Genomic DNA, 288,358 nt, shown 5'->3' on the forward strand with positions numbered 1-288,358 from the left:
TCATCAATCAATTAATTAATAAGCACTAATTGAATAGCAAGGGAACGCTGGGTTAAGCATTATGGGGATTATAAATATGCATAAGAACTGGTCCCTATCCTTAAATTATGTAGGAAATACTGAAAGGTCATTATCAGTGCTATTGACCCCCACCTCACTCTACCAATATTAACCACCTATAGCTTTGCCAAGTTCCTGGCAGGCACTCCTATCCCTGAGGGCTCTGGAATCTTTTGTTGTGGCCACGCTAACTTGAGTGACAGTTGCATAACTATATTAAAATAGAGACTCGACTTCCCCTTCTACCATTGCTTATGGACTTTTCATCCCATTGGCCGTCTGCCCCAGTGCCTAAGTTTTTATTTTGCTTGTTTGTTCCTATATCTAAAATTAATGGATCCCAGCCCTGAAACCCAGCCCAATTAATGAAGAGGCCTGCTGCCCTTTTAGCCTCTGAGCTAGCACTAGAGTAGGGTTTCTCCACCTTGACACCAACATTTAGGGAAGGACAAGTCTTTGTTGTGGGTGGCTGTCCTGTGCATTGCTGGATGCGTGAGTAGCATCCTGGCCTTTATTCACTAGATACCATTAGAACCTCCCCTCATGGTTATAACAATCAAAAGGGTCTCTTCCAGACATTGCCAAATATCTTTTTTTTGGGGGGAGGGGGGTGCAAAATCACTTCAGTTGAGAAGCCCTACTCTGCATCCTCCCCTATATCTCTCCATTGACTCAGAATGCCTTCTTTGATCTATGAATCCATGACTGTAATCATTAATTTCTGACCCTTTTCTTCTTCACACTTTAGAATAGACATTTGATATTTATTTTCTGAATTCCTGTGAGCCTGTGTACCTTCATCATTAAGTCAAGGACTCCTGGAGGTAGATGCTGGCTAGATTCAGACTCAGGTGGGCAGCATCCTTTAGAGTTGATCATTTGAGTAGCTTGCTGTCTGGTCATGCTTCTTACACAAGTTAGCCTGTCCCTCCCACCTCTTCCACTCCCACCCCATAGAATGCACACCCCTTGACAACTAAGAACTCCCAGTAAGCTTTGAGATAGAGCCATGCTTTTAATAGCAAACATAAAATCACAGGAAGGTTCCTAACATTATAAATTACGATAAATTCAGACAGAAAGATGGCTACCATTAACTGGGACAATTGTGGAGCATTTGTAACTAGAATTGGGCTTTAAAGAAAGGGATGATTTGAAGAAGTAAAAGTGATATAGGGAATGCTTAATTTCAAACATTTAATATGGAAAAATGTAATATGAGCAGTACAGAAAGCTGGGGAAAACAGTACATTTTGAGGGGCCAATGTTATGAAGGAAATGACCCAGACAGGAAGGAACAAAGGAAGATGCTCAGGTGCAAAAATATATAAGGCGTTTTCAACATTAGTGTGAAGAGCTGCCTATCTGGAGTAACTATTAAGTAAAAAAAAAAAAAAAAAAAAAAAAAAAAAAAAAAAAAAAAAATTAAATGTCCCTGAAAGATGTATATTTTCTAGCAGAGAAGTTTCCCATATTCTGGATTTCATGGCTGACTTTTTCTTGATAGGGTGACAACTCTCTGTTTGCCCAGGACTGTGGAGTTTCCTGGGATGTGGGACTTACGGTGTTAAACCAGCAGCAATTGCTCATGCTAAATCTAATGTATTTCCTTTAAACTGACTGTTGGAAATAAAGGCTGATCAGATTCAGGTTGTTTTTATGGCAAGACTATTGCATAAGGGGTGTTGGGTTTTTTCATCAGAAGACATAATTTTTGTGTCTTTTTGAATTCCATTTCAGTTACTGATGCTCAATATCTAGGTTCATTAATATTTAATATATTGTAATTCATTATCCTGTCTTCTTTATTAGTAAAATACCTGTACAAAGAGGAGTCCCCCATCTAATATTTTATTCTTTCCTTTTATCTACCACTTTTCAAAATAATATGTTGATTCCCAAGTATTCTTTAAAGTTAACTAATCAGATTTCTTTTACATGCTTATGAATTCATGATTTAAAAAAATATTTGATGTGTTTTAATCCACTGCAGTTATTTTCCTTTGAATACTCAATTTGTCTCAGCTTTGGCTCTGAGGGCCTTTTAAAGTGGGTTCCTGAGTCCTTTTGACGTGATATCATTAGTCATTCATGGTTTTTCTTGCTGTCTGTCTGACAATTTGTTTTGGGTCAGGAATCAGCCATTTCTCTAAGTAACCCTGGTGTTTTTAATGGAAAATGGTATTATAAGACTATAATCTAGTTTCTAGGGATATTTATTGCTACTGGGTGGGTCATTATTTATGGACTTTTTCAGTAGACAGACAGGGCTAGGATTTTTATTTTTTTAAAAGCTCACATGGTTAATGTGATCTTTACACATCATCAAAACACATGATTAATTTATAACAATTCTTTCCATTTTAACTCAGGACACAGCTTTTACTTAATCTCTCCTATCTTATCCCTTCTCCCATGCTGAGACTCCTGATTTCAACAGCAGATGATGGTAGATTTTCACTTGACTATTCATTTGTTTTATCTCAGAATAAATACACTACAGTCTTAGAACAACAATATCAGTTTCTACAAGAAATATGATTACTGAAAACAATTTAAACATATTTTGTAGTAGTTTTTGTTTTTAGACTATATCTCACTAAAGTTGTATGGTCAAACTGTTATATTTAAAAGTCATTTGGAATGGTTTCTCTCCTAATTAATTTTTTAAATGCTTTACTCTTAAATAAGAAGGGACAATTTAAGATCACCAGTTTTTTTTTAAAGCTTTCAAGATTAATAAAAAACATATTCAAATTAACTGACAAGAAAGATAGATATATTTTTAAAAAAGAAATTGAAGTGTTTTTTGATAAAATTGAGAAAATATTTCAGAATGTGATTTAAAAAAACCCAAAAGATATGAGAGGAGAAAAAAAGACAGAGGTACAATATGAGAGATTCAATCAGTAGAAATTCTAGAGATATCAGAGAACACAAACAGAAAATTACTAGTGAACTTTCCAGAATCAAAGGACATATGTTTCTAAGTTGGAAGGGCTCATCAGAATGCTCAGAAGAGTTTTAAAAAATATATCGAGATATATCATAGTACAATTGTGTTACTTCAGGTGCAAAAAGATGATAAAAATTTGAAGCGAAGAAAAATCCTATATAATAAAAGCATAGTATGAAAATTGTCCCCTTGACCGGGAGTTTGTCTGGGAGTTCAACCAGGGGGTGAAGCCGGCCAGGGGAAGGGAGGGAGGCCCTGGCTGGCAGCTGCTAGGGACCCTATCAGAGCACGAATTTCATGCACTGGGCCTCTAGCAGTTCTATATAAATAATCTGCAGTCAGAATATCAAACTACTTAATAGTCACACTAGAAACTGGAAGACTATGAAATAATGCCTGCCAAATCCTGAGGAAAATTATTTCCAGCTATTATTCTATGCCATTTGAATTATAAACAAGTGTAACAGTAGAAACAAAGGTATTGTTAGACATACTAAACATTTATCTGTTATGTACTCTTTCTTAGATACTGGAAAATGTGTTTTAGAAAAATGTGGGATAAGAATAAGTAAAATAGGAAACAAGAAGTCCAACACAATGAAGAGGAAAAGGATCAATCAAAACAGATTAGAACAGTACAATCTAGAACTCAAAGAGAGAGATACCCAGAGAAAACATTTCCCTGCTAGATTATCAGATGTATTTAAGCATTTGGATAATAATAATGATAGACATTTATCATATTTGTTAAACAGATTTATGGGATGATTTTGAAAAATGGGATTTGGAACATCATTGTATAAATAAATTTAAAATAAGGAAAGCATTAACCCCAGAAAAAGAATTTAAATATTTTACTCCAAAGGAAACAGAATATGGCATACTATTTGGCTCAACAGCAAGATTATGTATATAATAATGTAAACACTGTCTTTTTCATAAACTTTATTTTAAAGACTTGTTTTTTAAAGAGGAGTTTTAGGTTTACAACAAAATTGAGGGGAAGATATAGAGATATCTCATATCCCCCCGGCCCTATAAATGCATAGACTTCTCCATATCAATACATTGCATGTATAGACCATTTGGAGCAATACCTACCACAAAGTAACTACTTAAACAAGTGTTAGTGGTTATCACTATTAGAGACAGTGATTATTGTCTGGGAGTCACACAGGGACAAGCTGAGACACAGGGTAGGTTGGGCTGGCTAATAATTTGGTGCCTCTCTAAATATATATATATATCATTCTTTATTTAATGAAGGAGGAAGAAAATGGAATTTTTTAAACAATGATTGTATACAAAACTGATTGATTTACTTATTTGGCCATTTCCACTAACTGAAACAGACCTGAAGTGCTAGAGGGGAAAGAATGCTAAAACATTTCTGTCCATTTTATCTCTAGTGTTCTTTCCGGCTTCCAAACAAGGGAACATCTGAGGAAGTATATTGAAGAGTATAAAACTCAGAAAATACAAAAAATCTCTCATTTCCAGTAAATGACACTCTGCAATGCATTATTTAGTTTTGGAATTTCAGTTGAACCAGACTTCTAACTGTTCGCTGACTGATTCCATGCTGAGTCATAAAAATACTTGACAGAAATAGGAAGCACTTACCAGGAGGGGTTCTTTCTCTTTTTGTTTTGTTATTTCCACAAGAAATCACGGCCTGCCTCTGCAGAAGCAATGCATATTTCTTAGCCTATTGCAGTGGCGGTTTAATGTCCCTTAGACTAAACAAGTGTCCTCGACAACCTTACAACGACCCCACTCCTTGCTCAGCTTGGGGGCCATCCTACTGAGAGGACACAGCATAATCAATGCGCCTTTTCTAATGGCATCTGCACGTGACGGCACAGAATTCAGGGGCAGCCATGTGGCATGTCATGTCAGCATCTTGCTTTAGTTGTAAAAGATTATCTGGCCAAAAATGGAAGATGTAAAAACATGTTCTGTCAAACCAAAGAGTAAGAACTCTCTAAAAGCCAGCCCCCATTTTTTGTCCCTGCCTTTCTTTCAATCATTAATTGAAATAAAGCACCAGGAGGCTATTGACTATTCCTTGAGTAATGAATCTTAAAAGCAATCAGCAAACCACATTTCAGGAGTTTATACCCCAACATGTTCACACTAATTATCCAATAAGCTTCCCTCCCTTTCAGGGTCCTACTGGCAAGGTTCCCAGAAGTTGAAGTCCTTTGCCATTGTCCCACTGTGCGGAGCGGAGAGTCTTTCTTTGGTAAGTCTCTCACTATGCTTCACTGGGTTCAAATCCCAGCCCTACCACATATTAGCTGTGTGACCGTGGGCAACTTACTTAACCTCTCTATGCTTCTGTCTTCTTATCAGTAAAATGAGAATGGTAATAACACTTTGTGATGGTTTTATGAAGATTTAATCCAATAATCCATGTAAAGTGGTTAGTGGTTAGTGTGACTGTACCTACCACATATCCAGTGCTCATGTATTTATTCAACAGATATTGAACCAACTATGTGCCAGACACTGCTCTAGGCACTCAACAAGACAGACCAAGAATGTCATGAATCTTACCTTCCAGTGAGGGAGATCACCAATGAACCACAAATAGATTAAATGGGGAAATGTTAGAGTGCGTTAGACAATGACAAGTGATATAAAACGGGGGGGAGGGGGGGGCAGGGGTCGCAGAGAGAGAGGAAAAGTAGTGTAAGGTAAGGAAACCGGAGGGCTGAGATGGAAGGAGGGAAAATTGTACTATTGAATAGGAATGGAGACACCTCAACAAGATAGAAATGAAGCAAAGACTCAAAGGAGGTGATGAAAGAGCTGAATGGATGGCCGGGGAGCGGGGGGGGGGGGGGGTGGGGGTTTGAATATTCCAAGCTCAAACCCAGGCCCAAAGGCAAGGGGGCAGTGTGATGAGGAGTCGGAGGAGAGTGGTAGGAGATAAAGTCAGAGCAGTAAGAGGGTCTGATCACTTGGGGCCTTGGAGGCCACTCTCAGCTTCAGCTTTCACTCTGAGTGAGATGGAGAACTGCGGCAGGATTTGGGGTGAAGGAGAGGCATGATCTCCCTTACATTTTAAAGAAAAATCTCTGGCCCTTGTTGGGAATAGATTACAGGAGAGAAAGGTAAAGTCAAGGACACCTGTTACTGCTGTGTCTGAGATGAGAGATGATGGAGGCTCGAGCTAGGATTTGGGGTTTAGGGGATGGGGCAAAGTAAGAGGAGACTAGCCATGGAGGTGGTGAGAAGAGGTTGGGTTTGGGATGCACTTTCAAAGCAAACCTAACTGCATTTCCTGAGAGAGTCAAGTCATCCAGCCTGAGCAACTGGAGAGACGGAGTTGCCATCGATTGGAAGGGAGAAGGTTATGTGGCACAAAGAGCAACAGTTCAGTCTTGTTATCCAAGGAATCTTAGCTACTTTTGTTGGTATCACATGCTGCTTCCTCATACTGTTGCAAATGCGTGTACCCATCTTATCTCTTTCTTCAAATGACAAACTACTTGAGATTAGGGACCATATCATGCTCTTCTTTTAAACTGACCACAGTGCCACTCCGGTGTAGCTGATATGGTTGTATTCCAAATTTGCAACTCAAGGCAGCTGCGTTCCTAGTACTTGCCAAATAAGCAAAAACAACTACTGTCCAGCCTTTAAAGTCTGAATAGGAAGAAAAGGAATATCAATGGAGGATGACCTGAATGTATAGAGAACATCCCTTCAAAGACACATAAATAGCACCCCTAGGTTAAACCAGGGCATCTGGAAGCCAGATCCCTAAATTGCAGCACACTGGAGCTGCTAAAATACTCCTTTAGCAGTATTTTGAAGTGTTGCCTTTGGCCAAAGTGGAGAAATGTTATAAGAAGCACCTTTGCTTTTTGTCAAGCTCACATCTCATTCAGAGTAAATACCAAAGTCTGTACAATGACCAAAGAAGACCCAAGTTTGTCTTATCTCCCTCTTTGTTCCTTGGCTTACACTGCTCAATGTGCCTCCGACTCCGCAGCCCCTCCCAACTGGGAGACTTTGTCCCTCTGTTACCTTCACTCCAAATCCAGATATTCACACGTCTCTCTCTTTTGCCCTTCAAGACTTTTCTCAAATATCTTCTAATTACTACCCTTGCTGCCCTATTTAAAATTGTAGTTCCCCCCTTTCCCCAGAAGCTCCCATCTTCTGTATCATTTTCCTTTTTCCATAACATCTATCTCCTTCTAATATCTCATCTAGATATTCTAATGCATATCTCCCTGGAATGTGAGGCCTACAAGGGCAGAGGTTCCATTTGTTTTGTTCACTGTCATATCCCCAGCACCTAGAACTATGTCTGTCCATAGTAAGTACTCATTCAATATTTACTGAGTTAATGAATGGCCTTAGGACTAGAGATAACTGTGCTTCTGAAAATTGTTTATTTTGTGGGTAATGCAAATTTTGTAACTGATCATGTATCTTCTTCTTCACTTAGACCTACTAGGAAACTTAAGAACCAAATTTATCGCACCTGCATAGGGCCTTGCATGCATTTTATGGCTTGCAGTAAAGAACCTCAGCTCTAGATCTGGGGGTCCTGGCTTTGAACCCAACCCTACCATTTAATACATGTGTGACTTTAGACAGGCTTAATTAACCTTTTTGTGCGTCAGTTTCTCTTGTAAAATGGGCATGAAAATAGTAACTTCAAAAGAGTTGTTGTGAGGAAAAAATTAGATAGTAAATGTCAAGTGCTTAGAACAGGGCTCAGTGTATGGAAAACAATGGTTTGCTGGTATCAGTAAGATGGCCAACCATCTCCGTTTGCCTGAAACTCATGGGCTTCCCTGGGTGTGGGATTTTCAATGCTATGAACAGGGCAGTCCCAGGAATGCTATGTTACCTTTTTACACTGATATTTCCCTTTGTGTCTTTTTGTTTCTTGTTTTTATTTACTTTATCTTGCTGTACAGATTTTTTAAAGGTGCCTTACATTCTTTATGAAACCAAGTGCAGTATGAGCAAATCATACATGCAGTCACAATGAATGCTGTGCACATTGTATGCCTCTAACCAATATTAATAAACCATATGCTTCACAAAGGAAAAATGAATGAATGAATGAAGACCCAATCATTTCTTCTCCAACAGGCTTTAATTTCACTCTTCTCAATACTGAATGCAAAGCAGAGGCAGCACAAGATGAGGCAGAGATAACAAAGCCTGAAAGACTCCGCCATGAACAAGTTCAGTGTCATACAGCAGCCATGAAATTATGTAAATGAAAAGACCAACACCCTTAAGTGCCACACAAATGTTGGTTGATATTATTATAGCAATCTGGTCTTATGATACCCCAAGGCTTCTTGAATAATCAAGAAGTGTTAATGAAATGAGACCACGCGTTGTAGAAATACAATGTAAAGTGAGTGTCTGCAATCCTCCACAATTTCCCCATGTAATTAGCTTCTTTATGATTGCCTTTGTTGGCATTTTCCCCTCCTACATCTTTGTGAACATCTGAAATTTGAAACATGTGCCAACATCTTTCTTAACACAAGGTTGTTAGGATTCTTAGAATGGCTATGTGAGAAGCTCTGCAGACTCTCTCCTCAGCAACACAATTATAACTGGTGCCTGGCCAGCATGGCTCAGTGGTTGAGCGTCAACCTATGAACCAGGAGGTCACAGCTCAATTCCCAGTCAGGGCACATGCCTGGGTTATGGGCTCGATCCCCAGTAGGGGGTGTGCAGGAGGCAGCCAATCAATGATTCTTCCTCATCATTGATGTTTCTATCTCCCTCTGATGTTATCTAAGAAATAAATAAATTCCTGAAATCAATAAAAATGTATATTTTAAAAAATTATAACTAGTGAAAACTATTTAAAATATTTTAAGTTTATGAAATTATCTTAAGGGCATATGGAAATGGAGAAATATTTATTTAAGAAAATCTAGTATCTTCAGAGGAAGAGTGGGAGTCTGTGCCATTTGAGCCATGATCGGCTGCTTTCTCTGTCCCTCAGCTTGGCATGATGGAAGCTCTACTATGGGCAGGCGAAGCCAGGAGCACAGGCTGCCTCTTCCCTAGCTCCAAATTGAGTGCTGTGGTATCAGCTCAGGAGGAGCAAGCCACAAGAAATTCTCACCCCCACCCCAAGCCCAGGCTTCCTGTGGCAGGCTCTGTTCCAGGCAGGAGCAGCTAAGAGATCTGGGGCTCCCTTCTTTCACTTAGTCCCCACTCGTAGGGAACTTCACTGTGTAGGAAGAAGAGAATAGTGACCCAATTGACTCCCACCACAGCTTGCTCATAGGATGAAAGTTTTATGCCAGGAGAGGTAAGCCAAGAAGGCCAGAGACTAATGCCCCTACCCAATGCCTCATTCATAAAGCACAGGTGTCACTCCAATAGCTGTGGATCCCTGTTCCCACCTCCAACGATATGATCGTCTCAATAGAATCAGAAAAAAGATTTTATAAAATCTAACAACCTTTTATGATAAAAAAAAATCAACAAACATGGAATAGTGGGACCTTGATCAATCTGATAAAGAGGTTCTATGGAAAACACCCAGAAAATATCACACAGTGGTAAAAGCTAAATTCTTTCCCCCAGATATCAATAACAAGACGTGTGTCCACTCTCATCATTTGTATTCAACTTGATACTAGAGAGTAGTCATGTGTGCATACACACACACACACACACACACACACACACTAAAAGTCATCCAGGTAGGAAAGAAAGAAGTAAAACTATCTGTTTGTAGCTAACATATTTTTGTATATAAAAATTATTAAGAAATCCACCATAAAACCATTAGAACTAGTTCAACAAGGTTCTATAATTTTAGTTCTATACACTAGGAATAAATAAAAAAGCAGTTCCATTTACAATAGTACCAAAAATAATAAAACTCTTAGGAATAAATTTTAATAAAAGGTATAAAACTTGTACTCTGAAAAGTATGAAATTTTACTGAAACTAAAGAATTCCTAGGTAAATGAAAAGACATTTATGTTCATTTATTAGAAGACATAATTTTGTTAAGATGGCAATATTCTCCAAAGTAATCTAAAGATTCAACACAATTCTTTCTGGGTATATATTTAAAAGGAAATGAAATCTGGATCTTGAAGAGATTAATTGTAAATATACATGCACTCAACATAGGTGCACCTAAATATATTAAGCAAATACTAACAGATCTGAATAGAGTAATTGATAGCAATACAATAATAGTAGGAGACTTCAAATCAGCACTTTGAAAAAAAAGGAGACATTACAAGTGATTCCACAGAAATACAAAGGATCATAAGAGATTATTATGAACAATTATATCAAAAAATTGGACAACCTAGAAGAAATAGATAAACTCCTAGAAATATAAAACCTACCAAATCTAAATTATGAAGAACAGAAAACCTGAAAAGGCAAATCACTAGTCAGAAAATTGACTCAATAATAAAACACCCATTGACAAAGAAAAACCTAGGACCAGATGGCTTCTCAGGTGAATGCTACTAAACATTTAAAGAAGGATTATTACCAATCCTTCTCAAACTCTTAAAGTTTTTTGAAGAAAAGGGAACATTCTCAAACTCATTTTTTGAGGCCATCACCCTAATAAAAGAGCCAGAGAAGGATGCTGTAAGAAAAGAAAACTGCAGGCCAGTATCCCTGATGAACATAGATATAAAGATTCTCAACAAAATACTAGCAAACTGAACTCAACAGCCCAATAAAGGATCATACAGCATGATCAAGTGGGATTCAGTCCTGAGATACAAGGATGGTTCAACTACACAAATCAATAAACATGATAGGAAAAATAAGTAGAATGAAAGACAAAGTCATATGACCATCTCAAAGAGGCAGAAAAAGCATTTGACAAAATTCAAAATCATTTCATTACTTAAAAAACATACCCAAAAAACCCCTCTCACAAGTTGATATAGAAGGAACACATCTCAATATAATAATGAATATATATATATATATATATATATATATATATATATATATATATATACAAACCCACAGCTAACATCATACTCAACGGTGAAAGGTTGAAAACTTTCTGCTATTGTCAGGAACAAGACAAGGGTGCCCACTCTCACCATTCTTATTCAATACAGTGCTAGAAGTCCTAGCCAGAGCAAGTAGACAAGAGAAAAAAATATAAAAGGTATCCAAATCAAAAAGGAAGAAGTAAAATTGTCTCTGTTTGCTGATGACATGATCTTATGTTTAGAAAATCTTTAAAATTCCACAAAAAACCTATTAGACTTAATAAACTAATTCAGTACAATTTCAGGATAGTAAATCAACATACAAAAATCACTGGTGCCCAGTCAGTGTGGCTCAGGTGTTGAGTGTTGACCTATGAACCAGGAGGTCACAGTTCGATTCCTGGTCAGGGCACATGCCTGGGTTTCGGGCTCGCTCCCCAGTGTGGGGTGTGCAGGATATAGCCAATCAATGATTTTCTCTCATCATTGATGTTTCTATCTCTCTCTCCCTCTCTGAAATCAATAAAAATATTTTTTTAAATTTAAATCACTTGCATTTCCGTACACTAACACAAAATATCTAAAAAAAATAAGGAAAACAATCCCATTAACAATAGTATAAAAAAACAATAAAAAACTTAGAAGTAAATTTAACCAAGGAAGACCTATCTACACCAAAAGCTATAAGAAACTGACAAAGAAACTGAACAATACAAAGACAAATGAAATATATCTTGTGTTCATGTATCAGAAGAGTTAGTATTGTTAAAATGTCCATACTACCCAAAGCCATTTATAGATTCAATGTAATCCCTATAAAAATTCTGATAGCATTTTTTAATTGTTTTATTGCTTAAAGTATTACAAAGAGTATTACATATGTCTCCTTTTTTTCCCCGCCCTTAACAATCCCTGGCCTCCTCTACCCCCCAGTGTCTTATGGCCATTGGTTATGCTTATATGCATGCATACAAGCCCTTCGGTTGATCTCTTACCACGCCCCCCCATGCTCCTCAACCCTCCCCGGCCTTCCCGCTGTAGTTTGACAGTCTGTTCGAGGCAGCTCTGCCTCTGTACCTATTTTTGTTCATAAGTTTATAATGGTCTTTATTATCCATGAGTGAGTGAGATCATGTGGTGTTTTTCCTTCATTGACTGGCTTATTTCACTTAGCATAATGCTCTCCAGTTCCATCCATGCCATTGCAAATGGTAAGAGTTCCTTCTTTTTTACAGCAGCATAGTATTCCATCGTGTAGATGTACCGCAGTTTCCTAATCCACTCATCTGCTGATGGGCACTAAGGCTGTTTCCAGATCTTAGCTATGGTGAATTGTGCTGCTATGAACATATGGGTGCACATATCCTTTCTGATTAGTGTTTCTGGTTTCTTTGGATATATTCTTAGAAGTGGGATCACAGGGTCAAATGGGAGTTCCATTTGTAGTTTTTTGAGGAAAGTCCATCCTGTCTTCCATAGTGGCTGCACCAGTGTGCATTCCCACTAGCAGTGCACGAGTGTTCCTTTTTCTCCACATCCTCTCCAGCACTTGTCGTTTGTGGATTTGTTGATGATAGCCATTCTGACAGGTGTGAAATGGTACCTCATTCTGATAGCATTTTTTACAAAAATAAAAAAAATCCTAAAATTTTGTAAAATTTTATTTTACAAAAATAAAAAAAAAATCCTAAAATTTAAAGAACCCAAATAGCTGAAGCAATCTTTAAAAAAGGACAAAGCTGGAAGCATCACATTTTCTGATTTCAAACTATATTACAAAGCTATAGTAATCAAAACGGTATGGCACTGGAATAAAAACAGGTACATAGACCAGTGGGACAGAATCAGGAGCCTAGAAATAAACCTTTGCATAAACAGTAAATTAATATTTGACAAGAGAGCCAAGAATATTCAGTGGGGAAAAATAGCCTCTTCAATATTAGTAAATGACACTAGGAAAACTAAACTTCCACGTGTAAAAGAATGAAATTGGACCCCTACCTTGTGCCATTCTCAGAAATTAATTGAAATTGATAAAGCACTTAAACATAAGACCTGATACTGTAAAATTCCTAGGAGAAAACAAAGAATAAAAGCCCTTGACATTGGTTTCGGCAATGATTTTTTTAGTACAATCAACAAAAGCAAAAATCAACAAGTGGGACTATATCACTCTCAAAAGCTTCTGAACAGCAAAAGAAATAATCAACATAGTGAAAAGGCATCCTTTAGAATATGACAAAGCATTTGAAAACCACCTATCTGATATTAATATCCAAAATATATAAGGAATTCATACAACTTAATAGCAAAAGAAACAAATGATCTAATTAAAAGTGGGCAGAGGACTTGAATATACATTTTTCCAAAGAAGACATACAAACGGCCAACAGGTACCTGAAAAGGTGACCAACATCACTAATCATCAGGGAAACAAATCAAAACCATCTTACACCTGTTTAAACGGTATTATCAAAAAGACAAGAGATAACAAATGCTGGCCAGGATGTGGAGAAAGGAGAACCCCTGTGCACTGTTGATGAGAATATAAATTGGTACAGCCACTGTGGGAAAAAGTAGGAAGGTTCCTAAAAAAACTTAATAGAACTGCCATGTGATCCAGCAATCCCCCTTCTGGGGGACATAGTAGTAAACAAAATAGACATAGATCTCTGTCCTCATAGAGTGGACATGTTAGGAGAGGAGGCAGACACTAAACATACAAGAAGAATACATTTTAAACATATAGTGTTGCAAATTTTTCAGTGAGTAAAGTCCTTGCCCTTTTTTTCATCAAGATCGTTATCTTTGTCATCAAGTATTTTTATCTTTGTATCTCTGGTGCCTAGAGATCCTTATAAAAATGGGCTGAACGTAAATGGCTTACAGATATTGCAACCCACACATTCATTTTGGAAGTCTTTCTTCATCTCACATGCAGAGTGACTAGAGAGAGAGATGTCCCGGTCTAGCAGCCATTTCTCCTATTCCTCTCACTATTGTGGGTTTTCAGAATGCAGAATCAGCATTGTAGCACAGTTACATCCTGAACTGCGAGCTCAGTACCTTGGACTCCCCTGAAATTTGCTACAGCTCTGTCTTTCTGGGTGAAAGGGAAAACACCCTCATACTTTCTCTCTGGATTTCCATAATTTATTTAATGTTGAAAACGTGACATAATTTTGTGACTTCTGATATTTCAGCAAAGGAGGTACCATAATGAATGTAACTAATTTCCCATTGTAAAACATTTAACGCCCTCCCCCATTTGGGTATTTTAAATAATGTGAGGATGCCTCTCAGCGTAAAGTCTTCCTTTTGCCTTTGCAAACCAGCAGGAGTCCCTTTCAGGTGAGTTTCCCAGAGGTGAGGAATGATTTGCCCTCAGGTCTTCAGTCTACATTTCTGTAAATTACAGAATTACTATAAGCTTTGCAACTACATTTTTTTAAAAAAGTTGTAAAGTCCCTTTACCAGACAGAGCCCCGACAGAACACAGGGCAAACTTAAACTGAGTTAACTGAGGAGTGTTTAAAAAGTGGGAGCAGAGTTTAAGGAAACATGTCAGAATAGAGAGCAGTTCCCTAGGTGTAGTAGTAATGAGGAACCATTATCAGCCTTTCATCTTAAGGGGCAAGGAGAGGAAACAGTTATTAGATTTTATTCAGCAAGTATTTATTGAATGCGTACTATGTGCTATCGGGAATGTAGATGTTTAGGTTGGCAGTGTTACATTGTTAGTACCACCATTTTCTGTGATCAATGCAATGATCAACACATACACTTTATCTCCTTTAATCCTCCAAACTGCCCCCTGAGGAAGGTAATATTAATATGCTTCTCATTTTATGGATGAGTAAATCAAGGATCAGAGTGGTTAAGTAACTTGCTCGAGTTGATAGAGCTTGTATTTGGCAGAGCTAAAATGTACATCTGGCTCTAAAACTTTAAGCCACCATGTACATTTCTTCTTCTACGTGAACCACTGCTAAGAAAGCAGGAGTGTGGTGATCCCTACCTTTGGGAAATAAATGTGGCCTTGGACAGGGAAGGCCTGCGTGAAATCTTTATAGATTAGCTGTACTCTATTTAGCAGGTTGTGAAATTGTTTTTTAATCCTCTGCTGGTAAGCACACATGCACTCCTAATTGTAGCTGAATTTTCTTGATCTTCTCAACTATTTATTTACTTAAAGATCACCCTGCCACCAGCAAATGCAGCCATCCCTGCATTCATTTTGTTTAAGTGCTGAAAATACACAGGTACACAGAAGGGCCCCACTAAGTCACTGTATAATTCAGCTACCCATCAAATTCCATCATCTTTGAAACTAAGCTCAGCCATTAAGTAGCAATCCCAGAGATACCAGCGATCTCATGAAAACCACACAATTAGATAATTCTAAAATCCTAATGAAAGAGGAATGGACTGGACTCGCCTATTTAGCCATTAGTTTTCACCTTAATCACAAATATTATAAATAGAATATGTTTCTAAGCAGTGATTCTCCTCAACTCCTAGGAAATTTTAAATGTTATTGAAAACGTTTTCATAATTCTTTTCAGAAATCAGCTAGGAATATTTATTTGGCAAAATGGTATCTGAGCAAACATAACATTTCCAATAGTGTGGGGTTGTGTTGTTTTGTTTTGTTTTTTCTTTTACAAGACTTTATGGTTTTAAAAATAACATGCAATCTAATTTATAAATTACAGATGTCTATTATGGTAGTTTTAACTATATTTAGAAAATAAACAAATTATCCAAGGTTATGCAGTTTAATATTAGAAAAGCTGATGTAGAGCCTACTGCATCTGAACCTTAGAACAATCATCTCTCCAGTCCACTACAAACCTAAGAAAGCAGACTGGGAGCCATCATGTATTTTACTTGGGGCTATTGAATCTGTTAATAGAAAAGCCCTAAAGCTAGACAAGCTGATCAGGTTCGTGATAGATGATCGATACACAATTACAGAGGATAAGAAAATAAACTTGCCAATAGAAAGATAAAAGGGCTGAAGAAGAGTGTGAGCTTTATGTTGTTTAGTAATTGCCTTGAAATTTTTTTAAAGACTTTATTGTTTGAGCAGTTTTGGTTCACAGGAAAATTAAAATGAAGGTACAGAGATTTCTCATATGTGCCCTGTCCCCACACATGAATGCCTCCCCATTATTAATATCCCCCACCAGAGTGGAACGTTTGTTACAATTGATGAGCCTACATCGACACATCATTATCACCCAAAGTCCATATTTTATCTTCTCTTTTCCAATATTCAACTTCATTTCAGGTTCATTGGATAGGGTTTCCAGAGCAACATTAAATAAAAATAACATTGGCTACATTCTTAATTTTGTTTTCTTTTCATAAAAGGTTTTTTTTTTGGGGGGGGGGAGTTACTTTTTGCACTGAACTCTTTAATCCATTTGGGATTTGTTTTGTTCTGTAATTTAGGTAAAGGTATCATTTAATTTTTCCTTAATAGTTAATCCATTGCCCCAGAGCCATTTCTTGAATTATCCTTACCTTTCTCATTAATTTTTGATTTAACTTGTATCATTCTCACGTCCCATAGACAATAAAAATGATCAAATGAACCCTATTTCATTACCTTTTACCCATTGCTGTAACACTTTCTTTCACAAAGAACTAGAAAAAGAAAAACAACTTAAAGCCAAAGTTAGCAGAAGGAAGGAAATGATAAATATTAGGGCAGAAATAAATGAAATAATGGAAAAATAGAAAAAAATCAATGACATGATGAGTTAATAATAATAAAAAAGATAAACAAACTCAGTAAACCTTTAGCTAGACATCAAGGAAAAAAGAAAGACTCATAACAAAAACCAGAAATCAAAGAGGAAACATTACAACTGATGAAATAGAAATGAAAAGGTCATAAGAGTCAACTATTCAGCCCTGACCAGTTTGGCTCAGTGGATAGAGCACTGGCCTGCGGACTGAAAGGTCCCAGGTTCAATTCTGGTCAAGGGCATGTACGTTGGTTGTGGGCACATCCCCAGTTGTGGGTGTGCAGGAGGCAGCTGATCAATGTTTCTTTCTCATTGATGTTTCTAACTCTCTATCCTTCTCCCTTCCTCTCTGTAAAAAATCAATAAAATATATTTTATTTTATTTATTTATTTATTTTATTTATTTATTGCTTAAAGTATTACAAAGGGTATTACATATGTGTCCATTTTATCCCCCCGCCCTAGACAGTCCCCTAGCCTCCCCTATCCCCCAGTGTCTTATGTCCACTGGTTATGCTTATATGCATGCATACAAGTCCTTTAGTTGATCTCTTACCCCCCTACTTCCTGCCCCCCAACCCTCCCCGGCCTTCCCGCTGCAGTTTGACAATCTGTTTGAGGCCGCTCTGCCTCTGTATCTATTATTGTTCAAAAGTTTATAATGGTCTCTATTATCCATGAATGAGTGAGATCATGTGGTATTTTTCCTTCATTGACTGGCTTATTTCACTTAGCATAATGCTCTCCAGTTCCATCCATGCTGTTGCAAATGGTAAGAGTTCCTTCCTTTTTACAGCAGCATAGTATTCCATCGTGTAGATGTACCACAGTTTTCTAATCCATTCATCTGCTGATGGGCACTTAGGCTGTTTCCAGATCTTAGCTATGGTGAATTGTGCTGCTATGAACATAGGGGTGCATATATCCTTTCTGATTGGTGTTTCTGGTTTCTTGGGATATATTCCCAGAAATGGGATCACAGGGTCAAATGGGAGGTCCATTTTTAGTTTTTTAAGGAAACTCCATACTGTCTTCCATAGTGTCTGCACCAGTCTGCATTCCCACCAGCAGTGCACAAGTGTTCCTTTTTCTCCACATCCTCTCCAGCACTTGTCGTTTGTTGATTTGTTGGTGATAGCCAGTCTGACAGGTGTGAGATGGTACCTCATTGTTGTTTTGATTTGCATCTCTCGGATGATTAGTGACTTTGAGCATGAAAAAAATCAATAAAATATATTTTTAAAAAAGAGTCAACTATTCACAATTATATGTTATCAAGTTGGATAACCTAAAATGAATTAATAAATTTCTAGAAACATACAACATACTAAGACTGAATCATGAAGAAATTTTTAAAAAATCTGACACACTTACATTAGTTTTGTTTTGTTTTGTTTTGTTTTGTTTTTGAAAGAGTTTGAGATGATGGGTGTTAATTTTTCTTTAAATTTTTGGTAGAATTCAATAGTAAAGCCATCATCTGAAACTCTTTTAAAAAGTTGAAGAGAAGGTACAACTTCCAAATTCATTATATGACTCCAGTATTATCCTGATACTAAAATTAGACAGATATCACAAAAAAGAAAACTATGGATCAATATGGATAGTTCAACATATGAAACTCAACTAATCAATGTAATACATTATATTAAGAATGAAGAAAAGAAACCACACGGTCATCTAAAGCAATGCAGAAAAAAGCATTTGACAAACTTCAGCACCCTTTCATGAGAAAAAACATCAAAAAATGAAGAATAAAGTGAAATTACCTCAACACAATAAGCTATATATATAAAAGTCACAGCTAACATCACACCCAATGGTAAAGAAGTGAAAGCTTTTCTCTGAGATCACAAATAAAGCAATGATTCATCTTCTTGTCACTTCCATTCAAAATAGTACTGGAAGTCCTAGCCAGAGCAATCAGGAAAGAAAAATAAATAAAGACATTCAAATAGAAAAGGAAGAAGTAATATTGTCTAGTCACAGATGACATGATTCTATATGTATGTAGAAAATACTGGTAATATTCCACACAAAAATCTATTAGAACTAATAAAAATTTCAGCAAAGATGCAGGATACAAAATCAACATAAAAAAACAGTTGCATTTCTATAAACAAATAATAAACAATTTGGAAAGAAAAGTTTTTAAAAATTAGCTAGACATCAAAAGGAATAAAACATTTAGGAATAAACTGGAGGCAAAACCTTGTATATTGAAACTATAAAACATTGCTGAAAAACATAAAAGAAGACACAAATAATGGAAGAAAACTCATGTTTATGGATTGGAAGATTTAATATTATCAAAATGCCTATATTATGCAAGATTATCTATAGATTCAAGGCAACTACTATCAAAGTCCCAGTAATATGCTGTACAGAACAAAACATGCTGAAATTCATATGGAATATCAGAGGCCCCCGAATAGTCAAAATAATCTAGATAAAGAAATGCAAAGCTGGAGGCTTCACACATCCTGATTTCAAAACATATTACAAATATACAATATTAAGACAATAATACTGGCATAAAGACAAACATATAGAACAGAACAGAGAGCCCAGAAATAAAGCCTCATGTGTATGGGCAAATGACCTTTCAAAAAGATGCCAAGCCTACCCATTGGGGGAAGGATACTCTTTCCCACAAACGAGGTCAGAAACACTGGATATCCACATGCAAAGGGAAAAGAAAAGGGCCTTTACTTTATACCTTATACAAAAACTAACTCAAAATAGATTAAATGTGAGACCTGAAGCTATTAAACTCTTAGAAGAAAATATAAGGGGAAAGCTTCAGAACATTGAAATTTGCAATGACACCAAAACACAGGCAAAAAAGAGCAAAAAATAGACAAATGAGACTACATCAAACTTTAAAACTTCTGTGCAGCAAAAAATAAAAAACACCAAAGCATTAATATGTATAGAGAAAAGGCAATGTATAAAACAGGAAAAAGTATTTGCAAAACTATACCTGATAAGGGATCAATATCCAGAATATCTAAAAAACTCCTATAATTGACACAAAAAAATCAAACGAAAAAATCCAATTTAAACTATAGATAAAGGACTTAAATAGACATTTCTCCAAAGAAGATACACAAATGACTGACAAATATATAATAAAACCCTAATATGCAAATTGACCGAATAGCAGAACAACTGGTGGAATGACCAGTCACTATGACATGCACTGACCAGGGGCAGCTCCTGTGTTGAGCATCTGCCTCCCTGAGAGGGAGGCAACAGGCAGCAGCAGCAATTGGGGGGCGGGGTCAGCCAACAGGCAGTGCCAGTCAAGGTGGGTGTCAGCGGGGGCACCCTGATCACCCCACTGGCCAGTCGCCCCACAGATCGGCCCTGATCGCCGGCCAGGTCTAGGGACCCTACCCTATATATTCGGAACAGTCTCTTAGATTTAAAAATTAAAACCTGGCAAGGCTACTCTAACACTGAAAAAACAGGATGATGCAGCGATGACATGCATGGACTTTGGCTTGCACATTTTGTTGTCAGCCCTGATTCTGACACTGTGTGCAAAGCCAATTACTTAACTTCTCTCTGCTTCAGTTTTCCAGCCATAAAATGGGGAAATGATACTACTACCTCAGAAGGATCATGTTATATACTACTTTTTATAATCAGGGCAAAAAAATGTAGCTGCCCATACAACAGCAAGATGCCTTTCACCTGTATGAAAAGTATGGTCACTGGTGCATGCAGTATCCCAGATTGCAAGAGGGATGTCCGACTGCCAGATTAGGCCCGAGCAGTCAGGTATCTCCCGAGGGCTCAGGCTGGGCTTATGGACTCCCCTGCCCCACCCTGTGCACAGATTTTGTGCCCCAGGCCTCTAGCATGAAAGGATGCTCAACATCACCAGTCATTGGGGAAATACAAATCAAAACCACAATGGGACATCACCTTACACCCATTAGGATGACAATTATTAAAAACACAAAAGCTGTGAAAAAATTGGAAACCTTGTGTACTATTGCTGGGAATGTAAAATGATGTAGCTGTTACAGAAAACAATATGGAGTTCCCTCAAAAAATTAATAATAGAATTAATATATGATCTAGCAATCTCATTTCTGGGTATTTATCAAAAATAGTTAAAAACAGAATTTTGAAGAGATATTTGCAGAATCATATTCACTACAGCATTATTTGCAATAGCTAAGACACAGAAGCCACCTAAATGTCCATCAACATGTGAATGGATAAAGAAAATGTGGTATATACATACAATGAAAAAAGTAAATCCTATCACATACTATAACACGGATAAACCTTGAGGATATGATGTGAAGTGAAATAAGCCAGTTGCAAAAAGACAAATACAGCATAATTCCACTTATGTAAGAGATCTAAAATAGTCAAACTCCTAGAAAGAAAGTAGAATGATGGTTGCCAGACCATGCGGGGGGGGGGGGGGGGGGGGCGGGGGCGGGAAAGAATTGTTCAATGGATATAGAATTTAAGCTTTGAAAACTAAAATAGTTCTAGCTATCTGTTGTGCAATAATGTTCATATAGTTAACTTTACTGTATACTTAAATTGCTAAGGTGGTGAATTTTATGTTATGTGCTTTTTACTACAATAAAAAGATGCTATATCATTGTAAACATATATGTTATATCCACAAATGTATCTATATCTACATATCTATCTATGACAAGTTAGCAAAAAGAAACAAGAAAGCCCTAGCCAGTTTGGCACAGTGGATAGTGTCAGCCTGCGGACCAAAGGGGCCCAGGTTTGATTCTGGTCAAGGGCATGTACCTTGGTTGCAAGCTGCTCCCAGGCCCAGGCCCTGGTCAGGGATCGTCAGGAGGCAACCAATCGATGTGTTTCACATCAATGTTTCTCTCTGTCTTTCCCTCTCTCCTCCACTCTCCCTAAAAATCAATGGAAAAATATCCTCAAGTGAGGATTAACAACAACAACAACAAAAAAAGAGCAAGAAAAACGTGAAACCTCTAGCAGAATATGAACAAGTGACATAAACTTGCAATTTAACTCCTGAAGTGGTAAAAAAAAGTCTGTCTTAACTTGTAATCAATAATATAAAAATCAGAAATCCTGGAGTGATCTTAGGCTTTGCCTTTTCTTTCACCATTCTACCCCTTGTGTAACCACTGTGAGTGAATATATGTAATTATATATTATACATAATATTATATAATAATAAATATATAATACTATATGGTAATGTCATATCTACACTAATAAAAGACAAAGATGCTAATTGACCATACCTTTGCTACACCCACCAGCCAATCAGAGAGTCTATATGCAAATTAGCCCAACCAAGATGGCGGTTAATTTGCATATACCAGCTGGGAGCGAAGACTGAAGACAACGTAGAAGGAAGCGAAGCACTGCAGAAGGGAGCAAAGTAGAGGCAGCAGAGACGGGTATGGAGCCAAGGCTGCGGAGGAGGGAGCGAATCAAGCCGGGCGGCGGAGGCAGCAGGAAGCCCTATTCTTGCAGGAATCTTCCTGCAATGGGCCTCTAGTACATATATATTCACCCAAAATGACTGTACATGAGGGAGAATGGTGAAAAGAACTTATATATATGTGTACATATATACCATTTGAAAATATCTCCTTCCATAATTTCTTCAATGCATTAGACTTTTTACTAGTGATTTTATATATAACTAGAGGCCCAGTGCATGAGATTCATGCATGGGTAGGGTCCCTAGTGGCTGTTGGCTGCCGCTGGGGCCTCCCTTCTGCAAAGTGGCAGTGCTAATGTTCATATGCTCCTGTTGGTTATGTAAAACAGTCTTAACCCTTGTGATGTGTGTGTCTCTGTGTGCATATGTGTGTGAATGTAGCATAAGGCAAATGTTTGCATAAGCTTTGACTGCCTATTGCTTACATATCTATAATATGTGTGTATATATAATATACATGTAATATATGTGACCTATAAAACACAAAGCAATAAATAAAAATTGTGAAAATGCAAGCATATATCAAATATTTAGTAAATATTTCATTATTAAATAAGACTGCCTGGGTACTAATAAAGACAACTATTAGAATATCAAGTTGGTCTTTCCAACAGGAAATGGATCAATTTCAGATGACCCTCTTGTCTGCAAGTATGGTGTTCATTTTCCAAGTGTCTTGGGTAGATAAAATAAACGTAAATTTAAAAGACAAAGTCTAAAATATGTTGTTGTAAGTTTCCACCTGAATGATAACACATGGTAATTTTACCTCAGAGAAATTTTAATCTCAAACTCATTTCAAAGGAATTCTTTCTCTACTAACATGTACTTGGAATAGCATCTTTATAAAGGGATACAGTTCATCCTAAACCATGGCAACAGATCAACAAAACTTTGTCTCAGGACTGAGCATCTGGGATTTGGAAACAAATGAAAGAACCCTGGACTTAAAATAACCAAACTCTGTTCTAGAGCTGTATCCACTACTAATCTGTTTCCTTCCTCGGTCTCACTCAGTTTTTCACGATAAAAAAAGAAGCCAGATGCCACAGTTCCTCCCAGTAATAAAAAAGGAAAGGCTCTAAGAATCACTGGGCCAAGAAGCATCATCTTTACTTTAGGTCACTTCAGTTTAATAAGGAAATGAGGCTTCATCACAGTCACCTACTACTGAGCTTTCCAGGAAATTCGTTCCGAAGCCAAGTGCGCCCTCACCTTTATCCGTGACCCCTTCCCCATCCCAACCACAACATCTTGTAAGCATACCTAAGAATCCTCACGCTTTTTCAGCAGAGTAAATATTTTATAAGTGATAAACAGTCTTCCTTTTTCACTTTTGTTCTGCTTAGTAATTCAGGATTACGTAGCTTCAGCCTGGGGTCACTTTTGAGTGAAGAGCCAGATGTTTCTGAAAGGTTGAGGTCTATGTGGCTTATCACTAGTTGTAAATATTAATATATCATGTCCTCAGTGAACACAGCCAGAGCAGAGGACGCTTCCTTGAGGAAATTGCCACTAAAAGCAAATTCAAAAATATTCTCGGAGAGGAATTGCTGTGGCAAGGCTGTGCGCGTTGAGCATTAATCAGTTCAGGAGCGTGTGTGTGACTAAGTCAGCTCCCCATCGTGCTCTCTCAGACTCTCGCCCCAGACTTTTCCTTCCAAACAGATATCAAGATTTATAATTATGAATCTATTTCTGGGATCCTTTGTTTAATGCCTGCCTATCCCACCAGCTTCCTTAAAGGCAGGCATCGTGCTGACTTTGCTCAGCACCATGTTTCCATTTTCTAGCTGAGTGTCTCAGACATAGTAGGTTCTCAGTAAATATTTAGTGAATAAGTAAATAAATAAATAAAAATTCTGCAAATAGGGAGCTCTGACCATAATTTCCTTTCTTTCTCAATTTCCAACTCTAAGCTATTTGCTTCTCTAAAGCCAAAAGGGCTTGTCAGACTGATAGGCTCTAAGTATGACGATTTAGACTCTTTTGGGGTCTCAACAGAGAGAACTGCTATGGATCTTTTTCCTCTTGAGAAGGACGTGGGTCCGGAGAAGAGCATCACAGCCCAGAGATGAGACTCAGAAAGCGGGAAGAACTTGATGCTCAGAAATCAGAAGTAGAGAGATTTAACATTGTCCTCACATGAGCATACAAGTTGCTTGCAAAGGGTAAGGGGATAATGAAGCATTCATCTTATATAAAAACTGCTGTTTGAAATTTTAGCCCTGCTATTTCTGGCTTCTGTAGATGCTTGCTGGCTTAAATAATAAGGAAAATAAGACTACTCCCATTTCAAAGAGGCCATTAAACCTTCTCCAGATGAAGTTATCAGGGCTGGCGTCAGGCCAAGCCTTTGGTTGAGGTCTCAAAGCCCCAGCACATAGGGCCCTTTAAGAGCTTGCAAAGGGAACCGGAAAAACCCCATATTTGGGAAACAAAGAGGGTAAAATCGTATAAATATAAAAAACTTCATGTGTGAAGGCACCCAGAATTTGAGAGACCTTTTCCTCTGGGCCCATGTGTCATAAATGTAACTCCGTCTCTCTAAGCCAGCCGTGGGCAAACTACGGCCTGCGGGCCGGATCCGGCCCGTTTGAAATGAATAAAACTAAAAAAAAAAAAGACCATACCCTTTTATGTAATGATGTTTACTTTGAATTTATATGAGTTCACACAAACACTCCATCCATGCTTTTGTTCCGGCCCTCCGGTCCAGTTTAAGAACCCACTGTGGCCCTCGAGTCAAAAAGTTTGCCCACCCCTGCCTAAGCATTGCTTGGTTCTTCTCCGGTTTTTCTGTAACAATAAGACTCATGGACTGAGTCTCTCTTGTCTCAGAAACTTAAAGAGTACATGGAAACTTCGAGAGTCCACGTTCTTGCACAGGGCAAGTGGCCTCAGGTTCCTCCGTAGGGGACTGACAGTTTGCCTCCAGAGACCCCCCTGATCCATGGCGAGCAAAGAAAGAAAGTAACTACCAACCTAATGGAATAGAGAAGCCAAAGCGAAGAAGAAGAAGGAAAAAAGACATGCTAGTGGAGTTTCCACATCCAACCATGACAAAGTAATCACACCACAGAGTAGGGTTTGGTAAACTTTTTTCATAAAGGGTCTGATAGCAAAGAAACAGTTGGAAGAGAGGCAATCATTAGAGAGAAGCTAGGAGAAAAAATTCCCCTGTGATAAGAAACTCATGAGTCTGCAAACTGAAAGGACTCACCAAGTTCCAGGCATGAGTGTGTGTGTGTGTGTGTGGGGGGGGGGGGGGACAGGGCGTGGGGTGGGGGCGCAGGGAATCTCATGCCTAGTCATATCCTGATAAATTTTTCAAACATTATGTATTTGGAGATAATTTTCCAGGCTTCCAGGCAGAAAGAACAAGTTGCCCTTCAAGGGAAAATAATGCTGTGGGCATTGAACTTCTCATCTGCAACACTAAAAGCTAGAATATAGTGGACCAATACTGAGAGAAAATACATTTAATCGGAGAATCTTTAATGAGCCAGGGCATCATGGATCTTTTGGGGACAAGGGAGATATCTAAGGCCTGTCATAGGAAAGGAGGGTATCTAAGAATTGAAAGAGTATATACTCTAAGTATCCAGGTACCCCACATATGGAACCTATTTGACATAAAACTCCAAAGAAATAGAAAATAAACAACTGCAAAGACCCCAAGATGTAGTAAGAACAGGAGAAGAAACAATGATTGATCATAAATCACTCTCCATCCCTCTCCCTCCTTCTCTCCTTCACTCTCTTCTTCCATGTCATCTCTTCTTATGTTATGTCATGCCGTTTCATGTCATCTTATTGAAGCAAAATTTTTGGACTGGAACACACGGTGCTCCCCTGGACTGGAACCTGGATTCTTTGTCCGCCAGTCGAAGAATGAATCCATGGACAGAAGGTGGTATAGCAAAGGTGGAGATTCATTAAAAAAACAAGTACAGACTCCCACGTCGGGTGGGGGAAAGAGTCCCCCTGAGTTCCTTTTCCCTATGGCTTATAAAGGCTACAGATCTTGGTACCTTGATATCCCCTCTGATTAGGCACTATTCCCTTGGGCTGGTTACTATAGTAACTCCTGGGCTCAAAGGTCGAACTTTGAGGTTCTCCCTTACTCCTTCCTTATTGTTTTCCTATTCCCTTTGGGCTTGTTTCTGCTCCTTCTGGATGAAGGGCTTCCTTCCCTTTATTTTGTAAATATAGACCTTTTGCTGTTCCCAGCTCCTGCATTCTATGGAAATGTACCTGTTGCAGCTTTTCAGCTTCTTAGTCTATGGAAATAAACCTTCTGCTGCTCTTGGGCCCTGTGCTTCTTTCATGGTCCTCTTAATTTCTAAAATTTCCTAAAACCTGTCTTTTTCACCCCCCAAATTCCTGTTTCATTATGTCATGTCTTGTCATGTTATTTATGTTCCCTATCAATCTCACCGCATCTATCACAGGTAAGGATGGACTTGTGTAATATGAGTGCTGAATAAGAACTCTTAAATCAACAGAGACATCTAATAAATGAATGTTGAATAATATCAGCAAACTTAAAAGTTGGGGTTGGATGTAGAAAGAGAGTAGGCATAGCAGAAGCATTTTAAATGATTTACCTAAGAAAAGGTTAGAAGTAAGAGATTAGGGGAAGAAGTACAATTATTTAACATATTTCATGCTGTTTGAGTTATGTGGGAGACAGTACACATCTTGATAGGACAAATGGTCAGTTGGGTGGAGGGGATAGTTGATGTGCAGGAAAGAGTTAACATAGCAAGTCTGACTGCTATCCTTTGAAAGGCATGCTTACAAAATTGGCCCTTGGGGGCATCTGATAACTTGAATTTCAGAAGGGTTCCCGTTACCCTTACTAATAAGAGTGTCTCACTGTTTATAAACTGTACAAATTATCTGGTTTATGCTGACCACCTGCTTTTTCTGTGGGAGTCTAACATTTTGGTGTGTGCTAGACAGAAGGTGACTACATGACCAGTCCCCAATAAACCCTGTGTGCTGAGTCCCTGAGCCTCCCTGGCAGACAACATTTCATATGTGCTGTCACAACTTTTGGGGAGGAATTAAATATATAGCTTTGACTCCACTGGGAGAGAGTTCTAGAAGCTTGTTTCCTCTCCGCTCCACCCCAGGCACCTTTTCCCTTTTCTGATTTTACTTTGCATCCTTTGCTTTAATAAGTGATAGCCATGAGAAGCACCTAGCAAACCATCATACCTGGGGGTGGTAGTGGGACCCCCCCAATCCATTTGATATCTCCTTTTCAACTCTTCTTGGCTGTCTCTCAGAAAGTCAATAAAAATGAAAACCCCAGCATGTCTAATTAATAAAAATGAGACCACCCTAGCCAGTTTGGTTCAGTGGATAGAGCGTCAGCCTGCAGACTAAAGGGTCCCAGGTTCGATTCTGGTCAAGGGCACATGCCCAGGTTTAGGGCTCAATCCCCAGTGTGGAATGTGCAGAAAGTAGCCGATCAATGATTCTCTCTCATCATTGATGTTTCTATCTCTCCTTCTCCCTTCCTCTCTGAAATCAATAAAAAACAGCAACAACTTTATTTACAAAAACTTTATTTGAACATATAAAAAAAAGTTATATTTGCCCCCAGGCTGTACTTTGCCAATCCCTGGTCTATAGAATACAATATTGATTATTTTTTATTCAAAGATAATTTTTTAGTACCTATGACCAATTTAAAAATAGAAGAAAATGACCCCCAATTGAAGCAATAACTACACGTATGAATTCTCAGTAATAAACTTAATAAGAAGTGTGGGAGACCTATATGAAGAAAATTACCCAAAAAATGTACTGAAATTACAGAAAGAATAACTTGAACAGAGAATAACAGGACAGTTATAGTCTGGAAGAGAGGAGGCAGTATTATAAAGATGCTAATTCTTCCCAAATGAGTATTGTGTTCAACGATATTCTAATAAAAACTCCAAGAAGGGTGGAATTTGAAAAAAATTATATTAAAATTTGACTAAAGAATGAAAATAGCAACAACTAAAAAAAAAAATAATAGTAGTAAAGGGGAGAGAGCAACTTGCTCTGCCATAGAGTAAAACAGATTTTGAAAACTAACATTTGATTGCTCGCATCACTTTCTCTGGGGCATCTTCATCTTTTTGTCACAACCCTTCCTTCCTCTATGCCATTCAGCTGGCATTCACTGAGTTCCTCAGGCTGCTTATCTAGTTTCTCCAATGGCAGCAGAGTCAGCCTTCCTCTCATTTCTTTTATAACTTTCCTATGTTCAATTCAAACTCCACTGCTAGTGTTATCACCTCTTATTTCTTTGTGGCACTTTCATCTTTGTTGGTTAATTCCCTCTTTTGACTGTTCAGTTTTGTCAAATGTCACAGGTGCTTATCCCTTGGAGCTAAGGAGGCAATATAAGTACATACTTATAGTCTGTGCATGAGCTGAATAACCGGTGCACAGTGGCCAGCCATGGAAGGCTTTAAAGGAGTGTGTGTGGCCGGTCACTGATAATGATGTGCCTCTGTTTTGTACCTAGTAATTTATAGACTGAAGAGCTAGCTTGTACTTCATACAATTACTCACACGTCATATACCATGGGAGCTGGATGATAATCGTGTTGTTAGAGGGTTAGTGTAATTTAACCAAACCTAGTAACTAAAATCCATGCATATCAGAACTGTGCAAAGCAAATCCAGTGTCTGTGTCTTGTCTGTGTGATCATCATAATTCAGGATGGGAAGGAAAGGAAGGAAAATTATATAAGAGATGCTGGAAAAAGTAATACCGTATTTGGAATAAGGCAATACTGATATCTGTCACACCGTACTCCAAAATAAATTTCATGATGTTTGAAAAGTTAAAAATAAACTAATCAAGCTATATGAAAATTATGAGTGAGATTAAATATACCTTAGAGATTATGTAAATTGAGGTATAAAAAGCTCAGAATAATGTTCTTTGCAATGGTTGAGCTCCTAACCAGTAAACTTTATTAAATAGTACTTTTTTATATATCATCTTAAATTATCCTTTCAACAATCTTGAAATATAGCTAGCAGAGAGCACATGTGTGAGAATGTATTTGTTCTTATGAGATAAAAGTTGAAGTGTTTAAGTGTGAAGTGTCTTTTCTTAAAATATATTTTTATTGATTTCAGAGAGGAAGGGAGAGGGAGGGAGAGATAGAAACATCAATGATGAGAGAGAATCATTGATTGGCTGCCTCCTGCACCCCCCTCCCCCCCCCACTGGGGATGGAGCCCACAACCAGGGCATGTACCCTTGACCCAAACTGAACCTGGGACCCTTTGAGTCCACAGGCTGACGCTCTATCCACTGAGCCAAACAGGATAGGGCAGGTATGAAGTGTCTTGATGTCTGCACCCAACTTTCAAAGTTTAGCCAAAAGAGGTCTATATCTACATATAGATGACATAGACAGTGAGATAAATAGCAAATAACAACACATTAACAACTGATAAATTCAAAAGACTTTGAGTGCTTATTACACTATTTTTTTGCATTTCTATAGGTTTAAAACTTTTTGAAATGCAAAATTTGGGAAAATAAGGGATCCATAGTGCATTGTGTTAATGAATACTTCATCAAAATTTTGTTTGTAAATTCTGTATTTTATTCATTGCTTTCTTTAATGAGATCCAGGGGGGGAATATTAAGGGTACATCCATGTGAACATTAGTTTGTTTTGTGCTATTAGCATTAAATATTTACTATAGTCCAGCTGTCTTTTAGAGGGACGGATGCTTTTAAGGGTTCCTGCTGGAAGCTCTTTCTCTTAGTTAAGACGCAAAGGAAATAGCTCTGCTCCTGAGAATGAGCGTGCTCATGAGTTTTTAGCAGCTTGTGGGGGGCGGGAGGGGGGGGTGTAAAGCATCATTTTCCAGTGTATAGTCTCTTACCAATTAGGAAGTCTAATATTCCTGCTGGTATGCGTAGACCTCAAATACTATTCAGGGCCACACACTATCCTGGCATCAGAATTTTAACCAAAATTCCATTCTGAATCTCAAGATCAGATAATTCCATCAACTCATCCTCCTATCTGACTAGAGACAGTTACTTCCTGTTTGAAAATTCATTGTCTACTCTGTGCCCTGCTCTAATGGCAAGGAAGTCTGAATCTATGGATTGCATCAACTGGTGTCCTTTGCCCACTGGTGTCCTTTGCCTGCTGGAGGGAAGAAGGTGAAAGGAATCCGGGTATTTATTTCCCACTAACTCCCTGCTTGGAGTTGCATTTCTGGCAGAAGCATGATCCTTCCACACTATGTTAGGCACCCTCAGCCCCACCTCCATGGGCCAATTCTCACCACCCTCCTCATGGTCCTTTACGCCCAGGAGTGCAATGGCTGTATCTGTTGCTTGTTTTGGATGCTTTGACATTCTTTGTTGGTTCCCATAATCCTGCCCTCACCTCAATGAATATTCCTTTCACTTAAGTCTCTTCAATTGACTGATTTGTATCAAAATTATATTGCCTGTCAAGACTCTGGCTGATACATTGGTCATCTTTTCATTCCTTTACCATAAAACCATGCCATGCTCAATTTCCTATACCTGATATATATTTTGCACCATTCCCCTAACTCTTTTTAAAAAAATATTTTTATTGATTTCAGAGAGGAAGGGAGAGGGGGATAGAGAGAGAGAGAGAAACATCAATGATGAGAGAGAATCATTGATCAGCTGCCACCTGCACACCCCCCACTGGGGATTGAGCCCTGACCGGGTTGTGCCCTGACCGGGAATCAAACCATGACCTCCTGGTTCATAGGTTGATGCTTAACCTCAGCCAGGCTACCTAACTCTTACACTTCCCACTGTCCATGCTAGAGAATCAGACAATGGTTAACAAATCTTTCTCTATCTTCATTTTCATATCTCTTACTCTGGCTTTGTTCTCTCTGCCTTCCTTTTACACTGGACCCAAGTGAATAATCCAGGATAATCCCCATCTGAAGGTCTTTAACTTAATCATATTTTCAAAGTCCTTTTACCACAAAGGTAACATATTCACAGATTCCAGGGGTCTGGACATGGACACCTTTGGGGGGAAATTATTGTATTCAACCTCCCACAGTGACCTTTCCTCCTATTTCACAGACAGACTACAAGCACCAGAGAGGAGAGGAGCTTCCCCAGGATCACTCCCACTTCCCTGGGGACACCTTCATTTATTCTCAGACTCATCCTGACCTCTCTCTTTCTAGTTTCAATGGAGAAGGTATTCTTCTGCCAGAGGCTGACCTCCCATCTTTTCCTGTAACCCAAACTCCTTTACTCTATTAAAGTGTTTCACCTTAAATTCTTCCTGGTTTGATATTAATATTGCTACCTCAGCTTTCTTTTCATTTCCTTTTTGCTAATGCAGCTCATTCTTTTACATATTAAACTTTTTATGCCAGCATACTGTAGCAGTTAATTCTGTAAATACCTGGATGTTTAAAAATATACTAAGGTCTGCTATCACAGGTCATAGGCGTCCCTAAAGTCACCACACTTTGTGAAACTGGGCCATAAAGTAAGCACAGGGCATATGAGAACAATGGGTTCAGAGGTACAAATACTCAAAAACTCCATCAGTATCATATTTTTTAAAAAATATAGAAAAGTAGTACAGTTTTGTACATCTTAAACCAAATGTGGGGAACCTTTTTTCTGCCAAGGGCCATTTGAATATTTATAACATCATTTGCAGGCCGTACAAAATTATCAACTTAAAAATTAGCCTGCTATATTTGGTCAAACATTTCGTTAACACACCCCTAATGCCTTGGCAGGGCCAGACCTTATAAAGTCCATGGGCTGGATGTTCCCCACCCTCTGTCAAAAAATACAGAAATAGTGCAATAGATTCGGCATTTTACCTTGAAAAACACCTGCAGCTTGCATGTGGAAGTGGCTGCCAGAGGGTTGCAGCTTGCCAGTTATAAGCAGGGTTACCTGGAATCAGAAGGAAAGTTGTGGATGGGTGCAGCTGGTGACACGTGTGGTGAACCTAGGAGCTGACGATGTCTGAAGCCTGTGTCTTCTTTGGGTTCCCTACACAGCTTGGTCCAGGTGGGTGACGTTTTCTAGTATTTTTCACCAACAAAATCACACAAAAAGCCAGTGTGAAACATGCCCTGTGCTCCAGATGCCCCACAATGTGTTAATCATGTTGGAATAAATTCCAATTTCTAAAACAAGCATTATAGCAAAATTAGCTCTATGTTCTGCATACCTCTATATTCTTTTTTTCATACCTCTATATTCTAATCAGCAAGTTTAAATGCGCATTTCTTGTGACTACTGATATATTTAAGTTCATTGCTACCATTTCACTTTGTGTTTTCTATGATGTCTTTTTTCCTTTTTCTCCCTGGCATCTGTTACATTTTGAATTACTTTCTTTCCCTTTTCCTTTGCGGTTTTGTTTACATTGTTTGTTGCCATCCTTGAATTTAAAAATCCATTCTCTACTTCAGAGTTAGTATGCCTACCACCCTCCTGCACAAGTACCTTAGAACATTTTAACAACCTAAGAAAACGCCTCATCTTCCATATTATTGTTTAAAATATAATTTCACTTTGTTTTTAAACACTCATCATTTTTGTTATATTTTCTGGTCAATCATTACCAGACTTCCCACTGCTTTTTTACAAATGTCTTTGTTCAACAATTATTTCTTGCCTCTCACTCCCTTTTTCTGAGTTCAATTTCCTTCTTACTGAAATATATCCTTTAGCAGTTATTTCAGGATGGGCTTGTGGGCAACAAACTTCATTATGACAATATTTGGACTTAGCCCTTCCTCTTAGTGGTCATTTAACTTGGCATAGAGTTCTGGATTTTCTGTCTCCCCTCAGCACTTAGAAGATGTTATTTTTTTGTTTTTGTTTTTGTCCGTGGCATCTGCTGTTGATAAGAACCCTGCAGTCAGTCCGATAGTCGCTTCTTTATAAATAGCCTGTGTTCTCTCTTTTGTAGCTTTTAAGGGTTTATCAATATCCATGATGTCTGCAATTTTATTAAAAGTTGTCTAAGCATAGATTTCTTTGACATATCCTGCTAATGGTTTGGTGTATCGTTTCTCTCTAAAGACTCACACACACATTGGAAAATTGTTCACCACTATTCCTTTCAACATTCTCTCTCCCCCACCCTCTCTAGTCCTTTGAATTCCCTTCGGGTGTTTACAGAAGCTTCTCACTAGGTTTCCATATCTCTTCATTTCTCTTTCAGATTGCCCATTTCTTTATCTCCCTGTGCTGCATTCTGGGTCATGTCTGCAGATATTCAGGTTACTAATTCTCTATTTAGCTATCTAGTCTTAGGTTGAACCTATTTATGCAGTTTTTTATTTTAATACACGTTTTCCATTCTTAATGTTTACTTTATCTACTTGTTCCTTATTCGTAATGTTCTACACTAACCTTAGTATTTTATTCCTTCTTTCATCTATTTAAATCTTTAAACAGATTTATTCGAAGCCTCTTGCATAATGCTCCGCTACCTGTGCGTTCTGTCATTCCTGTCCTCTCCGACTGTCATGTAGGGACTGCCCATCCTCACGTGGTCGTCTCCTTTTCTCTGATGTCCAGCAGCGATGTTTCCCACAGGACGCCTGTCACAGAGACACCTACGCAGCACTGGCTTGAGACGCTGATTTCTTAGGAATGACTCTTTTCCCAGCGCAGTTCAGCGCAGAAGTCCTGCTTCATGCTCATTCAGAGATATGCTCGTTCCTGACGCCCAACTTTATACAGGGTCCCGCTTCAGTGTGTGACAACTTTAGATCTGACATAAAAAAAATTAGCCTCCAGCCCTAGCCGATTCGGCTCAGTGGATAGAGCATCAGCCTGCGTACTGAAGGGTCCCGGATTCGATTCTGGTGAAGGGCACATACCTGGGCTGCAGGCTTGATCCCCAATAAGGGGTGTGCAGGAGGCAGCCGGTCAATCATTCTCTCTCATCATTGATGTTTCTATCTCTCTCTCCCTGTCCCTTCCTCTCTGAAATCAATAAAAATATGTTTTTTAAAAAAATTAGCCTCCAGAGGATTCCTTTACCCTGCTAGGCCCTTTGGTGTTGTTGACTCAGCACAGTAGTTTAGGGTTTTCTCTTCGCTTCTGACCCCTGAGATCTTCCTGTGTCTGCTTTGTTTGCCACATTCACCAGGTCTTTTCAAATAACATTTATCTGTGGCTGACCCCCAAGTCTCTATCTCCAACCCAAATCTGCTGACTGAGTTCTAGAACCATATCCCACCACCTGCAAATCTCCACTTGGACATGGCATAATCACCAAAACCTGGTCTGTCCAAAATTATTTTTTTATATTCCCCAGGTACCAGCTCTGAAACTCGTGTCCCCATTTTCCTATATCCATAAGTGACACCACCCCTGGCCAAGGTGCCAAATCTAAAACCCTGGAAGTCATCTTTGGCTTCTCCTACCTCTCTCTCTCCCTTCAGGGTCAATTTCACTGAGGATGACTGACCATCTCAGTTTTACCAGGACTGAGGGGTTCCCAGCATTTTGGACTCAGTGCTAAAATCAGGAATGTCCCAGGCCAACCCGGCTAACCTGCCCACCTTAATTTTACCCCTAAGTATGTCTCAAAACCCTTCACTTTCCTTGTTTCCACTGCCGTACTTCAGACAACCTCAAACACTGGGATTCCTTCAGTGGCTCTTCCTCTCATCTCCCTGCCTTTAATCTTAGCCTTGCCCATACAGTCTTCATATTTTTGATAAAATGGTCTTTTAGTCTCAAGTTAAGTCATCCACTGGCTCTCATTGTCTCAAGGACAATATCTAACCTTTTAAACATAATCCACTGCAAATCTCTCCAGAATCTGACTCCTGCCTGCCTCTCCAGTCCCATTGCTTGGTCTCCTTCCCTGCCCCATGCACATACTCCAGTCGTATGGAATGACTCACACTTCCTCAAATATGCCACGGGATTGGGTGCTTCTGGGCCTAACCAACAGGCTGCCCTTTTAACCCGGACTGCTCTTCTTAGACCTTTTACCTGGTGATCACCGAATTTTCACTCAAAATTCAGCTTCAAAGTCACCTCTTCAAGACAGCTGTTTCTGATCCCCTTCTCTACCCTAGCTTGAATAAAATGTCACCATTGTATGCATCATAAATTGCCTGTGCTTGCAGCTCCCAAAGCAGTTATCTCATCATGTTGCAATTATTTTTGCACTTCTCTATTAGACCATGGAATTATTGAAGAAAGGGGTGCAAGTTCTGCTTTGTAATTCTACTGCTTAGGATATACCCACCACATGTTCCGTGAATGAATAGGATCGAGGAGCTAGAGGGTTTGAGAAACAGGCTTGGCGTCCCATTAACAAGCCACTTAATTTCTCTGGTTTCAGTTTCCTGACCTCACTTTGCTTGGCTGCTCCTTCTCACCCTTCAAGTCTCAGCTCATATGTCATTGGCTCTAAGAACCCTTTCCTGATCCCCCCAAGGCAAGGCTAGGGGTTGTTCTAATGAAATCCCATAGCACTCTATGCTGCCCTGTCTGCCTGTAAATCCCATTAGCGGACGAGTCCTTCTGTCTTGTTTATCTCTGTATCCCACTTTGAGCATAGTGCCTGGCACACTGTAGATGGCCCATAAATAACTGTTGGGTTAATAAACTGTAAACGACAGGGCATCAAACAGAAGAAGATGATCTCTGAGATTCCTTCAGGCTCTAACCTTCTGTCAAGCAGAGATGAAGCTCTGTATTTCTACAGGGACCAAGAGGGATTTCATGATATTCGCTGCTTTTGAAAACTACCCTTAGTGTCATGGTGTTAGCCATGGCCGAGGCAAACACACATTCTCTCAGGTTTGGGAAAAAAGTGGGGGCATTGAGAGATACTGGGTAGACAGAAACATAGTTGTCTAACAGTGAAACAGAGAGAAGGAACCCTAACAGCAGATTATCTGTTTTTCATGAGTATAGGAGATGATGCATCTAGAAGACCTGCTGCCAGCCCACAACAGGCCACCTAAGCATTGGGAAGGCCAAAGATGATCTAGTCTGAGAATGTTCACTCCAGCTCCTCTGCCACAGGGACTGGGCAAGCCCACAGGTCAGCTCCCACAGGCGGAGCAAGCTCTCTGCGTGCTCAGCCCCTGCTCCTGCCATTGCTGACCCGGAGAACCACACTGTCCCACTCTCCAGGCATCCTCACTCCTACCCCCACCAAACTTCCCTGGAGGTCTAGACTGCAATCTCCTCACTCACTTCTCACTTCCAAAAAGCTCTGCAGCTTCTGCCTCTCTACCCTGCTTTCCCTCTGACAGCACGCTCTTTCATATTGAAAATGGAGACAATTCAGTTATAATCGATGTCAGCGCCATCTTGTTTTTTCTATTCCGATATTAATTTTATCCTTCCTTAAAGAGTCACTTCCTGTGCCCACCAATTATCACCAGGGCTTCCTGCCCCTTCCCCCTGTCCCCCTTCCCGGAATACAGCTCTGTGTCAGAGTAATTTTGTATCTAAAGAGAATATGGGTGATTAAGCCTTTGTCAACTATTTTTCTTATTCACCAAAAATCATTTCAGGGCAGAACTCAAATTTTCAAACGACCAGACAAGATTATCCATTTTTTTGGGAAGGATTATGTGGATCGTAGAGATTTTTCTACTTATTATTATTATTGCCATGATATTTGACTTCTTGCACTTATAAAGAAATATGTTAATGTAGAATATGGGTCCAATAAATCTGTGTCAAAAGGGCTAATTTTGGAATTCCTAGGGATAGGTAAATGATGAAAAAGAAGAAAGCATTGAGGAAAAATAGAAATTAGTCCTGTGGAGACTTATGTGTGAATCTTGATGAAAGAGTGAAGACAAATGGAAGGAGCTATTTTCACTGATGCATTGTGAGACATTAGGTTGCAAAGGAGAGTCACAAAAAGGCACAATGCCTCGGCTTCTGCTTAGACTTGCAGTCAATGTGGCCTGTCGGAGTGAGGGGCCTTTGAGGCTGACTGCTCACCGTTGGGCAGCAGAGACCGAGGACTGTGGCAACCCTCATTAAGGAGGGCAGGAGAGAAGAAAGACACAGCAAGCACTATGTGGGAGCTGACAGGATTTGTTAATAAGCACCCATGAGATAGTCTCTGGAAATTTCTAGAAATAATTGCAGAAGAGTTGGCAGGGGCTAGGGGTCTTTTTAATAATGGATGAGGCCAAGAACCATTGTAATAAGGTTTATTGTAGTTAATACAACCATGCAGTCAAGTGTGGCCTCTGTAAACAGAGGTTATATTTTGGAGGATCTAGTCCATGGTTATTGAATTCTGATGTAATGGTCATCACAATAACAAAATAATCATGATCCAGAGAATAGAGCCAGGAAGGCATCTGCATCATGACTGCCCAACCACTGGCACAGTCCTGCCTTAAAATACGTGCCAACTCCCTAGGATGGGGTTAGTCTCACTCAAGAAATAGAAACAATGTTGAAGCTACTTAACTTCCCGGAAAAAACACTTTTCATGTCTTGATATAGCCAACTTAGAGTGGGCCGCTCACGGATTTGTATGAATGGCTTTAGATGAGAGAAGTGCCAAATGAAGAGAGGTCCTAGAAGCTATGTGTAAGCCAGCATCAAGCGAAACCAAATTTGTTCATTTCTTTTAATGGAGTCTTTCCTGCAGCTGAAAGAAAGACACATAAGAGCAAATAAGTTTGGATTGATCCAAATCCCCTGCTCTATCTCTCTGGGAAGAATTCCCTGGAGGAACCTCAGGGACAGGCAAGAGGGAAAGCAGGAAAGCCTTGGAGAAAGGCAAATGGCACACCAAACGTGCATGTTTGCGGACTCTGTGATGCCCAGCTCATTCAGAAGGTCTTGGAATTGTGCCTACAACACACTGGTGGCAGATCCCTGAGGCAGGGAAGAAAAGAAAAATGATAGAAAGTCAATGTTTTCTGCACTAGAGGTCATACATAGCCTCAAGGTTACCACAGCTTTTGTGTGACTTAAAAACACATGTGGAAATTTAACACTGCACCAAGATATAGGCAATACCACCCACCAACTAGATCTAAACCAAAAGTACTAAAAAATAAAGTCAGTGAAGAAAGGCCAGTAATTGGAGACTGGCCAAAGCAGGTTTATTTGGAACCTGTGACAACAGCAGCTATGAATGCTGGCTTGCTATTGGGGACACTGAGATTCTATTAAAGTCTTGAGGCCTCTTAAGATTTTCACTGTCACTGTTAATTAGGAAGAGCAAATGAAGAAATGGAAAAGCATAAGAACACAGAAGCCCTGCTTCAGGCTTCAGTGGTTGAAGTTAAAGTGAATGTCCCAGCAATTCGATATCACACTGGGTTATTAGTCTTTTTGGAAAATAGGATCCATCAAGCCCATCCTTATTAAGAGGGAGCCTCTCAAAATACACACACATGCGCACACACATATGGGCACACACACACACACACACACACACTCACACACCAGCACACTAGCAGGTTAGAGATCCAGAAAAGAGATGATGTTGCAGTTCAAGGCCAAAGGCCATCAGCTGCAGAATTCCCCCTTGCTTAGGAGTGATCAGGCTTTTATTTTATTGCTTTCAGCTGATTCAATGAGGTCCAGCTGATTATGGAGGACAATCTGTTTTTCTCAGAATCCACTGATTTAAATAAATCTCACCCAGAAACACCCCGGATAATGTTTAACCACATATCTGGGTACCATGGCCCAACCAAGTTGACACATAAAATTAACCATCATAGTATATACTTAACTGTGTGGGTAACCTTAAGCTATTTTCCAAATGGCTATACTACCACAGGGTCATTATGGATGGAGGCCTTCAGCTTCTCATTAAGAGTTGATATTGATAGACAGCTTATTTTTTTTCCTCTAAGTTAATAGCTCCCCACACACAACACCCAGAGAAGTGCAAGCTAAATTAAAAGAAGGCCTTGCCTCTTGATACTCAGTGTCCAATGTAAGTTTCAAGTCTTTTCTTGCAACCAACATCAGCCCAGGCTTCTACTATGAAACGTGACAGAATGAGGGATCTGTGGCAGAGTGTTGGGGTTCCTACCCATGCTTCCCATCAGTGAATGAGACCACAGTCCACACAGTTGCCTGACCAGAAACTTGGGTTTTATCCTTGACTCCTCCATCTGTTTATGCTAATTAACCATTAATTCTTGTTGACTTTGCCTCCTATGACTCTCTCAAAGACATCTGTGCCACTCTATCCTCTCTCAAACTACACAAGTTCAGGCACTCCCTTGCTGGGTCTACTGCAAGACATCCTAACTGGACCCCCGCCTCAGGTCTTACCCAATCCAACACATTCTGGACTCAGAAACCAGAATAATTTTCTAATAAATATCTATTAAATTATCACTCCCTTGCTTAAATACTCCACTTTGACATAGAATAAATCCTTCCTCCAGAATGTGGTTTATAAGGTTTAGCATGATGACAACCTCTACCTGGTTTTTCTTTTTTAATATGTCTTTATTGATTTCAGAGAGGAAGAAAGAGAAAGGGAGAGACAGGAACATCAATGATGAGAGAGAATCGTTTATCAGTTGCCTCCTGCACACTCCCCACTGGAGATCAAACCCACAACCCAGGCATATGCCCTGACTACGAATGAAACCTTGACCTCCTGATTCATAGGTCAATGCTCAACCACTGAGCTACCATGGCCGGGCATACTTGGTTTTTCTTTACTTCCTTCTCTTACTTACTTCTTCCCATGTGGCCCTCAGAAAGGTTCAACGACAGAACACTTTGTCAATACCACAAATGATCCATATTTCTTCTAGCCTCCAGGCTTTCAGTAATCCCCTCTGCCTGAAAAAATCCTCGCTCTCTCCATACTCTTCATCTGACTTGGTTCCTCCTACTCCTTCAAGTTCTCAGCTAAGCAGAGACAATACTTTGTGTTCAAGTTCAGTTGTATATTCCTTCTTCTTGGGCACATTGCAACGTAAACTTCTCAGCCCTAGTGATGTTAGGTGGAGCCTAATTGCTAGCTTTTACCAATAAAATGTGATCAGAAGTGATAGGTGCCATTCCCAGCCTGAAGCAGTAAAATCTTCTGCCCAATTCTTGCATCTCTTGGTTTCTCTTGTCCTGCCAAACTCAAAGGCCTCATATTGAGAGAGTAGATTCATGGATCAAAGAAGCAAGATCTCTGAGTGGCCATCAGGGAGCTACCCAAGTGTTCAGCAGCCTTTGTGAGCAAAAGCCATGAGGCATTTTGTTGCCCACTAAGTTGTAGGGATGTTTGTCATCACAGCATGGTCTAGTATCCTCTGACTAATACGGAAAGTGGTGTCGAGGGTTGGGCACTACCATAGCAAAAACGATATATGTGGCACTGGCCTAGCAGATGGGTGGCAAAGGTAAGAAAATTGACATTCAAGGTTGGGAAAAGTGTTAATCCATGTTACAAAGTAGAAAAATATTTAGTAAAATTGTTGTCTGTGGTTACTTGGTAGCAACTCCCTCTCCCATAGCATTTATCATGCTGTATTATATTTGCCAATTTATTTGTCTTTTTTTATTGAAAACAAGGACCACACATCTTATTTACCATAAGCATATTAGTATAATTACTAATGTTATGTTGGTGAGCAGTTTATAGAGAAGCAAAGCCAGTTGTTTGAGGTGTTCATATTCATGGAAATAGTAGGAGAGACAAAGCCTTGATTCTGGCAAACGCTAACCCTTTTAAAGGTTGTGGCAGGTGACAGATATTTCATTATGTTCTCCATCAATCACAGTAGTCTTTCCACTAGAACATGGAGACAAGTAGGAAATAAAATAGTACCCACACCACTTTCATTCCAAGTACTGTTCTAAAAAATTCCATGATCTGAGTTCAGACAGGTTTAACTTTGATGACCTTTCAGCTTCTGAGACGTGAAGGAAAGTACTCGAGGTTGGAGCAAAACAATTTTCCCCACAAGAATGTGACATGGGGCGTGTTCAAGTCAACCTGCACTCCATAAAGCTAAATGACTCAAGAGCATTAAAGAAAGGATGCACTGACAATTCATGATCTGAGGAATTATATTAAAACACTGAAGCTTAACTGGATCATTACCAAAGTCCACAGACCATATGCTTTCTCAACTGCAATTGTGAGAAAGCTATCTAGAAATATGTGAATACGTGTGGAGTACCACACTCTTAATGATCTGATTAACTTGATGATTACACAGCACCCTGTGTACGAGATGCATTGGGTTACTTGATAGGAAGCCAGCAGTTCCCTGTGATACTCTTTCAGAGCAGGTATATCAGATGCATATGGCTCTTGAAGATAAGAACAAAATAACCTTTATTTGCCTGGAAAGCTTTTATCCATTTAAGAGGGTGACTCAAGATTTTCACAGTCCCTCTTAATTTTAATGCCAAATGGAGAAGGTGGCACACGAAAAATACTACCCAAAGACACTCACAGACAGAAATGCATTCGACGGGCAAAGGCCTAAATCACCTGGTTGAACCTTTTTTTGAAATATCTGTGGCCAATGCCAGTTTTCTCTAGACTGTAAAATATAAAGTCGGTATTTAGTCGTCCAGGTGAGAGTGGGAACTGATCCAGCAAAGATGTCTGCTGTTACCTTCTGGCCATGTCCCAAGTGCGATTGAGAATCAAAGGCCTCTGTAAAGTTCTGTGAGAGAATTAAAGGTCTTTGTGGAATTTTAGCTCTAAGATTTGTGAGGCAATATTTCAACATGAGAAAGTTCTTTTAAAATTTAACTCAGAGGCATCAGATTCAAGCTGGGTAAATAGCTAGGAAATGAGGTCAGAAATGTTTTTGTGGTTGTTGTTTTTTTTTTTTTGTTTTAACACTGTGAGAGTAGGAAGAGGAATCTGAGGGCTTTTAATGCTTTGCTGGCCTGCTGGCTCTGAAGCCTCTTTTTTTTTTTTTTTTTTTTTTTTTTGTAAAACTGTATTAGGAAGATGGAGGGAGTCAAAAGCTCCTGGTTTTGCCAGCAGGTGTCTGTCAGATAGCATGATCTGACACTTTGTCGATAGAATAGACATTTTGGCTCTGAAGTGGGTGATCCATTCTCTTTATAAATACTCACTGACAAAATATTCCTATCCATGTGCTGAGTAGTGCCGGCTTGTCACCTCAGAAAGCCAGTTAGAGTCTAAAGGTCATCAAGATGGGAACAGATCAAGACCATTAAATTTGAAGCATCTCCAGGCTCATCTTCCATGAGCTGTGGGAGGCTGGCAGTAAATTCAAGCAGTTATTCAGCCAATATGCACTGCTAAGCCTAGCTAATAAAACTGGTGGCGGAGGGAGTATATAAATACTTTCTGTACTTTATGCTAATTGTTTATATAAACTGAAAACTTCTCTGAAAAATAAAGTCTATTAATTTGAAAAATTTATTAATAAACTAGAGGCCCAGTGCATGAAATTCATGCATGGGGGTGGTGGGGGTGGTGGGGGTGTCCCTCAGCCCAGCCTGCACCCTCTCCAATATGGGACCCCTCGAGGGATTCTGACTAAACGGGCAGTCGGACATCCCTCTCACAGTCTAGGACTGCTGGCTCCCAACCGCTTGCCTGCCTGCCAGCCTGATCACCCCCTAACCACTCCCCTGCCAGCCTGATTAACACCTAACAGCTCCCCTCCCGGCCTAGTTGCCTCTAACTGCCCTCCCCTGCTGGCCTGATTGCCCCTAACTGCCCTCCCCTCCTGGCCCAGTTTCCCCCAAATGACCTCCCCTGCAGGCCTGGATTCCCCCAACTGCCCTCCCCTGGATAGGCACTGTCCACTGCTCAATAGCTGCTTCCCATTCCAGCCAATCACCTTGATGCCTCTCCCCTCAGGGCTTTTACCGTTCCTTATGCAGTGGCTAAGAGGCTGAGAAAATGAGCAGAGTTTCATTCAGTTTTATCTTTTTTGAAAAGACAAAAAATGGAGTCCAGTGCCCACAAAAAAGAAAGGATTTTTGTCAATGTCCAAGGTTTAGTTTAGATTCCCAATGAACATTACCCTAGGAGTAATGTTGAACTGAAAATAACCAGCCCTCACAAAGATTAAGCTGTCATTTCCAATGAGCTCAAGCCCTGATTGGATTAAAGTCATCCTAACCACATGCCAGGAGCAGAAGTAACTCCTTCTTGGGGGAATAAAACATGGTCCAATGCCTCAAATAATCTCTATGATTTTCCAGACACATTTCCTGTTACACAATGAAAATAACCAAGCATGCAAAAGTCAAGAATTGACCAAGAATCAAGAGAAAGATAGACAGTGCAAACAGACCCACAGGATATTCAGATATTGGAATTATCAAACATGAATATTAAAGAAGCCATGATAAAGTGTTTAAGAAATTAAATAGCAAGATGGAAAATTTCAGTGGAGAACTGAAAACTGTAAAAGAATTAAAAATTAAATATGCTTTACAAATACTAACCAAAATTAACCTGGAGTAGTAATACAAGTATTAGACAATAGAGAGTAGAAGGTAGAAAATGTTACTGGAGGCAAAGAGGTGTATCTCATAAGGATAAAAAGATGACATCAATAGAAATATATATATATTTCTTAAAGAAGATATATATATATATATATATCTTAAATTCATATACAACTACTGATATGGCCATGTTGAAATATCTGAAGCAAAACCTGACAAGATTAAAAATGTCTTTTTTCACCCCAACAACTGAATACATTGAAATTCAGAGGAATCTAAAGCTAAACCATAAAAATTAGCCATTGAATTTGTCCAAGTCACAAATACAAGGTCAAAATACAAAGATCAATTATATATCTACATGTAGCAACATTTAGAAGGTAAAATTTGAAAAATTACCACTTACAATAGCATCAAAATGATTAAACATCTAGCAATATATCTAATAAAAGATGTGCAAACCTTCTATACTAAAAATCATAAAACTTAATTGAGATACATTAAGAAGATCTAAATAAGTAGAGCTATATTTCATTATTGGATTAAAATGTTTAATATTGTAAAGATATAAATCCTTTCCAAGTTAATCTATAGATTCAAAACAATCTTAATTTAAACTGTAGCAGAGTTGGACTTTTTGATAAAAATTGATAAATTCTAAAATCTGTGTGGAAATACAAATGGCTAAGACTAGCCAAGAAAACATTGAGGAAAAAATTGGAGAATTTATATGACTAGATTACACTGAGTGGCCATATTATTATGAACACCTGACATTTGTAGGCAAATTAGCTATAATTTTGCGCTAGAGGGCCAGACCGTTATAAATAGGGAAGAAAGTTGTTTACCACGACAGTAGAAGTGATTTTTGTGATTTTTTTCTGAAGATATGGGTAAACAATGCGATTTAACAGCCTTTGAACGTGGCCATATATATATTGAGTGGCCAGATAATTATGACCACCCCATCAGTACTTCGTTGGGCCACCTTTTGCCTTCAATACTGTGGCAATTCTTCTTGGCATTAAGCCCTGATTTTAACATCCATGAGATGTTGAAAGGTGATGCGAGGAATCTGACACCATGCCTGATGAATAGCACTGTCCAGTTCTGTAAGATTTGATGGTTGTGGAACCAGCTGCCTGATGGCTCTTTTAACTTTGTCCCACAAATGCTCAATTGGATTGAGATCTGGAGATTGTGGGGGCCACCTAAGCAAGGTAAAGTCTCCCTCATGTTCTTGAAACCACTCCTGCACAATACGAGCACCGTGGCATGGCGCATTGTCTTGTTGGAAGAAGCTATATCCATTGGGATACGCCATCAACATGATAGGATGAACTTGATCAGCAACGATACCTAGGTATGTTGTACTATTCAGACGTTGTTCCATACAAATTAAAGGGCCCAAATCATGCCAAGGAAAACATGCCCCAAACCATAACACTGCCCCCACCAGCTTGAAGGGTTGTACTCATGCATGTGGGGTGCATGCTTTCATGCTGTTTCCGCCAAATTCTCACTCTGCCATCTGCATGATGCAACTGGAAACGTGATTCATCGGACCACATGACTTTTTTCCAATGCTTGACTGTACAATCCTCGTGTTCCTGTGCTAATTGGAGACATTTTATCTTGGTAACTGCAGACAGCAAAGGTGATCAAACAGGCCTTCGGCTTCCATATCCCATACGATGCAGTGTACGGCTAATTTGCCTACAAACATCAGGTGGTCATAATAATCTGGCCACTCACGTTCAAATACAGTGGGGCCTTGACTTACGAGTTTAATTCGTTCCATGATGGAGCTCGTAACTCAAATTACTCGTATGTCAAATCAAAAGTGAACGAGTGAGACACGTGATGCTGGGCTGATGTTGTGGTGTTCACTGTGACGTTCGCTGCTCCAACTAGCGGTGGGGTATCTGACGCTGGCTCGTAACCTGAATTTTAGCTCGCAACTCAAAGCAAAAAATTGACCGAGAGACAGCTCATATCTTGAAAAACTCGCTAGTCGGGACACTCATAAGTCAAGGCCCCACTGTATATGCCTTGTTCAAAGGCTGTTAAATCGTGTTGTTTATCCATATCTTCAGAAAAAAAAATCACTTCTACTGTTGTGGTAAACAACTTGCTTCCCTATTTATAATGGTCTGGCCTGCTAGCAACTTCAGAGTGAAATTATAGCTAATTTGCCTACAAACGTCAGGTGGTCATAATAATCTGGCCACTCAGTGTATAAAACAGCTTATTATAGAGAGCTTTAATGGTATTGGGCCAAGGATATCCAAAAGGCCAATGAAACAATCCACAAATAGACCTTCACATACAGGGATACTTGATTTATGGCAGAAGTGGCACTGAAGAAAATAGAGAAAGAACATCCTTTTAAATAAATTGTTCTAGGATAATTGAATATCAATAAAGATGAAAATGAATCTTAGCCCTCTAGGTCACACCATTCATTTATAAGTAGTTTATAAATCTAGATGTAAAAATTAAAACAACCAAGTTAATAGAAGATAATAAGAGAACATCTTTATGATCTTGGGATAAGCAAAAATTTCTTAAAGCACAATAAGCATTGACTAAATAAGAAAAAAGGGTAATAAATTGAGATACATTAAAATTAAGAATTTCTGACCATCAAAGACAAACCACATAAGATTTTAATACATTAACTGACAAAGGATCCATTCCCATAATATATAAGGAACTCTTACAAATCTGTAAGGAAAATGAACCTTCTTCTTCTTCTTCTTTTTTTTTTTTAATGAGCAAACAACTGGAAGGAACACTTTACAAAATTACATGAAAAGATGCTCCACCGCATTCTTTCATTCATCAATGAAATACAAAGTAAAACCGCAATGGGATACCGTCATGCATACCTCACTGGTCAGAATGGCAGAAATTAAGACTAACAATGCCACTCATTAGTAAGGATGTGAAGCAGCTGGAACACTTAACTGTTGTGTGTTACTGTGGGATGTAATTGTCACAAACAAGGACATGCTTGTAAATATTTCAGAAAGCTGAGAATTTGAAAACCCTATGACCCAGTAATTGTATTCCTAGGCATAAACAATGTGATTAAAAAGAGTAATATTTTTCTTATTGTTAAAAGTGAAAATTGAGCAACTGTTCATGAACAACAAATGAATAAACTAGTATTTTTGAATAATGACTGCTATATGGCAATGAAAATGAATAAACTCCTGTTACAAACAACATAAATGAGCCACACAATTGTAACATGAGGTGAAAGAAGCTAGACAGGTATAATTCCATTAATATAAAGTTCAAAAACATGCAAATGGAATCTATGTTTTTAGAAGCTAAGATAGTGGTTACCTTTGGAGATGATTGAGAGAGGGCTCAAGGGGGATCTCTGGCATTCTGGTAATGCTCTATTTTCTTTTCCTAGGCTCTGTTTGTGCAGATATGTTTAATCTCTGTGATTTATGGAGTTTTACACTTATGATGTGGACCTTTTTCTGTTTAGATACCATACTTCAATAAAATTTTATTTAAAAATATGGATATCCATTTTCATTTCAAATATATCAGAGACGGTCATTAACTTTTCTCCTAAAATATTTTCCAGTAATGGGACAGAACTACTTAAATAGTTAAAACAATGTAAAAGGTCTGAAAATGTTCTTCAATAATTGAAAGTAGGGTTTCCTTGAAGAAATGAGAGGCATAGAAAACCTCATAAAAAATTTTGTGTCTGTAAAATCATAGAAGTCTATGAAAGATGCCAAATAGCACATGTAGTTTCAGCATTTATTTTTAAAATAAAAGAATATATATATATATATATATATATATATATATATATATATATATACTGAAGCTAATCTTCAAATATGAGGCCTATAGACAATTGTTCATAAAATGATGCAAAAATCTCCACAGAAGCACTTCCTGAAGAACCTACTAAATGAGCTTCTTTAACTAAAAGGTCAATGCAGAAAGTTCAGCAAAAGGACTGATGGTGACCATTAAATACATTTTATTATAGATCTAAGATCAACACAAGATATATGTGGAAGAATAATGAGTAAATGTTCAATATTTTGTCAAAGTAGAAATAATGCAACTTTAAAAATGAGAGAAGTTAAGAAATGAAAAGGGAAACATATCAGATTAAACCAAATAAAATTACTGATAATTATTCATTTTTTACCTACAAAGACAGCATGTTAGCATGGTTTAATTTAAGAGGAAAAGCTCATTGATTGCTACTGGGTAATAATAGGTGGAAGACTCAGGGTATCATTTAAAGTGAGTAAACTAAATACAGTAAGCCCTTCCTCAATGTTATCAATAGGTTCTTGGAAGCTGTGACTTTAAGCAAAACAATGTAAAGAAAACCAATTTTACCATAGGCTAATTGATATAAACAAGAGTTAAGTTCCTACTGCATATTTCTGTTCACAAAAACATCTCCAAACTTCTAAATAAAGACCCCAAATGCTTCTAATATTCAACACTGAAACAAATGCGAGCCACATATACATTTAAGAAGGATTAATAAAAACAACTAGCATGATTAATTCCCCCTCAATTCTCCTTTTCCGTATTTCTAACTTTAAAAATTATTATAAATTACTTTGATATAAAAGAAATGGATAAATTTTTTCAATTAAACATCTTTCCAGGTCATGTTATGGAACCACAGCTGAACCAGGTGAACCTAATCCCCATTCTCTAATCAAAAACTGGTACCAAGAATGGGTAGAAGAGTAAGTAGAGCCTTTTCACAATTATTCCTGAGCGGGAGCTAATGTTGTCTGTTGGGTTTCAGTGTCTTCCCAGATTCTGGCATGATGCCTCCAGTGCTGAGAGATGATGCGTTTCACAGCAATGCCCTATAGCTAAATAGTTGCTTATGCAGAGATTAAGAAGATGGCAAAGCCCCCAAACAACCAGCCATCAGAAGAGTCTCAGTAACCCCAGGACTGAGGAATCATTCTGACTGGGGAAGGCTGAGGAGCTGGCTCCATTGACAAGGTGAACCACTTCCATGAGCTGCTAACTGCATAAAACAACGTGCCCCTGAGAGGGAAGAAGCCATGATGCTTAGGTTGGCCTGCTTTTAGGCATGTTCAGGGGCCAAAACAAACGAACAAACATTTATCACCAGCAAAACGCATTTTGTCCAGAAGGCTTATTGGTTCACAACTTCAGGAGAACCCCGAGTGAAATTCAAAACTGGTCCCTGTAGATGGAGGAGAGGGGAGAACAAAAAAAAATGGCAGGCCACTCCAGATGGGCAAGTGGCAGGTTCAATAAGAAAGGGAACTCACATACAAGGCTTGTCATGAGTGGGCCCAAGGTGAATAGACCTCACACACTCATCGGAAATTTAAGAGTTTACATAGAGACCTTAACTGGGTCAGTCACATATTCAGCCCAGATGGTCTCAACAAAACATTACCCTCTCAAGGCTACGTCCTTGAAACAGCTCCTAGAGTCAAAATAGTGAGCAGAACATACATTCCCAGGACAGGGAGTCTCTGATTGCCTGAGTCCTACTTGAGGGTCAATGCGCAGTCATGTCCTCCCAATGACCTCCTCCATCAAGGGTTTTGCAACATGATAGTTTTGTCATTTTCTGGGAAAAGCTAGTTTTCATAATTTAAGGGAATCACTTCAACCACATTGATGTTATAGTACAGGTCTCTAGAAGTATCCCTGATTTCCCAATTTTAGAGAGTTTCCCTTTTAAACATTTATTTCTAGTTGGCATTAAAAGAAAATATATTTATCATAGAAGACTTGGAAAATAATAAAGAAAAACTTAGTTGTCTCTATGCTACCACTGTGAATATTTTGATGGGTCATTTTCCAGCCTTTTCATATGTAATATATGTATTAATCTTTACAGAATTCACATCAAATTATAGACACTGTTTGGTATTTTGTTGCTTTCAAAAAATCTGCTATAAGCCATTTCCCACATCATTAAAGTAATGCTGAGAATGATTTTAACTGCTGGATCACATATGGATGTGTCACGAGTTATTTAACCAAACTTTTGGTGTTGAACATTTAATTTGTTTACTTGATTTGCTATTATGTACAAAGTTGCAGCAAACCATCCTGAACAAAACCCTTATTTCTTTAGATAGAAACTTAGAGCTAAAATCACTGGGTCAAAAGGATAGATATTGTTTTAAGGCTTCTAAAACCTCATTCAAATTGTCCCCCAGAGAGAGATTATATTAACTTACACGTTTACCAGCAAGGATTTGCTACCAAAGCCCTAGTAATAATGAATGTTCAATTCCATGGGATAAACTAGAAGACTGGCTCAGGATTGGAAAATTCTGGATTCCATTCATCAATTTGTATGGATCAGAAGAGCAAATACAAGGAGGCAAGGCCAACAATGAAGTATTAAAAAGCTACCAGCATAAGTTATACTGGGTATCACAGTTTTCTCTCATTTTTGAAAGCTCTGTATGTTACCATTCTGGTTTGATTTTCACTTATGTCCTGAAATTTAATCAGAAGTTTTATTTCAGAAGTTTAATACTTTATATAATGAATTATATTTCCCAAAAGAGTCATTTTGGGGGGTACATTTTAATGTTCTATTGTCTTTATAAGAAAGAATAGTTTTGAGTTAATAAAATATGATTTAAAACCTTTTCTAATTGAACCTACTTCATTCATGACCTGGGGAATCCCTAAACAATCACTGTTATGGATGTTCTGAACCCCATGCCCTAGTCCTGGAAACCCAATAAACTAAATGGCAACCGATTCAAAGGTGCCCGGTATCCAGAAAATATGAAACTGGATAATCAGAAAATGTGCTCAGCTCAGAGAGAGGCTGAAACAAAGAGGTGAAACCCTGAAAAAAAATTACAATAAAAGTAAGTGTCCTTAAGAATATTCTGGTGTTGAAAGAGGGGAAAACATGATCTTCAGAAGCTAAACAAAAACATTTTGCCTAAAATAGTCGGCATCTGTATTAAAAGACCCAAAGGAATGGCTTAGAAAACAGCAATTTTTAACAGGTGTGCTGCAGGAATTTTTTTTTTCTGCAAGAATTTTTAAAACATGAAATACCTAACTATTTAGTGGGGGCACTGATTTCTTTTCCTTTAGATTGTAAAATAATAATAATAATAACAACAACAGCCAACACAACAATAGTTGTCCAGTATGAATGAATCAAAATTATATAACTGATTTTTCATCAGATCCGCAAAAAATATATCTTTTGGTGTGTAGCAAAATTTCAGTAATTCGTTTATGTGTGCCTTGAGATGAAAAAGGTTGAAAATCGCTGGCTTGGAAGATCCAGTGCAAGAAACATATCTGAGCAAAAAGCAAAAATATGAAAAAGAAACCATGAGGAAATTTTTAAGAAGCTTATAGAACTGGTTTTGAACACTTTTTGTTTTACACTACAATCCATGGTGGTGGTGGGGGGGCGGGGCGGGGAGGGAGTTACATTAAAAACCTGTTTACATAGAGTTGTAATGAGAATAAAAGTTTCACAAAATAATACTTACCCTTGCTCTATGTGTTATGCATGCTGACATTTTCTATTCTGTTATTTCTGTTTTCAAAATACTAGTCACCACCAAGGGGTCAAAGGGTCATTTTTAAAACATTTAGAGGATGGGTCCAGGAGTCCTAGCATGTCATCAATAGGAGTCCCAAAAGGAGAAAAAGGACTGATGGAGAAGAGGTAATAATTTCAAAAAACACTAGAAGAAAATTAACTCAACTAGTTTCATGTTGGAATTAAAACCTACATATTTCCAAAACTTGCTGAAGAGAAGACTGACCCCAGGGTATCTGGTAAAAACACAGATGACTGAGCCCCAACCCAAACCTACCAAATCAGGATTTTCAGAGGAATATGATCATATGTTTATATAACAAGCAACTGCTTATATAACAAGCAACTCAGAGATGCTTGTCATCTAAGAAATTTGGAAAACACTAGACCGATTTTAAGCTCCTAAAACTTTAAAATGCATGTAAGTCACCTAGGGTCTTATTAAAACAGATTCTAGTTTAGTAGTTCAGTATTGGCCCAAGAATTTGCATTTCCAACTGGCTGCTGGGTGATGTAGGGACTAGGGCTGATATTTCTGGCCATAGTTAAAGATAAGATGCTTCCAAATTCATTTCTGATGCACAACACTAATACCGAAATCTAAACAAGATAGAAACGGAAAAAAAATCTATACATCAATTTCACTTAGGAAAGTAGTCGCAAAAATGTTAAATAAAACATTATTAGCAAGTTGAATCCAGCAATATATCAAAGTAATAAAACAGCCTCTGACCCAGCAGAATTTATGCCAAGAATGCTAGAGGGGGGTCAATGTTTGGGTCAGTGCTGGTAATTCGATCCACTTAATCCATTATGTCAACAAATTAGTGAAAAAAATTACACAAGCATATCAACAAATTCTAAAAAAGGCATTTTAAAATTAAAAAATTACAAGACATTCCTATTAAAACTTCAAGGTAAAATAAAGTAGGAGGAGACTATTTAAACATAACGGGCTATTTAGCAAATTAAATATCCAATATTACCCTAAATGATACAAACCAAAGCCATTTTAACTAAATTAAAAAACTATATGGAAATACCCGCTATGATCATTTTTAATTTAATATTGTCTTGGAAGGTAAAGGAAATTCAATGAGACAAGAAAATGCTAATGATGTGATTGAAAACTAAGGAAACTCAAGTAAAAAACACTAGAATGAGTAAGAAATTTAGCAAAATGGCTAGAATAAATACACACATACACATACACTTACAAAGACATACACACAAATACATATACATAGAGGTGAATAGGTTTTCTTTGATGTAAGATATAAAAGGAAACGTGTTTTACTTACAATAGAAACAAAAACTACAAAATACATGAAAATAAATTTAATCAAAAGGCTGGATCTATTTGAACCAAAATCATAAAATCTTTTTGAAAGGCATAAAACAAGATTTGAAGAAATGGAAAGTTGCACCATGTTCTTGAATTTTACAAAAACTTAATATAAAAAATGTCAATTTTGTGAAAATTAAATTCCAGTCAGTTCCAATTAGAATACTAATGCAGTTTGGTTTTCTAAAAATTGAATCAAAGTTTAAATATGATGTCCCAAAATAGATAAGAAAGGCATGAAATGAGCACTGGGGTGAACTTGCCATAGCAGATATCAGAATATTTTATTCTTGTATTAGACAAAATAAGCTATATCATGGTAGGTAACACATTAACCTCAAATCTTGACACAACAAAAATTTACTTTTTGCTCATGCTGTATGTCCATAATGATTTAGTAAGGGCCCATGTTATGTAGCCACTCAGGAATTCAAGGTGACCAAGACCTCTCATCTTGTAGCTGCATCATTTGAGATTTAGCAGGAAAAGAATACAGAGAGAATTCTCTCTCTCTCTCTCTCTCTCTCTCTCTCTCTCTCTCTCTCTCTCTCTAACACACAAACTGTTATGCTTCCACCTGGAGTGACACATCCTTTTTGCTTATTGGCTGAACTAGTCACAAGGTTCTGCCTGATTGCAAAGGGGGCTAGGAAAAGTAAGGAGATTATATATATATATATATATATATATATATATATATATATATATGATCTAATATTTATATTCTCCAGTATGTCCCACTGACCCAGTTGTCTATTCCTATAGCAACACTATTATTAGATCGCACATATTTAAAAATTTAATCTATGACAAAGATAATGGGAAATGGATGGAGTGAAAACTAGCTAACTAAAAAAGAAAATTTTACACAATGTAAAATAATGAACTCCAGTTGAATTAAAGACCTAAAGGAAAAAAAAGAAAGAAAGAAAGAAAGAAAGAAAGAAAGAAAGAAAGAAAGAAAGGAAGAAAAGAAAAGAAAAGAAAAGAAAAGAAAAGAAAAGAAAAGAAAAGAAAAGAAAAGGAAAGAAGAAAAGAAAAGAAAAGAAAGAATAAAAAGCTGTCAAGAAAATATAGGAGACTATGTAAAGAATTTGGGGAGACTTTTAAAAACCAAAATGCTATTAAAACCCAAATGTGAAACATAAAAATTGGTTAAGTTTTTAGGGCAGATATATAAATCAAGGGATAAATAATAATATTAGAAAAACATTTGAAATGTTCATGATGGGCCAAGTGTTTGTACCTATAATATACAAAGAACACTTAACTTTTAAAAAGTGACTGGAAGATTCCCAACAGGAAAAGGGACAAGAGATGTGAGCAGACAATTTATAGAAGGGAAAATCCATAGAGCCAAAAAATCTCAAAAGAAGTTCAAATTCTCTAGTAGTCAGGAAAATAAACAAAATGTTATCACACTTTACATATTTTAGACTGACAAAACTAAAAAGACTTTTAATACTTATTATTGGAGTAGATATGGGGGAAAGGGGTAATTTAATTGCTAGTGAAATGTAGCCATGTTACACCTTTTTGGGAGGCAAAATGGCAACATTAAATAAAAATAGAAATATAAAACACATATATGTGCAAATGAATATAAATATAAATATAAATATAAATAAATATAAATAGAATTCATTATCTAGCAATTCCACTTGAAATCTATCCCATATATACAAAACATCAGACTGTGGCGACTTATGTAAAGATGCTTATTGTAGCATTGTCTTTAGTAGCAAAAACTGGAAGCAAAGTGATTTCCATGATTAGGGAATGGAGTGTATGGTGCACCCATAACATAAGAATATAAAAGAATGAGTTAAATCTCTGTCCGTTGACCCTGAAGCATCCAGACAATGTTTAGAGTGAGAAAAACAAAATTCAGACAATAATCAAAGTCCTATATTTGTATACGCTTGCATGTGTGGGTATTGTGTGTGTTTGCATTTCTTTTATATGGTATGGAAGAGCCTGAACAAATCAGGAAAGCCTGTCATCAGGATTTCCTTTGAGACTGGTGGGCCTAGGTTGTGTGCCAAGGAGGGAGGTCAATAGAAAGGATAAGGGGAAAGACATTAATTCGTGGTGGGGAAAAATCATGCATTGTATCTTACCTAAGGAGCAATGCTAGAGAAGGTTTCTTCTCAGGGCATGTGTTTAAACCAAGGGATACCTTCTGCTACTGTTTGACGGAGGCTTTTTTCTTTATATGAACCCATCATAAACATGCCTGGTGTGTGTGTGTGTGTGTGTGTGTGTGTGTGTGTGTGTGTAAGAAATTAATTCTAGCAAGTCATACGTATTTCTAGGACATGGCTGCTTGCCATGGAGAACCAGGAGCAGGAAGGAGAGTCACCCAGGCTAGCCTCATCCACATGTCAGGGTGGAGGGTGTGGACCGTTGAAGGCCACAGTAAGAAATGCTGGCGTTCCTCTACGTGAGCTGGGTGGTCCCTGGGATGTTAAGCAGAGTGACATGCTTTTACATGTAAAACATCTATCTGGAATATTCTCATTTTCACCCCCATCCTTAACACATTCTCCAGGCTTCTCCACAGACATAATTTTCTGCCCTCCTCCCTGATTCCCTTCATTATCAAGGTTAGGTGCCCCCACCCCACCTTCTCCTCTCATACAGAGCCTACAGTGGTTCTCAACCTTCCTAATGCCGTGACCCTTTAATACAGTTCCTCATGTTGTGGTGACCCCCAACCATAAAATTATTTTCGTTGCTACTTCATAACTGTAATTTTGCTACTGTTATGAATCATAATGTAAATATCTGATATGCAGGATGCATTTTCATTGTTCGTGACCCCCAGGTTGAGAACCGCTGGCCTAGAACTTTACTCATCATAATGCAACCAGAAAGGGAGTGGGACTGAGGGGGGTCTGGCCCAGCACAGTCGGAAATGCGTGGGTTCTAGACTCCATGTAGGAAAGATTTCACAACGTGAGTCCAGATGATTTTGAGGGTACATTTATTAAAGCTGGGGGCAGTGAAACAAAGGGCTTAGGATAGAAGAGGTGAGATAACAGGAGGGAGCCTAGACTGGGCTGCCTAGATTCAAGAATGGAAGTCAGAGTAACAGAAGTGAGCCACACTGGGCTGTGTGGACTCAGGAAACAAGTTACAGAGGCAAAAGGAGAGTCCTTAGAGACAGGTTCAGAAGGTTAGCCTGGGACAAGCTGCTGTTACCCACTGCTCCCCTAGTTGCAAGTCTTATGGGGACCCTTGGAGCTCAGGAGGAAGTAAAAGTATGCGCCTTAAGGGGAGGAGGGGCATGGGTGTGCTCAAAAGAGAGTATGCACTAGATTCTTTGCCTTAAGGGTTCTTATTTGTTTTCTAAAGGTGCATGTTTTAGGGGAGTCTCAAGGGAAGGTCTCAACAGAATACTCAATAGCTTTTCAGGTGTGTCCTTTAATATGCTGATGCTTCCAAATGAGTTCGGGATCATTCTCTGGTCAGCCTCCCTGCTTTACTTTTATCTTGGATTTGTCTGGTTATAATTGGGTTTTTGTTATTTATTCCCTTGACCTCATCCTTCTGGGGCTGGGCTGGTACTAATGGCCTTAACTGGGTCTCTGTTAACTCTCTCCCTGACCAGGGTGATTTAACTTACTCTCTGAGTGAGGAGAACAGGTATAAACCATCTGCTCCTAAGTGTCTCTGGTTAGGGAATATAAGATCTAGAAATTCATTAGCAGGTTGTCAATTGCTCTGCCTTGTTTAACCATTGTGTTTCAGTTTCCCTCATTCCACTTGCCAGGGAATTTTCCTAACTTCTTTTTATCCTGCCTCAGTAATACTGTCCATGTGTGTGGGCGTCTCTTTTTCTTCCCCTAATTTAAGTGCTTGCGGGACTATCACCAGCACAGCATCTGGGTCAAGATTGCTATACTGATGGAGGGTAAATGAATAAACCCTTTTTTTTTAGTTTGTTTTCTTTACTTTCTCTCCCCCACCCTCCATTCTCCACCCCCCTCCCCCCAAGCATTGAGTAAAGTTCCTTTAAAAAATGTCAGCCTGCCTCTACTGAACAGGGAGAAGAAAAAAAAAGAGAAAAGCCGCTTTATACAACTTGGGAGGAAACATTTAAGGTGGACACGTGCATGCACCCTCTCTCTGTGAAAGACCCAGTGTGGCGGGGAGGCGTTCCCTTTGCTGTCCCCCTAAATAAGGGGGCGCCTTCTCTTCAAGGCCTCACTGGAGTTTTCTCCTCAGGGTTAGGCGTTCTTGGAGGAGCGAGCAGCGTCAGACACAATTCATATAACGCTCAAATTCCAGGCTCCAACAAAGCCAGAGTGAACTAGCCCATTTCCGCCCCGAGAGAGGATCCGATTTTAGTTCGGCATAAATCTCGGCAATACATTCCTAGGCTTTGAAAAGCTTCGCGAGACATGCTGTACGCACTCGGTGGAGACGCGCGCAAGCAGGCAGGACTAGTTCCTAAACCTGAAGGTGCGGGCTGGCCCCGACCCGAGCCCGGTGCCCGCGTCCCCGCAGAGACGGCCCCCACGGAACCGCACGCCTGTGCCAGTCTGGCTGGAACGCGCTCCAAACCTCAGCCCATCTCGGCTTCTCCAAACACGGTTCGCACCGGCTGGCAAGCCCTTCCCACCTCCTCCCAGTGCCCAGTACCAGCTCGGCCGTGTGAAATGGCCTTGTACTGGGAGACCAGGCTTCCTTCGAAGCCCGCCAGGGAGGGGTGGTGAGGGTGGCAGGGGTTGCGGGGAGGGGAGAAGAGGCGGGCAGACCTGCCCTCCGTCCGTATGCAGACCTGGGAGCGGGAAGAACCTCTCCCGCTCCCCACGCCACCCAGGTCCCCGGGGTGGTCTGCAGGCCCGGAGGCGTGGAGGCGGAGGCTGCCGGGTCCCCAGGCGCCGAACCCGAGCCGCAGTGGTGCTGGCAGAGAGCCGGGAGCCGCGCTTCTGGGCGACACGCTGCGGATGGGTGGCTCCTGCGCTCACCACGCTTCGCTGGGAGCTCAACTCAGTCCCGCTTGCCCGCGTGTGGAGGCTCAGCTGGCGGGCTCGGCTGGAGTTTTTCATGGAGCGAGGGGCCAAGCTGCCATGGAGGCTGGGGAGGGTGTCCCCAAAGCTTAGAGCCGATCTCTGCTTCCCTGGAGAATCGGCCCGCCAGGGAAAGGAACTAAGTATTTTTGGAGGTGTTTTCTAAACAGGAAAGTTATTTTCCGGAAGCCGGGAACCAGGCATCCTCCCCTCTCGCTTCTCCGGAGCCGCCAGAGCCAGCGCCCGGCGCACTCGGGCTGGTGCGAGAGCAGGACCGCGGCCGGGAGCTCAGCGCGGGCAGGTCGCCTCCGCACTTGCCCAACTCCCACAGCCACAGCCACGCGCCTCTGCAGAGCTGTCGCAGCGCTCCGGGCTGCCCTCCCTGGAAATTGAGTGTCGGTCATGACAGCTCTTTCGTGAATCCTTCCTTTTCCCCTTTGGTTCCAGCGGTAGACGCCCCCCCCCCACCCCCCCCTCCCCCCGCCGGCGCAAGTACTCCGATGACACCTGGCGCCCCCTGGCGGAGCGTGTGGGGCGCTCGGCTTGCAGACTCCCACAGCAGGTAGCTGCAAAAGGCGTGGTGCCTGCGACGCCGGAGTGAGGCAGTTGCCAACAGCTGGTGCAGCTGCCGCGCTGCGCACGGGGACTGGCGAGTACGCAGCCCAGGTCCTGCCCCTTCCCGGTGACGTCTCTGCAGCGGGCTATAAAAACCTCGCGCAGCCTGCCGAGGTTCTGCTAACTCCCTAGCCCAGCAGGACCCGAGCCAAGAAGAGCCTGCGAAGCTGCAGGAGGTGGTGGTGGTGGTGGTGGAGGCGGCGGCGGCGGCGGCAGCGAAAGCAAAGGGAAAATGTCCAGCGGCACACGGAGCTCCAGAATGCCGGCCACAGACTCAGAACTTTTATGGGTCGCACTGTGAGGGGCACCCTCTAAGCCCCAAGTCCTCACGAAGCACAGAGCGTTGCCTTCCCCGCTGCAGGCAGGGGGAATACGAGTTGTAAGCAGCAGCAGCAGGTGCAGAAAGGCGGGGTCTCCAGCTTCCTGGAACCGTGACCCACAGAATTGCTTTTCCAATTCCAGCCCAAAGCAGAAGGTACGCTGTCTCCAGCTTTCCGAACTCAGATGCTTCCTGAAGCTTGAAAGTGGAGGCATTCGGTGCCAGCAGGGGCAGCCAGACAGCTCACAGAAGCATCCCTCTTCAGAGAGCCAAGTGTCCTGCCTGCGAGGAAAGAGCCTGCAGCTTTCCCGGCTGGGTTCACCAGGACCCTGTCCCCTGGCGCTGGCCTCAGGACCTTGCTGCCAAGTGGGTGCGTGTACAGAGAGGACAGCTTACCCACTCAGCCAAGGGATGGATAACGTCCTCCCGGTTGACTCAGACCTCTTCCCAAACATCTCCACCAACACCTCGGAGCCCAACCAGTTCGTGCAGCCAACCTGGCAAATTGTCCTTTGGGCAGCTGCCTACACGGCCATCGTGGTGACCTCTGTGGTGGGCAACGTGGTGGTGATGTGGATCATCCTGGCCCACAAGAGAATGAGGACAGTCACCAACTACTTCCTGGTGAACTTGGCCTTCGCCGAGGCCTCCATGGCGGCGTTCAACACAGTGGTGAACTTCACCTACGCTGTCCACAACGAGTGGTACTACGGCCTGTTCTACTGCAAGTTCCACAACTTCTTCCCCATCGCCTCGGTCTTTGCCAGCATCTACTCCATGACAGCCGTGGCCTTGGATAGGTGAGCTTGCCCCTCGTGGAAAGGGGAGAAAGTGCCCACACAAGGCGATGGCTTTGCTATGGAGCTGCCGTGTTGGGTGGTGCCTGGTTCAAGGTGGAGGGTGGCCACCTGTACTCGGGTTTTTACTGACAGCCAGTTGTGGATGGGGGCACTTTGTCTTATCTCACCATTTTCTTCTCTAGTTCCTCTTTCCTTCCTCCCCCCCACCCCCCCTTCCACCTATCACCAGTCTCCTCTCTTTTCTCCACAAAACTCCCTTTTCTCTTCATTTAACTCTCTTTCTTCATCCCCTCCCTACGCATCTCCTGGACACTTCCCTTTGCTTCTTTCCATCTATTTTTTCTCTCTTTTGCCCCGAAAGCCTGAAGGCGATACCCAAGCTTGGCCAAGGCGTGTGTCCCTGCCTGTCACCTTGCATACCCCTGCAGGCCTGCTTCAGGGACCAAGGGGGTGCAGCCTCTGGTGCCTTCCAGTTTTAAGTATGCCTCGCCAGCATTTCTCGTTTTCTCTTTTTCCTGAAGATTCAGAAACTTGTGTCTCCCACCTCAACTTTCCAGTGTTATTTGGATGTGAAGAGCATTTCATTGAATCAGAAATACTTAGAATTCTAACTCAGCTTCCTCTCTGCTGCTAGGAGTTCCCGCTCAGAAATTAGAGGCAGACTCTGTTCCTAAGGCTCTCCACGGATAGGGAGCTTCCCCAGCAGTTTTGCTAAATTCCCCTTGTAATGGGAGGTCAATGTTGTTAGCCTGTCTGTATCCACAGAGAAATGTGCTTGGCAAAGGCAGTTGCGAACTCTGTCTCTCATGCAGCCAACAGATTAGGGTTTCAGAAGCTGATAGAACGTGATAAGGTTGGCATTTTCAAACACAGGGGGTAGTGCTCTGGAATGAATGCCCTCCCCGAGGTGGCATGATGGAAAACTGATGATTGGAACACAGCTCTAGTTGTATTGACTATTTTTGTGGGTGTCCTATGTGGCTCATGTGTATATCTCTGTGAGCACCGGTGCTAAATGTTTACGGGGGATGTGGAGGTATGTTTCAAACACCTGCCACTGTGATTTTAAAACGGGTTCTTTGATGGCCTTGCTGAGATAACTGAATGTGAGAAACCCAAAGAAGGAACTAGGAGAGAAACTTTTTAAAAAAATTCCCAAACTATTAAACCTTGTGCACAAAGATTGTTTACGATTTGCAATCAATTTGAAGTTTTTTTCCAGCTTGTATCGTGAATGAACACCCCTAAGATCAGAGAAGGCTGTGTGTCCTTTGCAGTGGTGTCCAAATTCTGCTTCCTCAGCTCCACAGACACCTCCCCTTAGGCAGCTCTTATGTGCTTGATATGTTGTGTGTAAGACAAGTTGTGATGAGTCAATTGTATTTTAAATGTGGAGGAGAAACCAATTACTCAAAGTGGGAGTGAAATGAATTCATTTGTGAATGTACCTTTATGCCGCTCTGGTTTTCAGATATTCTGTTTGCTGAGAGTGAGGTATACATGTAAATCTTTCTGCACCAGTTTACTCCTGTACCTCAGCCCCCCCCCCCTTAAACTTAGAAAACCCATAGCATGATATATAACCACATATCGAAGCAGTGAAAACTGGTACCTTACACACACTCTCTGGATGATCCCTAAATTAGAGGGAAAGTTGGTATTTTTACTGCGTTGGAACCTTGTGTGAGCTCAGGAGACCTGACAACCAGTATGTGCACCAGCGGACCGCTCTTCTGCTTTGACTTCCATAGAAATGACATGTTCCACAGCCCGGCTCTTTCCCTTGGAACTTAGAAGGTGAGGGCAGGAGCCAGGGTCAAAGTCTTCACAGTGGACAGGGCCTGGAGCTACCTCGACTCTGGCATCTCAAGCTCCACTGTTTTATCTAGGCACCTCATAGCCAGGACCCCGACCCTGCGTGACTCCTGCTCAGTGAGGCCAGCGGATCTCTGGTGCCAAGGCTGAGGGAAATGACAGCGCCGAGAAATGTCTCCATGTCCCTAATGTACACATACAGTCCAGGGAGATGATCAACGACATGCTCAAGGTTAGGGTTCAAGGTGGAGTTAGGGATGAGGGGTCAGGGCTGTGTCTCCAAGTCTCCTCCCCCTACTATCTCCCCGCCCGCTGTGTTCCTGCTATTTTTCCTTGCTCACCTCCTGAGCACACAGCGAATCAACCCCCTCAGGCCCTCTGAGAATGTAGCTGCGCCGCATCTGTGTTCATCCATTCCCTCCTGAGAATGTTTTAGAGAGGAAGAGCCTTAAGCCCTCTCCATGAGTGATCTCTCCCTTCTCCAGCATGGCATGCCAGCCCTGAGAAAAATGCTCAGCTACTTTTTGTATGTTCCTTGACTCTTTCACAGATAATCTTTGAATCAAGTCTTAAACAATGAAAGCAACATGTTTTGTTCAGATTGCAAAATTGAACCTCGTTCGCTGCAGAAAACTGGAGAACTCTGAGACACAAAAATACAAACCAACCACTACTTCCTTATGCCAAAATAACACTTGTTAGCATTGGAATTTCTCTTATGACTATTACACTATGTAACTGAGGTCAGATTCTATGTAATTCCATAGCTTACTTTTTTCTGTTGATATTAATGGAAAATATTAATAACATTTCCCATGTTATTAAAAAGTCTTCAGTAACATAATCATAATGGCTATCAATTATCCCATTATATGAATGTGATATCATTACTTTAAGAATCCTTCTACTGTTGGGTATTTAGGTGATTTCTAGACTTTTTTGCTATTATGATGAATACACTACTATACATTTCTGCTTGATAATTTTGTTGCTGTTGTTGTTATTTAATTTTTTCTTAGGATAGAGTCCCAGAAGTGGAACCACTGGCTCAAATGAAATTAATTTTTTATAAAAGTTTCCTCCTAATTTTAAAGGATTATAAACTCTGAGCAAAGCAAGGAACATGTCTGTCCTCTCTTGTTTACTTTATCTCCTCAGCACAAAGCAGAGTACTTGGCACCTCACAGTTACTACATGTTTATTGAGTAAGTGAATGAATAAGATAATGCAGGTTTCTAGAAGAACATTTGAAAAATGCATACAATTATAAAGAATATGTAAAAATTATTTATAATCCCTCTCTGACAGATAAGCAGTCAAAATTCTGGAATGCCAGCTTATACTTACTTTTTTTGTGTTGTTTACACCACATGCGGTCATTCACACTTTAAGGATAAATCTGAGGCCATAATAAAAACAGTTTCAACAGTTGTGTTTTTGTTTGTTTGTTTGTTTCTTAACATCATATCCTGGGCATTTTCCATGTCATGAAGTAGATTTAATGGTAGGATTTTTAACGGATGCATTCTATTGCCCGGCTATAATAATTTCTTTCAGCATTCCTCTATTTTTAGATGTAAATCGTTTCCATTTGTAATGATTACAATTAACTTTGAAATGAATATCCTCGCTATAAATCTTTGAGAACATCTCTTGTTCTTTTCATAGAAGAATCTCATTGAAGTGCAGTTGCTGGGTCCAACTGTCTTGATAAACTTTGCCAAATTTCCTTCTGGGTCCAAGGGAAAAAAAAAAAACCAACAGCAGATTTTAGTACTAATTTAAATCTTTTCTGTAATATTTCTACAGAATGGGAAAGAGAAATCCCCTTTAGAAGAATATTTATTTATTTATTTTTAAAAATACATTTTTATTGATTTCAGAGAAGAAAAGAGAGGGAGAGAGAGATAGAAACATCAATGATGAGAGAGAACCATTGATTGGCTGCCTCCTGCATGCCCCACACTGGGAATTGAGCTTGCAACATGGGCATGTGCCCTGACCAGGAATCAAACCACGGCCTCCTGGTTTATAGGTTGGTGCTCAACCACTGAGCCAGGCCAGCTGGACAGAAGAATACTTATTTATTAGAGACAAGAGTTACATAGAATAAAAAAGTTGCAGAGACAAATACACTAAGTAAGATGAGGTCTCCCTCTAATTAAGCTCTAACATCAAGGACTGTACTTTTTTTTAAAAAAATATATTTTATTGATTTTTTACAGAGAGGAAGGGAGAGGGATAGAGAGTTAGAAACATCGTTGAGAGAGAAACATTGATCAGCTGCCTCCTACACACTCCCCACTGGGGATGTGCCTGCAACCAAGGTACATGCCCTTGACCAGAATCAAACCTGGGACCCTTAAGTCCGCAGGCCGATGCTCTATCCACTGAGCCAAACCAGTTAGGGCAAGGACTGTACTTTTTGAAACTCTACAATTCTCCTACTTTAAAATAAAATTTAACTTTTTTCCTATTATAAAAACAAAAGGTGTGTGTGGTGTTTCATGAAATGAGAAGTTAGAGGTCACTGAGAGGTGACACCTGCCTTTTGCAGGGGCTGGTGATAGTAGCCGGTTCTAGTATTATGGGGCGGCACCTAAGAACAGAGGAGGGGGACTAATCCCTAAGCCCCTTAAGAGGGGTTATAGGGACAAAAGGTAAACTGACTTAGCACTAAGCACACAGCAACAAGGCTCAGAAAAGCACCAGCCTGGTATCGCGGCTCCTGTACCTGGTAAGGGGGAGGTGTAATTTCAGTGACATGAATGGGGAAGGTAGCTCATTCTTGAGACCGGTTCTTGGAATATTGTGCTTGAGTGAAAGGAAACATCCACATAATGATGGTCTCTGGACAATATGAAACATGGTCAGGATCAAACATAGCATTGCTCAGTTTGGGAGAGTGATGAAGGCAGAAGGAATGGACTCTCTTAGAAAGTAAAAGCAGAACCAAGAGTAAAGACATGCATATATGACAGAAATCCTGCCCTCTGATACCTGGAGTCCATCCCACTCTGCCCCCATCATACTCAGCTACAAGCCTAAGCAGCCTGCTGTATTCTATCCTTGAACCTCACCTTGTTGACTAGACTTGGATCCCATTATATAACTCAGGGCACTCCTTCCCCACCCAGAGACCAGACTTAGACTCTAGGATCCTTTGCACTAATTTAGATGGACCTTAAAACCCATGGCCAAACACCCCTGTGTTGCTGAGAATGGTCATTCCTTAGAAGCTTGTCCACCACAGCTGCTCCCGTCTTTTCAAATCAGGAACCTTGAATGTCTGGGATGACATAGATCAAATTCGTTTGTTTCATCTTAGATGGATCATTTAGGCAGCAGGACCTTTCCTGAAGAGGTTCTATGTAGGTTCCACCTACTCCTTGGAGCTGCCCTGGTGCACTTGCCACATCCTCTCTCTACTTATGAGAGCCTTCAGTGTCTTGAATGGTCAAGATTTTTCATTTTAGTTAGTTAGTTAGTTAGTTAGTTAGTTTGCTTTTGTTTTAAACTGTCAGAAACAAAAGTTCAATTTTGGGGAAATAAAATAATTCTCAATGTGAAATCACATAATATGTACACAAGACTTTTTTCCTATTTTCCTATTATTATTATTATTGTTGTTGTTGAATCAGCAAATGATAGAATAAGAGAGAAACATTCACTGTTAAACTTAGACAAGATCTTCAGTTCATCAGAGGATAATGCCACCAGGTAAGGTGATATTTCCTGACTCTGGGTCTCACGTCGTTCTTTACAGGGCTTATGCTACATATGGGGGCAAATAAGACTGATTGAAAGATAACTACAATATAAGGTGTTGGGCATTACCTTTCATGTGGGTTGTACCGACAAATTCTACAGGAAAGGCGAGCAGGAAGTAATGTCCAGCAGTGATGATCAAGGAAGACCTCAAAAGATGGCAATTGAGTTGGGCTTTGAAGATTAGATAAGAAATTTAGAGAGAACAGTAAAGAATGGTGACATTATACGTAGAAGAAGCTATATGACACAAGTGTGGAGGTAATAAGTTGCAAAGTGTTTGGGGAGAATGACAGGCTGAGTCAACTGTAGTAAATTCACAAGTGAATTAGGGAATGAACGAAGAAGTTGTTGGGAAGAAAATGAGTACAGTTTTTGTTGGATTTGATATGAAAATATAACAATTCGTTGGAAATGCCCAACAAGCAACTTGAGAGGTGGGGCTAGAGAATGAGAAACCAGGGATCAAAATGTACATTTCGGAGTTTTCCAAACAGAAGGCCTATGAGAGTTTGGAAAGTAGAGAATATCTACATATATGTTTCCAGAGGCTAACGATTCCCAGGAATGTCCTGCCAGGCAGTAGGGAGTTGGAAAAGAAGAAATAGATAAAGGTGTAGTGGAGAAATCAGGATCTGTGGAGTGACAAAGGTTAAGAGAGGTGACCTGTGGCTTGTCATATTCATTAGTGTCAGTAGAATCCAAGGGTGACAACCCTGGACTTGGCAATTAAAGAACATTGGTGACCTGTGAGACATAGTGTCAGCAAAGCATAGAAAGGTGGGATAAAATTTGATGGCAATGAGGGGAATGGCTCTTCCTCATCTATCTATCCATCAAACTATTACCAAGTACCTACTATATGCCAGATGCTGAGGGTATAAAACCCTGCTTTTGCCTTTTTGCTCTCAGTATTTGGGGATTGACAAAGTCATGAACACCATTATAAACCAATGCGATTAATGCCATGCTGTTGGATCTTGGAGACAGAGTAGAGAACTACCCTTTGAAATATAAGAAAAACTTACAGGTAAAATAAAGAAAAGGGAGAAGCCCAAGTGCCACCTCCACTAAAAGCTGACCTTAACCTGCACGTCTAGATGAGGTGCCTTCTTATCTAGTCCCATGTCGTTTATCCAGGGAGGTTGTAACAGTCTGTAATGTGTTGGTCTCTCCCACACCTCCCCCCCACCTTCCCCACTAAGTTGCAAGCACCATGAAAACAGGAAAACTTTATTTGGTTCTGTTCCCAGAACCAATAAATCAGGCAGACTGCAAAGCACACCTGTGATACTATGCCTTGAAGCAAAAGGAAATTGGGCCAAATATATGCCTACTATGGAGCTTTCTTAGAAAACTCCATGTTTCTAGAAAACTCCATGTTCTAATTCACACTTGCCTCTTCCACCCTCCATTTGACTGGCCCCACTGGATTCCAGATCCACATCCTGCACCTGACAGGGGTTACACTCCAGGCGACACCTCTAAATGCGGAGGCGTTTATCATTCCCACCTACTGCAGTCTCTCCAGGCATGCTGGAAGCTGACACATTTCATAGATCCTTTTCTGGCCCAGCTATATTGTCACCTCCCTGGCTCTTCCTCCAACACCCCTACTAGCTACGGGAAGTGCTCTCTGTTTCACTTGTCCTTTCTGAGGCAGAGCCAGCAGAAGCCTACCCACCACCCAGCCCTCCAAGGCCTGTACCCACAGTAATTATCTAAACACCTAGTTCATATATTAAAATAGTACAGACACAGGAAAATCTGAGCAGAGTGGCCTGAGAAAGTCATAGACGTGGAGGACAGAGTCGGGAACTGGCTTACATTGTCCAAACCTCCCCTCTTGCCACCCTGAGGCTGTGATTCCACCCCGTTGAAGGAGAAATGTGAGGCTCTATGGATGAGGAACCCCAGGGATGAATAGATGCTTTAATGATGTCCTTGAGACTCACATTTCAGCGTGAGAATTAATGCGGCATATGAACTGCTCCAGGAACTTCGTCTAAGTAGCACTGAGCCTGATTCCTTGCCCTTCTCATAAAATTCTTTACTTGATTTATTTTTCAATTAAGCTTTTGTCACTATATTTCATACTTGAGACTCTTCATAGAGTGCCTTTTATGTCCTTTGCTTAAGAGTGTCCTTTAATAACCTCACCTCTAGCCTTTGACAGTGCAGTTTGGTGTAGGAAAGAGCGCGGACGGTGGGTACCAGCAGTGGTTCTATCATTTACTGTCTGTGTGAACATAGATACTTCATCTTTCTGGGCCAATTTTCCCACCTGATAACAAGGATATAATAAAACTTGCCCAGTGGGGTATTGTTTGAGGGGAAGAAGGAAATGGAAAGAGATGGAAAGTTTCTGATTCATTGCTTGACGGTCAGTAAAAGCTCAATTAAAAGTAATATTATGACTGCTCATAAACCCTGGCACACCATTATATTTATTATTCACATACATTCCTGTATCAGCATCCTCTTGGATTCTGGTATAACAGCAACAGGGTAAAACATTTATATCCTTCCCCGCTAAGATTATAGTTTAAAATCCTCCTAAGTGGGTCAGCGAACTTGGAGCTAAATGCTCCCAGCATCCTTCCCCTCTGTGCCGATGCCCACGCCCTCACCAGTAGCCCATGATTTGGATATACCACGGTCCAGAAAAACCCGATCATTTCCTCTTACAACACCTCCAAAACCATTCACTTTCCACACCCTGTATGTCCCAAAGTCACCACCCTCACAGGGAAGCACCATTTGCATGTTTAGTGTCTGAAGGAGAACTTGGCTGTAGCAAAAGGTCTTACAGCTGCATGTGTTTTAGTTGATATTCAATTTGTTAAAGTTGTTTCTTTCACCTTTGAATACATCTTATAAATCTTGGACGCTTTCTTATAAATATAGTTTATGCGTGTCCAAGTGTCAAACATTCACTTTCCCTTATCTTTTGAGTGATGCCCAAGTAGCTCTTAAACATGAGAGGGAGTCCTTCCTCCTAAGTAATTTAACATTTTCAAGCTTCATCAATCCAATGATCTGACATAGTTCCAATTAGTCACACATTTTTATAAACTTAACAAATCATCTTACAATGTAAACAGTGCCTATAAACTTGATTAATTTCCCTAAATATTTTAAATTATAATCATAAATGTGATGCATCTGGTGTAAAAAAAAACAACAACTTTGAATCCCTAACAGGATAACTTATAAATAGGAAAAACCAAGTTTTCCTCAGGACTTACATAGTTCTGGTAAGTCTAATAAATCAAACCCTCTAAATTTAGCCTATCAAATTCTCTTAAAGCATTTCAACCTCCTAAGAATGAAACTTACAGATTCAGCAAATGAGGTTCTCATGCGCATCTAAACATTGATTACAAAATTAATTAATTAAATCCTCCAAAGTATTTCGATTCAAATTGCAAATCTAGAAAGTCGAATTCTCTAATGTACCGGATTCTCATTTCCAACATATTAAAAACAAATCACACACAAATTAACATACAGCCTCATTCACACTTCCGACATAGAAGTACCATCTTTTCATTGTCTATTTACTGTTCAAAAAATCCCTTCCCAGGCTTACAAAGTTACACCGGCAGAGGTGGCCGAACCACCTCCCTAAGGAGCCACCAAGGTTCTATCACCAGGGTTGAGTGGAAGACCCGAATCCGGGTGTGCCATTCAGGGGTCTTGCCCAGAGCTGCAGCCCAGTGCCCAGTGGTGGAGCTCTGCTTGCTCAGCGCCCACAGGGCCCACCCACACCTTGCCATTTGGAATCGATTTGTCCCAATGTGCTATGTATTTCCTTGGTTTCCTTCAAGTTTTACCCTTTCCCACTTCTCATCCTCACATCTTATCATTTGAATTACACTGATGGAATCATGCAGCCTCACCCCACCCCTAGTTCACCGTTGACTGTTTTGCTGCCTGAATAGAATTAGCTACATACTGTACTCTCTGATATTTTTACCTTCTTATCAATCTCCATTTCAGACTTGACCATGGACATGGGTGAAGTGACCCCCAACATTCACCATCTGTCCTGGGTCCTCTTCAGTTTCTTTTCTGAGACTTTGAAGTCATGAAAAATATGTAACCAGCATTTGTCTGACTGTATCTTGTTTCTTCACATGACTCATCAAAACTGGAGGGGTAGTGCCTGTGAGTTTTGACAACCCCGGGATCTCAGCACGTTTCAGATGTGTGCCTGGGGGACTGTGTGCCTCCTAGACAGCAGGTCTGCGCAGCAGCGTCCACTCCCTCTGCGTGAAGTCTTCCGAGGTGGGGCCTTTCTTCCTGGAGCGAGGAACCTACCTGGCACCCTTGAGTCCTCCAACTGGGTCGTGAGATATTCTTTCTTCAGATCAGCTGGGTTTCTCCTCTGAGGAAAGAGTCTTCATGGCTTTTTCATAGCTCGGTCCCTTCCCTTCCCTCCCTTCTCAGTGGATTTCAGATAATAATAATAATAAAAAAATGCAATGCTCTGTCTCACAGCTCAACACAGTGCCCTATGCTGTATGTGAACTGTTGAGCAGCTGCCTTCACAACTCACCCAGCTGCCTGGGCTCATGCAGGATGGGTGCTGAATGGTGGTCACGCTAACTACCCCCACCCCACTCTCTCTATCAGAAAATATAATAGACATGATTTTTCCAAAATCTCATGTGCATATTTAGTGGCATGTAGGGAGATTAGGAGCATAAGCTTAAATACCCACGTTGTGTGATTTATTAATTAATTTGATTCCACTGTGGAGAAAGGTCCTCTTGAATAATTAATATGTTTTCCTAAGAGGATTTGTCTGATTCTGAAAATGTTTAAACAAAAGAAAATCCCACAGACAGCCAAAATATCCTCCTAAGCAGTCCCAGGGAGCCAGAGGGGCTTAAAAAATGCCCTAATTCATGACAAGAACTAAAATAGAAATAGCCACGAGGGTGAAATACAACTAGTTTGCTCAACAGTTTAACTGGGCTCTTCAAAGAAGGAGTTAGACAATAACCTAGAAAACCTTGTGACTGAATCCTCAATGGGGGCATGTTCTCAAAGATGGACCAATTCCTTTTTCTTCCCAGCAGGCATGATGAGGGGTCTGGAAGTCAATATGTTAAAGACTGAGGATATGAGCCAAACCACAGCCACCAGGTGTTTTCAGTGGCCCAGTTAAGGCACTGCCAGCCTAAAACTCTGCAAAATGCAAAAACAAACAAACAAAAACTAGCAATAACAAACAACTCACAGACAGACAAAAGTATGGTGATTACCAGGGAGAAAAGGAGAGGGCGGGGGGAGAGAGAAGGAGGTAAAGTGGGGATAAATGGTGATGGAAGGAGACTTGAACCAGGGTGTTGAACACACAATACAATGTACAGATGATGTATACTAGAATTGTACCCCTGAACCTATATAATTTTACTAGAGGTCTGGTGCACAAAATTAGTGCACAGGTTGATTGGGGCCTTCTGGCTGATGGCCGGGGCCTTCCTTCGTTCTGCACCACCCCTTGGTGGTCAGCACACGTCATAGTGAGCAATCGAACTCCCAGTCTCCCAGTCGAACTCCCGAGGGGACAATTTGCATATTAGGCTTTTATATATATCGGTTACCCCATGTCACACTAATAAATTCAATAAAAAGGAATGTCATTTAATAGCCTTACATGTAGCTTTTGACAATGCAGTTTGGTGTAGGAAAGTGCATAGACAATGGGTTCTGGCAATGGTTCTATCACTTACTAGCTGTGCGAACATAGGCAAGATGCTTCACCTCTCTGGGCCTCAATTTTCCCACCTGGTAACAGGGATATAATAAAACTTGCCTTGTAGGGTATGGGTATTGTTTGAGGGAAAAAGGAAATGGAAAGAGGTAGAGTTCCTGATTCATTGCTTGACATTCAGTAAGAGCTCAATTAAGACTAATATTATGATTGCTAATAAACCCCCAAACACCATGATATCTATTATTCGTATCCATTCCTGTCTCAGCATCCTCTTGATGCAGTATAAGAGCAACAGGGTAAAACGTTTATATCCTCCCCCACCCCTAGATTAAAGTTCAAAATCCTCCTAAGTGGGTCAGCGAACTTCGTGCTAAATGCTCTCCTGCATCCTTCCCCTCTGTGCAGATGCCCAGGCCATCCCAGAAGCCCATGATTTGGATATACCATGGTCCAGAAAAATCAAATCATTTCCTCTTACACCATCTCCATAACCACACATTCACTTTCCACATCCTGTATATGAGAGCGGGGCAGGGAGGAGTGGCGGGTGCAGAGGCAGATGTACTATCCTCTTCCCTTTCTAGCCATTTCCCTCCAATAACGTTCTAACCAGCTCAAGCCTGCCCGAAGGTTCTCCCCAATCCTGCCTCACAAATGAGTCTCAAATTACTGCTCTGTCCTCTTCCCAGCCCAGTCCAATTTAGCAAATTGAGTTGAACCAAGAGAAGAGTAGCTGATGGAAATCACACGAAGGTGGGAACAATCTGAGCTCCTAAGTCCCGATTGTGTTGTAAAACCGAAATCCTAGTTACTCACTCCTTGAGCAGGAAAGAGTTTGGAGCAGCGGTTCTCAACCCGTGGGCAGCGACCCCTTTGGGGGTCGAACGACCCTTTCACAGGGGTCGCCTAAGACCATCGGAAAACACATATTGAATATATAATTACATATTGTTTTTGTGACTAATCACTATGCTTTAATTATGTTCGATTTGTAACAGTGAAAAATACCTCCTGCATATCAGATATTTACATTACGATTCGTAACGGTAGCAACATTACAGTTATGAAGCAGCAACGAAAATAATTTTATGGTTGGGGGTCACCACAACACGAGGAACTGTATTAAAGGGCCGCGGCATGAGGAAGGTTGAGAACCACTGGTTTAGAGCATCAAGACAAACTTAGCCCCAGGGTCCTGGGACTTGGGTGCCTCTGAGGTGTCCAAGAGTCTGGCTTTTACAACCTGGCCCCTGTATGCAACCATGGAGACTGCTGGGCAACATGAGGGGCTGTCTTCAGGAGCCCAGACTGCTGCTGAAAGACCTTCTTCGGCCATAATTAGAACTGCCTCGGCCCTGAGGTGCCAGTGAAATCTGCATTTGTGTCTGAGTAACGAAACAAGGTTGGGCTTGCTTATGTTCTTCATACTTCTTTGTAAGCCACTAAGTCTCTGGCAAATATGTAATAATTGCATAACTTGGAAGGGTATTGCCATCAGAACAGACTTTGGGTCACAGTCCCAGCCCATCCTAAGGGTCTGGTCAGCGGAGTTAAGAGCAGCAGTGCAGTGCAGTCTTGTGTGGACGGCCAAGGCTGATTCTTCATGTCTTCAGCACCTTCGTCAATGGATTTGTACTGTTTACAAATCCTGGGGGCAGGTTTCCAAGAGCTGGGCTTTCTGCCAGGGTCCGCCTGGACCCACGCTTTAGAAGCCTGCGGACCATTTTATTTGCTCTTTCCTCTCGCCCTTTCTCTCTACACCTGAATCAAAAATTTCTTGCTCCATTTTTCTCCCAACTCCTCAGCATTTTGACAATAGTATGGCTTCAATAAATGCCACTGAGGACAAATTGGAGTTGGAGCAGACAAACCCCCAAAGCTGTTGTGTATAAAACAATTGAATAATAGATTTACACCGCGATATTAAAATGTAAGGTGCTGTGATTCTGATTAAGCAGATGAGTCCAGATGGAACCTGAAAAGATTCTTTAAGGCTCCCTATTTAGATATGAAACTAAGCTACTTTTTAAAAAAATTGAATATATTTGACATATAGCATTTTGTAAATTTAAGCTGTACTTAAGCTACTTTCTTTAGAAAAATACCTTACCATTAAAAATTATCTGCACAACTGCAAATTCCCTTCTGAAAGTGTTTAATGTACATATTTTTAAAACTATAAAGTATTACATTTTCATTAAGGAGAATTAGGATCTTACAAAAATATTAGTATGATGAAGAACAAACGCAAAATCAACCCTCATCTCACTGCCCAAACACCGCTAAGTCAATTCTTAGGAATTATTTCAATACAGGACTTTTTCCCTATGCATAATATACAATTTTTAAAATTTAACACAATAAAGTACGAAACATTTCCTGTAATTATATGCTCTGCATGATTATGCTTAATGGTTGCAAAGTATCATAATTTAAATAATCCCTCATCCTGGGACCTTGCAGGTGTTTCTAGCTTTTGCTACGAGATAGTTTGTGATCAACATGTTTTTACCTAAACTTGCACACATGCATGATTATTTGGGTGAATTCTTAGAAGAAAAGTCTATTCAGAGTGATGGACATTTTAAGGCTTTGGCTTTATTCTGCTAAATTGGTCTTCAGAAAACCATAGAGATTTAGCAGCATGAATCAGAATATATAGATTCGTTGTAAAGGAGTGCTCCCCTCCCCACATTCCTAACAATTTCAGGAATACCTTTTCCAATATAAAAGATTTAAAATGTTATTCATGTTCGCAGTTCTTACTAGAGAGATGGAATATTTTTGTGTATGTATTATTGCTTTATATTTTACTTTTTGTGTGCAAAATACCTATTCATGACCCTAGGACATTTTAAAATTAAATCTTTATTTTAAAATTATATAGTGAATTACAGAAATTATATGTTAAGGATATAGCCTTCTGACTGTAATATGTTGCAAACATTTTCCATGTTTCTAGTTAAAATTTTAATTTCCTTTTCAGTGATTATCTTAACTTTAATTATTTTTTATAGTTACATCCACCCACCTTTTCTTTTATGGTGTTTCCCTTTAGTGTTATATTTAGTAAGGCCTTCTTCAACTCAAAAGTAAATAAATATGCACAATTTAATTTCCTCTTATACATTACAAGTTTTACTTAAATCTTAAATTCATTAATAATTTAATTTAAATTTAATTAGGTTTTAATCTAATTTTTAAATGCTATATAACTTTATACAGTCAAACATCATTTATCAAATAATCATCTCCCTACTGATTTGAGAAGTTTCCTTTGTCATATATTGAATTTTATTAATACTTGGGCTGTTTCTGATTTATTTGCTGACTGACTATTTTTTTAATAGGACAGACATGGACTTACCCACCCTGGTGAACTCCAGATTCATTATTAAAAATCCCCCTGTTGAAAAGTCCTGTTGCAATTTTTATTGGAAATGTATGTGTTAAATTTAGAAATTAACTTTAAAAGTAATTGTTAGAATATGAAGTTTTAAAAAAATGTATAAATACGGTGTATTTCCTATGTATGTAAGCCTATATATTTTCTTTTATATTTTTGTATTTTTCTTCATATAGTCCCTCACATTTCTTTAAATGTTTTAACATTTAACATCGTTGGTTGCTAATGAAAATGCAATAACTTCCCCAAGGTGGATTTCTAGTGGGTTATTGTTGGTGTCTTAGAAAGCTATTGATACTTTTTGAAATCATTTTGTAACTAGCTAATGAACCCTGTGCAGATGAAGTTCTAATATTTTCCCTATTTTTCCTCAGATTTCCCCAATAATTAGATATTAGTCTATAAGTCATTATCTTTTTTATTTTGTATGCAGTGTCTGTGTCCTTCTTTTTACTATATCTTTCAGAACAATGTTTAAAACTGGTGATAGTAAGCATCTTTTCTTATCCCCCATTTTCAAAGAATGTTTCTCTTAATTATTGTTAAGTGAGTTGCCTGTTAGTTTACAATAGACAGTACATCATCTAATTTCTAGTTTATCAAGAGAGATAATCAGATCTTGTTATTTCATTTACTGATTCTCCCTTTGGCATCCATCAGTACTTTTTTTTTTTCTATTGCCTAATTTCTTAGTTTTCAGCTGTTCTAGAGCCCCTGGAATAAACAGGAGTTGATCTTATGCTGTGTTTTGTTAGCACTGCTAGATTTACTTACTAATATTTTATTTTATTATTTTGTTTATTGATTTATTATATATGTTTATTGATTTCAAAAAGGAAGAGAGAGATAGAAACATTAATGATGAGAGAAAATCATAGATCAACTGCCTCCTGCACATCCCACCCTGGAGATCGAGCCCGCAACCCAGGCATGTGCCCTATGACCAGAATTGAACCCGGGACCCTTCAATCCGCAGGCTGATGCTCTATCCACTGAGCCAAACCTTCTAGGGCACTTACTAATATTGTATTTACATTTTGCATCTTTGCTGTAAAATATAACTGTCAGTGAGTGTGTATGTGTGTGTGTGTGTGTGTGTGTAGTCTTTTCAAGTTTGGTTTCAAGGTTCTAAGTGGAATAAGTATTTTCTAAAACTTATTCTGTTTGCTGAAATAAGTGTACTTTCATGAGAAGCTTTTCTCCCAATCAATTTTCTGGGAGCTACTGCTTCCCACTTTTTCTCTATGTAGTGAGCACACAGTAGTGCAGCAGGTGCTTGCCTTCGTTTTTTGTTCAGTATTATTTCGTTACAATGTTGACGGGATGCATAGGAACTTAACTCTTGCTTATATCAAGTAGCCTGTGGTAAATTGGTTTCGTTTTACATCGTTTTGCTTGACGTTGGAGAGCCTACCCATGAGCATTAAGTGAGGAACCTGCTGTCCAGGGCATGCCTCGGGCCACTCAGGTGAAGCCAAAGGAAACAATAGCACAATAGGTTGATTCAGAAAACCAGTGGGAGTGAGGTCTACACAGTCGTTTGCAGACTGTACTCTCAAAAACCAGCTCATGATATAGACAAAGAGAAAGGACCCCAGCCACACACTTGTGAGGATGATCGACGCAAATGCCAGCCCCTGGCAGAGCAGGGAAGAGCCCAGCCATGATTCTAGCGCGCTGAGGCTCCTTAGCTAGAGAGGGAGGCTGAGCCTCCACACTCCATCTTTTTTCTGCCACAATACACAGCGTTCCAGGAACGACACATCCTTGTGGGCGGACACAGATTTTGACAAAATCCAGGAAAAATGTAGCCGGTAAGCAAAATATAGCAGTGCAGACTTTTTCAGCTTGGCTGTGCATTTTGTAGGACTTTTAACAAGCCTGTGATTAATAACACTATTTAAGGACCTCTGTAATTAACATTGTAGAGAGAAAATTGAACATTGCAATTTTTAAAAATTAAACTTAACTTTTAAACATTGAGTTTTAATTTTTCCAGACTCTATCTTCTATAGACAATATGAATAAGGCAAGCAAGTAGATACTATTGTAGAATAAATATAAATAAACCTTACTTTGTGGTTTAAAAAATTATTATACATACAGGCTACTGGTTTCCAATATGTTATTGTTTTTAAATTATTTATATTGAATATTAATTATGCTAATTTTTATTATTTATTTTAAAAAGTATGGCACATGCAAACAATGGATACTATTCAAGTACAAAAATATAATGAGGATGCTTTCTATGTATAGACAATTGAAAGGTTTCCATTATATATTTTCTTTTTTAATTTAAAAAATATTTTATTGAATTTATTGGAGTTACATTGGTTAATAAAATTAGGTTTCAAGTGTATCGCATATAATAAAAGACCAATATGCAAATTGACCAAACGGTCGAACGACCAGCACAATGACCTGTTGCTATGATGCGCACTGACCACCAGGGGGCAGATGCTCAATGCAGGAGCTGCCCCCAGCCCGCAGGCCCCAGGCCAGCCAAGGCAGGTGCCAGTGGGGGCCCTTTGATTGCCCCACCAGTCACCCTGCAGAGGGAGGCAATTGACGGAGGCGGCGGGGGGCAGGGCCGGCAAGTGGGTGGTGCCAGGCTGGCCAAGGTGGGTGCCAGCGGAGGTTCCCCCATTGCCCTGCCGGTCGCCCCACAGATGGGCGCTGATCACCGACCAGGCCTAGGGACCCTACCCATGCACAAATTCTGTGCACCGGGCTATAATACATCATCTGTATATTGCATTGTGCATTCCCTACCCCCAAGTCAAGTCTCCTTCCGTCACCATTTGTTCCCCCTTTAGCCTTTTCTACTTAATCCCCCCCCCTTTTCCCTCTAATAATCATCATACTATTGTCTGTGTCTATGAGTTTGTTTTTGGGATTAATCCCTTCACCTATTTCACCCAGCCCCCCAATCTCCCTCCGCTCTAAAAGCTGTCAGTCTTCTGTATCTCTGAGTCTGTTTCTATTTTGTTTTTGTTCATTAAATTCCACATATAAGTGGAATCATATGGTATATGTCTTTCTCTAACTGGCTTATTTCACTTGGCATAATGCTCTCCAGGTCTATCCATGTTGTTACAAAAGGTGAGATTTCCTTCTTTTTTATGGCCAAGTAGTATTCCACTGTGTAAATGTACCACAGCTTTTTTTATCCACTCATCTACTGATGGCCACTTAGACTGCATCCAAATCTTGGGTATTGTAAATAACACTGTAATCAACATAGCCAGTGAGTTAAGAGAACTAGTAGGTAAGGTATTCTGGAAGCTAAATAAGAAAGCCTTTCAGAAAGAAGAAAGTACCTACTATTCCATAAGCTGCTGAGAGCTTAAGTAAGATGAGTACTAAGACTGGACCATTGGATATGACAAGATGAGATCAATACTGACCTTGATGACAAGAGTGGCCTCAGTAAAGTGGTCGAAAGTGACTAGGATAAGCTTACAGGGGACTGTGAGGGGAGAAGTGGAGTTATACATGGAAAAAGAGAAAAAGCATATTAGTCAGAAGGAACATTAGTTTAAGGAAGGATTTCTTTAAGCAGAAGAAGTTACAGCATGTTTGTATTGTGATAAGAATGGGGCAACTGAGAGAGAGAAATTTATGATGCCAATGAGGGGAGAATGTAGGAGCAAAGCTTTTGAGTAAACAAATAGGAGTGGCTCCAGGGTTGGTTTTCAGAAGGAAATAAGACAATACATTACAGAGGAACAATGGACATATGGGTAGAGGTGAAGAGAGGCTGGTAGATTTAATGATAAAATCACATAGTTCATTTTTACTGCTTCTGTGTTCCCAGAGAAATGGCAAGGTCATCAACTGAAAGTGAGGAAAGAGGAGGTGTTAGAGTCTGAGAAGAGAGAAAACAATGTGAAATGGTCGTGTTGTGGAGCTGGAGAGGAAAGTGACTAGAATTGTAAGCAATAGAGAAGTGGCTCTTGAGATTTATGAATTGGCAAGAGAACCTGGAGATCAGTTAATACATGTGTTTTTCTATAATGTAGGCTTAGAGAAGGCAGAGATTATTACAATGGGGTTTTGTCAGATGAGTCAATTGGAGAGAGGGAAGAAAGTAGAATCAAGGGTATATGCAGGGAGTGATTATAGGGATGGACCATGGAATGTAAGCTGGGTGAGTGGAGAAGCAAGAACATGAGGCAGTTATAGGTAATAAAAAATGGTAAGATCAATAGACTGGGGATCCTGACGAGTATTAAGAATTGTTGGACTTGGAGTGCCAGAGGGCATGAACTGAAAAGATGGCGGGGGTGAGGGGGGTGGTGGTGATAGAAAGTAAAAGGCCTGAAGCATAAATTTTAGAAATAATGTAGTTACTAGTGATAGAGTCCAGGTAAGGAGCCACCATGAGAGTGGAAGGCTAGTGGCAAGTGGAGGAAATAGGTCAGGAAGTGAGGCAGGGAGTTGGACTGATTGTGTATGTAGGTCACCAAAAGGGAAGAGAAAAGGTTGTGGGGAGAAAAACAGTGAACCAGGTGCTAAAACTGCCAATGGATGAGGGAATGAGCAGTAGATAGGCCAGGGAATGGCTGCAACAAGAGACGCAGGTGGTGTAGTCTGATACATGTGTTTCATAGAATTCAGGGTTTAAAAGTAGAAGAAGGAATGATGGAGTGGAGGTGGAGGGTAAGGAGCAGTGAGGACATCTTCCCCTGGTCCAGGTTTTGTGGTGGGTGGACTGTGGAGTAAGAGCAGCCACTACCTGTGAGGATTGCGGTGGTAGAAGTGATATCTTGAAATGGCCAAGTTTCAGGTAGCAAAAAGGTGAAGAGAGTTTTGTAGATAAGGTTGAGGATTTTTTTTTTAATGACAGACTATGTACTCCATGGGGTTGGAAGAGTGGGAGGGTGCATCAGACTATGAAATTGTGTGGAGCCATATTGGAGAAAGAGCCAGGATGGTAATTGTTAACTGGAGAAGCTCTGACCTCTGATGGGGGTTGGCTACATGGAGAAGTTAGGAGAGATGGGCTTGGTCCTGGTGGTTATTAGGAGGGAGGCCCATAATGTTCCTAACTGGAGCTTCCTCCTTGGTGCGGGACACTGAGCCATCGAATAGTGGCACAAAAGGAAAGAGGTCTTATCAGGGGCACTCAGACTCTGTGGAATTGCCTGGAATCCTGTTGTGAGAAGAAGGTTTTGCCAAACTTTTCTTTCAGAGAACTTCCTGGACAGTTCATGATCTTGGGGGTGGAGTGCTTACCAGAACTACAGACTAGGTCAGTGATGGCGAACCTTTTGAGCTCTGCGTGTCAGCATTTTGAAAAACCCTAATTCAACTCTGGTGCCGTGTCACAGATAGAAAATTTTTGATATTTGCAACCACAGTAAAACAAAGACATATTTTTGATATTTATTTTATATATTTAAATGCCATTTAACACAGAAAAATCAACCCAGAAAATGAGTTTGCGTGTCACCTCTGACACACGTGTCATAGGTTCGCCATCACTGGACTAGGTCATGGGGGATTGCCTGATGCCCTTAGCAGAATAGATTCAGTGGAGTCTTGAAGAGACTGAAGGTGGTGAAATACAATGCCTAGATGATAGTGTTGGCCAGGAGAAAAGAGATTTCTTCAACTGAGAGTAGATGAATCTGAGGGATACACATCCAACTCAATGGCCAACTATTTTTTATAACTATTTACAATACAAAAATAAAATTGATAGATATTTTAATATACCAACACACATATTTTCAATGAAAAAAATTAATGTAATGTCTTAACTATATTATAAAAAGAAATAAGAAAAAAGAAATTTATAATGAAATAAAATGTATTTCAATACGGAAGTGCTCAGGCATATAGTAGAATACAGAATGAATGTGCTTACACCTGTATTTATTTTTTTTTTTAATTTTTTTTTTGTTCATAGTTTCTTTTTATTTTTTTTTTCTCTTTTTTTTTTTTTTTTGCTTAAAGTATTACAAAGGGTATTACATATGTGTCCATTTTATCACCCTGCCCTAGACAGTCCCCTAGCCTCCCCTATCCCCCAGTGTCTTATGTCCATTGGTTATGCTTATATGCATGCATACAAGTCCTTTAGTTGATCTCTTACCCCCCTACCAACTGCCCCCCAACCCTCCCCGGCCTTCCTGCTGCAGTTTGACAATCTGTTTGAGGCTGCTCTGCCTCTGTATCTATTATTGTTCAAAAGTTTATAATGGTCTCTATTATCCATGAATGAGTGAGATCATGTGGTATTTTTCCTTCATTGACTGGCTTATTTCACTTAGCATAATGCTCTCCAGTTCCATCCATGACGTTGCAAATGGTAAGAGTTCCTTCCTTTTTACAGCAGCATAGTATTCCATCGTGTAGATGTACCACAGTTTTCTAATCCATTCATCTACTGATGGGCACTTAGGCTGTTTCCAGATCTTAGCTATGGTGAATTGTGCTGCTATGAACATAGGGGTGCATATATCCTTTCTGATTGGTGTTTCTGGTTTCTTGGGATATATTCCTAGAAGTGGGATCACAGGGTCAAATGGGAGTTCCATTTTCAGTTTTTTAAGGAAACTCCATACTGTCTTCCATAGTGGCTGCACCAGTCTGCATTCCCACCAGCAGTGCACAAGTGATCCTTTTTCTCCACATCCTCTCCAGCACTTGTCGTTTGTTGATTTGTTGATGATAGCCAGTCTGACAGGTGTGAGATGATACCTCATTGTTGTTTTGATTTGCATCTCTCGGATGATTAGTGACTTTGAGCATGTTTTCATATGTCTCTTGGCTTTCTGAATGTCCTCTTTTGAAAGGTGTCTATTTAGGTCCTTTGCCCACTTTTTGATTGGATTGTTTATCTTCCTTTTGTTGAGTTGTATGAGTTCCCTATAAATTTTGGAGATTAGGCCCTTATCAGATATGACATTGGCAAATATGTTTTCCCACACAGTGGGTTTTCTTGTTGTTTTGTTGATGGTTTCTTTTGCTGTGCAGAAGCTTTTTATTTTGATGAAGTCCCATTTGTTTATTTTCTCTTTAGTTTCAAGTGCCCTAGGAGCTGTGTCAGTGAAGAAATTGCTTCGGCATATGTCTGAGATTTTGTTGCCTTTGGATTCTTCTAGAATTTTTATGGTTTCCTGTCGTACGTTTAAGTCCTTTATCCATTTTGAGTTTATTTTTGTGTATGGTGTAAGTTGGTGGTCTAGTTTCATTTTCTTGCATATATCTGTCCAATTTTCCCAACACCATTTATTGAAGAGACTATCTTGGCTCCATTGTATGTTCTTGCCTCCTTTGTCAAATATTAATTGAGCATATTGGTTCGGGCCGATTTCTGGGCTCTCTATTCTATTCCATTGATCTATATGCCTATTCTTGTGCCAGTACCAGGCAGTTTTGAGAACAGTGGCTTTGTAATACAACTTGATATCTGGTATTGAGATCCCACCTACTTTGTTCTTTTTCAGGATTGCTGCAGCTATTCGGGGTCTTTTTTTATTCCAGATGAATTTTTGGAGAGTTCGTTCTAGATCTCTGAAGTATGCCGTTGGTATTTTAATGGGAAGTGCGTTGAATTTATAGATTGCTTTGGGTAGTATGGACATTTTAATGATGTTGATTCTACCAATCCAGGAACACGGTATGTTCTTCCATCTGTTTATGTCTTCCTCTATATCTTTTTTCAACGTCCTGTAGTTTTCTGAGTAGAGGTCTTTTACCTCTTTAGTTAAGTTGATTCCTAGGTAGCTTAATTTTTTTGGTGCAATGGTAAACAGGATTGCTTTTATAATCTCTCTTTCTGAAAGTTCACTACTGGTGTATAGAAATGCCTCAGATTTCTTGGGGTTAATTTTGTATCCTGCTACATTGCCAAATTCATGTATTAAGTCTAGTAGCTTTTGGATGGAGTCTCTGGGGTTTTGTATGTATAATATCATGTCGTCTGCAAATAAGGACAGTTTTACTTCCTCTTTTCCAATTTGGATGCCTTTTATTTCTTCTTCTTGCCGAATTGCAATGGCTAACACTTCCAGTACTATGTTGAACAGGAGTGGTGAGAGGGGGCATCCCTGTCTTGTTCCTGTTCTTAGGGGAAATGGTGTTAGTTTTTGCCCATTGAGTATGATGTTGGCTGTGGGCCTGTCATATATGGCTTTTATTATGTTGAGGTATGATCCTTCTACTCCCACCTTGCTGAGAGTTTTTATCAAAAATGGGTGTTGAATTTTGTCAAATGCTTTTTCTGCATCAATTGATATGACCATGTGGTTTTTTTCTTTCAGTTTGTTTATGTGATGTATCACGTTTATTGATTTGCGGATATTGTACCATCCTTGCATCCCTGGGATAAATCCTACTTGGTCATGGTGTATGATCTTTCTGATGTACTGCTGGATCCGATTTGCTAAGATTTTGTTGAGGATTTTGGCATCTATGTTCATGAGGGATATTGGCCTGTAGTTCTCTTTCATTGTGTTGTCTTTACCTGGTTTTGGTATTAGGGTGATGCTGGCTTCATAGAATGAGCTTGGAAGTGTTCCTTCCTCTTGAATTTTTTGTAGTAGTCTGAGGAGGATAGGTTTTAGTTCTTCCTTGAATGTTTGGTAAAACTCCCCTGTGAAGCCGTCTGGTCCTGGGCTTTTGTTTGATGGAAGCTTTTTGATGACTGCTTCAATTTCTTCCATAGTTATTGGCCTGTTGAGATTTTTAGATTCTTCCTGATTGAGATTTGGAATGTTGTATTTTTCTAGGAATTTGTCCATTTCCTCCAGGTTGTCTAGTTTGTTGGAGTAGAGCTGTCCATAGTATTTTTTAACAATCATTTGTATTTCAGTGGGGTCTGTTGTTATTTCGCCTCTATCGTTTCTGATTTTGTTTATTTGGGTCCTCTCTCTTTGCTTCTTGGTGAGTCTGGCTAGAGGTTTGTCAATCTTGTTTATCCTTTCAAAGAACCAGCTCTTGGTTTCATTGATTTTCTGTATTGTTTTTTTGGTCTCTATGTCATTTATTTCTGCTCTAATCTTTATTATTTCCTTCCTTCTGCTCACTCTGGGGTTTTCTTGTTGCTCTCTTTCTAATTCTTTGAGTTGTAGAGTTAGCTGATTTACTACCATGTTTTCTTGTTTTTTGAGATAGGCCTGTAGAGCTATAAACTTCCCTCTCAAGACTGCTTTCATTGTGTCCCATAGGTTTTGGATTGTTGTGTTTTCATTGTCATTAGTTTCCAGGATGTTTTTAATTTCTTCTTTGATCTCATTGGTAACCCAATCAATATTTAATAGCATGCTATTCAGCTTCCAGGTGTTTGAGTATTTTGGGTTGTTTTTATTGTAGTTTATTTCTAATATTATGCCATCGTGGTCTGTGAAGATGCTTTTTATGATTTCAATCTTCTTGAATTTGGGGATACTTTGCTTGTGACCCAATATATGGTCTATTTTTGAATATGTCTTATGAGCATTTGAGTAGAATGTATATTCCCTGGCTTTGGGGTGGAGTGTTCTGAAGATGTCTATTAAGTCCATCTGATCTAGTGAGTCATTTAGGATTGCTGTATCTTTGCTGATTGTTTGTCTAGAGGGCTTATCCAGTGCTGTCAGTGGTGTATTAAAGTCCCCTACTATGATTGTATTGTTGTCAAGCTCTCCTTTGATATCTTCCAGGAGTTTTTTTATGAATTTGGGTGCTCCTGCATTGGGTGCATATATGTTTACCAGAGTTATATCTTCTTGTTGTATTGATCCCTTTAGTATTATGAAGTGGCCTTCCTTATCTCTTGTTATGGCCTTCACTTTGAGGTCTATTTTGTCCGATATAAGTATTGCTACCCCAGCTTTCTTTTCCTTTCCATTTGCCTGAAAGATATTTTTCCATCCTTTCACTTTCAGTCTGTGTGAGTCCCTTCTAATGAGGTGGGTTTCTTGTAGACAGCAGATGTATGGGTCATGTTTTTTTATCCATTCAGCCACTCGATGTCTTTTGTTTGGAGCATTTAGTCCGTTTACGTTTAAAGTTATTATTGAAAGGTACTTGTTTGTAGCCATTTCTGTTTTTGTGTGGCTGTTTTCTTTCTGAGGTTTTTATTTCTTCTTTTTATACCAGTCCCTTTAGCATTCCTTGCATTGCTGGCTTGGTGGTGATAAACTCCCTTAGCCTTTTTTTGTCTGTGAAGCTTCTTATTTCCCCTTCAAGTTTGAATGATAGCCTTGCTGGATAGAGTATTCTTGGATTCAGTCCTTTGCTTTGCATCACTTTGTAAATTTCAGTCCATTCTTTTCTGGCCTGATGTGTTTCTGTTGAGAAATCATTTGACAATCTAATGGGAGAGCCCTTGTATGTAACTTTCCGTCTCTCTCTTGCAGCCTGTAAGATTCTCTCTTTGTCCTGAACATTTGCCATGGTAATTATGATGTGTCTTGGTGTGGGTCTTTTCGGGTTCACCTTGTTTGGGACTCTCTGGGCATGTGTGACTTTTTTCTTCCCCACCTCAGGGAAGTTTTCTGATATTATTTCTTCTAATAGGTTTTCTAATCCTTGTTCATCCTTTTGTTGTTCTGGTACTCCTATTATTCGTATGTTGTTTCGTTTCATGTTGTCCCAAAGCTCCCTTAGGCTCTCCTCCTGTCTTTTAATTTTTTTCTCCAATTGCAGTACATTTTGGGTGTGTTTTGCTTCCTTGTCTTCTAATTCACTAATTCGGTCCTCTGCTTCTCCTAGTCTACTGTTGATACTTTCAATGGAGTTTTTCATTGCAGCTATATCACTCTTCATTTCTTCTTGGGTCTTACTTAAGTTGTTGATTTTTTTCATCTGTTTCTTCTAGCTTCTTCCATATGTTATCGATTTTTTCATCTGTTTCGTCTTGCTTCTTGCAGAGGTTATCAATTTTTTCCTCCATCCGGTTTATGCACTCTAGGACCCTTATTCTGAATTCTTTTTCTGTCATGTTGCATGCCTCTGTATTACTTAGCTGCTTTTCTGGAGAGTCCTCCTTCTCTTTCCTTTGGGGGTTTCTTTGTCTACCCATGTTTGATCTCACTGACATATCTAGACGTTGAGTCGTTCAGTGGTTGCTCCCTTGGTGGCAGTGACTCCTTGATCTGTGGTTGCTCTTCGGGCGGTTGCGGTAGCAGCTGCTCTTCAGTTGGCAGCAGCTCCTCTGGTGGGTTCTGTTCACAGCTGTGGTGGCTCTTCTGGCTGGTGGGGCGAGGTTTCACGTACAGCTGCTGTTCCTCGGCAGAGGGTGTGTTGCTCAGGAGGTTGCTGTTGCTTGGACCTGCTGCGTTGATTTAAAGGCACAAAATACAACACAACAAGGCACCACGTACCAGGCACTATACACAAATATATTCACGATATTAATAACCCCAAATAAAGGTGATCACCCGAATTAAGAGAATTAGGGAACAAGGAAGAAGAAAGAGAAAAAGATAAAAGAGAAAAAGAAAAGAAAAGTAGGGACCAAAAAAAAAAAGGAGTGCAAAAATGAAATTTGGAAAAAGAAGGGGGGAAAATAAAAGCGAGAAAAGAAAAGAAAAAAAAAAAGAGCGAAAAGAGAGAATGAAGTGGAAGAGGGGAAGAGACTTTTTATATGAGGAGAATACTCCTATAGAACAGCCATTAATCCCAACAAATTCCAGCAACAGCTCCCTGGAGATGAATGCAAACTAGAAACAACCAATAATATAACGATGAAAATAGAATGGAGAACACTAATCCCAAAATAAAATAAAGAGAAAATAAAATGGCACTTTAAAAAATGGTAAAATGGTAGCAGTAGTAATACTGGTTAAAAATAAGAAGGTAGTAATTAAAAGGGTAAAATCAGGTGATGGAAAAAGAAGAAAAAAAAAAGAAAAGAAAAAAAAAGAAGAAAAAAGAAAAAAAGAAAAAAAATTGGTTTCTTAGTTAAAAGGTGGAAAAAAAAAATTGCAGTAGTGAAGGTCCCTTGGTTCTTCTGTTCTTCAGTGTGGCTCGCCTTAGACCTGCCAGGTATTCAGGAGAGTGTTGAGTTTCCCTGCGATACACTGTTCCTCTGTGTTGTAAACCACAGTCCTTATTTTAAAGCAGACCGCTTTTGTTTCCCAGACTGGCTTATTTTGTGTTTAGCAAAGAGTCAGTTTGTGGGTCAGCCTCTGGGTGGCAGTGTTTTGGGGTTGGCCTCTGAGGCTATAGGGCCTTTCTGTCCAGTGGAAGTTCACTGCCCAGAGCTGGCTGCGTAATAGTTAGTTACCAGTGCTGTGTTGTTGCTGGGATTGAAAATCCCTCTATAGGCCAGACCCTGTTAACTCCCAGGGACTGATCAGGTTATTTTAATCCTTGATCTTGTACAGGGTGGAATCTGGGTGTGGCTGTGCTCCTTGCCTGGGGGCTGGGGGGAGGAGTCTCACTCTCCGGAGAGAATGGCTGCCCCAGTCCTGTGCTCAGGGGTGTCTCAGCACTCAATTCGCTGCCACCTCTCCCGGCTCCCCCTCTCTCCTCAGTCTCTCCCCAGATTCCACTCCTCCGCACACTCTCCCTCTCTTCAGCACAGGTGAGTGTCTGTATCTGAAATGTCCCATGAACAGGATTCAGTGAAAACAATCAAACAAACGCCGGCCGCGGAAACGGGGAAGGCTTGGTTTCTGTAAGCTTCTTCTCTTACCGGGACTGCTTGGTCTGGTCAGCTCTTCAGGCTGCCCCCTTTAGGTTCAGTCCTCCGTGATCACAGAACCCAGCTCTCAATTCCCCCGGCGGCGCCAGGAATCCCGCGGTTCTCCTTTCCCCCGTCAGGGGCTGTGCCTGTCCCAAGGGATGCGGCTGCCGCGCGGTCTCCCTCCGACTCTCTGGGTTCAGAGGTCTGGCAAACTTTCCTGCCCAAATCCCTGGTTTTTTTTTTACCTTTCCTGGGGAGTTCTGCTCTTCTCGGCTGCAAACCGTCTCACCAGCTGAGCAATTTCGCCAATTCGGTGTGGGTGTTACTAGTTTCAGCTGCTGACTCCATTTGCTCCGGGACAAGACCTGGGACGCGTCTGCCTATATCGCCGCCATCTTCCGTCCTCTACACCTGTATTTAGAATAAAGAGAATGCAACAGCAACAGACACAAGCAGATAGCAATGGCTCAGAACCCACAGCTAACGCCAAAAGTCATGAAGCAAGAGAGGAGGGTAGGCCTGAGAGGAGAATGCTGCTTGGCGCTTTGGAGGGCACTGGGCAGAGCTTCAGGCATGTGAGGCTCAGGCAGTGCTGAGTCAGCTCAGGGTCGACACACTCTCCAGGCTCATCGACTGAGTCCTTAAAAAAAAATGGTAATGTGTGTCTTCATGGTAAAGCATAAATTATTAAATTTGAATAATTTTTAAATTATTCAAACATATCCTGTGGATATGTTAACTTATAGAGCACAAGGGACTTTGCATATGTGATTAAGTTAAAGGTTTTGAGATGGGGAGATTGTCTGGGCTATCTGGGCAGGCCCGATGCAATTACAACCCTCATCAATGAAAGTGGGAGGCCGGAGGGCCCACATCAGAGAGATCTGAAGGAGCTATGCTTCTGGCTGGGAGAACTGGGGGGGAAATTCATGAGCCAAGCAATGCAGCAGCCCCTAGAAGCTGGAAAAGGCAAAGGAATGGATTCTCCCCTAGAGCTCCAGAAGGAATGCCGCCCTGCCAACACCTTGATTTCAGCCCAGCAAAACCCACTTCAGACTTCTTACCTCTAGAAGAGTGATGGCGAACCTTTTGAGCTCGGCGTGTCAGCATTTTGAAAAACCCTAACTCAACTCTGGTGCCATGTCACATATAGAAAGTTTTTGATATTTGCAACCATAGTAAAACAAAGATTTATATTTTTGATATTTATTTTATATATTTAAATGCCATTTAACACAGAAAAATCAACCAAAAAAATGAGTTCGCGTGTCACCTCTGACATGCGTGTCATAGGTTCGCCATCACTGCTCTAGGACCATAAAATCGCACATTTGTGTTGTTAATTCACTTTGTTATATAAACATCAGAACAAGGTTTCGTATTGGGGAAATTATAAGCATGTTTCTCATCTGCATGATTGTCTGGAGGGACAATCAAAGCATATTGGAGTGTGGAATAGTATTCTTTCGTGCAGGACTGCACCACTCATGGCTGGACACCCAGCATTTTTGGCACCCATGTGCACATGCCAGTAGCTCCCCCAAATCATTGCCATAACTAACACACACCTTTATAAATATTTAGAAAGTACCTGTCACTTAGAAGCAAGGAGAGGGAAGGCATTCATGGCTCAGGATTTCTTTGAGCTAGAAACCCATTTCCAAAGACACTTTCATGGGCCTTCAGTTACTCAGCACTCAGTAGCCTCTAGGCCAGTGGTTCGCAACCTTTGGGTTGCGACTCCTTTGGCAGTCAAACGACCCTTTCACAGGGGTCGCCTAAGACCATCCTGCATATCAGATATTTACATTGTGATTCATAGCAGTATCAACATTACAGTTATGAAGTAGCAATGAAAATAATTTTATGGTTGGGTCACAACATGAGAAACTGTATTTAAAGAGCCAGAAGGTTGAGAACCACTGCTCTAGGCGGACACTGAAGAGTAAAAGTCAATAAACTATGGGTATTATGATCAATCAATAAAGACTGCTAGTTGATCCCTTAAAAACCTGAAACCTGTGTTTAATCCCTGCTCATCCGCTTCCCCTGAAAGTGAGACTGAGCACAGAATCTCCATTTGATTATAGAAGCCATCACAATCCATAACTTTCTAATTTCCCAGGGAGGCATCTAATGAAATCCCCAACCATGATAAAAACTCACAAGTGGGGAGAATTAATGCAATTAAAATGGAAAAGAAACCATTTTCCCTTCAGTCTCCTGGATTCAGTCTACTATGGAATATGAGGGTGGGAAAAAGAATCTTCTTTTATATAACACCCCTCTGCCCGCAGCAGCCATTGCTTACTATCTGCAAAGGTGATAGGCCTCTACGTTACAGTGGATGCAATAATGTCCGTGCCACTAGAGCAGCGGTTCTCAACCTTGGCTGCACATTAGAATCACCTGGGAATCTTTTTTAAAATCCTGATTTCTGGGCCTCATCCTCCGGAAATTCTGTTTCTTTGTTATTAATGTTGTGGCCTCACCCCATAACAAAGAAACAGAATTTCCGGAGGATGAGGCCCAGAAATCAGGATTTTAAAAAGATTCCCAGGTGATTCTAATGTGCAGCCAAGGTTGAGAACCGCTGCTCTAGTGGCACGGACATTATTGCAGAAACAGAATTTCCGGAGGATGAGGCCCAGAAATCAGGATTTTAAAAAAGATTCCCAGGTGATTCTAATGTGCAGCCAAGGTTGAGAACCATTGTACTAGAGGATCCAGTGGGGGATTCTGGATATAACACCGAGAGAAAGGACCACAGAATTAGGGCAAGTAATGCACAGATTGGGAACCATGACACAGAAGTCCTTCGGGTGGGAGTGCAGCATGGGAGTGAGTGAAGAGTCAGGCGAGAGAATTATTGCTTCATTCCTGACTCCGCAGTGCCTGAGCACAGTGTGTAATTAGCCTTCACCAGAGAGACTAGCATCAGCATATTGTTTAGCACGTCAGGCATCTGTCCTCTGGGAAGGCCGCGTGGCTCAGTAGAATGCGGGAGGATAAGGCAGCGATTACAGAACTGTTCTCTGCACGGGAAGAAGCTCTGTTCTGCCTTCCTCTCTACTTAAGAATGCAGTTCGATCATTACCAAGTCAGAGGATGTTCTTTTCAGGGAAGGAAACCTATGATGAAAATTCTTTCAAGTTAAAAGAGTAGATAATTATTGTATAATTAGACCAAACTTCACCTTATGATCTGCTCGCTGCTCACCTCTACGTGAAGGCTAGGAAAGGAGTTGTTTTTCTCCGTTTTTGTCTGGTTCTCTATGTTGAAATCAGCTGCAAAATCCCCCCAGTCATTTCCATAAATGAAAAAAATTTATACTCATTTATATGCCTTCAACTCTTTGGTAAGCTATTGAATTCTAAGTTAAAATTTTTATATCTCTTTATATAATCCAACAGGAAAAAAATTAAAGAGATCTGAAATAAGACAAAAATTACACTGACCCCAGTCTTCTGGTCGATGGCAATAAATATGAGATAGCAACTGAACAATGTCTACATAAAATTCTTAGGAGAAAAGATTAAGACAATTATTTGCATATGCATACATTATAATTCGTGTGTGAAAGATATTTTCAGATATGCAAAGAGTTTGAAAATAAAACAGCTGTGTCCTTTTCCTAGATAAAAATGAAATCAATGCCAAGACGACCAATGAAGAAATGTATCAAAATTAAAAACTCAAAGGGGGAAGAACTGGTATTGATGATGAGAATTATCTGTAAAATATGATTTTCACCCAGTTGCTATCTGATAGTGACATTGGAAGCAAAAGTTAAAATTGAAAAATATGTCTTAAAAAAGCTTTATATTTTATTGCACATAATAATTCAGTAATAATTTTCAGTAGTAGAAAGCTAGGATTTAGATAGGATTTGGAAGGTGGAAGTAGGTATTTGTCATAAGAAGTAAAGCCCTTGTAAATTAGATTATTACTGATGTAATAATTAAGAAATATAGCCTACAGTGTATTTTACCTTACTCTTGTTTGCTTTATTTTTCTGAGTACGAAGGAAAGATATTTTAGAAAAAAAAAAATCAAGAAAAAAGTCTCTTACAATTTCAGCACCCAGAACCAACCATTACTACTCTATTTACATTTCACCGTTGGAACGAGGCTGCCAAACTTAGACTGTTATAATCTGCTTTTTACTTTAATTAAATAAATGATTTACCAATATGATTTTTAACTACTGATAACAAAGTGTCCCGTTTGTATTAGTTTCCTATTTCTGCTGTAACAAATTTCCACACAAATCAATAGCTTGAAACAACACAAATTCATGACCTTTCCGTTCCGTAGGTGAGAAGTTGGACAGGGGCTGGAAGGAAGGTGTGGGCAGAGCTCTGTTCTTTTCTGACTCCCTAGGGGAGAAACTGTTTCCTTGCCTTTTCCAGCTCCTAGAAGCAACTGCATTCCTTGCTTCGTTGCCTCCCTCCTCCATTTTCAAAGCCAGTGGCATTGACTCTCTGACCATTCTCCTGTGGTCAGGCCTCCCTAGGACCACAGCTGGGAGAGATTCTTCACTTTTAAGGACATGTGATTGATTGGATCCACATGTTAATCCAGGATAATCCCTCTTTTTCAGGACCTTAATTTAATCCATCCATAAAAAGTTTCTTTGCCATGTAAGGCAACAAATTCACAGGCTCCTGGGATTAGGAGTTGGACATTTTGGGGGTGGGGGGCGCGTTATTCTGCCTACGGCACGATGTATGGCCATGATTCATTTAACCAATTCCCTTTGGTTGGACATCAGTTTCGAGATTTTTAAAATAATAACTAAACATTCTTTTTTGTAGGTGTGTGCAAAATGAGTCTTTCCGTAGGGCAAATTTCTCAAATTGGAATTCCAAGTCGAGGAGTATTTTCTTAAATGCCAAAGCTCTTGACATGTTGACTTTACTTCCTGAAAGGTCTAAACTCATCTCTCTCCAATGATGCATGAAAAATACCTGGTTTGCACCTTGGCAACTGGGGGTTATTCATCTATTTTTTAATACCTGGCAAATTAGTAAGTTAAAAAATGGTATCACGTTATTGTAACAACTGCATTTCTTAGCTTACTAAGGAACTCAATTATTTTTTCATATTTCCATTGGCCACTTGTATTTCTTAGGTTTTGAAACTGGTGTAACTCCTTTGCCTATTTTTATATTAGGGTTTGCTTGCTTAATTCTTAAATTGACTTGTAAGAGTTGTTATTATACTCACTATATCAACTCTTTAGTATAAGGTCCAAATGTATTTCAAGTCTGTTATTTACTTCTTAAATTTTTCTAAGATACTTTTTGACATTCAGAAGGTTTATGTAGTTCATCTATCAAGCATTGTTTTGCTACTGTTTTAAGTTTAGCAAGTTCTCTGTTAAGCATGGAACAGAGTGTGGAATCTTGGAGTGATGTGGGGGAGGGTAGGTGGGTGGGAGTAATCAACCAAGGATCTTGTATGCATATATGCATAGCCCATGGACACAGACAATAGGGCAGTGAGGGCCTGGGATGAGGGGCACAGTGGGCAGGGGCCAGCTGGAGAGGGTCAATGGGGGAAAAAAGAGACACATGTAATACTTTCAATAATAAAGAATTATTTTTTTTTTAAAAAGGAAGTTCTCAGTTACCCCACGATTAGATATTGATTTATATTTTCTTATAGTTTTGGTATGTGGTGAGGTAATAAAATATTTTTTTCACATAATTTACCAATTGTGCCATAAAGTTCTTGACAAAGCATTTCTTTTTTCATAAATGTGTAAGGTCAGGGCTATTTTTATACTAAATTCTTATGTATAGCAGAGTCTGTTTCTAGGTACTTTATTATAGTTATTTGATATATCTTACTATCCTTGTGTTGATACAATACTGTTTTAATAATTAGGGCTTTATTTTGATATCTGATTAGGTTGGAAGATACCAATCACCCTATATACAAGTCATGCTAATCTCTGTTTCTCTCTTACCAGACTTGTGCCAGTTTATTCTCCCAGATTCATCTCTCAGATGAATCACTGAGTCATGGTCTAAGAAAAATCTTCCTATAATTTCTTTAGGAATTGCATTAAAATACAAAGTGACTAGGAGATCATTGATTTCCTCACCATGATTAGCTCTCCATTTTTAAGTTTTCTATATCACCTCTGATAAGCACTAAATGTATTCGTCATACAAATATGCCGCATATTTTTACTTAGATTGTTTCTGAACTTTACCTTTTTGTTGCTATTGTGGGAAAAAATTATTACCGTATGTATTCTAACATATTGTTATTGTAAAAAAAAAATTTTAAATCCATTATTTAGTGTCTCTGCTGTACCAGCTATCTCCCTGCATAAGCTTAACTCGAACTAAAAGAAATAAAAACAGCAAGGCATATCACTTGACCCAAAAAACATCTGCAGCTGCATCTCAGAATGAACTAGAACTGGGCTTTCCTGTCTCTTGGCTCTGGACCTCTGTGTATGTCTGCTTCATCCTCCATTCGCTCTCCCAGCAAACAGCCTACTTGGATAACCCGAACCAAATAAAAGAGGAAATAATTGCTAATAGCATCCAAATTTTACATTTTGCAACAGTAACCACCCTCAATCTCTAGCCAGCTCACTTGCTGTGCTCTCATTTCCTCACTCTTTCTCTCTTCTAAACTTGTGAAGAGGCTATGGCCAGGCTGACTATAGTGTATTTCTGGAAGAGTCAGTGATGGCCCAGAGGCCAAAGGTCAATAAGGGTAAATGGGGGCAGGATGAGGGTGCAGATCTCTTGGTCAACAGCCAAGTAAGTGTCCATCACAATCCTCCTGAATTTTCAAATTAGGCAATTATGTTAGTGTATTGAATTGCTCAGAGCATCTATAATGTTAAACCATGGTAGTAATAGTAGATATCTTAACTATAATAAGAATTATTTTGTAACTTTATCATTCTATAGGTTCTTTGCTGATTTGTGATGCTTTCTACCATGTAAAGGAAGGATCTGCTCTAGTTTCTAAAATGATATCAACAATGGACATTTAATTTTCTGAAATCCATTATTTCTGGTCTCTACCCAGATAGCCACATGCTGCTGTTTTTTTTTTTTCTCCTATAACCTAATGAATGTGGCATTTTGTTATTAATGAGTGTGCTAATATTAAATCATTCTTGTTTTAATCGAGCATGTGTGCCTGTATTATGACTGTGTGCTTTGGATGGTCCCAGAGTCTCATTCCTTTCTCCTCACAGTGACGGGAAAAGCATCCCTTCAGGGAGGGTTCATTTATATGACTCTTTAATTAAAGGACAAGGAAGAAAAGATTTGTGTGCTCCTTAATGGATGTAAATTGTTGGATTGACTCGGTGAAGTATGAAGTTTTGCTTCTGATTAAAAGTCACTCTGAAAGGGCTGAGCTTGACGGCAGAGTTCCCTGTATGACTCAGGCACAGGAAGCATCAGGTGGGGAGTAGTTCTGCCAGAACATGGCTGTCTTCCTGCCTCCCTCTGCTCACTGTGATATCAGAAGTGCTTTAGGCTAAAGGACAGAGACCTGGAACTACAAGCGCTGCCACAGTGAGCAGCAGCGTTAACAGGGGAATGCCCCGTCATGAGAACGCATTCTGCAGGTGTAAAGGAGTCACAGGCCCTGCCCAGGCTACTCTGCTCTGATGTTCTGACCCAGAGAATAGATGGTGGGACACCACCCTCAAGTAAGCATTATCCCTTTACTATTCATAAAGAGTTCATAAGGAGCAGGCAAATCCCTCCTCCTCCTAACTCTTTTATGATCTTTAACTCCAAAAGGGCCAGAAGTGGGCGTTGTGGCCAATTTGTGCTAAGACATTTTATCTTAGAGGTTTTCCTTATGGGAATCCAATCTGAACCCTAGCCTAGCTTCTCACAAGTCAAGTCCCTTTACAACAATAATAAGACTTAACATTGATGCTCATGCAATTCATCCAGGCTCCTTCTGGTACTGAGTCCAGGGCATCCACCCCCTAACTCAATACACCTACCGCAAGGGGAAGAGCCATGAGATTCCTGAGCAAAATTGATGTTAGTTCAGTATCAGATTGTCATGGACCCAACCTCATGGCTGGCTTTCCCCCACAGCATCCTATGGCTAGCTTTTTAAAAGAGTTGATGGAGCTTGAGACGAAGCATTTTCAAGAGCCTCTGCTAGAAGCCAAGTCAAGGCTTGGGCTGGATCAATTGGGAATTAGCATGGTGGACCAGGAGCCAAACAGATAGGGCCTTCTTGCAATTTTAGGAGAAGAATAACAGATTCATTACAGTCATGGATAATTCTGCATAGACTATGGTTTGTTATCTGCCATTATTCTCTTGAATCGGTATTGCAAACATTTTAGCTTTTTTGAGTTGCAGAAATACTCATGAGGGCAGGCTGATGACTCATTAAGATTGTGCTTCATGAAATGAATTTGGAGGCTTTACCTCTTTTTCGTTGTGTTTATATATCATGGGAATCATGGGATCACGATACGTAAGAAAGTGTACCTATTAAACAGCCTGGCCCAATGTCATTTAACAAATATTTATTTCATTTCCTTCCAAGATTACTGTTCTTTTTAGATTGCCAGTTTATGCTTCAATAGGTTTTGGTAATTTGTATTTTCCCAGAAAATTATCTATCACATTTGCTGCTGCATTCCATTTTTATGATTGTTATAACATTTTTTAGATAATGTCTTTAATCCTTACCAAATGATTCATTTAGTTCTCATTATTTCTTTCTATTATATTTATTCTGTACAATGTTTACAGTCACTCCTGCCCTTTTATTTATTTATTTACTCCTGCCCTTTTAGTTTGCATTTGCCTGATTTGTATTTGTACATTTATTTTTTTTTATGTTTTAAGGACATGTGTTTTTATTTCAAGAGTAAGGTAACAATGTTCATATCATTTCATGAAATACTCCAAAGAAATATTTTGTACAAAATATAAACTGGTTAACCTATACAGAGAAACCTAAATGATTCATTTTATTTTATTGTTCATTTCTTTAAAAATTTTTCAATTACAGTTTATATTCACCATTACTTTGTATTAGTTTCAGGTGTACAGCATACTGGTTAGGTAATCATATACTTACAAAGTGTTCCCTCTGATAGTTCAGTACCCAATTGGCATCATACATCATTATTACAATATTAAATGGTTCATTTTAAGTTCCATTGAATAAAAGGAATAAAGTCATAAAGAGTAATAATGCAATACTGGTATGAGTCAATATCACTCTCCCTCCTCCCCTTCCTATTAAGACATCTGAATTTTTGTACTAAATAGACTATCTTCTTCTAAATAAATCATAAAATGATTTGAATCAAAACAAAATTTAATGTCATATTTTTAATACACTCGTGCACCAACTTTCTGAGAACAAGCCATTAGGAAGATCAGAGTTCAGTGTTCCTATCTCAACTTTTCCTCTCTTTATCTGCTAAATATTTCATTAAAAAATAATAATAAACCTGGCAACATTTGCCTTTTCCCCACTAAGCAATCAATGTAGATTTGCACTGTGAACATGAAATTAGTTATTAGGACTCATATAACTGCCATTTTTTAGAGTTTGTACATTTTAGCTGCCATGAACTGGTTCACATTTTTATTCAAGGCAAATATTTATAGGTCCTAAGGAACTTGAGCCCATAGTAAAGCACAGAAAGCCTGTGTTAGGGTAAGTAATCAATAGCAGATGCAATAGACAGACCCTGGATTCTCAGTGGTTTATTTAGCACAACAGCTCATTGCAGCACAACACTTTATTGCTTGTTCTCCCAAAGTCTCTCCTCCACCTGGTGACTCAGGAACCACATCTCCCTCTGTCTTGTGATGTTATCATTTCAACATGTGAATTCCGAGGTCTCTGTGGCAGAATAAGGGGTAAAGTGGAGGGGGCATATCAGTTCTTAACTGTCTTAGCCTAGAAGTGACAGACATCACGAGCACTCACTCGTATTTTGTTGACTAGACTTAGTCACACAACCTTGCGTAGCTGCAAAGGGGCTAGGAATTGTAATCTCTCATAGGACTAAAACCGAAAATAACTGGATATGGTAGAGCACCAGTAGTCTTCTGCAAGTGATAAATATATAGTGCTTCAGACTGTAAATGGAATCCTGGCATGGAATTTTAACAACCTTGAAACATCAACAAAATTTCCCTGAGGCATCTATCGTTAAATAAAATGGTAACATAAAATTAATGTACAAAATGATCTTAAGTTTTTTTAAAAAATTCATCATCTTGAGTGTCATCCATATTTAAACAGTGCCCCCCAAATCCTAAAAATACAATCATATTGACCTTCCATTGCAGGAATCTGTATACCCAAGCCATGAAATATAATTAAATATGAGCTAAAACAGAGCTCAAATAAACCTATCCCTTTGATATATTTTTCACTTCTAGCTGAAGCTCCTCAATTTCCACTGGCATCTTTTATTGTTCAAGTCCTAAGTTTTTCTTTTTTAAAATACCTAAATATTATAGATTTTCTGTGCAGGCACTGGCTTTATTTTGGCATTATTTGGGGATTCAGAACCATTGGACATTGATTAGTTAAGGTAAGCTACACTGTGTGCCTCTTCCACACATACATACACAATTTGTCATTTTTCTTAAAGAAAATTTAGGTAGGGTCATGAAAACATGCAATCCTTTGGGATGCCTTTGACCTTTATAAATCTGATTATGTAAACAGTTCAGGGCTGTCTTCTGAATGTGTAGGTGTCACAAAGGAATAACATTTTATTCTAAAGTGCACTTTCAGAACATTCTCTGGCTCATATACTGCAAATAGACTTCCAATATACCCCGGAGTGATATTAATGGGAAGATTTCCAACATTTTTTTCTTTTTTTTAGGGATAGTCTCTCCTTGTTGGGTTGCTCTGCTTCTGTTTTGACATATCCATCAGTATTTACTGTGGGTTAGTGATTACCTGATTCACCCACTTGCCCTTGACCCAACACTGCCCATGTTTTCTCTGCAGCTGCTGAGGAGATATGACTCAAGTCCATAGGCTAAATTTGTACACAGGATGTCCATCTTTTCACTTGCAACTTTTCCTAGGTAATAGTTTTTTAGGAACTCTATATAGTTTACATGTTGCTGATCTTTCAGGGTCATTTTCTTTTAGTAGAAGAGTTTTATCCATTAATGTTTCTTGTGATAATCGACATGCCTGGTCTGCTGCTTCTAGTTTACATGATTTTTTTTCTTGTTATTTCTTTACAGTTTTCTTTTGTAAACCCTCTTTGTTACATGGACTATGTTTTCTCTGACTTCGTTCCCTCTGGTGATTTGAAAGTTATGTGATCTGGTATTATTTTTCTAGTGGGTAATTTTATATTTAAAAAATTTACTTGAAACTATTCTTATCACTGCCAATGCCAAGAATAAAACTGTATTTATTGGCTATCTCTGTGAAAGATTAGCATCTTAGCATGCATTTTTAAATCCCCTTTCCTTCTCCCACTCTCCCAGGTTTTTAATTACTTTTTTCTGGGATCAAACCTTTTTATTAAGGGGCTTGGTTGGTGGGTCAAAGGGCTGGGAGGAAAATGAGATCCGATGTCTTCAGCTGGGCTGGGATCGTCCTAGCCTTGCAGTAGCCAAAAGCGAGGAATGGAATTTTAGCTCATGTTTTTATGCTTTATTTTATATGGTATGTTTTCTTTTTCAAGAACTATTTTTAACATTTGTATCAAGCCTTCTAATAATATTACAACTTATTAATTATTAAGCCTTAATTTTCTATTTAAATGGCTGCAATGTGAGCCATAATCTTTTTAGTCAACAACTTTTTTTTTTTTTTTTTTTACTATTCTGAACTGTTGTTCTCCAGTTAAATAATGTCTTTGAGTGGTCTGTTTTGGGGTTTCTGTTGTTATTGTTGTTGTTTTTCAGGGATGGTATTGCTGGTATACTTTCTGAGCTCTTATGTTCCTGAGAAGTTCTTTCTGCAGCCTTAACACATGAATAACAACTTAGGCAGACAACTCTCAAACTATAAGATTTCTCTTTTCATAATTTTATAAATGTGTCTCCTTTTTTTCTGGCATTATGATAAGAGGAAATTTTGAAGCCAGCCTTATATACTTTTTTCTATAGACAAAATGTTTATCTTCTTGCATGACTGATAGAATTCTTTCTTTATTCTTGAAGTAAGAAAAAATATATCAGAATCTCTAGATGTGTCTCCCCTCTCCCATGTACATTGATTTTGTTTAGAATAAGCAGTCCTGGATCTTTACTCAATTCAGGAATATCTTTCTTCTGTTATATCTTAAATCATCACTTCTGTTCAAATTGTTCTACTGTTCAAGAATCCCAATTTCCTCATTATTTTTTATCTCATTGTTATTTTTCTTTTCATTCTGGAACAACTTCTAAAACTGGTTCATTCATTGCTAATTTGCTTTTCTGAAATTTGCTTATTGTAATGTCATATTTAATTTTGTAGCTGCGTTTTTTAAAAATATATTTTTATTCATTTCAGAGAGGAAGTGAGAGGGAGAGAGAGAAACATCAATGTTGAGCCACAAATCAGGCACGTGCCCTGACTAGGAATCAAACCATGACCTCCTGGTTCGTAGGTTGATGCTCAACTGCTGAGCCACGCTGGTTGGGCTGAAACTTGCATGTATTACTTTAAAAGTGTTTCTCGCCTCAGTCTGGTGGGGAGACTTCATGTTTCAAAGGAAAGGATCTATAGCAGACATAACTTTATCAAATTCCCTATCACTCTTTTCTCCTGCCTATAAGCTTCCTGGGAACTTTGGCTAATAGACATATTTTCTGTTTCCTGGCATATCATTGAGGAATACTTAGAGTTTCCAGTATTATAGAAACTCATTTTGGGGTGTTTTTCCCCATAACTTTTTCACAGTAAGTTACAGGAGAGAAAATTATGATTTATTAGATTTTTTAATAAAAAGATAATACAACAATTAACAATTATTTGTTTAACTGGGTTCAGTGTTTACCAATTGACCTCTTATACCATACCTTTCCTATTTGAATTCTTTACTTTGATTTGGGTCTCAGTTGGCCCAAGCACTTAATACTTGAAGTGATGTCATAGGGAGAGTTTGTGTTTGAGATCTGCTTTTCAAACCTTTACAGATCTAGAATTATTTCTTAGCCAAGCTGGACTAGAAATTAGGTTTTCTATTTCTTGCCCTTTCCTACCAAATTAGCTACTTTACTTAGCCCTCTAAAAAAAAGTACCAATAAAAAGTGGTTTTATCAGCTTGTGGTTGTTGTAAGAATTAAATGAGGTAATACATCCAAGGCATTTAGTACAGCACTTAGCAGAGGCTGGTGCAATTACTATCTCTGTTTTACACATGAGGAAGCAGACGCTCAGAGATGGGGATGACTTGCTGGAAGCCACACAACGGGGAAGGCAGAGCCAGGGCTGGGACATGGGACCAGATGAGTTCAGAGTTGAGGCTCCGCTCTCACTAAATAGCCACAGAGCAAGCATCTCACTGATTCTTCTTCAGTGCTGCTTCCTCTGCCAGCCTGGGTATGTTCATTTGAGGAATACTCAGCTTCCAGGGTCCAATTGCCAAAGTAGGTTATGTTGCAAACCGTCAGCTGTCTCCCAGGGTTACACCACATTCTCAGCAGGCATTTCAACAAAAATTAATTGATGAAAACATATGGCAATCACCCAAAGCTGACAAAAAGAACTTTTAGCCCTGCTGTTAAAAATTAACAGATTCTGAGGTTAGAACTTTTGTTTGAAGCCTGGACTAGAGACGCCCCGCCCTCCACCCTCTCTTAGGATCACTTCCATTTTTGCTATTTATCTAATTAAATATGTATTTTATCTTGGAAAGGTAGCCGCTCTTTTGCTGCCTCTTATTAGAATCCCTTTTCTTAAGCCAGCCCCTGGGAATGCACAATATGCATGTTCTTCCCAGGAAAAGGCAGAGGAAAGGAGCCTAGAAACCTCTCAATGTCCACTTTGCCCACTTGGAATTATACTGATGAGGTAGTTACCTGGAATAATGCTTTTCCAATAAATGCCCAGGCCTTCGCCCAGCTTAAGGTCTCAGAGACATTAACCTGAAGTTAACTGGTCCCAAAGTAGAGATGAATGTTATAGAACCAACTTGAGTCATAGTTAGAGCCTCAGATTCTATCTGTCCTCAACTATATGATCTCAGATAAATTTTTTAATAGTGAGGCTCCATTTTTCTCATACATAACAAAGTTTAGACCTAACCCACGAGGTTATAATGAGAATTGCACAAATCCATGTGTGTATATGCAAGTCCTTTGAGAAACAAGCTCTGAACTAAACATTTCTATGGGAACTGGGACTCAGAATGCTCTTATTTCCCTGTCTCTAAGCAAAAACACTGTAAATTGCTTCAATGTTATGAATTCTTTCTCAATAATGAGATTTTCATTCAGGCTTCTTCCCACATCTTCCTGATAATGGTCAGTAGACAGAATTGAAAGAACAAAATGAAATGTTTAACTTGCTTAAGACCTGCCTCTTTCTGAATAATATATATATGAGGGACAGTTCCATGTGGGTGTGAGGGCAGTGCATCCCTGGTCCCCGTGCCTGGCCTCTGCTCTGGGGTTGGGGACGGGTTCCCACTGATGCCGCTTGTCATGGTCCTGGCTCAAGGCTATTTGGGGAACCCCCATCTTTGGCACATTGCACATGAATAGGAAGGGAACCAGGTGGGTGTCATTCTCCTTTTTCAGTTCTTTCCAGTACTTTCTCTCTGATCCTACTAAGCCAAATTTTTATTTTAAAAACCTACAAAAGCTTTTTTTTAACCTTGCCTATGAAAGGCTTATTTGTAGAAACTGAGTCCTGTATTTGGGAAGTGTAGGAAAGAGAAGTATGGGTCCCTATCCAAGTCGTTGGGTGGCCCTTGCTTCCGTGGGTGGATGGTGAGGACTACAGTGGGAAGACGGTGCAAAGGAAAACATAAGGAACGGTGATTCGTTCAGACATGGTTGGAGCCTTCCCTCAAGGCTTGGTTACCAGTTTGCTCCAAGGTACTGTCCTTTCCTCCTTCACTTTCCTTCTTATCATCCTAACCCCATCCCACTACCACACATTGGAATAAAATCTGAGGAGCCAATCCCTTCCAAGCACTGTTTCCAACCTCCCTTGATCCAAGGCAGCAGCTGGAATGCGTTGGACAGATGAGAGAGATGGATGGAGCACCTAGCTCCCATTTCCACCCCCCATGGGAGGGGGTGGGGTGTCAGCTTCACTGTATGGACACATGCAAGCTTTCTCATTTTTTATTCATCTTAACTTAATAGAAATCCAATGCATCCTTACATTACCTTCTTACCTCCTTTAGGAAAAGACCAAATCTGAATGAGCATAACAAAATACATTGTAGAAATACAAAATGAAATAAGGGTTGGAAAACTTTCTGGAAAAGGTCAGTGTTTGTCGTTTCCTAGCAAATTACCATAAACTGGGCTGCTGAAAACAACCGAACACTTATTTTTCTCAGAGTTTTGGCAGTCAGATGTCAAAAATCATAGTATTAGCAGCGTCACGTTCCCTCCTAAGGCTCTAGGAGAGAATTCTCATTTACTTCTTCCAACTTCTGGTGGCTCTAGGGGTTCTTTGGCTTGTAGCTGCATAATTTCAATCTCTGGCTTCACTGTCCTATGGCCTTAGCCTCTGTGTCTTCTCCTCTTCTCTCTTTCATGAACACTTGTCCTTGGATTTGGGGCCCGCCCCAAGAATTCAGGATGGTCTTATCTCAAGACCCTTCATTTCATCTGCAAAGACTCTTTCCAAATAAGGTAACATCATGGGGATCAGATAGCAGGGCAGTGACCTATCTTTTGGGGGGCCACCAATCAACCCCCTACAGTCAGGTAGTAAATATCTTAGGCTTTATGGGCCATAAATGTCACAACTGCTTTATGTTCCAACGCCTCGACTCTCCCATTGTAGCTAGCATGCAAACAGCCACAGACAACACATAAATAAATGTGTGTGGCTGTCTTCCAGGACAGTTTAATTTATGGTCACTGAAACTTGACTTTCATAGAATTTTCACATATTATAAAATAGTCTTCATCTTTTTTTATTTTTTCACCAGCCATTTAGAAGCGTAAAAACTGTGCTTGTCCACGTCCACATAAAAAACAAGCCACAGGCCACATTTGGCCCACAGCCTATCATTTGCTGATCCCAGGTTAGAATTATAGAACATATTTTAAGGTATCTTGATTTACTTGTTTAAGATCTACAATAACCTCCTACTAAAGCCAACTATCTTTTCTCTGCCTTCGGCATTCTAAAGGTTTCTGTGTCTTTTTTTTTTTTTTTAAATATATTTTTATTGATTTTTTACAGAGAGGAAGGGAGAGAGATAGAGAGTTACAAACATCGATGAGAGAGAAACATCGATCAGCTGCCTCCTGCACATCCCCCACTGGGGATGTGCCCGCAACCCAGGCACATGCCCCTGACCGGAATCGAACCCGGGACCCTTGAGTCCGCAGGCCGACGCTCTATCCACTGAGCCAAACCGGTTTCGGCGGTTTCTGTGTCTTTTGACACACGTTGTGATTGCTCTCCTTTTCAAAAGCCTCCCTCCAGCCACGTGGATATGATAAAATGCAAATGTGGCCTCACAGGAAATGCGGTGAGGGAGGGTAATATAGTGACTTCCATGGCAGGAAGTTTGCATCCATCTGAGCTACGTGACCGTTAGAACAAGGGATGGTGAACTCTGTCGCAGGAATAGAACCTTGCACAGGTGAGCTGGGCCAGCTGAGCTGGTGATGTGGGCGTGGGACCAATAGGGCAGTTGTGAGGCGCTAAATTAGAGAGGGAGATGGAGACAGCGAGCGGCGAGAAAGGGCGTAAGAGGGAATGTGAGCAATGAAGAGGGGAGGTAGGAGAAAGAACAGAGAAGAGAGAGAAAGATGAAATGAGGTTGCTTATGGCAAGAGAGGAAGTTCAATGCAAGTAATGCTAAGTGAGCCTGAGGCTTATTAGGCCAGAAGAGGAGAGAGGGCAGACAGAGGCGTCTTAGAGCTGATTGGTTAGGAGCTGAAATCTCAGGAATCTAGAGAGCATCCCTGAGGGCCAAGGGTAGATGGGCAAGGATGCTGGGGCTTGGGGAGAATTTCTGAATTCTTTGGGTTTGTTTTTGTTATTTTTTAAAGGGAAGACAAGGTGTCACAATCTTCCAAAATAAACAAGTTGTGTTGACCAGTCTTTTCTCTGGTATGGAGGGGTGGGGTCGGAGAGGACCGAGCTCAGTGTGAATGTGGGCAAGGAAAGGAGTGGAGGCCGCACAGACTGCCAGGGGCGAGGGGAGCCTCCGTTAGAACAGGTGGGCCAGACGAGGCCTCTGAAGTCAGCAGCCCAGCGTGGGCCAGAGTGATGGGGATGCAGCAGGAGCCGAGCAGAGCTCGGAGAGTGCTTTAGAGGACTCCTCTGACAGTCTCAGGGATGCAGGTGATGGACAGGGAAAGACTGGGGCAAGAAGATGAGAGAGCACAGGTCCTAGGAGCTTATGTTCACAGTCCAGGCAGGATACCTGAGGCCTCGCTCAGGCGTGAAGTGGAGGGGAGAGGTGGGCAGCCTTCTCAGGGGGCACCAGGGCTGGGGGCTGACAGGCTGGCATCTCTCATTCAGCTGTACTGGGTTTGGTTCTGAATCCCCCATGTGTTTTACTTGGCTGATTGTCTCCCTGAGGCCAAACTTGCGATTAGAATTCTCCCAGAGCCAGCGGCTTCAGACTGAGACGTGCTCAGTCTGGAGGGTCTAACTCTAACTGCTCCCCTGAGGGCCCCCCAGGGGTGTTGTTGTTGTGGGGGGTGTTATGGGAACAGGATGTTCAGGCCTTGGCGTGAATAGTGTGACCCGATCGTTGGCTCCGAGGGGAAGCACGCGAGGAAGGCGGCAAGGGGCCGAGCCTTCCTGTGGACCCGGCACCGCTAGCTCATGCTCTGCACGCAAGCCCCCACCCCCGCGCTTCAATTAATTCCCTAATGAGCGGGCTCAGTCTTTATCGAAACCCTACAGACAGGCAGCGGTTCTCAACCTGTGGGTCGCGACCCCTTTGGCGGTGGAACGACCCTTTCACAGGGGTCTCCTAAGACCATCCTGCATATCAGATATTTACATGACGATTCATAACAGTAGCAAAATCACAGTGATGAAGTAGCAACGAAAATAATTTTATGCTTGGGTCACAACCTGCGGAACTGTATTTAAAGGGCCAGAAGGTTGAGAACCACTGGGCTAGACCCTTTCCAAGGCTGAGGACGTTTTGATGCAGCTGAGCCTGCCCCAGTCTCTTTGTTCAACACCCTGAGTAAAGCTGAATAGTGCTGTCCCCAGTCAGCGACTCCAGTAAAAAGTTTGTGGGGTTTTTTTTAATCCTTACCCGAGGATATTTTTCCATTGATTTTTAGAAAGAGTGGAAGAGAGGGAAAGACAGAGAGAAACACCGATGTGAAAGAAACATACCAATTGGTTGCCTCCTCCCCAGCCCAGGCCCTGGTCACCAACAGGACCACGCTCTATCCATTGAGCCAAACTGGCTAGGGCTCCAATAAAAAGTTTAATGGGTATTTACACAGGTTGATACCCTAGAATTAGCATGAGTAGGAAGAGAGGGCGTGCGGGGAGTCAAATTCTTGCACATAGGAGTCAAAATTGTCTCCTCCATTTTGCTTCCGGGTTGTCCTGCCTACATCTTCTGCCCTGACAAGGGTTAGCAGCCCCGGGGACTGCCATGGGGAATGGGCTGGGGGAATTTTAGGAATCATGCTGTTGCTTCTCCCCAGGGGCCCACAACTACTCTACAAGTTAAAGAGATTCGTTTTAATAGTTTCTGTTCTGACTCTAAAAATGAATCCCGGGTCCTTAGATCTGGAAGAGACACCGAGGACAGCCAGCCAACATCAGTATTTGACAAATGGGGCCATGATGCTCATTCGGGAGACTTGTCCTGGGTGAGTTACCCCATGGCAATGTCAGGACAGTGTCCTAGCAGCAGTCTTTCCCAGTGTTCCCCTGAGCTGTGGATGACTTCAGAAGAGGCCTGTCACTTTCTGCTTCGATGCCAGGCCATGGTGTTTCTTAGATTCAAGCAAGGTGGTTATGACCATGGTGGCATTTCTGTCCTGCTCTCCTGCTGAGCTTTTGCCTAAAACAACCTTTATGAGACAAGGTCCTGGCCTTATCTTTGTTTGGGATTAATAGTCATCGGTCCACCTGCTGAGGACGACAGATATGGTGTGTAGTCCACCCTCCCAGAGAGCACCTGTCACTACCTCCTTAGTAATGAACTACCCCAATGGGAGTAGTGTTGGGGTGATTGGGAGAGCTGCGATCTTTGCCTATGTTTAGTGGAATTTACCAATTGTTTATTGAGCACCTACTATGTACCAACTGCTAAGCTTGCTGCTTTCAGAGTTAGAAGGAGTCAGACTTCTGACACTTCAACTCTTAGCCTTTTGACTGAACGGGAAGGCTGGGTGGCCCTATTCAGGGTTCCCGTAGCACTTTGAACACACATTTATTAAAGTTCTTTTCTCACTGTCCTGGAATTAAGTGCTACCCTGCTTCTCTTCTTTCCTAAACTCCCAGCTCTTCAAGGGCCACTCAATGTCACTCATCTTTGTGAACCTTTTCCCTGGCAAAGTGCCTGGCGTTTAACAGATGCTTAACAAATATACTTTGTAGGGATGGATAAAGGAAAGAATGAATGTGGGGCTGAGCCCATTATGTTATGGCCATTTGATAGTTGTCACTGAAATGTTCCCACTGAGGGTCTGGAGAAATGTCAGCTCTGTGGCCATTTGAGATCCCAACAATAGGGGGGAAGAATAATTGAAATGTCAGCTGGTTTGGGCCAGGTGCCAAGCATCTCAGGGTTATGTTTGGTGAGGGTGCTTTCCAGCTAAGTTCTGGGAAGGAACATGGTGTTTATTTAAGGGCTGGCATCTACTTAGACAAACAGGAAAGCGCTCTGCCACCTAACCTGATTGAGGCTGGAATTCTGCTCTCCATCCGATGCTGAAACAATGCAGGGCATTGCAAAACATTTTCAGATCCCCTGGCTTGCCTGGCAGCTGAGTTTGGGTCGGTGCAGAAGCAAACAGCAGATCGTGTTTCTGTGTTAACACGTCGGTGGCACCTGTCTTGATGAGACATTGCACAACAGAGGGGTCGATGGGGCCATTATCTCAGTGCCATCCTCTTTAATATACTTGATGTTAAAAATAGTGCCTGGGAGATCTCCAGAGCTAAAAATAACATCTGTGTGGATAGTGGTTTATAGTTTATAAAACAGTTCACCGTCATTACCACACTTTTTCCAGCAACTGCAACTCCACTTTCTAGGTGAGAAAATTTAGACTCATTAGGGTTTGGTGACTTCTTCACACAGTAACTGGTAGGTTCCATGCATACTGTCCCCTCCTTGGCTATTAGCATCATAAGAACTTCAACAAGCCTCACCTTCATTTTGCCACTCCCCAATTCCACAAAAACTATTCTTGCCATTGTAACCAGCCATCTCCCACTGTGGACTCTTCCATTTTTATCTTGCCTGACCCTCACAAGTGACCCTGTGGACTATTCCCTATTTCTTAAGGCTGTCTTCTTGATTTCTAGGATGCTGCTCCTTCCCCATGTTCCTCCTTTGTCTTAAACCACACCTTCCAATCTCATTTACTGGCTCTCTGTCCCTGGGCCCCTCATGAATGCTGGTGTTCTCCAGGATTGGCAGTTGGCCCTCTTCTTTTTGCACTCCACACTCTCCTAGGGGACCTCATCCATGTTCATGGCTACAACCCCTAACTCTACAGTGATAACTCCCAAATCTCTGTAGCCAACTCAGCTCTCTCATCTGAATTCCAGATACATCTCCTATCTGTTTTCTGCATCTCTCCATTGGGTGTGCAATCTGAGTTCCAAATCCCCACACTAGCGTGTTCAGACATTGCAGTGTTAGATATGCCCATTCAGCAGACGATAAAGCTTCTTCACTTATTCAAGTTTCTGTTATTTCTTTCAGCGAAGGAATGCTTAGTAGTGTCCTTAATATAGATTTTACATAATTCAATGAGTGTTTATTTCTAAGCATTTATTTCATGACCATTGTAATAGGATCTTGCTTTCATTATGTTGTAGAAATGGCTATGTGGTTATATAGAAGAGCTATTGACTTTTACACATTTATTTTAAAAACATCTTCTGAAATCTCTAACTAGTTTTGCCTGTTTTGTAGTTGATTATCTTTGGTTTGGGTAGATAAGCTATCATCTGCATAAAATGATAGTTTTCTCTTACTTTATAGTATTTATGCCTCTTATTCCTTTTTCTTATCTTAATTGCATTGGCTAACATGCCTAGAACGATATTACCATTGGTAATAATGGTCATTAGGCCACTTCTGTTTTCCATCAAGTTTAAAATCCTTTCAACATTTATTTTATTAATGGCATGTCATTCTATTTCTATTTTTATTAGTAAAAAAATGTTTGATTCTTATTAAATGTCTGTTAGTTATCCAAAGAAATGATTATAAGTTTTTTTATCCTTAGATCTAGTCATATGATAAATGATAGAGTTCCTAATATTAAATTGTCTTTGTAGTAATTTTTTCTAGGAAGGACCCATTTAATTTAAGAACTTAAAATTTTACTCAGCTCAAAGGACTACATTCTAAATTTATTCATTATTACTTCTTCTAGAATTCCTATTATACTATACTTTATCTCCTAAACCTCCCCCCTCATATTTCTTACATTTTTATTTATTATATTCATTTTGTCTTTTGCTTCTGGGATTTTGGAAAATTTCTCAAGCTGGACTTATGAGTCATTGTTAAGATTTTCTTTACTATCTAATCTGTTAATCACTATACCACCTGCAAATAAAAATGTGAAACTAAAAATTTGAACTTAGAAATTTATAAGATAAATTTACGTTTAATTTTTTTTTTAATGTTTAAGAGCACTATTTCCTGATGTCAGGTTGTTGCTTTTAGATGGGGTGGGTGCCCAAATCTCAAGTCTCAGTGAAGATGTGAATTAATTTTGTTTTATTTCTGGTTTTAACCTTACTTCTTGGAGTAAACTTCCTTTAGAAGAGAACATTTGTTCTGATTCTTCAGATGTGTTTCCTTCTTTCAAACTGTTGGATGAATCATTTCATCTATCTGGTGATTTTTCTGTTTGCCCATCTTTCCTCAGAAAGTCCTGTTTAGTGTTGGGAGTTACAGTGGCTTGCGTCAGAGATCATGGGAATACTTATTCAAACCTTAAGTCCAAGGGAAAGAGAAAGGGGAAAGTCTCCAATGCTAGTTTGTGGCAGTACAGTTGGCTGTGAGGGTTGAGACAAGGCTATAGCCAGAGACATCTGCACAGAGAACCTGTGTGGGGCTGAAGGATCCTTCCAGAACACAGTGAAGTCCACCATTTAATCAGAGCCCCACAGGCTGTGCCCACACTTTAATTAGCAAACTTATCAAGACCAGAGGGCTCTATCAGCGCTCACTGTATTTCCTGAACACTTATGAAAGACCGTGCCTTTGTCCCTTTAGTGGCCCCATGGAGTCCTGTTCCAACTTAGAATTCTCTTCGACTGTGGAAACTAGGAAAGTAATTATGACCGAAGGCAGCTCCCCGTGGCAGGGAGCTTTTCTGTTAGCCAGTGCAGACCACTAGCACCACATCTTTACAATATACTAGACAGCATGATGCTGTAAGTGCTTGGTCTCTAGAGGCAGACTCCTTGGGTTCAAATGCTCGCTCTACAACTAGCTGCAGGACTGGTGGACTCAGTTACCTCCTCGGTGCCCTGGTTTCTTCATCTGAAATAGGGAAATGATAATAGCCTATCAGTGTAGATCATGACAGCACCTTCCTTGTGAAATACCATGATGCTAGCATTCCAGACAATGGGTACACACAGCAATGCTCAGTCAATGTTAACTAGTGCCAAAGTGTCAACACTTCTGGTGCAAGGAAGGCATCCTTCCGATTGCTCTCTTTTTATTTTTTTAAAATATTTTAATGATTTCAGAGAGTAAGGAGAGGGAGAGAAAGATAGAAACATCAATGATGAGAGAGAATCATTGATTGGCTGCCTTGTGCACGCCTCACACTGGGATTGAGCCACAACCCCGAGCATGTGCCCTGACCAGGATCAAACTATGACCTCCTGGTGCATAGGTCGACACTCAACCACTGAGTCATGCCAGTTAAAAATATTTCTTTGCGTATTTCTTAGGAAATTTTAGAAAGAGAAGAGTTAAATATATAGACTCAAATTTCCATCATGTTTTAGAAATTCTAAAGTATTCTTCCTGAAACAAAAGCTAATCCTTTCACTCCCTGATTTACACCTTTGAGCAGTTGTTCATATCAAAGATGATAAAGTTAAAACTCATTGGTGCACCCTGGCCGGTGTGCTCAGTTGGGGGAGCGTCATCCCATGCACTAAGGTGTTGCTGGTTCAATTCCTGGAGGCAACTAATTGATGTTTCTCTCTCATGTTGATGTTTCTCTCTCTCCCTCTCTCTCTCTCTCTAAATTAATAAAAGCATATTTTTTTACAAAAACTAATTGCTGGGATTAACAAGGCACCTGAGATCTAACTCACCTTCTGGCCTTTTCTCTAACTTGGTCCTCTCCTGCACCCAGGCTCTGGCTCATCATGGTGGGCCACACCCACAAGGCCTCTGCTTGTTTGGAGCCTTCCACCTGGAAGCCCTTCCATCCCCCTTCTCAGCGCCCCTCATTTGCTCTATTGCAATTCTGAAGGCTCAGTTTAGATGTCACCTCCTCTGAGAAAGCTCAGAATTGCACCAGCAAACCTGTCCTTAGGATCCACGCTGCACCTAGTGCGGGTTTCTCTATAATGTGTCTGTGACACATTATTCCTAATGCCATGATTGTTGGACTCAACTAGGGAGCTTTTTAAAAAATACAAATTATGGCTCTGTAAGATTCCAATTCATTAAGTTAAGGGTAGGACCCAGGAATACATATATTTATAAAAACAACTGAAATGATTCTGAGGACCAGACAGGTTTGGGTTAATAATATATCTCTCTGGTTAACATGGGTCCTCTCTGGTTAGGCCCCCCCCCCCCCAACTACTGGTTACTGGTTAACCTGCCCTTCTCTCTGGTTAACTCACCCTCCCCCCTGATTAGCATGCTGTCCTCTGATTATCTCTGACTGTTTTCTAAGGAGGATGGAGCTCATTGTGAGTTGGCTCTGTTGTCCTTAGACACGATGGATTTGCAAACTGGGAGAGCTGGATGGTTCCACATTCTATAAAGAGCATGACTTGAGGCTTCTGCAGCAATCCAAGGGGAGATGGTAGAAGGAAGAGAGAGTCAACAAGAAAATGTGAGTTGCTCAATGAGACCTCTCTCCCCCCACTCCCTGCCGCCCCAGTGAATTCTAAATCCTCAGTTCTCACTAGACTCACCAACTCATATGGAAAGCAGTAAAGAGTGAGTTTGCATCCAGATAAATGAGAGGAAAAATGACAAAGTATATGTGTTTAGGAACTAGTCACAATAGGAACCATGAAAAGAAAGACTATGAGATTCCCCCCATATCATGGATAGGGCTTTACCACAATTAACAAAATTACAAAACTGAGAGTTTCAGCCAAATTAATCTGGACTACTGAAGAGCAATCAATCTCAAGTGCACACCGGCATCCTCTGAACCTAGCATCACATCGCTAACATTCACCCAGGTCCTTGTCCTCAAGGAGCCTGCAGTCTCATTGTACAGACACACCTAAAAGCCATTGGACACGTGTTTTCAAGCTGCATTTTAGTCTCAATTAGAGGTTTTTAGGGGAAGGCCTTGAGGCCCTGGCTGGTTTTTCTCAGTGGTTAGAGCATTGGCCTGCTTACCAGGAGGTCATGGGTTTGATTCCTAGTCAAGGACAGGTACCTGGGTGGCAGGATCTCCACCCCAGGCTGGGCATGTGCCAGAGGCAACTGATGAGTCTCCCTCACATTGATGTTTCTCTCCCTCTGTCCCTTCCTCTTTTCCTTCCACTCTAAAAATCAACGGAAAAAGTATCTTTGGGTGAGAATTTAAACAACAACAACAACAACAAAAGAAAGGCCTTGAGGAGGTTACCCTGAGTTGAGTCTTAGGAGGGAGATGATAGGATTTGGTTTGGCAGATAGGGGAACAGCCTTTTCAAGAGCTCCCTTTCTGAACTAAAGTCTCCTCATCTATCAGATGAGCATTATATTAACAGACCAGCCAGGCCCTACCCAAGAAGACTAAAGCAGTTCTGTCCACTGCTCATTTAAAGCATGTGCCTCACATAATCTGCCTGTGTGAACTTGGCAGCCAAATCTGGCTCCGCTTTTCCTTATAATGACTTTTAAAGTCATTTCTCCAGGTGGGCATTTACCTGCTTTCATTCTTTTTCTAAAACAAAACAAAGAACAACAAAGCAAAACCCTTTATGTCACTTTTAACATCCCAAATGTTCATCTGCCCGTGGCCTTTCTGAGTTAGCTTGAGTGGGAGGAAGGCACGCCCATACAACCCACCCAGCCCCCTACTCCTGATAAATAGTGTCTGCACACAACTAAGAAAAGTAAGCTACTCTGAGAAACCCAAAGTTGCAACTTCCAAAGGCTAATGAGTGAAACTGATGTTTTCATTTCCACTCAGGCCCGGAAAGGTAGAGATAATCACACAATATCTGGAAAATGACTGCTCCATATGATGGGACTTCAATTTCCATTTTAATGGAAACATGTTGATTTGAAAGAACTAAAAGCAGATTTCTTGAATTATATGTCTTCTTTCCCCATTAACAACCTGGATGTGCATCTAAATTAATGGGCTCCATTTTATTCCTGTTTTTGCTCCTAGGCATTGATGGAGCTGTTGTATTACCTGACATCTAATCTTTCTAGTGCTTAAGTCTTCGCCTCATTGTTTTCCCCTGCTGAATGAGATGTTAAAATCTTGGCTATGTCTCAAAGAAACTTACAATTCAGGTTTTTATTTCTCCCCCAATGGAGCCTCTCAAATCCCTTATCTTCAGCTCAACAGGAAGGAGATTACTTTGTTACCAGACTATTGAAAGATGATTTATTTGTTTATGTATGGGGGAAAGAAAGCTCTGGAATATTCGATTTCATAGACAATAGTTCCTACTTCTCTACGTGGGGAGCCGGTGTGGATGAAGTGGGTAGAATGATGTTGCTTTATACAGCTTCACTGAACAGGGAGGGAGTACACTGATGCTCATGATTCAGGCAGAGCTAACTGGACCCATAGTTTTGCCTTGTAGTCATGGCACGGAAACACAAATACTGTTCTCATTTTAGCAGAAAAATTACAGATGCTGAAGTCAGACACCTAACTGCATCTTAACAGGCCTATTTACACACCTGCCCTGCCCTAATTCCTCACTACCAATGTGACCTTGGGCAGATAACTTAATTATTTTGTACCTCAGTTTCTTTATGGGTAAAAATGTGGATGATAATACCTGGATGAGGGAGAAGTTTATAGGAAATCAAAGACATGAAGAGTACAGCCCAATTTGTTGTGTCCTGTATTAATGGCTTAAACAAATGTTAATTTCATTTCCCTTTTCTTTAGAAGGCTAAGTCAATTCTTTAATTGTTTAATGCAGGCATGGGCAAACTATGGCCAATGGCCCAAATCTGTCCAGCCACCTGTTCTTATAAATAAAGTTTCATTGGGACATAGCCATGCACGTGCATTACATGTTGCTGTAACTGCTTTCCCTCTACAACGGCGGAGTTGAGTAGTTGCAATAAGACCAAATGGCCCAAAAAGTCAAAAGTATGTACTGTGGCCTTTTAAGAAAAAGTTTGCCCACCCCTAGGTTAGCAGAAGGAGCTGGGTTTTAGAGAAAGAGATTCCAATTCCAGCTCCTGTGTTTAAGTGTGAGTTGAACAGGAAAGTAAACTTTCTGAACTAAAGTCTCCTCATCTATCAGATGAGAATAATATTAGCCGCCTGGAAGGGCTGGGCTGAGCATCAAACAATAAAAAATATATAAAGTGTCTTAGTACTGTGTCTGGTTCTTCCTACTCCCCCTTGTAATTGATAAATTGAAGGAAAGACAAAAATCATTATTGGGGAGCAAGTAGAAGGTTTGAAAGTGATCTGCTTCAGTCTGGGAGCTCTTCAAACATACTGAATTCCAGGCCTCCTCCCGGAAATTCTGATAGGTCTAGAGAGGAGCAATGGTATATAACTTTTGTTGATGGTTCCTGAGAGCACTAATGACCAGCCTGATGTGGGAAGCAGTGACCTAGTCCACGCCTAACACTTTACAGGTCAGGAAGCTGGTCAGTGAGTACAGAGCCATCGCAGCCTCCAAGGCTCCTGGTCCCAGGTCAGAGGCAGTCAGAGTGGCATGGAGAGCTCAGACCACCTGCCTTCTGCTCATCCCTCCCACCCGAGCAAGGAGACGTGCTAGATGAACTTTTGATGTCTGCAAAGCTTCATCCAGACCCTTAGCCATGAGTACCTTCTTAGTATTCTGAGGCCTGAGGACAGAGGATGCTGGGACTTCAGTTTTCTGAGCATCATTCCTGCCTGCCCATAGCCACATGAGGACATGAAGAGGGAAGGCAGAGGGTCTAAGATGACCCCAAAGCTGTCATGCACCGAGCAGAGTTTACCAAGCCAAAGTGGACTCTTCAGGATGCAAAACAGGCTACCCACTCCTCACCTCAAGAACATGCAATGGCTTCCTGTTCCCATCTGAGTGAGGACACCCCGCCCCCCAACCTGCTTACTGTTCTAGAGCTAGGCTGCCTAGGGATTCAAAGTGCATAGTAGCCATATGATCATTACTTAATCTCTCTGTGGCTCACTTTCCTCATATGTGAAATATGGATTACAAAGCATTTACCTCTTTGGGTTATTATAAAGACTAAATGAGTTCACATGTATAAAGCCCTTAAATAGCACCTGGCACAGAGTAAGCACCAATGGTGTTAACTCTTTTCTTCATCTCAGCCATTCTCCCCCGGCTCCCTGTGTTCCAGTGCCCTGTAAGTGCCAATCTCTCTCCCACCACAGACCTCTGGACATGCTGTTCCCTCCCCTTCCCTGGTATGGCTCCACCCCTCCTCCCTCTGTCACTCTTCACCTACCAGATCCAACTCACCTTTAGGTCTCCGCTCAAATGTTACCTTCTCAGACACTCTTTCCCTGAGCCCCAAGACTGTTCTGATCCCCTTGTTATGTAATCTTATGGCCCTTCTTCAGAACACTGACCACAGTTGTAATTGGATTACCATCCATCACTCTCATAGGACCAGAGTTCCCTGAGATGAGGGGTGGTATTTTCAATCTCTGCCCCTACATCCAGTCCCTGCCATAGTGCCTGGCTCTGATGGCAGTCAGTAAGTATTAGGATGAAAGAGTGATTTCCAGGCTGCCATCCAGTGATGGGTCAGGACCACAAAAGTGGCCAAAAGAGGCAAAGCTCAGGAGAGGCAGATTTCCCACCCTCCACCCTTTGACATAACTACAGCCCAGAAGAAGTTTGTTTGCCACGGTGTACAGTTGTGTGGTACAGTCCAAGCTTTGTTGGAACACAACCACAACTGGTTGGCACTCCCCACCTGCCTGAAATGTGCCTGTTCAAACACCCCTCAATTTTGAGTCAATAAAATGGAGCACCCCTTCATGGGCAAGAGACCATTCTAGTCCCATAGACTATTCTACTTGAGTAACGACCACCTTCCTTGGGAAGAAGGCAAAGGTTCAGGCTAGGTAGCTTCAGCCATGAGTAGGAAGCAAAGATCTCATGAGCCTGTTCACTCATTGCTCTGCCCGAGGTGGTACTGTCTCACAGCACACAGCACCTGGCACATAGGAGGTGGTTCAAACAAACAAAAGCTGATGGTAAAGTCTGTTACTGAGTCATTCCCAGCCCTGTTTTTCCATGGGACCTCTGAACTAGGACAGACTCTACATACCCCTTCCAAAGCATGGGTTTGGGGATCAGAAAGAACTGAGGGTTAGGGGTTCCATCTTTACTTTTTAACTTTGGTGAGACCCAGTTTTCTCACACACAGTCAAGGGATTATGTGATGGTAAATGTGTTCATCTTTCCCAATACACCTCTCTGCTGGTATTCAGAGTCAGAGCCATTTTACTTGAAGCTATTAAGTTGTCTTCGATGTACTTATGTCCTGAGCAGCATTTGTGAAACCCATTATTGTGTACTAAATATTCTGCAGCGTCTTAGCTCAAAGATCTCATCATGAACAAACATACTAAAGATCAAGGGGTATGGGATATAAGAAGGACAAAGACATCCTAACATCTCAAGCTTTGGGGGCTCCTTTGAGCTAAAGTTCTCCACCGGCAGCTGAATCTCTAAGGAACATTCCCTTATACCTAGAGGAGGAGGGGAATTGGAGGTAGCACCATATGTGACCACTCTACCTACATATCTAGGATTCTGTTTATAGAAACTCTGTTTTATAAATGCTAATATTAAATAACTTGTAGGAGTGGACTAAAATAAGCTGTTTCTCCTATGGGAAAATTTGGCCTTGCAATTAAACTCTGGAAAGACGTGGGAATATTGTTTGACATCCTAAGGATTTCAGAGATATGAAAATGCTGGGAAAGCCAGCGTTCACAGGGAGACCCAGTGTCCCCCACAACACCAAAGTGGTCCATGGGGATTGGTATCCAAGCTAAGCCTTGAGCTCACCCCCTTCCTAGGACAGGACAGCTGCCTTACCTCCTTCTAAGGGTGCAGTTGTACAACCACCACTTCTAATTACTTCACTTGGGTCCAAGAGCAGTTGGTGCTTTTCAATCCAGCAATGCTCCAAATTACAAGCCTCTCATAGCAAAGCTGTATTTCTTCCCATGTCTGTGTGCAGCCTCTCTGGCTCTAGCCTGAATTCATCACTCTCATAGGGCCTTACAAAAACAGCAATAACGGAGCTCATAAATACCATCAGCTCTAGTTCTCCAGGCTCTAGCAGTTTGAGATCTGGCTTCCAAAGTGCATGTATTGACCAAATGAGTTGCCACTGCACAATGAGGGAACCTGCAATCACTGAGTCCTTAATATCTGCCCTCCCTTTCTCCAATAATCTAATGCCACATTTTAGGTTCTGTTACTTACAGTATCCACTTGCAAGAGCTAAATTCTGTTGTCAGGATTCAGAGCAGATGAGAGTACCTGAGACCTGACTGCTATGTCTTAAACACGATTGTTTATTCTATTACATTCAATTCATTTCCAGAGGGAAGTTGGTCGACACTCTAAGAATGCTAGAGACATGCAAATGTTAGACTTACCTGAAAGCCAGTGGCCTTCTTTCTGCTCTCCATGTGACTTCTATTATCAGGCCACCTCAGGGTCCAAAGTGACTGCTGAGATTTCAGTCTTTGCATCCAAAGTCTAGGCAACAAAAAGTTCTAGGGACAAGGGAAGGGAGAAAGGTGCACTCCCTCTTGGAACTCTTATACACCTTCCACTTACATCTCTTTGGTGAGAACTTGAATTAGGATTTTGTAAGTAAGGAAGAGGGGATGAACAGAGGTTGTGGTGGGCCACCACCTGGCTCTGCTCTAGAAAGTGGTTAGGTATCATATCCCAGAGGATGATGCATTGGATATCTGAAATAAAAGGCACCATGCTCTGCACGTAAGCACAACAAATGGACACAGACAGTAAGGGGGTGAGGGCATGTGTTGGGGGGTGGGAACAACTGGGGAGAAGTCAATGGGGGAAAAAGGAGACATATGTAATACTTCAAACAATGAAGAATGTAAATTAAAAGATAAAATACATAAGGGGCAATTACATTTCACAGATATTTGCCAGGAAACATAAATTTAAATTTTAGTTAATATGTCAACTGAAACAATCATGTTTTGAAGTAAATATATCATAATTAGCACACAAAAGACAAAAAAAGAAAGGGAAAGGCACCATGCTCAGAGAATAAGGTGAGTGGGATGAGCCACTGCTTTCCCAGAGAAGTGTGGATGGTTGCTGACTTATTGAATGTACAGTGTGAACAATTGTAACTGGATGAGTCTTAACTGCAAAGGCATCGTGATGCTACTAGAAATTGAACCATTACTATTTTGGGTGTTTTACTAGAATCCTTCATTCTCTTCCTAGGCCCCAACCCACCTCTAATCCTTTCAAAGGAGCCTGAGAGAGGCAGGGATAATGAAGGGGAAAGGCTTGGGTAAGAAATAATTTTCTGCATATTACTTGAAATCAGAAAATATGTCTACATGTTGACCCCACCATGATTAAAAAAAATCCATGTCAAATCTGTTGGACCCAACTATCCTGCTTCATTTCAAGTGGGGTTCCCATTCCATGACATAGCTGCAGAGAAATTCCAGGCACCAGATCATTGACGACAATAGCTCTGGAAGTGGCCGTAGCCATCTTTGTCAGTTGGCCAGTCATCCACTGGCAACCACTCAGCGTACATAGTAAAAATAAATAAGTAAATAAAAGTAAATAGAAAGAAGGAGAATGTTGGGAGGAGAGGCAGTGAAGCCAGCCGGGTGGCCATGAAACAGAAACAAAGGCATTGAAGCTGTTCAAACAGAGTCTTTAATCTGTTTGAGACACCTGTTGCCTAGGCACAGAAAAGGCCTTGGAAGGTCAGAGCCCTTCAACACACAGTGGGAGGAGGGCTCATGCCCCCACCTTGGTCACTGTAAAGCTGGGCATAATTATTATCTTTTCTGTTTGCAGTTATTATTATAAGTAAAATCCCATTTTAATGAATTCTGTTAGCTCTCCAAATTGCTTTTTGGTAATAGCGGTTGGAACTAATGAGTTTGTTGCTAGAAATCACTTCCCTGGTTTTCTAAATATGGACATGGGTGGAAGTACAGATACCTCTCTATAGTGAGCATCCATTGCCAAGGCTGGACCCAACTCAGCTCCTCACCGTTGCTTCTCTATGACGCTGGCAGGGGTGGGGCTGGGTTGCCTAGTCTGGAGGATGGGGTCCATGCTGTGTGGACACAGAAGGATCTGCCCTCTTCCCCTTTCACCTAAAAATGTCTGAGGGCCACATCCAGTGAGAAGAGAGAAGAGCAGAAAACAGTCCTTGGGCATCAAGCTGTGTTGGTACCAGAGGGTGACTTTAGTTTTTTCCCATCTGTATTAGCTCTTCTCCCATTTTCTGATATAGACAGTTGACACCTTTTCAATCTTATGTAAAGTCTTACACAAAATAAACTTCAAGATAGGGAACCCCCTTCCCCTCAACTGGAATTCTTCCCTTAGCTCTTCCAATATAGAATTTCTGGACCCACCACTGGCTATAAGCACAACTTGGCCTTCCACTTGACCTTGATTGTTCATGCCACCTCTCCGGGCCTATGTATCTTCATGTATCCAGTGAAAGGACTGGACTGACCAGCCTCTAATTCTCTTCCCCATCGTAAATAGGCTGCATCACCGCTGAGGTCCCTTGTACCATCTGCAAACAATGAACAGGAACACACTCACCCGATCCCTAGTCCTAGTTGCTTCTAGTATAGTGAGTTACCCTCGACCTAAAATTTCTCCTAAGGGACTATATAAATTGGTAGGCAGGACATACTTATCTATTGAAGTCCCTGCCCACGTCAGGTGTGGGCACCATAGGTTCCCTAGATAGTTGGCCAGCCATTCTGCTCTGCCAGCATTCTCCCCAATTGTCTACAATCTTTCTAGAGGTCTGAATGTGGCATGCCTCTTTCTATAATTGAATGCCCCTACAATACCTCATATAACAATTACAAGTCACTAATTTTTGTCTTATTTGATCTTCATAATAATCTCATGAGATGGAAAAATTAAAGTGCTTGTTATGGCCCAGCTGATGTGGCTCAGTGGTTGGCCTACAAACCAGAATGTCACAGTTCGATTCCCAGTCAGAGCACATGCCTGGGTTATGGGCTCCATCCCCAGTAGGGGGCCACGCAGGAGGAAGCCGATCAATGATTCTCTCTCATCGTTGGTGTTTCTATCTCCCTCTTCCTTTCTCTCTAAAATCCATAATAAATAAGTAAATAAATAACAAACAAACAAACTGTCTGTTATGAATTTGACCACCTCTGATGAGGTAAGGGGGACTTTGAGAGGTGCTGGCTGAGAGGTCCTATAAGATGAGACGGGAATATTTTCAACAATAAAAGATTTTTTTAAATAATAATAAAATAAAAATTAAAAAAGATGGGACAGGGATCAGGGAGGGAATAGACCTCACCAGAGCTGGGAGAAGTGGCCCAGCTCCACTTTCAGGAGTGAGACTCTCAGCAAAACTTGTACTCAGTCCACACGGAACATCTCCAGAAACTGCTCACAGTGAGGAAACCAAGGCTTGGAGAGAAGATGATTTGACAAAAGCTCACACCAGGTGGTGGCAGAAAAAGTAAAGACAAGAACTCAGTTCCTTCTGCCTCGTTGTTGGAGGAGTTTTTGTTTTAGTTGTTGCGCTACTCTACTAAGCACAAATTCGGCACCTCCTCTGCTGTGGGCTGTTATCAAAATGAAGACCCAGAGGGCCAAACCCTCAGACCCACATCTCCCGAGGGAGCAACCACCACAGGCAGGAAGGAAGGCACGGAGGTCTCTGGAAGCTTGAAGAGGCTGGGCTGTGTCCTGTCAGATGGCATGTCTGGGCCCCTCTCCACAAGGCCCATGTCCCGCCAGCACCTGCCCTCCATGTGTGCTTCCTTCTGGCTTGGGGAGGTGCTTTTCTCTGCCTGTGCACCCCCACCTGCACAGTGTACGTGCTTGGTCCTCTGACAATGCCCACTAGTTCCTGCTGTCACACGGTTCTCTGGCAAGCCTCCAACAAACAGTCTCAGAAATGAGATTTATAAAAAAGGCAGTGAGACAGGATGCTAAATGGAGGGGGAATCATGGGAGAGGCAGGGGAGAACAAATTGGGCTCCTCCTTCACAGAAGCTGGTCTTGCGGTTCCCCTGCAGGGAGCCAATTCATTCCAGTCATCCTTAGAGGAGTTACAGTGTGTAGTTGGTCAAATTTTCGCGCCCCTTTACCAGCCGGTGACACCATGTTGTAGCAATTATGCTTAAATGTCTCATGAAATTTACACATGGGGACTGTGGTGATGATAAATACTGCTCCACTTTATTTTTCCCCTTGAAATACTATTTAAGTTGTAAATTGAGAACTTCCGTCCTTGACAATAGCTATTAAGCTGACTCCACTGCATCACTGGCCTTTTGCTATTTGAGTATCTTTGGGCGCCTGGCCCTGGATCCAACCTGTCCCACTGACAGTTGAAGCTGCTATAAGCGTTTGGTGCCCTGGGGTCCTGGGTTTAGGCTGGGTGCTGAGCCTCTGAGAAGACACTATGGTGCCTCTGGACATGAAGCGTCACAAAGATGTGAGAGTAGCCGAAACAGGTTTGGCTCAGTGGATAGAGAGTCGGCCTGCGGACTGAAAGGTCCCAGGTTCGATTCCGGTCAAGGGCATGTACCTGGGTTGCGAGCACATCCCCAGTGGGAGATGTGCAGGAGGCAACTGATCGATGCTTCTCTCTCATCGATGTTTCTAACTCTCTATCTCTCTCCCTTCCTCTCTGTAAAAAATCAATAAAATATATAAAAAAATAAAAAATAAAAAGATGTGAGAGGAGACTGGCATGTGTCCTGTGCCCACTGCACCAGGCACTGTCTGCTCCCTTCTGGCTTTTATCTCAGTTAGCCATCACCACCCAGCAATAGTCCTTCTTTGCAAAGAGAAGACTGAGACTCTCAGAAATCACTTCAAGAGAGATTAAGTAGCTGAAAAAGCAAAAAGTAAGAACAAGGGGAAGCGGGAAAGAGGTGCGTTCTGTGCCAGAGCTCCATGGGAGGAGTTAAGCCATAACTCAGACAGGAGGGGCTCTAGGGCCAGGGAAGGCATCCTGACGCAGCCCTCCGTCACAGCAGGACGGGCCACAGGGTGGTCTGTAAACACAAGCCTTGGGAGTGTTTACTTTCTGGAAAGTGTGTTTCCCTCTCTTGGACTCTTGCTCTGTTTGGCAGTCCTGATCCCAGCATGCTTCATATGTCCCCTTGGAGGCTGACATTCTCCCTGGGCACCTTCACCAGCAGAAGCCACAAGACTCCGTCCTTCCTCACTCGACCCTCTATCCTTGTTTTCCCATCAACCTGTGGAGGGAGCACCTGGCCAGTGTGCCTCAATGGTTGAGCATTGACTTATGAACCAGGAGGTCACGGTTCCATCCGCAGTGGGGGGTGTGCAGGAGGCAGCCAATCAATGATTCTCTCTCAACATTGATGTTTCTCTCTCTCCTTCTCTGAAATCAATATATATATATATATATATATATATATATATATATATATATATTTTAAGTATTTAGGTACTCCAAAATGGTAATCCTACCCACTTCATACCAGTCTACTCTGATACACAATATAAATTGTTTACTGAAAAATAGATCTATCAAATAATTCTTCACCGAAGGCAAAATATTCCTAAAAGCAATTTAAGAATTTCAAAATTGCCGAAACCGGTTTGGCTCAGTGGATAGAGAGTCGGCCTGCGGACTGAAAGGTCCCAGGTTCGATTCCGGTCAAGGGCATGTACCTGGGTTGCGGGCATATCCCCAGTAAGAGATGTGCAGGAGGCACCTGATCGATGTTTCTCTCTCATCGATGTTTCTAACTCTCTATCTCTCTCCCTTCCTCTCTGTAAAAAATCAATAAAATATATTTAAAAAAAAAAGATTTCAAAATTAAATTGTGCATACCACAGAGCTTTCATCATTTATCTTGCACAGTTCTCTTGATTTTGTAAGAAGAAATTTCAATGTGTTTATGTTTGCCAGATTTGTATTCAAAATTTGCAATTTTATAAAAGTTTCAGAACCTAAAATTTTGGGATATTCGTTGAAAAATGTACATTAATGATTTTCAACTAATTTTAAACAAGATGCATCGAAAACTTAGAGTACTCAATTCCAAAAAGTTCAACACTATTACTTAGGTCAATTTATAAGAATATTTGTCAAAGGTTCAAACACTTGTAAAATCCTATTAAAATATACTTTTGTATTTATCATCAAATTTATCATTAAAAAATTTAGTTCAGTTATTCTACCTACAAAAATTTTTGTAAATTTCAACAACTATAGCTTCTAAATCAACTGGTAAAATATCACAGCTTGTTTAGACACTGGCAAATTTATGTGTCACAACCTCTTCCAAGTACATTTCTATTTCATAAGTTTCTTAATTTAGTAAGGACATTATTTTTACCATATTGTATTCATATTAGTATCAAAACAAAACAATTTATCTTCACTATTGAGGTCTAAAATTAGTTTATGATAACATTCAAGACAATGTCAGTTGTTTCACCTTCCAAATACTTGAATCCATAAGTTGGAATAAGAAAGAATTGAACCATTATTATAATGAACTGATCTCCTATTTAAAAAAACTAATGACACTGAGGTAAAATTAGAATCATTTATCTATTTGCCAATTCTTCTGCTAACTGAGCCAATGTATTAATAGCTATCACTTGAACTTTTGTTTGTGCACAAGAAAAATTGGAACTGAAAAAGAGAGAAGTTAATTTAGACCAGTCATTTAATCTAAATAAAAAGTCGTGCTTCACAGAATGGTGGGCAAGCACATCGTCTGCCCTTCATATACTAAATCAACATCTTTGGGCCCATTCTTAAAGTAACTACTAACTTTTTGGGGTAGGTGTTTCTGCCTCTTCAACAAATTTGTGTCTTCCAGTTTACATGTATTCAGTTTTAACACTTGGCCCCATACAAGGTAAATGTCTAAAATCCCTTTGTTTGGGTTATACATTCATCATTAACTTTCATGAAAAGTAGAAATCTATTCCTTAATTTTTTTATTAAGCCTATAACTTTTGCCAACAAAAGATTTTTAACTCAGAAAGCACTATCAATCAATTAATAAATAAAGTAAATACTATACAATAAAAGGCAAAATCACTGTAGCAAGGATGCCCAAATTACTCTATACTCTGTAGAACAGGATTGCTCAACCTCCATCCTGCTCATGTTAGTAATCATTTTCCAGGCCTCCGCCAACGTGCCACACATGTTCTGGTGACATCTGGGGCATTACAAGGCTGTATGCAGACAGAGGACACCGCATGAATAACTGAAAATCAGATGGCCGACATAGTCAACATCATCCAACAATGGTTGCACACTACCTGAGTCTGAATATAGTTCATTTTTTTCAGTGACTGTCTGCCTTGTGTACTTGACTGGGAGATATTACCAGGGTCAGGGTGAGGGTGAAGCAAGTGAGGCACTCACCTGAGGTACAAAATTTAAGAGGGAACAAAAAGAATTCAGCAATCACGACAATTATATTTTAATACAAAATTTAAAATAGCAAACTTAGTTCAAAATCTATGTTGAGAAAAATATCAAAATTTTCAATAAAAACAAGATCCAACGCTGCCCTTATACAGCCTGGATAATGAGTGGCCCACTCACATCACCCCAATCCCAGCCCAGAGATCCTCCTTGATGAGGTGAATGAAGGAGATCTGTGAGAGAAGAGAGACTGCTTTTTCTGAAACCTCCACTCACCCCACTCTTCTGTCTCAGGTACCCCTGCTTTAAGTTTTCTGCTTTGAACTTAAAAGTCAAGCATATGGTCATCTGAAGGGAAGACGGTGGCAGGTAATCGGGAAACCCAGGCCTGAAATGGGGGTTTCAGCCCTGCAAGAAAGAAATCTTAGACATTGCTCACACATACTTCAAAATTGGTCAGAAGAAAAACATTAATTAACTTAGTATCAAGGCCACCCCGCATGAAAAGAGGAAAAAGTCCCATCTCTGATAATGGCCAACTACACTTTCCTACCTAGCTGACCGGAGAGGGTTATTTAATTCTCCAGTGAGAGTGAGACAAAAAAGCACAGTGCTGACAATGCCCTAAATGTGAACTTCCTCTCATTATTAAGTTGCCACTAAAGCCATAAAATTCAATCAACTCAATTCTTTTTTCCCCCTTGTTAGTAATTAAAGTCTCAAAGTTGCATTCCAAACTCTATTCTCTGCTTTCAACTGCCACTGGAGCCAATGTGGCCCCACCAGCACTTCAACAGTCAAATTTCTATAAACCTGAGTCTCGCATGTGTCACTACACTTTGAGTTGTAGTTCCAAATGTCCCAAGTGGAAATGCCACCAAAGAGTGAAGTTTGACCGTGGCGTCATCTGATGGCGCAGGCTATCGGTCCCATGCATATCAGGCTCAGGACTGGTGTCTCCAATGCAAGTACGAACACCCTTTACAAGAAAAAAGCAATGGTCTGTGGTGTGCCAAGCTCCTAAGTGGCTGAAGTTAACGCTTGGCAAGAACCTTCAGGATGGGAAGGAAGAGGTGTGTTCCTTCTCTTGCCTTCCATCGCTCTATGGACTGGTTGTCATTTCTCCTCTCAGAAATGTTACATGCTCTGTCCTCCTGCTTCACCCCAGCTACTCCCACTCCCAGTCAAACACTGAAGGCTGGGATTTCTATTGGGAATCGCAGCCTCCCCTTGATCAACTGACTGATACGCCTGGTGTTGCTCCTTCCTGGTGCTAACCAGCAATCACCCAAATCTGGCTCACCTCTGCTGCGGAACCACTCAGGTTTAACACTTGGTTGGGTTTCCCATATCTAAGATTCATTTGATGGCAAATCTCTCATTTGAACTATTTTTAATCATTTCCAGATGGTGTTTAGAATGGCAGCGAGCTTTTCCTTAATAATAGTCACTGTAACAGAATCAGATGTATTTCTTTTTTTAAATTTTATTTTATTGTTTAAAGTATTACAAATAGTAGTACATATGTCTCCTTTTTTTCCCATTGACCTTCCCCTGACCAGATGTATTTCTTATACCACACCTCAGTTGACCAAAAAAGCAGAGGATCATTGGGCCATTGATATAGTTTTCTGTTTTAAAGGTGGAGTCATCAGGGTTTGGGGTGTTTTTTAGGTATAATTAACATTCAGTATAAGTACAATAAGGTTTCATGAAGGCATACCACCCAAGTTAACCATGCCCCTACAAAATACAGAATGTTCTAATTTCTATCACCATGAGTTAGGTTTGCCTGTTCTAGAGCTTCATGTGAGAGAAATCATGAATATATACTATGTTTTTGTCTGGCTTTTTCACTTAGCATAATGTTGGCTTGCTATTTGTCCTTGTTAAGTGTGTGTGTCAGTATGCATTCTTTGTACTGCTAGTGGTATGCCATTGTATGAATATATTGTATTTTTTATCCATTCGCCTGTTGGTGGACATTTGGATTGTTTCCAGATCTTGGACATGATACATAAATCAGCTCTGAACGTCCCTGACAGGAGACTCTGTATCTGAACCATCTTTAAACCACACAGGCTCTTCTTCAACATGTGTGCGGCAGGGCAGACTAGACAACCGTCAGCTGCATCCCTCCTTCAGTTCCTTCTGAATTGTTACAGGCTCTTGATTCCATCTGTCTTTGCATCCATTTCTTATGATCTTATTGACTGCTCCCTTGCTGTCAGCTGGCACTTTTTTAAATGAGTCCACATGCAATGCAGAAACCAACATCTCATGCCTTGTAGGATTGTGGATAACATGGCAGCAAGGGCTTGAGGGGCTTTGCCATTACCAAGAATGCCTTGGTAGTGTGTGAATACTGGGTCATCTCTGTGGGCTGCCCCAGGGCCTCTCCGGTTATAGTTTTGTGAGCTTGAGCTTGGTTGAATAGACAAAGTTGCTGCTCAGGTGATCTGGCCAAATAAAGTGCCTAGATTTTGGAGATTAAAGAAATGTCCTGGGAGAAAACCCCAACTGATGGAATGTTTTTGATCTCAGGGAGAAAGTCTGTGTGGTCCCTGAGATGGAAGAAACTGGGAGGGGGAAGGACAGAGTAGCCTCTTGTTACTAGGAAGAGCCAGAGGGTGACACCAGAAAGACTGAATTCTGCACAGTTCCCAACATATTGGCCAATGCAGAATTTAGTCAACTGATACGGATTGAAAATTGATGCAAGGATTTAATGTCAAGACATGGGAAATTCTGACGACTCAGGTCCAGTAAGGTCACTCCTGAAGGATGATCCTGGATGTCTGTATAACAGAAAACACAGAGCAGTAATTATTCTCACACACATTCAGACTAGAAGGAATAAAATTATAGTGTGTGTGTGTGTGTGTGTGTGTGTGTGTGTGTGTGTTTCTCCTGCTGCATTTATTTTTACTCCAAAGCCATTTACAGAACCCCTGCTATGTGCCAAGAAGTTTGTATATTTATTTATTCAATTGAGCTTTTATTGTGTATTTACTACATTTACTAGGCTCAGGGAGGAAAAGGATACTGACAGGAATAAGTCATAGCAACTGCAAACCTCAAGGTATCTGTGGAGGATGAAGAAAGAAGAGGCAGATATGATATGTAAATAAAGTGAAGTGTGGTTGGCACAAGGTTAGAGACCTTCACAGCAGTAAAGGCAGGGCACCTAACCCAGCCACAAGGACTTGATGACTGGGCCAGGCCAAGACAATAAGTAGGAGCCAGCCAGAAGGAGATGGGAGGAAAAGCATCCTGGGCTCAGAGACCACTGTACAGGTACTCAGACAAGAGGCAAGATTCTGGGTTATGACTGGTGTCTGAGCACCTTACTGACTGCTTCTGGGCTGTGAGATTCACCCCCCAGAGAGCTTCAGTTTAAGTCCTCCATGTGTTAGACTATGGAACCGCAAACTATGACCCAGGGGTCCAAGTCCCAGCCCACCACCTGTTTTTGAAAATAAAATTTTATTGGCACACAATCATCCCCAATAGTTGTCTTGTCTACGGCTGCTTTAGCACAACAAAGGCAGAGTTGAGTAGCTACGACAGAAGCTGTATGGGCCACACAGCTTAAAATATTCACTATCTGGCTCTTTACAAAAAAAAAAAAAAATTGCCAACCCTTAAGCTAGAGCAGCCAGGCTCTCAGCTGTCACCACTCCTGGTCATTTAAACCCAGGAAGATACAGTCCTTTAAAGGGAACGTGTACCAACCCAGGAAGAAGTGAGTTGGGGTAAAGGAGCGTGGGGACTGGAGTGGTGGGGAATGGCTGTGGGAAAAGGGCATGGTAGGACAGATCTCCAGGTAGAGGGAACACGTTCTCTCTCCGGAAGATGTAGGAATAGTATAGGAGGAAGCTGTGAGGATATTGTGCTTGTCAGAAGACTGGATTATTTTCCCCCATAAAGTTGTTTTACTCTGCCTGAAAAAAACAACAAAAAACCCTGCAGTCTTATATTTTGCCAGATTTAGGGGACTACATGGAGAGTTCTTTTTATAAAGTATAGTCATGTAAGAGGAAGACAGCACGTCAAGTTTTTCAGCTGGGAGACCAGATACAATTCAAAACAGAGCCGATGGCCCTCCGTGGGACTGGGAACGAGCTGAAGTGGAGAACAGAATCCACGTCCCACACAGCCTCCGGACCCTGGCAGCCTGATGATGAATGCGTAAACTAGGAAGACGTTTCATTGACTGTCTTCCAGTCCCATGAGCACAATGCAGTCGATAAATATTTATTGAATGCATTTTCCTAGAGCTTCACAGCACTGGCTCAGTGATAACTTATAATCTAATACTCGAGAATGGTTCGGTGTGGTTACAAACAAATACATGAATGTGTAAAGGAATCCAAGCTAGAAATGGGCATTAGAAAAGAAAAAAAAATACGCTTCCATCTGTGGACAAAGTAGCCAAACAGTACTAGCTTTGGGGTAAATAAGAATGAAGCGCGTAACACAAACCCTAGAAGTAAAGATTGCAAGAAAGAGAGAAAAAGAAAGGAGGGAGCTTTATAAATGGCTGTGTTTCTGAACAATAAAAATATATACATTTTTAAAAGCCAATCTTTTTTATTCTATCTGGCTTTATGTGGGTAATACTTTCATGTGTCACTGAAATGGCTCCTACACTCAAGTACCGGCAGAGAGTTAACTGAAATGGGCTCTCAAATTGCCGTTTTTGCAATAGAGATGAAACATGGCTCTCTGCCACCCATTCGGAGCTACAGTACCAATATACTGATGCAATCCTCCCTAAGCCCCAGTCACATTAGATTCTGAATGGTGTATTGCCAGCTTGGGTAAGGGGAGGGGTGTTAAGCTTTGTTTATTTAAGACTGAGCAACTTACCCTGAGTTAAAAGCAGATTAAAATATTTGAGATAATATTAAAAGGGGGCAATGTAATTAGCACATTCTCCCCTGGGCAGCCTCTTTAATTCCCTGAGAAGCCTGAGAATGCACAGCCGCAGTGAGAGCAGGAGCCTGGGCGGTGCTGAAAAGGAAAGGCATCTTCATGGGCGTGTGTCCAGCTTTGTAGAGGAAGAAAGATCTTGCCTCTGGAAAATGATCCAATAAGCAAGCCTACACGTTTAATGCAAATACTCAGAGGTTCTGGCCATGACCATCCAGGTCCAGCCCTTCGCTAAATTGGAAAGAAGACAGGACAGTGTTTGCATAGGTCCACCTTTCTTGGCCCTGACTTTGAGGTTCCCCCATCTACTACAACCCCACACTGGAGAGGAAATCAATGCTCTATTGCTGTCACATGGCAAGAAAGAGGCAGATCCAGGATGGAAATCAAGACTTCTCAGGGTTCTTTTCAGGAGACCATCCCAGGAATGCGGGGTCCTCAAGCCTACATATACAGGACCTCCCTTGGGAGTAGCTGTGGCCCCTTGGAGAAACCTAAAGAAGACAGACGATGCTTGAGTCACAACATCCTGAGGGTTGTTTTTGCCCTTTTGATGCTCTGTAGGTGGCACTTGGGTCACAGGCTCTAAAGCCACCAACTCAACCAGGGAAACTTGCCCAGAAATTTACAAATTACTCCTCACCCCCAATACAATATATTTTTTCAAGTCTGTATCTAATTTCACTCTACCTTGACTCCAAGATCATCTACCCTCTTTCCAAAAGAGACAGAAGGAAAAGATTCTGGAGTTCCCTTCCTGCAGGTTATCAGCACTCCTGAAAGGCTCTGTAAAAGCTGCCCTGAGGCCTCCTAATGCATTGAACCTTCAGTGGCATTGCTCTTACTAGTAGAGATCAGAGAAGGAAAGTGTAGGTCCCTGGCAAGAAAATGTGGGAAAGGTATTCTAAAGTTTAGGATGCTAAAAGCATGCTCAGGACCGCCTTCGTAACAACTGAGCCATCAAGCTTCCTGGACAGGAAGCGAGATCTAATCACAACACAGAGAAGGGAGGGAGGCTCTGAAGGCTCCCTGCCCTCCAAGCCAGATACTCAGGCAGGCTCACCCCAAATCCAGCTACGCATGCCTCTGTCCTCGCCTCCAACAGTCCGCCTGCCAGTCCAAGGCTTGATTACCTCTGCAGCTTCCCTAAGGTTCAAGGTATTTACCACATTACCGCTGGAGGTTGAACATCCTACTGTCACGTTGCGGCTGATTATTTATGTGCCTTTTCTCCCTGGAGAAATCAGAAGCTCAGAGCCCAGAAGGAAACGCTGTGTTCTGCATGCCGCAGGTGCCCAGTGTGAATGTGGGGCATGCATACTGATTGACATTGCTTTACTTGTAACCCAGTTCTGGCCTTGAGATCCTAGAAGTCCAAAGAGTGTAGAGAAAGAATTCTGTGGAATTATGTGGAGGCAGCTGACACCTGTGCTGCTGTCTACTCATTTTTTAAGTCTCCATTGACCATTCCTGTCCCTGGAAGCCAGAAACACCTGCGTGTCTGAGAATCAAATGCACCATTCTGAGGATTTACCAGATAATATTTAAACGCCAAAGGCAGTGTAAGACCTCATTCCTACTCTGAACAAAATGCATGCATATTTTAAGGAATGGATTCATACACTTTTGCAAGAAAAATACACAAAAGAATATGCCTTTTTTAAATGGAGGAGGCAGCATTGATGTGATATGAAATGCTGATTAAAATGTTTCTTATTCCTAAAAGGTGCACTGTCCCTCAGAGGCTGCACACAAATGCAAATGCGTGCACACACTGAGTGCCCGGTCCCAGGTGTGAGAGATGGAGGAAGGGCCCCAGGCCCTGAGGCATCATTCACTTTGCTTCCCCTTTCTCTTCCTGCAAGGAGCTTTCATGGACCCTGTCCTTTCACAGGCTCTAGTGTGTCAGTCTCAGCAGGTGGAGACTTTCTTCCTTCTCATGAAGCAAAGGGTTGTTACCACACACTGTCTTCTAGATGTTCAAAGAATAGATGAGGATACCTCCAGGATTGTATGGGCTGATGGAGGATTGCCAGCCTTTCAAATTGCCACTCGAGGAATTTAAAAACTACCTTTTCTATCACCATTATTCCTTTCTCCAAAAAGGAAAAAGATAGTCTTTATATTGAATACATTTATGACCTTGGTTGTTGTTTTCTTCTGATTCGCTGTAAGCCACTGACCTATACTTGGACAGTGTGTCCCTAGTTTTAGCGTTTCTATGATGAAAACGTCTCTCCTGGAATGTTGCTTGGTGGGATCTGAAATAGAAAATCTGCCTTATTTTTCTTGTGGATTTAGTATTTTATGTCATAAGAATCAGAATGCTTATGGATAGACTATGAAAGAGGTATCAGAAAATAGTTGTAACAGTTGTGGTGATTGGGGGTGGAGGTGGAAGAGGAGATGGGGAGATAAATGGTGATAAGAAATATTTCATCTAATTTTTAAAAGAAAATAGTTATAAAACTCACCAGGAGTCAAGGGTTTTGGGGAAGTTTTCCTTGGGAGGAACAATACATAATCTAATGTATTTTGGTGACTAAGCCAAAACTTTGTCCTTTCTTCTGTGTTCCAGGTACATGGCCATCATCCATCCCCTCAAGCCCCGGCTGACGGGAACAGCCACCAAGGTGGTCATCTTTGTCATCTGGGTCCTGGCTCTCCTGCTGGCCTTCCCCCAGGGCTACTTCGCAACCACGATGACCATGCCCAACAGAGTGGTGTGCATGATCCAGTGGCCAGAATATGCCAACAAGATTTATGAGAAAGTGTGAGTAGAGATGACTCCCTGGTGGCTCTTCACCCTTTCTTGTTCCTTCTTTCTTTCCACATTCTTTTATCGGTTAGGATTTAATGTGTATCTGTAAGCACTCTTCAATACCACTCTGATAGTGGGTCTATGTGTCCATCGGTGTCAGGGGACTATTATGTCCCAAGTATTATTCTGGACTTAGAAAGAAAATTAAAATAAAAGACCTGGATACTGTTCTGGCAGACCCTTTGGGTGCCCTTCATATTCTTCCTGCCTTTTATCAGTGACTCTGCCCTGCAATGCCTGCATTTCTTTGCCTCGGAACTTCTGAGAAGTGGTTGGGAAACTGCGGCTCGCGAGCCACATGTGGCTCTTTGGCCCCTTGAGTGTGGCTATTCCTAAGCCTTAGGAGTACCCTAATTAAGTTAATAACAATGCACCTACCTATATAGTTTAAGTTTAAAAAATTTGGCTCTGAAAAGAAATTTCAATCGTTGTACTGTTGATATTTGGCTCCGTTGACTGATGAGTTTGCCGACCACTGTAAGCCACAGAATGCCATCTGCCCTCATGCACAGTGTGAGGTTAACAGTGGGATTTAATCGACCCAGCAGCTGGGGGGCTGGGGGGATCAATGCTCAGCCCAGAAGGGACATTGAAAATTATTCTTTCAAACAAAACTACAAGCCTGAGCAGGTCTTGGTGGGAGAAAAAACATAGCTTTCCAAGCTGTACACGACCTAGGAGCACAATCAATCCAGAAGGTTCCCTCAAACGTGGGGGAAACCCTCTGAATTAAAGTTTATTATATGAGCTGCTTCAAAAACTGCCATCTACTTCATGGAATACAGTTTTTTTTTTTAATCTTTATTGTTAAAAGTGTTACATATGCTCCCCTTTATCCCCCATTGACCCCTTCTAGTGCGCCCCCGCCCCCCACCCCAGGCCTTCACCGCGCTATTACCTGTGTCCATGGCTTATGCATATATGCATACAAGTTCTCTGGTTAATCTCCTCCCACCCATCCTCCCTCCCGTGCCTTCCCTCTGAGGTTCGACAATCTGTTCGATGCTTCTATGTCACAGCTCAGCTCTTAGTCATCACAATCTTTTCAAAGTCGGATCACCTTTCTACAAGTTTGATTTCAAATACACACAGTTCTTTTAGCTTCCAACAAATTCACAGTTGAACTTGGAAATAAAAGTTTACTTTCCCACAGATCTCTGAGGGGCTTTTCCAAGAAATCAATATTTTACTTTTGAACATTTTGCTGTGATATGCTTGTTAATGAGTAGAAAGCCCCCTTGAGACCCAACTCAACGTGCTGGGCTGTCCTTTCCCTTGCTCAGAGAGTGTAGGGTCGCTGCTGCGGCTGCTGCTTGTGTGGGTAGGTTTGCTATCATTGTTTATTTCATGGTTTTTATCCTAAAACGTAAGTCCGGATTAGGACATGTGATTTTACCTTTTCGAGATGAATACAATGTTTATGAATGCAGCAGTACGTTGAAAGAATCCGTATTTGCCATTCACATATGGGTTGTGATGCAAACACAAGTCAAGGACATAAGAAGCTTCAGTTAAACCTACTTTCTGCATGTCAGTACCCTTCATAATCATTATGTTATAATTTTAAGGAATTTAAATTTTTCCAGCTTGAAACTAAGTACTTGGTTATATTCTCTTCCGTTAGAAATGATTGCTGTCCCCACAGTAGAGGTCAATCCTGAATTTGGAACCAGAAAGAAACTTTGTTTTGAGGCAGGATAATAACGAGTATAAGTAGTTAGATGGGGGATCAACTTTCAGCCATTTCAGTCTCTAGTTGAGTCATAGTGGTTATCTAAGCCTCTACGCCTAACAGAGGTAGAGAGAGACAAATAAGATACATACTTTGCCCAGCACCAGACACCTGGTAAGAATCTGGTGAATGTGAATTATTATTGTTGGCATTATACATTGACCTGGGTGCATGAGAAGATGACTGGCAGCAGACAGGGTGGTGGGCAGATGCTTAGGCCAAAATCATCCAATTAATAATTTGGGCCAGGTAATTATATAAAGAGGTATTTTCTAAAAAAATCGTAAGTTGCTGCATTTGCCCTCTCTGGCTGCATGGTGAGCCTCCAACCCTGATTATTCATCATTTAGACTCTTTATTAATACATGGATTAAATTAAGCAGTATTAAAAGAAGGCAATCCAATAAAATAACAGGCAAAAGTTTTGAACATCTGCTTCACAAAAGGAAATATCCAAATGACCAATTAACATATGGGGAGGCATACAACCTTATTCATCACTGGTGAAATGCAAATTAAAACCATGAGATCTTACTACACACCTACTAGACTAGCAAATGTTAAAAAGCCTGACTGAACTCAGCATTTAGAACTTTTGGTGACGATGAGGGACAGTGAGAACTTTGTAGACTGCTAAGAGAAGTGTATATTGATAAAACCACATTGGAAAACGTTTTGTAGTATCTAGGGGGAAAAAAAGAAGCTATTTATACCCTAGGAACTCCCAATTTCACTCAGGGATAATGACCTTAGAAAAACTCATGTGTGTATGCACCCAAATACACCTAGTATATTGTTCATTTTATCAGCATTGTTCTTGGTGCCCCAGCCTGGAAATAGTCCAAATATCTATCATCAGTAGGGTAGATTAAAAAAACTGTGGCACAAACATGTAACGGAATACTATGTAGTTAATAGAATGAATAAAATATAACGCCATGCAACGTGGATGGCTCTTATAGACAAAGTTTTAAGACAGGCAAAATGAAAGCATATCTTTAAGAGTGCATAAATAGGTTGTAAAACTATAAATGCAAGCAAAGAAGTCATAGCCATGAAAGTGAGGACAGTGATTTTTCTCTCGGGGGAGGGATAGAGTGTGATCAAGAAGGGACACTGAGAAGTTCTTCCGAAGGGATGGCATTATATTTCTGGAGCTCAGTGGTAGTAGCATGAGTGTTTGCTTAAAGGTTACTTATTATACCAGGTAATTTGATGTATGCCTTTTTTCTGAAATGTATGTTCCATGATTTTTACACTTACAATTAAATGCTATTTAAAGACTTTTGCTTTTACAAGCTCTCAGGAAGCTGCTTTCATTGGGACAACCCCAACAGTTTCTCTGTAAGAAGTTATCTTCTGTGGGCTTTGCCTGGAATGACATTATTCATAAGTACTTACCTCTGATATGGCAGTGTGGACGGGCCCAGCCATTCTTCTGTTTACTTGACCTCTGCATTTTGCCTTGCTGACTCCTGGGCTCCAGCCCGCCTGGAATTTTCCCAACTATCCTACGGGGGTACCGACAAATGCTCTTCCCAGGAGGGATGTGACCAGTGTTAACCAGAGAATAGGCCCAGACAGTCTCCACAGCCCTCACCCCTTGCTTCTATATTCATAAGCATGTACCTCTGGGCTACAAAATGCTACAGATACACTTGGTTTGTATTCTTGCAAAATCATTTAAAACGTTATATTACACTTAAAACTATGCATTATGGAGTGCAGTGAAAATTCCTATAATTTCTTTAATCACCCATATTCCCATTATTTATGAAAGGCTCTAACATTTTTTTAAAATTTATTTTATTGATTTTTTACAGAGAGGAAGGGAGAGGAATAGAGAGTTAGAAACATCGATGAGAGAGAAACATTGATCAGCTGCCTCCTGCACACTCCCTACTGGGGATGTGCCCGCAACCAAGGTACATGCCCTTGACCGGAATCGAACCTGGGACCTTTCATGTCTGCAGGCCGACGCTCTATCCACTGAGCCAAACCGGTTAGGGCAAGGCTCTAACATTTTGATGAATATCCTTCCAGTATTTTATTCCATCTCCATGGAAATATTCTTCGTAGTTTCTTTTGAAATGTTTTATATACACACAAAGCAATACTAATATAGATTGTTTCCCTCTTTATAACACAAAAGATAGCGTATTATGTACATTTTTCTGGATCCAGTTTTTTTTATTTAATTTAATACAGCTTAGAGATCTTTCCATATGAGTTCATAAAGAGTTTCTTCAGTCTTTACTTCAGCTACAGAGTGCTCCACTTTATAAATGTACAATATTACTTAACCAGTCATTTTGGTTTGTCTCCGGCCTTTTGCTATTGCACAGTGTTGCCGTGAATAATCTTTACATATGTCATGTAAGGCTATCTGAAGCATAATACTCCCAATAATGGAATTCCTGAGTCAAAGCTATATGCCATTTTAACTGTAATATTTGCCCTCTATATGGGATTGTACTAATTCACATTTCCACCAGCAATGTGTGAGAGTCCCTATTTCTCCACAGTTTCACCAACAGAGTATATTATCAAGCTTTGAGATTTTGTCCCATTATAGTTCATTTTTGCATGTCTCTTATTAAGAGTGGGATTGAACATTTTTTCATAATGTAAGAGTCATTTATATATCTCTATATCTATATCTATATCTATCTATATCTATATCTATCTATATATATGTCTTATAATCTATTTATTTATTTACCATATCATAATCAATTTCCTGGGGCATCAAACATGTTTCTACAACTTGTGAATATATATACACATAGATGTTTATGTGTATTTAGCTAGTAATCTTGTTAACTAATCCTCTCCTTGGAAAGTTGACTACTCGGTGGATTCTCTTAGCTGGCTAGTAAGATAAGGCAGCACACTTCAAAGTGGGATCCTTCTCGCTACATCCACAGATACCTGAGGGGACTGGTTCAATGCCCTCCGCCATGCCCTGGTTATGTTTGCAGCCCACAGTTAGAAAAGTATGCTAATGTTATAGCTCATGAAAGTGAACTTGTTATTAGTGCCATATTGTCATATTTTGTAATTTACTCCAGCAATAATTAGCAACCAGACAGCTTAGCTGTGGCTGCGCCTGCAAAACTGTGACACAGCCCAGGAAGTGCTATAAATGTACAGTTGATTGATGAGGAAGAAAGATTTCATGGGCAACCAAGAGTAACTCTTCCCTGTGGAGAAAAAGCACAGTAAAAGAAAGATGAAAGTATAAAGAAGAACATTTAGCCTTGCAAAATGCGGCAACTCCCTGTTCTATTAAAACTAGGAGGAGTGTTTCCCTATCTTGGCTGTTTTAAATAATGCTGCAATGAACATAGGGGTGCATATAGTCTTTCAAATTACTGTTTCAGGTTTCTTCAGATGTATTCCCAGAAGTAGAATTACTGAGTTATACAGCAATTCCATTTTTAATTTTTTGAGGAACCTAGACACTGTTTTTCATGGTGGTTGCACCAATTTGCATTCCCAAACAACCTAAGAGCCCATCAATAGATAAAATAGATGACTGGTACATATACACAATCGAATACTACTCAGCCATAAAAAAATTTAAAAATGAATGAAATCTTGCTGTTTGTGACAGCATGGACGGAACTAGGGGATTATGCTAAGATAGATAGTTCAGATAAAGACAAATACCATATGATTTCACTTATATGTAGACTCTAGAGAACAAAAGAAACAAGCGAAATAGAAACAAACTCATAAATAGAGAACAGACTGACAGTTGTTGATGATGGGTCCTAACATACAAAAGACAAAAATGCCCTAATAGTGACAATGGCATATTTTTATCGTTTTGGGGTATAAGTGGTTCTTATAGAGCATTATATTAGAGTTAATACATCTACATTCAAACGCTGGGGGTGCTGAGTGAAAAAGGTGAAGGGATTAAGAAATACAAATTGGCAGTTACAGAATAGTCACAGAGATGTAGATTTCAGAATAGGAAATATACTCAATAATATTGTGATAACTGTGGATGGGGCTAGGTGGGTACTCGAAACATCAGGGGACCACTCTATGAAGTACATATTTTTCTAACCACTATGCTGTACATCTGAAACTAATATAGAATAATATTGAATGTGAACTGTCATTGAAAAATTAAAGAAAAACTAGGAGGAGTGTGTAGTAGCTTTCAAAATTATTCCTAGTCAAGCCCACTCTTAAGGATGCTATACAGGCTCTTAGGCTGCAGTGGTCCCAGAAGGCAGGGCCCCCCCTGAGGACAAGAAAGATGAATGAACCAACATTTTTCTTTATCAGAGGGCCCACCACCAAGGCCAAGGCTGTAATGAGAGTGAAAAATGAGAAAGGCATCCAAAAGAATGAGACTAAAACAGCCTGAGGAATTTCAGCTTCCCTGATTCATTTATTAATATTGGTCATATGTCATTTTCTGTTAATTAAATTGTGGTGGGTTTTAGCATGAAGTAAGACATGTCTGTGTTGAATTGCAAATATTACCAATATACTGGGAAAGGGGTTTATGTCAGAGAACAAGATCATTCATGACTCTAATTACCTGGAAGCTGTCTTTCGTATGTTAGGACCCACCCTCAGGAATTAGCTGAAATATTTCACTTATACACAGTCTTTACTTTTATTAGAACTAATGAAAATTGAAAATTGGCTGACAGAGAGTAAGAGAGAAAAGGGAAATGTTAGAAAATGTACCCTTAGTGTTACTTCTCAAATTTTCCATGTTCTTGATTCTTTCACAAATGGAAAAAAGAAGCCTGGATTCTTTGCCAAGCTGCCCCAGGCCTTAGCCAAGGGGGTGTCAGTATATTTGTGTTACTGGGATTGATTATGCTAGCTATTGTAATTAATCTCCCCTGACACCCACTGCTTTTATAGGTATAGCTCAGGGCCCCCTAGTACTGTCATTACTGTTGGTGAAAAACATTTAAAACAAGAGTAAAAAGTGCTGTTGATACTTCAGGGAAAGATGGTGGCATAAAACAAGCCCTTAACCCAACTCCCCAAAAGAGAGAGAACAAAGTAAAACAAGGAGGAGGAGCCAGAGGGGGAGGAGAGGAGGAAGAGGAAAAAGGAAAGAAAGGAAAGCCTATATTAATGCAGGAACTAAGAAGGTTGCCATACAATTGCCAGAAATTTCACTCCATCCATGATAGATACTAGAGGCCTAGTGCACAAATTTTGTGCACTGGGCATGTGTCCCTCAGTCCAGCCTGCACCCTCTCCAATCTGGAACCCCTCTGGGGATGTCCTACTGCCGGTTTGGGATCGGCCCTAAACTGGCAGTTGGACATCCCTCTCACAATCCAGGACTGCTGGCTCCTAACCGCTTGCCTGCCTGCCTGCCTGCCTAATCACCCCCTAACCACTCCTCTGCCTGCCCAGTCACCCCCAACTGCCCTCCCTGCCGGACTGATTGCCCACAACTGCCCTCCCCTGCCGGCCATCTTGTGATGGCCACCTTGTGGCAGCCATCTTGTGATGATGTGGGGGTGGCCATCTTGTGACAACATGGGAGTGGCCATCTTGTGGTGGCCATCTTGCAACAACCTGGGGGCAGATGTCTTGTGATGACATGAGGGTGTGACGGTCACCTAGGCTTTTATTAGTATAGATTGTAAAGATAGAGCTGAAGAGGAGGCAGCCACCAATGACTGTCAAGAGCAATACTTACTAGAACATCCTAATCAGGAGGTGAAAGTATAAGCCTGAGACAGACGGGACCACCCAACTAGGGATTCCTTTGGGCTATGATCAACTTCCAGAGGCAGCTGCCCTTCGACTTAAAAAGAGAGAAAGCGCAACCGAGCCAAGAGCATAAGATCAAATGGATGATTCTCCACAAAACTGTAAATAACTCATTTATGCAATTGGAGGGGGGAGAAATGCAAATACTGCTCATGAATTCCATTTATTAAAGGCATTGGGATCAAAACTTGTTCAGAGAAATTCTTTCAAATGCCCTATCAGCTCTTCAAGTGTTCAGAACCATACGGAGAGCTCAGTAATTTATTAGACACATTCGGCATGACCTAAATGTAAAAAGCTGACAAAAGACCTCCAAAAGCACATTTTCAAGCCAGTTAATTCCATTTACAAATAGAGATGCAAACATTGTAATTAAAAGATGCAGCAAAAATATTCAAAATTGTACTAAAATAGCAATGCTTTGTTTTTGAGCATGACTTTTTCTGGCTAATACGGTTAGTAAGTTATCAGGAGATCTGTTATTACATTTCATCAAATTAATTAGTCAAAGGGAAACATTACATATTCATCTCAATAAATGCCCAAAATAAATTTGTTAAAATGTCATATCTACTAAAGAAAAAAATATAGCTTATATCAGCAGTAATCCTTAAGAAAATCAAATGAATAATGGATCTCCTTGACAACAGAAACAAAATAAAAGCAGAATAATTAAGAAATAGTCAGGAATTACATGAAGAAAATGAAAAGCATTATGCTATTTTAGACGTTATTGAATGGCATAAGAGAATATTTGAGAAATATATTTCACATGATTCAAAACCTGGAAAATATCTGAAGGTATAAAGCAGTCTCCCTTCTATCTTTACATAATTCCATGAAGCTATCAGTTTTTCTCAAACTGTTCCCACAAATATGTTTAGGTGGTTGATGAAGAAAATCATTGGAAAGAACATGTGGATAAAAATAGCTCAAGAAAAGATTGAACAAGAAGGATTAATTTTGCTATGAGCAAAATAACGGAAAAGGATGGTAAGAAGTGACTTGCTCTTCCAGACATTAAAATACTCAGGACTGGGGTTAGGATTGGTCATTAAAAAACAGAATAGAACACACACACACACACACACACACACACAAGACTATAATATTTTGTATTTAGTATATGCTACAGATAACATGTCAAATCTATAATCTATAAATATTATTTTATAACTTTTTCAGAAACCTGATAACCCAAAATTCTGTAGGATTCTTTACTCAAATAACTTTATTTATTTTGGGGGGAGAAGGGGTGTTAATCTTCACCCAAGGATTTTCTCCATTGAATTTTAGAGAGAATGGAAGGGAGAGGGAGAGACAGAAACATCGATGTGTCACATCAATTGGTTGCCTCCTGCACACACCCTGACCAGGGTAGGGAAACTTGTGACCAAGGTATATGCCCTTGACCGGAATTGAACCCGGGACCCTTCAGTCCCTGGGCCGATGCTCTATCACTGCGCCAAACTGGCTAGGGCTCAAATAACTTTATAAATCACCGCATAACCAACCACTACCCTAACTTGAAGAATCACAATATATATTAGTATATTGAAGCCTTTGAGGTGCTTTCCATCAAAAAAAAAAATAGATATTTTTACTTGCTTTTATAGGTAATATGTTCACATGGTTCACAAACCAGGAAGTATAAAAAGGTAATTAAGAAAATATTTCTCCCTCTGACCACTGTTGTTTATTTATGCTTATCTTTAAAAGTTTAAATAAATAATCTTATTGTTCTTTCTTAACACAAAATATATAATACATCTTATTCTTGCTTTCTTCCATTAACAATTTATTTATTTCAGATATCCTTTCCTATCAGCAGATAGCCAGTATTCTTGTTTGTTGTTTTTCTTTACAGCTACATAGTATTCCTTTGTACGGGAAAAATAATTTATTGTGTTGGCATGACATTACTGTATATTCAGACGGCTCCTAGTATTTAGCTTTTCAAATTATATAGCAATGAATATGTCCCACACTGATAAATTTTGCAGTAAAGAAAAATCTGACATTTTTTCTTAAACCTTGTGTTTCCCAAGCTTACTTGATCATCGAATCTTCTTTTAATTAACCCTTGTTAAGATCCCACAGAAATATTGTAATAAAACATATTCTGGGGAACTCTGGGATAATCATGAAGTTGTATTCCTTTCCCACAATTAAAACCAGTATAAATTCCAAATAAATTATGATAAAGTAAAGGCTTTCGAATCATAAGACCCAAAACAAAACCAGAATAAAAGACTGATTTTGAATACAGATATGGCTCTAGATATATTTGTTAAATTATTTTATCAGGAAACTCCATGAGGAAGTTCTGCAAATGACAAATTGAGAAAAAATGCAATGTATGAGACAAATCATTAACTCAATTAACATAGAGAAGCTCTAACTAATCTATAATAATAAAAGCGTAATATGCTAATTAGACTGGACATCCTTCCGGATGACCTTCTGGACAAAGCCTGGGTCCTCAGTGCCTGCCAGCAGCCAGAGGGAAGCCTGGATCCCAGGTGCCAGAGGGAAGCTGGTGCTGGCAGCTGGGGGAAGGAAGGCCTACTCTTGCATGAATTTCGTGCATTGGGCCTCTAGTCAATAAGAATAAGGGAAGGATAAAAAAACTAACAGCTCATAAAATAATATGAAAAACTGTATTCAACAGTGGATACAATTTTCTCTTTACCTGACTGGTCCAGGTTAAGCTTAATAAATATGACATTAATAAGGTTATGATGAAGGTGGGCCTGTTTTCAGGAGGATAGCTCAACAATACTTATCAAAGTTTTTAATCATACATTTGATTTGAATTAGCAATTATCTATACTAATAAAAGGGTAATATGCTAATTAGAGCAGACGTCTTCTGGACGTCTGTCAGGACATCCATCCGGACAAAGCCACAGTGGCTGTGAGGCCCTAGGCTCAGGCAGCCATGAGCCCCCGGTGGCTGTGAACCCCAGCGGCTGCGAGGCCCAGGGCTCAGGCAGCTGTGGGTTCAGGCCTCGCAGTTGTGGTGGCCGGCAGTGGCAGCAGCAGCGGGGTGATAGGGGTGGCACCTTCCCCTGATCAGCCTGGTCACCTCCGGTAGAGGGTGGCCAGACTGTAGCTTAGGACTGCTCCTTGGGGCAGCAGGCCTAAGTGATCAGTAGGACATCCCCTGAGGGCTCCCAGACTGTGAGAGGGGTCAGGCTGGGCTGAAGAAACCCCCCTCCCCCCACAGGGCATGAATTTTCATGCACCGGGCCTCTAGTACTCTTATAAAGTTATAAGAGCTAGAATGTATATTCAAGACATTCATGTCAACATTGTTTATAAGGTTGTAGAATCAAAACCAAATGCCCAATCATACTAGACTAATAAATCAGTGATGAATTCTCCACACAAAGAAAAACTATGCAGTTATTAGAAATAACATTGCACAAGCATGTTAATTAACATAAAAATATATTCATGATAGTCTGATGAGTAAGTAAAATGGGCTTCAAAAGTAAATATGTATAGCCTTGCCAGATTGGCTCAGTGGATAGAGCGCTGACCTGTAGACTAAAGGGTTGAAGGTTCGATTCCAATCAAGGGCATGTATTTGGGTGGCAGGTTCAATTCCTAGCCTGGTTGGGGTGTATGTGGGAAGCAACCTATCAATGTGTCTCACATCAATGTTCCTCTCTCTCACTCTCTCTCTATCTCTCTCTCTCACTCATCCTCTCTCTCTTTCCCTTCCACTCTCTCTAAAAATCCTCTGGTGAGGATTAACAAAAACAACAAAAGATAATATGTATAGTACAGTACCATTTATGTGTTTTGTAAATTGTATACATTTATTTACAGGTTATGGGGGAAAGCCTGAAAAGATATGCAGCAAAGGTTAATGCTCAGTGTACTTACTTTGGGAGTAGAATTACAGATCACTTGAAATTTTTTTGCTTATCTGCAATTTAAGCTTCTTCAAACTGGGTATAAATTATTACCGGCACTACATTTTAAAATTCAGTAATGTAAGGCACCCACTTCTAGAATAAAAATATTAACCTTGGAAAAAATCACTGGAGGGAAAAAAAAGATGAAGTGAAAATGAATATTTTAGCACCTAAAAAGTAGTTTGGCTAATTGTATAGTTATTAGACCAGGGTCATTTTCTCTATAAATTATTTACCCATTGTCCTGTGGTCTTTCAGCATTTGGTTTTATAAAGAAATCTGAAGCCACCTGACTTTTTCCATCTTAGATAATTTGTGATTATCTTTAATATTTTTCTTAATTACCTGCCCTCCGTGCTCTGTTTTTCTGAGTTAATGCTATGTAAAAATTTGTTTTCCTCAAGTCTGCTTTCCGTGGCCCTTACTGTGTTACTCATCTCTGCTATTTCCTTCATCTTTTTCCTGTTTGCTGGGTGAATTCTCAAGCATTTCTGATGAAATTGGAAGATCAGAGATGATCTGCTCTTCACTGCTTCCATCATAGGCCTTTCAATTGCTGAAGAGAGCCTGGCATTGATTTCTCAGTTCCAGTTCCAGAATGATGATGATTTGCCCACTGTGAATCACTCTCCAAGTAACCCACAGTAGGGCTACCATTCTCCAGCCATGCGACTTTGGGAACAGCACTTTACCACTCTTCTGAGCCTCACGCTTCTCATCTGAAAATTGGGGATAATACTAGTACCTACATCCGGAGCTGTTGTGAGAATTAGATGAAATAGTGCATGCCGAACCCTTAGCATAGTGCCTGGTACATAGTAATCATCCCACAAATGCTGGCAGCCACTAATTCTTACGTTGTTTTATTTCATTAGTATAACAAATACGATAGATCTTGCAGCACCATTGCTGCAAAAACTCGTAAAAAAAAAAAAAGATGCAGCATTTTTGTTTATTGCTTCATCTCTATCATTCTGATTTCTTTCAAAAAATAGTTTTTCTTCTTGAGAATGAAGCTAACCCAAAGAGAAAAACAAAGCTGAAAGACAAAAAAAGGCAAAGCTCAGCCATTTTCTGGGTTTCCGGGTGCAGCTGTCCCCAAAGCTCTCATTCTTGGTCTCTTCTTTATGTTAAAAACAAAACAAAACACACGACTTTTTTGCTTTTTAGAGTTGGGTTTCTGTGACTGGTAACTAAAAGAGACATGATCCTGTTTAAAGACAGGGCAGACACTAGTTTCATCTTCAGTGCTTCTTTATTTTTCCTAAATTGTCTCTTCCAATAGGGATCGTTTCCAGGCTCTGTTTGTTCCTATTCCTTTTTGAAATGATTCCCCAAGCCCTTCAAACTTCAGTTACTTCTATCACTAGCCTCCAGTATCTTATAACCACGACACAAACATAGTTTAAATCAAGACATCTCCTCCAGGCACCTTTACAACGAGGCTCTCTTCTTACCTGTACAGAATGGTCTAGATCGGTGATGGCGGACCTACGACACGCGTGTCAGAGGTGACACGCGAACTCACTTTTTTTGGTTGATATTTCTTTGTTAAATGGCATTTAAATATATAAAATAAACATCAAAAATATACATCTTTGTTTTACTATGGTTGCAAATATCAAAAAAATTCTATATGTGACACGGCACAAGAGCTAAGTTAGGGTTTTTCAAAATGCTGACACGCCGAGCTCAAAAGGTTCGCCATCACTGGTCTAGATCAACAAGTCTCACCTGAGGTTGGAATGTGATCAAAAAATATTTTTATTAGTAGCTAGGATCCCTGAGAATCTCACTTCTATCCCTATAATAGTTATCTTTATTGTCAACTTGTTTTCTTTTTTTTTTTAAATATATTTTATTGATTTTTTACAGAGAGGAAGGGAGAGAGATAGAGAGTGAGAAACATCAATGAGAGAGAAACATCGATCAGCTGCCTCCTGCACATCTCCCACTGGGGATGTGCCTGCAACCCAGGTACATGCCCTTGACCGGAATCGAACCTGGGACCTTTCAGTCCACAGGCCAACGCTCTATCCACTGAGCCAAACCGGTTTTGGCAACTTGTTTTCTTTTTTCTAAATTATCCTCAGAGGATAATCAAGTCGTCCTCGGCCTGACTACAGAAGTCCTCCCTATCCCTGGGGGGATGTTCCAAGACCCCCAGTGGATGCCTGAAACCACAGATAGCACCAAACCCCATAAATATTATGATTTTTCCTATATATGCATACATTTTATGGCTTCTCTTTGTCATATCCAAATTGCCAGCATTGCAACGCTTGCGCTTTGAAGCCACTATTAAGTAAAATAAGGGTTGCCTGAACATAAACACTGTGACACCATGACAGTCGGTCTGTTAAGTGAGACACTAGTAAGTGAGTAACAGGAGGGTAGTGTTTACAGTGTGTATATACTAGACAAAGGGATGATTCATGGCCAGGGTGGGATGGGCTGGGATTCCCTCCCCAAAGAAGGGACTAGAATTCACAAGCTACAGACTTGACACACTGTAAATGTTTACTTTAAGAAGTCAGCTGCCACTCAGGGAGATGTCAGAGATCACTGTAGCCTCTGGTTATTAGTGAATACCCTTCCTGGTGATGGGCAATGTCATACCTAAGAGAAAAATTAAGGAAATGCTTTGATTCAGTTTTCTTACTATTTTACCCAAATAAATATTATAGCCTACTTATTTTTATTTTCATCTAAAGAGTATATATGGAATACTTAGTCTGGACCTGGAACAATGCTTTAACTCTCTTATTTTCAACTTTATTTCTTCCATTTGGAAAACTAGCACCCTGTAAGTAAATCAACACTAACAGCAATGTCATTATCGATCATAAATATGCTTTAAGGAGCTATTTGCATCCAGTGCTTTCTGCACATGTTTTAGCCATGAAAACACAGTGTCATAGTGAGCACGACTGCCTAGAGTTAGAAGACCTGGGTTCTAGTCCTGGCGTTGCCTCTATACCAGCCGTGGGCAAACTACGGCCCTCTTGAAATGAAGAAAACTAAAAAAAAAAAAAAAGACCGTACCCTTTTATGTAATGATGTTTACTTTGAATTTATATTAGTTCACACAAACACTCCATCCATGCTTTTGTTCCGGCCCTCCGGTCCAGTTTAAGAACCCATTGTGGCCCTCGAGTCAAAAAGTTTGCCCACTCCTGCTCTGTATAACCTAAGTCACTGACTTTCTTTGGGCTTGTTTTTCATCTACAGAAGGCGAGAGCTTTGAACTGGATCATTACTAATGTCCCAGGATTCTAAGACAAAACTCTTAGCCCTCGTCCTCTTATTTCACAGGTAAATCCAATTTAAAAAAGGACAGTCGTGCATTTTTTTCCAATTAAAATGCCAAATAACATTGATTTTTTAAAACTCTTATTTGTAAATTACTATCTGCCACATAGCCTGTGTGGTAAGTTGCTGAGGTGTTATAAACCAAACAGGAAGTGTCAGTCGTAACTCCACAAAGACTTAGAGTTAGCATCCCACCAAACACAAGGCAGAGACAGATGCTCCAGATGCTCCAGATGCTCCAGGTGGACAACTAAGTGGCTTCAGACTCCTGTCTGGCTTCACAGGTATGAGGGCCTTTGATCCCTGATGCCAATCCCACAGCCCTTTTTCCAGTGCTACTAACCAGCACAGTCTTGAGTTTGTTGAGAATTCCACAGGGGGATTAACAGTAGATCAGATTCATTCTGCTCCAAGCTTAATGATGGAGAAAATCTAGCTTAGAGAGCAAAGCCTACAACTGTCATTGATAAATCCAGTTCCTTTCGTTGCCCAACCTCTAACTCCTGAGATCTGTGAGATCTTTGCTGCATAGAGCCTATGCAAAGATGGCAAACTAAAATCGTCAATATTCAGGGAAATCCTTTTTCTGCTCTGTGGAAAGTCATGCAGGAGGAAATGGAGGGTTAATCTTCAAGGCAGAAGAGAATCAGGATTAGTTTGTTGCAAATTATACAAATGAAATTCATCTTTTCTTCTGCACCTTCCTCCTTTCCTCTCTTAAAGGACCCCACACCCAGATATACAGTCTATGCCGTCTCTGGCATGCCTCCCATGGATGGTATGACTTACTGTTCACTAAGGTATTAGAAATGAATTTAGTTTACCACACACAAAATAACTTTGCCTGTAGACGACAAAGAATAGTTGAAGTCTCTTGATCAGGAATTTTCTTAGTTGGTGGCTTTAGCTCCATTTCTCCATCCCTCAGCAATTCCAGGAGGCTTCCAGGCTCCCCCCTTGCCGATAAATTTGATTTCCATTTAATTCTCATAAGAAACCTCCAGACAAAGGTAATCACACTGACACAGTAGGTTAGGCAAACAGTCAGTGATGGTGTGGATCAGCGTGACTGGTCTCCTGAAGCAGATTGTGGAGGACCTTCCACGTCAGCCCAGGGAGCAGGGTTCTGTTCCTCTAGGTCAGGGAGTTCCAAGCGGTCATTGGAGACCCCCTTAACCCCCACCCAGGAGCTATCCGAGGGGGTGGTCATGGGAATTAAGTGGGGTCCTGGGTCTCCAAGTGTACATTCAACCAGTGTGGAGTGACAGATGAGCTTTGGTTGCTGGATAGAGTTGGCTTGATTTTTCTGAACCCAGGAGGCTGACTTTCAGAGCAGCTTTACCCAGCACTGGATTCTTTCGATCATCTATCACTCTTTTGAAAATTGTATTAAAATGTCTCTATTTCCCAGTTTCTAACACCTCTCTCTTTCTGCACCATTACTCTAAGTTACCAGCAGTAATTTGTTGCTGTTATTGTTTCATATCCTCACCTGAGGGTATGTTTATTGATTTTAGAGATCGAGGAAGGGGGAGAGAGAGAGAAACACTGATCAGTTGCCTTCCATACACACCTTGACTGGGGTCAAACCCACAACCTAGGTACGTGCCCTGACCTGGAATCAAACCTGCAAAGTTTTGGTGTATGGGACGACACTTCAACCAACTGAATCAACCAACCAGGGTCCAACAGTAGTTTTTGATGAAGATGACGATGACAATATACAAGGAAAATAATTTTCATTATTTATAACCCTAATAACTGCCCAAAGAAAATGAATCCTGTTAATTATCAGAGATGTTGTTTTCTAAATATCATACTGAGTGGGCAACATGAGTTTAGAGATTAAAGCTGGTGGTATCAACCTGCAAGATTATCAGGGAGGTCTTGCTAATCATTAATGTGGTGTGTGTGTGTGTGTGTGTGTGTGTGTGTGTGTGTGTGTTTTTTCATTTGTGAGAACTGGAAGGTGTGCTGAGTTTTGTGTCCAGGTTGACGTGGAACAAAAACAAACACCATCCCCAGAGTTTCAGTTTTGCAAGATGAAAAGAGTTCTGGAGATGGATGGTGGTGATGGTTGCATAACAGAATGAATTTATTTAATACCACTGAGCTGTACATTTAAAAATGGTTAAGACAGTAAGTGTTATGTGTATTTTACTACAATTAAATATTTTAAAACCCACACACTTATGTGACACTCATTTCCTCACTTAAATTTCTCTTAACAAACTTAGGAGGCAGGTGTTTCAATTCTTATTTAATGGAAGAAAATAATTTGTAAACTGAGGCTTGTAGGATGTATGTAACCTGCCCACAATCATACATTAGCGAGTGGAAGAATAACTTCTTCCCCATGTGACTGTCTTCTGCCCAAGAAACAGTAACAAGGAGCCCCCAAGAGCATCCAGACCAGCCCACACAACAATCAGGTATCACAGCCAAGAAAGAAAATGCAATTGGATTTCTCTTCTCTAGTTTTGGAATTCATTTCAAAGATCAGATCACCACTTATCTGTCACTCATAGCCCAGGGTAATATAAAAGAAATATGAGACAAGAGACAGTTGAGAAGGGGGAAAGGGGCGCAGGCTTTGAAGTTAGACAGACTCAAGATAGAACAGTCCTGTCTCCCTCAGAGCCACTTAAACAAAAATTTTTGTACAATTCTGACTATTAGTTTCCTCATCTGTAAAATGTAGTGCCTCCTTTATAGCATTATTAAGAGGATGGGAAATCGTGTAGTTGAAGGAGCTATCAGGCAGCTTAAATGGTAATAGTCATTGTTGTTATTGGACATGGACTCTGCAATCAAACTGCTTGTGGTCTCTGAGAATGTGAAATCTGTGGAGGACTTGAATACCATCTAACTCAGCTCCTATTGTAAAATGAAAAAAAGTGAGGTCGAGAGTGGTTGAGTAATTTCCCAAGGTCACCATTGAGTTATGGCAGAGTTAGAAGTGGAAGCCCAGTGGGAAATTATTTTTCCACCACTGAGCACATAAGAAATAGAGGGCTACAGAAAGGATTATATCAATCACTGAAATGTGTGGGATAAACCAATGTGCTCCATGAGCCATCAGGAGGAGGCAGAATCAGTGCAAACCAGAACCAAGAAAGAAGGTTGGGAGTTGATGGAACTTGAAGGGAGACTAGAACGCAATGGACAGAGAAAATGCCCATGCCGAACTTAATTCTAGCAGAAGGGGACAAAGAACAAACAACAGATGAACAATAAATAGGTAAATTATATAGCATGATAGAAAGTGAAAAGCGGTATGCAAAAAACAAACAAACAAACAAACAAACCACAAAGTGGAATGAGGGAGGGGTCAAGTAGGAGAAAAAGATTAGGTTGCACTTTGCTGTAGGATGCTCATGTCATTGAGAAGTGACCTTTGAGCAGGCCCGAAGGTGGTGGGGAGTACGTTCATTTTAACAAATGCAGTGGATAAATTCTCACACTGTTCACTTGGACAAAACAATGCAATATAGACAATTAGATGAATGGTGATGATGATGATTTTGATGAAGGTGACGATGGTAATAAGCTGCCATATTTGGTGCATTCTATGCCAAGTAACTCCTGTACTTTTCAGAAGCGTGTTTTTTTAGTATTCATAAAACCCTCCTTATGCACTATGGGAGTGGGGGAAAATATGAATTGGTGGTGGTGACAAAACCAAGGCTCTACTCCCACTTCCTCTTCTCTGCTTCCAGCTTCCACATTAAGAATTTAACCTCTCACCCTGGCTGCTGTTCCTCAGTGGTTAGAGCATTGGCCCATGCACGGAAGAATTGTGGGCTCCATGGGGACCCGTGCAGGAGGCAACGGATTAATCACATCAATGTTTCTCTCTCTCTCTTTCTCTCTCTCTCTCTTTCTCTCTCTCTATCTCTATCATCTCTATCTCCTTTTTCCACTCTTTCTCTAAAAATTGATAGAAAAAATATCCTTAGGTGAGGATTAACAAAACAAACAAACAAACAAAAAGAATTTAACCTCTCTTGGCCTTGATTTTCTAATCTGTCAGCTAAGGCAATGATAACTTCTGCCGCCAGCAATGTGTTCACGTGGTTAACATTTCATTCCCCTAAAGCTTGCTAAAGAAGATGTCTACATATAATTCTATTTGATGAAAGGGCTCCACTTATATTTTCAAAGTTTGAAAACATTGCCCTAGTACCTGTGGTCTCTCCTAGTTGGTCAGATGTTTTTGAAGAGGAGAAATTATCTTTTTTTAAAAAAAAAAAATCTTTATTCGCCTGGAAATACCAGGTGCTGTAGGCTTAAAAAAAAAAAAAAAAAAAAAACCTTTATTACTGAAAGTATTACATATGTCCCCTTTCCCCCCATTGACTCCTTTTAGCCTGCCTCCGCCCCTGCCCAGCAATGGTTTTTAAAGAGGGTCACAACCAGCCAATTTCACCGTAAGTAAGCTGGATGCCATGCCTTGCTGTTTTCAAAGAGGAAAGCCAGAGGGAGCCAAATGAAAGTTTAGGGCAAAGACGCAGAGTCCACACCTTGATGTGATCTTGTAAGGAGAATCCTGGAGGAGATGAGGGCGACCCGTGTGCACATTGAAGGTGGCATTCCAGGTAGAAGAAATAGCAAGTGTAAAGTGCAGAGGCGGGGACATTCTTAGCTCATTCAAGGAACCAGAAGGAAGTCCGTGTTGCCAGAGTGGAATGAGCAAAGGGGAAGTAGTACAAGACCATGCTGGGAGATGGAAGGGTGGCTGGAGGGGCCGGTGAAAAAGGTAAAGAAAATAAGAAATACAAATTGCCTGTTATAAAAGCAATCATGGGGATGTATAGTTCAGCATAGGGAACAGAGTCAGTAATATTGTAATAACTATATATGGTGTCAGATGGGTACTAGGCTTACCGAGGTGATTACTTCATAAGGTACATAAATATCTAATCACTCTGTTGTACATATGAAACTAATATAGCGTTGTATGTCAACTTAGAACTAAATTGGCAATTTTCTGTATAAGAATTAGTAGGGAAAAGAAAACCTCTTCTAACTTACATGAATGACTTTTATTTTTCCTCTTAATTAATAAGATATCCAAACTCTTTAATTAAGCTCCTTAATTAAAAAACAAAAAAAGAAATAAGGTTGGAGAGGACAACTACATAGACTTCATCTTCCTTCTGAATAATTCATTAACGGATTTTTTCCTCCCAAATATTGAGATATAATTGACATAAAACATTGTACGAGTTTCAGGTGTACAGCATAATGCTTTGATATATGCATATATTGCAAAATGATAGCCACCTAAGTTTAGTTAGCATCTATCACCTCAGACGGTTACAAGAATGTTTCTTGTGATGAGAACTTTTAGGACTGACTTTCAGCAACTTCCAAATTAGCTGGCAACATTTAAATAAACAATATGGCATTTTTAACTATAGTCAACATGTTGTGCTTTGCATCTCCATGATTTATTTATTTCATAACTGGAAGTTTGTACCTTGTGACCATCTTTACCCATTTCCCCACCCCTGTGCCCACCTCTGGCACACACCATTTATACTGTTTCTATGGGTTCCATTTTTTAACATTTCATATATAAGTGAAATGTATTCATACAGTATTTGTCTTTCTCTGTCTGACATTTAACCAAGGATAATGTCCTCAAGATCCATCCATGTTGTCTCAAATGGCAAGAATTCCTTCCATTGTCGGATCTTAAGCAGAGAAGTGTCATGGTTGAATTACACTGTGACACCAGCACTTGGGATGCAGTATTAAAATAGGGAAGCAAAGGCAGAAGCAGGGAAGTGCTGGCAGGAATTCTGGGAAAAGATGTCAGTGACTTGGGCCAAGATGCTGCCAGTGGAAGTGGTAAGAAGTGAGTCTGCTACTTGAAGGAAAAGCTAGCAGACTTTGCTGGTGAAAAATCTTGCATTTAGGCAAAAGGTAAGTCATGATGAACCTGCTACATAAAATTGTGCCAGGTGTGATCTCTGGGGCATGAAGAACTCTCTAACCCAGTGGTTCTCAACCTTCTGGCACTTTAAATACAGTTCCTCATGTTGTGACCCAACCATAAAATTATTTTCGTTGCTACTTCATCACTGTAATGTTGCTACTGTTATGAATCGTAATATAAATATCTGATATGCAGGATGGTCTTAGGCGACACCTGTGAAAGAGTCGTTCGACCGCCAAAGGGGTCGCAACCCACAGGTTGAGAACCACTCTTCTAACCAGTGTTCTCATCTGGAACTCTGTCCCTGGCCCCCAGCCCCGTGTGCTAGGCTAAAGAGAGGAGCAGGTAATGAGCCTTCCTGAGAGCTAATTGAGCCTGTGCTGGCTTACATGGGTGTGTTAAAACCAGAAATTACTCTAATCAGATGGAAAAGTGCCTCCACATGTCCCGAGAGCTTGATGTTTTCCATGGGAAACTGCCAGACTAGCAAGAGAAGTGGGGGGCGGGGGGAGTGTGGAAAGGGAGGGAAGGACCCACAAGCAGCTGAAACAGAAGCGCTGTGACAAAGAGGGAGAAGGTTTGAAATCTAGAGAGAAGTCGCTCGGGCCAAGGGAATGAAGAACGGAGGAGTGATTCAAGGTTTGACTTATAACTGACCTGCCTAACCCACTGTCACCCCACATGTGGTCCGCACTCCCCGCAGTGTGGCTCTGAGCAGTCTGTGGGAGGAGCAGGACAGACACATTTAGGAATTTGTCCAGCAAATATGTATTGAGTCTCTAGCCCTGGAGTTACAACAGTAAATAACACAAAGATTATCCCCACCCTCCAGGGCTTAAAATCAAATGGCAAAAACAGATATCACATATTCACACAATGACATGAACCATCTATCATCAACTGTGATGAGCACTTTGAAAGACAGGCCACCATGAGGGCAAATAAGAAGGCTGGAGGTTTCGAGGAAGATGCCCAGAGGAGAAGCATCAAGGATGACTTGGTCTGTGGAGGGAAGGGGGACTTATCCCAAGCAGAGAGCCCTGCAAGGAAAGGCCTTGAGTCTGGAGGCAGTAGGACAAGGACCAAGGCCAGCCGGGGGGAGAGGGGGGCGGGAGCAGGGTGCAGGAGAGAGTGACCTGAGATTGGCTGCAGAAGGGGGCAGGGGCCCGTCAAACAAAGCATTGCTGGCCATGGTGACAGTTTGGGTCTTTAACCAACCATCTGTCACCAAAGGGTAGATTGGAGCTTCAGGCTGCAGCAGCAAACCAGGAGGCAGAGGTCAGCTAGAGAAGCAGGGACCCAGGTGTGGGGACTGCAGGTGAAGGAATTTCACTCCGCCACAGAGGAGAGCTCGCCTTGGCAGGATTCCAGAAACAATCCCTGAATGCCTGCCATCGGGGTCAAGTTCCTTCTCAGTGGGTAGCTCTCTTCCTAACTCCACGTAGCACTTTGCTGTGTGAAAATACTGCAAATAACAACGAGGCCATTAGAATCCCGAACCTGCTAGAACTGTGACAGGTGTGTAATAAGGGTACCGAAAACGTTTCAATCCCTCCAGGTGGACAGACTATGTCACTTAAAGGACCAGGTCTCAGCAGGGAAGAGGCGATTAGAAATGACAAGTAGCTGAACAGAAATCCAATGATTTAGTGTTTACAATGGCCAGCGGCGGGGGGAGTTAGGGGCAACCTGGATATACAGCTGGGGAAGTGTTGACTAACACAAAAGGGAGTCTAATCACAGATTTCGGTTTGAAGTTGTTCGGGATGATGGAGCTTTAAAAAAGGCAAGGGTGTTAATTAGTTTCAATTTGAATTTATACTTTTACCGTTTTTCTCAACAGTAAACCTGTCAAATATATGTGGTGAAGGATAATTGTGCTTGGCAGCCATCTATTAGCGATGTCTTTCAAATACCCCAGAGAGATAAACATTGTTTTGCAAAGAGGGGGTTTGCAAAGGCTCGTCCTTGGTAGTACTTAGGGAAAAGCTACTGGCACCTCTTTTTCTGGCTCTGTGACCAGGTTATCTTAATTCATCTGTCTAAAGTTCTGCACATGGGCCATGAGGTTTCAATCGCACTGTATGAGCGTACCCGCACGTGGTATTTTGTGGAAGAGCCACACTCAAGGGGCCAAAGAGCCGCATGTGGTTCGCAAGCCGCAGTTTGCCGACCACTGGCCTAAACCATCACTGCCTGATAGAAATACAGTGTGGATTGCCAATGCAAGACACATATGTCATATAAGATATTTTAGTGGCTACATTTTTTAAGAAGTAGAAGAAATAGGTGAAATTAATTTTAATAGTTTATATTATTGAACCTAATATATTTATAGTATCATTTCAACATGAAATCAGTGTAAAAATTGTCGATGAGATATTTTGTATTTGGGAGGTGTGAGTATGGATGTGTGTATACTTGTCTTCAAAATATAGTATGTATTTTGTACCAACAACACAGCTTGATTCCAGCTAGCCATATTTCAAGGCTCATTAACCACATGCAGCCGGTGGCTACCATATTAGACAATGATGGTTTCTTCTGTCAGACTAAGGTTTTCACATCTTCCATGTTACGTTGACAATGACTTCTACAGTTGTATGCTGCATGTTGAATTGACAGTTTCCTGTCATCCTGGGAAAGATGACTCAAGAATACCTAAATCTGCCGCTTTGTCGTAAACTCACATACCAAAGCTGAATTAAGCATTCCCTCGCTTTTGACACTTCCCCATGACTGACTATCTTCCTTCTTTTCGGCCCCCATGGGAGTTCAGTGTTCTACTCCAACACTGGCCTGCTTCCTCCTGGGCATATAGCACAATGGACTGGGTGCCTGAGACTCTCCAACATGTTCATTCATTTATTCATTCAGCAAATATTCACTGAGTGTCCGCTTAGTGCCAAGTGCTGTGCTTGGCACCGAGGATAAGTCACACTTTATCAAACTGATAAATTATAAATCTTCCAAGAGAGTCCGTTTCACTCAGTGATGAATAATGGAAAGCTTTATTTTAACAGATAGAAAAGTGTATCATGGAGTAGAATATAAAATCCGCATACGTTTTAAGATAAAATAGGAGGCCTCACATCAAAGTCTAGGCTTGACATACATAGCTTAGGGCTATACCCATGGGTTACCGGCAGGGCGCCTGTTCCCAGTTCCTTTGCTACAGGAAGAAGCTGTGAAAAGACTAACAATCACTCCCCCTCCTCATCTTTCTCTCCTCAACCCAAACAACACAGAACTGTCTGAATGACATTGTCGCAGCCCAGTGTCAGCATCGCTCTGGGAATAACTGAAAGGCTCAAGATCTCCAGGAGGTTCTAGTTTTAAGGGAGATGAAACTAACTCCAAAACTTAGTTCAAAATTAAGTCCTAGACTGGGTAGTGCCAACTGGTAATGCCCATGTGCAGTAGGTTCTCTAAACAACGCTGTGCCTGCTGATGGCGCAGACAAAGAATTGCAGAGCTGATCAGAAAAGGGAGGCGGTTTTATGGAGTGGAGAAACCTGAGAAGGCTCCATGGAGGAAGCAGGCCTGCCTTCAGTAAGACATGAAGAAAAGGTCAGGAATTTAGCCACATGGAGTAGAGAGAGTGGCTGGGGCTGGGAGGAATTAATAATGACTGACTCCAGCCAAATCCCCCTCAGGACCTCCAGGCTCAATCATTTGTGCCCCTTGGAATTCTTTCCCAATCTGCACAGATACTTCAAGGCAAAATTCATCTCCCACCTCCTAGGGCAGCGGTTCTCAACTTATAGGTCGCAACCCCTTTGGGGGTCAAATGACCCTTTCACAGGGGTCGCCTAAGACCATCGGAAAACACCTATATAATTACATACTGTTTTTGTGATTAATCACTATGCTTCAATTATGTTCAATTTGTAACAATGAAAATACATCCTGCATATCAGATATTTACATTACGATTCATAACAGTAGCAAAATTACAGTTATGAAGTAGCCACGAAAATAATTTTATGGTTGGGGGTCACCACCACATGAGGAACTGTATTAAAGGGTCGCAGCATTAGGAAGGTTGAGAACCACGGTCCTAGGGGAAGTCCTCCCTGATGTTTGCAGTTCATTTCAGTAAGACTTCATTTCCTCCTGATCTTAAGAGCCTGAAGTGTAAGTAATACACATGCAACAACATGTGCAAGGTTAGGAAATAACGACCTCCTCCAGTGCTGTGATCTGTGGGCAGATCCGCTGAATTCCTCCCGAACCAGCTTCCCACAGTCTTCTCTGCGTCGGGTGGTGCAGCAACGTAGCCATCACGCAGCTGCTTAGGGAATGTTGTCTCTCCCGTCTCCAATTACAGTTGCACTCAGGCCTGCTGCTAACATTTGCAGGCCGGAGACAAGAGTGCAGCCTGAATAGCACATCTAAATATTTAACACTGTAAATCAAGCTAACACACCCTTAATTAAAATCTCTATCCTCTGATCTTGAAAAAACAGACCTTAATATTACTTGAAGGCCAGGTTTGAGCCTTTTTGCTCCTGGGAGTTCTTTGTGGAAACAGGACCTTGCAGGACAACCCAGCCCCTAGCTCTCACTCCACCCACTTTCCTTCCCACCCTTCCCTGCCCCCTTCCCAGAGAGGGCTCTCACACATGTCACACCCCATCTCTACATCCCAATATTTTCCACATCCAGTCCCCAGAAGCAGCTGCTCTTGGCCACCCCCCAGACAAACAGGCAGCATTGTCCACCCTCAGGGAAACTGAACCAAAGGAAGAGGCCCATAGGGGCCCTAGAATTGACTCTAGAAAATTCCAGGGTCCCAAGTACAACAGCATGATGAGGGTGGAGGGGTCACCTATGGGTGACTTCTTGACCCCAAGAATGATATAGACACCTCACTCTATGGGGGAGGGCCTAGTCATGGGAGGGCCTAAGTGGGGCCCCTCTAGCACAGGACACAGCATAGTGACCCCTACATGCCTGGGTGTAAGGGTTGGGTTGGCAGCAATAATGCTCTTTCTCTTGACACAACTTCACATCGTTTGTTATACAGTCTTATTCTGTTTCCTGAGTTTACATCACCCAGGGCAGACCTGGCTCTTTGTAGTCCTCCCAGCACCTGTGGTGTGATGGACTGAAGGATTGATGCATTGGCTGGCATACCATTGTTCTCCCCAGCAACCTGCCATGTGGCCTGGAATAATGGTGATCTCCTAATTAGATTTAGGAAGATGATCTTTTCCTAACTCCTGACTAATTCATTCAATGTCATGCCATCTCTCCTACTTTCGTATCTGGTTCCTACTCCATGGCTTCCCTCCTCAGAACATTCCCATTCAGGTCTTATGGCTTAGGAAGTACTAGTATGTGTGCTGCCCCATCAGCTACTGATGTGTGCTACCATCAGGGTTAAGGAATAATTACATCCACAACAATTACAACTGGGTGCGTTGTTCTCTTTCACTTTCCTAAATACTTCTGCATCAGTGATTTCTACTTATCTTCACAACAGCCCGAAGGGGCAGAGGGACTCCTATTAACCCTGTCTGGAAGTATGACAGGATAAAACCCTTCCTCAAGCTCACAGGCTCAGTGACTGGAAAAGCCAGAATTGAAGCCCTGGTCTTCTGTCCTCTAGACTTCGGTGTTTTCTTTCTGAAACCAAGTGATGCCTCAAGACACCACACCAGCTTCCAGAGAAGTTAATAATAATCTTGTATGGTGGGTAATTCACCATATTTCCAAAGGTCTGGGTTAGAAAGGCTATGAAATGTAGCTATAACTGGCTCAATGGACCAGTGCTTATGTGAATATTGAAAGTCCAAACGAATAGCTATTTCTGACCACACGGATGGTGCTCAAGGGAAGAGATGATGGTTGCATATGCGTGGGTGTTTTGTGTATGTGCTCTGTGTGTGTTCAGCCTTTTGGGGATTTATTCTTTCCCCAGGATGGAGTGTCTGAGCACTACTTTTTCCGTGAGCACATTCAAAGAGACATTGCATGTTCCAGCCATTTGAAATGTGCATTATATTCATAAATATTTATGCCAACTTAATTAGAAAGTTTTAATTGCATTTCGATATCTATTTTCAGTAAGCATTACCTTTGTCCCAATCTTTAATATCCTGAAGTGTAAGTAACAGACAAGTAACAGTCTTTTGAAGATTGGAGAGTAATGACTTCCTCCCGCGCTGAGCTCTGTAGGCGGATCAGATGAGCTTAATTACTTCAAAACCAGCTTCCGACAGCCTTCTCTGCACTTTGTGATGGAGTGACTTGCTGGATGTTACAGCTGCTCAGGAAATGCAGAAGTTTCTCCATTTTCAGTCTCCCTCCCTCCAGATAACCCCAAAGGCCACCCCGGGATCATCCTTCCAGAAGGTTGCTGCAGTTGGGCCAACCTCCCCAAGAATAGTCTCTCAGAAGATAGATGGAAATGACTTACTCCAAAGTGAGACCCCCAGAAATGTATTAGGTCTAGAAGCACAGGCTGGACTTTTCCTAAGATGGACATGAATCTTATTTGAACACAGAAGGTGAACACAAGGAGGTAGAAAATCACAAGGTATTCTCGGCAGCAAGTTGTCCAGTGACTGGAGACCTGACGGGTACCACTGGTGTAAAGATGCAGTGAGAGCCCTCCCTGGTTTGGCTCGGTGGAGAACAGGGGACAGGGCAGGTGGTGGCACTGGATCAAGTGCAAATTCAACATTTGAACTTAAACCAGTGGAAAGTAACCCAGTTTGGGGAGGAGAAATCTGGCAAGAGTAGGGAAGATAGAAGGGAGAGACTGGATGCAGAGAAACATGCTAAGGAGACTTATTATAATAGCCCTTTCGACCATGATGGACAACACTCCAGCACAGGCCATCTGTTGAGACAGAAAGAAATGTATATGAAGAGGGAGTAAAAAGCTATTGTGGGACGTGCTTTGGATCACTCCAGAGGACAAAATTAGGACCAATGATGGAAGTGACATAAAGGCATGTCATGTGGTTTCCGTCTAAAGACAATTTCCAGAATAATTACCACTGAGAAGTAATGGCATAGGTGCCTTGCTGTGTCCCGTGCTAGAGGGGCCCCACTTAGGCCCTTCCATGACTAGGCCCTTCCCCATAGAGTGAGGTGTCTATATCTTTCTCGGGGTCAAGAAGACACACCCATAGGTGACCCCGGATATTGGTAGAACTTCAAGCACAGGCAGGATTTTGATGCTTTCATTCATTTGTCAGAGAGCACGTGGGTGCATGATTCAATGTCTGTTCACTTTACACTTTAGAATTATTTTGTCACATTTTCTGCTTTATAATTCTGAGAATCTCCAGGGTTTGTGACTAAACTGACAAATAGATGGTGGAGAGAGGCAGGAGACAAAGATAAAGATCTCTCATTTACCCAGAACCTCCATGGTGCTGAGCACTTTCCACACAGCATGTTATCAGAAAATGAGCAAATGGAATCAAGAACATTCACGATTTGAAAACCACTTAGACTTATTATTTGCTTTTCTGATGATCAAAGGAGATCCTTCTTTCCCCTGAGTATAACCCCTACTGGGGCCCTGGTTGCATCATGTGCGCCATGGTGTTGGAAGTGGCATGGATTGTGTAATCAGAATATGTTGGGGTAGGACGTGGGAAAGTGAACCAAGATGCCATGGGACATTTTGCTTAGTTGAGGATCTAATTAGAAAGGAGAAATGACAAAATGGAGGTAAGGGGGAACTAACAGATATTAAATGCATTTTATTTTGAATAATATTGAGTTTTTATGGCGTCTTTATGTGAGCCAAGTACTCTGCTAGGCATGTTAAATGAATAATGCCATTTATTCTTCACAACCTGTGGTAAGGATGGGAATAAAGCAATCTCCACTTTCCAGCTACATAAACAGAGATTCAGAAAGTTTGGAAAATTACCCAAGATACGGAGCTTACAAAATCATGTAAAATCCATTACTCTCAATTCAAATGAGACAGTGGAGAACCCACATGCAAGCTGGACAGGGATACTGGGCTCCCAAGTCAGTTACTGAAGATTGTACTTATGACAGCTCTGGGCCACTCTTCCACCCTCCTCCCAATCTGAACCGTGCTCTGCTCCAGTAAGAGCAGTCACACCAGTAGAAAAGTTGTTCATTTGATGTCAGAAGTTCCAGATCCTCCAGAAGACATGATGCGATAGATAGGAATGAACTTTCCAACTGGAGTTAGTGGGTTCCATTTTGATTACCAGAAAGAGATGAGCACACAGCTGGGACTGAGTAAAATGGGGAGACTGAGGGAGAAGCAAGTGGAGAAGATTATTTATGGGTTATGCTCCTGAAAGCCTTCCTTTGGCCTTCTTGTCTGGGGAGAGGCCCAGCCCCACACTCCATGATGACACGTGCTCCCCCATCACAGCACCTTTACACCATATTGTAACGCATTATCCACTTGACCCTCTGAATTCCCAGTCAACTTGAGCTACTGAGGCTTAACCAGAAGAGCTAGAGAGAGCAGGGAATTGGTCTGTGTTGCACATTGCTGTATCCCCAGCATCTCAGGCCTGCTCCACAGTAAATGTAGGATGTAGGAATGAATGAATGCAGCCACTGATATGTTGACCATAGGGTTCTGCCTCATGACAGCCTGCTAAGTATCTCTTACTGAGATGTTTGTGTATTTCTGTTATTCCCATGTCAATCGTCAAATATTTGTGGATTTTTGTGCCTATGCCATCCAATTACCAACAACGTCTCCTTCCTTCTAGCCCCTTCTGGAAGAGTTCCACCTTATAGGAAGAGAAATTCACAGCAAAACCATTTGACTCTTACTAGAGCTGTGCTAGCCTCTGTAGGCTGGGTATAGTAGATAAAGCACAGTCTCTGGTGTCAAGAGACCCGAGTTTGAATCCTGTTAATACTGCTATCTGAAGTATTCCCTCTCTGAGACTCAGTTCTCATCAATAAAATAATAATAGGAGTGTATTGAGAACAGTATGACATTACTTGTATAAGAGCATCAAGAATCTGGTAGGCACCTGGTAAATGTTAATTCCCCACCCCCTTCCTACAGAGTAAAAGAGTCAATTAATGAAAGAATTATCTCACCAAAACTTCGAGTTCTCAGTTTCTACCAGAGCTGGGAGGTCTCAGAGGTTAGAACCCAGTCGCATCACTTGATAGACGAGAAAGAGATGCACAGACAAGCAGCAACTAGCCCAACATTGCACCAGCGAGTGACTGTCAAGGCCAACAAACCCAGCTCCTATTACCGCACGGCTGCTGCTCAGTTTGTCCCTTTATGCTGCACTTGGAATTGCCACTTAGGGAAGCCGCACTCCCAGCTCTCACAGATGGCCTCTCCCATGTTTCCAGGGCCGCTTGCCCTGTGTTAATGCCAGCCTCCCCGCAGTCAGCATGGACTGACTTCCTCACTCTGTCACCTCCTAATTGACTTCAAGAGGCAAACCAGACATGCAATTCCCAGAAGATGGACCTACCAGACTGTGCTTGTGCTCTGTTAGCCCTTCAGCTGACAAAGAGGTTTAGAAGTCTCTATACTAGTATATTATGTGTAAAGTTGCCTGAGATGAAAAGGGGGAATTTGTGAAGTAGCATGGTCACGGAAGACAGGGCTCAGAAGCATCCATCAAGTGACAAGACACCGCCTGGCATGGATTGTGGGTATTCCATGGAATCCTTACTCATCTGGTCCAGTGCCTTCTTTTCAGATATGAGAAACTTACATGAAACAAGAGAAAAAGACTAACTCAAAGTCACATAGGGAATTAGAAGGGACAGAATAGCAGAAGCAGATTCAAGCACAAACCTACATCTACCACTCACTTGCTGTGTTAAAATATCCTACCCACCCATGTTATGAATTTATCCATTTTTCCTAGTAAATCTGTTGAGTTTTGCTTGGTACCTAATGAGCAATATTATACAGATTCAAATAAGTTGCAACTTAATGAGAATCTCTTGATTGCTAATGTTAGACATAGGATATTAGATAGTTCTAATTTTTGCCTTAATATCTATTTGTTTGATGTGAACAGTTAACTCTTTCTTGGAATATCTTCTTCTGTCCTTTTACTTTCAATCTTTCTGTGTTCTTATGTTTTATGTATGTCTTTTATAATGAGCATCTAGCTGGATTTGTTGTTTGTTTGTTTTTAAAATACAATTTTACTAGCCCTGTATTTTAACCAGTGAATTTAATCTTTTTACATATATTGTGATCATTGACATATTTTGATTTATTTCTACCTTATCTTCCTAAAACATTTATTGTATTTTCATTTTTATAAATGGATGTATATGACATATCCTATCTAATAATAGACAAACATGGTAATTGACTGTACCTTTGCTACGCATCCCATTGGCTAATCAGCATGATATGCACATTAACTGCCAACAAAGATGGTGGCTAATTTGCATACTGCGGGTAGGGCGGGTCAGCGCCATCCCTCCTGCCCTGCCGCCATCAGGGCCTGCTATCTGCGACCTGGGGCGGCAGGAGTCCCATATGCGACCCGACCTGGGGTGGCCGGGCAGGGCAGCAGCAATCCACCGGCCCGCCTGGGCGTCCCGTGTGCGACCCGACCCAGGGTGGTGGGGCGGGAGAGCGTGGCTCCTCTGCCACCCCAGCTTCCTCATCACAGTTCCCTTGGGGGCCTAAGCCTTTAGTCAGACATCCCCCGAGGGCTCCCTGGCTTCCAGAATGATGTCTGACTGCAAGCTTAGGCCTGATCCCCCAGGGAGTGGGCCTAAGTCGACAGGTGGACATCCCCCAAGGGGCCCTGGACTGCAAATGGGCACAGGCCGGGCTGAGGGACATCCCCCCTCCAGTGCACAAATTTTTGTGCACTGGGCTTCTAGTATAGAAATAATGAGGCATAGTAATAATTTTAAACATGTGAATCTAACAATCATCTTGTGAATTAGATCGTTATTAAGCCATAGAAACTCTCTTCCTCCGCTTCCCTCCCATAGGTGGTCTTTATACATTGCTAAGCAATAGTTTGTTTCATTTTGCTTGGTGAATCAAGCACCATATACTGCATGTAGTCTTTATGATTAATTTAACAGTTTGTTGCTGCGAGTCCTGATGTTTTGTACGCAGCTGTGGTTTATTGGTTTTAACTGCTGCACATTATTTCATGTGTAAGTACTCCATAGTTTGTTCATCCATTCTCAGCATTGTCATCACTTGGGTGGTCTCCAATTTCTTGCTGTTGTGAACTCTTGTGTATAATTCCTGCGGACCAAATAGAAGAGTTTCTCTAGGGCATATAGCTTAAAATACAATTAACTTGATTTGCACATGTTCAACCCTATAAATTAATGTCTATAAGATAACTGTTTCCCAAAGTGGGTACATATTCCAATTTATACAATGACCAGCAGTAAATAAGAGTTCCTATTGTTCCATGTCCTTGCCAATACTGGGTGTTGTCAGACTTCTCTTTTGCCTGTCTAATAAATGTAAAATTCTATCATCTTGTGAGGTCGTAATTTGCATTTCCCTGAGGAAAGAGATGGTTGTTTTGAGCAGGAGGGAGTGATCAGCTGTGCACAACACTGCTTCCGGCTGTGATTTAATGGGTCACTCCTCCTCAAGATATCTGCCTTTCACTATGGGACAGTGTGTTGACTTAAAGGAATGAATCTTAAATATGTCCAATCAGCCTTATCACAGGCCAGTGGAAGAGGAACGGCTGCGAAGAGGAACAGGCTCACAGCACACCCACATTCAGGGTGATCAGCCATCTGGTCTGCCTGGAACCGAGGGGTTTCCCTGGATGTGGGATTTTCATTTTAAAACCAGGAAAATCCCAGGCAAACCAAGACAAGCTGGTCACCTACCCACACTGCACACATAGATGCTCCCCTACCCTGTTCATCCTACAGCATTTTATTCCATGAGAGGAGCCTCATCTCTGTGCAAACACAGCCCATACCAGACCTGGCAGGTGGCATTTTATAGGCTGCCATCTGAAGCCGCGTTCTCACCTGAAATACTGCCCCACGGGACCGTTTCTGTTCTTGGTGGATAAAGTGAGTGCAAGAATTTTATTTCTTGCTTTAAAAGAAAAATGTGGATCGCATTGCATTTTATGTCAGTGCATTCCTCAGTAACGGTGTTCCCCAAAGTCCCTATTTCCCCAGGCTGGGGAAATGTAGTGTCTGGAAAAGACATCTCAGAAATGATATAGGCCTCGGGGCCAATGTTCTGGGAAAGTCCGCCACATGCAGTAGAGCCACAATATGTGAGCCTGTCACCCCTCCCCCCAAGAGACCTGGGGACACCCAGGAGCTCCTGATAGATCCCTCTGTCTGAAAGCAGACTTCACAGAGCTCTTGCTAGAGGTGGAGTTTCAGGGAACAAAGACAACAGGGACCCCCGCTGTCAGTCTTTCTCCTCTGCAACAAGTTAGAACAGCACCAGCCAACGCTGGTGGGGGTGGTTTCTCACCTAGCAAATAAGCTTAGTGCTCCTGGTGAGCTGGGCTGGCATCAGCAGGGCCCATGGTACAGCTGCACTGATTGTGACAATATTTTATACTTCCCTCCATTTGTTAAATAGTGTAACACAATAAGTGTTAAAAAAAAAACCCTGTAATAATAAAAGTATAATATGCTAATTAGACCAGACAGCTGAATGACCTTCCAGACATCCTTCCAGAGAACCTTCCAGACAAAGCTGGGGCTGCAAGGGCTGAGGCAAGCTGCTGCAGCTGACAGGGCCGAGCCCCTTGCACGAATTCCATGCATTGGGCCTCTAGTAAATAATAATAACAAATTAGTAATATAAAATCTAGTATGTGTAGTTTATCTCAGACACTGTACTTGCCATATGATTTCAAGACATGGTTTTGATTTGTGCAGAGCTCAGAATGGCAGGTGGGAGCTGCTATGGGTGACCTTTATTTATTTCAGGGCTTGTAATCTTGGCTTCAGGTTGGGGAGAAAAGGGCCACCACCTAGTTACAGAATCCATTCTCCTTGGCTCCCCCTGTCCAGCAAAAAGGGCTCTTCGTGAGGTTTGGGAGCTTTGCTGTGTTTAGTCGTGTGCCTCTGGGTAAGAGGCGGCCATTCCTATGTGAAGCTGTGGGGAAGGAATCTGCCTAAAGTCCCATTAAATGGTCCGAGAATGAGTGTCTCGAGAAGTGGCAGGAGGATGCCTTGTTCAGTACCCCTACATCCCCCATGACTGGTCTCCAAACAGAGAAACCTGTGTCAGCCCAAGCTCCCCCAGGCAAACGGCTCCCTCCTGCCAGACCAGCCTCAGTGGGTGTCCCCTAGCTCCAAACAGAGAAAGCACCTCACCTGTGTGCAGCCCCATGCCCTCATCCTTTATTTCCTCTTGTTTCTTCCTCTTGTTGGTCTTAGAAACTGGGCTTAGAAACTTTGCTGCATGCTGGCCAATGTCATCATTGTGTGTGGCCCCCTTCTCAGAGGGGCGGTCAGATGGGTGATGTGGCTCCAAGCCCTGGTGAGCAGCATTAGCCAATCACCACCTTCTCACCCCTCATTCTCCTCCTCTTCTTGGAAAAAGTCTGAGGCTCACTCTGGGAGATTCCACACACAGGATGCAGGCGTGCTGGATGGTAGAGAATTTTGTCAGTCACCTATGTACACACAGTAAATACTGTTTCTTAGGCAAAGGTAACTTTTTTATATAGTTATAAAATTCCATTATATTCCATTGCCAAAGAAACATTAAGAACTTTGTATAGCTGTATAAAAAGCAACTAATTTTTTAAAGAATAAACATTTTAAAGTCAGCAAACATACTGTGTCCTTGCAGAAGTTGTGCTGAGGAATAGAGCTATGGGTGGGTCTTTTTTTTTTTTTCCATAGCTTTCCAGGCTTAAGATTTTTGGTTTTGATTTTCTGTTTTAATGTTTAGAACACAAATGAAGATTTGCTACATTTTTTTATTAAGGATAAATTACTCATGCTCATTGTAAGAATTTCATTTTATAGTAAATGGCATATCACAGGATTTGTCCAAATAATAGATATTTTCAGTATATGAATGTAAATAATCATAGAAAACCATGTACTTAGCTGTATTTTCAAATAAGTAAGTCCTCCCCTTTTTTTAAGACAGTAAAACTAGGCATCAATTAACCTACCTGTTCTTCCTGATAATGCCTGGAATTTTGTCGTGATAAGTTGACTCATTCCATTATATTTCAAGAGGATTCAGAGTGTTAGAAATTATTTTGGCAACTTATCAGATATCGTAACACTGGTCCTTGGGCCTGTGATTCACAAATAACTCAATATAGAGTTCATTGCTAACTATAAATTACTAGTAAATCTTTTTGATATTTTTAAGCTATACTGGGGGGGTGGGGGGAATCTGGCCACCTTTGTGTTTTATGAAGGCCATGGAATAAAGGGATCCAAAGATTTAAAAAAAAAAAAAATAACTGGGGAGCTGGGCTGTCACAGTGAGGACGTGACCCAAGCAGGGTGGTCTGAGAGATGGCGCTCACTGCAATGTGAGCAGGTAGACAGGAAATCAGTTGGATCAAAGCTCATCTGGAGGGTGGCTGCAGGCAAAGAAGCAGAATGATGGCCCTGGAGCAGCGGCCCAGCAGTGGCCCAGAGCCTCCGGGGTTCCAAACCACCATTCTGTGCGCCTGCGCGTAGTGAGGCTTCTCTTTTATAGTAGCGAGGTCTTTGCATTGCAGGTCTGCCTTTTAGGGTGAAATGTTGCCCTTACTTCTCTCTTGTTAAAATACACTATTGTTGAATGTGGTGGTGGTGACAGTAGTCAGTAGCTTTGTTTCATTGAGCTTAGCTTCGGTTCGTTTTAGTGTCTTTTCTTGGCACAGTAAGTGACTGGGGGAAAATAGCCTACATCAGTCCCCAAATTTTGTTTAAAAATTTTCATGAAATGCAGAATTCTGACAACCAGAGATCTTGAGGATTTGGGTGAAAGGGTCCTAAAGTTGGGCGAAAGCCATCTTCAGGTCACCAGCTGTGTGCCTGGCGTGTGCAAGGGCGGGGCGGGCCTGCTCATCCTCTCACAGACAGGGCTTCACTTACCCCCCTAATCTGTGGTACCCTAGGGCCTCTTGGGAAACCATTTCCAAGAGTGCCCCTCCCTCCAGGCTCTCGGAGTTTGATGTCAGGAGGCCCTGCATTCAGCCAACCAACCCTCCTGGAGCCAAATCTGATTACGGGATCTGCAGCCTATTGATCTGACCAGCACCAACATCCAGTTTGCTTAGCAGCCCTATTTCTCCCTTAAAATTATTTACAAACCAGGTTCCCGAGAATGTGGTCAGCATGCCAGTGCCTCCCAGACTGTGCACACTGACAAAGGACGTTTCTAGGGCTCAAGGACCGGGGCAGCCCCTGCGCTGGAGAAAACTTAATAAGGTAAATGCCTTTGGGGGGTCTCTTTGGGGTCCCAACCGGACAGCTGTCCCCAGAGACATCTTTGAGCACCAGACACACCCATGTTTTTTCAAGCTGCAGCAAAATTCACTGGTGAGTCTGTCTCTGAGAAGGAATTTGGTGGCCAGACTTCTGCATTTCATGCCCTAAATGAGCTGCCATCTAAACTTCAGCCATTTTAAGCAGTGAATTTTGGTTCCTTCTTAGAGCACTGTTTTCTCCACACGTAGGAGGGCCACCTGCCTCATAATCATTGAGGCACTTGTTAAAATCCATGTTCCCAGGCCCTTTCTCCGAATCAATGTGCTAGGGCCCAGGAATCAGTATTTTATTTTATTATTTTATTTTTTTATATATTTTATTGATTTTTTTTTTTTTTTTTTTTTTTTTTTTTTTTTTTTTTTTTTTTTTTTTTTTTTTACAGAGAAGAAGGGAGAGGGATAGAGAGTTAGAAACATTGATGAGAGAGAAACATCGATCAGCTGCCTCTTGCACACCCCCTACTGGGGATGTGCCTGCAACCAAGGTACATGCCTTTGACTGGAATCGAACCCGGGACCCTTCAGTCCGCAGGCCAATGCTTTATCCACTGAGCCAAACTGGTCAGGGCCAGGAATCAGTATTTTAAAAGCATGCCTACAGTTAGGAGGAAGGGGAAGGGAATGGGTGGAAAAGATGAAAGGTAATCAGAAATACAAACTTCCAGTTATGAAACAAATAAGTCACGGAGATGTAATGTACAGCCTGAACATAAATATAGTCAATAATGCCATAATAACTTTGTACAGTGGCAGATGGTTACTAGACTTATTGGGTGATCACACTGTAAGGTAGATGTTGAATCATTCTGTGGTACACCCGAAAATAATATAATATTGTGTGTCAGCGATGCTTCAATTTTATAAAACATCATGCCCACGGTGATTTTTTTTTTTTTTACAAACCATATTCTGTTTGAGAAAAACTGCCACGGAGATGGAAGGCCGCAGAGAGGTTTTCATATGGCAGGAGAAAAATTGCTCATCCGTCTCCTTCTAGACCCAGGAAGCTGCCTTCATTTTATCCTTTAAAACATTTTTTATTGTTATTGTCAAGTTGGCAACAAAATAGGTTTTCATCAGAGAATTGTACTCAGGGTCTGGAGTAAACCTGGCTTCTTAATCTTCAGGTTGCTGTAACAAAATACCTCAGCCTGGGTGGCTTGAACAAGAACATTTAGTTCTCACGGTTCTGGAGGCTGGGAAGTCCAAGGTTAAGGTGCCAGCCGATTCTGTGCCTGGTGAGAACCCTCTCCCTGGTTTGCAGATGGCCGCCATCGTGCTGTGTCCTCACCTGTCAGAGAGAAATCATCTTTCGTGACGCTTCTTATAAGGGCACTAATCTCATTGTAAGGGCTCCACCCTCATGACCTAATTACTTCTTAAGGGCCCCACCTCCTAGTACCATCCCATTAGGGTTTAGAGTTTTAACATGAATTTGGACACAAACGTTCAGTCTGTAGCAGGGGTCTTTCTGGAGCCATAGTGAAGAGCAAAAGGCTCTTGAGATTGGACCCTCACTGGTCCCTTTTCCGTCCTGATATCCTGGGACTGACAGAGGGGAAAGCAAAGAGTGGCCTGCTCCATCCACCTGCCCAAGGTTCCTCTAGGTGGGCACCCTCAGGCCTCTGCTGTATGAAGACATTCAGCAGAGCACAAGCACCAGCCACATGACTGGGAAGACCAGGAGGGGTAACCTGAATGGTGTCACATGAGGAAGGATATGTGATTTGATAGAAATGGGGGTGCTAAACAGTCTCTGACTCCTTCAAGGCTTCACTTACCCCCCTAATCTGTGGTACCTAGGGCCTCTTGGGAAACCATTTCCATAGTATGAAGCAGAATGATAGAATGAAAACAAAATTAAGGATCAGGATTTAAATCCCAGCTCTAAGCATATCAGTCAAGGAATTTTTGAACCTCAAGTTTAATTGCAGAGTTGAAATCAGGAAACCCCACCTTCCCAGAATGGTGTGGGCATTAAGCAGGGTAACACACGATAATTGCCTAGACCTCAGTTGGTGCCAAATCAAAGGTTGCTGAAGAAATGGGTCCACCAAGGCATTGTTCCCATGGCTTTCAATGGTCTCTATGGCCCATGTCCAACCTCAGCTTTCCCATCTCATATTCCCCTTGTATTTTTCCCCTCTTACACCTGGATCTCCCAGAATGCTAGCAAAAGTCAGGAAACCATGCTAATGTGGCCATATTAGTTCATGCTACTTGGAAACCTTCCAGAACTTCTCTTACTGATGTCATCAGCTGCCTTCCTGTGGTCAGTCTCCTCAGATCTCTAATCCTGTCCTCTGTCCTTGACTCAGCAGATGACTCATGACAACCTCGCTGAAAAAACAGAAAGTCAACCCTTTCTTTCCTCCCTTCCCTCTCTCTCCCCCTCTGCTCTTGAGTGCTCTTCCTGCTCCTTCTGAGTTATCCTTGGCCAACCCCCTCTTTGCATTGCCATTGAGTTTTTGTCTGTCACCCACAAACCCATGCAGCGCTCGCCCCAGCCTAAACAGTGCATGCACCCCTCCTTCTCAGCACAAATATCTATGCCCTGCTTGCTGTAGTTATTTTTTTTTTCATTGACACACTCCTTTGTTTCTGCATTTTGGTTTTTGTCCCCATCCTGACACTGCAATTGCTCATGAGTGACCTCATTATTGTCAAATCCATTGGTCTGTTCTCAGTTCTCTTCCAATGTGGTAAGAGCATAAGAGAACGCCAAGTAGGGAGAGCAGGGGGGACATTTCCTGAGCAGCCACTATGTTCCCAGCATGCATCTGGGCCCTAGTTAAGTAGTAGGAATGGAGGGTGAGGATTATATAACAGAGGGCTTGCAATGTCGTGCCGAGGAGTTTGTGCTTTATCTGGTAGGTAGTTGGAAGCCTGAACAGGGAGGGCATTTGTATCAATGGTCAGAGCTGAGTTTGGGAAAACTTAATCTGTGGTTGGTCATGTAGGGAGTAGAGAGGAGAGATACTCATGGTCTCTGCATTCAAGGAGCTTGCAGATGACTTGGAAGATAAAGCTAATGTGCATGAAGTGAAGAACTGTACAAAGGCACCAAGTAATCAAAAACTAAGTAGCCCTAGCCGGTTTGGCTCAGTGGATAGAGCGTCAGCCTGCAGACTGAAGGGTCCCAGGTTTGATTCAGGTCAAGGGGACCTGCCTGGGTTGTGGGCTCGACCCCAGTAGGGGGCAGACAAGAGGCAGCTGAACAATGATTCTATCTCATCATTCATCTTTCTATCTCTCCCTCTCTCTTCCTCTCTGAAATAAAAATATATATTTTTAAACAAACAAATAAAAACCTAAGTAGATGTTAAGTGGTCTGGGAGATCCGCAAGAAGGATTATGAGGACCAGACTGATCCAGAGAGGCTCCCAGCATCAGGAGACAAACCTTGAAGAGTAGGAGTTGGGTTGGTACCAGAAGAAGGGAGAACATCCCAGTGGCATAAGTAAGTCCACTGAAGGCACAGCATTGGCCCCCCTGCTCTCCTCTGTAATGGTTGTAACTCATCCCCTTCCCTTTGCAGTGCAACGGAGTCGGGGCCAACAAATTTCAAGAGCCAGAGAGTAAATATTTTAAGTTTTTCAGGCCCTGCAGTCTCTGTCACAACTATTCCACTCAGCCACTGAAGCAGCAAAGCAGCCACAGACAATACTGACATGAATGGGCATAGCTGTTCTAAGATAATTTTATTTATGAACACTGAAATTTGAATGACATAATTTTCTCATACCATGAAATAATATTCTCCTTTTGATTTTTTCATTCATCTAAAAATTTGAAAACCATTCTTAACTCCTAAATCATATAGAAACAGGTGGTGAGCTAATTAAACCTGTGGGTGACAACTTGTGGTCCCCGCAGTGGAACCTGTGGAGTCAGGGGACCCAGGTCCATGTGTGACACCAGCACCCCCACTCACCGGATGTGCAGCTATGCACAAATTACTCACCTCCCCTTCTCTCAGCTTCCTCACCTGCACAGTGGAGATAAAGATAGCAGCATCCGTCTTCTCTGGTTGTTGTGAGGATTAAATGAGGGGGAAGTCTTGAACTGATAAAACTTACCCAGAGGCATGGAGGAGTGACAGAGTGCAGAAAGCAAGTGTGATTGCAAGAAAACTTGAACTTTGTAGTTGTGAGACTTGGGGTCCAGTTCAAGGTCTGCTGTGTGACCTTTGCAGGGCAGTCTCATGTAGAGTAGGCTGATTTTACTCACTCAGTGGGGTATGTGGGGGGGGGGGGGGCGAGGGGGGATTACATCATAAATACGATTGCATTGGTTAAAGTTAACCAGGCTTTCTATCACCCACAGCCCAGATCTTGATTTCTTATACTATTCTCCACTAAAAGGAACCAAGGCTCCTGGGGAAATCACTGATTCAAAGGCAGAGCCAGTGAATTTACAAAATAAGCCTGGAGCACCTTATATTTCTAGAAAGGAAGAAAGAACTCAAAATATATACTAGTACACACACACACACACACACACACACACACACACACGCAACAATCAAAAGAGCTTCCAATGGCCAAAGCTGGAGCAATGAAAGTAAATGTTTTAAAAAGTGGTATTGCACTATGACCCACAGTATATAATAAATATACATGAGTCCATATTGATCCGTATATAAAGGATTGAATAAATAAACAAACAATGAAGAACAGGCAAGCTTGCATGCAAAAGAATTCCTAGTAATTTATGTGGAAACTCCACCTTCAAGGAGGGGAGCATAACTCCCTAATCCTTAAGTCTGGATGGCGAATATGACTTTCTTCCAAAGAGCGCAGTGTGGAATGCTGGATGGGAGTGGGAGTGGGAGTGGGAGTGGGGGAAGGGGCAGGGGGCAGAGGAGTAGCTTTAGAGTGGATAAGCCTGATAAATGCTACTGCAGTCAGGTGATCAAGGTCAACACCAACAGTGATAAGCTTTACTGATAGCATGGACCCTTTATATGATGTGATAAGAATGACACTTTACCTCTGTGGTCTTCCCCCGCCCCCCCCAAAAAAACAAAAACATATCCCCAGACTAATCATGAGAAAAACTTTAGACAAATCACAGCTAAGGGACACTCTGCAAAATACCAGACCAGTAGCCTCATAACTATCAAGGAAAATCTGAGAAACTGTGGTTGGGATCCTGAAACAGTAAAAGAACATTAGCTAAATCCTAAGGAAAGCTGAATAAAATATGAACTTTAGTTAATAATGTAACTGATATTGGTTCATTAATTGTGACAAATTTACCATACTAATATAATGTTAATAGCAGGAGAAGCTGGCTGCGAAGTATATGGGCACTCTCTGTATTACCTTTGCAACTATTCCTTAAATCTCATACTATTCTAACATAGTATGGTTTTTTAACTCTATATTAATAAATACTTATATATTCAAAATTAACATATGTTTACCATACACGTGGCATCCCATATAGTTTTACAATCCTTTCCACCCAAGACAATGCTAATCTCTGCAACATGGGATTCTTGGGCCCATTACTTATGCTCTGTCAGGGTGAGCTGCCTTACACAGCTCTGGGGTTGCTCATGAGTCAATAATCTCTGTGAATGGTGTCCTGGGGTTGTGCCAAGTACCACAGTGACAATCACTTTGTAATCTTTGTACCTGAGTTTTATCATCCACAAAACAGAGATTGCTGTTGGGAGATGTGACTCAGTAGATATCTGTGAATAAAGCATTTAGAATGGTGCCTGGCATATATAAACACTTTATCAGAGTCAGCTATTAATAAGGTGGTGGTAGTGGTGGTGGTGATGATGATTTGGAGGCCCCTCAGTAGTAGGTACCTATCTAACCCCTTTAAGGACCATCACAAGAGCTATTTAGTTACTTAATAAAAGGCACATGTACACTCCTTATACCATATTCAGCCTGGATCCTCTTGGACCAGGATCATCACCACAGTGGGTTACCATTTTAACCAAGATGCTATCTCCACTAAGTCCCTACTCTTCCTAAATACAGTGATTGTGTTGGGGCTGGGAGTCCTTACTAAGAGAAGGGGCTGCAAGACTGGGTCTGAGACTGTGGCTGGGGGCATCCCTTACCTTCACACCCACTTCCATTTGCATGTCCTGCCTATTCTGTCTCCAAATCATAGCCTGAATTTTCCTAGCTCTCTCCAACCAAGCTGTGCCTGGTGGGGCCACCTTTATGTGTCAGCTTGGTTGGGCTACTAGTCAAACACTGTGAAGGTATTTTGTAGATGTGATTAGCATTTACAATGAGTTGACTTTAAGGAAAGCAGATTACCCTCTATGATGTGGGTGAGCCTCATCCACTCAGTTGAAGGCCTTAAGTGCTAAAGCTGAAGTTTTCTGAAGAGGAAAGAATTCTGCCATAAGACTGCAACATCAACACTTACTTGAGTTTCCAGTCTGCATCCTGCCCTACAGGCTCTAGACTCACTAACTGCCACAATATTGTGAGTCAACTCCTTAAAATGAATCTAGTCTACTATGCACACACACACCCACACACACACACACACACACGCACACACACACACACATTATCCTGTTGGTGCTCCTCCTATGTATCCAGCTCATTCAGACCTCAGAGCCTTATGTCTGCTCTTGTCTCTGCACAGTCCACCTACCCTACACCCTTCATGTAACTGCATTGACCTTCAGGTCACCTCATCGAAGAGTCTTGGAGTGTGAGCCCCAGATTCCCTACCACCACTTTCCTTTGGTTGCTTTATGTGCATAACTCATTTATGGTTTTATATTTACTTGCTGCTATATTTCTTTATAATCCATCTTCCCCACTATAAGCTTATCAAGGGCAGATTTCATGTCTTCTTTATTCACCACTATATCCCCAGAATCTAGCACAAAGTTGGGGTTCATGAACAATTCGGTGGCTGAATGGGTGGGGCCTGGAGGCAACTACACAGCTCTTTCTTCTGCATGTCCCGCACCCATGACTGAAGGTGCTGCCTCAACAGAGGGCTGGCCTCCAGGCGGAACAGGTAACTTTGCGAATCATGCAACCCTCATAAAGCTGAAACCTACTTGATTCATCATCTAAGCAGAGTCGAGTTCAGGAAGCCTAGTTTAACAGGCAAAAGTATTAGATAGAAACTCCATTAAAGATACCCAAAACAATTGTCCACAGCATAACTACAAAAAAATTCTGCCTCTGCTTATTTCCTACTTACTGCTGTTCTCCTACCATCCCCAGTGAAAACCTCCTTTCCACATCCAGTCCACATGGACTTTCTATCTCTATTGTATAGACCAGCTTAGCTTTTCTCCCATCAATAAAGACTCCTTTCTAGTAAGAGGAGAAGGTTGCATGAAAGATGGTTCAGACATTACAAGATTCAATTTGGTCAGCTCGGGGGAGGTTCGAAAAACTGTCAACACTCCCACATTAACAATGTTTGTCTTCTTACACACAACTCATAGCAGACTTCACATTGATTAATGAAGTCTCCATGATAATTTCTTGTGAGATGTAGATTGCATTGCTCAATTTGTTAATGGAAGCTGAAGACTGGCAGCCTGTGTGGCTCATGGCATAATGGTCTATTGTTCATGGTGAGAAACTATTGGCTGAGAACAAAGAGTGGGGTGTTTGTCTTTCTCACATATTTCAGCTAAGCAAGGGTTTCTTTGGGCTCAGGGTTTAAGAGGGGAAAAGGCTGTGGAAATACAATAATGAATCCAGACATAAATTGGAATCCAAGACTTGGCCACATTCCAAGTCACGCTTGTAGACAGAATTGAATTCTGGGTCTGATGGTTTAAGCGATGCTATTTTTCAGTAAATTATCTGCCATTATTAAATGCCATGGACAATTTGGGGGCTTGGTATATGTGTTTGTTCTTGAAAACCTGTGGTTTTCCTACTCGTGGCATTCTTCTTTCTGAGCTCATCTGAGCAGAAAGACAAACAAATGCAAAGGGTTGAAAGAGAAAAGGAGAGATCTGTTTTCTATTCCCATTTCAACCCTGAGTGACTTCAACAAGGCAATTACCTTTCCTGTACCTTAATTTTTCAATTTAAAATGAGGTTAGCAATCTCTCTCTCTTACCTCAAGTCCCAGAGGTGATGAGATGAAGTCAGATCCATTTTCCAGAAATACCTTTACAATGAAACTACAGCACATAGAAAATGTACAATTTCTACATTTTCTGCAAGCCAGTGGCTGTTTCAGTTGAACCACACTTGATACCAGATTTCTTATGAGGAAGATTTCATCAAAAGGGGGGAAAAACTAGCCATTATCTGGCAATCTATTAGTGGCTGTTGAGCTAAGATGTGCCTTGTGTGGAGGAATTACCTTCAGGGCACGAGGGCCATGTGTCTGGGCACTTCATCCAGTCTGGGAGACATGAATGGTTAGTAGTCACAGGCCATTGTGACTAGAATTGTTTTGATTATTTTAAGTGTTTTTTCAGACCTCAGGGACTAGAAGAAGTATAAAACCAACCAATACTCACATTCATGCTTCAATGTATATCAGAAAATGCTTACTGATATCAGTTGGCACTGATAGAAGCAGTTTTTTAAAAACTGTTTAACAATGCCTCATCAAAAATAACCATATTTTATTTTATTTTTTAATATACTTTTATTGATTTCAAAGGGGAAGGGAGGCAGAGGGAGAGATAGAAACAGCAATGATGAATGAGCATCAGTGGGAATTCAGCCCGAAACCCAGGCATGTGCCCTGATGGGGAATCGAACTGGGAACTCCTGGTTCATGGGTCGATGCTCAACCACTGAGCCATGCTGGCGAGCCCGAAATAACCACATTTGAAATGCTCAGAAGAATGATAGAGTATGAGCTTCAGTTCTGTGCGTGTCTGAACTCTCCTCTGCTCAGTGCTCATCACAGGCTGCAGCAACTCCTCCAGCTCTGTCCCTGGCTGCTCTCCCCGCCAGGAGTACCCCACTGCAGTGATAGTCCGCTACCCCAACCTCAGCAGAGCTTAACACAATAGAATTAAGAACTATCTGGAGCGGAGGAAGGTGGGTGTGTTTTATCAGCAAAACACTAATCGGTGCCCACTGAAAATCAGGAAAACATGTCACAGGCAAAATGCAGTCTTATTCTCAATGGATTGTAATGATCCAAGGAGGTTTGCAAAGCTCATGCTACATTGGTGAGGACTGGACCAAGGTACAGATTGGAAAACAGTAGTATGACACCGGAAGGGCTTGGGATGGGATGTGCAGTGTACAATGCATGCAAGCATAGAAAATGCATGCTGCTTTATTGATGGGGTACTGACGTGCGAGCAACCTAAATGAAATATATTCTGATGGGGCCAGGTGCCAGCTGCAGTTTGGCGCCACCTGGTGGCGGTTGTCTGTTGAGACTTCAATATCTGGCCCTGTGGCTGGTTGGAGTTTCCAGAACGACCATGGGGATGATGATGTGATGTCATCTGCCAGACTGGCAACATTGACCAGGGAGCAGAGTTCAGATTCAGGGGCGCCCTCGCTGTCTCCCTGCTTCTTGAGATAAGGTCTCCCTCTTCACCACATCCCCTATGCGACCCCAGGTAAGAACTTTAACCCACCATGGGAACTTGTGGTCACCACCATCTCTGGCTGGCCCACTTGGCTCCACTCAGGAAACCAGTCCTCCTCCTTCATGTCCTCAAAGCCTCACTGACATGGAGTTGTTGGCTGAGGTACATCCTACGGAAGATTTGGGGTGTGGTTAGAGCAATCGGAGCATTACACATAGGATAGGATCATATGGTCTTTGAATTTACTCTCAGGCACCACCGTTCCTTACAGTATATTGAGCGGTCCTCACCACAGGAAGTTTCTTATTGGCTGTGTTCTTTTACAAGTCCCTGCTTTCAACCCTGGGGAGTGGGGATCTCTCTCTCTCTCTCTCTCTCTCTATCTATCTATCTATCTATCTATCTATCTATCGCTCCTCTTTCTCTCTTTCTTGTTACCTGGTACTCTTAATTTCTTTTTCCTTATAGAGACCAATTTAACATTTTTCACCCCACCCAAAATTATGCTTCTAGCCTATCTTCCCTTATCCCAAAACACAATAATGTCCTCAGCCAAGCCAACCGCCATCTAATTTATTCTTCTGTCTCAGTAATGCAAAGCCTGCAGAAGCTTTACACTTCAGAGTTTGTTTCCCTCTTAACACAGCCACCAAATAAAAACTTCAGTGTTGGTCCAGCCACTTGCCTCCACCACCATCCCTGCCCTGCCCTAAGCAGCCTGGAGGAAGGAGGGGTGCAGGTGAGGGAGTTGAGCATCTTCTACTGGAGTCCAGGGTTTAAAGACCTCTTATTAGAGCATTTCCAAACTCTGGGGCCATTCCCGGCAACATATCCTTCTGAGGGCCTTTGTCTTTGCCTGAGCATGCTGATCAAGAAAGAATCTAAAACAAGGACATAAGGCTCTGGGCGGATCAATGGCATCCACAGCTAAACTTCAGCATGAAAGTCGCTGCTGGGTTGGGCCAGTGAATTTTCCATCTGATATCTTCTGGAAAGCTGCAAGTCTGGCTGCAAATAACTAAATCCATCCCCTGACCCTCTTCTTAGGAAATGTGCAGATCTGGAGATATTTTATTCTTTGGGACTGAGTAAAATAAAAAGACATTTATACTGCCATAGATAAAAGATGTATTACTAAGCCACAAAAATTGAAATGTGCAGGTCTGGCGCCAGAAAGGAAAAACAGATCAAAGAAACAGAACAAAGGTTGAGAAGCAGAGCCAAGAATATATGTGAATATATAAGGTACCAGTGCAACTTCAAATCAGCAAGGAAAGGATGGTGCATCCAGTAGTGGTGCTGGGAAATTTCTAAACAATTGTTGGAGGAAAAAAATGTGGAGCATTTTCTCATGAGTCTCACCCAGTAAATCCCTGAGAGACTGAACAATTACATGCAAATAATCAAATAAATAAACAGGGACTTCTAGGCTCCTGTTTTCGTGATGTGGGCATGGAAAGAGCCATTCTAAGTATAATATGATAGAAGCCACAAATAGTCCCTTCAAATTAATACGGCAATATGAACACCCCCAATGTAAATTGAGTCAGTTATCCAAGCAGGCAAGTCACAAAAGACTTGACAATGGCTAACTAACAAATTGTAAACTTTCAATTTACAGTGGATCGAGAATATTGAATGCAAAGTAAAGAACCATGCATAAATGATCATGTTGTCAAAGAATAAAAGACATGCTAATGCCCAGAGCAGCCATGCGGAGGAAAGGGAAACCGCATACAGTGCTGGATGTGGTAGAAATTGGCATATATTTTCTGAAAAGTCACAATATACACCAAACCTTAAGTACACTTCATTCCAACCGATTAATTCTTGGCAAATAAGAATGAGAGCAAAGATATATATTTGATTTTAATGCTAGCGCTAATTAAATATCAAAACATAGTAAATAATTCAAATGCCCAAATTAGGAGACTGGCCAAATAACCTCCATAAAACAGAATATTACAGTCATTAGAAATTTTATAATAAAAATGTATTGACCTAAGAAAAGTTGTGACATAATGTTAAATTTGTAAAGTAATCAAAAGTATGCTTGTGCATATACAAATATAAGTGTGTGCATAAAGATATAGGAAGCTATTAGTCAATTTCATTAGAATTTTATTTCTAAGTGATTGGGTTATAGGACATTTTGAAGGTATTCTTTTCATGCTTGTCTATCATTTCAAATCCACAGTGAGCAGATAGAATTTGTAGCGAGAAAACTATCGATTAAAAAATGAAGTAGTCCTTGGCTCAGTGGATAGAGTGTCAGCCCGTAGGCTAAAGAGTCTCAGGTTTGATTCTGGTCAAGGGCATGTACCTCCGTTGAAAGCTCAATCCCCAACCCCGGCCAGGTTGGGGCACCTCAGGAGGCAACCAATCAATGTGTCTCTCTCACATCGATGTTTCTCTCTCTGTTTCCCCCCCTCCCTTCCACTCTTTCTGAAAATGAATGGAAAAATACCCTGGGGTGATAGATAGATGGTAGATAGATAGATAGATAGACAGACAGATAGATAAATTTAAAATGAAGCAGCAAGAAGTGCTCAGGCCTCCAGGCTCTCTGCCTGCAGGCCTGCATTCAAGCAGGTGCGGGCACACTCCCCTGGAGGAGCCCACAGGGAGACTGCTTGCTGGCTGGGGGATGGATCAGGGGAGAATCCTAATGTCCTTCGAAGCCTGAGATGGTGTCTTTCCATGAAGTATTTCCTTGGTGCCAGCTCCGTGAAGCGGATTCAAAAGGCGCACCGCCGGGCTCTGCCTCCGAGGACGGCATCATCCAATCAAGCAGGAAAAGTGAAGAGGAGCCTGGAGAAGAACACAACCGCATTGACAGTGACTGCAGAAAGCTGTGTGCTTTGTTTCCGGTCCTGTTCGCCTGAGGGAGCCCTGCCGACCGCCAGGGGGCAGCCCTAAGTGGGGAGGGGATTCTGTGAACCCAGGATTTCCATGAATTAAATAAAGCGCTGGAGCAGCCTGGCTTGATTGGCCACGCGTCCTGAGGGAGGCCGGCTGGGGCTGAAGGCGGGCATTTCTGCCCAGCGTTTATTGCTGGATGCAGTTAACAGAGGTGTGATCCTGACCCTTCTCTGAAAATACTGCTTCATGGTTTCCCATAAACTTTAGAATAAATTACAAACTCTCCAGCCTTTCTTGATTTGGCTTCTGCCCTCCTTTCTGGCCAAGACTCCTGATACTTCCTCAAGCCATACTTCCTCCGTCCGAGCCACAATACAGCTCGCTCAGCATGCCAAGTCACCTGCCCCCGCCCCCCCCCCCCCCCCCCACACACACACCCTTCTGCCTTTGCACATGCTGTTTTCCTTACCTGTAGCACTGGCCTCCTGCTTACATATCGGGGCCTGGCCTAGCAGCACCTCCTCCAGGAAGCTTCCCTGATCAGCTTGAATGACAGAATCACCTCTGCATTCTCATTACTCTCTATTCATGTAAAAACAAAACGCCTACTGTATTTCAGGGTAGTTTTTAAAATTTTATATGTTTATATATTTTTTATATTTTACATATACTTATAAAGGCCCCTGACACCCCTCCTCAATGTCTCCACTCCCTCTGAAGAGATACCTACTGCCAATCACTTCTCTGTCTCCACCACAGACGAAATTCTTGGGAAAAGACCAAGGGATTCTTCTCTGCATCCCCAGCCCCAAGAACAAGGTCAGGTATATAATTATTAATTAGTAGGTCACCTCCAACAGCACTGCCAGGGATTTGGGATTGGCTCTGACGTCTGGAAGTAAAAGTGAACCAAGAAATAAATGGGTTTTGCTTTCCTTTACTACAAGGAAACCCTGTTTACCAGCAGAGAAGATAATTTGTTGCTGGAAGTAAAAAGTCAAGCAGGTATCTCAAATCATGCTTGAAGAAGAGACAGCCTGGGGGGGTGCCGGAGGAAGAGTAGGAGGATGAGGCCGCTCAGAGCATGTCAAATAAGGGGTGGCGGAGAAGTCCAAGAAGGAAAGAGGGCTCCGAGGAAGGCCGTGGTCCCTTGCGTTTGCAGGACCAGGAGGTGGATTCAGCTTGTTGCTCGTGGCCTACGATGAAGTAGTGAAAGCTGCAGGGCCACAGGTTTCCACTCAGTCTAAGGAGGAAGGTGTCAGTCACAGCCAGCAGCAGGAGGCTCAATGACAGTGGCTCAGCCCTGCTGCACAGAGCCTCCCGGGGGGAGCTTCTATAACTCTCACGCCCAGTCTGTGCTGCGGACCAATTTTAAAGGAGAAGCTCTGTGGTAAGATTCACACGTTGGAATTTTGCAGTGCCCCCCAGGTGATTCCAATGTGCAGCCAAGTTTGAGAGCATCATGCTACAAACTTGAGCTTGCACACAAATCATCAGGTCATCTTGTTAAAAGGCGCACTCTGAGTTGGTCCATCGGGGTGGGGCCTGAGAGCACGCATCGCTAACAAGCTGCCGGAGCTGGCTTTGTAGCTAGTAACCAGCGTGTCACAGGTGTAGGAAATAGGCCCCTGTGATCCATCTTCAAAATAGCCCAACTTTTAATGGAAGTGGTTACTGAATCTCCCCTGGGCAAACAATGTAGGGAGGAGGGAAGAGGATATAAAACAAAGAAGTGAGTACGTGAGCTAGCATCATGATGAAACCCCCGAGGCACCCAGGATGAAACACCTCGTGCCAGCCTCAACTGGACAGGGGGAGGCGGAGACAACTAGAAAAGGCCTTAGCCCATTTTTTTTTTAAATGGCCCAATAGGAGATGATAAGATCTAGGTGACATATGAGGAAACTATTCACCCCATAGTACTCAGCCAGTGAGGAACTGGAGCAGGGAATCTTGCACCCTAGGGGATAAATAGCCTGTGATTGCTATTCTGTGTGTGCCTGTACAACCGGACACCCGCACTTGCAAGAACATATTAAAAGTCTCGTTTTGCCATACTTCTGTCTCCGAGTCTGTTATTTGAATTCAGACAGGTGGGCATTTCTCACAACAGGGAGTGTTCAAGAAAAGATAGAAAATTGTGACATACTAGAGCAGTGATGGCAAACCTTTTGAGCTCGGCATGTCAGCATTTTGAAAAACCCTAACTTAACTCTGGTGCCATGTCACATATAGAAATTTTTTGATCTTTGCAACCATAGTAAAACAAAGATTTACATTCTCAATATTTATTTTATATATTTAAATGCCATTTAACAAAGAAAAATCAACCAAAAAAATGAGTTCGCGTGTCACCTCTGACATGCATGTCATAGGTTTGCCATCACTGTACTAGAGACTCTGTGCACAAATTCATGCACTAGTGGGGCCCAGCCAGCTCACCCACATGGGGGCCATCGGGGGTGGGCCAGCTGGGGCAAGGAGCCGCAGGCATTCTGGTTGTTCCGCCATTCAGTTGATTTGCATTTTATCCTTTTATTATATAGGGTGGATATTGCAGAGAGGGCTTATGCATTGAATGGGAACTAGAATTACATCAATGACCTTCAACCTCTCTGTAACAGCTTAAATCTTCCAGCACCACCCCCAAACAAAATTATCCACAGAAAGCCAGTATATAAACCCAGCAAAGCAGAGCTGTCTCATAGAATAAAGGTAGGGAACCTAGATCCCTGCCCTCTTGGCCTCCCCACCCCATGGCACTTAAAGTCTCCATGAAGTTCATTAGAAGACACGCTAGGTACTATTTAATAAACATATCTATCTCCATGTCAAATGCTGAGGATTTTTTCAGAAACTGGAACTGCTGCTTGTACAGTGAAGTGACTCCAGCCTTGTGAGCCCTAAGTGAACCTGGATTAGTGAGCATGAAGGTATTAAGGCGTTGAGGACAGGAGACTCTGCAGGACTTGGGGCTGTATTCAGCAAGTTTATCCTGTAAAATGAGTCAAGCCCCACTTGCTGCTTAGAGGAATAAGCTGGAAGGAACAAAGACACATCTGTTGCATGCACATTCCTTCTGAAAGTCCTGATAAGTCCATTGGCAGGACTTAATGATCAAAATCAATGCACGTCTCATCAAGTGGGAACCTAGCGGTCCCTTCTGTCACTGCCTCTTGCACTCACTCCTGATGCTTACTCTGGCTCACTTCTGGCGCATCCCTGACTCCTCGTCCCTTCCTCCAAGACACATATCAGTCCTGAGAACTGATAAAATTCTGCCTGGCAGGAACCTAGGGAATATCAGATTCAAGAGCCAAAAATGCATGGAGCTGCACAAAATAAGATTACACTGGGTTCACTGAGCAGCTCTCCAAAATAATAATTTCAGCAAGAAATAAAAGAACAGAGTTACTTCCAATTAGCTACAAGGATATGGTAAAATGTCTCCAAACAGGTATCAAGGGGGAATAAATGTATTCATTTTCATATTTTTAAATTATGGAATGTCATTCATTTGGCCTACAATCGGATAGGATTTCTATGACTTAGGCATCTTTTGGATAGAGTATTTTCTTTGTAAAAGAAGTTTATCTGAGCACGGTTTAGGAGGCTCCCGAAGGAAGTGACAATACAGGGGGACTTTGAACGCCTGGTGAGACTGCACAGAATGGATGTGCTTAGCTCCTGCTTTGCTGAATCTGTGGTTTGTTACTTAAAAACTCCTAAAGTGTCTTCAAGTTGCAAATCTTACTATTCAGAGGACTGGCTTTGAATATTAAACTGTGGCACTTTGCAGAGAAGTGGTTGAAAACAAACGGAGTGTCAGTAAAGGAGAAATTGAGTGAATACCTGAGTTTTTCTTATTGGAAAAATTTCACTGTAGAGAATAAACATAAACAGAATGGAAGAAAATATCCTTGGTTTAATTTTCTTCAGTGACAAGAGCTGTTTCTGGTGTCTGCATTCTAATCCCAGCTCCTCTTTTTACCAGCTATGAACTTACACAGTTTAATTAAATTCTAAACATTGCTTTCCTCCTCTACAAAATGGGATCATGATAGTACCCACCCAACCATTTGTTCTCAGGATTAAATAAGATAAGGCTAGCAAAGTGCTTGACATTGTGCTGGTCACTCAGGGAGGTCAAACTCCCGTTTCTGTGAATGCTGTGAATACTCTCATTGACATTATTAGCACAGAGTAACCCGCCCCCCCCCCCCAAAGTATTAGCAATTACTGTTACTTCTATTAGGAATTTTGAGCCTCTTCATCAAACTCACATCAGGGGAAAGGGCTATAACTAGCCAGATATGCCAACGACCCCCTGAGGAAACTATCCTTTCTCAAAATTAAAAAAAAAAAAAAAAAACTTGTTTGAATATCCTCCTTAGAAGGAGTCTTGTCTGAAACAGAACAGGATAAATTATGTCTTGTAGCAAACCCCCCAAATCTCAGTGATTTAACACAGCAAAGGGTTATTTCTTACTCATGACTAGTCAAACTCAAGTCAGTTGCTATCTAAACTCCAAGTGATGGCTCAGAGACCCAGCAGCTTCCATCTGAAAATATATTTTTAAGAACCAGACTTAGAAGTAGCTTACGCTTTGTGGCTTCTTCCTACCAATCCTAGACTAGGATAAGTCTTCTCTTTCTTTTCCAAGCTAATTTATTCTTATATCTGTGACTCCATTTGTCATATGGAATGAATTAGGGTTCATACAATTATGGTGGTTCTCATCTGAGGGTGCTGGTCGGCATCCCTGCACCAAAATCAAGCCTAAGTGTAATCTGAAAAGTATGAACAGAGTGGGACAATCACCTCCTTCTTTCTAGAGCATATACTTATATTAATGATGCCTGGGGTTGCATACTTTTTTCTGAGGGAGAATGTCAGCAATATTGAACTTAATATTAACTAAAATTGCCATGGGTATACAACGGACTCAGTTCCCTTTAATCAATGTTTCTTCTTTTTTTCAATCTGAACAGGACTCTTCATTATGGAAAAAGTCCATTAGAAAGACAAAGTTGAAGAGATACGCTTTCCCTCGATTATCCATTAATATATCACCTACTCACCCAATGTGGGTGGCAAGCCTCCTTGGGGTGTGTCCTATCATCCAACTTATTAATGGCGAATGCTGAGAAAGGCGGCTGTCAAGCCTTGACCACCCTGTTGTTTCTTAGAATGACCCCTCCCATCTGCCTTGTTGCAGGTACCACATTTGCGTGCCTGTGCTGATCTACTTCCTCCCCCTGCTGGTGATCGGCTATGCGTACACCATAGTGGGAATCACGCTGTGGGCCAGCGAGATCCCCGGGGACTCCTCTGACCGTTATCACGAGCAAGTCTCTGCTAAACGCAAGGTGAGCAAGGGGCAGCAAGCACCTACCCCACGTGGGCACAGGCAACAGGCTCACACGCAAAACATCCCTGAATCTAGGGAACAGCAACGGAGGGAGAGGGAAGGCATCCTTTTTCAATGTATTGGGAACTTAGGTCTGCCTGTACAGGCCTGTCCTTGCTTGCGCCTTAGGAGAATTGCAACCCGTCAAACCGTGCACGCGCGCACACACACACACACACACACACACACACACACAATATTTAACTACAAAAGCATTAAAGAATTATCCAGCCCTCTTTTTATTACTTATTTAAAGTTTGGCACAATAATACATTCTCTTGGTGCAAACATCAAAAAGTATTAAAAGGAACAACATAATGATGGTAGAGAGCAGATCAGGGGTTAGGAGGGTTCGTATCGGGGAGGGGCTGCCTATGAAGGCACAGCATGAGCTTCTTGTGGTGATGTAGCAACAAAGCAATCCTGATGGTGGCCGAGTTTTCAACTCATCTGTACATGTGATAAAATGTCATAGAACTATACACCCCCAAAAAGGAGCATGTGTAAAAACAGGCAAAATCCAAACACTGTCTGTAGTTTAGTTTCGAGCCTGGCACTAACGCCGGTGTCCTGGTTTTGATCATATGGTACAGTTAGGTAGGATGATGTCACAGGAGGAACCTGGGAACTCTTGTACTGTTTTTGCACTTCTTGGGAGTCTTAAGTTATTTCAAAATGAAAAGTAAAAAAATACATTAAGAGTTTTACCATGAAAAGGACCCCACCCAGTTTCCATGTGTATGCACATACTCACTGTGGTAGTCGTTGGTATTTATTTCTTACTAATCCTTCCAGATATTATAATGCATTTATAAGCCAAATAAATGTAAATTTTTTTCTTTCTTCTTTTTTACGCAAAGAGTAAATACACACTTTCTGCCCTTTACTTTTTTTTTTACTTAATATCCAAAATCAATATATAAAGAGCTTTCTCATTTTTTTTTCTTTTGGTACATCTTTGCATAGCATTTCATTATGTGGAGGCTAGGTAGTTCTCACCGAGTTTGTGGGGAAAGAGGGAAAGGTTACATCACCCAGTGTTCATAAAACCTTGTAAGTCCCCTTTAAACATCAGATGCTCTCTCGGGGCAGCTGTCCAAATCCTGTCCCTTATCCTTCCTCCTCCTGAGACTCCAAGCAAGAAGCTTCCCCTACTCACTGCTCCCCACTTTAGGTGCTTCCCGCTCCCTGGGTCTTTCCCTCTTGAACACCCGTTCCTCTTGGCCCATTAATCTGGTCTCCTTTGGTTTCTCCAGCCATTGCCCAGAGAATGATATAACACGGTGATTCTGGATCATGAGTGGGCCTCAGAATCATTGGAAGGAAGGACTTGTCAATCACAGAACTCTGGGTCCCACCCCCAGAATTGGTAAAGTCTGGGTGGGGTCCAAGAATTTGCATTTCTGACAAGGTCTCAAGTGATGGTGCTGGCACTGGTCTTGGGGTCACACTCTGAGAACCACTGATATAACCCAAATCCTTTGGTGCCACATAGAAAAGGTCCTTCTTCCTCCTCAAAAAGGGTTTATTCTAAATACTTCTCCCCCCAGACTGCACTGTGTGCCGTGCGAGGGGGAGGAGGAGAGAGAAAGTAACCATGAGAAAAGGATTATGTGCTGCTGGTCTCACCTGCCTTGCCCTCCTGCCAGGTGGTCAAGATGATGATCGTTGTGGTGTGCACTTTCGCCGTCTGCTGGCTGCCCTTCCACATCTTCTTCCTCCTGCCCTACATCAACCCAGATATCTACCTGGAGAAGTTTATTCAGCAGTTCTACCTGGCTATCATGTGGTTGGCCATGAGCTCCACCATGTATAACCCTATCATCTACTGCTGCCTCAATGACAGGTGAGGACCCCATCCCCCAGACTCTTTCCAGGGGCCACAAAACCATCTGTCTATATAACCACCAAACAACCAACCTACTAGTCAATGAGCAAACCTGGCTGTGAGACAAGAGAGAGTGGTGGGGACTGCAGCAAACTAATCGCCACAGTTACTCAAGCCCTGCTGATTATCACCATTGCAAGAAAATAAGACCAAAGTGCACGTATTTTTCTTTCCCAAGAGGAACCAGAAATCCATATTGTTGTGTGGTATCTTTTTACTTTTAAACACTGGCGTCGAAGTCAATGGGGGAGGGGGTTTGCAGGTAAGAAAAAAACCCCTCTGTGGTTGCTGTGTACAAAGCAGGTCCACAAGTTGAATCCAGTTTGTGGCCTATGAGTTTGCTCACACTGCCCACTGGATTCATTACACAGGCGGGGCTGTGAATGGAGACAGAGAGACAGAGTCAGGGACTTAGATCGTATGAGGCACACTACAGGAACTTGACTGGCAGAAAGTCATCTTTCAGAGGTGAACCACTTGAAGGAAAGGACTGGCTCTTGTTTTTACTGCACAGTGACGAGCACAGTATTGTTCTCACAGTAAACCCTGGTGAATGTTTTACTTTGATGTTGAGTTGACCAAAGTTGGCTGCCCCGCGCCAGTGGAGGCAGCGTAGTTCAGTGGCTGTCCTCAGAAAAGACATATTTCACCTGAACCTGGGTTCTAGTACTGGGTTTGACTTTAATGACCAACATTTACGTCTTCTGGGCCTTGCTGTCTCCAGTTCTCAATTAATTTAAAAAATAATAACACAGGATCAAGTCTGGGTACATCCATGTGTTAAAGAGCTGCCGCAAAGGTGGGAAGGCCCTCTGAAAGCAGGCTGTCCCCCAGGGTCACCTCTCCACCTCTCTCCCTCCAGGTTCCGGCTGGGCTTCAAGCATGCCTTCCGGTGCTGCCCTTTCATCAGTGCGGGCGACTATGAGGGGCTGGAGATGAAATCCACCCGCTATCTCCAGGCCCAGGGCAGTGTGTATAAAGTCAGCCGCCTGGAAACTACCGTCTCCACAGTGGTGGGGAACCATGAGGAAGAACTGGAGGAGGGCCCCAAGGCCACGCCCTCACCCCTGGACCTGACCTCCAATGGCTCCTCTCGCAGTGAGTCCAAGACCATGACAGAGAGCTTCAGCTTCTACTCCAACACGCTCTCCTAGACCCTGGGCCTGCAGCAGAGGGAGCCACCATCGTCTTTGTCTTGCTTCACTTCATGCATGGATAATTCCTTGATCTGGAAACCATCAGGAACACCCTCACACTGGGACTTGTGAAAAGGGTCAGAATGGTTTAGGAAAAACATTCCATCCTGGAGTCCAAAAACCTGGATTCCTCCATGTCGTTGCCAACCCCATGCTGTGTGACCCAAGACAAATCACCAAACTTCGCTGAGCCTGTAAAATGGGAAGGTTAGACTTGCTGTTCTCTACAATCCATTCCGTGGTTCTAGAATACAGTTTGGCTGTGAATGAGCACTCATTTCAAGATGAATCCTGCAATGGAGCAACAGACCCAACAGATCTGTTTGCCTGGAGCCTCTGTCTTACTTCACTAAAGCCATTCTCAATCATGCTCAGATTAACCTTCCTTTCGCTGATGGATGTCTTCATTTGATAGAGTGAACAACTGAAGGACCCACAGAAAATCTGAAAGAGAGATTTAACCCCGTCTTCTGAGCATCCATGAAAAGAAGACAAAGTCTGCCCTTTTTTTGGCATCTCAATATTTTAGGGCATTTAAACATCATAGGATTGAGAGCCTCAGAGTCATCTGCATTGTGTCCCCAGTAATTTCCCTGAGCAACTAACTGATGCAGGCAGAATGTGTCCACTGATACCAGCTGATGTCTGTCAGGACCAAGATCAGGAGAGCTGTGCCATATTTCATCTGTCTGAGCCTCTCTTTCCTTATTTGTAAAACTATGGGACTGAACTAGATCATCTAAGTGTCCCTTCAAATTTTCAGTGGTTTAATGATTGTATGAGGTTTTTTTGTGTGTTTCACGCACAAAAATGGTGGTCTCAGAAAGAACAGGAGGAGAGTGACTAAATACTCCTGAAAAGTAGAAACTGCTGCGACCATGTGTCCACACCCATATCAGAGATTCTCTGATTGATCCTAAAATGTGAGTACCTTTTTCTCCCGGAAGGTTGTAGCCTTTAACACAGCTAAGGACTTGGTGTCAAAGCCTGCATCTCTCCACCAGGTTTTAGCAGACTGAGCCTGCAGCTGAAGAGAACATCCGAGAAATGAATTCATGGGCTCCCTGCTCTGGCCTTTTGGTTGTCTTAGGACAGAGGCACTAGCTGTACACTTTGCTCAGCTGCCCAATGAGCAAAGGGGCTGCAGCAGCACCTCAGGGAAGAGGACACCTTGCATTTTCCCTTTAGACTCTCTGAATCTCCCCGTCTTGCCTCCATGGCTTTGCTGGCCTCCTGTCTGTAAGAAGTGGGACAACACATTGACCCTACAGGACAGTTCATCTACCAAGAGCCATGAACTTAAGGCTTCATGTCCCAGTACAGCTTTGGGATTTCCATCAAGTGAGCATGAAGCGCCTTCCTGTCTTCCAAATTCGTGCTTTGTCCCATTGTGGCTGAAAGCAGGAGCCTCATGTAACATCTGTGAACGTCCTCCTTATTGTTTGAAGAATGGAGGCACATGTGCAAAATCTGTGGTATCAATAGAATATAAGCACTGCCCACAGGGTTTACAGCCTCACCAGCCGTGCTGGCTCTAACTCTACCAGGCCATGGTGGGCCTGGGGGGAGAGAGCAACAGTATAAGCCAGAAGGACCCAAGAACTATACTCTTCAAAGCCTCATGGGATGGATCAAATAAATTGAGTAAAGCCAGCTCAGTGCAGATATATGAACGGAAGACATAATTTAGAGGCTATGAAAGTAAGTGCCAAAAGCATTAGTCAGACTTCCAATAAGCAATTGTGCCCTGTGTGGATAATTCTCTTCCGAGGGCCATAGAGAACCAGCATGATTATGAGAAGAACTTAAAAAGAAAGTGTCAAGGACTTGGAAGAGGTTGGAATTGAATTCAACAAGAATTATTGAGTACCTGCTGTGAACTTGGCCCTGAGCTGAGGACACACAGCTCCTTCCACTCTTGAGAGCCATGGCTAACCCACCAGTCCTAGGGGGTCGAGGCCACCCAGCAGGCATGGAGGCAGCTGTGAAGCCAATGCTGCCCAGGATTCTAGAGACTTAATGCATGTAATTGAGCCAAGGACTGAGGCCTTCAGAGAGCCTTTTGCAGTGAGAGTTCTCTGAGATCACTTTAAGGAAAACCACCGTGGTTGGACAGCATCGTCACTGCACATAGAGGGAGGGTGCGATGGTGCTGAGCAGTTTCAAATATGGCAAAACATCCCCTCTGAACCCACCCAGCAGGCCTTCCTCCGACCCACTCTCCAACACCTATGTAACTTAGAAAAAATGTCATCAGCTCCCACATGTGAGAAACACCATGATTTGCACTGTGCATGGGCTCATTTTTATAGAAATGTGTCCCCCCTATGTTTATCTTCTGAGTGTTTCTCTGTGGTGTACTGTTCAGTAGTAATAGAATATAAGACATCATGGGGCCAGTCTTTGTTATGTTACTTCAAAAATATGGGATTCAGTTGCTGTCAATGTGTTCTTTGCATTGTGCCAACCTCTCCTCATTCTTTCACAGAGAGGAGCTGATGTACACCGTGAACTCACAGTCAAATTATAGTGACTGGGGGTGGGTGGGGGGGAGGGAGAGCGGAGGCCTCTATGGGAGGAACTAAAGGGCAGGAGTCCTTGTCCTCTCTCCCCACACACACCATAATGCTGAGACATGCTGGAAGGCCCTTTCCCTTGGAAGGACTGGGGGCTTTCTAGGAAAAGGGGACTTGGGAGCTGACTCTCTGATTTGGCTTTCAGGGAGAATCCTGTATGTAGGACGGGGTCATTCCTGAAGTTCCCATTTTCCAGCCTGGGATCCTGGAAAGAATTTCCATGCAGAAATAAAGTATGTGTTTGACTATCTCATGCCTCTGTCTCATCTCTAGGGACCCTCAGTGCTCTACAGGAGACTGAATGGGGTGGTACTCTGAACCCCAATAATGTGCATAGTCAGAAGGAAGGAACCCAACACCCAGCAATCTCTTAACCATGCAGTAAAATGAGTTGACAAAGTGTGGGAACTCTTACCAAGTGGGGATCTGGGAAGATAAGGTGGGATGGTCTGAAGTGACAATGGCGTCGCCTGTGAGAAGAGCTGTGTCAGTTCAGGTCCTCCCAGAAGCAGACCCAAGGCAGACATAGAAGTGCAGAAGACTGATGAGTAGAACTACCTGGGGAAGATAAAGGGAGGGAGGAAGCTGGAGTAGGCAGGGGAAGCTTGAGACCACTGTGCAGATCTAACACCTGCGGGAAAGGGGGAGGGGAGGAGTGGGCAGGAAGAGCCTCAGATGCAGGACAGCTCTAAGAAAGTCTCAGCATGTCAAGGGGTGCCCATCGAGAAGGCCTGCATTGAAAGAAATGGCCAGGCCTGGTACTTCCCCTTGCTCGGTCACTGCTGGATGCTCTCTGGGGAATGAGGGGTCTGTGTTTGAACACTGTGGTGGGCCCTGAAGGTGCAGCAGCTGGCGGCCATCAGCTGGCTGTACTCTCACTACCAGTTATCTCCTGAAAGGAGATCTGGGCCAGGACACTCTCCCCCCGCCACCCCCCCCCCCACACACACACACAAACAACTGCCACCAGAGCTTTGGTTAAGGCCCCTGTGTTTGGAGACCCTTGGTAGGATTTGAAACTTCAGTGATACCTTTTGTCAGCCCTGGCAACCTGCATCCGACTTCCTGGGGTCACCCTGTCCCACCTCACCTCTCAAGCCCACTCCCTCAAAGAAGAAAGGAGCAGCTGATAGCGGACTTACAATGACAAAGACTGTAGAGCAGCGGTTCTCAACCTGTGGGTCGCGACCCCTTTGGGGGTCGAACGACCCTTTCACAGGGGTCGCCTAAGACCATCGGAAAACACATATATAATTACATATTGTTTTTGTGATTAATCACTATGCTTTAATTATGTTCAATTTGTAACAATGAAAATATATCCTGCATATCAGATATTTACATTACGATTCATAACAGTAGCAAAATTACAGTTATGAAGTAGCATCGAAAATAATTTTATGGTTGGGGGTCACCACAACATGAGGAACTCTATTAAAGGGTTGTGGCATTAGGAAGGTTGAGAACCACTGTTGTAGAGGGACTTGTGAGGAGAATATACTCAGCTACCCAATGTATTCTGTGTTAGAAACAAATAATAAAGATGTTTCTATTTAAACTAAGGCAGATTACACTGGGTGCCTGGATAAACTTCAATGAATCCACAAATCCCCTTCAAAATCCCTATAAATCATATGTAAAACAGTGTGTGTGTATGTGTGTGTGTGTGTGTGTGTGTGTGTGCGCGCGTGCGGTGCAAAACCTGAGTCTTCTCAGAACTCATTCACCCTTAGCTCTCCAGAGAAAGTGAAAAACTGAGCTATTTATAGGAAAGGGGTGAGGAACCGTGAGTCCATCAGAGCACAGTGAGAGGTAGATGAGCCCCAGGAGAACCGGAGTGGCTGTCAGGCAACTGGAAACAGCTTTGGAACAAAATCATAATTCACCTCAGGCTCCCGGAGGAGTTAAAGCTGTGGAACGTCATTAGAGATGTTGGTGGCGATAAAAATACCAACCTCGTGATTAAGAGGTGTGCTCACTCTTCTCCATGGAAAGATGAGTACTTGTCAGTGGAGGAAAGGCTAAGCTTAGTTATAGGTCAAAACATAATCTCAGCTGTGGATATATAGACACTCCTGTGAAAACCCAAGGATGTTCCACTTACTTCTGTGTAGGCAGACTACACACCGTGGTCACTTGGCCTGAGGAGCCACCCTGGCTTTGGTGATAACTCCCCCAGGGGCTCCTTGAATCCCTTTCATGGGGTGTTCCTCCCTTTCAGCTCTGGAACCCGAGAGTGAGGGTTTCGGTCAAGGCCCCAAGCCAAGGTGAGCAAGGTAGAACACACCAAGAACGTTCCTCTGCTCCATGTTCAAGGGTGAAGGGACCATCTACCTGCAGGAGCTACTTTCCTGAACTCCACAGGCCAAGTTCTGAGATGCCCTCATGTATCTCCACCCAGTTCAGGAAAAGAGGGAGCAGGAGAATGAGGCCTTGGAAGGGCATTCCTCGGGAGCTACAAATCCAATACACAGCGGCTGTGATCTTCTCCCCTGGCCACTCTGTCAAGCAGAGCAGCCAGCCGAGAACCTAAGGACATCAGCACTGACATGAGCCCGGCGGGCGGGCTGCCCTGGCCCCGGCGCTCTCGGGTGGCGCCTTAGCAGCGTACATGCTGCCAGCTTCGAACATTCGCATACAGACAAGTTCGGAGCCAGGTCCTCTGCACTGTGTGCGCACGTGTCCTCTCTCTCTTCTCTCTGTGTCGTTTTCTTTTGTTCTCCACTCGTTAGTCCAACATTGTTCCCATCCTTGGAAGCCTCCCCTAACCCTGTCCCTGCTGAGGCCTCTAGGTTTTCTCTCCACTGTGCTGGATGCCGTGTGGGTGCGCTCATTCGTAACGGCAGGATTTGGTATGCAAGTTAGAGGACACCATCCCTAGCATATCCCCCTTTTTCCACCTCCCCAAAGCCCTCATTGCCCACCCCTAGTTTATGCCCACCCACACTTTCTCTTCATCCCCTAATCCCCACCTCCCTCTCACCCACTTTCCCGAGTTGAGATGGCTCTCAGAGAAGGGTTCTTGGCTTAGTTCCGACACTTATAAGAATCAGCTGAAGCAACAGATTCAGCCTCTAGACCAGCGGTTCTCAACCTGTGGGTCGCGACCCCTTTGGCGGTTGAACGACCCTTTCACAGGGGTCACCTAAGACCATCCTGCATATCAGATATTTACATTACGATTCATAACAGTAGCAACAGTACAGTGATGAAGTAGCAACGAAAATAATTTTATGGCTGGGTCACAACATGAGGAACTGTATTTAAAGGGCCAGAAGGTTGAGAACCACTGCTCTAGACTGAGCAAGGAGAATAGCAAACCAGGGCGTTGGCCGGTTCCAGTGCTGTTGTCTCCTAAACATGCCAACGTAGGGATTTGAAGAGCAATGTTAGTGCATGAAGAGGCCATAGACAGAGTGGAGGGAGCAGGGCACTCACACGGCCTGTGAAGCGCTTTCTAGGTTTGATTTCTCTTCGGCCCTTTGCTGACTCATTGATCCATGCTGCTTGCCCTCTTGTCCCATCACCACCACCAGTACCTGTTTTGATAGAAATGTCTGATGGGGCAATAACTACTCCTCAAGGGTGGCAGCCACAGTGGCCTAATCCAGCTAATAAAAAACAGATGCTGTTATCCCGGCCAGTGTTGCTCAGTGGTTGAGCATTGGCCTGTGAACCAGGAATTCACGGTTTGATTCCCAGTCAGGGCACATGCCTGGGTTTCAGGTTTGATTCCCAGTAAGGGGCATGCAGGAGATGGCTGATTAGTGATTTTCTCTCATATTGATGTTTCTATCTCTCTCCCTCTCTCTTCCTCTCTGAAGTCCATAAAAATATATATTTTTTTAAAAAAACAGATGCTGTGAGGGACCATTATGAACATGGTTTTCTTTATTTGTTTGTTTTTAATCCTCACCCAAGGATATGTTTTTCATTGATTTTAGAAAGAGGAAGGGAGAGAGAGAGCAAAAGTGAGAGACATTGATGTGAGAGAGAAATATCTATTAGTTGCCTACCTTGCATGCCCTGACTGGGGATCGAACCCACAACCTGGGTATGTGCCAGACCAGGATTCGAACCCACCACCTTTCAGTACACAGGACACTCCAACGGAGTCACACCAGCTAGGACTGTTTCTGTTTTAACCTCAGAAATTTAAGGATAATCCAAACACTTCCATGAGAAGAGATGTAGACCTTTCCAGTTATTTTATTCCTATAAGGATATGGCAGATGATAATTCAGCTTCAACCACTGAATATTCGCCTGGAACCCATGCTGCAGCAGGCACTCTGTGGGGGATGTGTAAAATTCAATAGCATGTGGTCCTTGACCTCAGAAAGTTCACAGTCCAGAGGGGTGGGCAGACATTTTATATCCCAGTGGGAGGAATGTCAAAGCAACAACAAATGTTGTTAAGAGACAATGAGATCTTAAGCCCCATGTTTTCTGCATGGCATTGCACACACGCTCACTCACAGAAAATGTTGCCCATCACATTGAGTTACTTCCAAAGCCTCCTAAGTTTTCTTATATCTGATGGACCTATGCTTTTTCAGGGTTGTGAAGTCCTAAATTCCTTAACCATGATGATTTTTTTAATTGAGCCTACTGTTGATTTTAAATTCTCCCAAATTAAAATCCAGTCCCTCAGCAGTCCCTGAATGTGACCACCACCTCTACTTCCACCTTCCTCTGGGTTCTACCTTAGGCAGCCGTGGGCAAACTACGGCCCGCGGGCCGGATCCGGCAGTTTGAAATGAATAAAACTAAAAAAAAAAAGACCGTACCCTTTTATGAAATGATGTTTACTTTGAATTTATATTAGTTCACACAAACACTCCATCCATGCTTTTGTTCCGGCCCTCCGGTCCAGTTTAAGAACCCATTGTGGCCCTCCAGTCAAAAAGTTTGCCCACCCCTGCCTTAGGGCCACAGGACTGCTCTCTGCTGCCCTCTGGAGGACCCTCTTTATAAAAGTGCACAGGTTAAGCATTCAAATGAAGTACCAAACACTGAAGCTACATGCACTTTGTCAGCAGGTGGGGAACTCGCTTGGAAGTGGCGCAAGAGTCAGTGCTGGGACCATGATTTTCCTGTGCCTGGGCACTGTTTGGGTTAGAGATTCAAAGAAAGGAAGGTGCACAATAGAACATGCAGGGCCTGGCAATAGGGACTTGTCATCATGCACATGCAATCACTCCTGCTTCTGTTCCCACCAGAACTCCTGATCCAATCATCAGAGCTGACCATGAGGCTCCACAATGAGCCCCTAATAATATTCCCCCATTGTCAGAATTAAAGTACAAAATTTACACTTTCCAGATTTCTAGTCATATGCCATAGCTGCCAACTCCCAGGAGGCCCCATTGTTGAACTACATTCAGCCCGGGATGCAATAGTTTATTTTCCCTGAATCTCAAAACAATTCTCAGAGCATTTTATGGGAAAGCACTTTGTTTTTATACAATCTTAACACTGAATCCAATTTTTTTCTCTTTCTTTAATTATTTACAACTTTCCTCTCATATTCAACTCAGATTCCTATCCACACAAAGGCAGCCTATGTGCCAGAGCAGGGTTTTGATGTACACAGTGAGAGAGGGGAAACAAGGTCGAAACACAACTAAGACAAAAGCAGAAGGAGTTGGATGTGTTTTCTTTTTACAATAAGTAAAGAAACTGTAAACCACAACCATCTCTAATTTTATCCCTCTTTAGATCGCAGACATGGTGATGTTCCACTAGACATTGTGATGATGAGACAGGACCTGGGGTGTGGTGGTGTGGTGGGCAGATGAGGCAGAGGATCTTGGCATGTTCTTTCTTGGATACATGATCAGAGCGGGGCTAATGGAGAGGTTCCCTGAAGCTCACCCTTTCAACCAACATGTACTGAATCCCAAGAAATGTTCCCTCACAGATGATGAGTAATTTCCACAGAAGTGACCTTGATGCTCTGGTACTCTAGAGATAATCTCCAATGGTCCTCATGACAAGAAATATGGAGTTTCCTTCAGGTCTTCATTCATTCATTCTTTGATCTCCTACAATTCATCATGCCCTGTGCCAGGGATCAGGGATGCATAAGAATGAAAATAAACGGTTCCCACTTGCAAGCAGCTTTCAGGTTAGTTGTGAATCAAATAATCCCACGAAGGAGGGTATAATTAAAACCTGAGATAAGGATGATTAGATGGGATCTTTTGTGAACGCCTGTTACAAAAGAACTGGACCCAGGTTTGAGACCAAGGAAATCTTCTCTGAGAAAGCAAGGCCCTGAGGAGCAGTGAGACAGAAGGAGGGAAGAGCATTCCAAGCATTGGGACGGGCATAGATAAAAGCCTGTGCCATGTGGGAATATGGCATATTGAAGGCACTGAAAAACAAGACCAATGTCCCTGGATGGAGGTGGGAGCGAAAGTGGTGGAAGATGAGGGAGGCAGGGAACTTTGGAGAACCTTATGAGCCTTGATAAGAATTTTGGTCTTTGGTCTTACAGCAAAGCAATTCACGAAAAGATTTAGGAGGTGATAGGATCAATCTGCTTTTGGAAAAGATCTCTTGAGCTGCAGGGAAACTAATTAGAAGCTGATTGCTATGGTTAAGTAAGAGGAGATGGGGGCTTGGACTAAATTGTTGGGTGTGGGTATGGGTACACGTGGAAGGATTTGAGAAGCCTTTAAAAACTATATGAGAAATATTTTTCTAGTGATGAACTGCACTGGTTGTGGGGAAAGGAAATGTTTCAAAGGCAAACTTGCTATTTCTTTTGTTGTTGTTGTTAAACCTCACCAGAGGATATTTTCCCGTTGATTTTTAGAGCTAGTGGAAGGGAGGGGAAGAGACAGAGAAAGAGGAACATAGATGTGAGAGAGACACATTGATTGGTTGGCTCCTGCATGCGCCTGACCAGGGCTGGGGATCAAGCCTACAACCAAGGTACATCCCCTTGAACAAAATCAAACCCGGGACCCTTCAGTTCAGTCCCGGGCAGATGCTCTAACCACTGAGCACCCAGCCAGGGGGAATTTGCTATTTCTTGCTTGTGTAACTAGTTCAGTGATGACACCATTTACTAAAACAGAGAAAAATGGGATACCACGCTTGAGGAAGGCAGAAATATTATGAGTTTGGTTTTAAACATGTTGAATATGAGATAACTTTGAGACATGAGCGGAGATAGCAAGCAAGCAGTTGGATATGCAGATTTAGAGCTCAGGGAGCAGTCTGGCTGAGGGCATCAATTTGCAAGTCAATTATAGATGAGTTGATGCAATGCTCAGGAATAAGCTAGCCAAGTGTGATAGTACTGGGTAATCACCTGCAATATTTAATAGCTGGGAAGAAGAGGAATCAGATAGTGCCTAGAGACAGAGGAGAAAATACAGGAAATGGTGTCTTGGAAGCCACGAAAGAGAATATTTCAAAGAGATGTTGAATGCTGTAAACAAGTGGAGGAAGAGGGGATGTGGAAAATGCCCAGTAAGTTTAGTGATGAAAAGACCAGTGATGACCTTAACAAGAGCTATTTGAGTGGAGTCCTAAGACAGAAGCAGAACTCAGAGAGCTAAGGAAGAAATGTTTGGTAAAGAAATAGAGACCAAGCCTATAGAACTCCTTCCAAAGGCGAGGTTAGCAGGCAAGAAAGAGAAGGTAGCAGCTAGAGGGAATGTAGAACCAAGAAAAGTATTTTTAATTTGTATTTGTTGTTTAATAGAAGAGACATGAACATACTTCAGTGCCTACAGGTATGATCCTTTTAAGAAGGAGCAGTTGAACCAATGATGTGTTTCTCTCACGTCAATGTTTCTCTTTTTCCCTCTCTCTTCCACGCGCTCTAAAACAGTGGTTCTCAACCTTCCTAATGCTGAAACCCTTTAATACCGTTCCTCATGTTGTGGTGACCCCCAATTTCATTGTTACAAATTGAACATAATTAAAGCATAGTGATTAATCACAAAAACAATATGTGATTATATATGTGTTTTTCGATGGTCTTAGGCGACCCCTGTGAAAGGGTCATTCGACCCCCAAAGGGGTCGCGACCCACAGGTTGAGAACCGCTGCTAGGGGATGGTTTTAACTTTCTCTGAGAAGCAGAAAGCAGGGTCACCTACTAGTAATGGGGCAGGAGGTTGTGGAACTAGGCTGTAAGATAACGGATGGGGAGCATAGAGATGATTTCAAATCATCATTGCAGATTCCCCCAAACACTAATTCAATTGTTCTGGGATGGTGTCTCTAAATCTACATGTTTTGTTTTTTTTAATCTTCAAGCTGAGGTATGCTTATTGCTTTTGTTTTTGAGAGAGAGAGAGAGAGAGAGAGAGAGAGAGAGAGAGAGAGAGAGAAACATCAATACACCCATCGGTTGCCTTGCATATGTGCCCCAACCAGGTATTGAACCTGCAGCCTAAGTGTGTGCCCTGACCAGGAATCGAACTTGTGACCTTTTTGGGTGTACAAGATGATGTTTCAACCAACTGAGCCACATTTTGAATAAGCAACACAACTGATTCTAATATAAGAGGTTCAGGACCCAGACCTTGAGAAACACTGGCCAGGATTTCAGGATACGTGCCCTTCTACATCCTCATGTGAAATTCACCATCAAGAATTAAAGAAATAAATGTTCAAAGAAGATGGTACTGTTGCACATGATGATGATTTGTGTGATCATCACATGGCCTCACTCCCCCAGGAGGGCTGTTTGACCAAGGCAGCTGTGGGAGAGCAAAAATTTCTCCTCTGCTCTTCTGGGATCTGATGGCTGATCTAAGAATTAAATGGACATCAGACAGATTAACAGGAGAAAATCAAGTTTAATTTTGTATGTACAGGGGCTGCATGCAAATATGAAGGCCACAGGCATCAGACAATCAAAACCTATATGCTAATATTAGCTAAGGAGATGGAGGTAGTGCATTGTTATTCTCTTTCACATCACCCTGTTCTTTTCCTTTGTGGCGCTATCACAATTTGCAAGTATAAATTATTTGTATAATTTTTTTCCAGTTTATAATCTCTGGTAGGTTGTAAATTCCATGAAGGCCTGTTAGTTTTGTCATAAAATATATACCCATTTCCTAGCACAGTGCCAGCACAAAGGGCTGATTTTACTATAATTAGATACATCCAGTAAGTATCAACTAAATAAATGAGTGAATAAACTATTGAGATAGAATGATGTTTAATAGGGGTTAATAATATTATAGCTGTCTTAAAAATCTGTTCATTCCTCATACTCAATATTTAATTAAGAGACTCATTCTTGAAATGTATCTCTGGAGTAAGGCTAGCAGGGGGCTTAACATTACTAGCAAAGGAATGACTATAATCAAGAGGAAATCATTGGTTACCCTTTCGGATGATGGGTAAAACTGATTTTGAGTTTTCAAGGAACACAAAGAGACTATATAGTTCAATATTAGATGGTCCACAGACAGTGGTGTGCTAATAAAAGTTTAATAACTGGCTGTCTGGGAAAAATAACTATAGCATTTTGTGGAATACTACCTCCATGGTCCATTTCAAAGTACTAATAGTTTAACAATCAGCTCACTAAATTTCTCAAGTATTGACAATAGGCTATCACAAGCTGGTTTGGGCCAGCTCAGGACACCACAGCCACAGACATATTACTGAAAATGTTCTAATCACCATATCCTCTGCCATGTTTGATGATATAAAATTTTAGTGACTGAATTAAGGAATCAGAGTAGATCAAACGTCTTTCTGAGAGAAAAAAATCTGACTTTTTAAAAAATATCTTTATAGCTCATCTCCCTGAGGTGGGCTGACCTCCATCTGGGGAATAATACTGGAGAAAAGCTTCCAATTTTAATAAAATTATATCCACTACCTACAGACATTACATACAGAATCCACAAATACATTAGGAAGTCAACCCTAGCCTATCCTTGCACTGCTTCCAGAGAGACATGCAGCGACAGCCCTCGAAGCTCTGGTCAGTCCAGCTAACAGAATGATATCCAGACAAGAGAACCTAAGGCAGGACTCTCCAACCTCTGTGACTGCCACTTAGCCAGAGAAAGCAACCAAGAAGATAACACACTGGGGCAAGAACATTTTGAGAGGATCGTGCAGACATTAACTTTAGCAATACTATTGATGTAAATATAAATCATAACCCACTATAGGGTTAACCTAACAGTCCTCAGAAAAATAAATTAATACTTTAAAAATCAAAAATAGTTGCCATTGAAAAACCCAATAAGCTTGGGCTACTGCTAATGAGGAACCAATAGCAAGCCATCCCTCTCTCTGGTCTTATCAGCACTGTGGGGAAGCCAGATTTCTTGGTAGAATAATGAATTAAGATCTCAGGAAATTCTAATAGTGTTAACGTGAGGTTTTCAAATATCAGATTGTAGTCACTCTCAGTAATTCTCATAGTAGTTCCTAGTAAGCAACTTACTAAAAGTGTATGGGGTTGCATGCCATTAACCTATAAAAACTTAGATTTTTATATTGCCCCCTGCTCGTGACTTATTTGATGACTAAGAACCATACCTAAGAATTACTGGTCTACAAGCTGTGCAGTTTCTCTAGGTCCCCTCTGTAATGTCCTTTGATGCAATGAGGACACCAGACAACCCCACAGTTGGACCACCTTAGCTGTGGGTCCTGTTGGCCATCTTCACTGAGTTGTGCTAATGGAATGCTCTTGGCTAGAACTGTTTCATGAAACAACTAAATGGAATCCAGCTCTGCATTTGCCACAAGTCAAGGTGAATATTATCAGTGTTTATTGGTACATGTAATTTGTATAAAATGTTTATATAATCATAATGATGATAGTTAATATTTGAGTTTACCAAGTGCCACTCACAATTCTAAGGGCTTTGTATGTTTGCCTTCATTTAATCTTTGCCTACCCCTAAGGAGGAAGGGACTATTATTAATCCACAGTGTCACACCATTCTCTTTAATCTCGGCATGAGAATTTATTTTGGACTTTACTGCCAGGAAAATTTCAACTCTTTTGGGAAACTGGTATACTTCCTCCTTCCTGATCATGAGTATTGAAATATTTATTGCTTGCCTTTTATCCCTGCATTCCAGGAAACGAGCAGTCAAATTTGGGTCTCACACACAGGCTGATGCTGTCTTATCATTAGTGTGCTAGTTTCCACTTATTTGTCTTTGTTCTGATTTTCCATTTCCATTTTATTTGCTTTGTTGCAAATGTTCTTGCTACTCATTGCCTCATAGCTCTTTGGAAAAAGGAAACGTACAAATAAATTTAACTAAACCAACAAAAAATAGCTTGAGTGTATGCTGAGAGCATCATGTGTGAAGAATCAATGACTGGAGTTTGAGAATAACAACCTCTCCACGTGGGATAAGTTTGAAACCATCTGGAAGCCAAATATATTTTCCTGGACCTTACAGGATATGGTTGCGGTTCATATATTTTTGAGGAGAATGGAGTTATTGGATCTTATCCATGGGGAGCCGTGAGAACTACAAAAAAAACAAACAAACAAAAAACGTTTGACCAGAGCCTCAGAGATCTTTAAAGAGACTGGAAACATCCTACAATGAAAGAAACATTCCAGAAGCAGGTATCTTTGTACATAAGTATCTATTATGTGCCTATTGCTGTAATGCAAATTCATTACTTAAAAGGAAATAATTTATTTATAAAACAACTGGACCGTAAGCATGCATGTGTTTCTAGGACTCCTTTGCCCCTGACAAAAGACCACAGCTGCCCATAAAAGTCAGCATATGAGAAAAATCTTTAGAAGAAATCATGCATTCAGAATAAGCAAGGCATACCACAGCCCTCTCCTTTTATCTGAAAGGGGTTCAGTATTGCCATTTTGCCTCAAGAGATGGTTCTAGCAATGCCAAGGTATTTCATCCTGGCAACTAAGATAACCATAGAAATATGTCCTTCTCGCCCTTTAAGACTCTTAAATTTCCTCAGGAGGGATGGTTTAAAGTTTAATAAGAAATGGCATTTACTATCCAAATTTCAGCAGAAAAAAAACATTTGGAGCACAAACTGAGAGAGAAAGACATTGAAATCTGCCAACATTGAAAGATTTTAAACAGAGAAGCATGGTATGATTACATTTCCATTTTAGAAAGATCTTTTGGCAACAGAGGACAACTTTTTGGAGGAAGACAAGATTAAAGGCAATGAAAGTAAATAGGAATGTTTTTCAGAAATCCAGATGATAGATGATAATGGTCTAAGTTAGGATACTAGTTCTGTGGTTGGAAAAAAAAAAGTGGGGAGGATTTTATTGATATGTGTTGGTGATAGACTATCGGTAGAGAAAGCGGGTAAGGGAAGAACCCAGGAGAATGCCTGGGTGTATCGGGCAGGGCTCCAGGAGGAAACAGACAGCACACTCAAGTCAGGATAACTCGAGGAGGTTAATCTATGTATTGTTGCCCTAGCTGGTTTGGCTGAGTGGATAGAGCGTCGGCCCTCAGACTGAAGAGTCCCTGTTCGATTCTGGTCAAGGGCACATACTTCGGTTTCAGGCTTGATCCCTGGTGTGGGAGGTTTCTCTCTGTTTGTCTCTCCCGCTCCCTTCCACTCTCTAAAAATCAATGGAAAAATATCCTTGGGTAAGGAGTAACAACAACAATATATATAAAGTGTAGGCAGGGTGCAGTGCCCCAGCAGTAGAGCTAATACCAACCCTAGACCAAAGGGCACAAAAGAAGGGGGCAGTCGTTGGACCCAGAAGGAGAGGGCTGTATGATAGGGTTGCCAAGACAGGAGCTGACCTCGATGGAACAGCATAGCCAGGCAGCGGCCAACCAGTAGGCTGGATGGAAAGTTCTGTGTATTACAAATTTCTGTAGAAATTGCCAAGTTGCTGTTTCATCTGTTCCCAGAAGGCTGTTCTATATGCTTTTTCACCAACAATGTAAAAGAGTATCCATTTCTTATGAACAAAATATTTGTTTGATTTTAGGTGTTAACTTGGTTAAGTCATAATACTTAAATATTTGATCAAATACCAATATAGATGTCACTATGAAGGCATTTTTTAGATGAAATTGACATTTCAATCAGTAGAGTTTGAGTAAAGCAGATTACCCTCCAGGGGGGAGGCAGGCCTCGGCCAGTAAGTTGGAGACCTTGCAAGCAAAGCACGGAGGCTCCCGGGCAAAGGGAATTCTGCCTCGAGACTGCCTTTCACCTGGAGCTGCAACAGCACTTCTTCCCTTGGTCTCCTGCCTGCCAGCTGCCCTGCAGATTTGGCCTTGTCAGCCCCCAGGCCATCACATGAGCCCTTAAAATAAATCTATTACACACACACACACACACACACACACACACACACACACACACACTATTGGTTCTGTTTCTCTGGAAACCTTCACTAATACACCTATTTAGTGAGAAATTATGTCTCAGCTTAGTTCCAGTTTGCAATTTCCTGATCATTAGTGAAGTTCAACGGTGTTTCCTAGGGTGTTTCTTTAAGTATTTTTATTTCTTTTTTGGTAATTTTTCTGTTTTTAACCATCGCCCATTTTTCTACTGAGCATTTTGACTTTTTCCTTGCAGAAGTTTTTTCTATATTTGTCTGTGGATTTGTATCTTTCTTTTGTAAGTTGTAAATATTTCTCCCAACTTGCCCTCCCTGTCACTGAGGATGTGAACCTTGTGGCTTCTGAGCTTAGAAGTGCTCAGAGTCCCAAAGAAAAATGTCTGTCACCTGTCTACACACCCACACCCAAGCCTGGCCGGAGTTACCATTCTTCTAGGCTGGTTTCTCCAGCATTTGACTCTGTCTACCTTCTATCTTTTAGGAATTTTCCATTTTACAGTGCTTTTGTGGATGCATTCTTTTTCTTGTCCTTTTTTCTGCTATTTCAACAAGATTTGGAGATGGCAGGGAGGGAAAAGTGGGTGCCTTGCTGACAATATTGAACCAAAAACTGAGAGAATCACTTAACAGTGAAAGCAGGGTGAGAGTTTTCAAGGTCTCTAGGACTCAGCTGATTATACTTTTTTACACGCATTCAAATATAACAATAGAACCCCAGACCATGCAAAATAGAACCCCAAGCCATATCATTAACTTTCCATCTAGCCTGGCCCTGCTGGTTTGCCTCTGTCTGCCTGTGTTATTCTGCCCAAACACAACAGTAGCATGCTCTTTTAAAAGTGCATAGTAAGTGGGATATTGGACAAAGAAACCTGCTAGAATATGCTTTTGGAAATTGAAAAGTTTATCATAGAGAAGCGGTGAGCAATCTCTGGGGGAGTTAAAATAATACACAGTTAAGACCAATTTTTTCCTTGTTTGTATAAGGTTCTGTTATGGCTTTTTCATAAAACAGAAAGAGCCATATTTGATTGTTGATATTATATATAATTTACAAACAAGAACTAGACATACATGAACTCAGAGACACAACACTACCCCCTCTGAACATAGAACAATTGGGAAAATCTTCACAGATACGAAGGGACAAACAGCAGGTTTCCAAACAGTGCCTGTCATGGGGAAAACAGCTTTTATGGGTGAGATTGGAAATAGGCATGAGATTTGCCTCCTGAGTTAGAAACACATAGCCGGTTCCATTCCCTTCATCTCCTAACAAAGCAATACATGGCAGAATTCTAGGATGTCTGCTACGTGTGCCTGTCACCCAGCCCAATCCAGCTAACTCCTCTCCATTTTCCTTTGGGAAAATCTTGAGGGAACTATTAAGCATATTGCCCACTCTCCTCTGACCAAGGGGGGTAGGTACATGATGCAAGATGGCCAAAGGAATGGCCAGAGAATTTCCAATGCAAAATGTAAAAGCACTGAAACAGAATAATATACATAGGTTAGTCACTTTCCTATATACCAGAATTGAACAGTGGAATTTGAACTTGGAAACACAGCAATGAATCAGGCAGCATGATAGCTAGTGACTAAACAAATGGAGGATTTTATAGGAAGAGAGATAGGGTCAGTGAGCTATTAATAAAATAAAAGAAAGGATTATTTTTTAGACCCAGGACAGCTTCTTTGGGGAGAAGTGTGGGGGACGAGGGGGAAGGCAAGGGTATTTATCCTGCAGATCGCCTCTTCTTCCTGTGAGGGATGGATTGGGCCCATGTGACAGACCAACCTTACAGGTGCTTGACCAGAAAATTCCAGACTGTTTGGTTAAGATTACATTTCTAAGAAAGGTTGAAACTACAATTAGATCAGGTATTAGATCTAGGTTTGGTATCATGGGCTTTTAATATGAATGATGCCACTTGGGGCCTGTGATTTTTTCTTTAATCGTATAAAAACTAACAAATATATATAAGATCTATGTGGAAATATATATGAGGAAAACTATAAAACTCTGATTATCAAAATACAAGAGTGACTAAATAGATGGAGAGGTACTCCATGTTCATGGATAGGAAGACCCAATATTGTCAAGATGTCAGTTGTTCCCAACTTGATCTCTAGATTCTCAATGCAATCCCAATTAAAATTTCAGCAAATTATTTTGTGGATAACAACAACATAATTCTAAAATTTATATAGAGGCAAAAACAAACAAACAAACAAACAAAAAAAAAACAAGAACAGCCATCATAAAGCTGAAGGAGCACCAAGTTGGAGACTGACACCCAATTTCAAGACTTAGTATAAAGCTATAGTAATTAAGACAGTATCGTATTGGCAAACAGATAAACAAATGAATCAATGGAACAGAATTGAGAGCCCAGATATAAACTGCCTTGAAGAAAACTAAAGTTTTGATAAAATGAAAACACAGGGTTCCTTGGTCAACAATTATTAAGAATATCAAAATGGCAAATGCAGAACATTCAACCAAGCAAGGGGCTCTTCAAAGCAGTTACATGCCTGTGAGGCCAGCCCCACTGCCCACTGGATTCCTGGGAGGAAAGTCACCTGGAGAGGAACAAAGCTGAGTCACGCCCTCGGCAGAGCTCCATGGGGACACCCATTCATTCCCACCACAAGAACACAAGGACTGCCAGGTTGCTGTCCTGTGCTTTCCAAGGCCTTGGTGTCCTGTTCTCCAGCTTCACCCACAATTCTGTGAGGTCTCACTGCCTTCCAACAAATTCCTCTTTGGCTTTGATTTGCTTTGCTTTGTTTTTCAAAGCACTAAGCAAACCTAACTTACCAAAAAGTTAACAAGTCATTCCCACTTATTGGGCTTTTTTTTTTTTTTTCCAGGTTCAATTCTAGGCCTGGGGGATAATGCAGTGACAATCAGTGAGCTCCCTGTTCTCACAGAGCCTCCTTAGCATAGTATAAACTACTAGTGACCTGGTGCATGGATTCATGCACATTGAAAGGAAATTAATTAGAAGGTGGCCAGCGGGGTGGGACTGGGCGAGAATGGTGAGACACACCCTAGAGCCAACCTCCCTCAGTCCCTCCATGGTGTCTGCTTGGGGTGACAGTACCCCAGCAACAACATAACCCATGGCCGAAGGTGGAATCGCATGGCCCCATGAGGAATCAGGCTCCCTCCTATCTGGTTTTGGGGTGTGTCACCCAAGAACCACCACTGCTAAGTCACTGCAGTTCAGCAGCTCCTGCGTTGAATGTCTTCCCCCTGGTGGCCAGTGAGCATCATAGCAACTGGTCAGATGGTCAGACACTTAGCATATTAGCCTTTTATATATATAGATAAGTAAGCCCTGCCAGTGTGACTCAGTGGTTGAGCATCGACCCACGCACCAAGAGGTTACTGGTTCAGTTTCCAATCAGGGCATATGCCCCAGTTGCAGGCTTTGGTTTTGTGATTTGGGGAGGGTTTAAGGAAACAAAGATTCGCTCAATTCAGAGACAGTCAGAAAGTGTAGGCAATTCTGTGGTTGGGTATCTCAACATATATGATCTACAAGGAGGGCAGAATAGAGCAGGGACAAAGCTGTAGTTGGGAAGGAAGCAACAGTCATTCCTATGTGCGAGGATGAGGGAGTGTTTGGAATTACATGGGTGGCCCAGTGGCCCTGCTCTTGTCTGAGTTTACATAAAATTAGAAAGTGGCTTTGTTCTGTCTCACATTATCCCATTCACAGAGTGGCCCAGTCTGATGTTGGTGTTCTGTGGATTGTTTATGTCCAAGAGGTAAACATGACTCAGCCATGAGTGTCCAGCAACCTCCTAACAACACCAAAGCTAACCGGGTCAGGCCAGTGTCAGAAACTAATTTTCCTTTCTCAGATACGATGAGCATTTTAAAAAATAATAATAAAATAAAAACCTCAAATTCTACAACTGCAGAATCTCTGGTCTTTGAAGTATCAAAAGTCTGAGCTCAATAGAGATGAATTTACACAATGTGAAGGGAGCCGAGGGTGGGCTCCACCGTCTCTAAGGTAAATAAACACACACCCTGTGAGCACACTGTTGGTGCAGAAGCGGCATCCTGCCTGAGATACACACAACAAAAAAACTTTTTTTTTTTTGCTGATTTCAAATGGTGTCATTTTGTCATTGCTGCCTAAGACTGCTCACCCCACAGAAAGGTAAGTTCTGCAGAACAAATATCCATTATCACTCTTCAGGGCCAAATCCCTGCATACGAGACATTCAGTTCAGTAAAGATGCCTAGAATGGTCATCATTCGGATGACGGTATTCTTCCACAGAGAGAATGCTGAGAAGTGTGGCTATTGTGCCGTAGCAGGTGTACAGCACGTGTTACATCAATAATATATGGTGAACAAAGAGAAAGGGGAAAGGCAGCAAGAAACAGTTTAAAGAGCGAGAAACAGTGAACGGAAAGAGAGCAAACAGGAAATGTCTCTTCCCAGTGGTGCCAGGTCTCTCCAGGCCGGTGGCAACTTGGTGCTGCCCTATCCTGGGTGCCAAGACCTCACTCCCTTCAGTTCTCAACGCTCTGCTCAAAGCTGCCAGACCGTGGGCTCCCAAATGCCATAATTATTCCTGAGCAAGTCCCCCAGATTCAGATGGAATAAAGACTACATTTTTAAAATGTATTTGCTTATCTTAAAGTTAAATTTGTTGAATTTTTTAAACTGTTCTCTATTCTGAGATTATACCTATTGTTTTTATATTAATGTTTTAAGTAAAAGTTCAGTTTGGGATTCTGGAGTTTTGGGGAATTTACTTGAAGAGAATAAAAGGTTGACCACTGTGGATTATTTCTTGAATTATTTGGGGGAATGAGGAGGAGATCTATGAAATTCAAAAGGATAAAATCACTAACTTAAGGAACAGAATTTTATTTTTTAAAGTCTCAGAACACTTATAGATGGTAGTATCAGAAGAAATACACAAGAATGTAAGAGAACTGCAATAAAGTGATCAAATAGCTTACTTGTTTCTAATCCATATTTTTATTTTTAAAATAATTTTGTTTTAGTATAAAATTATATATATATATATATTCATTATAGAAAAATGTAAAACAAAAAAACTAAAAAAGAAAATGTTAAGCATTCATTATCCCAATAAATAATGTTATTATTATTTAGCAATAATCCCTACTTACATTTTATTATTGTTCTATTGTGTATTTTTCGTTAACACTGAAGTTAATATGAACTTTTATATGTTTCTTAGGCACTTATAATTCCTTCTCTCCAAATTCCCTACTTTCATATTCTTTGTTCATTTTTCAGTGGAAGCCTTGGCATGTATTAAATCACTCTTATAAGTACTGAAATGATTAAAAGTCACGATCCCCTCAAAAAACTAAAAATGGAACTCCCATTTGACCCTGTGATCCCACTTCTAGGAATATATCCCAAGAAACCAGAAACACCAATCAGAAAGGATATATGCACCCCTATGTTCATAGAAGCACAATTCACCATAGCTAAGATCTGGAAGCAGCCTAAGTGCCCATCAGTAGATGAATGGATTAGAAAACTGTGGTACATCTACACGATGGAATACTATGCTGCTGTAAAAAAGAAGGAACTCTTACCATTTGCAGCGGCATGGATGGAACTGGAGAGCATCATGCTAAGTGAAATAAGCCAGTCAATGAAGGAAAAATACCACATAATCTCACTCATTCATGGATAATAGAGACCATCATAAACTTATGAACAAAAATAGATACAGAGGCAGAGCTGCCTCAAACAGATTGTCAAACTGCAGTGGGAAGGCCGGGGAGGGTAGGGGGGCAGAAGGGGGGGTAAGAGATCAACAGAAGGACTTATATGCATGCATATAAGCATAACCAATGGACATAAGACACTGGGGGGTAGGGGAGGCCAGGGGATTGTCAAGGGCGGGGGGAAAAAGAAGACATATGTAATACCCTTTGTAATACTTTAAGCAATAAAAAAAAGTCACAATCCCCATTGGTTGTTTTCTTTTTTAAAAAAAAAACATATTTTATTGATCTTTTACAGAGAGGAAGGGAGAGAGATAGTTAGAAACATCGATGAGAGAGAAACATCGATCAGCTGCCTCCTGCACATCTCCTACTGGGGATGTGCCCGCAACCCAGGTACATGCCCTTGACCGGAATCGAACCTGGGACCTCTCAGTCTGCAGGCTGATGCTCTATCCACTGAGCCAAACCGGTTTCGGCAGTTGTTTTCATTTTTACATAGTTTTGAAAAGTGTAATATTTTTAAATTTTATGTATGCAAATCTATGTTTTATCCTTTGTAATTCCTTCCATTGTTTTCTATTGGAAATCTCTTACCTATTCAGTGATTAAATACAGATCCATCTGTTTTCTTCAAGTTTTTTAAGGCTTTATAGATACTTTACAGTGAGATCCTAAGTATATTACTTTTGAAACTAACCAATCTTCTCAGCACAAATTATTAAATAATTCATCTTTTTCTTTTTAGTTTGTAGTACTTCATTTACTATACATTAAGCTATTTTGTATTCTAGAATAAAGAAGTCTATTCATGTCTTAAATCAGTACCATGAAATTTTAATTGTTATGTCTTTATAGTCTTTTTATATATCCTATTTCTATCTGGTAAGGTAAGTCCTTCCCATATAACTTCTTTTCCAAATATCTCTTTGCTCTATTTACTCGTTTGTTTTTTATACCTATATTTCTTCTTGCAAAAGTAATACATACACATTTTTACTTCAAAAAATACAATGTGAAAATAAAAAGAGTTTTAGGTAACTTTTATAATTTTGTATTAAATTCCTTTTAAATTTTATGTTAATATTTTATGTTTATATTATATCCATAGATTAATTTCAGAAATTAACATCTTCACAACCTTGAAAATGCTCCTCATTTGTTCTTTTCTGCTCTTCAGGAACACTTTTTGGTTTTCTTCATGCAAATCAAGTACATTTCTTATTAATTTTACTCCCAGAAATTGTATGTTTTTAATAGTATATAAGTATGATATTGTTCTCATTTTAATTGTAGCTGGTATTTTTTTTAATTAAAGCAACATGTTTTTTGTTTGTTTGTTGTTGTTGTTGTTAGTCCTCACCCAACGATATTTTTCCATTGATTTTTAGAGAGAGTAGAAGGGAGGGAGAGAGACAGAGAGAAACATAGACATAAGAGAGACACATTGATTGGTTACCTCCCACACACTCCCCAACCAGGGCTGTGGATTGAGCATGCAACGAAGGAATGTACCCTTGTCTTGAATCGAACCCAGGACCCTTCAGTCCACAGGCTTATGCTCTATCCACTGAGCCAAACCAGCTAGGGCTGTAGCTGGTTTGCTGATATATTATAAAACTATTAATGTTGTATCTGGCTATATAGTTTTTCAATTGGGCTTTCTCAAATTTTATAGAAAAATTATCAGACCATCTGAAAATGATTTATTTTTGTAAATAAACTTATAGCTTTTCTTTTTTATTTTCCTTTTGAGTTCTTGCCTTACTCTGTGCCAACAGTGTTGCCCAGCCCATGATCCACAGAGTCCTAGTGCACTATGAATTTGAAAAATGCTAGATATTTTATCTTCCTCTCATAGGTTTGCAAGTTACACTTGGGAGCATTAAAAGTTATATGGTAGCCCTAACCAGTTTGGCTCAGTGGATAGAGCATCAGCCTGCGGACTCAAGGGTCCCAGGTTTGATTCCGGTCAAGGGCATGTCCCTTGGTTGCAGGCACATCCCCGGTGGGGGGTGTGCAGGAGGCAGCTGATCAATGTTTCTCTCTCATCAATGTTTCTGACTCTCTATCTCTCTCCCTTCCTCTCTGTAAAAATACAATAGAATATATTTAAAAATTAAAAAAGTTATATGGTAAAGAAACATAGTTAAACTTATCTAACCTTGCATTACAATTGCACCTAGTACCCCAGGAAACACCCATTAATATATCACAGGACAATGGCAGTCCCAGTCTCAAATATCCTCTTCCCACAAGCATATGTTCTTTTAGCCTTTCCTAGCTATAAATTGTATAGTCACGACCACTTGTAAAACCTGTGTTCACGGATTAAAGTTAAAGTAACTCTGGAAAACTTCCAAGCAATCTTGAAAATGGTTGTAATAAAAAAAAAAGCATCCCTCAATTGATTAATGCAATGTATTGTAATAGTTAACTTTGTTTATGTTTTCTTTTCTTTTTTTAACAGACTTGACAGGGTTTATGTAATTATTTGTTTGTTTAAAAAGAGTTTTCTCTTTCATTTATTAACTCTACTAGAGGCCCGATGCACAAAATCCGTGCAAGCGTAGGCCTTCACAGCCCTGGCTGCCTCACGGTTGTTTTGGAAGGTTGTTCTGGAAGGTCGTTCCGCCATCCAGTCTAATTAGCATATTAGCTCTTTATTATATAGGATAATTTTGTATGTTTTATTCATTAATTTCTGCTTTTATTTTTCCTAGCTTCCTCCTGCTTCCCTTGAATGTGCTTTGCTCTCATCTTTTCTAATTTGGGAAGTCAGGTTCTTAGTTCATCTATTTTTATATTTTCAACTACATATCAAAGTGTATGAGATTTAGCCAAATGCTAACATACTTCTGTTACTAGAGAGAGAAAAAAGGTGGGGGAGGGAGAGATTAACCCATTAAATTTCAGGCTCATGCTTCTCCCATAGAATACAATGCAGTAATTAAACTTAAATCGAAAGAGCTAATTCAGGTAAGAATTTTGAAAAATATTGAGGTATAGAGAACCCAAACACCCAGATTCCCTTCAACTCTGGGCAAATCAAAGTCAAAGACAGGCACAGAAGCTCAGCCGAAACGAATGTGCATCTCAGGCACTCTTTGGGAAACAAAGTTTAAGATTGTAGAGGCTGTCTTCATTTGAGTTCCTCCAGAAGCCAACCTGAAGCAAGAATTCCCAAGAAAAAGGTTTATTTAGGAAACAATGGCAGAAAACACTACTAGGGGAGTGGGGAAGTGAGCTGAGGAAGGAAGGAAGCCAATAAAACGAGTGTTATCAACAACTTACCACTGTGGCCACTGGAGCTTGATTCTACCGTGGAACTCTGGGAGCCAGTGCAGAGCAGGTGCCTGCGTGTTGTCCCACCCAGCAGAGAGGGAGCTGGGGTGTTTATATGTATTCCATCAACTCCCAGCAGTTGTTTGAGGGCTGCTGAGCTGGAGGCCACTCGCGGCTTGCACAGGAAGAGCCCACAGGTAAGGAATGCAGATACTGGCCATCAGACCAGAGCTTTGTGATAAGCATGAGGGGCTAGCTAGGTGGGGTGGAGGGTGCGGGGAGTGTCCTGACTACTGCCGTAAAGGCATTAGATTTCCTTCCCTTCAACCAGCTACAAATGTCTCACCCAGGCTTGGTAACAGGGCCTGGAGTTACTTATAGGCTAATTTGTTTTCTAGGAGACATAAAACTTTATGAGGATTTGTTTCCAGTTTCAATATAACCTATTAAAACCTGATCATCAGAGAAGCAGCCCAGGGATGCTATCCAGGAGCCGCAAAGCCACATGGGAGCTGGGGAAGAGGAAGGTTCTTTTTCAAAGTCAAGACACATCAGAGACCTCTGGGGTGGACAGGGCAGTAAAAAGGCAGAGGAGGCAAATGTCATCTTCATGACAATTTCATTGTCTTAATAATTACTTCACTCTTCTAGGGCCTCCTTGTGTGACAAGACCCTAAACCACAGTCGACAAAAAAACATTTATCTCTTCTAGTTCTAGTTCAACCCAGATGATCTTGAGTCCATTTCTTCGCTTCTGAACAGGGAGGGAAATAACAACTGCTACACCCGGGAGTAGCTGTAACTGACTAAATGGAGGGAAAGCCTCAGGATTCCTAAGTGCTTACTAATAAAAGCAAGTCGTTCTCAGAAGAATTGGTTCAGCTTAATTAGTGTGGCAATCTGTTCTCCAAAGCACAATGCAAACGCAATATAAATAAAAGGGATTTGACCCTGTGTTTTATTGCCAATTTCCCAAGAGTGAAGATTAATAAAGTCTCGATTCAGGTCAGCTGTCTTACACTGATGGATTTACTCTCCGAAGTGATATTTCAAAAATTAAAATGTGTTCCCATCAATACCATGCCCTTTTAAAAATGCAGTTTTCTTACATGTGTTAGTCGAGTTTTACAAACTGCTTACTATGCCACAGTAGAATAGTTGCCAATAATATGAGCCTTTCTTTTGCTGCATGGAATTTTGGGTAGATACGATCAAAACGCTTTTCCTCTGCAGAAAAGATGTTACCTATGTAATCATCACCTGGCCTTTTGGGTGAATGGCTTCCTCAACTAAAGCCTTCACAATTTGCAATTTTATGTTTTCTGTCTCGTTTCTGGCAATAAACAATAATGTCCCCACATAACTGCTTTCCTGATTTCAACTTAAATTCAGAGGCCACAGGAAGATGGTGCAGGACTGTTTCTGTGCCACCTAGATCCACCCACATGCCTTGCTTTCTTTTTTTAAAAAATATGTTTATATTGATTTTGGAGAGAGAGGAAAGGAGAGAAACATCAACGGGCCACCTCCTGTACGCCCCCTACTGGGGATCGAGCCAGCAGCCCAGGCATGTGCCGGCAACCTCCTGGTACACAGGATGACACCCAACCAACTATGCCTCACCCACCAGGGCCACATGCCTTGCTTTCTGGCCCTCGTGACAGCTTGTGACAGCGGAGCCAGGTCATTACTTCCCCCATTGCCACAGACTGGGATGTTCCAGATGCAGGGTGCCCCTGCAAAGCAGCCACCTGCTTGGAGAGGCTGGGTGACACAAGCTAGAGTATGGTGGCGCTGTACCACGTGGGGTGACTGACCAGGGGGAGACAGAGTCTGTTTCTCCCTCGGGATGAGAGGCAATGAGGCCATCTTCTCCCATCTGTCAATCTCTTGTCACCCAGATTTGCCCACCTGATCTGGCAGATTAGTCCGGTGATCCTTTCTTCCTTCACCTTTCTGAGTGTATCCCTTCTTTGGCCCCTGGCTCATAGCATTCCCCATACCCCAGACAGAGCAGCTGTTAGGGGTGTGGCCTCTACAGTCTGAGTGTATACTCAAGCACCACCTCCTTGACCAGATATACTACTTCACCTCTCTGTGCCTCAATGCCTCCACACATATAATGGGGTTGAAATAGCCGGGCCAGTGTTATGGAGCTGGTAGAGGATGAAATGAGTTAATGCACGCAAAGGGCTTGAAAAAGTTCCTGGCCCGTGAGTGCCAATAAGTTTAGTTCACATTTTTATTCATTTTCTAGTCATCTCCATGGGAGTTTTTATCATCCATGTAGATGAACCATCCCACACATTAGCCTTAGAGTTTGACCATCCTAGCTACACACTTTGATCCCCCAGCACTCTCTGATTGAGGCACTGTATTAATCTACTTGGGCTGCATGACAAAATATCACAGGCTAGAGGCTTAAATAATAGACATTTATTTTCTCACAGTTCTGTGTTGGGGTCCAACCCCAGCAGGTCCAGGGGTTTCCAAAGGTGTGGACGGAGTCAGTGAAGAAGAAATGACACGGAGACAGCATTCAGTTGATCAGCAGCCTAGCCAGGTTCTCTAGTCAGGATCTCCAGCCAAGTTCTGTCTTTATTGTCCTGTTATGTCTGTATTTACATATACCAGTTGATTTTAATCCTATCCATTCTATTCCAAAGGTTAGGGCATTTGTTAATCTAGTTCTGTTGAGTTTAATCCTATCAATTGTATTCCAAAGGTTAGGGAGTTTGTTAATCTAGTTCTGTTGAGTTTAATCCTGTCTGGGTTAATCTCTGAGTTCCATTATAAGGGCTATTCCAGGGTCACTGCTCTACTAATAGGCTACAAGGAAGTGACTGAAGGAGATTCTCCTACCCAGTAAAGGTTATGTCCTCCCCGCCTCCCTACTTGCCTTCCCTGGCACTGCCCTGTGTCAGTGAGTCTCCAGGGGTACAGGCTTTGGTGCTTTCCCTGGTGGGCAGACCCCGGGGATGTGGGCCCAACAAGTCCCGAATTTATTGCCAACAGTCTTCGTCCAAGTACTTCATAAGTAGTACATGGTATTTCTGTAACACTAGGGGCTTCACTAATTCATTCCCTTCCTTAGTCCTGTTAATTCCTAACTCCAGGGAAAAATCCCTACCTGGGGAAACAACCTTTCTCGGGGAGGTGGCCCTGGTTAAAACACATAGCACTAAGAGCGGGAGCAAACATATGCCATATATGCCAGGTCTCTGGAAACATAAGCTGTGCAGATGTTTCTTCCCTGCAGCGACTGTGTCAAGCAGCAAGGGTGGACCAGCTTCCGGCAAATTCCCCCATTTTTATTTTTTAAATGATAGCGCATATAAATCAGCAGCCACCTCTCGGATTGGGTTGTTTAAGACTCGGAAGAAAACTGACAAGCAATGATAGCGAGCATAGCTATAAACATAGTGGATGGAGTGCACACGGAGCCTTGTTCCTGTAGAAGGTTGCTGGCCTCTTCAGTCAAGGGATTTCAGCTGTCCTCAAGTCGGTGGTTTTGTTGTCTTTATTGATCTGGCTAGTGGGCAGCATCATTGGCAACGGGCTTGAAGCGCGTTGAAGGGCTGGATCAAAGGGTCCATCAGGGCCGCGCTTGATGGTGGTGTTGGTGTCTGGGGAGGAGTCAGCTGTGCCCTCTAGGTCAGCTGATATGGATGATACTGGGGAGGAGGAGTGGGAGGTGGAGATGGAGGGCGGTGAGACATAAGGTCAGACTAGACCAGTGATGGCGAACCTTTTGAGCTCGGCGTGTCAGCATTTTGAAAAACCCTGACTTAACTCTGGTGCCGTGTCACATAGAGAAATTTTTTGATATTTGCAATCATAGTAAAACAACGACTTATATTTTTGATATTTATTTTATATATTTAAATGCCATTTTACAAAGAAAAATCAACCAAAAAAAAATTAGTTCGCGTGTCACCTCTGACACGCATGTCATAGGTTCATCATCACTGGACTAGACGGTCTGGAATCCACACAGGTGAGTCTGCATCCTTGGAGGACACACTTCCATCTCTCCCCACGGTATCCCCTCTGGTCTGCTCCTGGGATTGGGTCAGCAGCTGGGATCCAGAGCTGGGAAGAGAGCTCTTTGGTGTCTCTTCCTCTTCTTATCCTCAGGAAGATCCAAGTCTTGTGGTAGCTCTGCCTCTGTCTCAGGGGGTTGCACCTTACCCTGCAAGGTGTATAGCAGTTGAAGGAAGGTCTGGTGCCTCTGCAGCTTGTCCTGCTCCTGCCCTGCTTGCTGCTTCAAGGTTCCAAGTTCCTGACGCAGCTGCTCAAGCTTCTGCTGAGTTCCTGCCTGACGCTGCCTCACCTCTGCAGAAACTTCTGCCAAGTGCTGTAGACGCTTCTCCTGTTGCAGCTTCCACTGCGTCTGGGCTGTTCTGTGTTTCTCCATGGCTACTTGCTTCTTGGCCTGGAGCTGCTCAAGGGCCTCCCGGAGCTGTGCCTGCTTCCTTTCGGCCTCCTCCATCTTGGGCACGGCCTGGATCACAGCCCTTGAGATGGCCTCCACGTGTTCTTGGTAGGTAGCCTTCAGCTCTTTCCATTGCTCCTTGGCTGCCATTGCCTTCTGTCGGCTCCTGTCTTCAGAAGCCAAGGGATCCAGGCCCTGGACAATGTCCTCCTGAGCCAAAAAGTTCTGCAGGAAGTCCACTGCCTGAAGATGGCTGCAGAGCACCTTGTTCTTCTTTCGGAAATCCATCACAAACTCAGCCAGGATCTGTCCAGGCACCTCCGCCTCCTCCTGCAGGCCTATAGGCTCCAGGATGTTTGCCAGCTGGGCCAGGGACTCTATGGCTGCAGCCTCGGCCTCGGTCTCCACCACCTCCATTCTTCCCAGCGCAGCCTTTCAGCCCTTGGGAGCCAGATGCCGGGGTCCAGCCGCAGCAGTCCAGGGGTTCCCAAAGGTGTGGATGGAGTCGGTGAAGAAGGAATCACACAGAGACGTTCAGTTGATCAGCAGCCCAGCCAGGTTCTCTCACCAGGTTCTCCAGCCAGGTTCTGTGTGTATTTCTCCTGTTACATCTGTATTTATACCAGTTGATTTTAATCCTATCCATTCTATTCCAAAGGTTAGGGCGTTTCTTATCTCCATACCAAGGTTACTCTATTGTTCTATTAAGCTACAAGGAAGTAACTGAAGATTATCCTAAGTAAAGATTATGTAGCTTAAGTGTGATTGTTCATAGTTAAAGTGATTAACTACCCGACTGGCACTTAGTTAAAGGGTTTTGTTCCCTCCCTAACTCCAGGGAAAAATCCCCACCTGGGGAAACAACCTTTCTAGGAGAGGTGACCTTGGTTAAAACACATAACGCTAAAAAGGGGAGCAAACATATTAAGAACAGTATGCCATATACGCCAGGTCCCTTGAAACATATGCTGTGCAGATGTTTCTTCCCTGCAGCGACTGTGTCAAGCAGCAAGGATGGACCGGCTTCCGGCAGTTCTGGAGATTGGAGTCCATGATCAAGGTGCTGGGAAATTCCATTTCTGGTGAGAGCTGGCTTATAGATAGCCACCTTCTCCCTGCCTCTTCAGATGGCCTTTCCTCTGTGTGCATGTGGAGAGAAGAAAGCTCTTTGGTGTCTCTTCCTCTTCTTATAAGGACTCCAATCCTACTAGATTAAGACCCCATCCTCAGGACTTCCATAAAGACCCTATCTCCAAATACCATTATTGGGGGTTAGAGCTTGAACATATGGATTGGGGGAGGAGGACACAATTCCATCCATAATAGTCACACACTTCTAGGGTCACAACCTGCAATATGCCATTGTCATGGACAGCCATAACTTCCTGTCCTTCAAGCTCTCAATGCCCTCACTCTCCCCACATCTTCTATCTGACTACTCTGATTTGTACCGTTTCTCTTTATCATCACCTCCCTAGTGCCCTACTCATTCCCTTCTTTCCCCTACTTTTCTTGGACCTCACAACTGATACTCCATAAGCCCCTGGCCTAGGCATTTCAAGAGCACCACTTCTGGATCATCTCCAAGAAACATGGATTTGAGAATCCACAGGTGGACTTCTTAGCTACATCCTATCTCCCTAAGTATTGACATGATGCCCAGTGAGATGTCACCCATTCTGGAGGGGGGCTCCGTACGATACTCAGAGCTGTACAGCAATCCAGGAGTCTATCGGGTCCTGCCAACAGTTTATCCCTCAATTCTCTGCCAGGACCACAGCAAAAGAAAACAAGCTACGGAGAGAACTAGCCCTCATCATCTAATGCAGCTTGTGAATAAAATGGGGCTCCTGATCCCTGACACTCCTTAACTGTCCTGCTGAGAAAAATTTATGAATCACGCTTAACATTCTCCGCCCTCCTCCCACCTTCTATTCATCCTCAATCAGCTTCTCTCGGCTTCAGCTTTCTCATATCTAAAAAGAGATACCTCTTAGGAGGCAAAAGAAAATTACATCAGATAATATATGTAAAATAATATCAAGCCCAGTTGATGAAACATAATAGCCCCTCATTGAATGCTAGTTATTACCCCATTTCTTGACCATTCCCATAGTATTTGCGTTTTATGTATTCATTTTATATTTTAAAGAACATAGTAACATTACATTGGGTGGAATATTTTTTAAATCACCAATAATTTTACCACCTAACACAGCTATTTCCCATTTTATGTGTTCCCTTCCATTCTTTGATTACATGATTATGTATTTTTAGGGCATTGCAATCAAGAGTGTGCATAAAATTTCACGTCATTATGTTCCTATATTGCTATGATCTCCATAATTAAAATTTTCATGACTGCATAATATTTTATCAAGAGACTATAGTATGGTTTAATTAATTATCCTAGAATCGAACAATTAAGTTAGTTCCAATTTTCCCTATTACAATAAGAATGGAGTGCAATAAACATTTTTGTGTTATTACTTTGTTTCCTTATTTGGGATTATTTCCTCCTGACTTATTTTTGCAAGTCGAATCTCTGTGTCAAAAAAAAAAAAAAAAAAAAAGTAATTCTGCCCTAACCAGTTTGGCTCAGCGGATAGTGCATCGGTCTGCGGAATGAAGGGTCCCAAGTTCGATTCAGGTCAAGGGCATGCACCTTGATTGTGGGCACATCCCCAGTAGGGAGTGTGCAGGAGGCAGCTGATCGATGTTTCTCTCTCATCGATGTTTCTAACTCTCTATCCCTCTCCTTCTCTGGAAAAAAATCAATAAAATATATATTTTTTTAAATGCAATTCTTTTTGGAGTTCCTGTGCATTTTGCCATGTTGCCTTCAAAGCCTCTCCAGCCACCTCCACTGCCAGTGGGAGTGCTTTCCTGGGATCAGTGCATTTTCCCAAAAACGTTTGTTATGCTCCAGTTTTAAGTGCTTAGGAGACTTGAGAACAGGAGTGGCCAACACCCTTAAGCTACTTGAAGGCAGTGGGCCCACAGTTTCATTTTCATGTGGTAGTATTTTCCTTAAAATCCTACTCTCCAGCGATAGCCACCTTCTCCCCTTTACTTCTAGAGCCTCCTTTTCTGGGCCGACCTTCAGTCCTCCTCATCCCCAGGTGCAGGCTCTCTTGTTGATCATGTAGCATAATGGTTTGGGACATGAGTTTGACTTCATGGCTGCTCTTGTTACTCAAAATATAGGCTCAGTTCTGCTGGGTAATATCCAGAGGAAAGGAGATACCAGAAGGAGCAGGTGGACAAGGTCTTACCCAACGACACTTTTGTGGGGTCCCAGAATCCAGGAGGAACAAGTCCTTCACTTTGCAAATCCCAAAATTTCCATTTTGCCTGATCTCTGCCCTAGATGAAGGCCAGAAGAAAGGTGGATTCCCTCAAACCCAACCCAGGTAAAGTGGTGGCTTTTATTAATGACTGGAGCATGCAGATAATGTACAGACTTGAGAAGTTGTGCTCCAAAAGGGATCTGAGAGGAGGAAAGCAGTTCATAACTGAGTCATTCGGTCTGAAGGGATGGAGGGAAAGTAGGAGTTAGCCATTTGGTAACTAGAGAAGATAGAGAGACTGGGGCACTAGAGATTGAGAAGTAGAAACATGGGTAGGTATGGAAGGGAGGATAAAGGTGAGGTGGGCGAGTGTGGTGCTTGGTTAGTGCTGCCACTGGGGCTGAGGGCACAAGGACATGGTAGAGTTGGAATGTCAGTGGGAACAACATCCAGGCAGAAGATGGAAGGGGAGTTTGTAACAGCAGCAGCTTTCCTCGGGTGCCCAGAGGAAAAGTCCCCCACCGCAATTCAAAACAGGGGCCCCTGTCTGAAACCAGGGCCTTTGGAAAATAAGGAGGTCAAAGGGTGCAAGAAGGTCAAGTGGGACAGGACGTGGAACTAGGGAAGTGTGATCTCTTCCGGAGGGCATCACACCCCCAAGATAAGGTTAGGGCCACATACCTACATGGGAGGGTACACCCGTAATGTTTTGGTGAGCTATGGTTCCAGGGCAGTTCTGGATTGGTAATGAATGCAGCCATCCTTCAAACAGGCCAAGCAGAGATCAACGTGGACAATGTCCTGAGTGTCAAAGGCAGAGTGTCTATCACACGCAGTGGCCTGAGGGGCAACACTTCTGTTGGGATCCCCGTTAACAAAGGTAATTGTAGGTATGAATCTTGCCGGTCAGCACTCTGAGCCACCCACCCCTGGCTGACGCAGGCCTTCCAGGTGTCACTGGAAAGGGACAAGGCCTGGAGCAGGGCTGCCTCAGGCTGGCCAGTAGTGTGAGGGTACTTAACTGTGCAGAAAAGATTTTGACAGCATGAGTCCAGGTGATTTTTTAAAAGTATGTTTATTACCCTTAAACTTCTGGCTTCTGGCTGAGCGGCACTCCCCCTGTGGGAGTGCACTGACCGCCAGGGGGCAGCTCCTGTGTTGAGCGTCTGCCCCCTGGTGGTCAGTGCATGTCATAGCGACCAGTCATTCCACCGTCTGGTTGAAACTGGCTCTCCGACATCCCCCTAGGGGTCCTGAATTGCAAGAGGGAGCAGGCCAGCCTAAGGGAACCCACCAGTGCATGATCGGGGTTGGGGAGGGATACCGGGAGGTTGATCAGCCGGGGAGGGACCGCAGGTAGGCTCCAGGGCGTGTCCAGCCTGTCTCACTCATTCCCTATTGGCTGGACCCCAGCAGCAAGCTAACCTACTGGTTGGAGCATCTGGCCCCTGGTGGTCAGTTCACATCATAGCGAGCGGTTGAGCGGCCTAGGCATATCATTAGCATATTTTTTTGATTGGTTGAACAGCCGACCCGATGGCCAGATACTTAGCATATTAGGCTTTTGTTATGTAGGAGTATATTTTTAATTGATTTCAGGGAGGAAGGGAGAGATGGAAATATCAGTGATGAGAGAGAACCATAGATCAGCTGTCTCCTGCATGCCCCACACTGGGGATTGAGCCCACAAACCAGGCACGTGGCCTGACCAGGAATCGAACTATGACCTTCTGGTTTTAAGTTCAACCACTGAGCCACACCGACCAGGCTGGATTTCTGTTATCTATCTCCCTAAATAGGGTGATTTAAGCTATTTACCCTCTGGTTGAGAAAGAGAAGTATAACCATTTTCTCTCAAGTGTCCTTGGTTAAGAAAGATAAGATTTTGCAATTTACTAGTTGGCTGTAAACTGCTTGGCCATTTAATTATCTGTCTGCGTTTTCCTATTCCACTTGTCCTGGCTTCCTAGCCTGTCTGACAGGCGTTCTGCGTCTTCCAAAGCCCCGTGGAGGCCCCGAACCTCCTTGGTTGGCTCTGTGGTGTGTAGGTGTCCTGCAGAGTCCTCAGTTCCGAAGTTCTGGGAAGAAGGTTTGGGGTGAGGAATTTCCCAGAAACAAGTTGCCTTGCTCTCTCTTTCTAGGATAGAGCATCTGCCTGTGGTTCATTTTGCCTGAAGCTCACAGATGGCACACAGTTCTGGGGAACACTCCAGTGGGAGCTTGGCAGAGAAAGCTAATCAACTGGGGAGAAACGTTTGACATTTAAATAGGATAATTTGCTTTGAGGACCCAAATTATCCATAATGGAATCATTCCCTTCCTTGTGGTGAAAGTCAAAACAACAGAGACTTTTCTCAGCTACTCCCAGTCCTCGGGGGTTTCTATCCGGAATGTGGAAGATTAGTGTGGCTGTTTGTAAGGTACATCCTCTTTTTTTTAGGGAATTCTGGGATCGTGGTGAGAGCATGTTATCAACTGAAGTATTTATTTCTTCCATGTCCCAGACACTGTGCTAGTATTTGGGTTTGGCTGCAAGTAAAATAAAAATCCCTAATGGACAGTGCCTTAAATGATGAAGACCTTTAATTATCTCACAGACCCAGAAGTCTGAACATAGGTGGTGCCAAGACTGGTGCAGCTGTTCAACCAAGCCAGCGGGAACACAGATCTTCCCACTTCCCTCCTCTGCTGCCTTCAGCGAGGCAGCTGTATCCCCCCTCATGGTTCCAGATTGGCTTCCACAGCTCCCAGTATCGCAACCTTTTCGATGCTATGGACTGAGTATTTGCAATGTGGTAGTATTGGGAGTTAGGGCCTTTGTGGAGTAATGAGGTCATGAGAGTGAAGCCTCATGAGTGGGATTAGTGCCCTTATAGGAAGAGACAGGAGGGCAATCATCTCTCTTCCGTGTGAGGACACAGCAAGCAGGCCACCATCTGCAAACCAGAAAGAGGGTGCTCACCAGAAAATGAATTGGCTAGCATATTGACTTTGGACTTTCCAGACTTCAGAACTGTAAGAAATACATTTTTGTTGTTTAAGCCACCCAGTTTATGGTGCATTTGTTATGGCAGCTCAAGCAGACTAAGATATATGACAAGATCCCAAGGAAGAAGGAAAAGATAGAATGGCTGCTTTCCCTAAGAGGTGAGATCTTTCCAGAAGACCAGAACTGGATCACATGGCCATCTGTAGACCAATCACTGGCAAAGGAGAATAGAATTACCTCACTGGCTTAGACAGCTGTGGTTCTTCTCTTGGGGGTGGGCACAGTACCCTGGGGACAGAATTGAAGTTCATTCACTAGGGAAGAGGTAGAGGAGCCAGGGAGGAGGAAAGGCTATGCACGCCATTTGCCACAGCCAAGCACATACAGCACCGTGATGAACATGATAGGCACACCATGGAACTTACAGTTTAGTGACAGAAATAGGCAGGAAACAGCCACTAAATATATGGCCTGAAATTACTATGAATGAAAAGCTGGGTTTTATGAAACAAAATTTCATTGAGATTAGATGGTAAGGTAACCTCTATCTTCCAGTCCATCTATCTTTCATTGTGTGACAGCAGAGTGGTTTGCCAAGCCACCTGTTTCAGAAAAGGTCCTCTGGTTTAAAGTCAGTGTGGTAGGCAGAATAATGCGTGCACATACACACACACACACGAATATGTTCATGCTCGAGTCCCAGAACCTGTGAAATGTTACCTTACATTACAAAAGGGACTTTGCAGATGTGAAGCTAAAGATCTTTAGATGGAGAGATTATCCTGAGTTATCCAGATAGGCCCAATGTAAATACCAAGGTCCTTTTATAAAAGGAAGGCAGAGAAGATGTGATGACAGAAGCAAAGGTCAGAGTGATGTGGCTACAATCCAAGGAATGTGGGCAACCTCTAAAAGCTGGAAAAGGCCATAGATAGAGAGATTCTCCCCTAGAGCCTCTAGAAGAAACACAGTTCTGCCACCTTGGTTTTAACCCCATATCCGACTTATGACCTCCAGAACTGTAAGGTAAGTTGGTATTGTTTTAAGTCACTAACTTTGTGGTAATTTGTTAAAGCAGCAATAGAAAACTAATATGTACACCCAAATTGTTCCAGTTTAAATTCTTCACATCTGTGTCCATCTATAAATACCTGCTGATGAGCCCAGCCAGCGTGGCTCAGTGGTTGAGCTTCAACCTATGAACCACACATATCTACAGGGCACATGCCCGGGTTGCAGGCTCAGTCCCCAGTGTGGGGCGTGCAGGAGGCAGCCAATCAATGATTCTCTCTCATAATTGATGTCTCTAATCTCTCTTTGATCTCTCTCTCCCTCTGCTTTTCTCTCTGAAATCTATAAAAATATTTTTTTAAAAAATAATAATAAAATAAATAAATACCTATGGATGAAAGCCAGAGAAAGCATATCACCTGGGAACTTGGAGAAAAGAGGTCATGTCAATCATTTTGAACAACTTTAATCTAAGGGCAGCTGACATAAAAGGTTATGTTTATCTCTCTAAGCTGAATTTCTAAGTGCTCATGATCAGGCATACATAATAGAGAGCATGATTTAAGATGACAACTTCCTTCTTAGAGAAACATAAAGAGCTAAGAGTATTTTTCCAGCAATTCTTCAAAGCCGATGCCAGTGCTGGGCATACTCTGCCTCCAGAGGAGGATTCTGACCTGCAGCTCTCCTGTGAACCATGAGTACAAGTCAATCTTAACCTGTCCCTTGTGAGCTAACATGAAGATCAAGAGGAGATGCTGAGAAGGTCTTGTGGAACTCAGGAAGGTAATCAAATGAGAAAAAGCCAACTGCATCATTTGGGTAGAGAACTATTATCATAACACAAGCCTAAAAGATGATAAAATCAGCAAAAAATGGAAACTTCAAATTAAAAAAAAAAAACTACTAACATGAAGAAGTACAAAATCCCAATGAGCAAACACTCCCATGAAGGACTTAATAGTTAAATTCCTAATATTTAAATTTAAAGGCAAAAGCCTTCATCTCCTCTCCATCCCTTCCTGCCCAGCCCGGCACCACTGCTTCGGCACGGGCTCCCGACATCTTTTACCTTGATGATGAAATAGCTTTATAGCTCAACTTTCCTCCTCATCACTTTCCAGTCCATTTTCCATTGCTGTGTGTATTTTTAAAACATTGATCTTATCAAATCACTCCCCTGCTAAAAACAATCTGCTGACTCCCCACACCAGGCACCTGGTAGGAAGTGTAATACCTATATATGGCACCTATTTCCTCAGAGATTCCAAAAGTTAGTGCCCAGGCCAGGATCAAGCACAGAGAACACTTAGTCTAATGGTTCTTCCCCAAGTTGTCAAGCTTTTTCAAATACAGATGCTCAGGTCCAAACCTGGTGTCAAAGTATTAGCATCTCAAAGGTTAGAAATAGAAAATGCAGGTCCACTATGTACAGCTGTGTACAACTGATGCAGCCATTTGGCATGGCCCTGTAGAGATGTGTGGTTTTTTTGAAAACCCCACAGGCATTTCTTATACAAGGCCAGGGCTCATTCAGTCTCTGCCTTAGACTCTTGTTCTTTGGTTTAAGCCATGAAGTTAAACCTCAAATTAAAAGATGGGAGTATAATGGAATCACTAAGTACATGGGCTCTGGACTGTCTTAGGACCTCCCCTTACTCGCTGAGCAATCTTCAGTAAGTGTGTTGCCATCTCTGTGCATTGTTTTCTCATCCTCACATATGGTTAAGAGGATCAAATAAGATGATATCTGCATGGACTCTGGATTGAGGTCTGACATGAAGGAAGCATTCAGTAGGTGTTAAATTCTGATATTATTAACCTAGATCTGTGAGCAAAGAGTGAAGAGATTTTATTCAATTATTTTTAAGATAACTTTTATTGAATAAAATAAGTACTCTTCTATTTCTAGTTCACTGAGAGTTTTTTCTTATCACAAATATGTGTTGAATTTTGCCAGATGCTTTTTCTGTATCTACAGAAATATTCACTTATTTTTCTCTGTTATTCTGTTAATATAATTATTGCATTGATTATTTTGAATATTAAATCAAGCTTGCATCCCTAGAATTAAACCCTACTTGGTCATGATATATTATCCTTTTTTTACGTTGTTTGATTTGATTTGCAAATTGTCAAGAATTTTTGTGGCTATGTTCCGAGGGACATTAATCTGTAGGACTTTTTTCCTTATAACATCTGCCTGGGCTACATAAACCTTCTCTGTTTTTAAGGGTCAGTAAAGGAACCCTTAAGGGAATAATCATCCACAACAACAACATCAAAATTTTATGAGTCAGCCATCAACTGTAGTATATACATTTTTTTAAAGTACACATGGGAGGAGGGAAGATGGCGGCGATATAGGCAGACGCGTCCCAGGTCGTGTCCCGGAGCAAATGGAGTCAGCAGCTGAAACTAGTAACACCCACACCGAATTGGCGAAATTGCTCAGCTGGTGAGACGGTTTGCAGCCGAGAAGAGCAGAACTCCCCAGGAAAGGTAAAAAAAAACCAGGGATTTGGGCAGGAAAGTTTGCCAGACCTCTGAACCCAGAGAGTCGGAGGGAGACCGCGCGGCAGCCGCGTCCCTTGGGACAGGCACAGCCCCTGACAGGGGAAAGGAGAACCGCGGGATTCCTGGCGCCGCCAGGGGAATTGAGAGCTCAGTGCTGTGATCACAGAGGACTGAGCCTAAAGGGGGCAGCCTGAAGAGCTGACCAGACCATGCAGTGCCGGTAAGAGAAGAAGCTTACAGAAACCAAGCCTTCCCCGTTTCCGCGGCCGGCGTTTGTTTGATTGTTTTCACTGAATCCTGTTCATGGGACATTTCGGATACAGACACTCACCTGTGCTGAAGAGAGGGAGAGTGTGCGGAGGAGTGGAATCTGGGGAGAGACTGAGGAGAGAGGGGGAGCCGGGAGAGGTGGCAGCGAATTGAGTGCTGAGACACCCCTGAGCACAGGACTGGGGCAGCCATTCTCTCCGGAGAGTGAGACTCCTCCCCCCAGCCCCCAGGCAAGGAGCACAGCCACACCCAGATTCCACCCTGTACAAGATCAAGGATTAAAATAACCTGATCAGTCCCTGGGAGTTAACAGGGTCTGGCCTATAGAGGGATTTTCAATCCCAGCAACAACACAGCGCTGGTAACTAACTATTACGCAGCCAGCTCCGGGCAGTGAACTTCCACTGGACAGAAAGGCCCTATAGCCTCAGAGGCCAACCCCAAAACACTGCCACCCAGAGGCTGACCCACAAACTGACTCTTTGCTAAACACAAAATAAGGCAGTCTGGGAAACAAAAGCGGTCTGCTTTAAAATAAGGACTGTGGTTTACAACACAGAGGAACAGTGTATTGCAGGGAAACTCAACACTCTCCTGAATACCTGGCAGGTCTAAGGCGAGCCACACTGAAGAATAGAAGAACCAAGGGACCTTCACTACTGCAATTTTTTTTTTTCTCCACCTTTTAACTAAGAAACCAATTTTTTTTCTTTTTTTTTTTTTCTTCTTTTTTTTTTCTTTTCTTTTTTTTTTCTTCTTTTTCCATCACCTGATTTTACCCTTTTAATTACTACCTTCTTATTTTTAACCAGTATTACTACTGCTACCATTTTACCATTTTTTAAAGTGCCATTTTATTTTCTCTTTATTTTATTTTGGGATTAGTGTTCTCCATTCTATTTTCATCGTTATATTATTGGTTGTTTCTAGTTTGCATTCATCTCCAGGGAGCTGTTGCTGGAATTTGTTGGGATTAATGGCTGTTCTATAGGAGTATTCTCCTCATATAAAAAGTCTCTCCCCCTCTTCCACTTCATTCTCTCTTTTCGCTCTTTTTTTTTTTTTCTTTTCTTTTCTCGCTTTTATTTTCCCCCCTTCTTTTTCCAGATTTCATTTTTGCACTCCTTTTTTTTTGGTCCCTACTTTTCTTTTCTTTTTCTCTTTTATCTTTTTCTCTTTCTTCTTCCTTGTTCCCTAATTCTCTTAATTCGGTTGATCACCTTTATTTGGGGTTATTAATATCGTGAATATATTTGTGTATACTGCCTGGTACGTGGTGCCTTGTTGTGTTGTATTTTGTGCCTTTAAATCAACGCAGCAGGTCCAAGCAACAGCAACCTCCTGAGCAACACACCCTCTGCCGAGGAACAGCAGCTGTACGTGAAACCTCGCCCCACCAGCCAGAAGAGCCACCACAGCTGTGAACAGAACCCACCAGAGGAGCTGCTGCCAACTGAAGAGCAGCTGCTACCGCAACCGCCCGAAGAGCAACCACAGATCAAGGAGTCACTGCCACCAAGGGAGCAACCACTGAACGACTCAACGTCTAGATATGTCAGTGAGATCAAACATGGGTAGACAAAGAAACCCCCAAAGGAAAGAGAAGGAGGACTCTCCAGAAAAGCAGCTAAGAAATACAGAGGCATGCAACATGACAGAAAAAGAATTCAGAATAAGGGTCCTAGAGTGCATAAACCGGATGGAGGAAAAAATCGACAACCTCTGCAAGAAGCAAGACGAAACAGATGAAAAAATCGATAACATATGGAAGAAGCTAGAAGAAACAGATGAAAAAATCAACAACTTAAGTAAGACCCAAGAAGAAATGAAGAGTGATATAGCTGCAATGAAAAACTCCATTGAAAGTATCAACAGTAGACTAGGAGAAGCGGAGGACCGAATTAGTGAATTAGAAGACAAGGAAGCAAAACACACCCAAAATGTACTGCAATTGGAGAAAAAAATTAAAAGACAGGAGGACAGCCTAAGGGAGCTTTGGGACAACATGAAACGAAACAACATACGAATAATAGGAGTACCAGAACAACAAAAGGATGAACAAGGATTAGAAAACCTATTAGAAGAAATAATATCAGAAAACTTCCCTGAGGTGGGGAAGAAAAAAGTCACACATGCCCAGAGAGTCCCAAACAAGGTGAACCCGAAAAGACCCACACCAAGACACATCATAATTACCATGGCAAATGTTCAGGACAAAGAGAGAATCTTACAGGCTGCAAGAGAGAGACGGAAAGTTACATACAAGGGCTCTCCCATTAGATTGTCAAATGATTTCTCAACAGAAACACATCAGGCCAGGAAAGAATGGACTGAAATTTACAAAGTGATGCAAAGCAAAGGACTGAATCCAAGAATACTCTATCCAGCAAGGCTATCATTCAAACTTGAAGGGGAAATAAGAAGCTTCACAGACAAAAAAAGGCTAAGGGAGTTTATCACCACCAAGCCAGCAATGCAAGGAATGCTAAAGGGACTGGTATAAAAATAAGAAATAAAAAGCTCAGAAAGAAAACAGCCACACAAAAACAGAAATGGCTACAAACAAGTACCTTTCAATAATAACTTTAAACGTAAACGGACTAAATGCTCCAAACAAAAGACATCGAGTGGCTGAATGGATAAAAAAACATGACCCATACATCTGCTGTCTACAAGAAACCCACCTCATTAGAAGGGACTCACACAGACTGAAAGTGAAAGGATGGAAAAATATCTTTCAGGCAAATGGAAAGGAAAAGAAAGCTGGGGTAGCAATACTTATATCGGACAAAATAGACCTCAAAGTGAAGGCCATAACAAGAGATAAGGAAGGCCACTTCATAATACTAAAGGGATCAATACAACAAGAAGATATAACTCTGGTAAACATATATGCACCCAATGCAGGAGCACCCAAATTCATAAAAAAACTCCTGGAAGATATCAAAGGAGAGATCGACAACAATACAATCATAGTAGGGGACTTTAATACACCACTGACAGCACTGGATAAGCCCTCTAGACAAACAATCAGCAAAGATACAGCAATCCTAAATGACTCACTAGATCAGATGGACTTAATAGACATCTTCAGAACACTCCACCCCAAAGCCAGGGAATATACATTCTACTCAAATGCTCATAAGACATATTCAAAAATAGACCATATATTGGGTCACAAGCAAAGTATCCCCAAATTCAAGAAGATTGAAATCATAAAAAGCATCTTCACAGACCACGATGGCATAATATTAGAAATAAACTACAATAAAAACAACCAAAAATACTCAAACACCTGGAAGCTGAATAGCATGCTATTAAATATTGATTGGGTTACCAATGAGATCAAAGAAGAAATTAAAAACATCCTGGAAACTAATGACAATGAAAACACAACAATCCAAAACCTATGGGACACAATGAAAGCAGTCTTGAGAGGGAAGTTTATAGCTCTACAGGCCTATCTCAAAAAACAAGAAAACATGGTAGTAAATCATCTAACTCTACAACTCAAAGAATTAGAAAGAGAGCAACAAGAAAACCCCAGAGTGAACAGAAGGAAGGAAATAATAAAGATTAGAGCAGAAATAAATGACATAGAGACCAAAAAAACAATACAGAAAATCAATGAAACCAAGAGCTGGTTCTTTGAAAGGATAAACAAGATTGACAAACCTCTAGCCAGACTCACCAAGAAGCAAAGAGAGAGGACCCAAATAAACAAAATCAGAAACGATAGAGGCGAAATAACAACAGACCCCACAGAAATACAAATGATCATTAAAAAATACTATGGACAGCTCTACTCCAACAAACTAGACAACCTGGAGGAAATGGACAAATTCCTAGAAAAATACAACATTCCAAAACTCAATCAGGAAGAATCTAAAAATCTCAACAGGCCAATAACTATGGAAGAAATTGAAGCAGTCATCAAAAAGCTTCCAGCAAACAAAAGCCCAGGACCAGACGGCTTCACAGGGGAGTTTTACCAAACATTCAAGGAAGAACTAAAACCTATCCTCCTCAGACTACTACAAAAAATTCAAGAGGAAGGAACACTTCCAAGCTCATTCTATGAAGCCAGCATCACCCTAATACCAAAACCAGGTAAAGACAATACAATGAAAGAGAACTACAGGCCAATATCCCTCATGAACATAGATGCCAAAATCCTCAACAAAATCTTAGCAAATCGGATCCAGCAGTACATCAGAAAGATCATACACCATGACCAAGTAGGATTTATCCCAGGGATGCAAGGATGGTACAATATCCGCAAATCAATAAACGTGATACATCACATAAACAAACTGAAAGAAAAAAACCACATGGTCATATCAATTGATGCAGAAAAAGCATTTGACAAAATTCAACACCCATTTTTGATAAAAACTCTCAGCAAGGTGGGAGTAGAAGGATCATACCTCAACATAATAAAAGCCATATATGACAGGCCCACAGCCAACATCATACTCAATGGGCAAAAACTAACACCATTTCCCCTAAGAACAGGAACAAGACAGGGATGCCCCCTCTCACCACTCCTGTTCAACATAGTACTGGAAGTGTTAGCCATTGCAATTCGGCAAGAAGAAGAAATAAAAGGCATCCAAATTGGAAAAGAGGAAGTAAAACTGTCCTTATTTGCAGACGACATGATATTATACATACAAAACCCCAGAGACTCCATCCAAAAGCTACTAGACTTAATACATGAATTTGGCAATGTAGCAGGATACAAAATTAACCCCAAGAAATCGGAGGCATTTCTATACACCAGTAGTGAACTTTCAGAAAGCGAGATTATAAAAGCAATCCCGTTTACCATTGCACCAAAAAAATTAAGCTACCTAGGAATCAACTTAACTAAAGAGGTAAAAGACCTCTACTCAGAAAACTACAGGACGTTGAAAAAAGATATAGAGGAAGACATAAACAGATGGAAGAACATACCGTGTTCCTGGATTGGTAGAATCAACATCATTAAAATGTCCATACTACCCAAAGCAATCTATAAATTCAACGCACTTCCCATTAAAATACCAACGGCATACTTCAAAGATCTAGAACGAACTCTCCAAAAATTCATCTGGAATAAAAAAAGACCCCGAATAGCTGCAGCAATCCTGAAAAAGAACAAAGTAGGTGGGATCTCAATACCAGATATCAAGTTGTATTACAAAGCCACTGTTCTCAAAACTGCCTGGTACTGGCACAAGAATAGGCATATAGATCAATGGAATAGAATAGAGAGCCCAGAAATCGGCCCGAACCAATATGCTCAATTAATATTTGACAAAGGAGGCAAGAACATACAATGGAGCCAAGATAGTCTCTTCAATAAATGGTGTTGGGAAAATTGGACAGATATATGCAAGAAAATGAAACTAGACCACCAACTTACACCATACACAAAAATAAACTCAAAATGGATAAAGGACTTAAATGTACGACAGGAAACCATAAAAATTCTAGAAGAATCCAAAGGCAACAAAATCTCAGACATATGCCGAAGCAATTTCTTCACTGACACAGCTCCTAGGGCACTTGAAACTAAAGAGAAAATAAACAAATGGGACTTCATCAAAATAAAAAGCTTCTGCACAGCAAAAGAAACCATCAACAAAACAACAAGAAAACCCACTGTGTGGGAAAACATATTTGCCAATGTCATATCTGATAAGGGCCTAATCTCCAAAATTTATAGGGAACTCATACAACTCAACAAAAGGAAGATAAACAATCCAATCAAAAAGTGGGCAAAGGACCTAAATAGACACCTTTCAAAAGAGGACATTCAGAAAGCCAAGAGACATATGAAAACATGCTCAAAGTCACTAATCATCCGAGAGATGCAAATCAAAACAACAATGAGGTATCATCTCACACCTGTCAGACTGGCTATCATCAACAAATCAACAAACGACAAGTGCTGGAGAGGATGTGGAGAAAAAGGATCACTTGTGCACTGCTGGTGGGAATGCAGACTGGTGCAGCCACTATGGAAGACAGTATGGAGTTTCCTTAAAAAACTGAAAATGGAACTCCCATTTGACCCTGTGATCCCACTTCTAGGAATATATCCCAAGAAACCAGAAACACCAATCAGAAAGGATATATGCACCCCTATGTTCATAGCAGCACAATTCACCATAGCTAAGATCTGGAAACAGCCTAAGTGCCCATCAGTAGATGAATGGATTAGAAAACTGTGGTACATCTACACGATGGAATACTATGCTGCTGTAAAAAGGAAGGAACTCTTACCATTTGCAACGTCATGGATGGAACTGGAGAGCATTATGCTAAGTGAAATAAGCCAGTCAATGAAGGAAAAATACCACATGATCTCACTCATTCATGGATAATAGAGACCATTATAAACTTTTGAACAATAATAGATACAGAGGCAGAGCAGCCTCAAACAGATTGTCAAACTGCAGCAGGAAGGCCGGGGAGGGTTGGGGGGCAGGAGGTAGGGGGGTAAGAGATCAACTAAAGGACTTGTATGCATGCATATAAGCATAACCAATGGACATAAGACACTGGGGGATAGGGGAGGCTAGGGGACTGTCTAGGGCGGGGTGATAAAATGGACACATATGTAATACCCGTTGTAATACTTTAAGCAATAAAAAAAAAAAAAATAAATAAAAAAAAAAAAAAAAAAAAATAAAGTACACATGGAACATTTACCAAAATTGAAAATATACTAGGCCACAAAACAAGTCCCAATCAATTTCAAATGTTTGATATTAGATATAATATATCCTCTAACCACAATGGAATTGTTTTAGGAAGAAAATAATTAATAAAGTGTTTTAATTAGAAGTTTTTCAAAGTAAGCAACATATTTCTTTAGAGGGGAAAAAAAAATCCTGGATCAAAGAAGAAACCACAATGGGAATTCTGAGTGAAATTATAATTAAAATATGACATATCAAAATGCTGCCCTAGCTGGTTTGGCTCAGTGGATAAAGCGTTGGCCTGCAGAATGAAGGGTCCCAGGTTCAATTCCAGGCAAAGGCACATGCCTGGGTCGTGGGTTCGATGCCCAGTGGGGGTGTGCAGGAGGTGGCCAATCAATGATTCTCTTTCATCATTGATGTTTTTAAGTTCCTCTCCCTCTCCTTTCCTCTCTGAAATCAATAAAAAATATATTTAAAAAAGGAAAATGTTTATGATGTAGTTAAGTATATATATCAAAATATTTCAAGTTATTTGAAAAAAATATCATCATGTTAAAATATAATCAAAGCACTTACTTCCGGGTACATGGTAAGTACAGCAGGACCCCAAATAAAATTGAATCGTTATAACATTGATGAGGGGAAAAAAATCAATTCCTGGCTGAGCCACTGTCTGTGTGGAGTTTGCATGTTCTTCCCATGTCTGTGTGGGTTTTCTCCAGGAACTCCAGTTTCCTCCCACATCCCAACATGTGAATTTGTCCCATTCTGAGTGAGCGTGGCTGTATGTGAGTGGCCCCAAGATGGAAAGATGTCCTGTCCAGAGTTGGTTCCCACCTTGTGCCCTGAGCTGCCAGAACAGGCTCCAGCCACCTGCCACATTGACGTGGAATCAATGGGTTGGAAGAGAATTCTCTCTCTCTCTCTCTCTCTCTCTCTCTCTCTCTCTCTCTCTCTCTCTCTCTCTCCTCTCTCGTTAATCTTCACCCTAGGGTATTTTTTTTTCCCATTGATTTTCAGAGAGAGTGGAAGGGAGCAGGGTGGGAGAAAGAGAGAAGAAGCATGGATGTGAGAGACACACGCCATTGGTTGCCTTCAGCACTGGCCCCTACAGTTCTGGGATGAAACCTGCAGCCAGCTACCTGCGCTTGGCAGGAAGTCAAACCCAAGACCCTTCGGTGTGCAGGCCCAATGCTCTATCCACTGACCCACGCTGGCCAGGGCCTACTGATCTTCCCTAAATTGATGTGTACAGTTTATTTTGATTTCAATGTTTAATATTAAACAATGTTTGGGGTTTTTACTTAGAAGTTTGGTGTGTTTTTGTGACCAGAAATACACTGTAAGAGCTTAATTCTTGTTTACATCAATTAGCCTAAGGTAAAATTGGTTTTGTTATACATTGTTTTGTTTAAATTCACAGTTTCTAATGATGTTAAACGAGGACTTTATAAGTATTAGTCATTATAATTATTACCTAGTTTAGAGGGGGGAAAAATGGTTACTATATGTGCTATTGGGTTTACTACACCTTACCAGGTACTCTGCATTGGAATTTGGGCTTAGAGCCCCCATAGATTAATAAAATAACACATTTTTAAATAAAATGAAGCAAAGAGCAATGATTAAGATGGACAGGTCTATAGCTAAGCTGCCTGGGTTCAACTCCAGGATCTATGTTTGACAAATTATCCAACTGCTTCAGTTATCTACTGCTGATGATCCCAACAGTCAAAGCTTAAAACAGCACCACCTTATCGCACACAATTTTGTGGGTTGGGGATTCAGGCAGGGCTCAGCAAGCAAGCTTCTGCTCCACATGATGTCAGCAAAGGCCCCGGCATGTGGTTGTATCCAGCTGGTGACTGCGCTGGGCTGACAGACCCAGGATGGTCTCACCCACAGGACCAGGCCTTCTTACAGCTGTCGGCTGGCACACTGTGGTTCTCCACATGGCCCCTCTCCATATTGTCCCTGGTACCATATGGCCTCTGTCTCCAGCAGGATAACCTGGACTTCTTTACATGGGAGTCGGTACTACAGGAGTGAAAGCATACACTGCAAGGCCTCTCAAGGCCTCCCTCGGAACTTATCACTGTCATTGCATTCTATTGGCCAAAGCAAGTCACAGACCACTGCTACTCAAAGAGAAGGGAAATGGACTTCACCTCTTGATAGAAATGACAAAGCCACACTGAAAACTTGGAGGAATAGCCACCATCATCTTTGGAAGTAATATACCACAGGGACCTTGAACCATGTACTCAGACTTTCTCAGTTTTCCCATCTATGGGGGAGGGGGAGGGCGTGGAATACTAGTTCACCTGGGGGCTTATTAAAAAGGGATTCCTGAGATACCCCCAAGAGTTTCTGATTGTGCAGGTCTAGGGTGGGGCCCCCAAATTTGCCTTTTAAATAAGTTCCCAAGTGCCGCTGATGTTGCTGGTCTTTGACCACACTTTGAGTAGCACTAGGGTGGTATACACTAGACATTCAATGACTGTCTAGCTATTTTTATTTTACAAGAAAAAGGAAAACAAAAATGATTATGGGCAGTTTTGCTATTTAGTCCCTGAAGGCACAAGGAAATAACATCTATTTTCTTTCTCCCTCCTGATGGAGGTTGTTTATGAGTATAAAAAACTTTTGAAGCGGGACTGAACTGTGATGAAGCATTTCCATGCTGTGCTTGGCTGAGGACCGACCAGTGATGGGAAGGCCTCCCTGAGGACGGGTTTGGAACTATTCAGCGAAGCATGGATAGACACTAGACAAGGAGAGGGTGTGCCTTCCAGGTAAGGGGAAACGCATGAATAGATGTTCATCAGTCACAGTCACTGTGCGTGCTGTTTAATTCAATGGGTTCTGTTTTTAAATCAGGCAATGTGGCAGAAATGTAAGAGAATAAAAGATTATTCATTCCTACCCAGTCCCCAGGCCCCCATTTTTCTCATCTAGAATCAGGATGCCAAGCTTTGTCAGTTCCACTGTATCCTCGGCCAGCCTGGGCCTCTCCAAGTTGTCATGGTAACAGAACACCCTCATCTCTCTTGTGTTTTTCTCACAAACTATTCCCAAAAAATGAAATGCCATGACACCAGAATCTCTCTCATTTCTCAGCTGAATTTCTTTGAAAACTGCATGTTCTCAATAGCAGATATACAGGTTCTTAGAGATGGGTTCTCCCTTTTGTGGGTAACTTTGTCAGAAATCCATCCCTTTGTGTTTTAAAGAAATGTATGACCTTGTACTTCAGCTCTGGGAGACCTTGACATTCCCAGACTAAATCCTATTGCTTTTAATGTATTTCTATTTTCTCAATGAGAAAAAAGTATACAAAGTTTTAACACCAAATTTATTCCATCCTTATGCCACGTCACCTTGCTCAATAAAAATCTCCAGACAAGGAAAATGAAAACATAACTTACCTTCATTTCTGATACTATAAGGATCAGTTGGGGCTTGTTTTTGTTTTTTAGAGTCCATTCTCATGGTTTCATATCATCTATTTTGACTTAAGAGAATCTTTAAAGTTGTGTTATTTATGTCACACCTGTCAATGGTTCTTACACTTGAACCCACACTAGAATCACCCGGCAGACTTTCTGAACCACAGATTGCTGGCATTTCTGATTCAGCAGGTTTAGAATGGGGGCTGAAAATTTTTATTTCTAACAAGTTCCTGTGTTGATGCTGCTGGTTTGAAGAACACACTTTAAGAACCATCAATGGTCGCTGAGGCCAGTTAGTAAGGCTGAAAATGACCAACAATTGGCAAACTCTGGGAGTGCACCTCTGCATAGCCTGTTAAAAGCAAGGGCAGGCGAGGAAGAGGCTCTCACAATACTTGTGATTCCGTATCTACACTGCCCCCGTCCCGACTGAATAACGGGCCACCTGAAGCAAGTCAAAGAAGTTCTCTAAGCCAGAATTTGACCTAAAAAATAATATCCTTGTAACCTTGCCAAGCTATTGTTCCAATTAAAAGGACAGAGTGTGGAGGCTGCTCAGTCGGCAGAGAACTGCCATACAGATGCAAGTTATTAAGATGATGTTGCCAAGACTATTTCCATAACTGTTGCAGTGATATTCATCCTCGAGGCCGCCTTAAAGGTCACCTCCTCCGGAGCATGGTCCCTAATCCCCACAGTTGGAATTGATCCTTTTTTCATCAAAACTCCCACAACACTTAGTTTATACCTCTCTTTTGATCATTTTTGTCAGGTGTAAAATGTGATAAGTTGCATGCCTATCTCCCCCATAGATTCTGAGTTTCTAGAAGACAGGGCACATGTCTTTTTTACTATTCTGTGCCCCATACCCTGTCTTCATTCTTAGCATATTGTTGTGCACTTTTAAGAATTTAATAGAAAAAACCAAGATGGCAGCATAGGTAAACACCGGAAATTGCTGCCTCCCACAACAACTTCAAAAATACAACTAAAAGACAAAACAGACATCATCCAGAACTACAGGAAGGCTGGCTGAGTGGAAATTCTACAACTAGAAGGAAAAAGAAAAGCATACCGAGACTCAGAGGAGATGCGGAAATGAAGTGCAGAGGTACAAAGGCTTGAGCTCGCAGAAAGGGCTGGCAACTGAGGGTGCGGCTGTCTTTTTGAATCGGGAGGGAGTCACAACCCCGCCCCCCCAACTGCTCTGAACTCCAGTTCCGGGAAGTCTCTGGGGACCCAGACTCACAAGGGGAGAGACCGGACTGTCTGGCAGCGGGCAGAAATCGGAACTCGAGTGCGGCTTTCTCTCAGAGGTGCTTGCAGCGATTACCAGGACACTGAGACACGGGGCTCCTTAGGGCAGGGCTGAGGATCAGCCATAGCTGTTTGCTCCGCCCTGTTGATTCCCTGAGACCCCACCCCACCCAGACTGCGGCAGAGGCTTTTGCATATGAAAGGCCTGGCCCTTTGAGATCTAAAATTACCTAACAAACTGCAGCTGGGCCAGACAGACCCAGAACTTCCAAGAGAAGGCCCAAGGCCCCACAGCAGCTTGCATTGCTTCACAGCTGGGCCTCATCTGGGCACCTCCAAACCCCAAACAAGGGGAATCTTCAGATCTCTTTGTAGCTCCTTCTGGGTAGCCTCAGGCAGAGGCTAAATTAGCACCTCCTTAGATCTAAGAGCTAGTGTACCCAGTGCTCAGAGCAGGACCATCCAGATTACAACTCCTCAGATCTATAAGGGACACACTCAGGGGACAGACTCAGTGAGCACCAATGCCCCACTGAAGCAAGTCTTGCCTCATAAGGGTGTCTTCAGCACAGAAGTTCTCCCACTGTAGACACAGCTGATTCTCACAGCCAATTAGCCCGGAGGTCAATTCCTCCCAGTGATACCTATAACAATCAAGGCTAACTACAACAACCCACAAAGGGGTGCACCAAGAGTGTCCACCTCAGGTAATTGGGGAGGCTGTGCCACTGGGCCCTATAGGACACCTACCACACAAAGCCACTCTATCAACACAGGGAAGCATAAAAAATGCAGAGACAAAGAAAGAGGTCACAAATAACAGAAATGGAGGAAAGCAAATGACTGGATATAGAATTCAAAACCACACTTTTAAGGTTTTTTAAGAATTTTCTAGAAAAAGCCGATAAACTTAATGAGACCCTCAAGAAATCTAATGAGACCCTCGAGGTTGTGATAAAGGACCAACTAAAAATTAAGCATACACTGACTGAAATAAAGAATATTATACAGACTCCCAATAGCAGACTAGAGAATCGCAAGAATCAAGTCAAAGATTTGAAATATGAAGAAGCAAAAAACACCCAACCAGAAAAGCAAAATGAAAAAGGAATCCAAAAATACGAAGATAGTGTAGGGAACCTCTAGGACAGCTTCAAGCGTACCAACATCCAAATTATAGGGATGCCAGAAGAAGAGAGAGAGCAAGATATTGAAAACCTATTTGAAAAAATAATGACAGAAAACTTCCCCTACCTGGTGAAGGAAATACACTTACAAATCTAGGAAGCACAGAGAACCCCAAACAAAAGGAATCCAAAGAGGACCACACCAAGACACATCATAATTAAAATGCCAAGAGCAAAAGACAAAGAGAGAATCCTAAAAGCAGCAAGAGAAAGAAAGTCAGTTACCTACAAGGGCGTGCCCATATGACTGTCAGCTGATTTCTCAACAGAAACTTCGCAGGCCAGAAGGGAGTGGCAAGAAATATTCAAAGTGATGAATACCAAGAACCTACAACCAAGATTACTTTATCCAGCAAAGCTATCATTCAGAATTGAAGGTCAGATAAAGAGCTTCACAGATAAGGAAAAGCTAAAGGAGTTCATCACCACCAAACCAGTATTATATGAAATGCTGAAAGGTATCCTTTAAGAAGAGGAAGAAGAAGAAAAAGGTAAAGATACAAATTATGAACAACAAATGCACATCTATCAACAAGTGAATCTAAAAATCAAGTGAATAAATAATCTGATGAACAGAATAAACTGGTGATTATAATAGAATCAGGGGCATAGAAAGGGAGTGGACTGACTATTCTTGGGGGGTAAAGGGGTGTGGGGGATGCGGGAAGAGACTGGACAAAAATCATGCACCTATGGATGAGGACAGTGGGGGAGGGGGGTGGGAACCGGTTGGAGGGGAGCTATGGGGGGAGAAAAGAGGAACAACTGTAATAATCTGAACAATAAAGATTTAATTTAAAAAAAAGAATTTAATAAATACTTATTTGAACTAAGAAATAAGTAAAAACATTAATATTACATTTCCCTGACTTCACATAAGAGGATAGCAGATACACAGTACATTCTCCCATTCTTCCTACATGACCTCACCTTCCAAAATATATAATATATATGCTATATATTATATTTAACATATTATATTACATGTATAAACACATACACACATATAATAAAAAGTGATTTCAAGAAACTAAAACTTGTGGCCCACATGGCTGGCCTGAGCTGGGCTTCCAGATCCAGTTTGGCTCCCCCAAATGCCATGGTCCAGACACCCTCAAGGCAGACTCCCTGAAAGATGGAAGCAAGGTTGATAGTGAGCAACCCCCCTCCCCAAACCAGATGATTGACCTCTACCAGGACCCTCCCAAGAGAAGATGCTACAGGACAGAGATGGCCAGACCTGGAACCGTCCTTGATAATATGGCTCCCAATGTCGTGCTGTGGGCCTTAGCCTTGACCATGCAAGCCTAAGTGGGGTCAGAAAAACTAGAATTAGTTAGGATCTCTATGTTTCCACCTACCTTAGCCCCTAGAAATCTGCAACTGCAAAACATCACCCGATACCTTTCTTGAGGACCTTGGTTACGAAAAAAGACTGGGCAGAAAGTGAGGAACAAAACACCATATTGTTCATGAAGCCCATCCAGGAATCACTAGATGCCTTTGACTAAGCAGGAAGCTCCCACACTTTGTCATTTTCTTGGCTGATAGAGTGGGAAATTCTGATGAGTCTCAGCCTGATGAGCAAGCAGATGACCTGCCAATAACCTTGGCCTCAAGCTTAGAAGGGAGCACCAGATCCATTGCACAGTCCTGAAGGTAATAGCTCACTTCTTTCTCTCTGTATCTGGAAGCATCTTCCCCTAAGCAGCGTGTTCACCTGGAATCCTTAGCACGGGGTGCAGAGGTCCGATTCTGGTGGGTAACCTGGCCACATTGGCTGCAGGAGTTTGAGACAAAGTAGAAGAGACTGTTCCTTCAAACAGCACAGCTGGGCGCCTCAGCCAGAGGTAGCCACGGGTGAATCAGAAGATTCAGAGACACTCGGGGTTTATTAAAAAATGGGTGATGCTACACTAGCAAGCACCCACTGTGGTCTCCAACCAAGATAAGGGTCTATTAGGAAAAACTCATCTGGTGGCAGACAAAAATTTCTCATTATTGTATAATGCTCTACTGGACAGGACTGGTCTAGACTATGTTTGAAATTATGTAGGCAGCGGATGATAACTGGGGCCCTCTCATCACCTGGGCCCTGGAGGCAGTGGTGTGACCCTGAGCCAGGTCGTCACCTGGAGGAGCTAACAGCCTGTGTGCAGGACTCCCCAGGAACTCCCTGAACTGACCCAGAGGACAGCACTTGCCCATAGGCAAGTAAGTGGCTAAAAAGGGACCCTCCTAGTAAACACAGGAGAGGCATCATCTTCCCCTTTTGCAGACAATGCAAAATTCAGAAGTTCTTTCAGAATCTCTGCACTGTTGACCCTAACCCAACCCCACCCATGCCTTAGAGGACTTAAGGCCAATTGGCAATGCCAAAAGGGATAGAAGAGAGACAAGGAGCACCTCCAGGAAGATCCTATTCCTGTACCTGCCTCAAGACATACATCTTCCCATCCAGAGACCTGTGTTTTCTTCTCTTTGAAGAAGGATGCTGCCAAAGCTCCATTGCTCACTTACTAGGGCTCTGGATTGGGGATCACAATGGTTGCTTGCTAGTGTAGCATCAGCCTTTTATTAAAAATTATCTATCATATTTCTTAGAATCTTCTGGCTACATCTTTCCAACTCAATCATCCTGTGAGATAGATACTTCTGTTTATAAACCCGTTGGCTGTTTCATGTGATTGTATCCCAGCCCGGGAAATTCGTGGTTCCCCCAAGCAAGTGCCAAGACATCAGAGCCAAAGTAGTGATTTGTTGGTGGCATTACTGTGAAGGCTAGAGTCCGAAGGAACCGGAAAGATAAAGGTATTGAAACATATATATGCATATGTTGTCAGAGAAATGTGTGGATGGTCTTTCTCTGTTGCTAGTGGGAGTGGGGTTCTTGGGGTGCCACTAGAATAAGTATTTCTGGAGGCCCCCATGGGAGGATGAGATGTGATACAAAGCTTTATTTTCATGGAATTACATCCCTCGGTTCCTAAAGTCCCATTTCCCTTAAACCAGTCCTGGAAGATGTGCAGCTGGGGATTCAGCAGCGCTGGAAACAAAACCAGTGTCCAGAGTTTCCATCCCATGGTAGAGCTGGGTCCGGCGTAGCATCAGACTAGCTACAGTCCATTAGCCCATTGGGTGTGGGGAATTCAGGGGAACCAAGAAACCGTGCCCTCTGCAGCAAGAGCGCAAGAGCAACAAGAGAGTGAACTCCTTTGTTTAGGAGCTTAAGTATCTTACACCTTCCAGGCTTGCAGTGGCCACACCTACTCTGGCCGAGGGCCTGTTCCCAGGTGTGACTGACAAACAAGTGTCTTGCCTGTCACCCAGACGGTACTGGCATGTGTCTATTCTTTCCCTATCCAGTCCAGTGGCTTTGCAGCTCCCTGGCAAATGAATGCCCATAATATTTGGCCTTCCCTTTGCTTCTTTCCAGTTAATTAATGGGTTTATTACAATGGTATCACATACACATATGATTCAGAAATAATAGGAGATTCAGATAAGGAACCAAAGTCCAGGACAAAAAAAAATGGAGCCTGGTCAGAAAACAGACATGTGTGGTTTGGTGCCCAAGGAGGGCACCAAATGAGGAGCCCAGGACCCCCATCGAACTGTGCCTGGAGTCCTGTCTGTCAGGGTGATCATCTGCCCACAGTGCTTCTTGCTAAGTCTTTTGGCCATAATGATTAGTCACATCCTGGACCCAATAGATAGATATTCCTCAGAGATCCTGCAGGTTCCGTTCCAGACCACTGCAATAACATGAGTGTCACAATAAAGCAAGTCATAATTTTTTGCTGGCCGAGGGTCTTGCCTTCAATTTGTAAAAAGCACAGCATCTGTGGAGCATGATGAAGCCAAGCCAAATAAAACACATACAATCCGCAAAGCCAGAAGCTGCATCCGGGCTTTTCTCTGCTCCACTGCAATCCCAGCACAGCCACGTCCCTTCCACAAATCCTCCACCTAGACTTAGATGCTCCAGCAACCTCACCTACCTGGAATACAGCTGAAAGCCAAGCCTGAGAAAATAGAAGCATAAAGGCCTCCAACCAACCAAAATAATGGTGTTAAAGTTAATGTCCACTACTTATGGGATTAGTCTTCAGTGTCTCGTTCAGAATTTATCGATCTTATTTTATTCTCCACAGCAACAAGGTTAGCTGGCTTACCAGTCCAAAGCAAATGGGAAGCAAACACCTAGGAGAGGAGATCCAACCTCACAAAAAAACAGACATAAGATCAACTCAGAAAGCACACGCTTGGTCCATTGGGTCGAACATTAACCCCTCCACTTGGTAACAGTAGCGGCTGGTAATTCATTACAAAATGATGAAGTGCTGCCAGTGTCCTCCGTTTAAGTCACAGATTAGTGGTGCCAGGAATTCAGAGGTCACAGATACTGGGGTGCCTGCTAAGCTCTCTCTGTTCTGCTTTATTTTGGGTCTTCTATGTTAACCTTGAAGAACAGAGAAAGAAGGTGCTTTCCTCTCGCAAGACCCAGAGGAGACAGAGGCCCTGACTTTGCATCTTAAGCAGAAACCTGCAAAATAATGATCCGGTCACAGGAACAGAGGTCACCAGGGGCTGTGGGGAGAAGGCAGGGGGAGGTGCTGTTTCATGGGCATAGAATTCTGTTTAAGACGAGAGAGAGAAAAAGTGTTCTGGGAACGGATAGCCATGATGGTTGCACACCGTATGAATTGAATGCCACTAAGTCATACACTTAAAATAGTCAGCATGGTAAATTTCATGTTATGTATCTTTTACCACAACAAAAATCAATTAATTAACTAAGTAAGAAGAAAAGGGTGGCCCAGCCAAGGGGCTAAAGACAGAGGTGAGGGAGAAGGGCATCTCCAGGAGGGACGTCTGGGAGGTATGGTCTCTCCCATGCAGTTCGGATTGTCCTTTTCTGCATTATAATTACTATCTATTCTGACCAAATCTTCAGTTGCAGCCTGCTTGCTCTGGGCTGTTCTTCAGGGAGAAAAAGGTGATCACACATGGGCCATGGGGTAACGGGTCACAGTGGTCACCCAGAGAAACAGTGACGAGAAACACAGACCAGCAGGGCAGCTCTGCGCAGGGGCCAGAATATATGATATGGAGGACACGTGACATGCGCTGGAGCCCCTCAGGATCAGCCAGGGAGGGAATGGTCTCTAATGCCGGCCCCTCAGAGGCCCACAGACGGTGATGGAGATCCTGAGGCTGGACCACTGCTACCAGCCTAACCTCTTCCCTGACTCAGCATCTTCTCAGAGCCAAGCCTGGGCCCCACTGCCTGCACTATGGCACTGGCAGCCCCTTGGGCCCAGCGTTGCCCAGGCCTCCTGCAGCTGAGACATCCTGGTCATCTTCCCTCCCACAGTCCATCCACCTCCCTCATCCCCACCCCTCCTAGAATCTTCGCCTCCTCACTCACAAGCCCCGGGAAGGACCACAGTGTCCAGGGTGGCTGTCAGCTCTTCCTCAAGCACAGAGCCACCCTCCCTGGCCCAGAGACCATCCAATATGGTCTTCTCAGCTCTGTTGGTCACCAGGGGCTAAAGCATACTCAGGAGCATCTCACTCCCCAGAGACCTTAGCCCTACCTCCTCTGGTCCTGAGTACCATCATCATCAAACGCAGCCCTTGGATTTCTGCTCTATGGGACAGGGTGGGCGGCCTGTCCCTGGTGCGTCCCCTGCTGAGCCCTCTTGGCACAGCTGAAGGCTCTAACACCAGCCACAGGTGCTACTTAACCACTTTTCTTCCTATTTAAGACCCACTGGATACAGCCAGGCACAAGGTGCCTCCATCAGCCAGGGCCCCCACAGACTAAGCTGAGAGGGCCCATGCAATTTTGGATCATTTGCGGGTAGTTTACTAAACAGACTGTTTACAAAGGCGTAGGCAAGGAGCATGGACCTCTAAAGGAACAGTGCAGCGTCCCAAAGTCAGAAACAGCGTCCGCTCAGCCCTAGGCCTGAAGGGGTGAGGAAAGGTGTGGTTAAGGGAACCCGGAGATGAGGAGGCCACATTGAGAGGGCCAAGAGCTGAGTTTGTTTTGTTTTTAAAATCCTCACCTGAGAATATTTTTTCCCCCATTGATTTTTAGAGAGAGTGGAAGGGAGGGAAGAGGGGGAGAGAGAGAAACATCAATTGGTTGTCTCCAGAGTGCACCCTGACTGGGGTCAGGGATCAAACCTGTAACCAAGGTACGTGCCCTTGACTGGAAATCAAATCCATGACCTTTCAGGTACACAGGCTGGTGGTCTGACCACTGAGCAAGCCGGCCATGGCGAGTTGAGACCTTTGGTCCACAGATAAAGTGATTCCAGTTGATCCCACAGGGAGAGAGAAATGAGTACACTGCCTTCACTCTCCCATCCATCTGCTGTGGAGCACCGCATTGCTGAAGCCAACCAGCAGCTGGAGGGCAGGAAGTCCACTGATGTCAGGCATGCAGGTCAGCCTCCCAGGGCACAGGGCGGCGTGAAGGGTGGACGTGGATGGTACCCAGCGTAGTGCCCTGTGGTAGCTGAGCATCGCTCGCCTGCATGGTACTAGCTAATGTGTACAGAGTGGGACAGGGAGAGAAGACTAAGGTAAGCTATCTAGGCCTTACAGAGTTTCAAACCCAGACACCGAGACACAAACCCAAAGAAGAGAAGGAAAGAAAGAGAGAGAGAGAGAGAGAGAGAGAGAGAGAGAGAGAGAGAGAGAGAAAGGAAGGAAGGAAGGAAGGAAGGAAGGAAGGAAGGAAGGAAGGAAGGAAGGAAGGAAGGAAGGAAGAAAGAAAAAAGAAAGAGAGAGAGAGAGAGAGAGAGAGAGAGAGAGAGAGAGAGAGAGAGAGGAAGGAAGGAAGGAAGAAAGAAAGAAAGAAAGAAGAAAGAAAGAAAGAAAGAAAGAAAGAAAGAAAGAAAGAAAGAAAGAAAGAAAGGAAGGAAGAAAGAAAGGAAGAAAGAAAGGTAAAAGAACTGAACAAGCCAAATTTTCCTGCCCACATTCTCACGCCCTTGGCATGAGATACAGCCCACTTGCTCATCCGTTAGTCACTCCCTACTGGCTGACTTCCCACGAAAACACATAGCTAACAACACAAATTTTTTAAATCAATCTGTAAAGGCATAAATAGGAAAAATTGTAGAAAAATAAATATAAATGACTTACAAACATATGAAAAGGTGCTCAATCTCATTATTATTTATGAGTTGCCAACGCGCTATTTTTTTAACCTCTCATACTGGCAGAAATTAAAACATCTGATAAAATATACAATATTTGCATGGTTATGAGGAAAATGCTGATAGCAATATAAATTGTGCAATTTTTTTGGAGATGCAATTTAAGATTTATATACTGGTTAATTTAGCTATCTTACTTCCAGGAGCATATTCTTATAGATACCCTCCCTCATGCAACCAAAATACAGTAAGGATAGTCATTGCAACATTGTATGTAAAAGCAAGGATTAGAAAAATCCTAATTGTTTACCTATAGAGGAATGGCTGAATAAATACATACAATGGAATACTACATAACAGACTTAAAATAGGTATATTTGGCCCTAACTGGTTTGGCTCAGTGGATAGAGCGTCGGCCTGCGGATTCAAGGGTCCCAGGTTCGATTCCGGCCCAGGGCATGTACCTTGGTTGTGGGCACATCCCCAGTAGGGAGTGTGCAGGAGGCAGCTGATCGATGTTTCTAACTCTCTATCCCTCTCCCTTCTTCTCTGTAAAAAATCAAAAAATATATATATTTTAAAAAATATATAGGCACATTTTTGTGTTGGTAAGGAGACCTAAAATATATTATTCGGTAAAAAAGCAAGGTACAGAACAGTAGGTATAATATAGCCTTATTTGTGGAGGCTATGGTAAGTGTAAAGAGGCAGGGGGTGTGGGGGAAGGGAAGGGGAGCATTGAGGACATGTTTTTGGATTAAGCCATACTCAGTTGCAATAGGATGCATGAAAAAGTAAGTTTATTTACCCCCACAATTTCTGTTTAAACTCATCCTGTGAATTTTTTTTTTTAATTTTTTAAATTGATTTCAGAGAGGAAGGGAGAGGGAGAGAGAGATAGAAACATCAATGATGAGAGAGAATCATTGATCAGCTGCCTCCTGCATGCCCCCTACTGAGGTTCAAGCATGCAACCCAGGCATGTGCCCTTGACCAGAATTGAACCCAGGACCCTTCAGTCTGCAGGCCAACACTCTATCCACTGAGCTAAACCAGCTAGGGCTCATCCTGTGAATTTGATCTTTTCCAACTCTAGTATAACATTTCTGGGAGGTCCTATAGCTTTTCAGCCACTCCTGGATCATTGAAAAGCTCTCCCCCCACCACCAACACCATTATGTTCAATTTAATGAAGAAATCATTTTGGTAATTTAACAATCCATCCAATATAATAGCTAAAACTCCAGTCTAGTCCAGTGTAAAACTTCTCCCTTCCCTGTTGGTCTAGGTCTGCTGTCTGGAGGTTGGTGCTGTTGGAGGTAGGGGTGGGGGTCACATTGGCTGCTTCTCTCTCCCTCAGTCACTTGCTGGCTTCAGTTTAGGATCCATCCACCCCACAATGGGGTGCAGGGGAAGAGGGCCTGCAGAGAGAGGGTGGTCTTTGCAGAAGGTAATGGAGCCTGTTTCTCTGAGCGTAACAGATGTGGGGTTTCCAGATGTTGGTTTTATAAAAAGCTGTTAAGGGTTTTGATTTTCTTTTTTCCCTCCCATTAGGTGTTTCTCCCACTGTGGACTGATAGCTACAGACTCCTTGCCACCAGAGCTGTCTCTTGTCCAAGTGTGGAAAACCTCCCCCAGCCCACAGATTCACTCTGCTGAAATCTCATGGTCCCACCAGGAAATCTTCTTGGGTGGGACTCAAGGGAATTCTGGGCTGCTCCCCAAACCTGACAGAATCCATATCTGGTCCCCCAGAAACGTGCACCTTTGCCCAACAGCTACTGAAAGTGCAGCTCAATACAAAGTGGCCACCTCTCCTCACTCGGCACCCAGGTAGACAGTTCCCAAACAGCCTTTTCACCTCCAAGTAGAAATAGGTTTGTCTTTGTTTCTGCAACAGGGTCCAGCTCTCTGGGAGGTGACCTTAGGCCAGCCGTGGGCAAACTACAGCCCGCGGGCCGGATCTGGCCCGTTTGAAATGAATAAAACTAAAAAAAAAAAAAAAAAAAAAAAAGACTGTACCCTTTTTATGTAATGATGTTTACTTTGAATTTATATTAGTTGACACAAACACTCCACCCATGCTTTTGTTCCAGCCCTCCGGTCCAGTTTAAGAACCCATTGTGGCCCTCGAGTCAAAAAGTTTGCCCACCCCTGCCTTAGACCCTGCTCATTGGGACAAGCACCCTGACAGCACACTCCAAAGAAATCTCCCAGCCTCTGCACCTCCCACTGACCAGAGGGAGGGTTGTTAATGCAGCCAGTCCTCTCTTACAATCTCTTAGCACAACCTACAAAGGTGCTTGAGTCAGTGGAAACAGAAGGCATCTACAGTGTTGTTGCAAGCCTTTGGGCCTCACCCAAGAGGGAGAAAAAATAGCACTTCAACATCTTATTCATATACATATTCCCATGTGTAAGGGAAAACTTATCCTAGAAATAATCCACAATAATAAATTCTGGGAGTAAACTAGGGGACAAGGAACTTTTCATTGTATGCCCTTTTATAGTTTTAAGCATGTTTATAATTCATGTATTACTTTTTAAACTAATCAAAAATCTAGTTAATACATTCTAAGATATGAGGACTAATATAATATTGTATGTCAACTGTAATCCTATATAATAAAGAGCTAAGGCTGTCATGCACTCATGCCCTCGCATCGAAGCTGGGGGACCTGAGGCCACGCCCCCTGCCTTGCACCAGGCCGGGAGACCTGAGGCTGCACCCCCCGCATGGTGGGGCTTGACGTGGGTCCTGAGGCTGCACCCCCCACACAGCAGGGCTTGACGGGGGGCCTGAGGCTGTGCCCCCTGCCCTGTGGGGCTTGATGGGGATAGGACCAGCCAGGTCTGTGTCTCACGTGATTTTGAGGTGCAGGTGGGTGGGGACTTGACTCTGGGTCCCGTGGCATGCCCCAAACTCTGATGGGAGGAAGATTTTCATATACATTTTATTAATTTTCTTCCATCTCTGACACTTCTATTATAAAGAAAGGGCAAATAGTAATATTAAAATATTTCCTCTAATTAATTCCCTTTTAATGTGCACGAATTTCATGCACTGGGCCACTAGTCTCTATATATAAAAGCCTAAGAAACAATTATGACAGGTCACTATGAAGCACACTGACCACCAGGGGGCAGATGCTCAATGCAGGAGCTGCCCCCTGGTGGTCAGTGTGTTCCCACAGCCAACCTCCCGTGGCTGGCCAACCTCCTGCAGTCCCTCCCCCAGGCCAACTGGCTGGCAGGCAAGCCCTGATGGCCTTGATTGCCGGCCAGGCTGAGGGACCCCACCCGTGCACAAATTCATGCACCGGGCCTCTAGTTGAAAAATAAAAAAAATATATTTTAAAATTAAGAGGGAGATTTGTATACCTCAAGATCAAAAAGGCTTCATTGATACAACAGAAAGTGAAACACCAGTTACAAAGTATATTAGAAGGCATGATCTCATTTACAACAGAAACCAAAGAGATAAAATACAAGGCATGGGCAAAATCTGTCAGAAGTAAACTTTAAAATTCTACTGAGGAGCATAAAAAAAAATTGAATAAACGGAAAAACATACTCTGTTCTTGAAAAACTCAACAATTTAAAGCTATCAATTCTCTCTAAATTAAACTATAAATTTATATGATCTCAATAAAAATGCCAACAAGTTTTGGGAGGTGCAAGGGGAGAGACTAAGCAAACTAATTATAAAGTTCATATTAAAAAAAAATGAACAATGGGCCAGGAAAACTCTGTTAGACCCCACCAGATAGCAAAACATTTGGTAGTGTTCTGGACATTAAAACCATTTGGGAGACTTTTGAGCAAACACAACCATTAAAACACCACAAAATGACAGTGAAATAATAAACAAAAGTGTAAACCAAAAGTCCAAAGAGAATGGGAGGAACAGAAGACGCTGTAAACTGGGTGCCTTTATCGAGTAAAGGAAGATAAGAATGAGACGGGGGTTGCCCTGACAGGCTCCCGGAAAGCCTCAGAGCATGGAGGAACAATGTTCTGAGGAAGGTAGGGTGAAGCCAGAGACTGACAGCATGGAGCTTGGTTGAAAGCCTTTTTACAGGGAGATCGGAATCCTGAGTGCCTTCCCCAGCCTGCTAAGCTCAACAGTGCCCCCTACTCTTCCACTGGATACCACTGATTATTCTCTGGGGAAAGAGCAATTGGCAATTAAAATGACTTTTAACCTATACCCAGCCAAACTATCAAGTCAACATGAGGCTCGAATTAAGACATTTTCAGACATGCAACGACTCAGAAAACATACTGTCCTGAGGAAGTGCCTCTCAAACTCTCCTCAGCACAGGAACCACCTGAGGATCTTAGTAAACTGCAGGTTCTGATTCAGAGAGCCTGAGAGCCCACATTCCTAATAAATCCTGGTGATACTAGTGCAGCTGGTCCCTGGACCGTACTTTGAGCAGCAAGATAGCATACACAGTAGCAGTTTGCAACGTATGTCCAAGGGACCTCTGGGGGACCCTGAGATTTTGGGGGACGATCAGTAAGGTCTTTGCTTTTCCAACTGCAATACTTTGCTGAGACTAGATTTTCTTCATACATTTCTACTAAAACAATACATCGTGACAGGTGTGAGCATCCAGCTGTCTTCTATTAAACTAGACATTAAAGAAATTTGCAAAAATGTAAAACAAGCCAGAACCGGTTTGACTCAGTGGATAGAGCGTCAGCCTGCGGACTCAAGAGTCCCAGGTTCGATTCCGGTCAAGGGCATGTGCCTTGGTTGCGGGCACATCCCCAGTGGGGGGCGTGCAGGAGGCAGCTGATCAATGTTTCTCTCTCATTGATGTTTCTGGCTCTCTATCCCTCTCCCTTCCTCTCTGTAAAAAAATCAACAAAATATATTTTTTTTAAAAAAAGTAAAACAATACACTTTTCTCAGTAATGTTTTGTTTTAATATATATATGATAAGGAATAACACTTGTGTCAACATGTAATGTGTTTTATTATTGTTATTTTGACATGAATTAATGAACATTTTAAAGAGCCCTTGAATTTCTAACATGGAAAGTCTCAATAGATAGAACCACTTTGTATATCAAGAAACGTTTTTGGGGCTCCTCGATCAAAGGCTCCTGAGACCAACATGTTTGAGAAAAGCTGCACTAGAGAATATGCTCAGGAGGAGACAAAGGGTCTTAGACTCCAAGGCTGGAAAGATGAGAGTGAAGCCAGGAGAGCAGCTATACTAGTCTTCTCTGCTGATGTAGGAAACTACTACACACTTAGTGGCTTAAAAACACACAAATTTATTATCTCACAGCTTTTGCAGAAGTCCAGGCTCCGCATGGCTTAGCTGGTTCTCAGCTTAAAGTCTCACAAGGCCAAAAATCAGGATGTCACCGGATGCAGTATCAAAAATCTTATTGAGAGGAATGATACATAGATGTTAGAGTGCTTGGATAAGTTTAGCAAGAAGCTCAGAGATAGCTAAGCAAATGAAAAAGCAATGTGCTCATTATTCCAGAACGAAATAAGAAATTGAAAAAGAAAGGAGACTCAATTATCATGAACTTCTTGGTTTGGCAGTGCACAATCTTTGCTCATAATGTAAACAATATTGATTTAACAGCAAAAATTTGTGACTATGGTCTGTCTGGTATGACTCTGTGGTTGAGCACTGATCTATGAATGAGGAGGTCAAGGCACATGCCTGGGTGGCAGTCTCGATCCCCAGTTGGGGGGTGTGCAGGAGTCAGCCGATCAATGATTCTCTCCCACTTCCTTCCTCTCTGTCATCAATAAATAAATATATATATATATATTTATATATATATATATATATATATTTATATATATATATATATATATATATATATATATATATATATATATATACTTTAAAGATTGGAAGTCTAACAGCAAACTGGTAACTACTTATGGAGATGGGGGGCTTAAGGTGGAGCTTAAGGGTGGAGCTGGACTAAAGGAACTTCCACTTTTTAACCTATCTTATGTGTTTAAATTTTTATACAAATCATAGATTCATATACTACTTTTTTAAACTATAAATATTTTGATGCAATTTTTTCCCAAAAAAATCTTTTATTTTTCTTACACCAGAAGCCGAGTGGGGGCCAGTGTGAAGCAGGCAGACCCTATCTCCACCCTCATGGAGGTGGCAGTCTGATGGGAGACAGGGAACCCAGCACTGACTCACAGTGCGGACAGCCCTGTGCTACAAGAGATGGGTCATGTGGGAGCCCAGGGCAAGGGCACCTTCCCTCACCTGGAGGATGGCCAGGAAAATGAGTGGAACTCAGGAGGCAAACTGGGGAGAGGAGGATGGGGCGGGGGGGGGGGGGGGGAAGTACAGCAGGCAGAGGGAACAGCATCTGCCAAGCCTCAGAGACCATGGCTCCCTCAGGAAATTCAGAGTAGCTAGAGCTCTGGGAGAGGAGGGAGAGGAAACAGGAATAGAGAGGGGACAAGGTACCATCACAAAGACCTGTAAAGTCTTATTGAGCAGGTTGGACTTGACTGTGAGAGCCAATAGGTAGTCACAGAGGACTGTGAGCAAAAAGGGCTGATCGGACTTGACCTTTAGCAAGCTCAGTATTCAGCATTTTCTCTGCCAGATTACATCAGCTGTGAAGCAAGGTATTCTTGTTCTCATGTCACAGCTGCAAGAGTTCCTTTTATTTTTGAGAACACTGGGCAGTGTTTTCCTAGCATCAACGGAAGGAGGACCATGCATCCATCTGTCCCAGCTCGTGACTCCTGGCTTTCACTGTCACCTTTAGTAGACACTTTTCCCCGGGGCTGACTATGTCATCATTCCTAAGCCACTAACTATTAAAAAAAATAATAATAACAAAAAAGAAATTTTAAAAAAAGAAAGAAAAACAAACAACAAAATAAATAACATGAGAATCAAACCCCGGGAAAAACCCAGCCCTTGCCAGAAACTTCGTATAGAGGAATTCCCTGTGAAGTCCTGCTCAGGCAGGTCTGTTCCCTACTCCAGGCCCTGCAGGGCCCCCGGGGCTACATTCATGAACATCATCAAAGCCTCAAATCATCCATGTTAGCACAGATATAGATTTGCTGGCAACTGCTGGCATATTCCTTCTCCTCTTTCCATCCCTCAATGTCATCCCAGCTTAGGGTTTCCTCTTGGCTTGTGCCCAAGTGGCGGTTTTTAGGCCACTATCTCTCCCTCAGGCTCTGAGCTTGAGGGTTTTCAGTGACAATGAGCTCTCTTGGGAATTTTCTCTCCCGGGTTTGTTATGTCTGACATTATTCTCTGTTAGGACACACATTCTGGCATACAGACTTTTGTACTTTTACAAAGTGCTTAGTGAAATCACTGATTTCTGTCACTTGCAATTTAGGAATGACGAATGGGAGAAAAACCAAGGTAGCTTCTTGCTTTTAGCAGGCACCATATAGTAACAGTGGCAAGAGGAGGAATCCAGAAATTATCCCCAAGATTTTCATCTAGCGTTTACCTGGGGGAGTATTTCACTATTTTGAAGCACTGAGAGCTCGAAGCTTCTTTTAGCGGGTAAGGCAAATAAGAAATGTTTTTAAATACAGTTTCATAGTTGTGTACTGTGAAATGATGTATTTCTTTAAAATGCACTGAGAATCTCTAGTGAATTATCTTTACCAGTGTCACTTAAAAAGACAGAGGTGATCTTTGCTTCGTGACCCTGGAGTGACTCCCTGCAATGAGGACAGATGCTCTCACAGGTGCTCGGCGGCACCCTGGTCAGTCTCCATCTTCTCTAATAAGGTAAGACGTGCTCATTATCAGCCTGTCAAGACAACACCGTGAATTGATGGGCATAGATAGCTTTTTAAAATCATGTCTTTCTCACCCTAACCGGTTTGGCTCAGTGGATAGAGTTGCTGACTGAAGGGTCCCGGTTCGATTCCGGTCAAGGGCATGTACCTTGGTTGCAGGCACATCCCCAGTAGGGAGTGTGCCGGAGGCAGCTGATCGATGTTTCTAACTCTCTATCCCTCTCCTTTCCTCTCTGTAAAAAATCAATAAAATATATTTAAAAAAAAATCATGTCTTTCTCTGTTTGCTGTACTAGACTCTAGTAGGGAATGGGGAGCAAAAGGGACATATTGTCTGTCTTGGGTAAAAGCCCTCCAGCATCTCCAAAAGGTCTTTCTTAATAATCTCAGTCAGTATGTCTCAGGCTAAGAAACCTGGGATTGTAAGCAGGTCAAAATGAACCTTTTTCTCAAAAGCAAACTCTCATTAACCAACTTCTAGGTCTGATATACAGACATGTCTCCACCTCCACTTACGGCGTTCCCTTACGTGTGTTTGAAAAGAGCCCTGGTTTCTTAGAGCTTTTGTTACCACAGGCGAGCCGCATTCAGAATAGGAAGGGCTGCAAGGCTCAGTGAGCATTACTGCAGGCTGACAATGGAACTGACAAAAGCTACAGGAACCAGACCCACTGTGACTGAGCAACTCAACACTATGTGCCCAGCATGACATTGAGGACTTTACTAGCGTTACTGTGACCTTCACAATGACTTTATGGAGTAGTGACCATTATCACCAAGGCTTAGAAATGTTAGTGTGCACAATCCCAGAGTGAAGAATTGCAAAGATGAGATGTTGTGGCTGAGACTTCTAGGTGTCCATCAAAATGTACCTACCATTTGACCATAATAAGGGGGTACACGATCCCCTAGCCAGAAACGGTATGTCCTCGCTGACCTTGCAACTAGAACTGGCAAGTAGGCTAAGTAGGAATCAATGGGATTTGGACTGAAGTAATGTGTGCAACTTGAGTCCTCTCCAACTTCAAAGGCAAGACCCTGGTCCTACTCACACTTTCTTTCTCCTTCCTGTGAACTGGAACTGAACTTGGAGATCATTCAGCTTGTGTCTAAGTTGTTCTGTCAAATACAGTAACCACTAGGCATCTGTGGCTATTTAAATTTAAGTATAATTTAAAAGTTAGTGCCTCAGTCACAATAGCCACATTTCAACTTCTCAATAGCCACACGTGGCCGGCAGCTACCACATTGTAGAGCACGGATGTAGAGCATTTCCATCATCATAGGAAGTTCTATTGGACAGTACATACAGGAATGTCAAAGCCACCCCGTGGAGCACAGCAACCCTGTTAGTCTAGTCCAGTGGTCGGCAAACTGCGGCTTGCGAGCCACATGTGACTCTTTGGCCCCTTGAGTGTGGCTCTTCCACAAAATACCGACTTCTGTGCATGGGCCACGAAGTTTCAATTGCACTGTACATGCACGCTCGCACGTGGTATTTTGTGGAAGAGCCACACTCAAGGGGCCAAAGAGCCGCATGTGACTTGCGAGCCGCAGTTTGCCGACCACTGGTCTAGTCCATGAATTGTTACATGGAGGAGAAATAAATTTCTACTTTATTTAAGCCAGTATGTTTTGTGGCATATTTGTTGTAGCAAATTAGCCTTTACCCTAATACAGAAAGCCAGGAATATCATTGGCAGGCAATTCAGCACAATAGCCAGTGAGCGGTGGTGCTGTCTTCCTCATTCCCTTAATGGTTTCCACAGCCTAGAGATTGGGCTTTTGTGTTTTGAGTATTGTACACCTGGCCCGTGATGTCCTCCACCTTTGGCCTGTGCAGATCACCTTCTCCTGACTTCACATCTCCTTCCTCCCTCATCTGATGCAGTGAATATTTATGGAATTTTATAAATATGGGTATAATGCAGCTAGCAGATGCTCCCAAATATAAACAAAATGCCTCCTCCCCCCTCCCCCCCCCCCCCATATCATTTCCTATTGTAAATTTTCTTGTATGTATTTTCTGGCTATTCACTATTTTCCAAGAACATAGCCCTTGCTTGGCAAGAAAGTAATCTATACTATGGTGTGGAGACGGGCTACAGTGTTTGGACAGGTTCAAGCCTCGCACTAATGAGAGGGCACAGTCCTCTCGTAGTCACTGGTCACGTGCAAGTCCCAGCTTGGAGGGCAGAGCCCTCCCAGCACAATGATAGCCAGAGGCTATAGGTGTGAGCTTGAACCTATGGTCGGAACACGTGGGCCCACGTGCCTGAGTGATGTGGGCTTGACAGAGTTCAGGTGCATGTAATTGGGAAGATTCAAAACTCACGAGAACTTTGTAACCACGCCCTTACTTTGCCTCGTGGAATATGGCTATAAAATAAAGACTCGGCTTACAGGCTGTGGCACTCTCTCCATCAGAGAGGGCAGCGTCCCACCCAGACCCAGCTCTCTTCTCGTCTATCTTTTCTAAATCCTTCACCGCCCCCACTCAGGTTCACCCTTGGCCAAGCTGTCGCGGCACAATATGGAATAACTCTCACAGGGACTGAAATACTTCCAGGGCATATGGCCACCACATTCTCATCTCCCTTTAATGATGTAACGTGGACCAACAACCCAGAGCTGGAAATGACCCCATTCATTCACAAAGAGAAATCTGTCACAGTGAATGGAAATAGTCCACCTCCCCTTGATCAGCCCTTCTCCCCATGATCAGCTACATGGGAAGCCAGGTGAGCATCAAACCACTGCCTAGGAAAGGTGGGCTCAGAACAAAGGGAGTTAGGATTCCAGTGTTTGAAGGCACTGACATGTCTGGCCAATGGGACCAAAGTAGTCAGAGGCACTGGCTAAGGCTCAGGCTACCTACCTAGTGGGCAATGGTGTTTCTGGGACCCTTTCCTCACTTCCAGGATTGACCAGTGCCCCATGCTGACCGACATTCTTCTAGATAGATTTTATCAAATCTAATTGTACTTGACTTTAAGGTTCCACTTTCAGGGGACAATCTTCCTACCTCTTATTTCCAAATTCTTGGGGAGAGCCCACCACGGCTTATATAATGGAGTATATTATTAAGAGCAAAGGGCTTGAAGCATGGTATTCTGAGCAGAGCCTTATACTGGTTTCCTTTGCACTGCACGAAACCTTCCAAGCAGAGACAACACACTGAGGTTCAGGCACCCTGCGTGGAAAAGAAGAAAACACTGTGTACTGCAACCAGTACAATGGTTGGAGAGTGCCTGGGAGTTTGTTATTTCTTAGAAAACTCAAGAGGAAAGTTTGTTATTTCTTAGAAAACTCAAGAGGCAATTCCTGAAATTGTCACAGCCTTCCCTGACTTGTCAGAAGAGAGCACTTCTACCAAGTGGTGCTCTAAGGATGACTACTTCGCCAAGGGCTTGGGGAGCCAGCCTCTCTCTGCAGGACTGAGCGCAGTTAAGACTTACTTATAGGACACTGAATAGCTCAGTGGCTGTAGGGTCTGGGCACTGTCTTTGCAACTTTGTTGTAAATGTAGTATTATTCTAAAATAAAGTTTATTTATAAAATGCTACAGGACTGAGTATCTGCATTTTTCTAGGGAGATCTATGAACTTTGCATCATGGATCCATGATCCAAAAATATGTAAGACCCACTGTCAAAGGCTTCCTGCGCTTTCCTTAACCACTGCTTCCTACACAGTCTGCCTCCTTCCTGCTGTCATCCACACCTTCCCCTCAAAAAAACAAAACAAAATTTAGCCAGAGACTAGGGGAGGAGAGAGTGGGAAATTACTGTTTAATGGGTACAGAGTTTCAGTTTAGGAAGATGGAAAATGTCCTGGAGACAGATAATGGTGTACAAAACTGTGAATATGCTTATGCCACAAAACTGTACATTTAAAAATGGCTTAAATGGTAAATTTTGTTATGTATACTTCACAATTAAAAAATAAAAATAAAGGAACTGCTACTGATATATGGTATCACATAGATAAATCTTGAAAATATTATCTACATGAAAGAAGCCAGGCACAAAATACCACATATTATGATTCCACTCAGATGAAAATGTTCTAAAATGGTGGTGACAGTTGTAAATATCTGTAAATATACTAAAAACTATTGAAATACATACTTTAAATGGTATGTAAATTATATCTTAACAACGCTGTTAAAAATTTGAATTCATTTTAAATCTAGCATCACATTTATTTGAACTTATGAAGACCTTAAGTGGTACCCAGCAAATTCTGGAACCAGATTCTGGTGACATGCTGGAAAAGAACAAATAAATGAAAAGACTGAGATTTAGAATAGCTGGCAGGGACGATCAAGAAGGTCTGTGACTGAGCATGGCAGCTCTCCCGTCACGGTGGGAGAACAAAGGCAAGAATATGAAACACACTAGCTTCAAGTTGATCAGAGACCTTTATTCTGGTCCCTGTCATTCATTAAGCAACCAACACAAATCATTTTGTCTCTGCTTCAAGCAGCAGCAGTTGATCCAGACAGAAATGGAAGACAGCCATGGAAGACCTTATAGAGAAAAACAAGCAGGTTATTCTGGCTTAGGTAAAATTAGAACAGGAAACTATAGAGTGCGACTTTCCAAGGACTCTGTTCTTCAAAGCTGAGGCCTGCAGAGGGCTCGCTGAAGGATGCAGGTGAAGGCTCACAAAGTGTCCAGCTCAGTAATCAGTCTAAAGTACCTAAAAAGACAAAGAGAATGTATCAAGCAAGGTTCCTCAAGAGCTGGGTGCGTATAACAAACCGGGCAAGGTTAAAGTGGGAGCTGCTTTGGGGCTGGCAATTCTCTAAAACCAAATACTTGTTTAGAAGAATAGCCATCCAAAAGACCCCCGGCGGAAAACAGTCAGTACAGAGGGTGGGCAGTTGGGAACTAAGCATACTTGTCTAAAGCATTAGATTAGAGTTGGGAAAGGCCTAAGAAGTTAAAATATTAGTTAAGCGAGCACTTATGGAGGCCATACAAGGGGAGATACAAAACACATGAGATAAAACAAAGAGTTTATAATTTTTTGAGAAAGTTCTAGTTCAAGATGGGATACTGAGCCCACAAGTTCCTATGTTCTATGCTCTCCTACCTAAGATACCATTCAAAAGGAAAAAAAGCTTAAAAAAGACATAAATCACCTGGCCAGCATGGCTCAGTGGTTGAGCATCGACCTATGAACCAGGAGGTCATGGTTTGATTCCTGGTCAGGGCACATGCCTGGGTTTTGAGCTCAATCCCTAATAGGGAGCGTGCAGGAGGTAGCCAATCCATGATTCTCTGTCATCACTGATGCTTCTATCTCTCCCTCCCTCTCCCTTCCTCTCTGAAATCAAGCAAAATATATTTATTTAAAAAAGACATAAATCTACAACAAAGAATTGGGGGATCTATTAACAGTTAAGAGATTTCAACAAAAAGTTAAGTATCAGAAATCTGACTTAAGAGTATTTATCAATAATGTAGAGGGAAAAAGCAAGACTGTAAACCTAACTTGGCAGGAAAGTATCAGAGCTTTTAAAGGACCAAAGGAATTATCTGGAAAACTAGCCAGCTCCCCACAGTAAAGCTCTCTGCATTCTGGCCTTTGGGGGATACCACCATAACATCTAAAGAAAATTGCCAGGCAAAAGACACACACACACACACACACACACACACAGAGCTTCCAACAGCCCTCTTATTCCCTCATTTTAAGACAGAATGAAAACCACCAGGCCTGTGAAGAAATCCTACACAGTGAGAGACGAAAATTTACTTTTTAAAAAAAAAAAAAGTGAGAATGCAAATTCCTGCTAAGACCAACTGATAAAGCTGATTAAAAAAAATTTTTTTTTAAATCTAGGCTTTGAAAAAGCTCCAAGAAAAGGTAAATCCAATATGCTGAAAGGCAACAACACAAAGTAAACCCAGCCTTCAAAGCTGCTTTCACCCTGAAGGCATTTTCCAATCCAAAAAACAGAGCTGAAAAACTGCTATGATTTTGGCAGGCTCAGTGAACCAAGATTCAAATCCCAGACTCAAGAGGGACGGTCTGATAACTTGACTCCCCCCGCCCCCCCCCTCCCCACACACACACCACCACCACCACCACCACCACCACCACACATACACACACACACACACACATTGTTTAACACTGGAGTCCCAAATGGTTAAACTCTCAAGTAAGGCAAAACCAGAATTAAATCAGCCCCATCACAGGCCTGCAGTCACGGTTCATATCACCACAGTGATCTGAGCAGCCTCAAATCTTGAATTTGGATTAAGGAGATTCTGCACTGATAAATGCCCCTAGGTTCCTTGCAGAAGCACATGAAAATCTTTGGAGAAAGATTTCATTATATAGTCCTCAAATTATCCAACAAATAATACTTAAAATCTAATGAACCATGTACTGATATAACTAGGCATATAGAGAAAAATGACCATGAGACAGTACCAACAGAAACAGTAGACCAAAAAAAAAAAAATGCTTCAAAAGCCCTGGGTATTAGATGGACACAGACTATAAAACAATTGTGCCTATGTTTAAAGAAATAAAATGCAAGCTTCAAAATACCTACAGAAAATACAAACAACAAAAAGTGACAAAATACATTTAAAAAAATAACCAAATAGAATGTGCAGAACTGAAACATATAAAAACTATAACTTGCCGAAACCGGTTTGGCTCAGTGGATAGAGCGTCGGCCTGCGGACTGAAAGGTCCCAGGTTCGATTCCGGTCAAGGGCATGTACCTGGGTTGCGGGCACATCCCCAGTAGGAGATGTGCAGGAGGCGGCTGATCGAAGTTTCTCTCTCATCGATGTTTCTAACTCTCTATCTCTCTCCCTTCCTCTCTGTAAGAAATCAATAAAAATTTTAAAAAACCCAAAAACTAAAACTAAAAAAAAAAAAAAAATGTTAAAGGAGATAAGGTCACTGAAGAGAAAGCAAACTGCAAGGTCAGAAACATTACACAGAATACATCATGGAGTGGCAAAATTATGGTTGAGTTTTAATATCTGTTTAACGGGAATTCCAAAGAAAAAGGAGATAGAGAAAACAAACCAGAGACAATATGTCAACAGTTATTAGCTAAGAATTCTCTAGGACAGATCCACAGATTTAACAACTCTTAGCATACCACATTAGAAATCTACACCTAGATACATCAAAGTGAAACTTCAGAAATATCAAAGATAAAGAGGAGATCTCAAAAGCATACAGAAGAAAGAATAACAAGTAATTCTTCAATGGAAACCAAAAAAAGGAGAATGATAGCTTCAATGTGCTAAAAGAAAAAAGAAAAAGGCAGCTACCAGAAGACCCAAACTAAAGGAAATTCTAAAGGATTTACTTCAGAAAGAAAAAAAAAATGATCACAAATGGAAGATCAGAAATATAGAACGGAAAGAAGAGCAAAGATAGTAGTAAGTATATCGATAAATTTATATATCATTGGCTGAATCATTGCAATACAACAATGATAATGCCTTATGTGAACCAACAAAGACAAAACAAAAATCCATAACAATAACATGTGTGGCAGAGAGGGACTTATAAATGGAGTTAATGGATTCTAAGATCCCATATTGCTGAGACTGAGGGGAAAGGTACTAATCACTGAAGGCTTTCCCTTTGACATCAAGATGCTTGGTCCTTGTGGCTCAGTTAGTTGAATGTTGTCCCACGCACCAAAAGGTCACCAGTTCAATTCCCAGTCAGGGCACATGTCCGGTTTGTGGGCTCAATCCCCAGTAAGGGGTGTATAAGAGGCAGCCGATGGATGTTTCTCACATCAATGTTTTTCTCCCTCTCCCTTCCACTCTCTTTAAAATCAATAAAAGCATATTTTGAAAAAAAATGCTGTCACTATTACTCAACACTAATGGAGATACAAGCCAGTGCAATATGGCAAAGAAAAAATTTTAAAGACATTTATTTTTAAAAGTTTCTCAAAATTATCATTATTGGAAGATATTACTGTGTGATTAAGTAAAGTCAAAAGAATGAACATATAAATCATTAGAATTAGTAAGAGTTGAGCAAGAGACTAGGTGCAAAATTAACATATGTAATCATTTATATTTCTATATACTAGCCATGTTTTTTAAATGACATTTTTAGGAAGATACCACTAATAATAGCATTAAAAATATAAAGTACTTAGGGAAAAACACCTAACAGTATATGTCAAGATTTCTTCAGGTAAAATAAAAAAAAATTAATTTTAAAAAATTAAAGATCTAAATAAATGAAAAAATATACCAGGTTCATGGACTGGAAGATTCACTATTGTAAAGATATCATTTCTCACCCAAAGTAATCTATAATTCAATGCCATCCATATCAATATCCCTTTTTGTGAAATTTGACAAGCAGATTCGAAAATGTACATCAAAATGCAAAGAATAAAAATCAAAGAACAAGGTGGGAAGATTTGCTCTCTTGGATAAAGCTCCTATAATTGAGACAGTGTGGTACTGACATGGAAATAGACACACAGATCAGTAAGAGAGAATAAAAAGCCCAGAAACAGCCTTGATTTATAACAAAGATAGAACTATAGAGAAAATGATATGGACAAGTAGATAGCCAAACAAGAAGGGAGAAAAACAAAAAGAAAAAAACTGGATACCTACCTCAAACCAATAGATAAAAAGGCTATTCTATTTTTATGAAAGACTAGAGGCCCGGTGCATGAGATTTGTGCACTGGAGGCGCGGAGGGGGGGTGGCAGGGAGGCTGGGGGGGATGGAGCCCTCCCTCAGTCCAGCCTGTGCCCTCTCACAGTCCAGGACCCCTTGGGGGATGTCCGCCTGCTGGGGATTGGGCCTAAGCCGGCAGTCAGACATCCCTCTCGCAGTCCGGGGCTCTCGCAGTCCGGGACCTCTCACTCCTTACCGCCACTGCCACTGTGCTCACCAGCCATGAGCCAGGCTTCTGGCTGAGCAGTGCTCCCCCCTGTGGGAGTGCACTGACCACCAGGGGGCAGCTCCTGTGTTGAGCTCCTATCTTTTAATAAAAAAGAAAAAATATCCAAAAGAAAAACAGAACAACCTCCCCACAAAAAATGAACATGCATATGGAAAGATGCTTAACGTCACTAGTAATGAGGGCAAATTAAAATCACAATGCAATTTCATTACATTCCTACCAGACTGACAAAAATTAAAAACTCTGATAATACCCAGTGCTGGCAAGAATAAAGAGTAATGAGAGTTATCATACACTACTGGCACTAATATGAATGAGGTAATACAGGAAGTTCAGCAATACCTACAAAAGGGAGATACACATATCCTATGTCCCAGGAATTTTATACATACACGTACCCAGAGAAACACATATAAGAATATTCATAACTGTTCATAATAGCACACACCAAAAAAAGATTATCCAAATATCGACATTAAAATGGTTCCATTGTGGTATTGTCACAATGTACTGTATGCATGCCATACAACAAAGAAAATGAAAAAACTAGATATATGTGTAACCAAAAAGATGAATCTCATAAATGAATTAACCTAAAGAAAACAGCTATGAAACGGATGCTGACAAATAAATACATAGTTTATTTCTATTTGTACAAAGTTGAAAAAAATACAAAATTCAATCCTCATATTTACAGATGCATGCTTATATGGTAAAATTATGAAGAAAATCAAGGAAGTAATTACCAAAAAGTCAGGAAACAGTTATGTCAGGACAGGGCACAGGAAAGAATATGATGAGGAAGAAATATATATGGAGCTTCTGGGGGCTGACAATAGTCTATCTCTTTGCCTAGTTGGTGGTTACAATGTTGTTTATTTTATTATTTATTGTCTTTACATTTGTTCACATTGTATTTCATAAGGAAAAACTTATAAGAATATACATATTTACACTTATTTGAATAATGTATCCAGAAGATTACAGAGCCTGATAACAGTTACCTGCAGGGAAGGGAACTATATGAAGTATTAAGGAACAGAAAGAATATACATGAAGACTATTCACAGTACTATTTTCAACTTCTACATTTAACCTACATATAAAGCATGAAAGATTTAATTCTGATAATATGTCATCAGCCTCAACAATGTCAAAGAATAAGTGTAGATGACCCAAAACAAGAGCTAGAAGTGGGCTAAAAGCAGGAAAGAAAAAGACAGGTACAGTAACAATCATACTTTACAAAGTGTAAAGACAAGAAATATGTTGAAAGTTGGGTACAACAAAAAAGTAGACATTTTGGTGTGTTATATAAACTGTAAAGGTATCAAAGGAACTAAAAATAATGATACAACTACCAAAAAAAAAGAAAGGAAGGCCCTAGGTGGTTTGGCTCAGTGGATAGAGTGTCAGCTTGCGAACTTAAGGGTCCTGAATTCGATTCCCAGTGGAGGGTGTGCAGGAGATAGCTGATCAATGATTCTCTCTCATCACTGATGTTTCCATCTCTCTCTCCCTCTTCCTTCCTCCCTGAAATCCATAAAAATATAGTTTTTTAAAAAAGGAGGAAGGGATTTATGGGGTAGTATAGGTTAGCCAAATCTTCATTTATCATAGCAGGAATTAATAACACCTGCAGTTGATAAATCAAGGAGGAAGCATATTATTTAGAAATGAGTAACCACCTGAAAGCTAAAAGCAGAAGCAAAAAGGTGAGGGGCAACAGCTGCATTTCACTACAGCGATTAGGTAACTGATTTTGTTGTTGTTAATCCTCACCTGAGGATATTTTTCCATTGATTTTTAGAAAAAGTGGAAGAGAGGAGAGAGGGAGAGACAGAGAGAAATATTGATGTGAGAGAGACACATTGATTGATTGTCTCCTACACACACCCCGACCAGGGCTGGGGAACCTGCAACCGAAGTACATGCCTTTGACCAGAATTGAACCCAGGACACTTTAGTCCGAGGGTCGACGCTCTATCCACTGACCAAAACCAGCTAGGGCACTATTCTGATTTTTAAGCATGGATATATATTGCCTTGATTAAAAAAAGAAAAAGGTAATTTTCTAATTAGAACATACACTTCTAAGGACATAAGAACATTTATTTTAACAGGTACAAAAATAATATAATATTGACTAAATCCACAGAGGCTAAAATGGTCAAAATTCTGATATATTAATGTAATAGAACAGAGGATTCAATTACTGAGATTATTCTATTGGAACATGAAAATGAACACATCTACTACTCAATAAATGGCATTACTAAAAATCCAAGCTAAGGTGCCTCATTAGCGCAGTTGGTAGCACATCTTTCTCATAAAAGTCCAAGCTAAGCACTATGCCATGGAAGAGGGTGGGATGGAAAACTGCATTAAAATCTCTCCACTTCCATTCCTGGCACACTCCAATTAATTTATTATCCACAGGGTACTAGTGTTATATCTTTATTTTATTTCTTTTAATATATTTTATTGATGTTTTACAGAGAGGAAGAGAGAGAGAGAGAGAGAGTTAGAAACATCGATGAGAGAGAAACATCGATCAGCTGCCTCCTGCACATCTCCTACTGGGGATGTGCCCACAACCAAGGTACATGCCCTTGACTGGAATCGAACCTGGGACCTTTCAGTCTGCAGGCCAACGCTCTATCCACTGAACCAAACCAGTTACAGCATAGTGTTATATCTTTAAAATACAAATCTGAAGAGCTAGTAATTAAAAATGAGCAGAAAAAGAAGGGGCCCAGTATTTTTGATTGGAAGACTAATAGGAAGTCAGTCACAAGAAGTTGTCTGCCTTAAGGCAGGTAGCTAACAACTTAGTTTTAAGAATAATGAGTACATGAACAGAGAGCTTAAGAAAATGCTATAAAGAAGATACTTGAAGCTGGTCATGGGAATTTAAAGACATTTAAAAGAACATCTCAAAAGGGCCAGGAGCCTAGATTGATATAAAAATGCAAAAGAAAGGTGTAAATAAAATGAAATAAATACATCAAGAAAAGATTTTGGATGGTAATAAGGCTTGAAGGAGGTAATGAGAATACCTTGGCATAGTGAAGTCAGAAATAGTTCTAAAAGAAGGTAGCTGAAATGAGATATGTCAAATATTTGCTATTTCAATTTACAAGATTTAGTTAGTAAACATGAGTTCACCTAAAATTCCTAAGAACAAACAGATACAGGTGAGTATAGAATCTCTCAAGGCAGCAAAATAATCACTTAAGGAAAAAAGGAACAAGAAGTTGTTGAAGAAAAAAAGAACAAGAAGTACTCTTTAAATGTTGGCAATAGTTTCTGGTTTCTAGCATTAAGAGGGGAAAGATTTATACCTAGGGCAAGATCAAAGTGGGAATTAAACTTCAGAATCCACCTAACTCTACTTCGATCTAAATTTCTCTGCCATTTCTTTATGATTAGCAATCCTCAGGTAGAAGTTCTAATTCCCCAAGGGAACTGAAATTTCTAAATCCCACCAGATTTATCAAATTACTAGTTGTTCCTATGTATAGGAAGTAGGGAGAAAGAATTATCCCTACACAACCAAAGAAGAACCATGCATCCATTTTATATAAGGTTTTGAACTCAGGTCATTAGCATGGAAAAGACAGCTAGAAATAATTACCCACTGGTAGAGAACTTACCTTCCAGAAAAGCAAATTCATCCACAGCTTCTATCGCATTATCTGAAACACAAGGTAAAGGGACACCTGACTACCTCTGGTCATTTGGACATCAGCCCCCACAAAGAGCATAACCCCCACACTGAAGGAGGCAAGAGGCTTTATGCAAACCAGGGTGTTTATAAAATGTGTCCCTTTGCTAACTTGAAATCCATTGCTACTCCACCACCAAATCTTACCTATCAGCTCTCTCTCTACAAGAATAAGAAAGGCCTGGGCAAATATTGTTCAGGGAAGGGAACCTCTTTGCTCTGAGTGTCATCAGAGAAGAGTTTAGCAATATAGCGGGGAAGGTGAAAATACGATTATGTGAAAGCGTGCACATGTATGATGGCTACCACCTAGAAAGAAAACGCAGAAATCAAATCCCGAGTGTCTAGGGAAAAAGCAGTATCAAGCCTGGCACAACCTGGCAGAACGCATAAAGAGGTCTAGTCAGCTGTGGCAACAGCTGGACTCCTTTCCTTCTCCGTCCCGACATCACACCAGCCACCCAAAGCACAGAGACTCTACACGTAGGGCTTTCTGGCACGATGGCAGCCCAACAGAAATCACAGACAGACCCTTTGGCACCTCTCATTTTACAGTGAGGCCTTCCCAACCACTAAGAGGGAAGCTCCGCCCCGCCTCCTTGGCAGCAGATGCCACAGGGACACTCTACCCAAATCTCTCCGCTGGAGGGTTTTCCGCTTTCCTTGTTGAGCGCAGCAGTAGGCATCTTTTGCAATAGTCTCCACAAACAGTTCCTGTGAAGCAAGTGGGAGAGGTGTCCAGTAAGCCCTCACTTAATCTCCTGAGGCTTTAGGCGAAACGCCACATAGCCAAACCAATTTTACCTTAGACGACGTGATACAAACAACTAAGCTCCTATGGCACCTGGTCCACATGACAGGGGAAGGATGCTGAACAGATACGGGGTTATCTGAGGACCTGCTGTATTGGTGGGCACTGGCACAACTTCTGAGAGCTTCTATTGGTGAGTAGGGGGAGGAGTGGGAGAGGGCTCGGATGCTTGGGGAGGTCCTCAGGGAAGCTGAAGGTGGCCCTGGACTCCATGAAGGTCTATCCCCCTTTCCCCTTCCCCTTTAGCCCATGGCACGACTCTCCTCCCTCCTTTGTCAATCCACCCCACTCATTCACTAGAGACTCCTACAAGGTCTGTGGTAGATACTGGAGATGCAAATTAGAGGCAGGTATAACAAACTAATGCTACCTTACGCGACCCTTTTACTGTCCCCACTTCCTGCACTCACACCTCACAATGCGGCCCCAGCACCTCCCACTTCCGGCTCTTCAGTACACCCCCTCCGACCCTCCTCCTCCTCCACCTCCTCCATCCCAACGCCGGCCCATGCCGCCGCTAAGCCCCGCCCCTCGCTGTCACTAAGCCCCGCCCCAAGCCACGCCCCCACCCGCGTCCCAGGGCCCCTCGCGCTCCCGCCGCACCGCGGCTCGTGCCAGAATGAAGATGGCTTCCTGTCCCGCGAGCGTCACATCAGGGTCCGCCTTAACCAAGGCCTTCACTCGCGCCAAAGGCAGCCTCGAGAGACGGGCCCCGGGCGCACTCGTCGGAGCTTGCGGCTGCGGGGCCGCTGCCTCCCCACTGGACCCCTCCTCTTCGCGGGGCGTCCCGCTTCCCGCAGCGGCCGCCGCCATCCGGCCCGTAGCGTGCTGCGCGCGGCCCCCGCCTGTGCGCGCGCAGGCAGCGCCAGCCCCTTTCCCGCGCGCGCTGGAGGCCACGCCCCTGTGGGCGTGGCCCATCCCCTTGTGCAGCCCCGCCCCTCGCTCAGCCCCTCGCTCCTGGGAATCCGGGTGACTCGGAAGTCGGCGCGGTGTGTGGTGGCTTCACGTAGTTCCTGCTGCTTCTCGCTGCCCCTGGACTGTAGTGGCCTCCTCGGTTCCGAGTGGCCCTCCGGTGCCGTCCGGCCTAGTTGAGCCCAGGCACCGCCCCGTGGTTGGTGACTATTGTGGCTGGAGGTGCTGGTGCCGGGACCAGCGCTCCGATCAGGAGAAACCCAGCCGCGGCCCGCTAGTCTTGGTCAACGCAGACTGACACCCAAGGCTGCAAAGGGCACGTGCCCCTGAGGGAGGCCCGGACGTGTCCCCAAAGGGCCCAGCGCGCCGGGAAGAGAACAGGGAGCGGAATTTGGACCAGCTTCAGAGAGAATTAGATGCTCTGGAGGTAGGGGTAGGACTTTGACAGGCAGAAAAGGAAGGGGTTCAGTCCGGACAGAAACCACAAGAAGGAAGTATACAGGCTGGAAAACGTGAATTGGCGATCACAAGGCATCTACATGTACTGGGTCATGAGTTGCATCACAGCATGGCTTCTCAAACTTTGTTCACAGGATCGCATTTTACTCTTAAAAAATGTATTGAGGACCCCAAAGTTGCCCAAAAATGAATCCTCTCTGCAAAAGACCACTGCCTTTTCAGTTGTGCAACGTGCAACGATCCCACTTACCTGGACTGGTTACATGAAGAAAATAGTCTTGTCCCTGGCCCGGTGGCTCAGTTGGATGGAGTGTCGTCCTGTACCCCAAAAGGTTGTGGGTTTGATTCTTGGTCAGAGCACATACTTTGGTGCAGGTTCAAGAGGCAACCAATGTTTCTCTTTGACATGGATGTTTCTCTCTCTCTCCCTCTCTCTAAAATCCTCCGGTATGTATAAAAAAAAGGAAATAGCTTTTACTTCATGGACCACTAAAAATGGTCCTCAGAACACACCCACAATGGTCCCCACACCACACTTTGAAATATGCTGGCATAGAAGAAGAGTTGATATTTGCAATTACAGGTTTCTCCTAAGGCAATTCTGTTTTAATAGCTCTCATTTTTTAAGCACTTACTATGTGCATGGTTCAAAGTGTTTTACATTTATATGTGGCATATTGACTTACATTATTTTAATAACACCCTGTTTGAAGTAGGTAATATTTTAATCTTGTTTTATAGTTGAGAAAATTGAGACAGATGGTTAATTCACTGAGGAATAGAGTGAAGAAATAAAGTGGAGTTACTATAGTCAAGTTGTTAAATTTCTAAAGTCAAATAGGTTCAGGTGTGAGGAAACAATTATAGTCTTATTTTAACTAACCTGGGAACTTAAGCTTTTGAACTTTGCAGTCCTGTATCAATGCCCGGATATACATCAAACCTCCAAGTAACCTGATTACCCCCTGAAGGACTAAGGAAAGAATATTCCCGTATCCAGGCTTCCTAATATCCATTATCCAAACTGTCTGACATCCGTTACCCAGACCACCAGTCATCTTCTAGAATATTACCACCTTGGACCATCTAGCGGCTAAGAATTCAGGACGGATTCTTCTCAAGAATGTACTCTTACTCTGAGCTTTTCTTTTTGCTTCAGAACACTCTGGATAATGCCTAATTGTGTTTACAGTTTGCAAACCTTACGGCCCTTGAATAAATCTTTATCATTTGTTTCTAGCCAAAGCCTCCTGATTTTATTAGGCTTGGTTGACGTCACCCACAGGGTAATGTGGTGCAGCCAAGATGAGGCTGAATTAGATAATATCTGATATCACTCTCCATTCCAAATGATGTGAACACTACTGACTGGATTGGCAGAGAGGCTCCACTGCAACAGAGCAAGAGGTTTGGCCAAGATTACAGTCTTCAGATTGCCTCCTTTAGGACCTCAGTCCTGAGTCCACCTTCAGATTTCATTTGTGGATGCTCCTGTACCTAGAAAGCTCCACGCAATGTGTGAAAGCGTGGTCAGGTTCTTATGTCACCTTGCAGTAGAACACTTCATGGAGGGTATTTCAAAGTAGGTAAGTACTGCCAAAACCGGTTTGGCTCAGTGGATAGAGCGTCGGCCTGCGGACTGAGGGGTCCCAGGTTCGATTCCGGTCAAGGGCATGTACCTGGTTTGCGGGCATATCCCCAGTAGGAGATGTGCAGGAGGCAGCTGATCGATGTTTCTCTCTCATCAATGTTTCTAACTCTCTATCTCTCTCCCTTCCTCTCTGTAAAAAATCAATAAAATATATTAAAAAAAAAAAAGTAGGTAAGTACTAATGGCAGTGTTATGTGAAGTGCTGGGGTCCCAGAAAACCTCAGTGTATAATTTGTGGATTCCGAAGTAATAACCCGGAGGACTGGCTGTGAAAGACATGGGTTTATTAGGACTTACGTGTGCCCTGGTGGCAGCCAACCAGTGAAATTTACCACCGTACCAGCTGCCACTGGTGAAGTTGTCCCGCTAAGTCCCATCAGGCCTGTGGACAGGCCACACTAGGGGCGGCTGGCCAATGCTATTGTTTTGCTGCCAACCACACAAGGTTTTATAGAGTTCAGAAAACAGAAAAACAGGGCATGCAGGGAGAGGTACACAGATGCAAATAGTAGTTGCTTATAATCCAGGCTCACATCTAGCAGTTTCTCTTTGGCCTTTCTTCGACCAAGTTGCTGGTCAGGTTTCCAAGGTCTCACAGTCTGCTTACAGATGGCCTTCACTTTATTTCCCAGAGGGTGGGACGGGGAGTTGGAGCAAGGGAAGGGGCCCATGTGCCCATTTACCATACAGGAGGCATAAATTCTGAGTTAACACAGTACAGGGTGACCACTGTGGGCAGGATTCATTAAGACTGCCTGAAGGTTCTAAGTCAAATTGGTTTTTAAAGGGCTCTCTCTTTAACCTCCCCTTCTTCCCAGTTTTCTCTTATCTATATATATAAAAGCCTAATATGCAAAGTATCCCCTCAGGAGTTCAACCAACTGGGAGTTCGATCACTCGCTATGACATGTGCTGACCACCAGGGGGCGGCGCGGAACAGAGGAAGGCTCCACCCACAGCCAGCAGCCGCTAGGGACCCTACCTGTGCACAAATTTCGTGCACTGGGCCTCTAGTTTATTTATATTTTCCCTACCTTTCTTCATTTCCCTTTCTTCCCCTCCCCCTTTGCCCCACAATGTTTATTTTCTCCTCATCACTTGAATATTTTATCACTTGGCCCTAGCCCCATACTCCTTTCCCTAGTTTTACTGTGACTAACAGAAAGAGCTTATATAGGCCACACAGGACTTTCTGACTGTGAGCACTGAAAGGCACTAAATCATGTGAAAGGCAAAGAACAGAGGAAATAGAAAGACGGAGGTCAAAAAAAGCCACACACAAAACAAGTTTGCAAATCAATTTATATTGGCTGAAAGGCTAAAATTATCTTTAAAAGGCTTCAAGAAGAAAATGCAAAATAAGAAACTTCATGTGAACATTTTATGTAATAAATGAATGGTTCAAGACAACTTATCATCTACCCTCCTGGGGTAAGGGTTCTATCCAGGAGATGTGTACTCAAAGGAAACCAATCACCCTTCTTTTCTAAATTATTTTTTAAATTAACTATGTGTTGTTAAAATATAAAAGTCAACTGAGTAAATTTTAAAGATCTGATTGGCTGTATTTAACAATTTGAGAATTGGGCAGCATCCAACCTAGTAGATAGAAAGGAGCTCTGAGGAGCTATACAAAATGAAAGACTTTCATAGGCAGAAGAAAGCAGGCAAAGAAAAGCGGTTGGTTATTGCACGATTCCTTTCCTTTCGGGGATGGCAGGAGTCTACCAGGCAGATTTCCTAACTAGTGCTGATCAGGCGATTCCTGATTGACGAATTTGAAATCCCATTTCTGTCAGAGCTGAAACTGCCTCAGTTTGGTGATGTGGGACTTAGCGTAAGTGACTCCTTTTGGGGCCTGTTGTCCTATTTTTAGAGTGTTAAATAACAAAATTCAACTGAGTACTTTTTAAAGATCTTATCGGCTCTATTTGGTGATTCATGAATCAGGCAGCATCCAATCTAGCAGATAGAAAGCAGCTCTGAAGAGCTGAACAAGGCAAGAGATTTTTATAGAGCAAAGTGAACAGAAACAAAATTAGACTGGGCATTTGCTGATTGGTTAAAACAGGGTTACTTATATGGAGCAAAGGGAGGTCTTGGAACCAGGTTAGGTAACTTGTGCTGAGCAGCAAGCATTGATGGATTGATCTAGGCCTTCCTTTTCTGGAAGAGCGGAGCATAGAAACTTAGTTAAGTTTTGATTTGCTGACATAGGGCTTCCCATGAACAACTCCATCTTGGACCTAATCTGGTTACTTTAACATATGTACACATATGTATACATATTTGTGTATATGTGTACATATAAGTATAAATCCATATACATAGACATATACATTTTTGTAGAGCAAAACATTAAATAAGTCAAAGGGATAACAGAGGACATGCTAAAGCAAAAAATAAATAATCCATAGGACTGTTTAAAATAGAAAAATAGCCCTGGTCGTGTGGCTCACTTGGTTGGAGCATTTTCCTGTATCCCAAAAGATTGGTTCAATCCCCAATAAGGGCACATATGGGTGGCAACTGATCTCTCTCTCTCTCTCTCTCTCTCTCTCTCTCTCTCAGTCAAATCAATAAGAACATATCCTTGGGTAAGTATTAAAAAGGTGGGGGGAATAAAGTATCATGGCTTGGCCATAGAAACCTTGGGATGCAGGGATTGCTCAATCGCTTAAAAGCCAAATCATCAGGAAGAGATAGTATATTCAGAAAAAGGAAAGGGAGAAATAAAAGGAAAAGTTTTTAAGTCCTAAAACGATAGGATTAAGTCTACTCTTAATTCAGTGTTTAAAGAAATTGTTTAGCCTGCCTGGCGTGGCTCAGTGGTTGAGCATTTTACAAATATATATTCTCTTACCTCTAGGTTGTCTTTTTATTTTATAGATTGTTTCATTTGCTATGCAAAAACATTTTAGTTTGACCACTTGTTTATTTTTGCTTTTGTTGTCTATGCTTTTGGTGTCAATTTAAAAAAAAAACAAAAAAACAAAAAACACGCACACAGAAAAAAAAAGAAAAAAGACTCATTTCCAAAACCAGCATCATGAGCTTGACATCCCCTATGCTTTCTTCTAAGAGTTTTTTAGTTACAGATTTTATGTCTAAGTCTTTAATCTGCCTTGAGTTGATTTTTGTGAGTGATATAAGATTTGGGTCCAATTTCATTCTATTATATATGGATAACCAGTTTTCTCTAATCCTACCTCCTTATGGTATTTCATTGGTAGAGATCATACTCTCCTTTTTAAAAAAATCCCTTTGAAGATACCCCCACAGAAATGGGGGAATGGATTATTCAAGATGGTCAAAGTTCTAACCAAAAATGGCTCCACTTTTCCCTCATCATAATTACCACCTCTATAAAAATAGTCTGTGGACAGTGTCAAAATTCAGTGCAGACAATCAGCCCAAACTCCAAATTTCAGGTGCGAGGGGGGGTTCTCAGTAACCTAATAGCTCATGGGGGAAAGGGCAGGTGGAGCGCATTAAGATCTGAATGCCAGAAGCCCAAGATATTGACCACAGACCTGGTCAGTGAGTGGGGCTGGAGCAAGTAGGACTGGCTCCTGACACAGAAGAACTAGATCAACGGTTCTCAACCTGTGGGTCGCGACCCCTTTGGCTATCGAACGACCCTATCACAGGGGTCGCCTAAGACCATCCTGCATATCAGATATTTACATTACGATTCATAACAGTAGCAGCATTACAGTTATGAAGTAGCAACAAAAATAATTTTATGGTTGAGTCACAACATGAGGAACTGTATTTAAAGGGCCAGAAGGTTGAGAACCACTGAACTAGATGTTGCCTAAGGGGCCCTGATGTTTAAGACTAGGAAGTTTCCTTTTAGAAATACTTAGCTTGCTTGAGAGTTTACCTTGATACTTGTCTCAGAGAGATAGACACATCAATGATGAGAGAAAATCATTGATGGGCTGCCTCCTAGACTCCCCACCCTAGGGATTGAGCCTGCAACCCTGGGCATGTGCCCTGACCAGGAATAGAACAATGACCTCCTGGTTCGTAGGTGGACATTCAACCACTGAGCCACACCAGCTGTGCTAAATTCACCTCTTATCTTGACCCTGCCCCGTATCCTAGAGCAACCTCCCAACAGCCACTTCTAATGTTTCAGCCAGGGCTCCTGCACATACCTAACCAGCACTTCACCTGTGTCTTCTGAGTAAACCTTTGCCCTACCTGACTTCCTTCCCAGCTTATATCCCTGGTTGACCTCCCCCACTGTCCTACTTTTTTAAGAGAGTCAGACTCTGATAAGAGAAATTAAACAAATATAATTAAGGATAAACACTCAAATCAAATACTAGTGATTATAAATGGAATGAGTTTCTCTTATCTCTTGGCTTCTAGCCAAGTAACTCTCAATTCTTTTTCTCTTTTTTGGAAATCCTAGAGGACTACAAGGTCCTAGATTGTTCCTTGATTGTTTTGTGAATAGCCGCTTAGGTCTTCCCCAAAACACTAAGGTCCTTGAGGCAGAGTTCAAGTCCTACTTCTTCTGTACTCTCCACAGCACCTAACAAATGGCTTCAAAGTAATTGCTTAATAAATGCTTATTGGTTGGTTGTTTTTTGATTAATTAATTTTGAACTTAATTATTCTTTAAGTCAACTCCCCCCTCCCATTTGAAGTCAAAAAGCAGAAACCTAAGAGGGTTAAGGAATTACTCAGCTTCTCAACAATTATCTCCTAGGTTCTGAAGTTTTAATTTTTAGTACATTTTTATTCAATTTTTATAATTTATATTTACAAATATCATATTACATTCTTTTTTCTATTTTTTACCACAAACATCAAACATACAGTAAAGGTAAGAGTAGTACAATAAACACTCTTATGCCCACTTAGGTGTTTACCTGCTTCATAGGCACCTCAAACTCAACCTGGTAACTTTTCCTCTATCGAGACTGGGACTATATCCACATGGTCTCCTAACCAGACACTTGAGAGTCTTCTGGATGCTCTTTTCTCTCCCTCCCAGTGGGTTTAGAACCTTCACCCAACCCTGAGCTCCTACAGCACCTGTCCACAACTGTGCTAAACTTGCCAGTTTGCTTTCACAACACTGTGGAGATAGTGAACTCATATCCCTTCCTCGGTCAAGCTGATGGTACAAACCAAAGGATGGAAAACTATGGTCCGTGGGCCTAATTGAAACTGCCATATTTTCTTTTTTGTAAATAAAATTTTATTAAAACACAACTACACCCATCTGTTTATGTATTTTCCATGATAGCTTTCATGTTACAAAGGCAGGACTGAGTACTTGTGACAGAGACCACATGGGCCAAAAAGCTTAAAATAGTTACTATCTACCCTTTACTGAAAAAGTTTGTCAGCTCCTGATATAAATGATGAAGCAGCCATAGGGGTGCAAATTCAGATGACTGGATCTTCCAATTTTCTAAAACTTCTCATTTTGAAATGGCCCTATGGAGCCCTTCAGCCACCTCTGTGTGATCTCTGCAAGAAACCACACACTCCTAAAAAGCAAGGACTCCATCATTCACCTCTGTATCTCTGAGCCCTAGTATGGTGCCTGGCACATAACAGGAAATCACTGTTTATGGAATAAATATGAGGAGGACTGGATTATCCCAGTTTCTCTCAGTTCTGACATTCTATGGTCTTTATGTCATCTGTGAGCTTTTGAAGAATACTTTAAAAGCTTCCATGTCTACCTATTTTAACAAAACACAGATGGTCCTATATCTATGAGAAAAGTATGAATTTCCTGGGGAGCAGATTCCTTTCTTGAGCCTTCAAAAACATTGGTGAAAACTCTTTCTTCAAACAAACGTTCTCAGAGTAGTTCCACAGTCTTCAGCAACTCCTATCTCAGCATCTCCCGGGACCTCTGTAGGGTCAAGTTGCTGCATTTGAGGGGACACTGGCTGTTCACTGCAGCCAAGCCAGATGGCATGGGATATGCAAGAGAGGAAAAAATGATCCTGACATTGCAGATTTTAGCATCTGCCCAAGATAGGAGCACATGGAGAAAAACTTAAGGTAGTGGATTCTACAGGGCAAGCTATGAAGACTGTAAAGATCCAGAGAAGGGTAAGATGGTAGTTCAATAAGGTGGTCAGAGAGTTTCAGGTCGGAGAACCAGAATCTGGACAATTGGTAAGATTTGGATAGAAAAATGTTCAGAGCAGGAGTATCACCAAAGGGGCGTGAGGGTGGAGAGGACCTCTGGTGCGAAGCTGCTTAAAACCATCAAGCAGCAAACTAATCTTTTGCTGGAAAAAACAGCCAGATGTTCAACCAAGACAATTTGGGTGAATCTATATACTTAAAGGTGACTTTAACAGGGTTTCACCATCATGGAAAGAAACGTACTCTGCCTCATTATTACCATTTGCACTAACCTCATGCAATCTTGTGCCTTGGGAAAAAATTAATCAGTGGACCAGTTTTAAAAATCAATAAGTGGTAATTAAGATAGAGTTTATCTAAAAATAGAGAAAGTTAGTAATTTGGCATAACACCAAGATGAGACAAAGGATTTCTGACAAGTGTCCTCAAATGTTTTTAAATAAAGATAGAGACCTTTTTGGCTATTGAGGGATTTGCGGAGGCCTTCCTCAAGTATGTCTAAATTAAGAAAATAGGCCCGGCCAGAGTGGCTCAGTGGTTGAGCATCGACCTATGAACCAGGAGGTCATGGTTCAATTACCGTTGGGCACATGTCCAGGTTGCGGGCTCAATCCCCAGTAGGGGTGTGCAGGAGACAGCCAACCAATGATTCTCTCTCATCATTGATGTTTCTATCTCTCTCTCCCTCTCCTTTCCTCTCTGAAATCAATAAAAATAAGAGGGGGGCGTGGAATAGTTTAACCTCTGAGAATTAAGCTCTACAACCACACAAAGCTAGTCAAAGCAGGGTTAGTCGGCCATGAAAGCGTAGGAAAAGGAGCATCATGATGGTGAGCATCAGCCAAGAACATTTAAGAAGTGTCCGCTAGAGATGGCCCCTCAGCCAATGACTGTGAGTATTCTATTGGCATGGCCATTTCTATAGTAAAAATGGTGGTGTCAAGATTTCCCAGCTTAATCCATTAAACATTTGAATCCTCTAACTCACTTCCCTCATTTGGATTCCATGCACACTAAGCAATCTTTTGATAATTTGCCTTCCTTGGAGGTCTGTCTCCAGTGAAAAAATGTGCAAGCCGTGTGGAGACAAGCATTCCAGACACAGAAGCAGTTCCAGTCCTCCTGTGAATCAATAAATAGACGTTCTTGTTTCATGCATCAGTGCTCTAAGCTTAATTAATTAGACTTACAGCTAAGAGATGGATCTACCCTTAGTAGACTGAACCAGTCTCTATACCTGCACGGTGGAGACCAGACCCTTGGCAGAGACGGTGCCACCCTGTGAGGTCTCTTGGGAGATAGCCAAATACTCATCTTCTGAAAATCCCCACATTGCCTTTGGCAATGAAATTCCTCTAAGCTTTGGATCTGTCTCCTGACTCTGAGAGCATTGATTTATAGGAAAAGAAACAGATGTAAATTAACAAATCTCTGATCCTGATTAGAGAGGACACCAGAGTGAAGTCAGAGCAAATATGACCCTTTTCACTAGCCAGCTTAAGCAACTCCTAATATAATTGGTGCTGGAACATGTTATTTCATCCTGGTCCACTTTCAATTAACTTTGGTTAATGAAAGGCTATTTGTGTCTCTGGGTTGTGAGTATTAAGTGTCTCTCTCTCTTTTTTTTTTTTAATGTTCTTTTTTTTTAATATATTTTATTGATTTTTTTTACAGAGAGGAAGGGAGAGAGATAGAGAGTCAGAAACATCGATGAGAGAGAAACATCGATCAGCTGCCTCCTGCACATCTCCTACTGGGGATGTGCCCGCAACCCAGGTACATGCCCTTGACCGGAATCGAACCTGGAACCTTTCAGTCCGCAGGCCGACGCTCTATCCACTGAGCCAAACCGGTTTCGGCTAAGTGTCTCTTTATAGTTAACCATTTTCTCCACTATAACATGAGAATAATAATACCTACCATCTCATTCACTTATTAGTTATTCGTTCATTCAACAACTATTGACTGAGTGTCTGCCTGCCATATGAGAGGCACCATGCCAGGCACTGGTGATACTGGGGAAATGGAGATGCATGGCTTCTAAGAGGGAACACATAATTTAAATTAATTATGTTAACCTGCTTGAGCTGCTATAACAAAATACTATAAAATGGGTGGCTTACACAACAGAAATGTATTTCTTACAGTTCTAGAGGCTGAGAGTTCCGAGATTCAGTTCCTGGTGAGAGCTCTCTTCCTGGCTTGTAGATTGCCACCTTTTCGCTGTGTGCTCATATGACTCCTTCTTAGTGCACATGCAGAGAGAGAGAGTGAGATCTTTAGTGTCTTATCTTAAAAAGTCACTAGTCCTGTGGGATCAGGGCTCCACTCTTATAAACTCATTTAACCTTAAAGTAACCTTAATTACTTCCCTAAACGCCCCCTTCTCCAAATGCAGCCAGATTGATTGGGGGTGATGACTTCAGCATATGAATTTGGAGGGGACACAAACATCAATAATGACAAGTGATTAATTAATCAGTTACAGTGTGGTCAGGGCTGGAAAGAGCTTAAAAAAAGAAAACCCTTTTGGGAAGAGTAAATGTGCCCACCTACCTGGTTTTTTGCTCGCTCCATTTTTTCACGTAGTTCATTGTCATTATCAGAAGGGGAACAGCAGCACTGCTACTGCTCACAGTATCAGGACTCTTTGAAAAGTCCAGGTCAGTGTGGCTCAGTGGATTGAGCATTGTTCTGTGCACTAAAAGGTCACTAGTTTGATTTCCAATCAGGGCACATGCCCAGGCTGTGGGCTCAATCCCCTTTGAGGGGCATGCAGGGGGCAGCTTACCGATGTTTCTCTCTCATCAATGTTTCTATCTCTCCCTCTCCCTTCTTCTCTCTCTAAAATAAGTTAAAAAAACATATTTTAAAAAGTCTCTTTGAAACATGTTTACATTAAAACGATATGACTTGGGGTTTGGGTCTATAATTTTTCTCTGATTTTCATTTATGCCCCTATGGTTCTCTAATAACATTTCTTTTTCTTTCTCTTTTTTAAAATATGGTTTTATTTAGTTCAGAGAGGAAGGGAGAGGGAGAGAGAGCTAGAAACATCAATGATGAGCGAGAACCCAGGACCCTTCAGTCCACAAGCCAACACTCCATCCTCTGAGCCAACCTAGTTAGGGCTCTAATAGCATTTCTTTAATGCTTTTGCCTCATTACTCATGATGCTGCACCATCCATCATAGCATCTGTGAAGACCAGCTTCCAATCACTCTCTCAAAGGTTGTCTTTGTGCTCCATTGATGATGACTAGAAATGCCCATCTTGCCCAGAATATTCAGGAAAATGTGAGGGATAATCCATTTTCTGATTACGTTTTCTGTTTGGAATTTTATAGCATTAACATAGAACAACATATCTTCAAATCATGTATTCTCTTGAATTCTATAGGCCATAATCAGGCATTTCTAGAATACAATTGCTTCCACAAACCACTACCAACAGGGAGGAAAGGTGGAAACATGGACAGGGCAAGAAAATCAGTCCTATTCACACGAGGAGTGTCCATTCCTGGTTGGGCATTTGGAGACAAGAGAGGACATTGGTAGGAAGAGCCTTCAGTATTGCAAGGCAATGGCCATAAAAGCTCCTGGAGGACTTCCTGATGTGTGGTGGGAGCCTAAGTAGGGGGATAACCCTAGATGCCAATGGCAAGGGGGTATACAGGGTAAAGGATGCCTGACACCATTCCAAACCTTTGAAAATATAAATCAGAGATGACTCTGTGATTGGAACATACATGGGCGAGAGCTGAGCCATGGGGTCCGCACACGCAGCTCCGACCCAAGTGTTGGCAGTGGCTCACCAGTAGCCCAGTGCCCTGAATTCAACTGTGTCTGATATGATGAGAATCACCCTAAATCAGTGTGTCAGCACCACTCTGGTGACCCAATCTTGAACAATCCCACACCAGCTCACAGGAGCAATCCAAGGATAGAGGTCCACACAGGTCCTGTCTAAAGACAAAGGCGCCCATTTGTCTCCAACCCGCAGGGGCCTAGCATGACTAAGCCAGCCCCATTTACATGGTTGCCTGGACCTCTCTCCAGGGATCCTCATTTTTGTTCTGGGCTTGGCCTTACCTATGGTAATTTTAAGGCCCAGATACAAAATTCCACGTTGCCAAGAGCTCATTTTTATAGTCTTTGGAGAAGCCCAATGATTCATCAAGGAAGCTTGTTTTCCCACAGATACAGCAAAGTCATGGGATTTACCAGCTTAGAGGGATTTGAGACATTCATAAAACCATAGAAATTCAGGTTTGGAGGAGTTGAGAGCCACTCAGATCAATTCTTTCTTTCTGAATTCCCTCTTTCCAAGCCTCCTTTCTTGGTTTCTATGACATCCAACACCCAGTTTCCCTCTTATCTTTCTGGTTCTCAGTCTACATTGCAGGCTGCTCTTTCCAGGCCTCAATCTAGACTCTCCCCAGGCCCATGGCACTAAGTACCATCCGTATGTTGATGATTCCCAAATTTGTTTGTCTATTTATCCTCACCCAAGGACCATTTTTCCATTGATTTTTAAAAATATATATTTTTATTGATTTCAGAGAGGAAGGGAGAGGGAGAGAGAGATAGAAACATCAATGATGAGAGAATCATTGATCAGCTGCCTTCTGCAGGCCCCCTACTTGGGACCGAGCCCACAACCCAGGGATGTGCCCTTGACCAGAATCGAACCCGGGACCCTTCAGTCTGCAGGCTGATGCTCTGTCCACTGAGCCAAACCAGCTAGGACTTTCCACTGATTTTTAAAAAGAGTGGAAGGGAGGGGGAGGGACAGAGAGAGAAACATCAATGTGAGAGAGACACATCGATTGGTTGCTTCCCACATACACCCTACTAGGAGTTGAACCCAAGACCCTTCAGTCCATGGGCTGACTTTACCCACTGAGCCAAATCAGCTAGGGCATGATTCCCAAATTTATATTTCCATTCCACACGCTTCCCTGAGTTTCAAGCTCCTATATTCAACACTCTATCCCTTGCCTCTCGTCTATCTCACAAACATCTCAAACTTTATATGTTTAAAATGGACTCTGGACTGTACCTTCACTCATATCAATGAGTTCCTCCCATAGTCTTCCAACCACAGGCTCCACTGTTCACACAGATGCCTGAAACCTGAGAGTCCTTCTTCTTACCTACCTTCCTTTCATCACTGTCACATCGAGTCTGTTAATAAATTCTTCCCACCATTTCTCAAGAGCATCCACATCTCTCCATCTCCAATGCCATCATCCTTGTCCCATGTCCCAGCCATCATCATCATCTCTCCACCAGACCACTCCAGTAGTGTCTTAACCAGTTTCCCTATGCCTATGTCACCCCAATCCATTCTCTACAGAGCAATAGGAGGGTGCTTTCAAGATGTGAACATAAATCTGAAACCTTTAATGGCTCCCACTGCACCCGAATAACATCTAATCTCCTGTGACTGCTTAATATGACTCCAATGCCTCTAACCTCATCTCCCCTCTTGGTCATTGTGCTCCAGCCTTGCTAGCCTTTCATTGCCTTGAACACACCCTCAGGGCCTTTCCATGCTAGGACCTCTTCCTGGAACGCTCTTCCACAGATTTCTTCTTTAGGTCACAGCTTGTGATGTTAAACACATCCACAGATTCTTTTACTTCACCCTTTCAAAAGATGGACTGTTGTTCCTCCCCTCCCCTAGATAACGGACTGGCCTCAGCAACTTGCTTCTAATGAGTAAAATGCTGCAGAAGTGACTCCATGTAACTTCTAAGGCTAGGTCAGAAAAGGTGATGCAACTTCCAATCTCTCTCTCTCTCTCTCTCTCTCTCTCTCTCTCTCTCTCTCTCTCTCTCTCCACCCTGGGAACCCAAGACCATGCTGTGAAAAAGGCAAGCAGGCACATGAAGAGACCACAGCAGAGGTCTCAGTTGATAGCCCAGCTGTAGTCCCTTGCCAGCAGCCAGTATCAACCACTAGACATGTAAATGAGGAAGTCTTCAGATGAGCCCCTCCCCCAGGCCCAGGTTGATGCTAGAGCAGAGACATGTCATTCCCACCGAGCCCTGCCTAAATTGCAGATTTTTGAGCAAACTAATTGTTGTCATCGTCTTAAGCCACTAGGTGTGGGGTGCTTTGTTACATAGCAACAGATGCCTGGAATATAGCTGCTATGTCTCCTTTTCAGAACTGCCCCCCCCCCATCATCCTAAGTGCCCACTGGCTCCATTCGCCACTGATAAATGGTTAATTATTATTATTAACCTCAACGCACAGCTTAGTGCCTGGCACACAGGAGATGCTCAATGAATATATGCAGAATTACTGAATAAGAGAATAAATCTTCTTGTCAATTTTGAAGTTACCAGTCATTGATGAGTGGAGGTTTGTGTGTTTATCTGCAGAGTGGTGATGTCAAACAGCAATTTAGACAGAGGGAAGGGTAGGCGCATGCTCTCCCGGTACTGCTGCACGGGAGGGGGTGGGGCAGACTTGATGACCACCAACCAGGCAGGGTCCTAGATGACCAGCAGTCACTGGGGCCTGGGAAGGTAGGTGAAGGTGCCCCAAGGACACTAGTCCTGGTGTGAATGTAGCAGGCAGCCTTCCTTATCTGTGGTTTAGGAATTGTCTTTCTCAGAGGGGGGCATACACCTGATTTGGGAAAGAGAAGACAGGGGGACTAAGGCAGGAGAGAATCATTCTTGCAAGAGATGCTGCACCTCGGCAGAGTTGATAATGACAAGCATGTCTGACAATTGAGTTTTGGGCTGGTTCCTGGGGGCCCTGTTCATGGCTTTCTGCTCTGACATGTGGTTTCCTTGGTGACAGGATGGCTGCCTGGCGGACAGCGGCTTTGGGGCCACCTGACAAGCTCTGACATTAAATGGCTCTGACAGCTCTGATTGGGATAAAAAGATGTAGGGTCCCTTCTGGCTTTCTCAAATTAAACCCTCCCTCCTGGAGTGAGTTTGTTTATAAAGGTTGAGTTACATTAGGAGACTTTTCCTGTGATAAAGGAGCTCTTTTACCATAGAGATTGACGTGTTAGGGCTGCTGACAATATTTCTGAGTCAGGCTCCTCGAAGCAGCCCTGGCAGGTAAGGCTACACTCTCATCTGCTTCCCAGGCAATGTCTCTGAGGGGCGTGAACGAGGAAAACAGAAACCACACCAGTTATTTTAACAGCGAGAATTTAATCTAGGCCATAGGTCAGGGGTGGGCAACCTTTTTATGAGTGCATGCCAAAACCAGCAAATTCTCTGACTCAAAATTCTTCTGCATGCCAACCCTAATTTTTTGAGAACATGTTATGCCTACTTGATATCTCTTAAGGTGTATGTATGTGAAGAACCTTGAAGAAATAATAAAATTCATTCGAGCGACAAAAACACAGTAGATGATGATGAAAAATACATTTATTTTTTAATATATACATGCACACTGATAGTCCGACAGAAAACTTTATAACTCTGATATTATCAGTGGGACTTTTGCTGCTGCATCACTGATGACAGAGATTTAACATCAGGTTTATATTTCGTGACCTTCAGAGATATGCACGAGCTACTACTTTCATCCGTCAGGCTGCTCTTATTACGAGACTTAACAAAATTCATCACTGAGAACAAAGATTCACAATTGTAAAAGGAAGATTATAAGAGAGGGTTTCACGTGCCAGCAAAAGTTACTGGCGTGCCATGTTTGGCACACGTGCCAGGGGTTGCCCACCCCTGCCATAGGTGAAGCAGGTATTGGAGGCTGAAAGGGTGAATGGGGAATATTGAGGTAAACACAGAAGCAGGAAGCAGCTCCACGTCTGGGTGGGAGAACAAAGAAAGGAGATGGGGTGCTAATCACTTGGAAGCATGGAAGAGGGGCCCTGCAGAGCTGGCACCCTGACCTCCACAAAGGGGCAACTGCCTGTGCTGAGGCTGATGCTGGGAGCGCAGAAAAAACTGGATATGGGAACACACTGCTTTTGGAAGGAACTGTCACTGCGAGGTGAAGAGTCGTTGCTGGGGTGCTGCTCACAGGGGCAAGAACAAGTCCCTGCTCCCTCCTCCAACCTTGCAACCCACCTTGTTGGCAGAGCCTAGCCTGGAGCCAGCTGCACAGAGAATCATGTTTGCAGAGCCCCAGCCCCAACATCACAGAGTAAAGAAGAGTGGGTCTGAGGTGAGAGACATCACCTTCATAACCAGCACAGGGAGTCCGAACAAGCCATCACAGTAGGTGACAAGACAGGACACCAGGCTCCTCTCCTGGACACCTACTTGGTACAGCCCTGTCCCCACACTTCGGTCCCCCTTGACGCATGGAGGCTCTGAAATGGATACTTTCTCTCCTTCACCTGCTCACCCTCAATGCAAAGCAAGGGCCATGGGACAGAGTAGCTGCTTCATAAATGAGGTCTGGCTGGCTGGGCAGTCACTGGCCAGACAGCTACATGGCAACTCAGCTCAACAGTCAGCGGGGAGCAGGGTTGCCGAGCAAGGAGCCTGCACACTTTGGCACCAGCCTGCTGGGCTCTAACTCTACCTCCACCAGCTGGATCAGCACTCCTCGCCAAGTCACCTAATCTCTCTACCAGAGTTTCCTGATTATGAAATGTGATTCTCTTCTTATCGTCTTATTATGTACCTTTGAGTTAATGTATGTAAAGCACTTAGGACCGTGCTTGACAACTAGTTAATACGCTGGACAAGCCATGCACTTGCTGTGATTATTATTACTAGAGGCCTGATGCACAAAATTCGTGTGAGAGTAGGCCTTCCTCCCCCGGCTGCTGGCACGGCTTCTCTCTGGCACCCGGGACCTGGGCTTTGTCCGGAAGGATGGAAAGATGTCTGGAAGGACGTCCAGTCTAATTAGCATATTAATCTTTTATTATTATAGATGACAGATAAAAAACTGTGTGTGTGTGTGTCTGTATGTGTGTGTGAGTTGCAACTGTCATGCAGCAGCAGAGATATGACGCCTTCACTTGCTAGCACCAGAGGTTTAGCTAAGCCCTGAGAGAAGACAGGCACCGGAGGACTGCGGCCCCACCTCGCTCCCCAATTAACTTTCCTAAAATATCTGCGAAGCTGCGCTAGAGCCCAGAAAGGGGACGCACTCCTGACGCAGGCTGCAGGCTGCGCGTCTGAGGCGCATCCATCCCGCCGGCCCCTCCCGGGATCCCGCCTGGCGGTGCGGCCTGGACTAGCCCCCCACGCCGGCACCTCCTAGCGGCGGCCGCCACCTGGAGGCCACCTGGAGATCTGCGGGGATGCCAAGTTTGTTAGGGACGGTGGTAAGCCCTTTCAGTCCATTTTATCCTTTGAACATCCATTAAGCCGCTGCTGTGTGTCAGCCTCTGGTGCATGGGCAGGTATGAAGGTCTCACCGCCCAGGCATTCGTGGCTGCTGGAGAAGACAGACCCTGAACAAATAGTTCCATGTGCAACGCCAGGGGCTGGGAAAGAGGTGGATACAGGGGGAACAACCAACGCAGTTATTCCCCGACAAGTTTATTGGTGCCAGGCACTGTCCAAGGCGCGCGCACACACACACACACACACACACACACACACACACACGAACACACAGGAACAAAACGGCGCTCCTACTCAAGGGGGCTCATAGCGGGGTCAGCGGGGGACAGCGCTGAGAAGGCGCCAGCCGGATCAGAGGTGTCCGGAGGGCTCAGGGAAGCCTCCGGGAAAGTTCGATACTTCAATTGCGTCTTGAAGGATGGTTAGGATTTCTCCGGGTTGGGCGGTGCTGGAGGGGTATCTTTTGTAAAACCCGGAAGCGAAAAGGAAGGCCGTGGGTTGGAGAGTGGCAGTCCGTGTGTCTGAGACAGAGCCCTGTGGGCGCGCGGGCACAGGGCTGGCCACGGAGACCGGCCAGAGCGGGAAGGGCTTGGTGCGGCGGGTTCG

General features: G+C 42.0%; 2 protein-coding genes and 1 pseudogene across 3 annotated transcripts; 1 reads left to right on the forward strand and 2 right to left on the reverse strand.

The window, feature by feature from the left end:
- Positions 1–58,983: 58,983 nt before the first annotated feature.
- Positions 58,984–188,793, forward strand: TACR1 (tachykinin receptor 1; the record flags this gene model as incomplete). Its single annotated transcript, XM_081100966.1, has 5 exons — positions 58,984–59,372; positions 131,606–131,800; positions 185,560–185,710; positions 187,401–187,597; positions 188,502–188,793. The coding sequence occupies 5 exons, from the start codon at positions 58,984–58,986 to the stop codon at positions 188,791–188,793; spliced, it is 1,224 nt and encodes a 407-aa protein (XP_080957092.1).
- Positions 188,794–217,727: 28,934 nt separating this feature from the next.
- On the reverse strand, positions 217,728–218,614 carry LOC308526427 (outer kinetochore KNL1 complex subunit ZWINT-like; annotated as a pseudogene). The gene has a single exon. The product of its transcript is annotated as an outer kinetochore KNL1 complex subunit ZWINT-like (transcript).
- Positions 218,615–259,586: 40,972 nt separating this feature from the next.
- Positions 259,587–270,158, reverse strand: POLE4 (DNA polymerase epsilon 4, accessory subunit). Its single transcript, XM_081101220.1, has 4 exons — positions 269,898–270,158; positions 269,113–269,197; positions 268,413–268,454; positions 259,587–260,529 (listed from the first exon to the last, which is right to left on the reverse strand). Exons 1-4 carry the CDS (start codon positions 270,105–270,107, stop codon positions 260,516–260,518), a joined length of 351 nt encoding a protein of 116 aa, XP_080957346.1. The 5' UTR covers positions 270,108–270,158; the 3' UTR covers positions 259,587–260,515.
- Positions 270,159–288,358: the final 18,200 nt, after the last annotated feature.

The sequence above is a fragment of the Myotis nattereri genome (genome assembly GCF_964212035.1).
Source record: "Myotis nattereri genome assembly, chromosome: 10".
Classification (NCBI taxonomy): Eukaryota; Metazoa; Chordata; class Mammalia; order Chiroptera; family Vespertilionidae; genus Myotis; species Myotis nattereri.

What these genes read in the sequence shown, in the direction of transcription:
- POLE4 (XM_081101220.1), bottom strand. Translation starts at nt 270,107, where the DNA reads ATGGCGGCGGCCGCTGCGGGAAGCGGGACGCCCCGCGAAGAGGAGGGG. An exon ending in TCATTCTGGCACGAGCCGCG is followed by an intron (nt 269,198 to 269,897) that starts GTGCGGCGGGAG and finishes CTTGCTTCACAG; the next exon opens with GAACTGTTTGTGGAGACTAT. An exon ending in CCTCCAGCGGAGAGATTTGG is followed by an intron (nt 268,455 to 269,112) that starts GTAGAGTGTCCC and finishes CTTGTGTTTCAG; the next exon opens with ATAATGCGATAGAAGCTGTG.